At 44.6% G+C, this 274,707-nt stretch overlaps 24 protein-coding genes and 3 non-coding genes across 50 annotated transcripts in view; 15 read left to right on the forward strand and 12 right to left on the reverse strand.

Moving 5' to 3' along the window:
• Positions 1 to 3,410: 3,410 nt before the first annotated feature.
• On the forward strand, positions 3,411 to 7,902 carry csnk2b (casein kinase 2, beta polypeptide). Its single transcript, XM_048994075.1, has 7 exons — positions 3,411 to 3,556; positions 4,188 to 4,281; positions 5,230 to 5,332; positions 5,619 to 5,734; positions 5,971 to 6,046; positions 6,356 to 6,545; positions 6,989 to 7,902. The coding sequence occupies exons 2-7, from the start codon at positions 4,210 to 4,212 to the stop codon at positions 7,077 to 7,079; spliced, it is 648 nt and encodes a 215-aa protein (XP_048850032.1). The 5' UTR covers positions 3,411 to 3,556; positions 4,188 to 4,209; the 3' UTR covers positions 7,080 to 7,902.
• A 6,695-nt stretch (positions 7,903 to 14,597) lies between these two features.
• On the forward strand, positions 14,598 to 21,534 carry spaca4l (sperm acrosome associated 4 like). Its single transcript, XM_048992619.1, has 3 exons — positions 14,598 to 14,765; positions 20,169 to 20,285; positions 20,369 to 21,534. Exons 1-3 carry the CDS (start codon positions 14,714 to 14,716, stop codon positions 20,593 to 20,595), a joined length of 396 nt encoding a protein of 131 aa, XP_048848576.1. The 5' UTR covers positions 14,598 to 14,713; the 3' UTR covers positions 20,596 to 21,534.
• Positions 21,535 to 23,978: 2,444 nt separating this feature from the next.
• On the forward strand, positions 23,979 to 27,012 carry lye (lymphocyte antigen-6, epidermis). Its single transcript, XM_048992618.1, has 3 exons — positions 23,979 to 24,161; positions 25,553 to 25,663; positions 26,121 to 27,012. Exons 1-3 carry the CDS (start codon positions 24,110 to 24,112, stop codon positions 26,360 to 26,362), a joined length of 405 nt encoding a protein of 134 aa, XP_048848575.1. The 5' UTR covers positions 23,979 to 24,109; the 3' UTR covers positions 26,363 to 27,012.
• Positions 27,013 to 45,387: 18,375 nt separating this feature from the next.
• clic1 (chloride intracellular channel 1) lies at positions 45,388 to 51,205 on the forward strand. Of its 2 annotated transcripts, none has more exons than XM_048993507.1 (7): positions 45,388 to 45,858; positions 46,000 to 46,054; positions 47,377 to 47,486; positions 47,959 to 48,084; positions 48,193 to 48,299; positions 48,442 to 48,623; positions 48,705 to 51,205. In XM_048993507.1, the coding sequence occupies exons 2-7, from the start codon at positions 46,013 to 46,015 to the stop codon at positions 48,864 to 48,866; spliced, it is 729 nt and encodes a 242-aa protein (XP_048849464.1). In that variant the 5' UTR covers positions 45,388 to 45,858; positions 46,000 to 46,012; the 3' UTR covers positions 48,867 to 51,205. The 2 variants fall into 2 exon arrangements, with proteins under 2 accessions (XP_048849464.1, XP_048849463.1); XM_048993506.1 differs by having other exon boundaries at positions 45,390 to 45,858; positions 45,997 to 46,054.
• A 43-nt stretch (positions 51,206 to 51,248) lies between these two features.
• LOC125719061 (prostate stem cell antigen-like) lies at positions 51,249 to 53,673 on the reverse strand. Its single transcript, XM_048993508.1, has 3 exons — positions 52,629 to 53,673; positions 51,858 to 51,974; positions 51,249 to 51,665 (listed from the first exon to the last, which is right to left on the reverse strand). The coding sequence occupies exons 1-3, from the start codon at positions 52,678 to 52,680 to the stop codon at positions 51,451 to 51,453; spliced, it is 384 nt and encodes a 127-aa protein (XP_048849465.1). The 5' UTR covers positions 52,681 to 53,673; the 3' UTR covers positions 51,249 to 51,450.
• A 3,221-nt stretch (positions 53,674 to 56,894) lies between these two features.
• On the forward strand, positions 56,895 to 62,694 carry ddah2 (dimethylarginine dimethylaminohydrolase 2). 3 transcript variants are annotated; one of them, XM_048993511.1, is made up of 6 exons: positions 56,895 to 57,176; positions 58,913 to 59,386; positions 60,070 to 60,246; positions 60,374 to 60,493; positions 60,948 to 61,091; positions 61,551 to 62,694. In XM_048993511.1, the coding sequence occupies exons 2-6, from the start codon at positions 59,090 to 59,092 to the stop codon at positions 61,665 to 61,667; spliced, it is 855 nt and encodes a 284-aa protein (XP_048849468.1). In that variant the 5' UTR covers positions 56,895 to 57,176; positions 58,913 to 59,089; the 3' UTR covers positions 61,668 to 62,694. The 3 variants fall into 3 exon arrangements, with proteins under 3 accessions (XP_048849468.1, XP_048849469.1, XP_048849466.1); XM_048993512.1 differs by lacking the exon at positions 56,895 to 57,176 and adding an exon at positions 57,292 to 57,459 and having other exon boundaries at positions 58,813 to 59,386; XM_048993509.1 differs by lacking the exon at positions 56,895 to 57,176 and adding an exon at positions 57,292 to 57,459.
• A 692-nt stretch (positions 62,695 to 63,386) lies between these two features.
• Positions 63,387 to 66,994, reverse strand: rps5 (ribosomal protein S5). Its single transcript, XM_048993513.1, has 6 exons — positions 66,843 to 66,994; positions 65,801 to 65,906; positions 64,982 to 65,191; positions 64,162 to 64,290; positions 63,578 to 63,676; positions 63,387 to 63,501 (listed from the first exon to the last, which is right to left on the reverse strand). The coding sequence occupies exons 2-6, from the start codon at positions 65,903 to 65,905 to the stop codon at positions 63,433 to 63,435; spliced, it is 612 nt and encodes a 203-aa protein (XP_048849470.1). The 5' UTR covers position 65,906; positions 66,843 to 66,994; the 3' UTR covers positions 63,387 to 63,432.
• Positions 63,885 to 64,017, reverse strand: LOC125719676 (small nucleolar RNA SNORA3/SNORA45 family). The gene has a single exon (XR_007385171.1). It is a non-coding gene; the product is annotated as a small nucleolar RNA SNORA3/SNORA45 family (small nucleolar RNA).
• Positions 65,264 to 65,396, reverse strand: LOC125719674 (small nucleolar RNA SNORA3/SNORA45 family). The gene has a single exon (XR_007385169.1). It is a non-coding gene; the product is annotated as a small nucleolar RNA SNORA3/SNORA45 family (small nucleolar RNA).
• A 2,139-nt stretch (positions 66,995 to 69,133) lies between the features above and the next one.
• Positions 69,134 to 76,000, reverse strand: ppt2b (palmitoyl-protein thioesterase 2b). Its single transcript, XM_048993427.1, has 8 exons — positions 75,531 to 76,000; positions 73,436 to 73,589; positions 73,014 to 73,109; positions 71,411 to 71,518; positions 71,216 to 71,299; positions 70,838 to 70,922; positions 70,499 to 70,553; positions 69,134 to 70,383 (listed from the first exon to the last, which is right to left on the reverse strand). The coding sequence occupies exons 1-8, from the start codon at positions 75,699 to 75,701 to the stop codon at positions 70,240 to 70,242; spliced, it is 897 nt and encodes a 298-aa protein (XP_048849384.1). The 5' UTR covers positions 75,702 to 76,000; the 3' UTR covers positions 69,134 to 70,239.
• Positions 76,001 to 76,140: 140 nt separating this feature from the next.
• Positions 76,141 to 86,674, reverse strand: cratb (carnitine O-acetyltransferase b). The gene is made up of 15 exons (XM_048993426.1): positions 86,288 to 86,674; positions 85,688 to 85,909; positions 85,261 to 85,379; positions 84,360 to 84,413; positions 83,562 to 83,727; positions 82,462 to 82,636; positions 82,095 to 82,185; positions 81,150 to 81,237; positions 80,949 to 81,049; positions 80,008 to 80,127; positions 79,204 to 79,326; positions 78,564 to 78,699; positions 78,257 to 78,319; positions 77,586 to 77,723; positions 76,141 to 77,258 (listed from the first exon to the last, which is right to left on the reverse strand). Exons 1-15 carry the CDS (start codon positions 86,339 to 86,341, stop codon positions 77,055 to 77,057), a joined length of 1,854 nt encoding a protein of 617 aa, XP_048849383.1. The 5' UTR covers positions 86,342 to 86,674; the 3' UTR covers positions 76,141 to 77,054.
• Positions 86,675 to 87,360: 686 nt separating this feature from the next.
• Positions 87,361 to 98,561, reverse strand: ppp1r18 (protein phosphatase 1, regulatory subunit 18). 3 transcript variants are annotated; one of them, XM_048993603.1, is made up of 5 exons: positions 98,157 to 98,561; positions 97,536 to 97,643; positions 92,912 to 97,004; positions 88,921 to 89,143; positions 87,361 to 88,399 (listed from the first exon to the last, which is right to left on the reverse strand). In XM_048993603.1, the coding sequence occupies exons 3-5, from the start codon at positions 96,911 to 96,913 to the stop codon at positions 88,380 to 88,382; spliced, it is 4,245 nt and encodes a 1,414-aa protein (XP_048849560.1). In that variant the 5' UTR covers positions 96,914 to 97,004; positions 97,536 to 97,643; positions 98,157 to 98,561; the 3' UTR covers positions 87,361 to 88,379. The 3 variants fall into 3 exon arrangements, with proteins under 3 accessions (XP_048849560.1, XP_048849561.1, XP_048849559.1); XM_048993604.1 differs by lacking the exon at positions 98,157 to 98,561 and having other exon boundaries at positions 92,912 to 96,891; positions 97,536 to 97,820; XM_048993602.1 differs by lacking the exon at positions 98,157 to 98,561 and having other exon boundaries at positions 97,536 to 97,820.
• A 128-nt stretch (positions 98,562 to 98,689) lies between these two features.
• Positions 98,690 to 103,475, reverse strand: nrm (nurim). Its single transcript, XM_048993605.1, has 4 exons — positions 103,273 to 103,475; positions 101,851 to 102,044; positions 101,049 to 101,225; positions 98,690 to 100,959 (listed from the first exon to the last, which is right to left on the reverse strand). Exons 1-4 carry the CDS (start codon positions 103,421 to 103,423, stop codon positions 100,657 to 100,659), a joined length of 825 nt encoding a protein of 274 aa, XP_048849562.1. The 5' UTR covers positions 103,424 to 103,475; the 3' UTR covers positions 98,690 to 100,656.
• trnak-cuu (transfer RNA lysine (anticodon CUU)) lies at positions 102,505 to 102,577 on the reverse strand. The gene has a single exon. It is a non-coding gene; the product is annotated as a tRNA-Lys (tRNA).
• A 2,170-nt stretch (positions 103,476 to 105,645) lies between the features above and the next one.
• Positions 105,646 to 114,124, forward strand: c23h6orf47 (chromosome 23 C6orf47 homolog). 2 transcript variants are annotated; one of them, XM_048992961.1, is made up of 6 exons: positions 105,646 to 105,749; positions 106,818 to 106,855; positions 107,185 to 107,238; positions 107,434 to 107,477; positions 107,784 to 111,097; positions 113,100 to 114,124. In XM_048992961.1, the coding sequence occupies exon 5, from the start codon at positions 110,189 to 110,191 to the stop codon at positions 111,074 to 111,076; it is 888 nt and encodes a 295-aa protein (XP_048848918.1). In that variant the 5' UTR covers positions 105,646 to 105,749; positions 106,818 to 106,855; positions 107,185 to 107,238; positions 107,434 to 107,477; positions 107,784 to 110,188; the 3' UTR covers positions 111,077 to 111,097; positions 113,100 to 114,124. The 2 variants fall into 2 exon arrangements, with proteins under 2 accessions (XP_048848918.1, XP_048848919.1); XM_048992962.1 differs by having other exon boundaries at positions 105,689 to 105,749; positions 106,712 to 106,855.
• Positions 114,125 to 115,539: 1,415 nt separating this feature from the next.
• On the reverse strand, positions 115,540 to 119,811 carry ppp1r11 (protein phosphatase 1, regulatory (inhibitor) subunit 11). The gene is made up of 3 exons (XM_048992963.1): positions 119,488 to 119,811; positions 118,174 to 118,282; positions 115,540 to 117,866 (listed from the first exon to the last, which is right to left on the reverse strand). Exons 1-3 carry the CDS (start codon positions 119,563 to 119,565, stop codon positions 117,685 to 117,687), a joined length of 369 nt encoding a protein of 122 aa, XP_048848920.1. The 5' UTR covers positions 119,566 to 119,811; the 3' UTR covers positions 115,540 to 117,684.
• Positions 119,812 to 120,225: 414 nt separating this feature from the next.
• Positions 120,226 to 138,566, forward strand: vars2 (valyl-tRNA synthetase 2, mitochondrial). The gene is made up of 29 exons (XM_048993946.1): positions 120,226 to 120,913; positions 121,050 to 121,131; positions 121,544 to 121,644; positions 122,116 to 122,237; positions 123,544 to 123,610; positions 123,829 to 123,926; positions 124,285 to 124,366; positions 125,304 to 125,423; positions 126,714 to 126,822; positions 127,200 to 127,288; positions 127,453 to 127,543; positions 128,156 to 128,283; positions 128,589 to 128,692; positions 129,140 to 129,221; positions 130,219 to 130,295; positions 130,570 to 130,657; positions 131,076 to 131,169; positions 131,472 to 131,542; positions 131,627 to 131,752; positions 133,203 to 133,307; positions 133,479 to 133,547; positions 133,637 to 133,715; positions 134,158 to 134,288; positions 134,918 to 135,070; positions 135,651 to 135,872; positions 136,595 to 136,706; positions 136,818 to 136,999; positions 137,230 to 137,379; positions 137,959 to 138,566. The coding sequence occupies exons 1-29, from the start codon at positions 120,716 to 120,718 to the stop codon at positions 138,037 to 138,039; spliced, it is 3,213 nt and encodes a 1,070-aa protein (XP_048849903.1). The 5' UTR covers positions 120,226 to 120,715; the 3' UTR covers positions 138,040 to 138,566.
• A 1,235-nt stretch (positions 138,567 to 139,801) lies between these two features.
• mgat1b (alpha-1,3-mannosyl-glycoprotein 2-beta-N-acetylglucosaminyltransferase b) lies at positions 139,802 to 148,621 on the forward strand. 2 transcript variants are annotated; one of them, XM_048994426.1, is made up of 3 exons: positions 139,802 to 140,188; positions 143,757 to 145,083; positions 145,901 to 148,621. In XM_048994426.1, exons 2-3 carry the CDS (start codon positions 144,256 to 144,258, stop codon positions 146,600 to 146,602), a joined length of 1,530 nt encoding a protein of 509 aa, XP_048850383.1. In that variant the 5' UTR covers positions 139,802 to 140,188; positions 143,757 to 144,255; the 3' UTR covers positions 146,603 to 148,621. The 2 variants fall into 2 exon arrangements, with proteins under 2 accessions (XP_048850383.1, XP_048850384.1); XM_048994427.1 differs by lacking the exon at positions 139,802 to 140,188 and adding an exon at positions 140,195 to 141,077.
• A 677-nt stretch (positions 148,622 to 149,298) lies between these two features.
• Positions 149,299 to 159,397, reverse strand: ddx39b (DEAD (Asp-Glu-Ala-Asp) box polypeptide 39B). The gene is made up of 11 exons (XM_048994431.1): positions 159,281 to 159,397; positions 158,389 to 158,637; positions 158,110 to 158,237; positions 157,928 to 158,020; positions 157,661 to 157,844; positions 156,947 to 157,065; positions 152,726 to 152,857; positions 151,607 to 151,716; positions 151,230 to 151,374; positions 150,908 to 151,055; positions 149,299 to 149,912 (listed from the first exon to the last, which is right to left on the reverse strand). The coding sequence occupies exons 2-11, from the start codon at positions 158,624 to 158,626 to the stop codon at positions 149,896 to 149,898; spliced, it is 1,314 nt and encodes a 437-aa protein (XP_048850388.1). The 5' UTR covers positions 158,627 to 158,637; positions 159,281 to 159,397; the 3' UTR covers positions 149,299 to 149,895.
• Positions 159,386 to 162,013, forward strand: polr1h (RNA polymerase I subunit H). The gene is made up of 5 exons (XM_048994432.1): positions 159,386 to 159,720; positions 160,064 to 160,183; positions 160,310 to 160,413; positions 160,853 to 160,962; positions 161,716 to 162,013. Exons 2-5 carry the CDS (start codon positions 160,066 to 160,068, stop codon positions 161,738 to 161,740), a joined length of 357 nt encoding a protein of 118 aa, XP_048850389.1. The 5' UTR covers positions 159,386 to 159,720; positions 160,064 to 160,065; the 3' UTR covers positions 161,741 to 162,013.
• Positions 162,014 to 162,539: 526 nt separating this feature from the next.
• On the forward strand, positions 162,540 to 170,442 carry gtf2h4 (general transcription factor IIH, polypeptide 4). Its single transcript, XM_048994429.1, has 14 exons — positions 162,540 to 162,688; positions 162,948 to 163,065; positions 163,573 to 163,677; positions 163,870 to 164,001; positions 164,877 to 165,062; positions 165,167 to 165,275; positions 166,322 to 166,390; positions 166,925 to 167,008; positions 167,383 to 167,542; positions 168,212 to 168,342; positions 168,676 to 168,723; positions 168,814 to 168,892; positions 169,408 to 169,469; positions 169,897 to 170,442. Exons 2-14 carry the CDS (start codon positions 162,950 to 162,952, stop codon positions 170,005 to 170,007), a joined length of 1,392 nt encoding a protein of 463 aa, XP_048850386.1. The 5' UTR covers positions 162,540 to 162,688; positions 162,948 to 162,949; the 3' UTR covers positions 170,008 to 170,442.
• A 190-nt stretch (positions 170,443 to 170,632) lies between these two features.
• Positions 170,633 to 178,240, forward strand: sh3bp5lb (SH3-binding domain protein 5-like, b). The gene is made up of 6 exons (XM_048994428.1): positions 170,633 to 171,386; positions 171,817 to 171,879; positions 171,972 to 172,100; positions 172,887 to 173,048; positions 173,958 to 174,131; positions 175,255 to 178,240. The coding sequence occupies exons 1-6, from the start codon at positions 171,096 to 171,098 to the stop codon at positions 175,840 to 175,842; spliced, it is 1,407 nt and encodes a 468-aa protein (XP_048850385.1). The 5' UTR covers positions 170,633 to 171,095; the 3' UTR covers positions 175,843 to 178,240.
• A 4,661-nt stretch (positions 178,241 to 182,901) lies between these two features.
• On the forward strand, positions 182,902 to 233,547 carry gabbr1b (gamma-aminobutyric acid (GABA) B receptor, 1b). 6 transcript variants are annotated; one of them, XM_048994073.1, is made up of 25 exons: positions 182,905 to 183,905; positions 191,185 to 191,271; positions 193,213 to 193,277; positions 194,245 to 194,383; positions 196,154 to 196,339; positions 197,245 to 197,262; positions 211,277 to 211,437; positions 214,008 to 214,142; positions 214,672 to 214,842; positions 215,253 to 215,354; positions 215,913 to 215,978; positions 216,297 to 216,488; positions 217,625 to 217,870; positions 217,948 to 218,011; positions 220,898 to 220,975; positions 224,650 to 224,800; positions 225,302 to 225,434; positions 226,308 to 226,424; positions 227,386 to 227,496; positions 227,774 to 227,867; positions 228,148 to 228,275; positions 229,411 to 229,539; positions 230,139 to 230,282; positions 230,782 to 230,953; positions 231,289 to 233,547. In XM_048994073.1, the coding sequence occupies exons 2-25, from the start codon at positions 191,193 to 191,195 to the stop codon at positions 231,321 to 231,323; spliced, it is 2,916 nt and encodes a 971-aa protein (XP_048850030.1). In that variant the 5' UTR covers positions 182,905 to 183,905; positions 191,185 to 191,192; the 3' UTR covers positions 231,324 to 233,547. The 6 variants fall into 6 exon arrangements, with proteins under 6 accessions (XP_048850031.1, XP_048850030.1, XP_048850027.1 ...); XM_048994070.1 differs by having other exon boundaries at positions 182,905 to 183,290; positions 183,874 to 183,905; positions 230,782 to 233,547; XM_048994068.1 differs by having other exon boundaries at positions 230,782 to 233,547.
• Positions 233,548 to 235,941: 2,394 nt separating this feature from the next.
• Positions 235,942 to 239,004, reverse strand: tnfa (tumor necrosis factor a (TNF superfamily, member 2)). The gene is made up of 5 exons (XM_048994539.1): positions 238,498 to 239,004; positions 238,051 to 238,380; positions 237,586 to 237,613; positions 237,404 to 237,463; positions 235,942 to 237,087 (listed from the first exon to the last, which is right to left on the reverse strand). The coding sequence occupies exons 2-5, from the start codon at positions 238,213 to 238,215 to the stop codon at positions 236,633 to 236,635; spliced, it is 708 nt and encodes a 235-aa protein (XP_048850496.1). The 5' UTR covers positions 238,216 to 238,380; positions 238,498 to 239,004; the 3' UTR covers positions 235,942 to 236,632.
• Positions 239,005 to 248,944: 9,940 nt separating this feature from the next.
• atat1 (alpha tubulin acetyltransferase 1) lies at positions 248,945 to 262,325 on the forward strand. Of its 9 annotated transcripts, XM_048994329.1 has the most exons (14): positions 248,951 to 249,339; positions 249,806 to 249,900; positions 250,064 to 250,124; positions 250,223 to 250,244; positions 250,581 to 250,672; positions 251,612 to 251,669; positions 251,988 to 252,101; positions 252,662 to 252,763; positions 254,943 to 254,988; positions 255,985 to 256,059; positions 257,260 to 257,485; positions 259,630 to 259,763; positions 260,223 to 260,301; positions 261,718 to 262,325. In XM_048994329.1, exons 7-14 carry the CDS (start codon positions 252,054 to 252,056, stop codon positions 262,037 to 262,039), a joined length of 1,032 nt encoding a protein of 343 aa, XP_048850286.1. In that variant the 5' UTR covers positions 248,951 to 249,339; positions 249,806 to 249,900; positions 250,064 to 250,124; positions 250,223 to 250,244; positions 250,581 to 250,672; positions 251,612 to 251,669; positions 251,988 to 252,053; the 3' UTR covers positions 262,040 to 262,325. The 9 variants fall into 9 exon arrangements, with proteins under 9 accessions (XP_048850287.1, XP_048850286.1, XP_048850285.1 ...); XM_048994328.1 differs by lacking the exon at positions 250,223 to 250,244; XM_048994324.1 differs by lacking the exons at positions 249,806 to 249,900; positions 250,223 to 250,244 and having other exon boundaries at positions 248,955 to 249,035; positions 249,202 to 249,339.
• Positions 262,326 to 264,141: 1,816 nt separating this feature from the next.
• On the forward strand, positions 264,142 to 271,572 carry si:ch211-152p11.4 (regulator of G-protein signaling 3). 2 transcript variants are annotated; one of them, XM_048992592.1, is made up of 6 exons: positions 264,142 to 264,447; positions 265,157 to 265,853; positions 265,993 to 266,051; positions 266,418 to 266,548; positions 268,965 to 269,131; positions 269,409 to 271,572. In XM_048992592.1, the coding sequence occupies exons 2-6, from the start codon at positions 265,371 to 265,373 to the stop codon at positions 269,577 to 269,579; spliced, it is 1,011 nt and encodes a 336-aa protein (XP_048848549.1). In that variant the 5' UTR covers positions 264,142 to 264,447; positions 265,157 to 265,370; the 3' UTR covers positions 269,580 to 271,572. The 2 variants fall into 2 exon arrangements, with proteins under 2 accessions (XP_048848549.1, XP_048848550.1); XM_048992593.1 differs by having other exon boundaries at positions 264,142 to 264,442.
• A 1,633-nt stretch (positions 271,573 to 273,205) lies between these two features.
• bag6l (BCL2 associated athanogene 6, like) overlaps positions 273,206 to 274,707 on the forward strand; it is a 13,149-nt gene continuing 11,647 nt past the window's right edge. For 2 of the 3 annotated variants that reach the window (XM_048992583.1, XM_048992585.1), the window contains exons 1-3: positions 273,206 to 273,470; positions 273,977 to 274,078; positions 274,499 to 274,616. In XM_048992583.1, coding sequence (XP_048848540.1) covers positions 274,001 to 274,078; positions 274,499 to 274,616 — 196 coding nt within the window. In that variant the 5' untranslated portion in view covers positions 273,206 to 273,470; positions 273,977 to 274,000. The remainder of the gene's footprint in view (positions 273,471 to 273,976; positions 274,079 to 274,498; positions 274,617 to 274,707) is intronic. The other variant, XM_048992584.1, reaches the window with a different exon arrangement.

Raw genomic sequence — 274,707 nt, forward strand, 5'->3', positions numbered from 1 at the left:
GGAAATCGGATATGTATAATCCCTGAAGGCTTTGCACCCAGGGTTGTTAGAAATTTTGGGCCTCATGAAAGCTTATCATATTGGGCCCCCAACTCACACTGTCATTGGGGCCCTTGGAATCGTCCTAACTGCTCCCTCCCCTCTTTGCAGCACCACTGCCAGCACATATATGCTAACCTTAGTCTCTTCCCATGGACCTCTGCTAAACGGCTTAAAGTTAATAAAAAAAAAAAAGTTTACGCATGAAATTAAGATAGAATAGTGAAAACAACCAAGAACAAGTTGCGGTTTGGGTGTTCTAGGAACACCCAAGGGGTTGTGTATTTGTACATGCAAGGCTTCTCTCACCCCTCTCTCGAACCACTTGTCTTCTCAATGGGAAGGGTGAGGGAAGCCTTGCATGTGTAAATCCAAAACCCCTCACTTAACAGCGGTGGAGGCATTAGGCACAACCTGTCTCTTATTTATCCTGCGGCCCTCTCATCCTTTCCCAGATCATTCCCTGGAAATATCAGACCCAATCCATACCTCCACCAGGTGGACCACCCTTAACGGCCCACTCTATGGGGGTAGGAGGGACTGCTAAGGTGTGACGGTTTCAACCCCCCCCCCCTTTGTTTCACTCAACGAGCCTACTTAGAGCAGGTTTGAAGTGAAACTACCCAGGAGGATAAATATGTGGACACTTACAACCTCCCTCAGACTGAAGAAGCTGCTTGGATGAGCAGTGAAATGTTTCTACCTTTCAGAGAGAAGTCCAGCTGCTATGACTCAACCACCAGACAACCAATTAGAAACAATTACTTTTTGTTAAAATATTATGTTTTAGGGCAGAAGAATACTGGGGAAAGTTCACATTGCAATATTTCAGGTTTTTGCAATTTTTAGGAGTTGAAAATTAACCATGTAGCCAAATAGACTCTGATGGGAGATAAGTTCTGTCAAACAGGTTGTAGTGTGAGTTGTGTCAGCAGACACAAAGCAGTGCTTTTGTTTAATATCGTCGGTATGGAATACAAAATATTTCCATAGAGCTGAAGGTGAATGTATTCCCCTGACCAGATCTTGTGCGCTTTTCAACTTTACACTTATTTTAGTTTGATTCCTCACAAATGCGCCACAAGATCTATGAGTGAGTCAAGCAAGGACAAGCATGATTATGATCGTCTCGGAGAGTGCATGCAAAAGCAGCGGCGATAAACTGTATTGTGGTTAAAAAAACATACTAGATAATGTTGAAAAAGAACTATCATTAGTTCTGCTTCCTCAGACGGAGTAAAAATGGTTTGAACCCAGAAGACTATTGCGGTTGTTGCGATGTGACAACTGCATGAAATGCCATGTCGATATTAACATAGTACGAGTATAAAATGTGCCCTGCGATGGGCTGGCCCCCCATCCTCGGTTATTCCCTGCCCATTGTTTCTGGGATAGGCTCCGGTCCCCCCGCGACCCAATAGGATAAGCGGTTTGGAAGATGGATGGATGGATGGATGGAGTATAAAATGAGAGTGGTAGAGTTGCGCAGTGGATGGCGCTGTCGTCGAACACCACCGATTTGTGTTTGTTGTTTGCATATGTTCCCCTTATGTGTGTCTGGCTTTTCGGAGGATCCTCTGATATCCTTTCACTATCCAAAAACAAGTAGCTTCAGTGAAGTGCCTAAATTGATTGTATGTGTGACTAAGTTTGCTCATATTGCAATGTATATTATATTGAATTATTTTACATTATATTATGAACGATTAGTCAATGGATCTTCTGATTAATTGGTACATGATAACTATACACACACACAACCCCTGGCAAAAAATATGCAAGTAATATGCAAATACACGTCTAATTATGCAAATTAGTCTGCAGTTAAAAGAGAGTGCTTGCAGACCTTAACGAGCTGTTGCACCTGGCTGATTGACAGGAAACATGCACCCAACAAGAGAGCTGTCAGTTGAAACAATGGAAAGGATTATAATTCTGTTTTGTATACACACAGATTGATATAAAGTGGCTTCCTGATGGAGGGGGTATAACCAAAGTATGTCCCGGAGTTACGTCCTTCATGATTTGTTTAGCTTGTCTGACGCAGCAAGTCTTTTGTAAATGTTCAAGCAGCGGTAGTTCCGTGTCAATGATGGCCTGTGCTGTTTTTATGACTCGCTGTAGGGCTTTTTTAGTGGCTTTGGTGCCAACTGCTTGACAGCTTGGTACAGCAGTAAGTAAAATGCTCTCTCTATTGCATTTGCAAAAATTAACCAGCATCTTCTGGGAGAGGTTAGTACTCTTCAGCCTTCTCAGAGAGTAGAGGTATTGTTGTGCTTTGCTTCCTACCACTGAGGTGTTGTCAGCCCAGGAAGTCCTCAGTGATGGTCACTCCCAGAAACTTCAAGCTAGATACCCTTTCCACATCCTCTGCTTTGATTGCTACTGGAATATGATAGATCTTTAGTAGCCCTGAAGTCCAAATTGATTACTTTAGTCTTCTTGGAGTTTATGACCAAGTTGTTGGTGTCACACCACACTGTTAAGTTCCAAACTTCCTCCTTATATGCAGCATCATCATGTTTAATATAAGTCCAATGACAGTTGTATCATCCGCAAATTTAACAATAATGTTTGATTCATGGGTGGGCTGACAGTCATGGGTGAAGACTGCATAGAGGAGGGGACTTAGCATACAGTCCTGTGGCCCACCAGTGATTCGGGTGAGGGTGGATGATGTATACATGCCCAACCTGACAGACTGAGGGCAGTTGGTGAGTACAGTAGTACAGTGCAGTAACCAGTTGCATATGGATGGGGTTGAACCTAATACATTGAGCTTGATGATCACCATTTTACGATGGTGTTAAACGCTGAACTGTAATCAACAAAGAGAATCCTAATATATGGTCTTCTGCAGCTGTGAGAGGGCAACATATGCAAAGCCACACAGATGGCGTCCTCGGTCGATCTGTTTGTTCGACAGGCAAACTGGTGTTAGTCTAGATTGGATGGGACAGAGGCTTTAATGTGGGCGAGTGCCACAGGGGTGAGAGATAGTCGCTAGTCATTAAGACAGGTAATCATAGTTTTTGGAAGAGGCACTCGTGGATTTCAGGCATGCAGGAGCCACAGAAAAGGAAAGAAAAAGGTTGAGCTGAATTGAATAAAACGAACTGTCCCAAAAAGAGAAATTTTACTTATTGTGAATAAAGATTTATAATAAATAAGACTGAATCTCCGTGTACCGATGATGGAGGGGTTGTCGATCCCAAGTAGTAAATCGCGAAAATCGTATTTCCAAAGCAGCCAAGGACACGCGAGTATCTGAGAAGGATTATACACAAGAGGTGCAAAATACACACATGACATATTTTTTTTTACAATAATTAACAGACGTTCGCGTGGAGCATGTCGGGAGAAATGTCGCAGAGTTAATACGTCATCATGCTATTACAGGACCGATTTCTGTGCAGTACGACAGGTCCTGTTAGCGGTGTATGCTGTTTACTGAGCTAAGCTGTGTTAAATACTTATTCTGTTGCAATTATCAGCCTATTACTTTTTAAAGCGGGGGGTAAGTAGATAAGTTATGTGCACCTTCGAGTGTGACCAGCGAATTTATGAGTGAAAACAGACGCTCATTTCCATTTTATGCGACCTACGCAAAAATGCGCCATATTGAACCATCAGAAGCAAATTACATCCGTTCAGTGTTTTTTTATATTGGAATCATTGGGTCACTTTCGAGCTTTGATTATTTCGGGTTTTTTATATAGTATGGTGTTAAATCTCGATTAATATCTGCCGTTGAAGACGAGTTAGATCTGAACAATGTGGTATCGATTGGTATCTAGTTCTGGATTCCTTTTAAATTATATGGTGTGGAAGCACGATTTTTACCTCTGAACGAAGTGAATAAATTGTAGATATGTGTAACCGACAATCACACGTTTGTTTTTTTTAAAAAAACGTTCCTGCCACAAGACACAAAGCTATCTGCTGTAGCAATGAAAATCGATTGTTGATTGATGTATGACTAATGTCCAGGAGATAACCCTAACCCCCCCTCCCCTGTCACAATGCTACGAAGCGACAGCGGTTTGTCTAAGAACTTTTGAGATGCTTGTCAGAGTGTATCCTATTCTCTGTGTAGTGTTTGGTGAATAGTGTATTTCTGAATGTTGTCTTTCGCTGAACATACACAGAGGGCTTTCGCCGAGGTCGGACATGAGCAGCTCTGAGGAAGTATCCTGGATTTCCTGGTTCTGTGGACTCAGGGGGAATGAATTCTTTTGTGAGGTGAGACCTCTTATCTTTAAATCGCAGCGATGATAATGTGACAGTCCATGCTTTTCCAGTCTTAATTTGCATGTCTTCAAATCATGTGATTATACAAAGCACCATGCATTTGCATTTACAGGATTTGGCAGACGCCCTTAGCCAGAGCGACTTACATAATTACCATGCCTCGTTAAATTTAGCATAATGAATTTAGACCTTCAGAATGACTGATTTTACTGTACTTTAATGCATACTGCAAGGGTACTCAATTTTGAAGAAATTAATGTTACTTGTATAGCGCTTTTCAGGACACCCAAAGTACTTTACAGAACCAATGAGCAACTACTTGAAACACCACCACTCTAGCCCCCATTTAAATGATCTGAAGGCAGCCATTCTGCGCCAGTAAGCTCACCATACAGTAGCTAAGGTGCTGAAGGGGCAGGAGAAAAGTTAGATACAGGGGATGATTAGGAGGCCAGATTTGAAAGGGTTAGAGTGGGAAGCCACTGGGCATTGGGGTGCCGCTCTTACTCTGTCCAGGGATCTTTTATCGCCTCAGAAGGTCAAGACCTCGATTTTGCATCTCATTTAACAGACACAGTGTTCCCATCACTGCACTGGGGCATTGGGACCCACACAGACCACAGGATGGGCTAACTTGCTGGTCACACCAACACCCCTGCTCTGATCTGCAGGTCGTATGTCCACTGTGTATGCAGGTCTTTCCTGTAGCTCGCTCATTACATTACTAATTAGAGGACCGATTGACTGAGTCCTCACACCTGGGTTTGTACAGCTGACCTACAGGTTGCCCCAAAAGCCTGCATACACACTGGCCCATTGCGGATAACATTGCCCACCCCTGGTGTAATGCTTCAGATTCATGTTCCATTTCCTACACATTGGCTACTGAATAATGCCAGTTGCATACAACCAATGATGTCTATCCTACCTCTTCATCAGGTAGATGAGGACTATATCCAGGACAAGTTCAACTTGACGGGGCTCAATGAGCAAGTTCCCCACTACCGACAGGCCCTAGACATGATCCTCGACCTCGAGCCAGGTGAGTAATGTACTCACTTGGGCTCTTAGAATAAAAACTGTGAGGCTGAATCCTTGAAAGAACCCTGCAGTTTTACCCATAACAAGGTACCCCATTTTATTTGGACCAACTTATCAGCATTAAGGGATCCTGAAATGGCAGGGTTTTTTAAGGAAATGATCTATGCAAGTGTATGTAATGCATACTTGCCAAATGTGACAGTTTGTCACTGGTTGTTGCGGTCTGCATGTGTGTGTTACCAGTGGTCCAGTCCTGGATGAATTTGTTTCTTTTGCTCTGCCTTCAGATGAAGAACTGGAGGATAATCCTAATCAAAGTGACTTGATTGAACAGGCAGCCGAGATGCTGTACGGCCTTATTCATGCTCGGTACATCCTCACCAATCGGGGCATCGCTCAGATGGTATGCCCCGCCCTCCCCCCCACAGGGAACACCTGTGTGTTCAGGACAATGTTAATCTTGTGGTTTTACCTGCAAATGAGTTTTGTTGTTGCGTTTTTAGCCTGTAGCTGCAAAGACACTAATGCTTTGTAAGGATAATAAGCTTTTTTGTATTTGTTTAAATCGGTTAATCAAAAGACAGAATGTAGTGAGAGGATGATGTTTTGTATCAACACAGTTTCTTGAACCTCTTTCAGCTGGAGAAGTACCAGCAGGGCGATTTCGGATACTGTCCCCGGGTTTACTGTGAAAACCAGCCCATGTTGCCTATTGGTGAGTCTGAGCGGGGCTTCAGTGTCTGGGTATGAAAAGTTATTCCAAACTAGTTACTTTTTTGTTTTATTGAATCTAATGAATTTACGGTGCAACTTTACACAATATTTATTGTGCCATTTTACTGTTTTTGAAAAACGGTGGCCCAGGTCAGCCTGTCTCAAAGACAAGTTCTGCCCCGATTCATTTATGTTTCACTGTAAATGTCCTCCTGTTTAAACCATGGTGCTCTGGTGGCTCAGAGTGAATACCTGGCCAGTTTGTTTTATCCACATCGTACCAAACAAGCTCTCGTGAAACTCCCTCCAGGGTTGTCGGACATCCCAGGAGAAGCCATGGTGAAGCTGTATTGTCCCAAATGTATGGATGTGTACACCCCCAAGTCCTCGCGTCACCACCACACCGACGGGGCCTATTTCGGGACCGGATTCCCCCATATGCTGTTCATGGTTCACCCTGAGTATCGCCCCAAGAGGCCTGCCAACCAGTTTGTGCCCAGGTGGGTGCGTCGTCTCTCTTTCTGCCTCCTGTCCCTTTGACTCGTATCTGTAAATGTTCCCTGTAGATCGTCCTGTAGACCCTGCTTGCCCGTGTCCTCCAGTGAACTGTGTCGGGAAAGATATAGTATAATTTATAATAACTCGGGGAAAGGTATAAGTTCGATGGAGTAGTTTGTCGGCCTGCCAGTCCTTCTGGAGGGGTAGTTGGCCGAAGGCTGTCTTGTAGGTAGGGTGGAAACACTCCAGAGGTTTTTTGCCTGTTAAACCTCTTTTCCTGCCTCCCTTCTGTATAGTAGAATGGAACAAAGTAGAATATTTTGCTACTTTATTGATCCCCATCTGGAAATCTCTCTTCATCTCTCCCATCCTGCTCTCTGTGAGAGAGACTGATTGTGTTGTTACTTGTGATTGTAACCCGGCTGCCTCTTCCTGTCTCTCCAAGGCTTTATGGCTTTAAGATCCACCCCATGGCCTACCAGCTACAGCTGCAGGCAGCCTCCAGCTTCAAGAGCCCCGTCAAGGCCATGCGCTAGGTCGCCATGGGAAGAGGTGTTGGCACCGGGCTCGGCGTCCATGCCCGCGGCGTGCAGCAAGCAGCCATATGCGTTTGCTTAGGATTTCACATTCAAAACGGACAGTTAACATAAACAGAGAGGTGAAGACGATGCCCCCCCTCTGTCACACACACACACAAACACACACACACACACACGCACGCACGCAGATGTCCACAATTGTGCATGTCTGGCTGTAACAGAGACCCCGTTGAGTGACCTGTACACCATCCTCCTCTACCGGTCGCTTCCATTAAACGAAGGCGCACAGTTAGCCTCTGACTTTTTTTTTTAAACATTGCATCTGTGATCTGAATGTTCTGCAGAGAGACGGTCATTTGGAAAGGACTGAGTAAGTTTGAAGTTCTTTAACATTCTTGCCCATATGACACTTAAGTGCCACCGTGGGTCTTTGGCTTAAGGACTCGGTTACTCTTGTAGGCATGTGACGTATTCAGGAGTTTGGTTTTTGTTTGTTTTTCTTTCTTTTTTCCTAGTAGATCCTCTACTAGACTGCAGTGCTGTGCAGACCTGAGCTAGACAGTTACCACAGTCCTCCAGCATAAAATCTCTTCCTGCTGAGACAGACTCCTGGAATAGTGCTGCTGTGCATTTCATGGTGGGACTGCATATTTATTTAAGTATATATAGGAACCAGATGAGATTCCCAACAGACTTTCAATTTAAAGCGATTAAGCTTGTCTTGCGACCGTAACTGTCTTGTTTTATTTTATTTTTCCTCCGGTGTGTAACTACGAACAGGGTTCAGAATGCACAATAAAACTTTCTTTCACATTCTTGACACTGGGTGGCATCTTCTTCCTGCCGACATCGCCTGCATACGCCCCAGCTGCAGACGCAGACTCGCGTTTGCCAGTTAGCTAAGTGAACGCTGACGATGGTCTTGTCCTTTCGCCGCATTATTAAAACCTGGGCTTTTTCCAGCATGTTGCCCTAAATTGTTTAACTGTAGCCTCTCGTATGTCCCAGGGGGTGCACTGGTTTATCTGATTGAAAAGTTCACAGAGCTGTGTAACTTTAAAAAATGCACGGGTTGGGGTGGGGGCACCTTGAAACTCGGGTGGGGCAGGTTTCCAAACTGCAGTTACTATCACGATCCTGTCAAATGGTGAACTTGACATCTTGCGACACAGCAGGGATTTCACAAGGGCTCGTCTCTGATGGAATGATGCTTTCCAGTTTCATGGGATTTCTGTGGCCTTGTTTGTTTTGCAGCCCAGACAGCATGAGGAAACAGGAATGTTACCTAAGCCAAAGCAATGAGGTGCAGCTCAGTCCCTGTCTCTTAAAAGCAGAATGGACCGGTCCAAGCCAGGATGCTGTTAGCTTGACGAGTTGAACGGGCTTGTTAGCAGTTGGTAAAAACGATGGCGATCCACTTCATGCATATTGGGAGGATCCCTGGGAAGGTCCTGTTTTTTTTGTCTCACTAACTTTTCAAAAGTACATAATGTTTGACCACAAATGCAAGGACGGTAAGCGTGCACTCGAAATACTGCTTCGACAGCCTGAAAATGCCAGTTACTGTTCGCTGCATATTGCTTTTGGCTTTTATCGTTCTCCATGTAAGTTACTCTTTCAAGAATTTACATTTACAACATTTAGCACTTGCTTTTATCCAAAGCTACATACAAGTGAGGCAAAGCATGAACCTAATAATACCACTCAAGAAGTGCATCATGTAAAACATTCACAGAACGCAGAGAGGCATCAGTTTAGTAGATTCCTGGAACAGATGGGTCTTCCGGCATTTTGTGAAGCTGGAGAGGGAGTCTGATGACCGGATGTTCTTCGGCAGTTCATTCCACCATCAGGGAATTGCGGGAAAAGTCTGGAGCGACATTTCCCCCAGTGGTATTGGTTTCCTGACTGAAGAGGGTGAGATGGATTATAGGTCTAAAGCTGTCCTTTGATGGAGATGGGCTCCTGTCCATTGATGGATTGAAAACCAGTGCCAGGGACTATGTGGAGTTAATGAGGGGTCCATGGGGGCCTGCATGTGGTGTAGTGGGCTAAGCCTGTGTGCCTGTAATCAGCAGGTCCCTGGTTCAAACCCACCCTTGTCACATCTATAAGCAGCAAGACCCCCCCCCCCAGCTGTCTGCATAAAGACAATCAATACAGTATCAATTATTATTATTAATTAAGAGGGACAAGGACCTGTTTAACATGAAAGGATTTAGGCTGATTGGCCACCAGACTTGCTGCTATATTTTGACCATCTGCAGCAGTCAGGCCAGTAAACCTACAAGTGGAGAATCACAATAGTATAGTCGCAAGTCACAAATGGCTGAACTGGAAGCTGAGCTGCATACTCAGACAGAAAAGGTCTGATGTTAAAAGATTTTAAATACTGTGTATGTCACACTGCTAAGTTAAACTGAGGGTCTGGTTGGTGTCCAGTTAACCATCACACATCCTAGCAACAGTCTTGATTGGCATAATACTGCTTCAGCAAGACCTTCTACAACCTTTGTGAATATTAATGCTGATAATGGACATCTCTTATTGGTGCATAATCCACTATTAATTATATCTGAATACCCTTATGTCAATGTCAATAGTGACGACATGGGCAAAAGGAGATTTATATAACACCTGGATCAATTTCGTGAGGTCATCTCCCTGTACTGGGCAAGCAGCTGGAAGATGGGGGGGTAAAATGGGGTCTTCAGAAATTCTGTAAGTCTAGTGAAAACCCAGCTGTGTGGTACAGAGTGGCATGTCTGCTGCTCTGGGTGGAGAGAGTCTCAGGGAGAAGACTGCCAAGCTGTGGTCTGCCGAGGGAAGACCTACTTGGGTGTTCTCCCCCTGTGAATCGCTTTGTTCCAAATCCAAACGTGTTCTTCCTACTTGAGGATCTGGTAGCTTTCGACAGTCCAGCACCCATGAGAGGGTTTACCATTAGGGAGACGCCCTTTCAGCCACATGTATGATGATTTGTTGGACACTTTTTAGAGTGAAATGTAGTTCGATGCAGTACTTCGGCCCAGAGCCCTCACGCCTGCGTGTCTGTGTGTGAACACTGTATTTATGAGTATTCAGTGCACGAGAGGCACCTCCCTGGTGTATCATCCATTGTTTTTAGTGTTTTTCGCCACCTTCTGCCCTTCTTGTCTGCATGTGCTAGTATGAGCATCAGAGGTAGCCAGTGGCAAAAAATTGCAGTGTGTAAATAATACATTTACAATATAACAATAGTGATTTTTTTTCCAAAGAGAGAAATGCGTTTTTAAACAACAATGAAATCTTACTAATGAGTTATTTGAGAATGACTTGTTTGATCATTTAATTTCAAAAACAGAGGAAGCACCACCTCGTCTGCCTCTATGAACCAGTCACCTCTGATGAATATATATTCATTTTCTTGTCTTTAAATTAGGGCTATAAAGATGCATTGATGTATCGCGATTCAACTGCATCAGTCTCTAACATCATGATCAATTATAACCGATTTATTAAAGATTGAAGATATTCGTCCTTCTGGGTTGGCTGTTCTCATACTCAGGTACTTTCAATAACATGGGATGGCAGTGCAGGCTTATTAATATCCATAAAGGAAGTGCTACTACATGACTTTTGAGCTACGATGCTTTAGCAATGCAGAAATTGCTTCTTTTTCTAGCTATAGAAGCAGTGGTCAGGACTCTGAGGTAGCTAACTAGCTAGCCGAGTTAAAATGTCATGCTAGTCTTAGAGATGGACATCAGTGCTGCGCAACATCCGATACAAATCCAAACAACAGCACTGGTCAGATGTGTCCATCTTGGCTGGTGTTGCCAGCTGATATTTATATTTTATCAGTATTAAAAGCCAGAGTTAAAGACACAACTACTAAAATCACGAAAAACAGATGATTACCCTGGCTGATCAGCTACTTTCTGTAGTGGAGGGTTAGGGATTTCCTAGTCTGATGTGCTGCTTATAAATGGTGTCCAAACAGCAGCTCACAACATGTTTGTAATTCATTAGTAAATCTGGCCCTGCAAGTGGCTCAGACATTAGGCAAAAAATATATAGGTGTCAGGCAACATTTCCACATTGATGCAGCACTAGTTGGTTGTTTTTGACAAATTACACTGGATTGTTCTCTTTGTTTAATAAAAGATAAAAATCAAGTTTATGAGTTGCTACTTTCATTGTACGCCATTAGTGGTGTTTAAGCTCCCGTGGTGAAATGTTTGTGAAATGTTTCCAGTAAAGTTTAAAAAGGTTCTCAAAATAGAATTTTTGTTAGTATTTAGATTGTCGAAATAAGTGAATAATCAATTAATTAAATTGATAGATAGAAAGATTCCCGATACATGAAATCAAATCACCATGCAGCCAATGATTTACGGCTGTTTTATATCTCTAAGGTTTTTTAGTGAGATTGTTAAATCTGTAGAATATAATGCCAAAAACCTTTGTACAATAATCAGGTCAAAATGCATTATTTGTGCTGTTAATGGTGGAATTCTAATGGAGAAATGTTAATGGAGAAACCGCCAATTTTGCTGTTTTTTTCCGTCTCATGACATTTACCAGAAGAAGCTGTGTGACAGTGAGTCAGCCAGTCATATGAGAATAAGGCGCATTTGGGCAACAACAGAAACAAGCATCTTCTTACAAAATTATCTGTCAGTGCTCCAGTATCAGGGTTCAACACCATGGCAAATCCTGATGGACATTGTGATCAGAATGAACAGAGAACGGTAAAAATCCCCGGATGTCTTTCTTGCCCCGACCAAAACATCAACGATACATTGGTTGCACCCTTGAAAATGATTCATTGCTTCCCAAGTTCATTCTTGGGAGGCAAGTTAACAAGACTGGTCTTGCCAAGCCCACAAGTATGATCTTGGCATTCTCTGTACTGAGAAACACCCCTGGCATTTAGACGCCTCGTTTTTTACCACAGCCACGGACGAGCCTTGCCAAGGACAGGTTGCCGATCCCTGTTCCAGAGTAACAAAGGCTTCCATCTGTATAGCAACTCTGGGCTCGGTTCTCTACCAGCAATGGCTCAGACCCTGCTGTAGCAGGGCGTGTTCACAGACGTCTGTCCTGGGGAATCTGACAGCACCCAGTGAATGTGAAATGCTCTGAGGTAAAAGTCAAGGGAGTTACAGTGGAGGAGAGGCAGGGGTGTAGCTCTGGACTAGTCAGAGCCACAATATCGTATGACTCAACAAACAATATGAGGACAATACACACATTGGCATTGTTTTATGCCACCTTCAATGGGCACAGACACACTCATCCTTGGTCTGTCTTTAACTCACATTCTTCCTTTCACACCCCGTCCGGGACAAATTAGCATCAACGGAACGTAAAATTTAAAACCATAGTCATATTTTGTTTTCCCTTCTGCGAAGACTAGTGGAGACTTAGAATGAGTCACTGGTATTTAATATTAAACCCGGGGAAACATTATGTGTGTGTGTGTGTGTGGATGTGTCTGGGAAAAAGATTGGGATTTCGTCTTTATACATGTGTGTCTGTAGGTAAGACTCATTATGTACGTGTGTGTGTGTGTGTGTGTGTGTGTGTGTGTGTGTGTGTGTGTGTGTGTGTGTGTGTGGATGTGTCTGGGAAAAAGATTGGGATTTCGTCTTTATACATGTGTGTCTGTAGGTAAGACTCATTATGTACGTGTGTGTTTTTTTTTCAATACCGATTCCATCTTGTTTCCACATTCCCAGCATTTTCTTCCCCACCCAAGCACACAACCTTCCCTCCACCATGCACTCAGCACATGCAGTGGCGCTACACTTACGCTCGCTTAACTCACTGCTCCCTTTCACTGGCTCTCCAGCTCCACAGCTGGTTTTCTAAAATATTCCACTGCCAGCCAAAATACTGCTGTCATGTCTTCCAGGGCCAAAACTGCTAGAGGATCCAGTGTTTCCCACTGCTCCTGTACACAACTTATTACCTAAGCTATCATTTCCCTGATTATGATGCCTAATTCATGAGACAAATACATACAGTGGCCAAAAACGTATTATGACCATTACTGCTTGACAGAACAATAAGATGAAGTTCTTTTTGTTCAAAACAAGATTGCTCTAAATGGAGAACAAATCTGTAACCAAAGTTGTGGATGACAAGATCAGACATGCCACGCAGTTCACCCAGAGAATGCAGTTCTGTTCCCCTGCCCTCTAAAACTGTGATTCAGTCCTCCCTTCAGAAGCCAGTTTTATGACCTTCGTTTGCAGTTGTCGGGTGTGTACACGTAGTGATTCAGAATCGTGTAGGTGAAACGTTAATTTTGCTTGCTTACTTTTTATTTTACAGTGCGTCTAATATTTTCAACTGAAAATGAGTGTTTTACAATCACAAGAAGGGCTACGTGTCCATATTGAGTGGCTGTATTTTGTACATATATAAATTTAATTATTCAGTGTGATAAGTGCCCTGTGATACACAATTGAGCATATTTCAGCCACACCCAGGTTCATCTATTAAACAAACCTACTGTCTAGGGCATGAGAAGGAATGGCGATATTAAATATTATTGTTGCTTTATGTCGTCTTAGTCGTGTTTTGCCGTTGTCAGGAAATATTTAAGCAACAAATAAACATGTAGGAAAGCGTTTCAGGTTCATAAATAATCTGATTCTCATTCCAGAGAGGCGCGCAGGCGCCCTCGCGTTGAAAGCTGCACGTTACCACAGGGCGTAACGTGAATTTGTTAACGCTTGCAAATTTGGGAAATACACCGTCAAATATACAACCTTCACTGTTAGTACTGTCTGCTTAAATACTAGCAAGACTCAAGGATGCTGTCCGTACTGGGGAGAGGGGGACATATTATATAAACATAAGGCCAAACCTTTAAACATTCTTAAGTTTAAACTTCATAGCTTATATATACGTACTTCCAAGAGCCCACAACCAAAGCAACATTTGACTACCCAATTTAACAAGAAACAAGAACGAAACTAACGAATGCAAAATAATTTTCGTTTAATGCAATTTAATTGTTTTTTTTTTTACTAATTATTTTACGCATTTAGTTTTAGTTAATCTATTTTGGTGAATTCATAAATTTGTTAAATAACGTCCGTAAACTCTTTTTTTTGTAAAGTGGAAAAGATCATTTTGGATTCATAGTGCTTATATCGGATATGAACTTATATGGGACACTTTTTTAAATAGGACAAGTTTTTTTAAAGCTAAAAATAAGAAGACTTGAAAATAAGTGCAGAGGATTCGGGAGATGTTTTCATCTATACGATTTACTTTTTTCTTGCGTTTTCCTCCGAATTTGGTGGATGTTTTCGCCTATAATTCACTTAAACATCAACAATAAGTATATTATGTCAAGAAAAAAACTCTCAAAACAGGCTACATTACCAGTTTCTCCCAAACAGATTGCTCTGGGTGGATTCGCGGGGTGGGAAGAGGGTGCCCTCTTCCTCGTTTCCACTCAGCTCCATTGGATAGCGGTGGCATTGTGGTTTGGGTGGGGAATCATATAAAAGCAGCTCCGAGCTGCGCCTGTTCGTTCGAAAGCTGGAGAGTAACGGTTCTGCACGAAACGAAAGGAGTGACAGCAGATAAACCTGGTTGTTCTTCTCAACTTTTGAAACATTTCTTCAAAAATGAACAGAATTCTTTGCGGCGTTTTTGCCCTTGGACTGGTTTTCGCAGTTGGTATGTTGACATATATGTCCTGGTTGTTTTCGCAGATATATAGAAAAATCTATACAGCACCTATTTTGTGCATTTTAATACCATTGTGGACAGTTAGTTACTTCCCGTTAATTATTCTGTAGACAGGATTCTATACAGAATGGCGACCGCGATTACATGAATTTTCACTTCCACTTAATTAATTCTATTCTTAATATTAACGAAAGTTACTGCTATGTATGTTTATAATGCAGCCTAATAGTGGTACGCTTAATATACTCTCTCTCTCTCTCTCTCTATATATATATATATATATATATATATATATATATATATATATATATATATATATATATATATATATATATATAGTATTTATATTTGTAATAGGATTACAAATATACAATCTAGTTCTTGAATAAATAGCGACATCGTTCTTAATCAAAACGTGTTTAACCCTTCCCAGTACCAATTAACTGCTGATTCGCATATCCAATACAGGGTCGCACTTGTATTCTTAGAATCTACACTCAGCTTGAGGAATCCCTTATCCCTTGTTAACCTTTAACAAAATACAGCTGCGACGAATCTTAGTTAATTCAACAAACGTTCAAAAGTCCACTGAACTTCCTAGAATAGGGTAGAGAAATGTAGAATAAAATAACCAAGTTATCGAATATCCTTCACTTGCCTTATTTGCGTTTCTATCCTGCTCAGACTTGGAGGGGGACTGTCGGTAAAACCTTTTCTGTGCATTTACAAGAGAAAAATTGCAGCGTTATTTCTCATAGTAGCCAGCTGCAGAAAGGCACAGGTTACCTAGGACGTAGATTTAGGGTTAGGGACATACGTCCCTACCAGTATTGTCGGAGTAACGTGTGTTTAGCGTTTGAGGCTGACTTGGTCCCTACCAATGATGCAACCAAACCTACGCCCTTGATGGTTACAGTTGTTTGCATAGATGGATGGCAGTATTTGTTTGCTAAATATTATTGATCAGACATCCCTCTCGCTATTGCTAAAAATTAAAAATATAGGCTGAGGAATATGATAGTCATAGTTTGTAAGTATTTTATTGTGCATGCTCTGAAGCAATTATTGGCTTGACTATTTTGCTAAAAATACTGTTACCGTTTTGGTTGGCTGCCTATGAATTGCGGAATGCGCTCAGGCATTTCACTAAATGGTGGACCTACGTAAGACGGTATTTCAATAATCGGTTGTGCGAGATGGATGGAGGAATAAATATGGTTTTCTATCATTTTGATGACGCGTTAAACCTGCTGTTGCTGAGAATTGTTCATATTAATCTTTTGTTAAACACTGGGGTGTGTTCTTCTGTGACATTGAATTTATAGAGCATAAAACAAATATTACTCTTACAATTAATAATAGATGACAAAATTCATTCAGAAGTCAGCTGTCAGTACACACTTAACTTTCAACGCTATTTAAACATGTTTACACAATAGTTGTTCATCATGCAATAAGTACATAATTGCTATTCTGTGAAATCTGTCATTGTTTGCGTACCTGTCCGATGACATTAAAATATAAAGCATTTTGAACGTTTCCTAGATCCCACTGTTGTCCAGTAAAGTGATTATTAAACATTTAATATTGTTGGCATTAATGTAATCTTTTTGAAAATCGCCACCAGAGGTCAGTAATGTACAGTGGTTACGTTGTCACTTAATAGCTTTGTAATACAAAAAAGTTGTCGATACAGGCTACACTATATAGGCTACATTTTCCCCCCTAAATAATATTGAGTTACTGGTACATTAGAATTATTTACACTTAGAATTGTGTGCAAAACCTTCTATGTAAATATTATTAAAGATTATTATTAATATTCAATAATATTATTAGCGCATGGTGGTATGGTGGGTAGCACTCTTGTCGCACACCTTCGGGACCCGGGTTCCCGTCTCCGCCTGGGTTACTTGTGTGTGGGGTTTTCATGTTCTCCCCATGTCTCCAAGCTCGTGCCCGTAGTTTCCGGGATAGGCTCTGCACCCCCCGCGACCCAAACGGGTAAACCGGTTGAAAAATTGATGGATGGATGGATGGATGGATTATTATTCCGGCATGATATTTTAACGTCATCGTTGACAGACAGACGCTAGCGTCCTGCTTCAGCGCAAGGGGGCAGTGTTGGCCCTAAAAACAGTTCTTCCACCTCCCCGGCCTTGCGTTTAGACGCAGTACCAGAAACAATTTCTAATAAAAAGCAGACGGCGATTAAATATTTCAAAATACCGAAATAACGATGTTGGGTGAAATACCGTAGGCTGCCGTCGTAACGGTGTGAACCGCCAAACCCACGATTGTTAAACGTTTTCTTTGTGTCGAAATACACCTAATAATAACCGTGGTATAAGCGGACACAGTCCAAGCTGAGCAATATTCATTTTTCGATGTTTAATATGGCTTTACAGCTACATCATGGGTAAAACCGTTTATTAAAATGGGACATAGAACAGGGGTGTGAAGTATGACTGGGCTCCATCGTATGAGTAAATCATTTCGGTATTTAATCACTGCCTACAGTTCATAGTCTAAGCCTCCCAGGTCTAAAGCATTGTTATTCAAGTGATTTAGCAGCATTTTCTTCGCTTTTATAGTTATCGTTACGCCATGTTTGTTGAAAATAAAGTTTATAATTGTGCATTGATTTACTACTGTGATTTAAGCTATACGTTTACGGTTGTCGAAAATGAATCACCCATCAGGTTAGAAAATTGTACAGTGACGTAGTACAAGGTTTTGTAATCTTAAATAGATATAAGTACCATGCATCGTCTATCGCTGTTTTTGTTCTGTTCGGTCAAAACACATTGCTTAATATTTGAATTAAATGTTTTCTATCTTCTGATATGTTTTCTAAAACATACACAGCAAGTAGGGGGTTCTCCCCAAAATGGGAACCGTTAATTTGGGGTTTGTACACTTTCTAGAACAGACAACCCTACATTCTGAAGCAGCGCCGCCTGTGCGGCACCAGGCCGTCGACAGGCGTAGTTGGTTTTCCCGACTAATTCGAAAAACCGCGATGCTGCCTTGTGAAGATCTAAATTTCATTTACAACCAAGTAACCGAATGGAATACTAATCCTATACACAATATTCAGCGGCCAATTTTAGACTGAAATTAGTTCACAATGTCCGTAGTATTTTTTTTTTGTCCGTAAACATACAGGCTGAATAAATGGTTATTATGGGATGTGGATCCAACCCTGCAGCTGTAGGTGGGGCTTTGCTTTAATAGCCAAGATTATTGTTTCTAGGGGAATAATGCTCTGAGAATCCCTAAGTGGCTTTTATGAGTCACTTTAGAGGCATCAGCTAGGCAGGTGAACGTGAAAGGGGTTCAGTGTTTAAGTATAAAAAGAGATACTTACATTTTATCATTTATTTAGCAGAGTTTATCAAGAGCGAGATACAATTGTTGAAGCTATTGGGGGTTAAGGGCTCAATGGTGAAATCACACTGTCGACCATGGGATTTGAACTGACAACCCTCTGATATATAAAAGAGTAAATCCACAGACTGCCCAGATGTCTTTTGGGACAGGTTTGGCATCCTAATTGGTTTTGAAAAGGGACACATGAATCACGAAGAGCTCTGTTACTGAAGTAAGAAGTCTTAGTCTTTTAGGCAACCTTAAACAGCCGTGAAAGTTCAAATCTAACGCACTGCAGTGTCACAGCACCTGTTTGGGGGCATTCTTATGTGATTAGAGGGCTGTAATCTTCATGGGTCTTCAGAGCCAAAACATGTTTTGTGAGAGTGGATGGTTACAGGCCTGAGGCGCACCCTGCCTCTTGTTTGCATCAGGCTCTTCTACATCTTTTTCTCTGACGGACGATGTTGCTGTTCCTCTGTCAGCAGTAGGCAGTCCCACAAGAACCTTGTGACTGTAGTATCAAGATTTTTTTATTTATTTATATATATTTTTTTAAAGCTCATCTTGCATGACTTTTTACCCTTTGTGTATGGGTTCCATGATGTTTTGGAAAAGTACTGGTTGGACTGCGTTCTTTTACTGGAGGGTAAAAAGAACTTGAGGAAATTTACATGCGTTATTTCTTGTAAATGGCATTTGATTAGTCTGGAAGCTTCCTCTAAGATCTCACTGGCCAACAAGGTTAACTATTTGTTAAACTTGGCCTTCACCCTGATGTAATACTTTAGCCAGCTAGTTATTTCTTCAAGCTTGAAGAATTTAACTTTGAAAATGTTTTTCAGATTAATTTTTATTCATTTACAGCTATTAGTGCAGCTTGTTGCTGATGAAACAGACAGAATCGCTACAGGGAATTATTTTTATTTGTCCCATTGTGCTAAGTCAGATGACAGGTGTCTTTGTTTACGGTTACAGGGTTTCCAGAGTGAAGCGCGTGACTGAAACCAGCGCTTCATTAAAGGAATGTATCTGTAAAGGCGTTTTTCAGGATATGCGAAGACACATTGCTGTGTTTATCAGTGCGGCCTTGGAGTTTGCTGTTTGGCTCCTGGGCTTGAGATCATGATCACATAGGAGATTACAATGTGTTTCTTTGTTACACCTGCTCATGCTTTTACATAACAGATTTCGGGAGTAATATCTATTTACTGTCAGAAGAATCTGTCAAAAGCAGAAAGCTGTTGTGTGTCTCTGTGATCTGAAGCTTCCGTGGGCTGCACTGCAGGCTGAACACCCCTGTGGGCTGCACTGCAGGCTGAACACCCCTGTGGGCTGCACTGCAGGCTGAACACCCCTGTGGGCTGCACTGCAGGCTGAACACCCCTGTGGGCTGCACTGCAGGCTGAACACCCCTGTATTCACGGGGGTTCGAATCTTGTCTTATAGTCCATGTAGAGTTTGCGTGTTTGTCCTCAACATTTTTACTCCACAGTCCAACAACCTGTGATCCACTGGGTGAACTGGCATCTCTTAGTAGCCCATTGTGTATATATATGTGTGTGTATTTCAGTGGGCTAGTATTCCATTCTAGGTGTCCCCTGGCTTTGTGTTATTTAGGATGGGCTCCAGCTGCAAGCCTGTACTGGTTGAGGGATTGGCCAAAACGTGCCGGGTGACTCTTGCTATGACTCCCCTGTTGAGTCTCAGTGGAATGTCACCCTCCCACCTGTCTAATTAGCAGCTTTGTGCTCAGTCCATCATCCCAGGGTCTTTTGTTGGCTCTTAAAGCATAAGCGTCACATCAAGACTTCCCCAGCTTTCTTACTCTCGAAGGACATTTAAGCCACGCAAATGTATGCCAAAGCATAATATGAACAATTTTTAACTGGTTAACTTGGATAGTGCAACGTTCAGGAATCGTCTAGAGTTTTAGAAACACAGGCATGTTCTTGTATTTGGGTTAGGAAAGGTGAGGCATTTCTGGTTGTTGTAACATTTTGTTTTTCTCCAATTCAGCCCAAGCCCAACTGCAGTGTTACAAATGTGATATTGGATTTTTTGGTGCTTGTATTACCACTACAACCACTTGCTCAGGCCTTACCGACCAGTGCTTCAACGGCGTGGGGACAGCAGGTAAGGGAATGGGAGGGTTTGTTTTCTATGACATCACCTCCCACGACCTTCAATAAACTTGTTTTTTTTGTGTCTCTCTCCAGCATTATTCATGAAAATCAACATGAAGGGGTGTCTCGCAGTGAGCAGCTGTAATCAGACGTCCGATGTGGCGTTTGGTTCCAATAGTAATAGTACAATATACAAGATGACTAAGACCTGCTGCTCGACGAACCTGTGCAACCTGGCCCCCCGGGGGGCTTATGGCAGCCTCCTCTCCATCACACTGCTTACGCTGACTGGAGCCATGATCACTGGGGCTTTAGTCTAAGCTTGTGTATTTGTTCCGTCCCCCCCCCACACCCCCCCCCCCACACCCCCCCCCCCACACACACACACCCACCCACCACCCTGTCTGGCTCGTCAAATCATCCATAGGATTACACTGTCTTCTCAGTTTACCTTCCAAAAATGCACAACTGGTTATATAACAACGGACACACAATAACTTAGCAGCTACATTCATTGACCATGTACACATTTAGGTTAAGAACTGACCCTTTATTGGTTAGTTTTGTGCCAAATCCAGTCATCTGAAAGTTTACAGACCAATGGTGTATATGTTCTCTTACACTGACTGTACCTGAAAAGGTGTCTTACACTCAATATATAAAAGACCATCAACCATCATGCTTGGTTCCGCTTCTGGTCTCTCGGAACCAGTCAGGATCATGTAGGGTTGCATATGTAAGCCTTGCAATACTGCGCTGACTTTCACCACCACAAGTTCGGAAAACAAGCCCTGCGCGAATGGAACCAAAGTTTTGTGGTGTTCATGTGACCACAAGAAATGTAGGCTATGGTAGACTTATGGAAAGTGTAATTTCAGGGAATTTAATGTTAAATTTATACTGCATTTAATTTAACCTTTAAACACTTAACAAATGATTTTCAACTAAAATGTATGTATTCGTCACCATCTCTATCTTGGCAAAAGAATACAGTACTACGCCTATTCTGTCTTTGTTGAAAGTTTATGTAAGTGTATGGGAGTGGTTGTAGATGGGTCTTCAGGAATTTAACACATTTGGGAAGGTTTTTTCTGGGGCAATTTCAGCTTAAGGAGTTTGTTGAACATGGATTGATTGACTCATGCAACTGCTTCCTGTGTTTGACATTTTAACTGATTTTAATCAAATGGGAAGATGTGTAGTTTCCTAATGTCAGTTTGCTCAGTTGTCAAAATAAAGACTTAACAATGACCCAAAAATGTGGCTTTTCCATTTTTCCCTTCTGCCTGTTAATCCCAACCACTAGAAATCAAAACTTGCGGAGCGTTTGTGTATTTTTATGTTTTTTGCGGGAAGTTCAATATGTAACTCCCACTCACTTCCGTTCCATGTGTCTCAAGAAATTCCCACCATGAGGTGCTTGGAATGGAATGTGCAAAAAGTCCAAGCTGCCAGAAACGCGCCAGTACTCAGTACGTGTAGTTTTTGACAAACCAGTTTAGCTGCAAATCATTTTTCGTAACGACGTATATCAGTCACCATTGAAATGACCCATCTAGTTTCCAGGATTGCAAATCTAATGCTGTTGCCTGGAGAGGGTAACAACAGGCACACAGCTACACATTAGCACAGTGTACAAACCACCTTTTTGTTTTCTAAACTGCTCCCATAATTAAGCACTGATACTGAAGAGATAACATTTGTTATAATGAACTGAAGTGTTTTAGAAATCATAAAGATACTTTCATTAGAACAGTTTAGAAAAAGATGCATCGTATTAAAATGTTGATGTCGACGCGTTTTCAGCATCTGCATCGACTACTTCGACTACATTGACTACTTCGACTACATCGACTACATCGACTATATCGACTGCATCGACTACATCAACTGCATTGACTACATCGACTATATCGACTACATCGACTATAGCGACTGCATCGACTACATCAACTACATTGACTACATCGACTACATCGACTATATCGACTATATCGACTACATTGACTACATCGACTATATCGACTAATCACGGCAGCTCTAGTACTAATATTCAAGTAAGTCGTTCACACTTTCACACCAGCAGGTTATATCACATAGTGATGATTCATTTTTCAAAATTATTTTTGATTTACAGTCGTAGCTTGTTACATATGTCAGGAGGTGTCAGCGCAAATCAGTCACATAGACAGGTAGTAGAGTTATGGGTTTTAACCCCACCCCTGGTTGGCAAAATCCACGGAGGGAGATTCTCCTCAGGTCCGGCTATGGGCCTGATATGAATGAAGGCCAGATCGATACCAAGGCGATTGCACAAGGCAGCATCTTTGGATGGGAAGTTGATTTAGCAAGCTGCGTGCATCCCAGCCCTGACACACCTCACTGAGACCAAATGGAATTTGGGGGTCATTGGAATGAATTGTTTTAGCTTGTTTGGTCACCCATTCGGCATCTGCATCAGAACAAACTTGATGGGCATGTTGAAAACTTTCAGTGGGGGCCACAAGTGGGTAACCATGGTAAAACTCTACAAGTCACTTGTGTTTTAATTGCTCTTTTTTAGAATCTTTGGGTGATTATTTTTGTGGGCCATGGTGCCATCATTAAACCCTAAGAATAGTGGCATTTAAACGTGCTTAAAATAAAACTGTTTTAATAGACTTTTTAATGTCTGCCTGGAAATAATATGTCGTTTGTGATTCAATTCAACTCAATTCAATTTACCTTTACGCAGCACCTTTCACAACAGAGTGGCCCCACAGTGCACTAGATGGGTGTGCTGTGATACGTTACAGCATCATTAAGACAGAATAATACAAAAATAGGCAAAGGGGAAGACCAAGGAACAAAAGAAGGTCATATGACACTGCTGTCGTAGTTATGTGTTGTTTAATTTTTGTAACTTCTGGCAGTGTTTTAGTTTATCAAATTAAAAATTTGACGGGTCCCCCGCAGGACTGCCAGAGATTACGTATCTCGAAAAAGGTTTTGGGTTTCATTTCCTCGCCATGGTTCTCGCACGCAACTGCACGTTCCCGCGGCAGAACCGGTTTAACTAATTGGTTATTTCCTACTTCATTCATCTCATTTAATACAAAACATAATTATGGTTACTTAAATTATATTTGTGGAATGAGTGTAATTACATTAATTGTGTTAATGGACACAGGCAAGCTCGAGGGGCACTACACCGAATGTAAATTAAACTGATATTACACTTTAAGTTACAAAATGTAACATGGGCAGATGTCGTTTCTGCAAGCGTCCAAACTCAATGTAAGCTAACAGCTGGGCTGTACAGAGACTTGTCGCGGGGAGGGGGTGGGGGGTTCGAACCCCCTTGGTAGATTATGCGTGACCGTGGGTGAAAAGGGGCACACAGGACCTCAAAAGGGCGATACTTTCGGTTGAGCAAAAGGGCAAGCGAAGTGCTCAGGTGCCCCCAACCCCACGCACGTCCCGCGGTAAAACATCAGTGTTAATCTGTTGCGTTGTTATGTCTGATTGTACATTAATTTTAAACCAGAAGGAGTAGTGCACAGTTATAGACTCCTATTTTATTCTAGTTACATATTTTACATTTCTGAACCCCCTCCCCCATCATTGTTGCTCATTCAATCAGTTCTGACTCCAACCTGTTAATCTAACCTTTACAGATGCGTATTGCGCAATTTTACGCCCCTCCCACCCGTCCTATATAACGACGTTATACTTTGGATGTCTATCTCTCCACTTAACCAAGTTCAGCATTGGACGGAGCTGCGTGATTTCTTTTAAATCACTATTTCATTTTTATTTTTCTCTATAGAAAAAAATTGCCAACTCTAAACCAAGATGAACAAAATTATGTTGGGACTCTTTGCAGTGACTCTTTGCTTTATTTTTGGTAAGTTAACCTCTTCTGTTCTATTGGTGGGAATTTTACAACTGGTCATTTACGCATCTTGGTGTCCTTAATCACTCGTCGTTTTGCCCGCTAAACTGATTGAGATCGAATAGTTATCTGATCCAATATTAAGAAAACCTCTCCGTAACACAGCTTCTTCTTTCAGTCCGTGCTTACTTTCGTTCATTAAAGTTTTTAGAAAGCATTGTGCTGTTAAGTAGCCTAACTGTCAATAGGGCCGGTAATCTTTTTAAATACTATTAAACGACATAACAATTGTACACTTTTGCTAACTGCAATATGATTGCGTCTGGTAAAATGATTAAATACTCCATATGCTATGCTTTTGCAGAAAAGGAAATATTTAATACTTAATATTTCTAAAATATGTACGTGTTGGTTTGAGTGAAAGGAAGTTTGAGATATCAAGTGAACACGACATGCAAAGTGATGGATCAGATTTATTTCCGCTTTCTATTTTAAGTGGAACTGTCTGTAGTAAAGACACTGATGTCCAATCACAGCAATAATAGCAGTTATTAAAAAAGATTTCCGAAGTGACTCGCCGCGGGTAATTAGTTATACTAGGACAGAGATGCTCCGAACAGTCGAGTCACTTCCAGGTAACAAGGCAAGGACTATGTTCCGAAGGCATTAATCACGGAAGCCTACTTATTGATCGATTAATTGTGCAACTTGACACTGGAACAAGCTTGTCACTTAGAGTGATATTACGTGGTGCGCTATCGTAAGTCACAGTTAAGACCATATTTTAGCCCGAAATAGTTTAAATAGTGAGGCGAATATGAAAAGGCCAATTCGAAATGCCGGCTGTTGTTTATAGAATAACAAAGGCTCTGTGTGTGCAGCGTCAGTTCACGCAGGGTGAACTCGTTCTTTGAGGACTTTGAAGTGACTCGCAAAATCATTAGCAAGCCCTGGGAAAAGCCCGCCACATTGGGGTCGAGCTGCTGACGACCGAGACGATTACACAGTAGTGTGTGTGCATTGCATGCATGGCAAAAATAGAGAAAACGGGAGAGAGATACATACCTGATCTTTTTCATATTTATTCTTAAATTAAAATGTTATAACTATGCTTTCTTATATAAAACAGTGAAAGACATGCATTTGACATTAAAGTATTGTATGTGGATGTTGTATGAGTAATTCGTTCCCTGTAGCATTGGATTTTTTTCAGGCAAATTCTAGACTTTAACAGACTTAAACAGACTTTACAGACTTATGGTTTATAAATTCTGCTTCCTGTTATTTGCAGTGTATTACTGATCATTTCTGTTGTCCGCAATGTGCTCGTTAAATGTGCTGTAAAGTGTTACAAAAAGTTTGAGTGCTATAAATAATGACGTCATTCTTTCTTGCTCTCTCAGCGGAGTCCCTGACATGTAACTCGTGTACGGTGGGTCTTTTTGGGAAATGTTTCTTGCCTTCCACAACGACATGCGCACCAAACCAACCATATTGCTACACCGGTACAGCAAGTGAGTCAAATTAACACCCGTCGCCTCACATAGACACGCAAACCTATGCATGTTACGTTCGTGTTGCACAAGAAGATTACATTTTGTGTCATGTAGCATTACAGCAGTACAAGACTAAATTTACATGTACAGTATGTTATTTAACAGAGACAGAGCAGCATACATTTTTCGTAAAAGCAGGGTTAGACAACACCAGGAGGAATCGGGGGTTAAGGTGAAATCCCAACCCCTTGAGGAATTGGGGTTAAGGTGAAATCCCAACCCCGGGAGGAATGGAAAACATTTTCTCATAGGATACAACAGTAGTGATGTATACTGTCGGATGGTTTTTGAATTCACTCGTGCTTCAAACAAAGGGTTTTGCAAACTCAGTACAACAAACAAAAAGAATATCCATTTTCCATAGATGATCTGCTACAGATTAACTAACCACACTGTTTTTCTGTGTTCCTCTTAGCATTCTCAGGTATCTCCGGCTTCAGTGGATTCAATAGCCAGGGCTGCATGGACGGACCCTCCTGCAACAATACCCTCAACGCCACCGTGTTTTTCGCCACTGTAACTGTGACGAAGACCTGCTGCAGCACAGAGAAATGCAACCCTGTCTCGCTGAATGGGGCCCCCTCTGCTGAGCTCTCCCTAACCGCTGCAGTCGGCGCCGCCCTTGTGGCATCCATGTGGAATAGCTGGTTGCACTAAATGTTGCTTCATTGTAACTCACACTGTTCAAACAAAAGATGGGGGGGAGGGGTTTAAGAAATACCCTACAAACCTATTCTTCCTAAACCAGTTTCTGAATCCTTTATCAAAAACATTCACGGCAGCATCCCACGCTTGTTGTACTGTCACTGATTTCTCCTGTGTTCCACACCCAGCTAGTTTTGTATTAACATGCAGGTCTCTGGTCTCTAACGACCAGGCACTCAGAAGGAAAATCACTCCATGGAGGTCAAAATTATTCTTGTAGCACTCATCTAAATCATATATTAATATATACAATTACAAGATGATGAGAGGTATTTAATGCAATGCTAACTCGGTGATTCCAATGTGATTGTTTTTTAAAAATACAATGTAACTACTATTATTTTCTGGGATCTGAAATCTCATCCTACACCATGACCTGGAACTAATCAACCACTGAAACACACTGTCCAGTTACACTAATCTAAATCATCCATGGTCAATGGATATGTCTTTGCAATTATAACTGTACATTTTTGAGAGAAGCCTTTTGCTTTATTATGTTCAAGTGAAAGTGCAAGATCAAAAATACACATGAATAGAAATGAATGACTCCTTGAACCTCTGACAATTTTAACAATAAAACTGAAATGTATGCATCACGATATTCTCTGTATTTTTTCGTAAGACCCCTATCTTTGCTGTGGTTGCTATTACATCATTTAGGAATGAGTATTTTTGCAATTTCTCACAAGAAATCAAGGGAAACTTCACACACATAAAAAACATCATTTTGATGTGAAATCAAACAGCAAACTCCAATTAAAAAACATTTAGTATTATCATTCACATGAAGTTGCATAGAATCAACTTCAGGCATAAAAGTTAATGAACATTTCCATTCCACATGTTTAAAGCTGCCTTCAAACTTATCTTTCAATTTTTCTTTTATGTTAAAATTATGTGCTAAAAATTCATTCTTAATAAGTGAAAGATATTAATTTCTAAAGACATTCACTTTCAGTTTCCCTAGAATACTATCTGCGTCATTGTAAGAATGTCTATTTGAGCTGGAGATGATGAGATATGAAGGAAATGAATAGGTCAAAAAATGTTGAAGACTATTAAATTGAATTTATTTTTATATAGCGCCTTTCACAACAGACTTGCCCCAAGGTGCTTTACATGGGTGTGTTGTGGTACATTACATCACCATGAAGGCAGAACAATGCATGGGACAGGGAAGACAAATAAATGAAAGAAAGAAAGAAAGAAAGGCAGACGATAACGGAGGAGAAGAATCAACAACTCCCAAGTAGGTAGAAAAAAACCTCTGGGGGTTCAAGGTCAGCTGGCTGCCCAACCCCCCCTTGGACATGCTGAGATTATAGAAACAGAAAGAGTGGAGTTGCCTGTTTTTTTATACTTGCTTGTTAAAAGCAAGGTGTTACCTGTGGTTAAGGTCAAAGCCGAAGTCCATCAAGGAGTCATTTCTCGACAGCGGCCTGTGTAGGGGGCACTTCGAAGGCCGTACCCAGGATGGCACCGTTCACAAGTTACACCCGTTGTGTCACGGCGGCCTGTGTAGGGGGCACTTCGAAGGCCGTACCCAGGATGGCACCGTTCACAAGTTACACCCGTTGTGTCACGGCGGCCTGTGTAGGGGGCACTTCGAAGGCCGTACCCACGATGGCACCGTTCACAAGTTACACCCGTTGTGTCACGGCGGCCTGTGTAGGGGGCACTTCGAAGGCCGTACCCACGATGGCACCGTTCACAAGTTACACCCGTTGTGTCACGGCGGCCTGTGTAGGGGGCACTTCGAAGGCCGTACCCACGATGGCACCGTTCACAAGTTACACCCGTTGTGTCACGGCGGCCTGTGTAGGGGGCACTTCGAAGGCCGTACCCACGATGGCACCGTTCACAAGTTACACGCATTGTGTCACGGCGGCCTGTGTAGGGGCACTTCGAAGGCCGTACCCAGGATGGCACCGTTCACAAGTTACACCCGTTGTGTCACGGCGGCCTGTGTAGGGGGCACTTCGAAGGCCGTACCCACGATGGCACCGTTCACAAGTTACACCCGTTGTGTCACGGCGGCCTCTGTAGGGGGCACTTCGAAGGCCGTACCCAGGATGGCACCGTTCACAAGTTACACCCGTTGTGTCACGGCGGCCTGTGTAGGGGGCACTTCGAAGGCCGTACCCACGATGGCACCGTTCACAAGTTACACCCGTTGTGTCACGGCGGCCTGTGTAGGGGGCACTTCGAAGGCCGTACCCAGGATGGCACCGTTCACAAGTTACACCCGTTGTGTCACAGCAGCCTGTGTAGGGGGCACTTCGAAGGCCATACCCACGATGGCACCGTTCACAAGTTACACCCGTTGTGTCACGGCGGCCTCTGTAGGGGGCACTTCGAAGGCCGTACCCACGATGGCACCGTTCACAAGTTACACCCGTTGTGTCACGGCGGCCTCTGTAGGGGGCACTTCGAAGGCCGTACCCACGATGGCACCGTTCACAAGTTACACCCGTTGTGTCACGGCGGCCTGTGTAGGGGGCACTTCGAAGGCCGTACCCAGGATGGCACCGTTCACAAGTTACACCCGTTGTGTCACGGCGGCCTGTGTAGGGGCACTTCGAAGGCCGTACCCACGATGGCACCGTTCACAAGTTACACCCGTTGTGTCACGGCGGCCTGTGTAGGGGCACTTCGAAGGCCGTACCCACGATGGCACCGTTCACAAGTTACACCCGTTGTGTCACAGCGGCTTGTGTAGGGGGCACTTCGAAGGCCGTACCCAGGATGGCACCGTTCACAAGTTACACCCGTTGTGTCACAGCGGCCTGTGTAGGGGCACTTCGAAGGCCGTACCCTCGATGGCACCGTTCACAAGTTACACCCGTTGTGTCACAGCGGCCTGTGTAGGGGCACTTCGAAGGCCGTACCCACGATGGCACCGTTCACAAGTTACACCCGTTGTGTCACAGCGGCCTGTGTAGGGGCACTTCGAAGGCCATACCCTCGATGGCACCGTTCACAAGTTACACACATTGTGTCACGGCGGCCTGTGTAGGGGCACTTCGAAGGCCGTACCCACGATGGCACCGTTCACAAGTTACACCCGTTGTGTCACGGCGGCCTGTGTAGGGGGCACTTCGAAGGCCGTACCCAGGATGGCACCGTTCACAAGTTACACCCGTTGTGTCACGGCGGCCTGTGTAGGGGGCACTTCGAAGGCCGTACCCACGATGGCACCGTTCACAAGTTACACCCGTTGTGTCACGGCGGCCTGTGTAGGGGCACTTCGAAGGCCGTACCCAGGATGGCACCGTTCACAAGTTACACCCGTTGTGTCACAGCGGCCTCTGTAGGGGGCACTTCGAAGGCCGTACCCAGGATGGCACCGTTCACAAGTTACACCCGTTGTGTCACAGCGGCCTGTGTAGGGGCACTTCGAAGGCCGTACCCAGGATGGCACCGTTCACAAGTTACACCCGTTGTGTCACGGCGGCCTGTGTAGGGGGCACTTCGAAGGCCGTACCCAGGATGGCACCGTTCACAAGTTACACCCGTTGTGTCACGGCGGCCTGTGTAGGGGCACTTCGAAGGCCGTACCCACGATGGCACCGTTCACAAGTTACACCCGTTGTGTCACAGCGGCTTGTGTAGGGGGCACTTCGAAGGCCGTACCCAGGATGGCACCGTTCACAAGTTACACCCGTTGTGTCACAGCGGCCTGTGTAGGGGCACTTCGAAGGCCGTACCCTCGATGGCACCGTTCACAAGTTACACCCGTTGTGTCACAGCGGCCTGTGTAGGGGCACTTCGAAGGCCGTACCCAGGATGGCACCGTTCACAAGTTACACCCGTTGTGTCACAGCGGCCTGTGTAGGGGCACTTCGAAGGCCGTACCCAGGATGGCACCGTTCACAAGTTACACCCGTTGTGTCACAGCGGCCTGTGTAGGGGGCACTTCGAAGGCCGTACCCTCGATGGCACCGTTCACAAGTTACACCCGTTGTGTCACAGCGGCCTGTGTAGGGGGCACTTCGAAGGCCGTACCCACGATGGCACCGTTCACAAGTTACACACATTGTGTCACGGCGGCCTGTGTAGGGGCACTTCGAAGGCCGTACCCACGATGGCACCGTTCACAAGTTACACCCGTTGTGTCACGGCGGCCTGTGTAGGGGGCACTTCGAAGGCCGTACCCAGGATGGCACCGTTCACAAGTTACACCCGTTGTGTCACGGCGGCCTGTGTAGGGGGCACTTCGAAGGCCGTACCCACGATGGCACCGTTCACAAGTTACACCCGTTGTGTCACGGCGGCCTGTGTAGGGGCACTTCGAAGGCCGTACCCAGGATGGCACCGTTCACAAGTTACACCCGTTGTGTCACAGCGGCCTCTGTAGGGGGCACTTCGAAGGCCGTACCCAGGATGGCACCGTTCACAAGTTACACCCGTTGTGTCACAGCGGCCTGTGTAGGGGCACTTCGAAGGCCGTACCCTCGATGGCACCGTTCACAAGTTACACCCGTTGTGTCACAGCGGCCTGTGTAGAGGGCACTTCGAAGGCCGTACCCAGGATGGCACCGTTCACAAGTTACACCCGTTGTGTCACGGCGGCCTCTGTAGGGGGCACTTCGAAGGCCGTACCCACGATGGCACCGTTCACAAGTTACACCCGTTGTGTCACAGCGGCCTGTGTAGGGGCACTTCGAAGGCCGTACTCACGATGGCACCGTTCACAAGTTACACCCGTTGTGTCACAGCGGCCTGTGTAGGGGGCACTTCGAAGGCCGTACCCTCGATGGCACCGTTCACAAGTTACACCCGTTGTGTCACGGCGGCCTCTGTAGGGGGCACTTCGAAGGCCGTACCCTCGATGGCACCGTTCACAAGTTACACCCGTTGTGTCACAGCGGCCTGTGTAGGGGCACTTCGAAGGCCATACCCAGGATGGCACCGTTCACAAGTTACACCCGTTGTGTCACGGCGGCCTGTGTAGGGGGCACTTCGAAGGCCGTACCCACGATGGCACCGTTCACAAGTTACACCCGTTGTGTCACAGCGGCCTGTGTAGGGGACACTTCGAAGGCCGTACCCACGATGGCTCTCATACTTCCTCATGTTCCATCACGTTCATGGGTTCAGGGTTCAGTTTTAGGACCACTACTGTTCCTAATTTACTTCAATGATATTGACACCAAAACATACAGTAAACCAAATTACCGGACGACACCAAGGTGGGTGGTGTAGCAGATACTGATCTAGCAACACAAAGGCTACAATGGGATCTGGATTTAATTAGCGACTGGGCTGATCCTTGGTAGATAAAATTCAACATAGATAAATGTAAGGTAATCCATGCAGGGAGCAGAAATATAAAGTATAGATATTTTATGGGTTCCACTGAAATAAAGGTAGCTGATTATGAGAAAGACCTCAGTGTGCATGTTGATGCTTCCATGTCCCACTCTCACCAGTGTGGGGAAGCAATAAAAAAGGCCAATAGGATGTTGGGTTACATCTCTAGGTGTGTGGAGTTTAAGTCAAGGGAGGTGATGCTAAGATTATATAATTCCTTGGTAAGACCCCACCTAGAATTTTTTGTGCAGGTTTGGTCACCATACCTTAAGAAGGACATTGCTGCCTTGGAAAAGGTGCAATGTAGGGTGACGAGAATGATTCCTGGTCTTAGAGGAATGTCTTATGAGGAGAGGTTAGCTGAGCTGAATCTGTTTGGCCTCGAGCAAAGGAGACTAAGGGGGGACATGATCGAGGTATATAAGATTCTAACAGGTCTGGATGCTGTTCAGTCAAATATTAGTTTAAATACTAAAACTCGTGGCCATAAGTGGAATTTAGCGGGAGAACATTTTAAAACGAATTTGAGGAAGCACTTCTTTACTTAGCATGTAGTTAGAGTATGGAATAGTCTTCCTGCTAGTGTAGCACAAGCTAAAACCCGGGGTTCCTTTAAATCAGAGGTAGAAAAGGTTTTAACAACTCTGAGCTATTAGCTAAGTTCTCCCCAAACGAGCTTGACGGGCCGAATGGCCTCCTGTCATTTGTAAATTTCTTATGTTCTTATGTTCATTTATATTATCAGTAAGGGAGGGGCTGGGGGGTGCTATAGCTACCCCTATGATAACCTTAGCACTTCTCAAGAAATTTCTGTGGTTTATTTAGAATATTTTTAATGTGTGAATACTATAATTTAATATCTCACCTTGGGTTTAACATCGATTGTCATTGTCAGTGTCCTGAAGCAGATAGGGCCTATGCTCGTGTGTTTGCGTACGTGTGCTGAGGGTGGTGCAGTAGGAAATAAACCGTGGCCGCCGGTACATTAAGGGGAGACCCTGAATTTCAGGACAGCCTCACCGACATGTCAAGCAACCCCATCGCACCGGCAAAGGAAAATCTCTGGCCCCTGTTCATTATGGCGTCCTTAAAACAGGGAAATCTAACATAAAACACAAATAAAGGTATTTTTTATAATTAATGCTGCCAATGAAACCTCTTTCATTGCATGCGAGTATATATTCATGGATCAAACAGACAAAACTCCTTGCCAGACCAACACATCAAACATCATATGCCTTTTTCACCAAGACGATAGTACTAAAGTGTTTAATACGACATGGAATCCATAAGAGCACCTGGAATCAAACCAGGGTTCGCCCCTCCGTCATACTTTACCAGATATCTGTCAGTCCATCTTGAAAGTCTTGACTGGCAACTGACAAGAGGAAATATTTGAGATGCTGGTGCCTTTGCCCTGTCTCCATGCATTGCATTGCTAAAGGTTGAAACACTTATCAGAGGGTTTTGAGCAGAAGCAGCTGAGAAATGTCATCTGTCCTGAATTATAAGGAAAATTCCTAAAAATGCACATCATTCAACACATTCTTGGTCAGCACAAATAATTATAGTTTTCTGGCATTTGGAAAAACTACTGATGTTGTAGAAGTTCTGGAATTTTTTTATTTTAACTCTGCTGTGTATGGTGATGATGATTGCTGTTGTTGTGGTTGTTGTACTAGAAATAGGTATTAGTTTCTGCTAAAGGCATATAAATGCATGTTGAATTCACTTGGTGGGTGTAAAACATACATGCGCCCTTAATGACATAATTCAGTTTCATTAATGAGCTCTAACTTGTGTGTGCATATGTAAGGAGTGGCATCCTGCATGCTCCCCTGACATGGGGCCGATTGTCTTCTTAGCTGAATATATCTTGACGTTTTTTTTAAAAATCCAAAAAGTTCCAAAAAGCAAAACGTGAATTTGCTGTGTGCCGAGCACTAAGCTGCATCCATGCGACGGCTGCATCTGCACTCAACATGTACAGACTTTATTTTCTTGTCCTTATTCTCTAAACAATACAATAGAACAACTATTTACACAGCATTAACATTGTTTTGAGTATTCTAAGAAATCTAGACATGATTATTACTTGTAACTATTGTGCCATTTTATATAATGGAGCTGCGCACCTACAGATTTTGAGGTCCTGGATCCAATCCCCCGTGGGCACCAAGGATGACTCTAATAGGGTTATAAATACTACATAACGTCATCCTCTCGGGTTCACTAAGGAGATCCTTTGCTGTAACAGAGTACGGGGGATTCTTGGGAAATGCCTGTGGTATTTGAAAGAGGTGTGGTGAGCAGGTAAAGTAGGTGAATCATTATTACCCCTCTGGTCTTGCACACACACACACACACACACACACCCTATGCATATGATGTTCCTGCGTAACAGGAAGGTTGCACATTCACGTCATGCAGCATTACAGTCGCACATGACTACAGGTGCAACAAAAAAACACTGACGTGAGGTACATCCGCAGACAAGTACATTGTTGGGTGGTTTCCAAGCATCTTTTGTTTATCCACGTCAAAGCAGGGCTCTGGTTATTATATGCTACATTCAAATTCAGTACAACAAATGCAACAGAACTGAATCATTTATCCATCTAATTTCCATAACCTCTTATCTAGCATCTCTTAGGGGTGGCATGGTGCAGTGGTTAGCACTGCTTCCTCACACCTCTGGGACCCGGGTTCGAGTCTCTGCCTGGGTTGCATGTCGTCGTGGGGTTTCTCCAGGTACTCCGGTGTCCCCCCACAGCCCAAGGACATGCTGAGGCTTCTTGGAGTTACTAAATTGTGCATGTGTGAGTGTGCCCTGTGAGGGGCTGCCCCCCCCACACTGGGTTGTTCTCCACCTCATGACCCTACCTTCCAGGATAGGCTCCAGACCCCCTGTGACCCAGAAGGATAAAGTGGTTTGGAAAATGGATGGATGGTATATGTCAGCTAACAGCCTGTGTGGGTTTTTTTTACTCCTTATCGTTGCTTCTCTTAATGCCACAGCCGGGAGTGTCTAGAATCTTCCAGCTATAATGCCATCCTATACGTCAGCTACAGCACACAAGGACAGCTGCATGACTCTCACTCAAGCTGTTTAAACAGAAAACAAAGGAGTGATCTGGAGTTGTCATGAAACATATTGACACACTTCCCTGCAGCAAAGGCCTTTCCAAACCAGTTCTGAATTCCGGGTGAAAAAAGCTCTGAGTCATAAAGCACACCACGCCCAGACGTACTCGCATGTGTCTGCTATTGTCCAGGAATCCACACCCCGGCTGCTTTGTGGTAACATGTACGTCTTCCGTCTCAAATGACCGGTAAAAAATAAATACAAACAAGGCAATGCTCAGATGAAGAACCACTCCAGGAAGATCAATTTTCTAACAAAGGAACATTTACGTGGCATATGAGCAAGAGTAGTCTGCCATTTATACTTATATACTTACACACGCAACTCTCCATCTATGCATTAGCAGATTTGGTTAAAACTACAGACAACCACAATCCAGAAAGGAGGCCCATTGTCATGCTGTGCTGTAAATTAACATTACTTATATAGGAAAGTTCATGTAGCCAGTGGTCTTATTCAGGAGTGCTGGTCTAAATCAATTTCATTATACTAAAAGCACAGATCTAAATGTAACTAATATTCATTAACATATACAACGAGAAGCAGCTATCATTACGCATACTGTACAATCACTTTTATACAAAGTAAGATATAATAGTGGGAGCTGAATTAACCACTCCCTGAAGCATTCGGGGTTAAAGGCGTTCCCCAAGAGCCCAATTGTGAAATTACTTGGCCCGCCGCAGGATTTGAACTGGCAATCTTGTGATTACAGACAGAAGACCAAGCCGCCACACCACACAGAGAGAAATGACAAAGGCGCAATGCTAACAATATGCTAACGCATTGATAACGTGTTTGACTATTTTCTAATGCAATGGTTGTTTAATACTACTACTTTGGAGGTGGGAGGAGCTGACAATTCACAATTTCACATCACCCATGTGTAATCATCCATTTAAACAAACTTTCCACATCCATCCATTAAATCAATGATATTTTGTGTAGAAATAACTCCTTATTATGGTGGCAACATCCCGCATGATGTCATTGTGTAATTCCCCCTCCCACTCAGTCCTGAATATCTTGAATGGCAAGTAATTCTCTGAGTATGCAGGTATTTGGGGTGCCGGTAACTTGCTTGTCTCAATGAATTGCATTGCTACTATGGGGTAAACATTCATAGAAATAAGAGAAGCAGAAGCGAGTGAGAATGTGATCTGTCCTGAACTACCAGGGACAGCATGTGAGGATGCACCCCATTCATCGCATTCTGAGTGCTCTGGTATTTAGCTATTAAAGGTTGCTCTCACTTCACCGCAAGATATTGTGTATTACTTCTGACCTTTCAAAACGTCTGTCCTGTGTGTTTGATGTGATTTTGGCATCGTATTGAATCGACTTTGACTTTATCTCTGTGCTCCTGTTTTCCGTTTTCCCTCTTGAGGTTCATATTTGGTGGAAATGATGGAAACCTTGTATTTTGTTTTAAAAACAAAAAGCATTAACTTACAAAGCTAACAAAATATACCAACACAGCAATATGTACACTGAACTAAAATCTAATGAATTTCTATCACTTGGAAATGACACAGAATAAACATATTTTCTACTTCACCTGTATATTGGTTTAATTTCAGAACACACCACTTAAAACTGCCTCTATTTAAATCATGAGCTCATTTTTTTCCCATATTCACTAAGTATTCAAACCAATAAAAAAGTAAAGTAAGTAATGTCCAAAAGGGCCAGAGCGGGCTCTTCTTGCCGAGGAGCCATTGTGTCTTGTATCATTGTATCACATTGTGTCTTGTATCATTGTATTACATTGTGTCTTGTATCATTGTCATTGTAATAGAAACTGTAATCTCTTAGAGATTTTTTGTGGCCAACAGGGGTGTCACTAGAGCTGTTTCAGGGAAGCTACAGCCCCCCTAAAATGTTCTTTAGCCTTCCCCAATAAATGTATACTAGTTAGTTTAAATAGTGCGTTCTCATTCATTTTCATTAAAATCAGATCTAGTGAATGCTGAGACTGCCTCGTGCCCATTGCTTCCAGGATAGGCTCCGGATCCCCCGCGACCCAGTAGGACAAGCGGTTTGGAAAATGGATGGATGGATGAATGCTGAGATGCCCTTTTCATAAATCTGAATTTAAGAAAGTAGAATTAAAATGGAATTGAAAAGAATTGGAATAGAAAAGAAATTCATAATTGTAGTGTAGCTGCAGCTTTTAACAATACAGCTTAATATTTCAATATGTATTACACGTAAACAACATATGTTGTGTCATTGTTATAAAATTTCATGTCATTGAAAATGAAATAATGCAACATTTGAAATGTCACCAATACAATAAATTATTCAGCTCTCATTTTGTGTACCACGGTGGATCTTCGCATAGAAAACGTTGTGCGTCTTCCCCCAAAACCAAGCAGCAGCAATAACAACTGCAGTGGCCGTCCAGTGAAACTTCCCACAATGTCTTTCAGATGTTAATTGGTCCCTCACCAGCCAACACTTCACACGGCATCATAGCATACGTGTCAGCCATGTTTGGCAGAGTATGCCGACTTTTCGGCCTACTGTAAAGGAAACCGAACGAGCTTCCCTGAACAGGTACGACTTAACTAGAAATATGTCGCTACACCAGCTTCTTCTGCACCTGCTGAGAGAATCATAACCAGGAAATGTTTTCAGGCCGGAACACTGCAATCTAAATGATCAAGGATTTGAAGATCTTTGGCTAACTTGACACAACATTAAACAATGAGTTATGTGTATTGGAACACTGCATAACTGCATTCGCCGAGATCAACTAGCGCAAATATGTTGCTACACCAGCTTTTCTCCACAGAGAATCTGAAGCAGGAAATATTTCCAGGCAAGAACATTGCAATCAAAATGATAAACCCTGCTGGCATAGAGGCAAGGATGAACTGAAAAAGAAACCTTATTGTAATACACCTATTAAAACAAATAGCAGGAACTATGTGAAATAAAGTCATTATTTTTTGTCATGTATTCTTTCAAAGAAAAAAACTGTTAATCAGCAAACAATGAAAAGTGTGATAATTTGACAGTTGGCTCTAGGCCTGTAGCAAGGCGAGGTTACATTATAACATAGAAATAACCACATCGGCATGCTGCCTATCTGACAAACCACACACACTCAGAAGCAAAGCTACTGCAGACTCTTCAAAAACATTAATACACATAAACAGGTAACAAGCAAAAACAATAAAAATATCCCTATTGTCCAAAGGTTTGGACACGTGCATGAATCGTGCATGAATCTTGCATGAGCCCTGAGAAGGGTTGGCCCCCCCATCCGGGGTTCTTTAATACCTTGTGCCCATGGCTTCCCAGCTGGGCTGTGGACCCCCATGAGAATGTATAGGACAAGTAGGCGTAGAAGATGGTTGGATGGATGGATGAATGGATGGATGAATGGATGGAGAAGGACCTAGAGGGCTAAGCCAGAGGTAAAGCAAATGTAAACCGATAGAATATACTTTCTCTTACGATCATGTAAATCTAAAGTAAATCTGACCAACTCATGCATAAACTTAACATGTAATAATAATAATGATAATAATAATAATAATAACAATAATAATACTTCCATTTCGCGGCCCTAAAGTCAGTCTTTACAAAGTAACTGGGTCAGAAACCAAAGTGTTACTTTACATTCAAAATCTTCTCAGAATGTGCGCAGTTCCTAAGAGCTCCATCTTCTGTAGCTCCTTAGCGCAAGGCGTCCTGGGGAGAAGCCCCAGGTCACTGATTCCCTTCCTTTGGGGTCCCAGGGCTCCACTGACAACTGGCACTATGGTTGTTTTTGTCGCCCACATTCAATTTGTTTCTATCGCCAGCTCTCTGTATTTGCCAACCTTCTTGATTATTTTTATTAGAAGTTTATTATTAATATTATTATTATTATGGTTGCTGTTGCTTTATTTTTTGTGTTTTCATTATTTTACTATTACTATGTACTATTTTACTCATTTATTTTCTTTATATATTTGTGTTATACTATTGGAAGCTTTCAGAAAACCCATATCATCACTTGCGTCAGCCCCTTTCTGCCCGTGTCTGTGATCAGCAGGTCATCAGTTCAAATCTTAAACATGACCTTTAACCCTCAAGTGTTTCAGGGACTAGCTGACCGTGCTTCCTCAAAAAAAAGTATATATATACACTGTATATATATATAAATATGTATATACACACATACACAAACACACACGCAGCCATGGAAAAAATTAAGAGACCACAGCACTATTTTTTGTCTCACTCATTTCTCAGTTTATTGGGTCTGTGAATATATACAGACGCTCCTCTACTTACGAATGAGATACGTTTAAAACGACCGTTCGGAACTTGAAATGTTCGTAAGTCATTATTCAGTGTTTTTTAAAGGGTATATGCAAGTACAAAGAACTAGGATGTTGGGAGTACGCACGCTACGCTGCTGCGCGGCGGGAGTAGCGGCCAGAAATAGTACTAGGCGGAATTGGCACACGGAAAAAAAATTTGATATTGCAGACAGGAAACGGCCCAAGGAACACAATTTGGACTTACAGTCCTCTTCGTTCGTATGTCTAAAAGTTTGTAAGTTGACAGTTTGTAAGTAGAAGAGTGTCTATACTATATTGCCAAAAGTATTGGGACACCCCTCCAAATCATTGAATCACTTTTATAGGCACAGGTGTATAAAATCAAGCACCTAGGCATGCAGACTGCTTCTACAAACATTTGCGAAGAAATGGGTCATTCTCAGGAGCTCAGGCATGGTGCTGTGATAGGATGCGACCTGTGCAATATATCCATTCGTGAAATTTCCTTGCTACTAAATATTCCATGGTCAACTATTAGTGGTGTTATAACAATTGGGAACAACAGCAGTGGTAGGTCGTGTAAAATTACAGAGCAGGACAACACATGCTGAGGCGCACAGTGTGCAGAAGTCACCAACTGTCCGCAGAGCCAATAGCTACAGACCTCCAAACTTCATGTGCCCTTCAGATTAGCTCATGAACAGTGCATAGAGAACTTCATGGAATCGGATTCCATGGCCGAGCAGCTGCATCCAAGCCTTACATCACCAAGTGCGATGCGAAGCCTCAGATGTAGTGGTGTGCAGCACGCCACCACTGGACTCTAGAATAATGGAGACGTGTTCTCTGGAGTGACGAATCACGCTTCTCTGTCTGGCAAACCGATGGATGAGTCTGGGTTTGGCGGTTGCCAGGACACTGTCTATTCACTGTTGCCTGATTGCATTGTGCCAATTGTAAAGTTTGGTGGAGAGGGGATTATGGTGTGGAGTTGGGCTTGGCTCCTTAGTTCCAGTCAAAGGAACTCTTAATACTGCAGTATTCAAGCCATTTTGGACAATTTAATGCTTCCAACTTTGTGGGAACAGTTTGGGGATGGCCCCTTCCAGCATGACTGTGCACCAGTGCATAAAGCAAGGTCCATAAGCACATGGATGAGTGAGTCTGGTGTGAAGGAACTTGACTGGGCTGCACAGAGTCCTGACCTCAACCCCATCAAACACCTTTGGGATGAATTAGATTGGAGACTGAGAGCCAGGCCTTCTGCTCCATCATCAGTGCTTGACCTCACACATGCTTTCCTGGAAAAATGGTTCCAGGAGAGAAGAGCTGAAGCTGTCATTGCTGCAAAGGGTGGGCCAACTTCATATTAAAGCCTATGTGATTGAAACATAGATGGATGCTGGTGCCACCTACTGGACATTGTGACATACAACTATTCTACAGATTTTGCCATTTGCTACAGAACAGCAATACCTAGAAAACAAGAACTTCAAGTACATTACATGTCTTTACATGTCTGTAATACATATATACAGTTACACCCAATTAATTGATAAAATTCTTGTGTGGTTAAAACCCTTAATGCCTTTGTTATGAGGAATATTACAGCAGGTTCTTCTGCCCCCTTCAGGTTTTACAGTGTATATAGCCTTCGGCACACAATAAATTATTACTGTTCTGCAGCTCTCACACGTTATTAAAAATATTAATATAAACTGTATGGGCAGGGCGGGCCTAGGAATTCTAGGGCCCCCACCCAGTTTCACGTACCTTTATTTAATCAAGGGCCACTGTCAAGTGCTGCCTCCCCTGAATCTACCAGGGTATCCATGCCCCTCTCATGACCCCGATTTTGGAAAAATGCAGTGAAAGACTAACACCAAGGCCAAAGAAACAACAACGAACAGCTGGAACTATCTTTTCAGCGGCAAAGCACTGGAGGCCTCCTGCTTATGTACATATTAGTGACACACTCCAGCTGATGCAGTAATTGCTTAGAAATTTACACAACAGGAGCAGATGGCTGCATCTACGCTGCTTTTGTGCCGACCCGATACAGAGAGCCATTTTCAACGTGAAGTGCTTGAAGTAGCTGGTGAAGGCAGTGGACTCAAAACCCTGCATTTCCTGGTTTGCTTTCCAGGTAATCATCTGCCCAATGAAGATGGCTGCCGCAGAGCTCTTATCCTGGAAGCATTCCTTACCTGGGCACGCAGGTGTAGGTGGAGTCACACTGGTGTGGGCAGGGCCCTACAGGTGTAGGCGGGGTCATACAGGTGTAGGTGGAGTCACACTGTTGTGGGTGGGGCCACACAGATACACTACCTCGCCTCACATTGTGGACAGGTTCTGGGTTCTTCTCCCAAATGACACAAACACCTACTGTAAACACTCCACCCTTTGCCCAAACAAAATGCAGGTTGGTTAAACCTAGTATATTTGTTTGTCACAGTAGAAATAACTTGTGAAACACACCACAACATTGCAGTAACGATTCAGTAGGGTCTCCGTTCCTAATTTGATTGCATGAATGACATTACAAAGGCTTCTTATGAAACAACACAGAAGAAATTAACCCTATGTATTTTTTAGATTTATTAACATTTTTGTAATATGTCACAGTATCCAATCTCATCTCCTTTATTGAAAAACCTTTTGCCAGTTAGCTCTTGGAGATGTCATCAACACAGAGGTTCACTTATTTTTTCCTGCACTAAGGATGTTTACTCAATTGCTCAATAAGGATGTGAAGAGTGCAACTGTTTATGTGTTACTAGTTTAGCTGGGTTGTGTTTGTCTATTAGATGGAGATCACACCACATTTTATTAGTAATCAAAGTAGTCACTGTAATTGCAAATGGTTCACATACTGTTTCTTGCAACCGTATCAGGGTCACTCACCCATAATTTCAGTGAGCAACAGTCTGAAAAAGTCAGGCATTTATTCAGCTACTTCACCGATTTTTATGAAGTGTGACCGATTTAGTAAATGCTATTTTGAGGGAATTTTAAACTGAGGAAAATGGGAGAGGGAGCAGTCTGTTCTTTTGACACTGGTGACAGGATGATGAAAGAATGATGTAGTGAGTATAGTTTGGCAACAGTGGGTTGCACAAACCATTCAGGAAACTGACTTTTGACTGTAGTTATTGCTTCAGTTCTCTGCTATAGTGTTTGTCAAACTGGTCCTCAGGGATTCCCAGACAGTTCACATTTTATACATTTTCAAAAAACGTGGACTGTGTGGTAGGGAGCTGGGAGGGAGCAAAAACATGGACTGTGTGGTAGGGAGCTGGGAGGGAGCAAAAACATGGACTGTGTGGTAGGGAGCTGGGAGGGAGCAAAAACATGGACTGTGTGGTAGGGAGCTGGGAGGGAGCAAAAACATGGACTGTGTGGTAGGGAGCTTGGAGGGAGCAAAAACATGGACTGTGTGGTAGGGAGCTGGGAGGGAGCAAAAACATGGACTGTGTGGTAGGGAGCTGGGAGGGAGCAAAAACATGGACTGTGTGGTAGGAAGCTGGGAGGGAGCAAAAACATGGACCATCTGAGGGTGCCCAAGGACCAGACTGTGAAACACTGCTTCTATCACACCATAATGGGCATCTGCTAAACTGTCCTCTGATAACATGCTGCTTGGTGCAACATTTCAGTCCTGTGTTAATCAAAGCCTGTCATGCTTTGCGCCTTAAGGTGCTGCATGAAAGACCAGCTTGTGGGCACTGCAAGGACACCCATTAGGGATGAAGAAGAAGGAAGTGAAATTTATGTGTTTGTATGATATTACATGCAGGAGTAGCCATTGCACTCTGTAGGTCTGTAATATTTCACGTTTGCCTACAAAAATTTCACTTTGTGGAAACTTGGTACTGTGTGTAATGAATGCCAGGCTGAATGTCAAATGAAGCACGTGAACATCAGCGTTCAAGTGCGATCATGTTGCCAGGGCAAGACCTGTCATAAACATCAAGCAAAATTCTAATAGAACAACAAACATGAACCAAGTTCTAGCCAACAGCCCCGCCCCCAGTACCATTAGCAAGACAGATGTCTGTTCAGTGCCAGGTAAGCATCTCCCACGTAGAAGCTGCCGTGCAGGTTCTCCGGTACCTGGACCAACTCCAGCTTCTCTATCCTCCAGATCTGGAGGCCAGGTGCCTTGCCGGCCTTCTCGAACTCCTGGTGGTGCAGCACCATGGCGCAAGCCGAGCGTCGGTGAGGAGAGCGTGAGGGACGCAGTGCGCGCTGCTGTTCCCTGGGAGGACTGAGTCAGTAGCGGCAGTGTGCGGCGTTTTTCAAACGGGGAGACGTGCAGTGGGTGTGCCCTGCAGCCGCCAAAGTACACACACACACACTCCCCCCCCCCACTCTCTCTCTCTCTCTCTCACACACGCCCACAAACACTCACATGTACACAGACACACATATAGGCAAAGCACTTAGCAAGAATTACTTATGAAAATGTCCAGCTGTATGCCAGGGTAAAATATATATATAGTGTCAATGGTTAGGGGTGCGCACTTGTAATTGAAAGATTGCAGGTTTGAATCCCGAACCAGCAAGGGACCACTGAGGTACCCTGAGCAAGGTACTGCCGCCAAGCACTGAATTAGCTGCCCCCTGCTATGTCACATTGTCACATATGGGTTAAATGCAGAGAACACATTTTGTTGCTGTTGTTGTGGCGTGTCAACAATGACAATTATATGCTTTCCTGCATTGAGTGGGTTTTCTCCCACAATTCAAAAATATGTGCCTGGTGTCTTTAAATTGCCCATCGTGTGTGATTGTGGGTGTGTGCCCTGCTCTGGACTAGTATCCAATCCTGGGTGGTCCATGCCTTCTTCTCTGGGATGGTCTGCAGAGTCTGTGTGACCCTCTACTGAACTAGTGATGTTTTTAGGCTGAAAGGACCAGACAGAGGGGGCGGCATGGTGGTGCAGTGGTTAGCACTGTTGCCTCACACCTCTGGGACCCGGGTTCGAGTCTCCGGAGTTTGCATGTTCTCCCCATGGGTTGTTCCCTGCCTCGTGCCCATTGCTTCCGGGATAAGCTCTGGACCCCCCGTGACCCAGTAGGATAAGCAGTTTGGGAAATGGATGGATGGACCAGACAGAGATCAAAAACTGGATTAGTTTGACTAGGCAGGGGGATGGAATGGGATTTTGGGGAATTACACATTTAGTTTAGTTGGCATTAGTTAATTCTCCAGGTGCGGTTTTGGAAGTGATATGGTGGTATCAAATTCATCTCCAAGGTCCAGGCAAACCCTTGATATGTATTAAAAAATTTACATTTTCCATCTAAATAATGGAGTTGACTCTACAGCCCAGGAAAAAAATTAAGAGACCATAGCAACATTTTTAGTTTCACTCATTTTATGGCTATATACATTTTTGGTAAATGCCAACCTGGCTCTTCCCTGCTTCTCATTGATCAAGGGCTTCTTCCTTGCTTTATAGGACTTTGGTCCTGCTTCTAGTAGCCTGTCATGAACTATCCTATAAGTGCACTTCATACCATTTAATGTTTCCCGTTCTTTTTGAAAGTCACTTGATGTCATCCTCTGCTTTATGAGGAACTGACAAGTTGACTGTCACAAAAGTCGCTTCTGCCCTCTACCTGGCTGGTTTCTGATCGTTCCCAATGTCTCCTGCTTCACTTTGTTCTTCGTCTTAGAAACTTTGAGCCTGGAAGCAGCCTGCAGCTCAGCGTAGCCTTATGCCAGCAGAGACAGGATTAAACCAAGATTTAAAGAGGCAGATTTTTTGAAAAATGTGGAGTGGTCTCAATTTTTTAAAGAGCTGTATGTGACAACTGCTCCTAAGCTGTTATTTTAATGAGGTAAACATTATATCTGGCATCCACCTGTTGACTATCAGATTTTTGCTGTGGTAGTAAAGGATGTGTAGCCTAATCTGGGGCCTTCCCATGTCATCCACTTCCACAACTATCTATCATCTACAAGGTCACAATGATCCTGGAACCTCTCTGAGACAATGGGACACCCGGCAGAGGAAATCCTGGCGGAGACCCCAGATCTCAGGGGACACATACACACACCCATTCATATACAAGGGGCATCTTACGGACTGCAACTGCTCACATATCCACCGTTTCATTTTCAATTAATTTTGGATAAAATTGGCAGTTCAGGAACAAAATAATCCAACAACTATAAATCACATAGCCTCGCGTTAAGTTGCACCCAGAGGTTTTCGCAGGCAGAGCGCAACTTGTTGCTTAATTCCGCCTTGCAGCCATTCTCTTCAGAAGGCGAACCGAAGAACTTTAATGCCCCGTTTTGCCTGTTTCGGTTCATTCTCTGTACCCTTTCCTCCCCCTCGTTTGTTTGTCTTGTTTCTTTGCTTTATTTTCGCTCTCACGGACATGTCGGTCGGCCGTGGCGGAGCTTCGCCTCGCACCACCAGGAAATGGGGGGCGGACTGAGGGAGGCAGATCTGCTTTAGGCGTGTGCTACAAGTTTCACTGGAGTGGGGGGGCAACCACGGACACTTTTCAAAAGATTTATTTAAAAGTACCCAGGTACTGCAGTTTGAACGGCTTCACACTTTTTTTTGAGCCACAGACGGCGCCCTAATTGCTTGTCAAAGTTACTGGATTAAGAAGAAAAACAAAAAACCGGCGGCTGCACGTCGACATAGCGGAAGAGCAGTTTTATTTCAAGCGGTGCGTTTTATACGGTAAGGTTTTCATTACTACTCAATTAATAAAACCGACCAGTAAATATTCCTGCAGACGTTTTTATAGATGTATATATACTTAAACTCTCTGTGCAGTCTGTACACCCTATCTCCCTATTTTTTTTATTATTATTAAAGAAGACTTAAAGTGAGGATGACTGACGAAGCCCAGCCACAAGTTGAACTTTTCGTCAAGGTAAGAGCTGCAGAAATGTGTCTTATCGGCGCCGGAGGCCGTTTAATCCCGTCAGGCCCACATTCGCGGCTTTAAAAGCACTCGGTTAGTCATTAATCACGGAGTTCGCTGCCGCTAATGGGTGTCCTGATAGCTTATCGCCGGGGCGCGATCCGCCAGCGCAGGATCCGCTTTTTCTGTTCGGTTAGATCCCAGAAAACTTTAAATATAGTATAAATGTGCGCTGCCTAATGTGACTGCGTCTCCGGGGAGCGAAGCGGCGGCTTCCTCGGGCGCCGAAAGGCCTCTTGCCTCTTCACAGCTTACTAGCTTAGGGCGTTGGAGGAAACACCGACCATACTTATACATTCTTTTTCCTCAAATGGGCTTTCATAAGGATAGCTCTGTATGGGAAACTGGAACCAACTTTCCTCCTTTTTAGTATGAAAGATGCTGTTATTAATTTCGAAATGCCCCCCCGTTTCCTGTGTTCCAATCTGCTTTTCTAACCACCTGCCGTCGCCTTGACGGGGGGCCGTAACCGGAGCTATAGAGGCAGCGCGCTTATAAACCAGACGAGTAACCTTTCATTTTGTGCCGTGTTACGCCCTGGTTATGTTAGAGACGGGGCTGATCGGCGGACAGGGGGGTCCCGTCCCGCCCGGCGCTGCGTGCCTGTGCCGCCATTGCGCGAACCGTTATGTCGGCGGCTGACGGTCTGTCTTTATAGTGCCAACTTTCTCATTGAATGAAAGCTGCCTGTTGTTTTACAGTCTCGTGTTGGCCTGTTAATTATTGCTGTTATTAAAACTCCTGTGGAAGTTTTTTTTTTATTGAAGTCACTGCACCATGGTTTCTAACTCTCCTGCATCTGACGCGACACTCAGGATTTCTGACTCACGCATTATTCCATTATAAACCTAAAATTAGCAACAGCAGAAGCGTTGGGGTAGTTTGCAAACCCTAGGGAATGAATGTGTGTGTGTGTTATATATATATATATATATATATATATTATATAAAATGTGCGTTTGTGTGTGTGTGTGTGCAGACGTGTCTCAAATTGGAATTCTCACTCCGTTTAGCTGACCAAAGTTTGCAACCCTGCTGAAGTTTCTCAATCTCTTATGTGGTTGAATAATAATTGCAGAGAAGCGCCGGTGGCGCTTGACAAAGGTTGGTGAATGATGAGTCAATTGTCAGTCCAGCATTCCGGTTTGAATTGAGAAAACTGAGACTCAGCAGTCAGAGTGAGTGGCGTGATTTGAGGTATTAAGCAGATCCACACCTGCCTCCATGCTCACTGGGTCGTGTAACCGAGTTTCCCTGCGGTCGCATTTCAGGCGGGCTGCGATGGCCAGAGCATCGGCAACTGCCCTTTTTCGCAGCGGCTCTTCATGGTGCTGTGGCTGAAGGGCGTCACCTTCAACGTCACCACGGTGGACATGAAGAGGTCTGTCTCTTCTGGCTACCCTGCTTTGCAGTTTTCGGTAAAAAACAAAAAAGGCAGGTGTATGTGACGCTAGGGTAGTACGTATTCAGTGTGCATTTGCAGATTCATGTCAGATGTGTCAAGCTATAAAGGCATGTAGGATTAGTAAACACACAGTTTGGTATTCTCAATAGACAGGCCTGCACTGAAGGATTCCATTTGCTTTACTACACAAGGACCCAAAGAGGCTAATTTAGCTGAGCGTCGCCTAGACGCTTTACTGTCCAGGCCTATGTGCAGCATATAGCTGGTGACACTGGTGCGGCTGTTTTTTCTGACTTAAAGGCAGCAGTATCATGTATTTGTGACTGTTTACCTTTGTTTAACATCCCGATGACCACAACTGAAGTATTCTTTTAGAAAGTCATTAAAATCAGGTAGAAATGTTTACCATTGGAGAGGTAAGAGCCTCACCTCTGTCTGTCGTTTCCAGAAAACCAGACATTTTGAAGGATCTGGCCCCTGGTGCTCAGCCTCCCTTCTTGCTGCATGGCAGCGAGGTGAAGACGGACACAAATAAGATAGAGGAGTTCCTGGAGGAGAATCTCTGCCCCCCTAAGTAATTATGCCCGTGATTCATCCTCCCCCCTCCATTTCTCCCTTTGCTGGTTCCCTGTGGTGTTTGTAGAATGACTGTCCTGCCAATGCTGTATGAATCCGTTGGCAGATACCCCCGACTGGCCGCTCGGAATCCAGAATCCAACACGGCCGGCATGGACGTCTTCTCCAAGTTCTCAGCCTACATCAAGAACTCCAACCCACAAATGAATGACAGTAAGCTTGTGGAGGGCGTTTCCATTAACCCTGTTCTGTAAATTATTGAGAAGCTAGAGGAAAACTGTTGCTAGGTTTCTTGTGGCTGCATCACTCAGCCATGGTTCTCTATGTTCTTCTGATTGTTTCTGCTTTCTGTCAGATTTGGAGAAGGGGCTATTGAAGGCTCTGAAGAAGCTGGATGACTACCTCAGCTGCCCTCTGCCTGATGAGGTTGATGAGAACAGTGCGGAGGAGACCTCCACCTCCAACCGGCCGTTTCTCGATGGGCAGGAGCTCACGCTGGCTGATTGTAACCTGCTGCCCAAGCTGCACATTGTCAAGGTGCTGGACTTCGTTTACTTTGTCAAAACCTCTTTGCGAAGACATGACTTCGCTTTTGACCGCTCCCTATATCCCCTTCAGGTGGTGTGTCTGAAGTACCGGGGATTCTCCATCCCTCGTTCTCTCACTGCCCTCTGGAGGTACCTGGATGCTGCATACGCTAGGGAGGAGTTCTCTTCCACCTGTCCCAGCGACAGCGAGATCCATTCCGCATATATCTCAGTGGCTAAAGCACTCAAATAGGTTCTGCACCAGCATGTGTACACAACAGAAACACACACGTGCAAACACAAGTACCACATAAAAAAATGAAGTAGAGAATCATAAGGGTATGATAAATAGTTTTGTGATTTGCTATCGCTCCACATCTATTTATTCCATGATTTCAAACTGGGTCACGCACAAACGCGCACACACGCTGAGCAGACCCCTATGCTTTTGGCATCTGACGCAAGCTTTTTGCTGTAAACCTGTCTTTGCTGATCCACATTCTAGGTGTCTAGTATACACGGTCTTGTCTTTCATGGGGCCTGACCTGCCTTGGACAGGGCAGGGGGCTGGGGGGGGAGCATGTGGTCAGGATGCATTTCAGACATGCAGCCAATGGATTGAATTTATATAAAAGAAACATTTCTTAATGGCCACAAAATGATGTAATGGGTTAGTAGGGCGTGGTGTAGGTGCTTTAAATGGACCTGCTTACTCACAGGCTCTTAGTAGCTTCACTTCATTAAGCTTCACTTGCCATGGCTGTATTACAGTATCTGCTGCACATAAGTGCCCATGTTTACTTTGTTCCTTTTGGGTCCAAGAAAAGGTGATTTGGTACTTCTGGTCACAGCAGATTTCTAATGGTTAATCCTCTGCTGCACTCCGACACTGTGAGGTACCTGCAACAGAGCACAACTAGAGTTTGACAAAAATCTCATGTGATGCATCATGGCACAGTCCTGAATTAGTAGGTGGGGTTTTTTCTTTTTAAGCACTGATGTAAGTTTCACTTCCTGGTGAAGTTGCTGAGTGATTCAGCTTCGCTGTTAAGATGAAGTCATTATGAAAATTTGGCTTTTTTCCTTCTCCCCCACTAGTGCAGAAAGACACTGTCCCTTTATGAGGAACTAGTGCGTTATCCCCCCCGAACTGTTAACCAAAAGCACAGGTAGGATATCCTATACATTTTTGTGCAGTAATGGGTCATCCAAACTACTTCTTGTTAATTTGTGGTCTGACATGAGGTATTTGTCACTCTAATTTCTCAGATATTGCTGCGATATTTGTAGTGTTTTTTTCACTTTGGAAGTAACTTGATGGTGGAGATGTTGTGATGTATATTTAGCTTATAATAATACTCTGTCGTTTTTGGGCCAGTGTAGATGCAGGTTTCTGGGGTAACTTTTAGCTCAGCTGTTCAAACCCAGGTGTGAAGACTCCTCAGCCAGTCAGTCCTTTAATTAGTAATCTAATTAGGGAGCTACAGCGAAAGCCTGCATACACAACAGCCTTTTCTGGATAAGATTGGCCACTGCTGATTTTAAGCTTAATTTCCCTTCTCTTCCCCCACAAAAAAAACTTGAAATGGTGGAGCTATAAATAAGTCACCAGCAGGGGGAGCCAAAGACATGCACTTCAAAAATGTAACGCTGCAGTGGAAGAATGCTGAGCAGATCCCTCTTAATCGGTAATGATTATGATGTGGAAAGAGTGTTTAAATATGGCCGGCACACACCAAGTAAAGTGACCGTTCACGGCTGCATGTGGGAAGCTTGTTCTTGACCTCATGGAGTCGCACTTCTCACTGATGCGGAAAATCAACAGCCAAATAAGTGTTGATCTAGAAAAGTGTTTGTAAACTATATCCAAGAAGCCTTATTTTATCATTTATAGATTACTAGGGGCGAAACTCCTCATTGTCTGCTCAGCAGCTAGTCTGCTTCTACATGTTTAGTATTTCATTTAGGCAATTCTGCCTCCTCGATGTAAAATGGTTTAGCTACTAAGGGAGAATTTCCAAGTATAAAATGTCAATGTTCCTTTTCCAGGTTTAGCTGTTTTTGAGCAGGAACAACTTCAGGACTTTTTTCGCCCTTTATTGCACGTACATTTTTATTCCATTTTCACATTCTGGTTCCTTTATCCATCCTCTTTTAACCTTTTTTTTTTTACCCCCCAAAAAAAAAAAACCATTCCAGACCCCAATGCTTTCAGATGGTTTGTTCGTAATTAGTAACTTTTCAGAGACATTAAAAAAAATTGTAAGGGTCAGTACATTTTAGGAATTTATCTGCCAGGCTGATTTATGTACCTGCAGACAATTCAGACAGTGTCAATCTGCTTGAATATAATTGACATTTTCCTGCATCATTTCCTTCACCATGACCCACGTTTCCTTTTCTACTACTAATGTATTTTTGCACCCAGGGATCATTTCTTGCGCTCGCTATCCACCTTATTTGCATATTACCTTTAAAATAGCTTTGCAGTCAATGACGATTGATTTGTAATTTGATTCAGTGTCATTTGCAATGTGTGACTTTGTTTAACCCTGACTAAAGTTTCTTTAACTCAATAAAACACAAAACTGATTTTTCTGAGATTTATTCATCAGCACTTCACAGCACAGCAGAGAGTTAGTTGATGTTAGGTTGATGTGTGTTGATTTTTATAATTTTTATAAGGAAGCTTTTTTTTATCAAGTTTTGTTTTAGTATTTTGTTGTTTTTTTTTTGTTAACCATTAATGTCAACAATGTATTTTCTTCAATGGGGGAGGTCGTGTCCCACGCCTTGCCTTTTCAGACTGGCATGTGCCATTGGTATGTTAAAGTATGTTAAAGGAGCACAAGGACAAGTGTGAGAAGGGGGCTGAAGGCGGCGAGGAATGGGGGGCGTGGCCTGCTGCTGGCGGAGTCGGCGTTGCACAGATCTGCTTCACAGCACACGTTGGTGTAGGTGAAGTTGAGGCCTGAGGCGTACTTCTCGCCAGACAGGCCGCACTGCGAGGTGATGGCACAGCCTTTCTCATACAGCACCACACGTAAGGCCCCTGATGGTGCATGTAAGATCAACAAAGTAGTGAAAAAGGCTTAACCCTAAATTTTACATGGTTCTGTCACAGGCCTGCAAGTTAACATGACAATAGCTCCGTCTGTCTGTACGCAGCTTGCCCTCTGTGCAGCTTAGCCTCCGGTCACCTGACCTCGGGCTGAAAGCCTCTCTTTGTGCCCCAGATTCTCACCTTGTGTGCCGATGGCTATGCTGGACAGGCACTGCTGTCCTCTGGCACAGTCCTGGGTGAACAGGCAGTCAGCTGGTGTGATGGTTGGAAACATGCAGATGTAACAGCTGAGAGGGTCTGAAGAAGAAATCGCGCAAATATACATGCATATGTCAACCTTTAGAAAACGTATATAATGTTGATTTAGACATATGTCAGGCACTTCAGTGTTTTTCAAACTTGTCCTTGGGGACCCCCAGAGAGTCCCTGTTTTTGCTCCCTCCCAGGTCCTAGTAACAAAAATAGGGACTGTATGACAGGGAGCTGGGAAAGAGCAAAAATGTGGACCATCACAGGGTCCCTTAGGGCCGAGTTGAGAAACATTGTATATGTGATCTAATCTGAACAGTTCTGCATTGAAAGAGGATGTGAATGAATGGTACATACATACATACATACGATTATACATACATACATGCAATTATACATACATGCATACGATTATGCATACATACGATTATACATGCATGCGATTATACATACATGCATGCGATTATACATACACACATACGATTATACATACATGCATACATTCATTCATATATACATACATATGATTATACATACATACATACGATTATACAAAAGGAATAATCTAATTCCTGCTCATTCATTTTACCATCTGGTACTCAGTATGAATCTGTTAGCTGTCTGTCCCAGTAACACAGTGCGAGCACAAAGCAATCAGAACCACTTCTCACGGTCTCTCTCGGATGGTAACTGTGTACATACCCACAGGTGGGATATGACCCAGGAGAAGCAGGAGAATCGGCAGGTGAGACATTTCCCCCTTGGTAGTGTAGCATGTAGTGCTGATTGCTCTGTGGTCCAGTTGAGTCTATTCAGTCAGATCGCAGCTGTTTTCCTTCGTCTTGATAGCTGCCGACTGTGCGCCTGACTGGGGTTAAAAACTCTTCTTTCGCTTGGTTAGCATGACAGTTCTTTTACAACAATTGTTTCTGATTCCTATTCTTAGTGCATTTAGCAAACTGCTAGGATATAATCTTTATTCTCAGCTGCGTTTCTCCTCTTCTCCACCCAGGACAGCTGTATGTCAGCCTGATGTCAGCTGACACCTCCCAAACCTTCCTAACTAAATTAAGATTGTAATCATATAAGGCTGAAATTGAATTCCACAATATAAGGACTCAGCTGTTAGTCTACTGATGTGTGCAGGTCTAGTAAAGCATGGAGACATTTCTGTAATATTGGAATAATCTTTGCCTCAGACTAAACGCTGCATTTTTTGGTCTTGTTACTGACATGTCGGGTCACACTCTTGCTGCACTTCTCAAAGCTGGACAGTACCATTTTCACCCTGGCTCGGTGTGTGTGGTTTGGATGTTCTCTCCATGTTGTACAGTTTTTCTCCAGGAACTTTGGTTGGCTCTCGCAGTGTAAGACTTGCAGCTCAACGAATAAACATCTTGAAATTGCCCGAAGTGCGCGATTGTTTGCGATTGTTTCTTGCTCAGAAACATGCTTGCTTCGTACCCATTGCATTCCCCAGCCTTGTGCTGCTGATCAGTCCGGTCTGATAGGCTCCAACCCCGGCCCCCACCTCCGTGATCCTGTATTGGATAAGCTGCTGGAAAACGAACGTTTTCAGGAAGCCTTAAAGTACTTCTTTTGTTCACGAAACAGTGTCAGTATTTAAACCCCCAGAGGCAACAACAGCAGACCACATTATCAGTGGGTGCATTTAAAATCTATAAAAAAAAATCTGATTCTGTTGAGAGGGACAGGAACTACGGGAAGGACTGTCACATGACCTGGAGACTTGTGATGGACGGTGGGAGTTGGGGGAACGGTCAGCTGATGTAAAGAATGCTGCTTCTCCCAGAGAGATGAAGAGGGTAGAGGAGAAGACCCACTGTGTGAAGGGCCCGGTCCCTAGTTTTGACGTTATATATCAGTGTGGTGTACTATCAGGAAAAGGTGTACATTTTAAGATTCATTCATGTTACCAGAGTTGTGCAAAATGTTTGAGTCACTCATAGGCTGTTGTCATTGTCTTGCCTAAAAGTTAAAAGCTACGGGTAAAAGAGCGAACAGAACTGTTGCCCTGATCTGGGAGGGAAAAAGAACACGCACACTACACACATAGGTCCGTTAGTTTGATTGATGGACCATTCAGCCAATCACAGCAAATGTATCAGCGTCAGTGACGAGGAGCGAGAACTGCTCCGCTTCGAAGTTATTTGGCAAAGTACTGTCGTGTTAGATTTGGGAAGAACGGTTTTCAGGTACAAGAAAGTTACATCTGATACAGCGTCACGCTAATTTATCCATCCATCCATTTTCCAAACCGCCTATCCTACTCGGTCGCGGGGCACGCTAATTTAGTAAAGCAAAATTCACAACGTCGTAACGTCAGCATTTTCTACATAATGTAAGCTAGACGAGGTTAATTATCCTTGGTATAGCTCTATGAGTGATGTCGTATAGGAGTCGATTTTAAACACACCACCTCAGCAGTATAAATGGTGTGTATGTGTGTGTATATATATATATATATATATATATATATATATATATATATATATTTGCAATGGATGTGTGTGCTTGTGTGTGTGATAATTTCCAGGAGACTTTAACTTACCCATCCTAGAACCCCCCCCCCCACACACACACACGCAAACTTTTAAAAAGCTTGATACGCCCCTGGTTGCAGATTCTTAAATGTGATTGTAGATGAGGAACTAAGTTTGATTTTTTTTTAGCTAGTTTGCCGGTCCACAGATCACGAAAACTAAAGTCATAAAAAATTGATACAGAAGTATGCAAAATACAAATGCTTTAATAAGCTGATAGCACACAAAAAGGTGAGAAATCCACAGGGTATAGAAACTCCTCATCATTACATTCTCATATGGTTCTAAGAAAAGTCTGACCAATAATTTAATTCGGATCAAATTAAACGATTGGCCGAGCGTCCTGTCAGTCGTCAACTGCTGCCAACGCTTGCGCACTCCGGTCACGCCCACCAAGCATGTGTGAGTCTGTCATCATTGTGGTACTCAAAAAAATATGAGGAAAAAAATAAATATGCATATTTGGCAATGAGGTGTTTGACCAAACAAACAAACATCTATGTTTTCGTCAAGGGTTGACAAGTGCATGTATGTACACGATTTCTTCATCAGACCCTCTTAGATGTTACTCCTGCAATAAGACCAGTTTAGCAATTGACTGCCTAACGGAATCAGAGGACTGAACAAAAACCATAGGATGCTGGACTTATACTGTTAAATACAAACAGGGCGAGTTTCGGGGGCACAAGGAGAGTCTTTTGACCTGAGGTCAGGTGATCCGAGGCCCGGCTGCCCGGGCGAACTGTACACAGAGCAGCGAGGAGGCACCTTAGATTGAAGACACAGAACTCTGCAAAAGTTAGTTGTTACTTTATCGCAGAGATACTTTGTGTTTGCCCATTTACACAGCTGTAAGGAGCAATTGTGATTAAATGTATTTCTCTGCTGTGTGGGGTGTTGCATGCAGAATCAGGGACCATGACGATATATGCAGAAAGCTGTACTTCAAAAAAGACGAAACAATTGACAGCGTTATCCTGACAAGCTGCAGCACTGACCTGCGCGACTACGTCATCAGCGTAACACAGGCCCCCTTCACCTACCTCCCCAGGAGGGTTGCCACCCTCCCACATAATACGGGATGCAGCTTGATCGCCACGCTCTTTGGCTGACATGCCAACGCAGTCCCCCGCCGGTTAACAGGAAACAGGAAGTACAAGTGCAGGAGAGACCAGTGAGGTCGTGGACTGGGAAGACGCCATATTGATGTGTATTATAACAACTGTATTTTCAGGGATATCCACGCGTAAATCATAAAATACATACTCTAAACATATACTAACAATCTAGCTATACTAATCTATGTGATATTTTGTTGTTTTTTTAATCGATTTTGTGCATTTATTGGGTCAAAGAAACCTTAGTCGGAGTTAAACAAAACTACACGTTGCGAAGAGTCGTCCGAGACATCGCAGAGGAGAGTGAGAGACAGAAGGACGTTTTGCAGCTGCTCTGCAATAAATAGTCACAATTAAAAAAAAAACTGCACAAGTCGAAGTAATTAGAATGTGTGATATACTGAGGGGAAGAAAGAAATGAAATACTGGGCTATTCATCAATGTGCGTAGTATCAGAAAAATACTGCACCTTTTAAGATGCATTTTGCGTTAATCTTACATTGCTTGTTCAGTGTCTTGGTTTAAAAGTTACTATGTGTTACTTTGTTAAGAGAAGACAACAGATGTTGCATTGTAATGCAGTCTTTTCCACACTTTTCCGTCTGCTGTGCCACTTTTTTCTTGTTGTCTGTCTCTTACACTTAGACATTTTTAGTTTCTGCCCACTGTAAGCGTATAGTTGTAATTTTCCTTCTGCTGTGTATTGTAATTTGCAATAACCAATTCTGTCCGCTAGATGGCAGTATTATGGCTCCAAGTTGATGAGGTTTAAAGCACGCCATCTGGCGCACTTGCTTATGCATTAGCGAACCATTATTTGCGTCATAAAAATAAAAACATTATCAAAGGAGGGGTTTACTTGAATAATTTTAGGTTAAACACTGTGTTGCACCACAGAAATAAAACAATGAATTGGCCAAACAGCAATGGAATAAACTTTTACTAAGTCGCTGTTGTCTCAGACAATACAAAACATTATCACAAACAACATACGATCAAATCGCGCAAGTTTAGAGAAAATTAAATGGAGCACACGTCTTATCACAAAAATAACCTGCGTGGACAGCTAAGTGTGTCACGACCCACATTTCGCGAAGGCAATATTGCCTTTTAGTTTAATGAGAAACCTTTCTCTCATTGTATTAAATAAACAAAAAACTTATTTTTTATAAAAAATAAAAAACTTATTGTAATTACTGATATTTTCCGTAGTACGAAACGGAAAAGGGTACTGTTACTCCAAAGGACCACGTTTATACATTGATGGGCGGGTACAAAGAGCAAGCGAACTTGCGGCGAGTCGGGGGTGTGGTAATATTGGAAACAATGGATGAAGACAAAAAAAGATAATATCTAATATTTTGCAGTTTACACGAGACCAAGTGCCTGTTTCTTCCGTTTTGTACGGCCATCGGACGGGATATGCATTGTTTTGAAAGTGAATTTAAATAAAAGAGTTACAGTAAGAATCACGCTTGAAAATACATTGCAATCAATCTGTAAGTTTGTTAGCTAGGCTATATGAACCCGACTGACACTGAATTTAGTTTCAGGGCTGTATTTTCCAGGTAAGTGGAGTCATTTTTCAGCATTGCTTATAGCAGTAACGCTGTGATATTTCTGGGGATTAAAAATCGTTGTATGATGGGGGATGGGGATTGGGAAGGGACGAAAGGGGATGAGAGCGTGCCGGGTGAATCAGACTGGGAGTGGGGAGCTGTAACGGCGAGTGGGGGTGCGGTGTCGGGCGCTAATGCACAGGCGAGGCGCAAGCTTTATTTTTCTATAACGCTGACCCACAAAAAGAAGACAAACGAAGAAGGAGTGATCTTATCGGGCCGGAACCACAAGGTATCTAACTCCTATAATATCGGAGAGAATTAGGTTTCGGTGTTGGGCGTCAACTTTGGCAACAACATTGCTCTCTACTCCATTAAAGGATAGTGAGTCTGTCTGGGAAATCAGTGCTTTAATCGTACTAGATATGCCTCTAAACAGATAAATGCAAACTCATGCAATAGTCTGTTAATTGCCCGGACGCGGGTGGAGTTTAAAGTTTAAAGCGCCTCTGTTTGTATAAATGTAACATAGACAATTACTACGAAACTAACAATGACGTTGAGTTGATATACTACACCTCCTCAGCTAGAAGATACAACATAATGCACCCTTTGAAAATACAGCTAATAAAAGTGGTATCGGTGCAAAAGATTTCGAACAATTTTTATTCTAAGGGGCAATCGGCAAGTATAACGTGAAATAGTCAGTCCGACGTACCATCAGCTCCAGTTAACGCTGCCGCCTGCGTACATTTTTGCAAGTCGTCTGTCTTATTGTCTGCTGCAGATGGTAGGCCATATGTGATGGATGAATTCATTCTTCAGAGTATGTGCTTTTCATACAGCCTACTTAAGCAGCAGATCGAAACAGTCCGGCACGAGTAAACTGTGCTGTACGAAAAGTTTTTCCTTGCAAACTACGGTGAAGTTGGTTCAGTTATGATTTGATTTTTAATTGTATTTTTCTGGACATGAACTCTTTAGCCCGGTTATAACAGAGTTTGGCATTTATAGGAAATCCTTCTGCGGGCAAAGGCCCAACATTTCGGGGTGGTAGTACAGTGATCGTGCCACTATTAGCAGTAAAATTACTTTCATTAGAGCTGCAGGGGCGAAGGTCCGAACTGCGAATGGTGTGTAATATGGTTTATAATAACGACGCTGTTTTCTGTATGAGTATATGAGCCATGAGTGGCCGGTTAATCCATGGGGGAGAGTGAGCTGTCATATGTTAAGTATATTATCATCTCTACCGAAGCCCCACATACTCTCACGCACAAGTTAACTGTGTATGGTTTGTTGCCTCTCTAAAGGTTTAAACGGCAGAACTGAAGTTTTTTTTTCCTTAAATATGTACAAAGATTGACTTTGTGTTCTGTTTTACGTGGCTTGTAAAGATTATGTGTTTTGCTTTTTGAGTGTTTGAGGGACGGGGAGGGTTTGGGATTTCTGTTTGGTGATTTTGTGGTCGCTGCATGGTTGCAATTAGCGGTGGTTTCTGCAGCTTAAATGTGGTCTGTGTGGTTTTTGCTGTTGTACATCATCAGGGTGTATTCCAGCACTGCAGCAGAATGTCGATGCAGTTAATGCAATTCAAGATGTATGATTTCTGTAATTGTGATTCTGTTTCATCTTTGCCTTCCAGGGATATTTTGTGAGCTAATACTTTTTAAAACACACTCATGCGGGAGGGATATGTATAATCAAGCTGCTAAAAAGAATAACTCTTTTTTTTTTTGTCCTAGACAAGACTTTTCTGGATTTTTCCTGTTAACCGCCCAGTTTAGCATCCAGCTGCTACAAAAAGCAAACATTTTAAGGTTGAGCACAGGCATTCTTGGAGACCGCCTTATTTAAGATAAAGGTTTCACCTCTGAGAGGAGCATCACAGACACACTTCAAGAGCAGCTGGAGTTTGCATCATGGCGGGGGTCCGTCCATACGGCTGCTTCACTCACGCCGTGGTTCGCGGCATCCCCGAGTCCTTTGGGCAGACAGCGGAGGGGGGTGACACTGGAAACGTTCAGACGGACCTGGCCAAGGCACAGCGGCAGTTTGGGGTCCTGATGGGGGCGCTGAGGCAGAAGGTGGGGCTCCAGCTGATTGAGATCCCACCGGATTCGCAGCTGCCTGAGAGCTGGCGCGTGGAGGACGTGGCTGTGATCCAGGGCGACACGGCCCTCATCACGCGGCCCTGGAAGCAGCAGCGCTGCAGTGAGGTGAAGTTGGGCTTCGTTTCAGTAAGAATCAGTGAAGAGCAGTTGTGGTTTCATCTTGTGGAGGTTCATCAGATTTCCATCACTTGTTTGCGTGAGATCTGGAGCAGTGACCCAGACATGCTACAGGGGGTCTCACCCTGTGCTTGGACTCCAGGCTTCGCTCTTAACTCTGTGTCTGTGTGTATGTCTTAAAAGGAAGGGTCATGTGAAAAGAAGCATGTCTGTGTAGCTTTATTTACACAAATGGAAAATAAAGCATTAATTCACATTTTCACATGCTATGACAACTTGGTAACAAGTTATTTAGTCAAGTACGTGGTCATATTCAGTGTTGGGTATTTCAGGTCCAGAGGCTAAGATTTAGTTTCTGCCAGCTGGGTGAGAACTCTGTCACTGTGACTCCTTATGTTCAGCTGCTTGGTAGAAACAAAATCTTGGCCTAGATTTGTAACTTCTGGACCTGCTATGCCCAACATTGGTCGTGTTAAAATGATTTTATAGATTTCAGAGACTAATACTGTATGTTTGGGTGTTTGAGGATAAGGTTAGGGTTAGGGTTAGGGTTAGACTGAACAGTGTTTGTCATGACGCTTCACTTTTTCTGGAGTTATATCTGAACACACTTACTGTGTTTCCTCATGTCTGTGTTGTTGACACTTACGCCTCTACGTCGCCCCCACCAGGCCGAGGCAGTGAGGCGCGTTCTGTCAGAGCTGAACCTTACTGTCGTGGAGATGGGGGAGGAGGAGGGGGCCACGCTGGAGGGCAGTGACGTGCTCTTCACGGGCAAGGAGTTTTTTGTGGGAATCTCCTCCCACACCAACCACAGAGGAGCTGAGTTCCTGGCGGACACCTTCAGAGTGAGTCTGTTCCTCAGGAACGCTGTAGCTTATTGTACACGCTAATCTTTACAGCACCCCTCTGTTTCCTGATGGCCCCGGGAATCATTTTCTATTTTCACTTGAAACTCTTGCTCCTCTTTGGCAGGATTTTGCCGTCTCCACCGTCCCAGTTTGTGGGGGGGGTCGACTGAAGAACCTGTGCTCTATGGGAGGTCCAGACACCATAATTATCAGCAACAGTGAGGGGGCCAAGAAGACGCTCAAGGTTTGTGTGTGTGTGTGTGTGTGTGTGTGTTTGTTTGTGTGTGATCGATCCAAGGGTGTGATTCCTAAGTATGAAGAGGATTGGATAAATGGATTAGTCTATGAATAATTAGTGCTATTGTAACACTTAATGATTACACTAATATTTATATACGTGTATAAATGGGGCCAGCTCATTGAGTTGGGACACTGCTGGAGATCAGAAGGATGCTGGTTCAAATCCTGTGGTTAGAGTGATTACAGCATTAGACCCTGTAGCAAGGCCCAGAACCGCCCGATTGCCTCAGGGACATGCCGATCCTGCTCTATCACTTGCACGTCTTTTTCGAATAAAAGTTTCTTCTGAATAAATACATAAAAATAAATGTCACCAAATCATTGGCAGTCACTGTCCCCCCTGTTTACCCACCCCCGCGGGATCCCCGCATGCTGACGGAGCCTCTGTTGGGCTGCAGATGATGGAGCAGCTGACTGATCACCATTACGAAGTGCTCACTGTCCCTGAGGACGCCGCTGCCAGCTGCGTCTACGTCAGAGGCCCCTCCCAGGTGGATTTCCTGCTGCACCCTCCCAGTGACGAGTGTCCCAACAGCATTTCTGTGAGCCCCCCCCCCCCCCCCGCCTGCTCCTGCACTGTTTTCACCTTCTTCTAAATGAGGAGGCCTGTGTATGTCTCCCTATAAAGGTTTATTATTTCAAGTCTTTGTCCTACCATCCATATGCAGGTGTAGAGTGACACTAAATAGGTCTCCCCCAGGACTATAGTGCGACATACTACAGTATTCATGGGACATATCGCAGAACACACAGGGCTTTATATACATGTGAAATGTGCAGGTATGTAAACAAGCAATAAAGCTGCAGCATAATCGGGTGGAATAAATGTAGCGGTGAAGAAATAACAAATAAATAATACCTTGGTGTGACCAGTAGGTATTTTTTTCTACAGCTGAAACTGAGAGGGGAAATGGTCCTTTTTTATGAACTTGCATCCCTTTTGGCACTAAGTTATAGATATGTCATTTATCGGTTTATATTAGTCACCTGTCCCTCCCCAGGCCTTCCAGAAGCTGACTGACTACACCCTCCTTCCAACGGCCTGCAGTGAGGCCTCCAAGCTGGGGGGGTCACTGTCATCCTTCTGCCTGCTTATCAATCGCAAACCACAGCTATAACTGCAAGCCGGCCTCTCCTCTTTGTCCTCCTCCTCCCATGTTTCCCTCCTACCCCGCCTAAAGGCATTCTGGGATACTGACAGCTGAGGTCGCAGGCATCGTTACATCATTGTATCATGCAATCACAGAAGTAATTGTACAGATACTAGTTAAGGGCACATGGTTTAGACACACAAACTTGGAAAGACTTAAAGGTGCGAGTTAAAGGATTTAGCAGACAAATCATGTTTGTCTCTTTCTGTTTTATAGTACTTACATGAAATATAACGTGTAACATCTGCATTTGAATAATATGTAAAGAAAGGCATTTGGCCACCTAAAAATAACTAAAGTGCAGTAATATTGATTAGGTAAAATGCAGATGTAAAGGGAAATTGCAGAAAGATGTTTTGCTTTAAACTACGGAGGTCAATGGGTCCTGGCCTGTAGCATCCATGTGCTCTACTAACATTAGCAGTGTGTCAGTGAGCCCTGCACTGCCTTAACATTTACTCTTTGTCTTATTGACTAATCCATTCACTGCACACCTGTGTTCAGTACCGTCGCCTCTGCCCTAATTTCCCTTTAATGTGTGACACGGGGGTGCGAGTAAGATGGGATGGAGCCGAAGCCTGTTTGAGTCACCTGTCATCCTGTTTCCTCGCACTGTGATTCTAGCTGTGATTTGTTTCATAGGAGTGTTTTGTGACTCTTAGTGGAAATTAGCACTTTTCATACATACAAACGGGATGGTAGTGAGATTCAGAAAGCCAGCCGCTGCATTCACACAGTAGCTTAAATATAGAAAGCTGGGTAACGTACCATTTTCCTTTCACACCTTGTATTCACGTTTCCATAATCTGTTGCCTCTGCAGTGTCTCATTACAGCTCACAGTGTGTTTGATACTAGATGCTTTAGCAGAGACTGGGAGATGCACCACTGTTCTCTCCAGTGTTTTTTACACTATATTTTGTAGCGAGTTGTTTGTATGTGATGTTTTCAGTTCCTATTTGATGCAGGCTTTTCCAGATAAATGACATGCAATAACCGGCTTGTTTCTGTAACTTTCCTGTGTCATTGTGAGTCAAATGTAAGCATGTATGAAGTGAATGAGCCATTACAAAATAAGGAATTGCCCCCCCCCCCCCCCCAAAAATCATCTTTGAGTTCTATAGAGAGGGTGGCATGGTGGCACACGGTTGCCTCACACCTCTGGGTCCAGGGTTCAAGTCCCCACCATGGCTCCAGTCGTATGTAGTTTGCGTGTTTTCCCCATGTCATCAGGGGGCCTCCTCCAGGTACCGCAGTCCCCCCCCCCCACACAGTCCAAAGACTTGCTGGGGTTAATTGGTGTTACCAAATTGCCTGTATGTGTGCTCTGTGATGGGTTGGGACCCCATCCTGGGTTGTTCCCTGCCTTGTACCCATATTCCAGACCCCTGTGACCCGGAATAGAAGCACCACCTCCAGGAAATGAAGTGAATGAGCCATTATAGAACAAGGAATGCCCCAATGAAATGGAATGCAGCAAAAGACCTGGGGGAGCGGGAATGACATATGAAACCACAGCACAAAAATACCAAAAATATACATCTCAATGGTCCTAAAGTTTGAAAAAGCCGAATTTTTGTTTTGCTCAACCCTATTTCAGAGGTTTTTCTTTAGTTATCCAATTTTAATTATGAAACCCAAAACAAAAATGCTTCCCATTTCTCTAACACAAACTGCATGAACGCATCTGTGGACTGGTGAATTTTATTTGAACTTATTACAAAGCAAAAGTATTTAACGGTTGGATTTGGCCACTCTCTCCAACTCGTCCTTCTTCTTGATAGCATAGGAGTTGGATGATCCCTGGGAACAAGAAGATTGCAGTTAAGCATCAGGTGAGTGCTTTAGTCAGCAGAATCGACAGCCTCCCCCTCCCTACCTTGGCCGCATTGATGAGCTCATCAGCGAGGCACTCAGCAATGGTCTTAATGTTCCTGAAGGCCGCTTCTCTTGCTCCTGTGCACAGCAGCCAGATTGCCTACAACACACAAGTGCATTCGTGTTAGAGAATAGCAGACCTGCACTCCGGGATTCCTACTAAATGGATCACTCAGCAGTGACTGGTGTCTTGTTGCCATGGAGAGTGGGCAGCCATTTTGGAGTGCCTCCATGGTGATTGTTCACATGGCGACTTAAGTTGAAACCATGGAAACAAATTCAAATGGAAAAATGGGACGTCGTGAGGATTCTGTGCCTGAGCTGGTGACTGGCTGGACCACGTGAGGTTACAGCCAATGAATAGGCAGAGAAGTTTGCTCTGCGAGGACTCTAGCACACCAGGACAATGAAGAGGTGTCAGGATGTGACTCTAGTCTCGCCCACCAAGAAAATCTCATCTGCATCTAAGAACAATGAAAATTATGCAGCACGCTCATGGAGGTGCCCACACAATGCTGAACTGTGCTTCCGGTTTGAGTGTAGCTGCAGTCAGTCTCCCCCGAGTAAGGCGGAGCAGAAGCAGACCTGGTTGACCCTGCGCAGGGGCGACACGTCCACAGCCTGCCTCCTGACGGTGCCAGCACGGCCGATGCGAGTGGAGTCCTCGCGGGGGCCACTGTTGATGATTGCATTCACCAGTACCTGGAGGGGGTTCTGCAGAGAAACAGGGCTCAGCCTCAACACAGGTCACCCACACACCAGACAAAGATTCAGTTGAACAATCTAGATTTTCCCGAGAGTCAGCAATTCTCTCCGCTAACCCAAAGGATGGTCTTTGTGGCATGATTCTCAAGCTATTGTACTAAACTCCAACAATAAATCTGTTCATTCCGTTGGCAATTCAAGCAACCGCCGATCTAGAACAGCTGGACAATGACTAACCCTAACATTTTTGATGGAATTATACTTAAAACCATAACTAACAGCCAACCATCAAAGGAGACCGACGTGAACTAAAACAGATGTGGATGTCCCTCCCAGGTCTAACTGCATCTACAACTAAACTCTCACGTAGTACAACTCAAGGTTTGGCACTTAAAATCATCCTATTAGACGACAAAGGAGATCACAGGACCAGAAGGGGACAAAAAATTAGCCTGCCGAGAAAAACATATATAAATGCAGATGTGAAATGTTTGATTACTGTTCCCATACAGGCCACAATAGCAGGGAACATAAAACACTGTTCTGGTAGCCAAACCAATTACAGATGCTAGTATAGCCAAGGGCTTCACCGGCTGAGTATTAACTGTTCAGAGAAACAGAACTATCGCAGCAGTGCAGAAAGAACAGAGCGTGTGGGACCTACAATGTCAGACTAGGTACACATGCTGGGTCCAAGTACCTCTCCGGTGAGCAGATGGATGATTTCAAAGGCATGCTTGACAATGCGCACGGTCATCAGCTTCTTGCCATTGTTGCGGCCATGCATCATCATGGAGTTGGTGAGGCGCTCAACAATGGGGCATTGAGCCTTGCGGAACCGCTTGGCAGCATATCGCCCCCCAGAGTGTGGGAGGTACTTAGCGTACTTCTCCTTCACAGCAATGTAATCCTGGTGAAAGAAATGTGCATTCAGCAGAAGACAATACAAAAAAACAGTACGCTGATCAGCAACCGATTATGATATTGTATCTAAGCAGGTGATTGGCTGTACCACGTCAGGCAGCAGCCAATGAATAAGCAGAGAAATTTGTTCTGCGAGGACTCTAGCACATCAGGACAATAATTGGCTGTCAGGATGTGACTCTAGTCTCGCTCACAGTGGTTGCAGTTGTCCATGGACTATAGACTAACATCCTATGGACCTTCGAAAGCGTCAAATCGACCCCCACACCAACGCTAAGAACAGAAACACTGGCTCTTAAACTGGCTCTCCTAATTTAGGATTTTACAAACATTTTGTACTCTTAACATTAAAACTATGGCGCAATTTTAAAATGCTTGCAATACTGTTATACACAACCGCACACTACTGTACTTTGCTAGTTACTGCAAATTCACATTTTCCAAGAGCCCCTGGGAGACCAGTAGGGAATTCCTAGAATAAAAACACTTTTAAAACTGATGATAAATTTAAAATAGTCATTTATGATTTAGCTGCCACTACGCAGGTCCAGAATGCTGGGTTAGATGTGAATCTAACATCTCGGAGTCATGTCACCTGCAGGGAGATGTCATTGATCTGGACATCATCAGTGCTCCACTTGCCAAAGAGCTTGATCTCTGGGGTTTCAGCAACGGCCGGGGCAGTCTCCCACTCAGTCATCCTGGGGGGGGTCAAAGCAAAACCAGACGTTATATACCAACTCCACCTTAAGGGGTATGCGGGCGTATAACATTACATCATAGCTAATTATGTTAGGCAACCTTTAGAGAAATTAAAACTGTTGCGATTTAAAACCATAAAACCAACAGTTCGAGCTGTTCGGATAACTTCAAAATGCATTTTGGCAACACAATTCTTTACTACTTCAAGCCGATCTACAAAAATGGATATCAGTTCTTTTACTCATTAAACTATTACACTTTACTCAAAGTACATGAAAAAGCCTCACACCTACAGGGCTGGCATTTTAGGATTTATCAACTGGCATCTCTGATTTGCCAAGAATTTAAGACGGTGTGTGAATGTGTGCGCGCTGCGATGGATTGGCAGTCCGACCAGGTTGTACTGCATCTATGCTGCCTGGGATGGACTACTGCAACGCCGGGGCTAGATAGAATTCTACTGTAATTTCATCTATTTGTTACTGCCGAAATGTAGAATTTGTCACGCAAATAATCACGGATTTGCGGAGTCGTTATCTGAAAATGAAGATCACCGTAGGCCTGGATTATCTTAGCTCGTCTGTCAATTAACTAGCAAAAGTCCTGAGCACGTAGCTTCTTCGACTACGGTTATTTGCTTAAAATGTCAGTTAACTAACGACGATCCATGAAAACTAAATACACTACACACATCCGCAACTATACAAAGGGGAATAAAACCCCGACACTTACATGGCGACTCGCATGCGGTACCGAGCTCAAAAGCCACGCGACTTAAAAGCATCGTTTCGTAGCATTAAAACGGAATTTAAAGTAAAAGCGAGGTCAAATTCCTCTTAAGGCCAATATATGAAATGTACCAATACAACTCATATTCATAACTCTACGTTTTTGCTGAAATTTCGGCCATTATTTCACAAATTTCTGGCACTCACTTGCACAAGGAGCTCTGCTCCACACTTCTCGGCGACGGAAAAGGCCCTCAACGAGGCGCTTCGTCCGGATATCCACCCCGCCGGAAGCGCTGCAACGACTTCCGCTCCCACTGCTTATAGGATTTGTAGTTTCTTTCTATTAAAACTGACTACTCTTTGTTTTCTTCCTACACCTACCAAAGTATCGAGGTATTTCCTTTGTCACAAAACAGAGCAACTGAGTCATCTACATATTAAACATATGCACATAAAATTATAATTTAAATGTATTATGAAAACTCAAACACTTCAAGATCAAACCTGACATTCAAAATGATACAGACTGTGAACATATAATCTATTTAGGCCCTAAAATCCTTCTCGGGATAAGTGGCTGAAAGATGGATAGATGAGCAAACTGTATATACTTGTTTACTGACAAAAGTGGAAGTTTATCTCATACAAATGGTTGCCTAGGCTTAGCACCTAATTCATGTTAGTTAGGACACTTTCTGCTACTTCAGGTTTTAGAAATGACCGTAAAACTGAAAGACTCCTGTGTTTGGCTAAATAGTTAATTTCTTCTTGTGCTTTGACTGGTTTGTTTACTCGATCGAAAGACTCATCCAGCTGTTCCACATTAACATTAGTGACACATGCATGATTATAGAAGACTGACCAATCAGCACACAGCGAGAACTCAGTGCTAAAGTGAAATCCAGGGCCTTTTAATTCAAATGGCAGTTTACAAGTTCTGTCCTGGCTTGAAGTCTTCTTCTTGATATGGATTATCTGGTCACCCTAGATGCTGCCATCACTACTGACTGTGCAGCTTGTGTGAACAGCATGTCCTGTCATGAAGTTTTTTGATTGGCTAAAGACACAGCACATATTTTGTGTGTCTATTTCATTGGCTTAAAGGACACACTATAATTGCTATAATTAAAATATCTCTCTAAAAACTATCACAGATATTGAAACACATTTCAATTGCTACTTCCCATGTCCTGTTTTTAGTGCAGCAATTTCACCAGGCCAGGCAGGGTCTGCAATAGGAGCTTCAGGCCTGCACCGAAGTCAAAGACATTTCAAGAAATGCTGAAGTTTATTGAATGCATATTTTATTAAAACTTAATAAAGCTATTGGTATTCATATCTTAAGCTATCCACGTACAAAATATTACTCCAGACTAAATTTTTGTAGTTTTTTTTATTAACTTGGGTGGCTTAAGTATACAAATACAGACTACGTTTTACAATATACATATTGTAATACATTTTGAAAGTATTATTTTATGTAAAAACTAAAGGGGCAACGTATGGGCTCATAATTAATAGAATTAGCTTTAACATCATAGATTAGGTCAATTATCAAAGCCTCCAAAACACTGGAGGTGACACTGTGATGCAGGATTCCTGCTCAACAACTGGGAATACCAAGAATTTCACAGGACTAACGAGGCAGCTCTGCTTCTAAAGTAATTGGTCAAAATCTGAAATATTCAGATCCAGCCACTATGTGTAAGACGCAGAGAAGACACAAGCTGTGTGTGTGTAAGACGCAGAGAGGACACAAGCTGTGTGTGTGTAAGACGCAGAGAGGACACAAGCTCTGTGTGTGTGTAAGACGCAGAGAGGACACAAGCTCTGTGTGTGTGTAAGACGCAGAGAGGACACAAGCTCTGTATGTGTAGATCTGACTTTCAAGGGAAAACCATGGCAATCTCAACCAACATGTCCATCACAGCAAATTTCAAAAGCATGTCATTCTTTCAGGTTTGGGCAATCCTTCAGTCTTCAGGAAGACTGACCCTTTTCCAAAGGCAGGCACAGAGAGGCAGTAACGACTTCAGGATCCAGTTTCTTGATAGTGACTGAAAGTGAAAAAAGTGAAAGTGTTCTTGAAATGGGATCTTTTCTGCTGGAGGAAAGCAGAAGCTACAAGCATGTTGGGACCCTCAGTGGTGAACTGGAGACGGATGGAGCCAGAACTTCTACACTGACTGTCTGTGCTGCCAGACCAGACTGTAATGGTTGCTATAAGGATGATTTGCATGACAGATGTTTAAAATCTGATCAAAAGCATCTTGATGAATCTAAACATCCCTCCTGCACAAGAGTTGATAAGATGTCAGGTTTTCTATTGAAATATGTAATCCAAGTGCCTTGTGTTTAAAACATTATTATCACTGTAATTTGTGTTTACAAATTTAGAAAGACGAGATGTAAACATGAGGAATTGTTAGTTGCCCTTTACACAAAGTGTAATAAATGCTTATATATGAACAGCCAGGCATAGTCCTGCACAGACATGATATTACCATTTTATTGGCTTTATGTTAGACAAAGTTAACATTCCCATAACATATTGAATCACATGTACAATCAAAGGTTTACTTCGGAGTAAAAACTGTAAAGCACATTGGTAGGTGAAGTCTTCTTTCAACAAAATTTCTGAACAAATTAAGACTGAGTCCAACAGAATCGAGGGAAGAAAGTTAGTCATTTCCCTCAGGAAATAAGAAACCAGTTGTCAAAAGAAAAAGTACATGATACATTTGTTCTCAGTTCCTACAGACCCAGAACTTTATTTGCTGAAAATTTGTTGTGTCAAAAATCCCTTCTCAAAGTGAAAAATCCTGGAAATAGAGTCCTTTTTTAAAATACTTCTATAATACTGGAGAAGACAGTAATAGTTATACAAAAATACTATCCAATTATCCTTTATATCAAACTACAGTTCAGTAAAGTTCAGAACATTTATCAAATCTATGTGCAACAGTTCCCAAACTTAATGAAGTTATTTTCTTAAAATTGACGCTCTGTTTAACACAAGGCTCCGAATCACTCTTCAAAATGAAATTTTACACAGTATCACCAATAACAATACATCTACAACTAAAATAATGCTTCTGAAAAACCGTTCCTTTTACATAAACCCGCTGAAATATACGACCGTTTGCCTGAGATTGCTAATGAACGTCAAGGGAGGTGTTTTACAGATGCTGCACTCGATGGGAAAGATGCAAAATGCAAAACTGTCTCACGGTTCCCCCTCTGGGGGACCCCCCATATTCCCATACCCCCCCACCCTTAGCACCTTCACTGGAGGCAGTGTGTTATAGCACTTCGGTTTTGAAATGTCAAAAAAACTGAAAATGCAAAGCAGGACATTAAGGCTTTTTTTTTTGATATGTCAGGGACCAAAAAAACCTTCATGAGACCCTCTGTTGGCATGGATTGGAAATTATTAGGGTCTCATTGGGAAATTTCTTTAGGATTTAAATCATAAAGGGCATTGAAAGAGTGCAAAAATAAGCAAGTGAAGAAAGTCGTGCAACTGGGCAATATGTGTTTGTCTGTATGCGCCGGTTCAAACGCATGGTGATGTGAGGATACGGATCAAACACGCAAGGCTCTATGCGAGCCATTTATCTATACACCTGGTGTACACAGTGTAGTTTGAGTGCCACTTGGTGTGCAGGACATCAGGGACCACACAAGTGACCAAGTCGCCTCGAGCGTCCAGCGTCTTCAGCCCGAATAAGTCCCTTAAATACACCTGAGAGAGAGAGCGAGCGCAAGAGAGAGAGAGAGAGAGAGAGAGAGAGAACGAACATGAACACAGTACTCCATTTTCACTGACAATCAAGCTTTCAAAAACAAACATAACTTACATCCTGGTGCTTCATGTCAACAACCGTTTCATTGTCGTCGTAAAATCCAAACAAACTGTGAGAGACAGAGGAGCCAGCTTTGAAATCTGTACACAATCTGTAATTCTCCACTTTCAATTGAATATTTATCAATAAAGTATTTCTCTACCTATCCATCCATCCATCCATCCATCCATTAAATGAATTTCAACTGAATGATCTTTATTGCTCAGAAGGTCAAAAGGCTATAGAGACAATTTCACATCTGCACTATGAAATAAATTGGCCAAACACAACGAATGTTTCTAAGGCCAAAGCCAAAGCATGCAACGAGTACAGGAAACACCCCAAGCAGCCCACCTGGACTGCCAAGGTGTGATAACTCCATCGTCTGGCCCCCCGATCAGTACCAGCTTCTTAATGCGCAGGAAATTGTTCTTCCACACTGAGACGAAGGACATTAAAGAATTTCACTGACCAATCAGATGCCAGGACCACTACGTCAAAGGTTACACTCTGATTCAATGCCCATTACAGTATATGCAGGAAGGGTTGACTTTGATTGGTTAACTTGATTTAAATGTAGAGCGTAATAACTCCAATATTTATTAACAACATGAAATAAAATACAGAACACCGTGACTGTGAAATAAAGAGAACAACGTTCAGGAAAAAGACTTAAAATGGAGCCATGTACCTTCTAAGAGGAAAACGATACAGAGATTAATAAATAAAAACCTGTTGTGTTGCTGTTTGGTCTCTCACTGTTTAGAACAGCCAGATAATCACTACTGTTGATATACATGTCTCTGTGATGCGGGTCTACGAGAAAAACAGACAAGAAATGTCTATATACACACACATCACACAGTGCATTCACAAGGAATCATTCTCATTTTTAAAAGCAGGCCGCCTCCGCTTCCGAGGACTTACCGTTCCAGTAGTTGCAGATGGAAACTCGTTGTCCCACTGATGTATAACACAGGTGATACAGGTTGGATTTCACAAACTGAGGGAAGAGGTACTTCAAGTAATCCGTGTCTAGAAGAGCAATCAAAGAGGTTTAGTCATGTCAAGTCATAATACATAATAAAAATTTTGACAGTAATGAAGACTGATCAACGATAACAGAAACTAAAACAGCTCAAACTATGAAAACATTAAAAAAAAACAAAAAAAAAAGACCCAAATATTAAGGAGTTAAAATTAGTATAAAGCTTTAATGTAAAACCCTGCTTCCAAAAGAAATTGGGACGTTGCGTAAAATCTAAAAAAATAAAAAGACTGCAATGATTTAATTATAAACCTGCATTTCACTGAAAACAGAACAAAGACAACATATCAAATGTTCAAACAGAGAAATTTAATTGTTTTATGACAAATATAAACTCAATATGAAATTGATGTCAGCAACACTTTTCAAAAAAAAGTTTGGGTTAGGGCACGCTCACCGCATTACCTCTTCTTTTAGCAACACTCTGTAAACGTTTGGGAACTGAGGAGACCAGTTCCTGGAGTTTTGAAAGTGAAATATTGTTCCATTCTTGCCTGATACAGGATTTCAGCTGCTCAGCAGTTCGGGGCTTCTTTGCTGTATTTTTTGTTTCGATGGGTGACGGGTCTGGACTGCAGGCAGGTCAGTCTAGCATCCGGACTCTTCTACACCAGAGCCATGCTGTTGTATTATGCGCAGAATGTGGTTTGGTTTTGTCTTGCTGAAATACACCTCCTCTGAATAAGATGCTGGCTGGATGGCAGCGTATGTTGCTTCAAAACCAGTACATATCGTTCAGCGTTAATGGTGCCTTCCCAGATCTGCAGGCTCTTTTTATACCCTTACTGACCCTTTATACGCTTACTGACCCGTTGCCAATTAACCTAATTAGTTGTGTACACAACAGTTACAGTCTTTTGTTGCTGGCATCAATTCAAATTAAGCATACATTTCTCATAAAACAATAACATTTCTCAGTTTCAACATCTGACATGTTGTCTTTGTTCCATTTGTGATTAAATATGGGTTTATCTGATTTGCAAATCATTGCCTTCTGGTTCATTTACATTTTACACACTGTCCCAACATTTTTGGAAACAGGGCTGTAGAAGTGGGAAGGCAGGGAGACTGGCAAACCTAGAGTGGCAAACCTAGAGTGGCAAGCGATTCTGCAATCATGTGCCAACAACAGAAAATATCTGATCACCTTTGCTTTTTAGACTGGTCTGCGAGACTGACACATAAACACGAACAGCCTAACCAATAAGGAACCTTATTACAGAGAAAAGGAGCAGACAGCAAGTATAATTTCAGCCTGTCATTTCTGGCTCTTAGGTTTGAATGCTAGAACCCTGAATTTAATGTTGTAGATTTACTGAAATTCAGTAGAAGCGATGGCATTTTGTAATTAAGACAAGGAATATAGTTGCCTATAATTATAACTAGTGGGTCAGTGAAGGGGCAGAGACTGCAGACAGCACAATGGAAAAGGATTGTCATTCACGATATGCTTTTTAAAATTATGGCCAAAGGAAGACTGACCTCCATATTGCCCAGCTTGTGGAGCAGAGAGGGAGATGAATGAGTGAACGTTGTGATCCGGCAGGATGGAGAGAATCCCTCTGCACACCAGTCCGCCTAAAATTTTATTTAATTTTTTTTTTAAGAAAAAGAAAATCTTTGTTAAATCCTTATTGTCATCGTCATAAAAAATACATAGCTCTGAAATACAGGATCATTCCAGGCACTGCACCGAATCACAGCAAGCTCTCTGCAGCCAACTGCATACAGAATATAATCCTCCAATTCCAGTCACCTGATGAATAACATACCGTATGAGAGCACACCATGTGACTGGTCCGTCACACCTTAGCATTCATTATTGATGAAGAACCATTTAAAACATGCATCCATTACAACTTTGCATACTTTCCAAAGACGGGAAAAAGCGGAGCCGAAGAGACCTTGGGAGTAGCAGATGAAGTGGACTCCATCGCCGGCATTCTGCATGATGGGGTAGATGGCCTGCCTGAAGCCTTCTACCTGCTTCCAGAGAGGCTGCAGGCTGGCGCTCCGGTCAAACAGGTCGATCACGGACACATTGGTACCTGGGTGAGACTGGGAGTAGCCGTAGAGTCAGTGCAGTACTCAGAGAACAGAGAGGCTGAAATACTTCCACCATAGCTAATTGCGTGGCACTATGCACTAGGCTAACAGGACTGAACACTTACACAATGACTATTTAATAAAGGCCACGCCCACAATAACTAAGTGCTGCCTGAAGCTGTATCAGTGCCATTTCTGCATCCATCTCTCCTATAAATATTTGATGATGATGCAATAAAGTGAATATTACTAAAAAAAAAAGTTAGGAGTGTTTGAAATTTATTTTGAGATGTGCACTTAAGAAAAGGAAACATAACCAATCATGAATCCCAGTCACGGGCTTGAGCGCACATGGAACGGCAGACATCAGTCAGAATTGATGACGCTTAAACATTAGAACGACAAGCCTGCAGTCAGAAATTAACCTACCATTGTAGTATCACGGCCAAAGGTTTTTACTCGTATCTGAATAACCTTATTTGCATATTTGGAGAAGAACTCCGCAAGCCGATTACACCTCCTCACTCAGCCATAAGAAATACGTTTTCAAGAACAGACACTGATGATGCTTCAGTCACGACTGTGTTTAAGCCCCGTCTTCCAATCTCAGCTTTAAAGTGTGAGCCAGAAAGGTCCCCACAACTACCAACGACTGATATGACACATGGCACCATTTTCCACTTCAGACGCAGTAGAAGCACGCCAGTATGTCACGCTCAATGATATTTGCTTTCCAGGAACCACCCATCTATATTACACTATTTACAGACGCTTAAATAACGAAAATAAAGGGCTTCTTGGCCTTCTAGTCACAAGACTTGCTCCTTAACTATTATAATAATGGATGCTAAGTTTAACAAATCGGGAAATCCAAATTATATTGTATTTAGTACCCTAAACTATACGATGAATGTGGCCACGATGCACCATGTAAATACAAATGTATTTCCCAATCATTTTTTTCCTAAACTCTATTAAAGAGGGGTTTTGGATAACTTTTTAGAGGTTCTAATTTCAATAAATATCCTCGGACTTACTTTGAACGGAAACCTTTTCCAGAAATGATAATCACTACATACTTGATTATTAATAATCTACGTTTAAGGTTTCCTCTTTATACTCATGTTCCGGTTAGCTCTGTCTTAAACAGCCAGGTACTCATGTACTTCAGTAGACATTGTACTGCGTGTAACGTGTATGCGACAAATAAAACTTTAATTCAATGATTGCAGTCATTGGACTTTTGAAGCGCTCACCAACCTCCCGCACGTAATGATCATTATAGTGCGGCTTACATTATAATTGAATACCGAAAATATCCCAGTGCTTTAATCCTTGCGCATTAAACTGCGTAAATTAGGTTATAAGACCTAACATCAAGGGGAGATTAATTACCATGGAAAGCCTTTGGTAGTGTAACTATATTAAGACCGACTTTGATACCGGGAGGAAATCCTAGATCTTAAAGGCATCACTTTCAGCAGCGCCCAAGGTGGGATGAAATATATCCTGCAATTCTACATTTAATCTAACAAATCTTTCCATCGGTTCTTATGATATACCTCCATGAAAACCCTGAATAAACAGCCATGTGGCAGTCTCCGTCAAGCCTGAGCGCGTTATCGGAGTCGAGTAAACAAAAGCACATGACCTACTATTGCAGCTGCGGTCATTTGCCGTATAAACACTAAAAACACAGATAACAGCCATTCCACTTCGAATTTAATATATATATTTAAATGCATACATGTAGCCAGCCTGATTAGAAAATACCTATAAAACCAGTGTTTTGGAATTGTTTTGCTACATTCATCTTGAAAGCCTCCTTTTAAATGCGACACATTTACACGCGCAGTAGGAGGGCAAAGTTGCAAAATCTAGTTTCCATCACAGCTCAATTTTACTCCATTGTCGTTAAGTAAAATTCCACTACGACCCCATATTGTGACTTACAAGGTTGATGAATCGCAGCAGGTTTTCAAAGTCGCTGGAGCTGTCGAAAAGCCCGTGGACGACGATCACCGGCTTGTATCCGAGCACCGCCACTGCCATGCAGGCGCCGACAAGCGGCCAGAGCATCCAGGCGGCCGCGGCGACGCCGCTGCTTGAACACGATCCCGGCATTATGGCTCGCTTAGGCAGCCGCAACACATGTAGAGAATTACTACTGCAAAGGTTTAACCATTTGTAATCATTAATAACAATCGCTGCGCACTCTACAAATAAGTATACTTCAGGCTTGTATGTGGCGAACAAATCCAAGATGCGTAGCGCGCTATCCTCCAAGCTTGAAATTATCGCCGCACACGGGACTCCCTGCAGATTAACTTTACATTCCGTTAACGTAAACTGAACAGTTTACATGACCACATATATTGTGTCATTTTCAATACTGTTTGTTCCGGTGACTGGAAAAAAACTTGATGTGACGTCATTTCCTGTCTTAATTGCCGCTCTCTCAGCCTTGAGATGACATGTGGTTTTGTATTATTGTAAAAAATATATATATATTATATTTACCAAAGGGGGCACCAGTATCGTCAATACAGTCACGAGAAAATAATAGGTTCATACAAATTTATTGCTTAGAAAATGTATTACTATACTTTTGCATAGCACAGAATACACACTTTAGCGCTCAGGCTGTACGAGGAAAATGCAGGACAGAGACCGATCCAGCATATATAAGTGAAGTATATTTCTGTTATACTGCTTAACCGGCATACCCAAGCCGATAGCCAACACGTACAGTAACGGAAACACGTACGGCGCACAAATGGAAAAATCCATCCGGTATCGTTTTTACGTTTTGGCCCTAAAGTAACGGTGAACCTTCAACTTGCATTTCCTTCGGAGATCAAAAACTTTATGTGGTGCTACTCAGTCTACCTACTCTTCCAATTTTGACTGTTTTATTATTTTATACTTAAACTGTATGGCTGACGTGTTTGTTTGAAACAAACTAGCCTTTACATGCTACTTAGTGTTTAATGTCAACTGCTTGAAAAACCTCCATCTGCTTTTCCGCAGACAGCACATCGCAGCGGCTCCGCGGTATACATTTTGGTTATGGCTGCTAAATATTTGTTATACCGGTATAGCACCATGTCATGCTATTAGACTCAGACTTGGATTAGCACTGGTTATAAAATTGGGAAAATATTGCACATTTTTAAAAATGAGAGCAACACACTTCTTTTACTCCAGAAAAAATCTTAGAACTACCTTAAGTTGAATTAAATATTGTTAGTGACTTTTGACCCTGTGTTGCGTTTCTCTTCAATCCACAAGCACTTCTTGCATTAAAGAAACAACACTTAATGTATTTTACTTAGTATGGAAAGCATACTTTAAATTCTAAAGTAACATCCAAACTTTAGAACATTACAAAGACCACACATGGACCAGCTATTTTTGCATGCAAGAATACACTGTGCATATGCACTTTATGGATTTTGGCATAGCACTCTTCCAGGGCTACACAGGGGGATGCAGTAACTCTTGAAGGTGGCAGAGGGCGCTCTCCAAAGTGAGCGCGAGTTTTTCAGCGTTCGTCTCCTCACAGCAGTTGAATGCAGTGACAGAAAAATGGACATGGTCTGACTGCGGGTTGTAGCACACAGCATAACCGTCTGGAACAAGAGGTCCAAAGCACATCACGCTGTCGGTGTTCGACGGAACCTAGGGGTAACAAGGATCTGGGTCATTTCCATTCCAACAACAACACATTTGACTCGTCGTTTTTAAAGCTAATCCACCACCCAGGGAGCAGTGCTTAGCGGTGGTACCTTGTTGGTTGGGGATTCGAACCCGCAACCTTTCAAATGACAAGTGCGCTGCCCTAATCATTAACCTGCCACTCCCCAAATTTAAGTAATGGAATCTGAAAGTAGCACTGCTAGTGTTTCAGAAGTATGTACCCTGGACACTTCTCTCTGTAGAGTATACTGTGGGTGTCTCTACATGCAAAGCATCTGAATAAAACGCCGGGATTGGCACAGGTGTTACCTGACCAGTTCTCAGTTTCCAGTGGGTAGCCAGTCCATAGGCTGTGTCCATGAAAATCCTGGGCACACTCAGACCCTCCTCTATGGCCTGCAGTTTGAGTCCCAGCAGGTGACGGTCGATGGCCTGCCCTTGAAGTGCCTGATCAGAAATCCAGATTTAGAAGGATCAAAACAGACATTAAAAACCCAAAGTACATTGTTTTATATATTCAAAAACCATAAGGTCATAACCACAAAAACTGAGCACACACTTTCATTAGGGCTGTCAAACTTAATCTAATAAATTTTACACGTTAATGCAATTACTGCAATTAATGCATTATCGCGTAGTGCATTAACGGGCAACCATATTAATGATTTCTATATTGTACTGTTGTCACTGATGACGTACTACATTGTTATATCTGAAATATGCACCCTTCGTGATTATTCTACATAAATCTGATGACCGATTTCACATTTAAATATGCATTAACAAGCTTTCTTCTTATAAAAAACAAGTTCTTAATTACAGTTAATCACGATTAATTCACTGCAAAATGCGCAACTGATTAGTAAATTTTGTAATGGATTGACAGCCCTAGTTATCATTAATGTCTCCCACATATCCCTAGTCTGCCTGAGCAGAAATACCCAGCGTTGCCACTGTGAACTTTAGTTTCTCACGAATACCTGCTCAGTGAGGGTCGCATAAGCAGCCACAGCGTCTCTCAGCAAATCCACCTTCGCCTCTCTCTGAAACACACCGAAGAAACTGCACCAGTGATGGACGTATTCCACTGACTAATCGACTTCAGTTCTCCTCATCAGCCACCCTATTTTCCTCCTTATCCTCACATCCACATCTTCCCTGGGGTGTTTTAGGGCAGTGCGGATGCCATTTTTAGCAGCAGCGTCACACTGAGGGGGCCCCTGAGGGTCATGGGAACATCAAAGGACGTGGGGTTGGCGGGGGGGGGGGGGGGGGGGTGAGCCTTACTGAGACAGAGGGATCGTCGAAAGCGCACACAAACTGCAGCGCCTGGCTCGTAGGTGAGCGGATGACGTCAGTGCGGCCCCCCCGGAACATCCTGAGGGAGGCGCTGTCGCAGGATGCACAAATCTCACTGTGCACCCTGGAGGGGGGGAAGATGAGATGGAGGTTTGCACTAATGGAGGGAGCTCATATTGCCATACGGCATGCATCACCGCTGTACAGTTTTACTATTCGTCCACAATGCAACTGTCACATACATCAATCAGCATAATAATGTGGTCCATGTAATCTATATTATGTCCCAAAGGAATTCTAGTTATGACCATACAAGTCAACTGTTGGGGGAAATAACTTAAAAATGAAAAGGAACTCCTCATACCTGAATATTTGATTAGAACCGGGGCCAGTTTCACAAAGCTGAATTTCTTGCTTAGCTGGATAACTTGTTGGACTTAAGGTAATCTGGACCAAATGTAAGTGAATGAAAATAATTAATATTTAGCCCAGAAAACCTTAAATCTGACAAGTTATCCGGCTAGGAAAGAAATCCTGCTTCGTGAAATAGGCCCTTAAAGGAAAATTAAACCGCGTTCCTCCTTTTTAAAATCTGCATATCTATATACTTTTTGGGTCTGTGTGTCACCTGTAGTAGGCCAGCTGCAGGGCCACCTGTATGAAGGCATTGGGGCTCAGTCCCAGCTGCTTGGGGAAATCCTTGCCAAACCTCCGGAAAATGAAGCAGTTTATGTCCAGGTCGTTGATCAGGCTGACAGGCGAGGGAAAAAATGCATATTATTTTTATGACAATTATTAAAAAGCATATTTACATCGGGGTCAATATGCTCTAAAAACCATACTAAAGTTTGTTGAGACTGAAGAATATTAACGCTACATATGGGCTGAAAATGAGAGAGAGAGGGCTGTCAAGCCAGGAAAGGATTTATGGTATCACAGCGTGCTATCGCCAAGGTCACAAACACGCACGGCAGATAACAAGCTTTGTTTACTTCCTCTAACTTATCGCTGCATGCATGTCAGCTGCCAAAAGAGGTAAGGGGAGGTGGTGCTCCTCCACCTGCCTGACAGTTAACGTAATGACTGAAGGCTGATTTATATCTCTGCATCTCGCTGTAGGCAGCCATGTAGCCATCTGCCATACACTGTAACCTGACCTGCACCTTCCCAGAAATGTAACTACAGGCGTCAGGCTACAGTGCACGCTACACAGCTACCTAGGCGTAGATTCTACGCAAAAATATCAACCAGCCTTTCGGAAGTAGACATACGACTGAAGGACAAGTTGGAAAGCACAGGACCAGAGGTGCAATTTCCCCGAAGACTGAAAAGCCATGCTTGCAAAAAGGTCCGAGAAAAACCAGCCGAGGAACATCCATACTGGGCGACTATTCACGTTACATTAAAGACATCAGGCAACCATACGACTCACATGTCCAGATTCTGCTTGGCCTGCTCGATGTCCCGCTTGATCTCCGGGTCGATGTAGAAATAGAGTTTCTTAGGCATCGGCAGAGGAATGAGTGGAGTTCGCACTGAATCGGGCTGTTTGCTGCGGAAAGCGGGAATCACCAGGGGAGGGATTATGCTAAAAGGACAGTGCAGTTTGCGAGGGGATGTATCAACACTGACACTTCCACTGAGTGTGAATAATCAGATGAAAAACGTAATTGTTAAAATAAAAGTGTGGGTAGGTGAAATGGTGCTGGTCCAGCGGGAGAACACACACTAACATTCATATCACACACTAACATTCATATCACACAAAAGCGTGACAAAGACATGTAACCACTTGAGGCAAACCATGACATATCTTTCCTAGTGCACAAAACAAATGAGAAATGGCACGTTCTCAGGGAAAGGTCCTTTGCGGTACAGTGTGTACATCACCGTCAGCGTTATCTACAGAGACACCAACCACACAGAAAACACTGCAAAAGCAGAATCACTGGGACCAGAGTAGGACCCATTCTGATAAGCTGTTGAGACCTTTAATGTGATGGGAGCCACAAACCCTGGAATTGGGGGAAGGGGGCAATGATGGGGGATGGGGGCAAAGTTTGGGTTAAGTTGGCCCAGGTTTTCCTCCCCCCCGGTGGTGACATTTTCTCTGACAAGAATAGCTCATTGCAACAGGAGAACAAACTGTGAACCCCGTTTTGGCACGATCTACAGCCCCCCCTCCAGTAACATGGCTTAACCAGAGGTGTAGTTCAGGTACAGAAAGTAAAAATCCAGACCAAGATTTTGTTCCAACCAGCCAGTTGAGCACTCTGTGACTCTATGAGCAGGTCGGGTAAAACAAAATCTTGGCCTGGATTTGTACTTTTGAACCTGAACTCTCCACCCAGTGGTACAGAAAGGTATCATTACCAGTATTCCAGAACGTGGTGCAGCAGTGCGGCAATCTGCGGGCCCTCTGCAGTGGCATGTTCATACAGCAGACCGAAGGAGCCATCTTCACCCACCACAAACTACGAGAAACACAGAGAAAACCTCCATGATGATAAACCACGATAAAACACGCGAACAGCAAACTGCTGCATTATGACTGTCAACTGCTCAGTGCATCACCTGCAATGTCTTATCAAACCAGCGGTTGCCACTGTTGGAATAAGTCCCTCCCCCATGGAGCATCTGTGCAGCCATTCGACTTGAATACCTGTCAATCACAGCCAACATAAAATATGTACATTGAATTCCACTATGCAGGTCCATAATCAATGAACCAATCACGAATCAATAACCTTATGTAACGGTGAGTAACTGAGGGAGTGTCAGTTATACTAAATACAGTTGTCTTCAGATTTACAACAGCTCTTCTGAAATTGTAAAAACCAAAATGCAATATAGCATTGGGCAAATGTCCAAAGAATATTATGCTTAAATTATCTTATGAATATCTTATGATTTTATGTCTGTCAAAGTGTATCAGTTTATTTCGAAATCTCTCCTCAAGTCACCCCAGTACACGAGCCCAATATACCCTTTGTATTGTTGGCGCATCTTGCTTTCCTAATCAAATCAAGATGAAGTAATTAAGTAAGTGAGCTGGTGCTGAAATTTTACAAACACACAAAACAGCCGGGGAGCCTCTTTAAGAGAGGTCAACCAACAAGATAACAGCACAGCTTTTTGAGAAATAGAAATGAAATGTTGTTATTTTTATACACTTCCTGTCCAGAGAAATAGCTTTAAACATTTTCTTTTTTCATGATGATGTACTGCAGTTCGAGATACAAGATAAATAAAATAAAATAAATAAATAAAAATAAAATACAAACTGAATACAAGCACGTTAGTCCTCAAATTCAGACCCCCCCGAACCCAGAGACGTTCCACTGCACTCTGCCTACCCCACCCCCCCTTTCAGATATATTTAATATGCACTGCAATGTGCCACAATTTGCTGGCAGGTTCTCACATAAAACATCTGACCACTACTCCTCATAACACACACACATGCATTTAAGTCTGTGCATCCGTCAAAAACCATAAAAGGCGAGAGTGACGCCGTACTTGTCATCTGAAATCCGCATTACGGGAGAATCCAGGCACACCGTGAACATTCCTCTCTCGATCGCTCTCACCGACTCCTTATTTATCTTGTCTGAAAGAAAATTAGGAGTAAAATATATATATTTTTTAAATTGACTTTATCAGTGGGCAGTGATGTCTCTACCTTGAAAATGGCAGTACATGTAATGCAGTGCAAGCTCTATGTTTCAGCCTAAGGCAATGTAATGTGTGCAATGCAGTGCAAATTCCATCTCAACTGATGGCAGTACATGTAGTGCAGTGTGAGCACTGCGTGCATGCAGTGCAATGGAAGCTCCACATCTTTGTATAAGGCAAACCAATGTATGTACTGCGGTGCGAGCTCTACCTCTCAGCAGCCGGTGGTACGCCTGGCCCCAGGTATTGCGGTGCTCACTGGTGAGAATTCCCATCGGCTCTTTGTCAGTCTTCCAGGATTGAGATCTGATCCTGCACAGCTGGGCATGAATCTGGCCCTCTGTCAAGGGCGTGCCGTCACTATTGATAACCTCCAGCTGAAAGAACTGAAGGGAGAGAACAGGTTCAGGGAAAAGATCATCTCAGAAGCCAGCCTGGTCAGCTCTGGGAGGGAAGCCAGCAGCAAGGGCTGGATGAAGGCAAAAAGTGGTGCAGGAGATGTGGAGAAACACAAAGCCCAGTTCCCAAGAAGCTCCACAGAAGACCTGATGATGCCAAATAATTACTTTTGTATGTTACCAGTGTTTTCCAATCTGGGCCTCGGGGACCCCCAGACAGCCCATGTTTTTTGCTCCCTCCCAGTTCCCTGCCGCACGTGAAACGTCTGGGGGGGGGGGGGGGGGGGTCCCCGAGGACCAAGTTGGGAAACACTGTGTTACACCATTAAAGAAAACTCAAATTTCAACCTAAACGATGATGAACAGGTTCCAAAGTTGGAATAGTTCCAGATTCATTGCAGAGTTTAATCTACTGAACTCTACATGAACCGTTCAGTGTTTACCAGGCCTCAGGTGGGCTTTACGCACAAATTGTACGTTCCGGGCTCTTTGTGTAATCAGAAAATGCGGAAGGGGACCAGGAATCCGCTGAAAACCAACAAACTCGGGCAACAAGACCATCACTGTTACAAAGAGAAACGTCAGCATTGTCACGGAGCCGAGCGTGTGGCCCTCACATACACTTCCAGAATATCATTTTTGTTTTTTTTCCAGGGTAGGCAAATCACTGAACAATGTAATTAAATAGAACAGCAAAACCTTAAGAAATTAAAGAAATTAGGAATCACCCAATCCGAGTAGATAGGTTACAGAGAGGGCAAGAGAGACATTGAAGCTGAAAGGGCCGTCGAGAAATTTTATTGATTTTTTATATATATAAATTTAAAAAAAAAATACACACAAGTAATGATTTTATATAATAGATAAAAGTAAAATATACACAATTACTGAGTTCTGGGGGGAGGAGGTTCACCTGGAAGTTCCTGACCACCGTGATGTGGGTTGGGGGTCGACGGGCCTGACTGTAGTGAACCACATGGTCATGCTTGGGTCCCGGGATTCGGCAGGATGAGAAGAGCAAAGGGTAGAGCTCCATGCACAGGGGCTGGCCTCTCAAATACTCAACTGGGAGAGAGCCGCTGGGGGTGGGGGGCAGGAGCAGCAGATAAGAAAGACAGAGAGAGGCGGTAAACTCTCAGCTTGGTCTCTTTTTACCAGAGAATTACAGGACTTGTAATTGTAAAATATTGTAAGTACAGCGTCTCCCCAGCTTACGATGAGGTTATGTCCTGATAAACGTATCGTAAAGCGAAAATGCATTTTGCACCTAACCTAACAAACATCATAGCCTAGCATAGCCAACCTTAGACATGCTTGGAACACTTACAAAGCCTATTTTATAATAAAATGTTGAATATCTAATTTACTGAATAATGTACTGAAAGTGAAAAACATTTACCCATCGTAAAGTTGAAATATCGTAACAGACGATCGTAACCTGGGGAGCGTCTGCATTTAGGGATTATTTAGAAAGTCATCCAACGAGCTTTAATGGTAGGCATTTATGAGAGATAATCAGCTTTATGTATAAGAGATTTTAACACCCAAGCAGACGGGGGAATCCCAGGAACAGCTGGGCTTAACGCTTCTGACCGCAAAGCTTGCTGCAGAGCATTGCAGCCGCATTCTGGATGCACCAGTGCATTGTGGGCAAACTCTCAAATCACAACAAAGAGAGTAAAAGTGCAGCACCAGTGCTCGTCCAACTGACCTGTCGACTTCGGCTTTGAAATCTAGAACCCCGGCAATCAGTTTCGACGCAAACCTAGGAGAGACGTAGCACTTAGACGGTAAGCGCATAATGACAACTGACATTCACACATCGGTACATCAGCTTAGTTTCAAGTTTTATTGCCAAAGGTGTCCCCAGGAACACAGTGAAAATCTTCAGCTGCTGGGGAGAGGACAGATGCATTGGGGGACAGTGCAATACAAGAATGAGTAAACAATGAGTAGTAATAAATATGTACAATGGGGATAAGAATACAAACCGCAATAAAATAAACTAAACCTGATTAAGTGCAAAAGTCGAGCATTAATAATGTGCAATACTAAGCAATACTGGCACAGATGCAGGTCACCGGTTGTTTAGATGGATCAGGAAGGAAACCATGGGTGGTACACCTTCAGTATCTTCTCACATTAATTACTCAACACCCATAGCTTACGTTCAATTCTAAGAGGGTTCATGATCTTGGCAAAAAATACACTCACAAGGCTTCCTGACAGTGACAATCAAATACACAACACAGTCCCCACAGAGCCTACCAGCACATTCACAGAATTCTTTCAGTGTTACTAATGTCACTTGAAACTAGAAACAGTACCTAACAAATCATCGGTTTAATAGTTATATATTTTATCTGACTGATATAATAATTACTGTATTTTTTTTTTATCTAGGAGTGAATCAGTTATGATCTACAGCTTTCCTACAATGTACTGATATATTTATTGTTGATAAACCTGACCTGACATAGATGGTTGTCTGCCTGGGTGTGTATGTGGCCCAGTGTGCTGCCAACCTCGCGTGCATTTCTTTTACTTCTGGAATGTTCCTTTATCTCACGAGCAGCTTGTCAGGCTTAAATCGCTTTGCCCACAGTACTCACATGAGCTGACCCCTCCAGTCCGAGTAGTCCTGCTTGGGCAGGGCGATGGCAGGGTTGGAGTGCACTGCCAAGGGCTGTCTACTCTCCAGGTATGCCCACTGCACCCACCAGTCCGAAATCTGGGGGGGCAGAGCAGAACCGAACCATCACACCAGTGAACCAATGCCCACCCCCAATACAGTACTACATGGACACGTACTGTCATTCTGTCTGATAAACACAGTCTTAATCTCTCACATTGTCCAATTATTTCACCATTACCCCTACAATCTCCTTCAGTATAATTGTTCCTAGATAATTTATCGATCGTTCCTGCCTTTGCTGCCGTTCAAAATTTTCATAAAACAGCACAGTCTACAGTCTTACTCGGATTAATGTAATAAAATGAAGGTCCCCAACAGGAACGCTTAAACTTTCTCCTACTCACCCAGTTGTGAGAGAACCGGACTCTTTTCTCCAGTCCTTGTTGCAATCTCTCTCCGAGGCCGCCCTCTTGCCCAAAGAGTCGCACCATCTCACGGGTGTGCTCCAGCTCATCCGGGGGAAGCAGGGGCTCCAGGGCCCGCAGGTACCTCTGCATCGTCTGGCCCAGAGCGGGTACCGGCTGCGGGGGCACCGGAGCAAATCGGGATTGTCGCCTGCATGCTGCCTGCGACAGCGCAATTGACGGAGACAGAGCAGGCAGCAGAAACAAACACAATTATTCACACTGAAGGTTATTTTATGTAAAAGCGCCTTTATGTTAAAAGGAACGATTTAGAAAAAGTATAAAAGCAAACGGGGCTCATTCAGTAGATCATAACTTCAGGACCACAACAGCTTGTCAAAATACTGCAGGCGAATTAAGTTTTGAGGGCATGTATAGTTGTAGGGCTACACATTCAAAAACATTACAAAACAGGAAGTTATTGAATATGGAAGTGAGAACTTTAAATTCGTGCTAATTTAAGCTAAACCGTTTAAATGAATATAAACATATGCTCTGACTCTGATCAGAATTCAAAATGCACGGTAGCAAAACACCCACCTGAAAAACAAGGAGAGTTCCTCGTTTTACCCTTTGTATTTTCCCCCAAATCATTACGTCCGTTAGAGAGGGTGACGCCGGAAAATATAGGCTGGCGAATGCGTCCAACTAAGCAGCCAAGAACAGAAAATCAACGCGTCCAAAAAAACATTTACACGAAGTATCTCACTGTCACGCCTCAGTAACCCGACTTGCCTTGTTTTCAGTCTGGGTGACTGCAAAACTACTCCCAGGGATAATGGGCGAAGCCACACTGACACTTTGTATAAAAAAGTAGGTAAAGCGGGCGAGTTGAGGCACCCATAGCCGAGAGAGCCTGGGCGCCGCTGACGGCAGAGTGAGTAAAAGGCTGGGACTCCGTGACACTCAACACGCAATAACTGCGGGACGGTACGCCGAGCCCCACACGTGCCGCGTCTTTCCTGCAGCCCAGGAGGCGTCGCCACGTAATCCTTCGGCTATACGGGTACGATGATTTACGGCCAATTACCGTAGCTGCTTCTGTTACTTTTTATTGCTTTCACTGTGTTATAAATTATAATGATATCTGTATAGTGCTATATACTATTGATAAGAAAAAAAGTCAGATGTTTTCTGCGGTTATATTAAACCTTATTGCTTAATGATTTGATTTCTTACCTATATAGATCTATCTAGAACAACTACTTTGTTTTGTATAGATTTGAGTCTCCGGACCCCCGCGACCCTGAATATTATACGCGGTTACAAAAAATGGATGGATGTGTATGCTTGTATTTTTATTTGCCGTTAAATTACACGACTCAGTAATTAAACAAATTGTACATTACAATGCGTTAACGTGTATGGAAGACGAGATAGGTCAAAACATTTCATTTTTGTGACATGATATATGGAAATATTTACAGTTTACGACAAAGTAACGGCAAATATATCGCAATATAATAAATGGATTCATAATTATTTGCAATGCAGTTTTACTTTTTTATAGTATCAAATATGCATTAAAGTATGTGTACACTAGATGTCAGGGCATGCACTGTTACAGGGTTGTCTATTTTGAAAGGCTTGACATAAAAGATCCATTGATATCATTGAGTCAAATAATTTATTGTCCTTTAATTTTTTTTAAAGCCAGCTTCTTAAAATCGCAGTATAAAATAGAAAATAAAAGACCATCGTGTTCGCACAGTAAACATAAAATGCAGACATCTTAATCACATTCATCAATGTCTAATACATTTTTCAAAACACTATATAAAATCATTGCAGAGTTTCTCCTATTAAAATATTTTACAGGCACAATAAACCTATTATAACCCTTCAAGATTTAGCTCGGTGCACAAACGTAAACTGTGAATCTAACTGTTATCATTCCCAAGATTGAAAGAAACCGAAATGTCTAATCAGTTCATTTTTATGGCAGAATTACCGTTCTCTACTGCAATATCAATATTAATGGTCATACTGAAATTACAATTATCAGTGTAACAATTTAATGCAAACCGTTAATGACATCTTCTTAGAAATGTTTGAAATCTGATATTTGTTTCAATCGTCCTAGTGCAAGAGAATATATTCATGTAACAGGCATGCCGATTTTCAGCATCAGCCCGAGCTAGTGCCCGGGTTACACTAAAATACTTCACGTACTTATGCAACCACTGGTTGCAGCCCAAGAGGACTAAAATGTGCAAGAGATCACCTGACATTTACACTGTCTAATGGACACTCCGGACCCATCCGGATCTAAGTGGTTTCTGTGCAATGCAACAAAATTAAAGAATATATCTAGATTACATTAACCATTACGTCTTCCAGTATTTCAGTAATTTCATTAGATTTATATTGTGCATTTAATTATTGTAGACTACTTGTTTTTTTATACACAAGTTAGAAATAGGCATACATATTATGACATTCCTATAGAAAAAAATATATAGATAAAACAGAAATTATGTAATTATAAAAACAAATTCAATTTAAAAAAAAAACAAAATAAGACAAACCACCATTTACAACAAGCAGACAACATATACATTTTGGCACTCAAAGCAAACTGGACATTTAAAATTTGAACCATAGTTTAAGGAATTCCGTGATTGATTGGTATTTATCGTCGACATGACTCATCTGTAAAAACAAAAAGAAAAATAATCAATGCATGTTAAATTTTATAATTTGCATGATTTGTGGGGAAACACCTAAAATTGCTAATAATTAATCAAATAATTATTCTTTATCATGTGGTAATAGAAATTTGCGACAAAAATTCTACATATAAAGAAACGTACAATTAAAATGAAGGTAGAAGCTGGGTGAAGCTGATAAAGATGATGATGATGAATAATCAAGATTAAGAACCAAATAATTATATCTGGTATTGCAAGGTCTGTGTTCATTGGTTATGACTCAGGTGTATTTCATATTATGAACAATGACACTATACGTGACATAAGAAAACTAGAATCTAATTATCATTTAAGGCTAATCCTTAATGGTTCTTGACATCATTACTATAATATGCAGCCAATCGTTATTGGTTTGATATCCTACTGGAAGCTGCACTGACTTTCAGAATGTGACCCACGTGTTCCTGAGAGACAGTGATCCTCACGGAATGTTCCGGTGACGGTAAACTGAATGCCACTAACCCACTCTGAGAACTCGGCCTTTTCCAGTGGCCACTCTCTTGCTGCTCAGTGCAAATGCTCCTGTCTCCTCCTCCTCCTCTTCCTCCTCCTCCTGCCCCCCCATCTTCTCCTCGGCCTCTTTCTCAGAGTCTGGGGGGGAGCAGGGGAGGGAGGCCAGCATGGCGCTCTCCGACGGGTACTCGCACACCTGTTCTAGCTGTGCCTCATTGAAACACACCGTCACCTGGGATGAAGCAACAACAGAAATTGACGAATAGAACGATGCAGCACAATGACAATCAACTGAGAGAGGCTGGTACAGATAAGGATCACAGCAAAAGGAACGACTTAGATTAATGCTGAAATAAGCAGGGTTATTACAGCATAAACTACAGCCAACTTCCAAACCTAACCCCATTGTACATCAACACTGCATGGGTAAAGGTCAATAAAGTATATGCACCCTGGCTCACTGGACGTTACAGTGCATTAACCTTGCAACAACGTACACTACCGGTCAAAACGTTCTACATGCCACAGGTTTTTACCACGTTTCCATTTATTTCATAAACTGCAGATTTTTTATTCTTGTTAAGCATCGGAAAGTTGAGTGAACGGCTATAAATGAAAATACAAAAATTTGAAAAGTCAAATAAACAAATTTCCTTTATGAAATGGAAAGAGTACGTAACAGTGCATGTCTGATATCCTATTAACTGGTTGTGAGATGATGGCACAGTGAATTTCCAGGTTGTCCTTTAACTTTAAATGCACTAGCTCACAGACAAAATGGAATGATGCAATAATTAGATGATATGCAATGGATGCCATTTAATACTGTAGTTGACAGGAGACGAACAAATAATCCAAGGCACAGCAGGCTAATCCCACAAACTGAACTAATTAACTGAGGTGAGCAGAGCATATGGGAAGCAGGAGATGGGGGCGGGGGGGTGGAATGTCCCATTTTCTGTGATTTCTGAGAATTTAACAGGGAACAAGGACACTGACCAATAAAGTCTCAGAAAGCGGAGCACCGGCGACAAAGTAACACATTAGACAGAAAGCCTCTTGGTATGATGTAAGCATGATGTAATGGTTGAGGTAAATTGTCTTAAAGGGCAAGTGTGCCAGGAGCACTAGGCTTGGAGGGATTATCTCTCAGAGCTGGTGTACGCTCCTGACCAGAATCCGCCTTCCAAGGGTACCACAATACTAATGACCATGTGTATGTTCAGTCAAGCACCTACTAACTGGATAATTTGTTTAATTACCTAGTCAATGTGAGAAGTCGGAGAAATTGTCCCCAGCCCCGTGTTTCAATACTGTGCTGCAGTCTGGTCTTTTTGTGAAATGTCTTGTGGTGAATGAATCACACAACTTGAAGTCAAAATGATACTGCCGAGTTCTCACGACACCTGCCTTTAGCGGCAGGGTGTTTACCATGGTATTCGGGATACTGCCAACACCCAGCAAGCTTGCAGATGTAAGAAATGTCAATCATACACCAATTGAAACACCTGTTTCTCGGCAACTCATGAATTTCAGAAAATGACACGTTCACACCATTCAATTATTGCTCCCAAAAAGAATCGAGAACATAAAACCATCTGGAATACAAGAGGTTAATTACATGCTTTCTAATTCCGGCCTCCTGCTCCTGCCCTGTTCTGCCAACTGTCCCTGTCTTACAGGAAGCAGGTGGGTATTAAACAGGAAGTGGACAAGTATGTCAGCCTTCTTCCGGGATATGATTAAATGGCTTCTGACATAGTCCGGCTAGCAGAGAAGCATGCATCTTTCCTACTCTTTTCTACAAGGCTCTCGTTTTATGAAATAAAGCACTGCGTGTTTTTGGCCTTAGAGAATGTGGGCAGGGCCTTTGGGGCAAAATAGCTCTCGGAAAGACCTCTTAGAAAGGACATGAAGCTGTCACTTCTGTTGTGAAACAATAGGGGACCATTATGACCCCCCCCTCGTCGAAAATGTACCACGTAAGAAAATTGGCTGCAGAGAGCGACTGTCAACCCTGTCTTGGCAGGCATTCTCTATCCATCCATGGGGCATTTCTGCATCATCAACAAAAGAAACTGTACTGGTTTTTAAAACCCAGTACAGTTGCTTCACATGACATTGAGTACTGATATATACAGCTCTGGAAAAAAATGAGACTACTCTATATTATTCTTTAAAAAAAGCTGCCTCTTTAAATCTTGGTTTAATCCTGGCTCTGCGGGCATAAGGCTACGCTGAGTGGCAGGCTGCTTCTAGGCTCAAAGTTTCTAAGACCACAGTATACATGTACAAGGTGATGCAGGAGACACTGGGAACGACCAGAAACCAGGCAGGTAGAGGGTGGAAGCGACTTCCTAATGCCAGAGATGACTGTCAACTTATCCGACAGTGCGTCATAAATCTGAGGATGACCTCAACTGACCTTCAAAAGGAATTAGGAAACTTTAAGTGGTGAGAAGTGCACTTATAGGACAGTTCATATCAGCCTCCTAGAAGCAGGACTGAAGTCCCATAAAGCAAAGAAGAAGCCCTTCATCAGTGAGAAGCAGGGAAGAGTCAGGCTGGAGTTTGTAAAAAATGTGTATTTTACACAGAAACATACCCATAAATTGTATAAGCGAAATGAACATAAGAACATAAGAAATTTACAAACGAGAGGAGGCCATTCGGCCCATCAGACTCATTTGGGGAGAACTTATCGTTTTAGCTTGCGCTTCACTAGGAGGAAGACTATTCCATATTCTAACTACACGCTGTGCAAAGAAGTGCTTCCTCAAATTCATTTAAAAATGTTCTCCTGCTAATTTCCATTTATGGCCACGAGTTCTAATATTGAAGTAGCCATTTGGCTGCAGAGCATCCAGACCTGTTAGAATCTTATACACCTGGATCCCCTTAGTTTTCTTTGGTCGAGGCTGAGTGAAACAAAAATTTTTGCTGTGTAGATAAAGTGTGGCCCTCATCACTGGGAGCCCTGTGCTCTTCTTTTTTGTTATTTTCGTACATTTCGGCGTCGGGCCAAAAGCGAGCAAACAAAGCGAAAGAAAGGAAGAGGAAGAGGGAGGCCTTTTTTCTGCTGTCGCGGTTTCCTGTCCATCGCCGGCTGAAAACACGCTCTCATTTCACTAGCTGTCCCTGCGCCTTTATTGTGAACGGTGGGGCCTCTGCAAGCTTGAGACGGTGGAGATGTGACACATATAATTATGCATGATGATCATTGCTTAGCGTGGTGCTTTGCTACATCACACTGTGACTAAAACCTTTAAGTTTAAGTCTCAGTTGAGCCCCTCAGTTGCATCCTTACTGCACCTCAGCAAAAATGCTTAGTTCAACCAACCATCACGAGGGCTTCTGCAAGCATTGCTCCTTTCTCTGGAGCCACTAAGCAGTACCACAGATGGCTTTAAAAATACAGGCTTTTAGCCTTAATTTTGATGCCCTCAACCACAAGAACGCAGCATTTTACAACCCAAAAACTAAAGTAAAGTTAGTTTACTGCAAAAAGTGCAGATCTTTTAAAAAATACCTGAAGAACAATTTTGTGAAATTTGGGACAGTAAAGACGACCAGTTTGCAAATATTTTTATTGCTTATATCTCCTGAAAATGCTGAATGTGCTCTTGCACAACCTGGTGATTAAAACCTGACGGTGTCTTTAATGAAAAGAATCGTCATGGTGGACATGCTACATAATGAAGCGTAACGGTTTTCACAAAAACTTTGCTGCCACGACTGGTAACTTCTTTCCTACTCTCACCCAAAGCAAAAAAATAAAAAAACTTCAGAATATCAGTGACCTGAGAATAGTTTATACAATGATACACATATTTTTTGATGGCATCTCAAAAGCTGTCCCCTTAGAATTCACGAAGAGTGCAGAATAATGTGTTGGCGATTTTAAGAAAATTCTAGTTATTTTGCTTAATGGTCATTTTTAAATGATGAGTTAATGAAGAATTAAAGACAACACAGGACTTTGGAAAAATTGAGCACTCACCCCTTTAGGAGTTTTTCCATGCTTGGACAAGCAGGACTTCTCTACCTTCTTATATCCCCCAATCACCACTATTTCTTCGACTGTGGGGTATCTTTTCTTGCTGGCATCCCCGGATATAGGCGTCTGGGTCTGGGGGGCTGTCCTGTTAGCCCCCGGGTCGGTAGCAGGCTTGCCCACTGCTGGAGATCTCCTGGGGACAATAGTGATGGTGTTGCCTCTTTTGCCAGGACCTGCTGAAGTGTTCCGGAGGGAGAAGAGTGGAGCACTTGGGAGGGTGGAGGGAGAAGAGGAAGAAGGGGACAGAGAAGCAGAGGGGGTGACCACATCTTTGCATTCCTGGATTTGAGGGGGATTCTCAAGGACAGGACTAGATTTAGGGTTGACGGTGAAGGATCTGGATGGTTGACACTGATTTGGTGGTTGTTGCTTCAGAGGTAGTTTCTGGTTGCTTAGTTGCTGCGTGGGTTTTGTCCCGTTACTAGTTTCCTGGTCCTTTGGAAATGTCCGTTGGTTGACTTTCTCATACTGTTGCAGGAACAGTGATGGTTTTGAGCTGTCTTCTAGTTGTAAATGGCTGCCTTTCAACAGTTCTTGCTGGTTGGAGGTTTTGCTGGGGACTTGGGGCTCAGCTTCTAGCTTTAACAGCTTAACCTGCTGCCGCACTGTCTCCATTTGGGCCTCCTGGCCGCGGGTGTTCATCTCCTCCTTTGGCTTCCGTTGACAGGCCTGCCACCAGGTTGGTTTCAGCTCCATCCTCGGCAGGCTCTGTTGCTCCAGTATCTCCCCTTTTTGCTGGAGATTGTCTTGCGTTAGTGGTAAGCGATGGCTCTGTAATGCAGACTCCCGCCCCTGTACTTTGAGAGTTGGAGACATCTTCTCAGTCTTCCTCTCACCAATGGACAGAGTGGACCTGGGGACCACCGGCTTCTGATTGTAAATTCGGCTCATGTTGACGTCGGAGGGCAAAGTAGGGGAAGAAGAGGATGGAGGGACGTCAATGGAGGTAGTCAGGGAAGGAGACAGACTATGTGCGCACTTTTCCTCTTCTTTGCCTTCTTCTTCTGTGAAACGTCTCCCCTTCTGGCTGCTCTCGGGGTCTTCTACATGTTGTCTTTCTTGCTCTTGTCTTTCTTGAATGTGAGGAGAAGCGGCCGCTACAGGGGTAGCAGCAGAGGAGGCCCTGGCTTCTGCTTTTGCAGCTAGCAGCAACTGTGAGGGTGAGACACTAGCAGGAAGTGGGGGGCTGGGCTTGGGCAAGCCTACTTCCTGTATGACGCTTAGAGAGCTGGATGTGTATACGCAAGGCCCTCTCTGTGTTTTCCCGACTCTCTCTCTCCCTGCTGATATTACAGTCTCCTTCCCCTCTCGGCTGACTTGCTGCTGGTCAATCACTTCTTTCATTCGCAGTTCTCTCTCCAACTCCCTCCTCCTGTCTTCTTCCATTTTCCTTTCCTTACCCTGCATATCCTCCTTTTCTCTTGTATACGCCTCCCACCTGCTCCCAAGACCAATCCTAGACTCTCCTTCACCTTCCATTACTTTCTCCGGCCCGCTCTGCCCAATCGCTTCTTGCAGTGACTCAAAACAAACTGTAGGCTGTCCAGCTTCCCAGTTACTCCTCCACACTGACACCTTTCCCCTTTCTTGCTTCCCCTGCCTTGTGACACACAAATTAGATCCTCTCTCCCGCACATAAAAATGAGTTCTTGGGATCAGAACTTCTCCCGCGGCTGTAGCATATCCTGGTTTACTGGAGTCCATGGTAGAAGCCACTGCCTTATCCTCGTTTCCATCTAGAACCCTCTTGGTATTTGACCTACTGAGGGCTCCATCCATATCTGCCTTCCCTCCCTCCTGAAAGGGCCCATGTGCCAAAGTTATGCAAGCCCCCCTGTCCCCCGACTCTGGTTTCTTCTCTCTGGACCTCCCCTCAGGCAAACAGCTGTGGTGATCCATGTCACACATTGGCCTTTTAGATTCCGTGTGGTAGAAGCTTCTGCGTTCTGTAAACAATGACTCATTTCTGGGCTTCTCTTCCCCGAGAATGTCTTGCCTTTCTGCAACTGCATTAACGTTCCAGTGTGGCTGCTCTTTCCTTCTTACAGTTGGTACCTTCTCCTCTTCCTCGTGGTGTGCCATTTCACTCTCCCATGGCACCCTCGGTGCTGCTCCTAACCATGCTCTCTCCATCTCACCATCCTTTCTTTCGTCATTGTATCTCAGGGTCATGGCTGTATCCCCAGTACCAAGCACTGCCAAAGCATCTATGCCTTTGACTAACCCAGATGAATCCTCCCTCTCCCTATCCCACTCTTTCTGCAGGGCTTTACCCATCCCACCAAGTTTAGAAACTCCCTCTCCCATGTCTGGGTCTCCCCCAACTCCTGTATCCTTGGGCGGGCTTGGCTCTCTTTGCATTGACAGCTGGTAACAGCCTTGATGCACCATCTCTGAGTGCTCCCACTCATCTCCTTTGACCCTCCTACTTTCCCGGCAGCCCTCCACCTGTGGTGCCCCACTGCCAGAGTATTTCAGTTCTACCACCTTCCTTTCAATGCAGTCTTCACCATCGGCCCTGTTCTCTGTATCAGAAATCACATGGTCGGAGAACCTGAAGGACCTCATTGGAACCCCCTTGACAGTGGAGCCTTGTACCTCCTTCCTCTCCTCTTTTCTCTTAGTCCAGCTTTCCCTTTCCCTGAGGGCAGATTCTTCCTCCACACTCCCCCTTCCTCCACCTCCATCATGAGAGGTGAAACAGTCCATGCTTTTGGATCGCAATGGAGGTTTGTGCTGCTCTCCGAATTTGCTCAGCAGACGGCTGACCTGCCCAAAGCTCTCCACTGAGGCCCCTGCCTCCATGTCCTCCCTGATGCTCCTATCAGCTTCTGCTTCCTTCTCACCTTTTTTCCATATCCTGCCTACTTTCATTCTGCTCCTAGCTTTATCCCCTCCAGGCACCTCCTCCTTTTCTCCCAGTGTACAGATCACCTCCTCTTTCTCATGCCTCTCCTCATTAGCTCCTGTTCCTGACCTGCTCCCCTTTCTCTCGCTGTACATTGGCTGGCATGCCTCACTCCTGTCCTGTACAGTGGCCGAGGGTTTCATCACAAACACCTCAGAACCTTTCATTTGTGTCCCATCTCCTCTAACCTCTATGGTGCTCCTCTGGTTCATGGTCCTCCCTTCTTTCATTTTCTCCTGTTCTGCCTCCATTTCCTCCTCCCTCCTTTTATTTCTCAGCGCCTTCTTTCCTGTAGCACTGGTCTCCAATTCAGCAGTGATGACATTCTCAGCCTGGATAGTCCTAAGACGTGGGACAGATAGTGGACAGACGGGACACTCAGTGCTCGGGTCCTTTTGCTCTCTGTCTCCTCCTCCTTTCCTCCTCAGGCCGTGTCCTCCTCTCTCTCCTTCCCTTGGACTTTCACTTTCCCCACAGTCACCTCCATTCCCCGCTCTCTCACACTTTACATTTTGATGTTTCTTTCCATCACAGTCTATATTATAATCTCTCTGGCAACTCCCAGATTCCTCACTCTGCTCCTTCTTAGATGGATCTCCTTCTCTTGCCCTTCTTACTCCACCTCCATCTTCAGCCCTGCTGTCTGGCCCAAGCTCTTCCCTGCACTCCCTTCTATCACCCCTCCATACATTCTGTGAGAGAATGAATGGGTTGTGCTGAACCGGCCCTATGTTCTCCACTGAGACCTGGCTTTGAGATTCTGGCCCATTTCTGAACCCTTGAGCACAGATGGACCAGGAGCCCTTGGGCAGCGCTGCCTCACTCGTGTTCTCTGCGATAGACCTGCCATCCACGGTCTGGAGTCCCCCATCAGCCTCCTGCTTTGCTTTCCTCCGCTGGATGACCTCACGCTTCCAAGCAGGCATGCTGGCCAGTTTCTTCTCATCTTCTCGCACTTGCCTCTCTCGTGTCTCCTCTCCCTTTCTCTTTCGATCCAACAGAAGCTGTTTCCACTCTGGCAGAGAGGAGATCGACATAATGGAAGGGGAGTTTTGGGGGTGGCAATGGTAACTAGGACAATTTTTTCCCCTTATGCTTCAAGCTGGTTGCCTATTCTTTTCCTGTTTCCTGTTGGCAAGATCAGAGAAGCTGCATGAGGTTACCACAATGCTTACCACACATTTAACCAGTAATGCAGCATCTGATACCAACAACTTTGAAATAAGTCTTGTACAGGTTGATCTGCTGTATCCCAGAAGGCTTCACTGTCTTCACATTAAATTTGTCAGCACATTTATCCTAATTATAATCTATTACATGTATTCTGAGATATTCTTCTCTGCATTTCTGGCACAGTAAATTCTTACTTATTCCACTGATGCTGGCTTTTTGAAGACTTACACAGAATTCACTATATACGACCCACTATATAATCTATACTGTAAACTAAAATAAAATCTAACCAACGCAGCATGGTTATTTTAAAAAGTGCAAATAAGAAGGAAAAAAAACCCAGAAATACTCCTAGTTTATATCGGATTATTTTACGGTCCCCGGGTCACAGACGAGATTAAAACATTAACAGGGTATGAAATCAGAATGGTTATTTCAGCTAAATACCCCAGCCTAAACCCTTATCGACACATTATATTATCCTACCAGTCTATTTGATGTTTGTCGTTTTCTTTTCCTTAGTTGCTGGAATCACTTTCCAGGAAACTCCAATTTTGTCTTGTTGCCAAAAAGCACGATCACACATATTCACATCTTTGATTCAAAGACAGAAAAGAAACATGAAAGAAAAATATTAGCTGCGCGGTAATAGCAAAACTAGATTAAAACACAAAGAAGTCCTGCTTTTGTTCCAAAATCCTAAAGAAAGCGAACTCGCTCGAACGGTCGGAAACTTGCTGTTTGACAGAGGAAAAAGTGGGAGGGAGAGAGGAAGAGTCACAACCACAGTTTGGATTATTTTTTCCTCTTTCCATTTTATATGAAGCAGAAGTGGACAGGGTTTGGCAGCTGTATGCATTACTCATACACCCATAAGTAAGGTAAAAAAAAATACATATATATATACATTGTTATGTAGAAAACTAAAACAAAACAAAAATCAGGTCGATTTAGCTTGATAATAAGTAGAATTTGTGCGAGTCGTTTAACAGTTCTCTCAGGCACATTGTGAGTAGCCTATTAACGGCTATGGAGATCGGCTTCTACCACAGTTAGGTTGAATATCCAAATTTTTAACTCGGCAGTTCCGTCTTGTCTTCCACTTACCGAAACCATGGATGGATTAAACTCCGATTCCCTTAAGCCGCTTCGGGTGCCGGTGCCCTTTCTGCGGGGTGCTGCAATCCCCGCGTCTACAAGCGGCTGGAAATTGCTTTGACCTCGGATACCTCCTTCATGAGCGGCTTTACTCCTGTTAATTGATTGTCCAAAAGCGTGGATTATCGAATATTATACTGATCTACAGGCCTACAACTGTTTTACTTATCTGCTGAGAAGAAATAAGCACATATAAAGAGTCGTACAAAAAATGAAGTAACCCTATATCTTCCTGTCATTTGTCGCTAATCCGCTAATAACATTACATTTCTGAGTCAGAGGTAGGACTACGCCGCTAACTCCGCAGACATAAGTAACGACGTTTAAAGGAAGGATCCGTCTGTCGGTCTCCATCATCTGCTCTCTTGCACAAGGAAGGTCCTTACGTGGCCGGACTTTTTAAAAGACGCTCAAGTCCCTCGAATACATTTTAGAATGTATGTAGTGCTACTTTTGTTAAAACAAAAAAACTAAAAGACACGTTTTTATCAATCTTGTTTATTTAAAAAAAAGAAATACAGCTCAAATGCTATCATTTTGTAATTATTTTATAGTTAAAATACTGTATCAAATGTCTCAGTGTAGCTGCAAATTCATGACTCGCTTAGTAAAAATTAATCATTAGTGCATAGAAACATCACTTTGTCCCGTTTATGCACATTGGTATAATTTTGTGCTCTTATTTCAGCACATGCATCACATACAAAATACGAAAAAGTGGCATTTGGTTTACAAACGCGTGGAATTCCTGGCCAATTCCCTAAAGGAAAAAGACTCTGATCAGGTAATATATTACAACGAGGAAAAAAAATACATCTTCTGTCAACAGGCAGGGACAAAACGGATAATAAAGCATCAGGTGAAGAATCCAGAGAGGACCAAAGAAGACTCTGGAGACAGATTAAAATGAGAAAATCCACAAGAACAAATGGGTGGTCTTATAATACACACATGCCGATTTTTGACCCACCTACCACAGAGCCAGAAGTCTTTGTAAATCAGCCAATACAATCAATTCATCTTAATAAATTCTGACAAAGCCACAACAATGGTGTCTACGCTACATACGAATACATGCTGTGCTGACCTGAAACACTATATAGTAACATGCACAAGCTTGCATTGTGCTTAAATTAATGGCACATAAACTCCATAAAGGCTGGTAATATCTGTTACTAATGTTACTGAGCTGCCAGTTTGCAGACATTAAGCTGCACGCGTACGGTGCTGCTCTTGTATTTCACCTTACAATTATGACAATTGTTATTTTAAAATAAAATTTTAAAAATTGCATTCATATTGAAACAACAATGTAGTATAAAACTGTGTAGCAAGAGAAGAAAAAGTATGGACATTCATTTCAAAGAACAGGTTACAATTAATAAAAAAAAACAACAACATTCTATTGCATCCTAGTTCTTCTTCAGAATCACACTTTAAAACACAGGTGTTCATTTTCCAGCGACGCTACTGAAGTTTCAAGTTCAATTTAAAGCCCAATGTTGCATCATTGTATCAGCCTATTACTTCTTAATAATTCCTAAAAGATTTCAACAATGTGTCCTGCAATTCAAGTTTAATTCCTGTGTTACATATAAAATCATCCATGGAGCAGAGTACTGATGTGCTGCGATATTCCCTTCCCTTGATTGGCCCTGAACATCCAGATTGAAGCCAATGAAACCGCACCCAGCAGCAGGGGTGGAGCGAGAGGATGGAGTGTAGCCAGTGATGCAGTTACTGCATCTTCTGCCTTCGAAGCCATCAGATTGATGCAAATCAGAGTAGTACAGCACTTTGAGAAAAAGCCAAGTATCTTCAGTCTACCACAAATGCTGACAAGTTTGGAGATTTAATATATTAGACCTTCAACACAGAGGCTACTGTCTCCAAACCAGACTGGGACACTTACACTTCCTTTAAAGGGACAGGCCCCAAATTTCATTCTTAAATACTCAGTCATGTACGTTTTTCTGTTGTACACGAGTCACTCGATGCATCAATGACTGACTAAATTTGTAAAGTGGCGGCCACACAGCTGCATGTTGGTGTGCAGTTTATCATTTCCTTGCCAGTTGGCGAGTCCTGCATAAACTTATCTGCAACTCATTTGATTAGCTACATTAATACATTAAGACTTGAAATATAAAATACAGTTTCAAGTAATTGGCTGGGGAACAAATTGCTTAAAATTAAGTGTAGCTCTACATGCATGGGATAAACGATCTGCATTCAAAGGGATGCATTTTGTGTCCAATACTGTGATCTTGTGAGATGTGCCTCACAGATTATACTAATTTTAGTAGAATAGATTTCTGATATTAATCACACAGCCATCACACTATTTCTGAGTTTATTTCATATAGGAAATACCAATTACTATGTATGGCCTGACGTTTAGACTGGTATAGTTGCTGTTGTCTCCTCTTCCCAGACGGACAGACAGACTTCAATCTTGTTTGTGATTGGTAGACCCTGCCTGACCTTCTGGTGACATCGAGAAGAGGTTCAGCTTGCTGTGAAGCTGGACGCTGAGGTACTCGCAGTCCTGTGTGTCCAGGGAGTGTGCAAGGCCCAAGTAGGTACACAGACCCCCTGCCAGGATGAGCCTGTCCAGAGGCAGGGCAGGGAGCAGCCAAAGGACCACGGCAAGTTCCAGGCAAACGGGGTGACGAAGATGGGAATACAGGCGTTGGGCTCGAGGTGACTTCAGGGACAGCGGGTCGCCCAAGCCGAGACATTCATAATAAACCTGAAGTTTAAAACAACCGGTAATGAGCAAGTGTGGAAAAGCAGAGTGAGAGTACAGCAAAGATTTGGAATTCAGACGTGTGTACCTACCTGTTTAATCCCCAGCAGTTCGGGATAGTCAAAAATTAACAGTATGCTGCAGATTATGGCCCAACACAAGAAATGAAGAGTGAAGCAGATCAATGGAAACCACGTGTCCCAGGGAATGGTGCTTACTGCCCAGAGACACGGGGCGTTGGTCACTGGCTGCCAGCATCGCATCAAGACCTGAGTCAGCAAGGGAAACATAGATAAGAGAATAGCATGGTATAAAGACTATGCATAACCATGTTGCCTTCTTACTGTCTCCATCCTAATTTATTTATTTTCTTGCCTATGAGACCTGCCTGAGGTGAAATTCCTATATATAGTCAGCAGGTGGCAGCATTTGTGCAATAGCACTCAAACTCTGCTTAGGATGTTCAGTTACTTGGACGGACCAAAGCTGGCTTTAGTAGGGGAGGCTCTGACCATGATAATGTGCCTCTGGCGGTCCGCTGCACAGCAAGTGCAACAGTGGTAAAGGACACGGGAGGGGGGTGTCTGTTTTAGTTTAGACGAACATTCGAAAGGCGTTCCCTAAGCAAATAACTGTATTTTTCCCTACATAGTTATTACGATGCCACTATTCATTGTAACCACTGATTCATGTCCTCATTATCCAATGAAAATACCTAGCAGACATACATAGCACACAATACATAACTGTCATCCTCAGAGAAACTGCAACGCTTGATAAAAACGCAAGTCCATCGATAGTCCACTGGTAACGTTCTAAATAGAACCATTCTCAGCATATAATATTCTGGTGATCCGGTCACACAGTCAATTGCAAAGAAGGACAGGGTACTACCTGGAGTGCCAGGGCAGTGCTGGTGCAGTACACAGCTCGGTTCAGAACTCCAAAAACGGACTGGAGAGCCTGTTTGACGGGAGCCCAGGCCAGCAAGCTGTGCTGGGCGGCAAAAAGAGCTACAAGAGCCAGATCCACACCCGCAGCCCTAAGCACTGATCCATCGCGAAGGGCTGTGGACCATGACACAGAATCTAGAGGAGACAGAAAACATCAAAATAAGCAGTCCTGTAATTTTAGAAATAAAATGGCTCTCCTATAGCGCGTACTGTGCCGGTTTTCACACTCTGCCACTGGGTGGCGCATAAATAAATACGTTCCAGTGACGCGTGCATTTTATTGCGTTACATTTTCAAACATTTTATTCGTTAAACTTTCAAATAAATAAGGGACTCAGTGAGGAAAAAATGCCAAATTGAAGTCACTTTATTATGTGGCTGAGCCTGCAGAGCACACGTTGAAAGATGAAATGAGCCGGCAGGGCACACGTTAAAGAGGTACCAATAAAGGATAATCATTAAACACATGGTATTTTTATAATCAGTATGCAGATACAAGTTATGAAACACTATATAATATATTTTTGCAATATATAAAAACAAAGCTTAACTTCTGCGCGCGTGCATGCATTTTTCTCAAGTATGAAAAAGCTAACGCCCAACGTGGGGCTCGAACCCACGACCCTGAGATTAAGAGTCTCATGCTCTACCGACTGAGCTAGCCGGGCGCTGGTAACAATGATGCATTGAGTGGTCCTCACGTATTTTCACTAAATTCGATAACCAAAATTATAATAATTATTATTTGAAATCTAGAAATCATTTTATTTTATGAATCCTATTATTTTAAGTTGTATACAAGTTTATCTGTCTTTATTGCATTGCATCCAAACAATAAATACCGAAAAATATTTAACGACGCATTTATTTCTAACAAAGAGAGATCCTAAACCACAAAAGACGCAGAAACAGTGAAATAATACTGAAAGTAATAATCGTTTTGAGGGCGCAAGCTTACACTTCGGGTCATATTTGGTAATTAACTAACTACCTTGTTAGTTGCAAAACTGGTTGGCTAGCGTCTTGCATTTTGAAATGTTACAATTTCTACTCAATGAAGCATGTAGCAAAGACACAAAATCCGTAACTCGCGCGTTTGAAACTTGAAATGGTGTAACAAATTATTAATTCGTTGAAGTGGTGAATAAAATGCTGTAATACAAATACAGCCCTTTTGCCATTGAACATATTAGTAATACAGTCAATTAAAATTAAGATATACTTTACATCCCTGATAGCCCTAACTATAAGTAAAATTTTATAACAAAGCCATACATCAACATTAATAAGAATATAGATTACAATTGTTGTTGCCAGTCGTCACTGTTTTTTGCTGATAGCTGTATGCTTCCCCCAGACATACCGCGACACAGCGGAGGTCCTCCGGTAATGTTGTGATATATCGCTCGGAATGAGATAAAACGGACGAACTCTGCTCCGGTTCCGAAGACGAACAGAAAATTGAGCAGGGAGAGACCACAAAGGAAAAGACGGCGAGCTGTCACAGACGCCATTTTCGCAGATGGGAGTGAGAGAATGGAGCCGCGGACAAGCGTCGGGGCTTCCGCATGTGGAGCCCCAGCCGATAAAAACAAACCGGTAGTGTCCACGTTGTATCGTTTTAGGAACGGGACATAAAGTTTCATCTCAGTTATTTAACCGTTCCATCCATTGTTAAAAGTTACATATGCCAAAACTGATTAACATTTATGTTTATTTTTTTGGATATTAATTTACTTTTTTTTTGGGGGGGTGTAAAATAAGGTCCGTAGATCAGGGTCGAGGTCTCAAGCAATACAATTTGCTACACATACGTTTTAGTACCAAGGTTATTATAGTTTTCTGAATTGGAAAAAAAACTCAAGCCCCATTCCTGAACGCATTTATCAAGTCGATCACCAGGTTAAAGAGTCTTAAAAGCACTTCTATTGTCACGGTGAGAACTGAAAGGCTCAGAAGTACCTTCTGCCCTCAAACCATTCAGCTTCTCGATACCCGACTGACACTTTAATTCATATCCTCTCAACAACAACAACAACAAATTTATTTTTATATAGCGCATTATCACAACATTACATTGTCTCAAAGCGCTTTACAGCATCCTCACCCAAAGCCCCCAGTGAGTAAGCCATAGGCGACAGTGGCAAGGAAAAACTCCCTAGAAGGAAGAAACCTTGGGAGGGACCAGACTCAAAGGGGGAGCCCATCCTCCAGGGGCCGGCAGGGATAGTCAAATAGTCAAATCCTCTCCTTATTCATGCGTCTCCAGAGGTGGGCATTTCAGGTTCATAAAGTAAAAATCCAGACCAAGGTTTTGTTTCAACTGACCAGTTGAGTCCTCTGCGGCTGTGAATCTTTATATGAGACTGGTTGGTTGAAACAAAATCTTGGTCTGGACTTATACTCTCTGGACCTGAAATGTCCACCACTGTGTACCTCACACTTTATTACAGTTGTGTTGCACATCTCAGGCCTATTTGTTCTACAGTAAATCCTTTTTTATTTTCAGTATAACTATTCCTCAGTATAACTTTTATGTCTGTTTATTATCATTTACCATTAAATGTCTTTCTGTTGTTACTGTTTTTATGATTGCCGAACACAGGCTACAAAAGTCAGTCACAACAACCAGTACATGACATCCATCATTTACACTCAACGGCTCAAAATTGCCAGGGGAGTAGCTAGACATTCTGGGGTCCTTGACAAAATGCAGCCTTGAGTCCCCCTGTCCTCCTTACATTATAAGATCTTGCAATTTTTCCTATTCAAGTGTTCCCTTGGGCCTGCTGAATCTATCAGGGTGTCCGCATGCCTTCGACACCCCTGGTAAGTGCCATAGATGAGTTGAGCTTAGTTTCAAGGTATGGATAGGTCACAACAGAGGATTCTTCTCCTGATGCCTAACAAAGGCTTGGCAGTTGTACATTTTACTGTAATGTGCCTTTCATTTGGATTTTTTTTTTACTTTGTCCTTTACACTAACATTTTTGTGAGTTCTGAATACAGCAAACATTACATATTCCTTTATGTATAGTTCCATATAAATATCTTTGCAAAACAACTTCTTTTTTTTACCTTAGTCTTGTGCATTCGGTTCCAAATTTTCCAACTCAACAAGCAAAAGACCATATCCACAGTTAACAGGTTTTTCTACGTGTTAGGAAAAGTTTTGACTGATAGTGTTTTTAATTTTTTGCTGTAGTTTTGAGAAGATTGTTTGACTTTGCAAGATGACTGAGAGGTTTTGTAAATGTCGTCTGAAAATTAGATTTTGTATTTAATGCTTTGAGAAAATGGAAAATGTTTCAGGAAATGTGCTTCAGCAATTAAGAAAAGCTATAACGGCGCACACATATGCCAAACATTTTGATGTTTCACAACTTAAAATACCGTCGTTGGCACTGGGCGTTTTTCATTGTATGTGTAGGTGGGGAAAACGTGTAATACCATTAAACCAAACAGCCGGATTGTAAATATTTTGCATGAGGGCATTTGTGCAGTAAAGACTGCTACTTTTAGCCTGTAACCATTAAATATAGGTCGTTTATGTTTAGCCTGAAAAGCTTCTTCAAACCTCACGAGCAGTGCAGAACCGTTACAGACGCACACTACCTATTTTTCATTTTATGTATGACATTACTGTATATATTATTTTCGGTAAAAATTGTACATCTGTTCAAATATGTTAGTTACTAGTTGTATTTCATGCGGGCAGTACAATTGACACCTATTCAGCGAGCGAGGACCCGTCGTCATACGAGATAAGCATAAAATGCATCGCGCCCTTTGTTACTCCTTTTCTTAAGCGCTGAGTAGCTTAACTGGTGGAGTTCGAGGGTGAGCTATCGCAGTAGTTCCTGATTGCTTGTTTCACAACTTAAACCTTTGCCGTTTTAGTTGAACCTTTGTAAACAGTACTGGCTAAGGTTTATATTTGGAAAATTATTCCTTTTTATGTGCTGGGGCATTCATGTTTAATTTTATTGTTTGAAGTGATCGAGCACTAACTTTGACACGTGCTTTTTAAAATATGAACCCATTAATAATTGGGAATTATATTGGTTGGCTTGCCGACCGCTGATGGTTTTGTGTTACTGGTTATTTGCCACTAATTTCGTGTTTAGCTAGACGATGCATGGTAAAATTTGGTTTCCAGCACGTTGCGTGGTGCTGGCCTTGCAGGTTAACCACACGACGTGTTGGACTACAAATGAGTAAAACCGACGAATAGTTATGTTTTTTCTTTTTTTTTATTCGTCAACAGTAAATATAATTTCCCCTTATGTGAATTTTGGTCAACTCGTGTTTTTACGGTTACATATGTTCCTTTGGTCTTTGACAAAAGGTTAACTGACCTGGAGCTCCAGCGTTGTCGGTTCAAACGAAATCATGCATTGACCATATTAATTTCTGCGGGTAAAACCTGTTCAGCAATCACGATTACATTTTTTTTTTAATTTACCAATCTAAACGAGTCAATTTATATTTTAAAAAGTCACATTCGAGGTATTTGTTAAAAAGACGTGGTCCCAAACAACCGGAGAATAGGTTTCATTTTGTACTAGTTACCCATAAGATTGGTTTAATGTTTTGATCAGTCTTCAGCTGTCAAAACCAGAGTTGGAGAGAGGTTCAAAGCTCATGGTCTGTACTTCAACAGATATTTAGAGGGGATGGATAAGGCCTTTGCTGAGCTAACGAGTCCCATTTTAGGTACATATGCGCTGGACCCACTCCTGGTGTGTAAAGATGATCTATTAGACTAGAGTCTCTGATTCTGCATGATGTGCTTTTCACAGTGCACTGAACACACCCTGCTTCTGCACGTGCCCTCTCCCCAGTGGTGCTGGAGTTCCATTGGCATGTTCATGCTAATTCTCCCTCTCCCTTTCTGCACATGAACAGGATATGGAGTGGAGGCTTGGCTGTGTGATTCTGATGTGGTAAGTCATCCTGTTTTAAAGGTCTGGAATTGATTATAGAGTAGATGCTACGGTTTCTCAATTTTACAGATACAGTTGCTAATTTTATATACTTGAATGACAGGCCCAGGTCCACTTTGGATTTGTTAGCCATCCTTTATCATGCAGTGGCTGTACTGATTCAAATCTGTGGTTTATAAGGACATCTTGTGGTGTGTAATGATGACTTACTAGACTAGAGTCTCTGATTACAGCATGAAGCTCTTTTCACAGTGCACTGATCACACCTCATGGCATAGTAAAAATGCCCTTTCTCAGTATATATGATACTAATTGCCTCATCTTTTTAGGCTCCAAAAACATGGAAAGTTGTACATTTCCAGGAAGTGGAACTCTACAATTTGGTAAGCATTAAGTATTTCTAAAGCCTAGGGGTCAACGAATCCAGTTTGACTAGTGTGTGGTGATGATCGATAAGACTAGAGTCTCTGACTACAGTATGAAGCTCTTTTCACAGTGCACTGAACACACAGCACAGATGTGCATGGACACTCTGTGTTTGGCATGTTACACTAATGGTGTCTCCCTGCATCCTGCAGAATGTGAAATGAGGACCGCCTTCGGGATCGCCTGCTAGCATGTGGTAAGAAATCTGATGTGTTGTGGAGTCTGGTTTGTGCAGTTTGACGGCTATTGTGTAAAGTTCCCGTCGATCTTGCTGAGTAGATGTAGCAGGTTGGAGTGCCAGTGATGATTCAGTTTTATGGTTCACCTGACTTAGGCTGATGTTATACTCGCAGCGCACTGAGGTACTCCGAAATGGACTCCATGGGGGCGGCGTTATATTGCCGTTATATTTTTAAACGTTCCTAACCTCTGCATTTTGGCAGCATTAATGGAAGTGGGTGTCGAGTCAGTCTGAGTAGTTCTGAACTGGTTGTTCTTCCAGTGTTTCCTGGACCGATACAGAAAAGTGCTGCAGCCATAGAATGCTGAAGAGAAAAGGTCAGTATCACTGTACACATGGTCAGCTGAGCAGTGATTAGAAAATATTGTACTGCTACAGTATTTTACATTAGATTTTACTACCAAATATTACATTTGAATAAAATAAGCTTGACTTTGATTAGTCTGCATTTTGTATAGTAAGCTGGTTTGTGGATAGATATTCCTTAGTCTGCTTCCGTTTTGTGTTCTGTGATTTTTCTAGAATATGTGAAAGTACTTGTGGAATAAACTTTAATCTAATCAAAACTGTTGTCAGTTGTCTTCTGTTTTATGCACACCCTTTTACTTCACACCCTGATCTTCAGGGAACTGATCTGTACTGCAAGTCTGTAAGATGTCCACTGTTACTGGGGAAAAACAGTGGGCAGTTTCTTATCCTTTTAGGAAAGGGCGAAATTTCAGTTATTTATACCTTCTGTTTCAGATTACTTGTACGTGATATTCCTCAAATTACATAGTTGTCAAATATGATCACAAGTGTCTCAAATCCCTTCACCAAATATGGATGGGAGCTTGTAGTGTTGCAAAAAGCTGACACTAGCCTCTGGTTTACCCTGGCTGAGGGAACTACACAATTGACTTGATTTCTAAACATCCTGAGGGAACTTGGACCTTTTTTGTATAATGAGCTACCAATTTCATTGCCTGCTTAAATTACACAATCATTTTACATATGAGGATCCTTTTCCCCCTGTATGTTTTGCAGCAGATGGTGATTCGATATATCGTGCATACTTCACATCCTCATGCACGAAATTGCACGTAGTATGAACTTGTAGGTATCCATATCCCGCTTGCTTGCAAAAGCATCGATTCTTTTAAACGCCTTCACTTCCCAGGTGCCCCTTGCGGTTTTCCGTTACTTGGAATTCCGTGACCGCAATTCCTTCCGGTTTCCAGGTGTTACCTAGCAGCTTTATTTACCCGCAGATGAATGTGTACCAGTTTGAGTCATGGGTGAAACTGGCGGGCGCGACGTTCCGAAAAGGGAAAGCGAAGGTTATCTTACCACTAAGCCGAACGGCACCGCTCAGCTGTGCGAAAAGCCAACTGGAGTTTGCAGCGTCTTTGCGATATAGCTGCTCTATCGGTACCGACGATTAATGGCAAGACGGCTTTCGCGTTAGCTGACGTCTAAAGTGTCAGAGGACGAAAAACCAGCAAGGACGAGACGTATGATGTACTGCGAAGTATCGTAATTGCAAAAAGCTCGTAGTTAAAACCATAGTACCCGTCTAGATAGTGCCGTGACTGCGACCCCCCCCCCGGAGAAGCTAACATTAGCCAGCTAGCCGAATGAAAACTTTGGCGGAAGAGGACGCGGGGACCTTCGAGTCTCGCAAAGTTTGACGTGGACATGAGCGGAGGATCGGACTCGGTGTGCTGAAAATCAGGGAAAAGGTGTCTCTAAATAGAGTCTGGAGAAATGACGCCCGATTCACGTCGGTAAAGATGATATGTTAAGGCTTCATGATGTAGCTAGCCTAGCTACTAAGTTTGGTCGGGCAACGTTTAGTATTCCAGTCGTTTCTCTCTCGGTCATCCTAATTGCAATTTTAAAAGTACACACGGCTTATTTGGCTGGAATTGTTTTTTCTATATGGCGTTAATTGGCTGATTTAGTGTGTTTTATTAACAGTGCTTGGCTAGTTAGCCGCGGGGCAGTAAGTCTTAATCTAAACGTTACCATTAATTAGAAGATTAAGTACAAAACAAAATCCATTTCCCAAAAACAACTAGATTTTAATTGATAATGGTAATCTAGCAAGCGTAGTTGCATTTTATTACAAATACTACTAAAGAAATCTCTGCTTTTAAAAGGGAGCCGACAATCTTCCTGTCTTAGGAAAAAAATCTTTTGTCTCGCAGCGTTTTCCACATTTTTCTTGGAATCGTATGAAGTAAAGACGTCTGGTTTACGTTTCTGGTGTATTTGTTTTTGCAAACAGTCGCTGTTTCGCAGACTCGTGCCATTCTAAATCATTTTACGTATTTCTTTTTTGTCTCTGGGTGTCTCACTCGTTGCAACAGACAAGGAGTGGATAAATAGGAGAAATAGGCCTGACGCCATTAATGTCGTGGTTGCCAGAGGGCTCGGTGGTTTAACACACCTGTTGTGCCCTTCCCGCTTTAGGCGTGTCGTCTGCGCACCTCGATCGCAGTTCATGTTGCATTCGTGGCATCCTGTGCTCCTTGTTTTCGAATAAATATTCTTTGTAGCTTTTAACACTAAATTTTAAGGATAGTCATAGATTTTTTTTTTTAAAAGAAGACAAATTTTGCCAAGTCTCCGTTTTAATACCATTAAATAATTTAAATTCTTTTAAAAATAGAGAGCAAATAAGCATGTCAGCTGTTGTAGGACGAGTCTGGGGGTGGGTTGGCCCCGCCCTATCTTATCGTCCCTGGGGCAGCAAGCCTGTGAAAGAGGAGGAACAAACTAAAGGCAGATGGGGTGGGATGCGCACCTGGTTGTGGCCAGACAAGAAACAAGAAAGTGACCAAAAGGAGTTTACCAAACAATGCTGGGAGGAGAGAGAGAAGGTCCAACCCATGGAAATCGAAGAGCTTCGAGCTGGGAAGCTGGAGTTGGAACCAAAAGCGCAGAGTGCCCCCAGATGGTGGAGGTACATCCTGCCTTCGACATTCTTATTCTGGCCGAGACTAACTGAATCGAAAGAGAGAAAAGTACTACAATACGGGGAATGGAACGAGGGAGAGTGGGATCCGGACCAAGATGCGGGCGAGTCGGACTACGGGACCCCACCTCCTTCCCCCACACCTCTGTCACAGCCTCTGTCTCCCTTTCGCTACTTTGCACATTCCTGGAAAGTGGAGGTCTTGCCTGAGCACTATGACATCTGCTTCAACTTCCTGCGGCACCTGTTTGACCTATTCGTCGTTGGCTTCCTCTGGACTGTCTCCCCTCCGGTCAGGGTCGTCCTAGATGTTCTGGGTGTCCAGGGAGCGCTGAAGCTCTGGATACACGGCATGGCGATGTTCTTCGTCTCCACCGTGGGAATGGCTGGACTCCTGTGGCTCATCCAGGAGTACCTGCCCCAGTTTGCTCTGGTCTATGGCGTACTCCAGGTACTGGTCATCTCTGTCAGCGTGCACCAGAGCACAGTATCGGGGGATGGGAAGGAGGCTGAGAGCAATGAGGAGAGCAAAGCAGATGGAGAAGGAGAACCTGTGCAAGCAACGGAGGAGTGCAACAAAAAGGCTGCGGCCTAAAAATGGGCATGGAACAGTAAGGTCAGTTTATTTCTCTTCATCCATCCATCCATCCATTTTTGTAAGGCTTTTCCTATTCGGGGTTATGGGGGTCCGCAGCCTATCCTGGAGGCTATGAGTGCAAGGCAGAGAACAACCCAGGATGGGGTGCCGACCCATCGCAGATGCTCAGAATTATTTAAGGAAAAGGCATGATGGATTTAAACTTCTCCTTGTTTCAAGATGTCTTTCTTTGTCATGTACATAGTTATACAAGTACAACATGTAGTGAACTGTAGTATCTTTATTATATGGCAAGGATTTCTTATGCTTTTTAGGCATGATGGTTAAATTCTTTATAAAGTCTGTTTCAGGTGTAGAAAATTAAAAATGCTGAGGATATAGTGCTGCTTAAAATCACTCTTCTGACATTTTCCATCTAGTTTTGAAACGAAGATCCATTTTTTTCCAACTGCCCCCAAAAAGTCTTTGTCAGTATTGTATGAAACAAGCCTGAATTGATGGTGTGCATCTTAAAAATGATCATTTATGAGTTTTCCCTGACATTTACTACATATGTTAAAGGTGGAGTTCCATTGAAGGGTTTAGGAATTGTTCTCCTGTAGCGGAACGCCAGCTGGACTGACATAACTCCAGTGTGAAAAGTGTGTTCGTGGCAGAACGAGTGATCCAGCAGACCATGTGACTGTGCTCTCCACCCGCAACCACTGAATCACACACAGCTTCGTGAGGGTCTTGGTTAAAAGCCTAGCTATGAGCTAGCGTATCATCACGGTCAGAGTTGTGCCTCGTATCACAGGGTTGTAGCGGAGGCCTGAGTTGTGCCTCGTGTTACACCAGGGCTGTAGCGGCGGCCTGAGTTGTGCCTCGTGTTACACCAGGGCTGTAGCGGCGGCCTGAGTTGTGCCTCGTGTTACACCAGGGCTGTAACGGCGGCCTGAGTTGCCTGGCTACAGAGTTATAAGAGGAACAGCATCCACTAGGAGGTATTAAAAGTGCTAAGTGTCATAAAGCATTTGGTGGGTTAGGGTGTTGAGTAAATCACTGGTCTTGGTAAAACAGATGGCGCTTGATATTTATTACATGTTGTGGTAGGTAGGTGGAATTTTAATGAGAATATGAGTAAGCAAAATATCAGGTGTTAATTTAAATAAAATGATTTGATGGGCTTGGAGTCGCCTTCATCCCTTTGCTCCTCTGTCTTTTGCATCTTTCTCTTTTGTTTGATTTGCTTGATGTCGCATCGATCGAAATATCTCACCCAGTTCAGACCATATTTCATAAATGCAAATGGTTTATTACCAAAAACAAACTGTATTTCCAAGCCATGCTTTCTCTTTGATCCTTCACAGTCGCACATCTTGATTGTAAGTGGAAAAAATAGAAAGCTTATTAAACGTAGATCAATCTGCCGCCAGCACTCAGCATCTGCCTCCTCCTCAACCAACACATTTTACTCGCAACCCCCTACCCCCTTCTCCACCTGGTCAAAAAGTTTTACTGGTCTGTTAAATTTTTACATAACATAAACCTGCCTGTGGTCATCAAAAGCTTGGGAACCCCAATACTACACTATTAAGGTGCAAACATACAAAAGGTGAGTGAGTGTGAGAGAGGTGGCTTCAAATGGGGAAACGCCAAACATTTTAAATTTTCTTGTGGAAGTAGCTTTCTCTCCCATGTATCTTACTGAAGCTGGGTGGCTTGGTCCCTTCTGATATATTCTTAAAGCATGATGTAATACTATGATAACAGAAAAAATAATTTGGGCAGTGGTGGCTTAATGGTTAGGGACATGCACTTGTAGTTGAAAGATTGCAGGTTTGAATCCCCCACCAACAAGGTACCACCCCCAGGCACTGAATTAGCTGCCCCCTGCTATGTCACGACGTCCCTTATGGGTTAAAAGTAGAGGACACATTTCATCGTTCTGCACTGTGTGCTGTGGTGTGTCAACAACGACCACTGGTCACTTAATTCTAAATGTGGGTCCTCATTTTTCTGTTTGTTTTTTTCCCCCAAGGTTTCGGTGGTTTATTCAGTTGACCTGAAGGATCATCACTGACAATAATGAAACTTGACTTTTCAAATTTCTCCAGAAGAGAAGTACGGGGAACCGATCTTCTGAAAGAACAACTGTTTCCCCTTGTATTTATTTCTGTCTTGTGAACAAACAGTATCCTCTTGCAGCAACAATACCACTGTAGCTAAGCACAACGTACGCATACAAGACTCAACGTGTGCAGTTTGAAACGATGACACTAATAACCGAGCCTGGAGGGACCTTCTGAAATCGACATTGGGCTGTGATTCTGCCTTCAGCACTGAGCTTAGGGTGATAGTTTGTCATTATGGACTACATTTGAGAGAACTCTATAAACAAATTTGTTTGAAAACAACATGAGCTTTGTTTGTATGTATGTATGGAAGAAAAAAACTACTCCATGTCATTTGATAGGTCATTGAGGTTGAGAAAAATGTCACAGACCATGCTTGTGAGAGCTCCCATTTGCTGACTGTTTAAGTTTGTAGCTTCACTCCTAGCCATCACTGTGAAACATAATGCCATGTTTTGTGTATTAACCCCCTCGGCCAGGGGGCCAGGCATGGAGCCATACCAATCCGGCTGACTGCTCTGTCGTGGTTTTTAACGTTGCGAGTTTTATAACGTGACGGGACACTGTGGCACTCGGCATCGTATAGCTCTATTAAGGGGATTTTTGTGAACCAGTCCCAGTAGCACCTAACGTCCCTGACATGAATATTATTACTCTTTGTATGTGTGAAGAAATATCTCAGAATTAAGCGTTACATTTTCTGTTGGTTTGATATGACATTGAAAGCCACTTGCTTTTTTTGGAATGATCCCAACTTTCACTTCATGTTCTTTTCAGTTTTATATCTATGTGCAAATCTTCACGTATCTGTTGTGTGTCTTAAGATGCGCATTCATTGCATGTCCAGATCTGCCTTCCTTTGTGTGAATTTACTCAATGATAGACTAATATGCTCCACTGTAATGTTGTATAAAATATATCATATGAAAAACTCTGTGTGTTTTCATTGTAACAACACGATCCAACTCCGAAAGGTGCAGTTATGGTGTTTGCTCTATCTAAAGAAGAAATGTGGAAATGATTCATGACTGAAGGTTGGTCTGTGTCTTTCCTATAGCACCTGCATCTATGTTGTTACGTTAGTGTATTACTGGCCACTATATGTTTAAAGTGTTTTTTTGCCGTTTCATTTTGGCCTGTACAATACCTATGCATGGTAGGGGAGCCCAGCATTTCAGCCGTACAGAGCGGGCTTGTGTGCTGCTTTGGGAATGCCACTTTCACTAAATTCTTTAATGCTGATGTAAAATGTATATAAATTAGTGATTTACCACTAATGCCAATTAAGAGTGACAGGGCCCTCTCCTGTTTGTTTGCACAGACCTAATCTCCACTTATAGCTTGCTGTAGCTGTTAACATACCCACTGGAGCTAGTTATAATACAAGGGTACTTACTTTTCATGTGGTATATATTAGCAGATATGGGTTTTAAAGCTTGTAAATTCTGGATCGGCAAACCAAATGTGTTTTTACATTATGAATTTTCTGTAGGATTTTTTTATTTTTTTTTAAATGAGATGTGCTGCAATCTGCTGTTCGTACCTCAGACGTTTGACCCGTTACTGTACTTAGAGCATTAAATGGATAGTTCCACTGGAAAAAGGGTGACTAGATTTTTGCCGTTTTTTTCTGTGATGTCTTGTGGTTACTGGAGAACACTGAGCATGGTTTGCATTAAAAGGAGGAAATATTTAAACGGATCCTAATAAATGAATGTATCAAAGTATATTAATAAAAGACTAAAGTATTTGTCCATTTTTAAAAGCAATGCTAAACTTAACTGAAGTTTTTCTTAGGAAAAAAATCCTTGGGATCCACAAGCAAGCTATGGGATTCTGGACCATTGCACGATACACAGTCTCACACTATAGGAAGCTCTGTGACTCTGCATGCACAGGGCCAAGGCAAGAGTCAGACTCCCAGCTGTGCAGGTATATGGCTACACTGGTAACCACTGGCTGCCTTAGCTATCAATCAGGTATATCCAAAAATCCTTGTGTAATTACAGATAATGCAGAGTACTGCCATGCTTAATATGACAAGGGAATATATAAGTTCAGAATAGTGGATCGAGCATCAGAGACTGGATCCAAGTGTAACTTCACCTCCAAGAAGGCCCTCTAGTATCAGACCCTTCTTGAGGGAACTTACAACTTCTTTTGCAAAAAGTAATTGATTTGTCCAATTATTTAATTAAGTTAATTAGTGTTTCCCAATTCAGTCCTTGACCTGCAGCCTGTCTAACGGAGCAAAAACATGGACCATCTATGGGCTGCAGTGGACCAGGTTGAAAAACAGGTGATTAATTGTTGTCCTCTTCCTCATTGACAAACAAAGAACATACCCTCAGTTAAAACCTTTTTATTGGTGTTAAATCTTTCCATTTGTTATGTACAGATATGTGCATAAACAGTACAATAGCATACGTGTCCATTTGTATAATAGAAAATGGTGGCATACACTGAAAATTTGTGAATCACTTCCTAACGCACATCCAGTAGTTTGAGAACGGCACTGAGGACGACCCAGTCAAGATATGGTCGGAGCTGCAACGTTATGCACACCCTTAGGATTGGCAGGAAGCATTTCCGATCAGTCGGACTCGAATGTGTTCATTTCACTCTTAGTGTTGCAGGTTCAGCAAACACTGAACCTAAACTTAATATAGTTCTACTAACAGCACTACCCACCACACGCATTCAGACAACCTCCCCAAATTCCTCATTTCAATGTCTTTATTTCGCAGGTCCCCAACAAAAATGGAAGTATAGCTTTTCAGTTGCCATGCAGGCTAAGGTTATTACCAGTACCCCTGATGGTGCACTTTGGGACTGACAGCCTGGAGAGTTTGAAGCATTTTAACAGAACATGAAAAATGGCAAGATATGATTTTTGGCAAAATGCTGACCAAATCATCCACATAACCATCTGGCATTTTTGTGATCTGCCACATTTTGTGATTTACCTTTCCCTGTCTTCAAAAAGCATTACATAACCACAGTTTTTCTTCTTTGAAGAGTTTTACTACTTTTTAATGTTTCCTCTTCAGCAATACATACAACCTGATTTTGATGTACAGGTACTCTGTTTCACATCTGAAAATTTAATTTATCTGTGACCATGACAGTGAACTTTCTTAAAAGATTGTCTGAGGAATTTATAGACTGTTAATGTACCAAGAAATATTTAAACATCCAATTAGAATAAAATTATTTAAACAAATATATACAGCAGTTTACTGAAGAGGACGTGTTAATCTATTCTATCCATTTTCTGTAACCACATATCCTATTCAGAGTCATGGGGTGCCTAGGGCATATGGGTGCAAGGCAGGGAACAACCCACGATGGGGCACTAACCCATCACAGGGCACACTCACACACCATTCACTCACACATACACACCTACGGGCAATTTGCTAACTCCAATTAACCTCAGCATGTTTTTCAGCTGTGGGGAGAAACCGGAGTACCCGGAGGAAACCCCACGATGACATGGGGAGAACATGCAAACTCCACACACATGGAGCTATGGTGGAGACTCGAACCCTGGTTCCAGAGGTGTGAGACAACAGCGCTAATCACTGTGAAGAATCTTAACATTTCTAATTTCCATAAGGTTGGTCTGAAAGTAGCATCAAAACAGCACATTGATGCCCTGAGCCCACCCTTCATTTGAAAGTGTTACCTAATTCAATCGATTTAACAGAACAATAACATCACATTAGAAGTATCATTAAGATATATACTTCACAGCACTCTACCCAAAGATCTTAATAGAATGCAAATGTTACTAAAACATTTTGTGTGGTTTATTTAAGTGATATGAAGTCTACTACTTTTAAATGGATGCTTGGCAGATTTGAACAACATGGCTTAAGATCTATACAAGTAATTACTTAATTTGGATAATTCAGAACACTATCAGATTTCACACATCGTACCCACTAACCCTACAGACTTCTGCACTATTTTTATATTAGTTCTAACATTAAAACTACTACATTCACTCATTTTAGATTTACATTTTGATAAATTTATATAAAAATCTGTCTGACTGAAAACACTTTCAAATGAATGGCAAACAGCTTTTTTTTAATGGTATCAATACTTTTGTTAGTGACGGGGCAAATCTTACAACTCTAATCTGTCAGTGCACTATTTCAAAGATACAGAATCACAATTGTGTTTTAAGAGAAATAAATAAAAATCGAAACATTAAAAAAATGAATAAAATGGTGAATTATATACAAACTACCCCTTTCCCCATATATATATAATAGATTGCCGGCATCATTTTGTAAAGAAAAAATGCTCCCCATCTTTGTCAGGTGCTGCATTACTCTGGTTCCTGTATTTTGGATTCTTACTCTCCTTTACTCTCATTTCTACCATTAGAGTGACAAAATGTGAGTGGTAATAACTATATTTGTTTGTATTATCATTATCAGAAGCCTTATCTCTTTCATACGCAGTCTCACAAGGAGGCTACTAATGGGTGTTAGGTCCTCCAGAACTAGGAGGCGCTGTGGAGTCACCACCGCCACTCTGTCCATGCCTATTCCTTCCATGTCCCATAATACAGTGTGCACTACCACAGCCTTCATCGTCTTCTCCCTCGCTTTCTGAAGAAGACTGTCCAAACTGGCGTGGCTTTTCATACACACAGCAACCTGCAAAAAAAGGCCACATCACAATAACCAGGATAAAACCAGTACATTTTAAAAGATGGGAAATACCCGTGACGACCTGTGTGATGAATCATCGCTTAACATTTGATATACACTGAATAAAAAGCATATTACACAATTACTGCTGTTTTATAAAAACATGATCAGATTGCTGGGTCAAAGCTGCAAAGATTATTCGTTCACTGCTTTTAATACAAATCACGAAACAAGGGACAACAGAAGACATGATTTCAAAGAAATATTCAACAAAAAGCACAAGGTAAAGCAGTGAGACAGAGCTAACACTCACACTTGGAGGACCTCCTGCCGAGATGTTCATTGTCGACGGTGTCACTGGACCATTCCACCTTTTTCTCGGTCTTCCTTTTTCTTAGCTTGATAGTCAGGCTCCGTCCCTCCTAAAAGGCAGATGTACCAGTGAGCAGTTTAACCTGAAACCTACTCTTCCACTGCCTGTGCATTTATCTTGGATGTAATAATGACACAGTCAACATAAAGTAAGCTTATGGTGTATTAGTGTTCTCAATTATTAAGTTTCATTTGTAAAGGAAATATATAACGTATGCTTCAGTCCTGCTCTGCGGTTCTGCTAAGAAGCTAGGCAATTTCTGGTGCTCTCAGCCTAAGAACATCATCTGTACACCACAGAACCCCCATCTACTGACTGACGCTGTTGCCAGGTCCTCGCCTCTCATTGGAACACACAATTTAATCAAAACTACATATTGCTCCTGGTTACATGAGGTTCATGACTGCGCTATACATAGCAATTTCGCTGTTTTGTCTACAAACACCATTTCATAATCCACCATCAATCACCATCGTTGTTCATTCGCTCAAATTTCGCTACTCTAAGCATACCAATATTACTCCGTCGTTTATAGATGACCAGCTGTCTGCATAGTCAATAATGTGCTTCAGCAATTGATGAGGATCGAGTATTTTAACGTCACCTTCGACGCGTGTTAAAAATATGCTTTTTGCGGTAACTTGGTAAGTGATCAGTGACGATTGATGGAGACTGATAAAGATGGGTGGCTTGCGCTCAATTTTTTGCAGATCTAAAGTGCAGAGCGCATTCAGGGTATTGCACAGGCCGATCACGTATCAGTTTGATAGATTTTACTATTAAAAAACGTGTTTTACTGCTAAATTTACAATCTGTAAAGCAGTCTATTAACAGAAGAAGAACATATTCGCAAACAGTTCGATGCTGTTAATCTTTCAATGGAGTTGGCAAGTGCAGTGAGATACGCGGAGGCAGTAGCCATTAATTTCCCCAGTAGCTAATTATTTTACTATCATATGAAATACATCCACCACATGTAACTACATGTTCATTCATTAAGAACAATTCAGAACACGAGAATGGTCCAGTATAAAACGCATCTGCGTAAAAACCAGAAATTTAACGTACACATTGCCAAAATGACTAAGCGTACTCTCTAAATCACCAGTGATAGCTAGATATGGCATTACCGATATATCAGTAGGGACCTCATCTGTCATTGCCGGCGTAGCATATCCGATAAATCGCCTGACGAATGAAATGTTCCTTATTAGCTCTACCTACACATCACTTTTAACGCCTGTAAAATCGTACCTGCTGAGGAGGCGGCGGCGTGTCTGCCTGCACCGTCTCTGTTATCGTCTCACTCGAAGTACCTGGGACCTCCGCCATAGCTTGTCAGCTTCAGCTAGCCACCTAGCGTCGCAAACAGACCCCTACAGCAGCAAAGCGAGAACCAGCCGACACCAGACGACTCTGGTCCACGCTGTTAACGACACTAGATCACCGCCCAAATAACGTCGTTTAAAGCAGTTAATGGCAACAGGCGATTTGTTTTGGTAGCAGATGGTTAACGCAGGTGAAGGAGGGACTGAGATCGCAAGGACCACTTCCGGTAAGAACACGCCCACCTTCTTATTCATTCCCCGTCTGCGGTTCCGATTTCTTCGTTCCGCCCACACTGTGCCCCTTTAAATCAATCATTGATTCAAATTTATTCTCAAAGAAAATGTCATTTTACTGTAAAATGTACATTTAAAGTAATTAATTTTTAGACCGTTTTATATATTATAAAATTTATGGCTAATGTATTGTGAACTGGATTGTGTTCCTAAAGGAAACATGCTACGAAACATATCGGTTCCACCCTACCAGAATTCTAATTAAATGCATAAAAATTAAGGACTGCAATATTTAAAGAATCGATTTAAACATAAATATGTTATATATATATTTTGTATTTCTCGTGGGCAAGTTGTGGGAGAACCTCGTCAGTAGTTGAGAATGAAAAAGCATGAATCAGATGAATCAGAGTTCAAAGTTCAAATCTAAAATGTCTGCGCCCAGTAAGATCAGCATCTCTTGTAACCTCCCTGTTCGGGAAGTGGTTTAACCATAGTAACGGGCAAACATTTTTTTTGTATTAAACTTTTTTACTCTTCCCATTTTGGGTCACTTTAGTTGGCTACGGCTAATTAGCCTAAATATTTTTTTTCGGTGTATGACTCCAATTCGCAGAAAACAGTAGGGTATCAAGGTGGTTGTTAAGACGACAGTCAGTCACGCATTCGGGATAGACATACTCTACTTTATGTGGGGAACGTGGACAAGCTTAAATATCCGATGATTACTTATACAAAATACCTCAACTCATAAATAAATTATCGGATGCCTATATGATACTTGGGTTGTCAAAACTACTTTAGGCAGCAGTATGTTGTCCAGTTTTTGAAAGAAATCTTTCTGACGACTGTTTACGTGTGGCGCATTACTGTCACGTTAATGTAACGTTATAAATGGTATTGGCATTTTCTGTAAGGTGATGTGGAAGCCAGCTTGTCCCCTGTCTAGCAGGAGCTGGGGGAGAGGCATACGAAGGGTTTGGGCTATCTGGGAGCACCAACAATGTACCCAAAGTTCAGGATCTCCATCCTCTTCTGCCCGTTCTCCCCGAACTCGAGCAGAAAAAGAGAAGAGAAGGAGAGAAAAGCAAACAGCCATTCTGAACAACCAAAGCACTGTAAGTGCGCCAGAGCCTTACCGTTTTGGAGAATTATTACCCACATAAAGTCACATAAAGGGCTGAGTGCAAGGCAGAAGTAGTGGCTATTGTTTATTAAAGGACTGCATGTGATTTCGCCATTTGCACTCTGCAGAAGGTTGAAGATGAAGGGATGAAGTGGAATGAAAAAGGAATGATAGTGTACCATGGATCAACCCTCTCTGGGGATAAGAAAGGTAGGAGCCTTTATTTGTATTTTTTACAATTTTTTAGCCATCTACCTTTCATCTGCGTGTCTAATGCTGGGTTATAGGGGAGCATGGAGTGCTCCACTTGCTGTTTTGCGAGCACACAGTTTGTGGGAATTTAGATTAAATTTAAAGTTATGCCTTCAAGGTACTTCAGTTGATACGGAGAGAACATCAGAAGACAAACTCTCCAGAACAGGCAACAAGTAAACTGGGGTGAAAAATCAGGCAATGAAAGACTCAATTCTCTGCATTAGCTGATCTAAAATGACCAGTTGCATACTGGTTTATTTGTCAGAATATCTCTGCTTTCAGTTGTATTGCTTATGCTCCTAAAAGCCCCTTTCTTCCCTATGCCCCCCCTCCTCTCTCTCTCTCTCTCTCTCTCTCGCTTTCTCAGACACATCCCTGCCATTCCCAGCTTTCTACAGCCCTCAATATGTGGAGTCCTGCTGGTACCAGTGGTGGGAAAAAGAGGGGTTCTTCAGTCCTGAGGTCCATGTAAGACTAGGAACAGCAGAACTGTATGCAGCCCTGTAGCCTTGTTATTCTCAGTCTGGTCCTTGGGGACCCACAGACACTCCATGTTTTTACTCCCTCCCAGCTCCAGGGAGCAAAAATGTGGACTGTCCAGCAGGGAGTTTGGAGGGAGCAAAAACATGGACCGACTCTTGCCCCCGAGGACTGGATTGGAAAACACTGCTATGGCTGGATCCTGTGCTTATACATTGATTCAGATGCATTATTTCCTTTTGAAAACCAAAACCAGACTGTTTTAAAAATGTTTTTTTATTAGATTAACTCCATTGCTATTGAGATCTAGTGAAATGCTGAGAATATTATAGAATGTTTCTGAATGTCAAGTTTTACATATTTAAAAATTCTTTATGCATGCACATTACAGTTCGACTGACAATCTCACACCTTGTGTCTTTCCCTGCTGAGTCAATCCCCTGAAATGTCTCTCCTTAGAGCGGACTACCACAGGCGGTAAATCGATGCTTCTCCATGTGCATTCCTCCTCCGAATGTGACTGGGAATTTGCACCTCGGCCACGCTCTCACAGTTGCCATAGAGGATGCTCTGGTTCGCTGGTAATGTTTTTGTTAAATGATAAAATATCAATATCTTCAAACAATTAACTCTTTTAATGCAGTTGGATTTTCTTTAATTCCGAAAAACAAGTGAAACTTTAAGGGGTGCATTTGTGATTTTTTTCGAGACAGGTTATGGGATAATGGTCTGCCACGCAGTGAGCAATGAGGCACTGAACAGTAGGATGATGAGGATGATGAACCTTCATAGAAAGATGATGCAGAGATGACCTCTTTAAGATCAGACGCAAGGGTGTAAAATATCTGATAGTCTGAAATACAACAAATACTGAAATCTTATAGGTTCTACTGCATGTAATTCCTTATTGGTAACATACCTTTCATTCTCCAACCACATGTTTCCAGCCAGCTGATCTTGTTTACACCCAAATCAGGAGTACAGACTAATCTGTATTAGCCAGCTTTCATCAGTTGATGTTCTTGCTGGTCAGTTTTATGCCGCATCCTTAATGGCAAAACTTAAATGACTGGTAAAAAAAAAAAAATGTGTCGTTATTGAAATTGGGACTATTATGATCCTCCATGCAGAGTTTTTGGAAATGGTTTCATTTTCCAAGCTGTTGCATTTCTAGGCATTGCTTTTATTTATATTGATTAGCACTTTGCACCAGCAAGATCTAAATCGTGGCACTGGGCCACAAAGTGTGCTGCCCTCTACTGGCCGACTTTATTCTCATCCTGACGTTGGGTTGGAGTAAAGTGCACAACTTCCATGCTGTCGCTCATGGAGGACAACATGGGCATCATAGCATTGTGCATTACTGAAAAAGCAGTATGTCAGCCTTTGTAAACGCATTTGGCATTAAGAAAGTTAAAAATGTCATCAAATTTGTTTCCATCCATTGATGGGCCGAATGGCCTCCTCTCGTTTGTAAATTTCTTATGTTCTTATGTTCATCCATCTTCCGGCTGCTTTCTCAGTGCAGGGTCATGAAGAGCCTTCGGAGCCAGGGGAGTGTGTTCAAGATTCTCGATTCTTTATTTATCTTTTGTACATCAGTTCATAGAAATTGTTACGTTTGCCATCCAGTCAGTGACACGTGTCGTGATAGAATTAGTCTGCACAAACCAAACCTGCCCAAAAAACCAGTCTATCACACATGAAGGTCCTGTTCTTCTAACTGCATGCCTGCATAACGTGGGAGAACTTGCAGACTCCACACGGCATGGAGACAGAGGGAGGCATTCGAACCTGCAGCCCTCCAGGGGCGCCAAGCACTTTGCCGCTCCACCGTGATGCTTGGCTTGACCACTGTCCCTTAAATCATCATTTTTAATTGTCTAGGAGAAGGATGCAAGGATACAAAGTTGTCTGGGTGCCCGGTTCTGACCACGCTGGCATCGCCACACAGGTAAAGCCGTTTCCCTGAATGGCAGAGGTTGACATGCCAACTTTGGTTATACTTTAAAATAAATGTCACATGGCAAAAATTTGTAAAGAAATAAAAAGTAATAAAAATCCCTGGTTAAAAATGAGTAATAAACTAATCAAGAGCAGAGCAGATGCTGCAGGACAGGTTTACAGGCACGCTGAGGGAACGCTTGTTCGCTCCTTGCCTCCTTGTGTCAGTCCGTGGTGGAGAGGTGGCTGTTGAGACAACGAGGGAAGTGCAGGAAGGATTACAGCAGGGAGGAGTTTCTCCAGGAGGTCTGGCACTGGAAGAACGAGTGAGTCTCTAACACTCTCTGCCGCAAATATATCATCATATCAGGTACAGGACACTCACGACCAGCAGATGATCTATTTTCTTAGCATATATGAGAAGGTTGTTTTAAATACGCATGAACACGAATCAGATGATTGAGATTTAGTACCAGGCCATAATGTCTATTTTCATATTGAAATTCAAGCCACAAGTTTACACCCTTAACCACTACACCCCCTTCAGGCAACAGCTACATCGTGTCACAGTGATGGGATTTTAATTTGAAAACTGATTTTGCCCTTGAAGAGGGAGGTTTCCTGGACATTTTGGTAAACGCTAGATCCTGTGTGATGATTATTTCTTGTGTTTGTGTTTCCTAGGAAAGGGGGAGAGATATACCATCAGCTGAGGAAATTGGGGGCGTCTCTGGACTGGAGCAAGTCTTGCTTCACCATGGACACGGTAACAGGAGCTGCGTGTGTGTGTTTGCATTTCTGTGTCTATTTGCATGTGATATTTGACTTAATCAGACAATATTTGCTTAGCTGCAAATACCCAGCAGTGTGTACATGAAAAGAAGAGGCTCAGCAGTGTTTAAAACGTATCCAGATGTCGTAAATGTGATGGACTGGCTTCCTGAATGGAGAAATGAATGTGTCTGGAGCTGCTGGGATGATGGGCGTCGGGCTGTTTCAGGCCGGTCGCGGTGAGCTGGGCTGCTGACTGGGGTGGCCTCCATAGGCAGTGACTCAGTTATGAGGGGAAGTATGAACATAAAGCGTGTTAGAAATTTTTAACAGAAGCAAAACAACAGCTCTAAGGCAACACTTACTGTGGTGTCCAAAAACAGTTAAGTTGTTAACCGTGATCTTGAATCTTGTATCTTCACTTTTTTTTGGTTTTTATTCAGTTTAATGAAGTAGTTTTTTTCCTTCTTTTACTGTCCTGGTCAGTAAAAGCATAATGGAGATTCACCTAAATTGCCTGCAGTTCTGCACCTGTGTCGGCGCTGTCTGCCTGGTGCCCGTCCCCACCGGCCCGCACACGGCCATCATGGCCAGACGCCATGCCTTCTTTGGGCGGGGTGCCCTGCCATGGCTTCGGGCAGTCTGGGGCCCTGTGCCCTGTGTGCTCACTGATTAACGTGTGATAATCTCATCCGCTGTGGGTTTTGAAAGTGAGCCCAGTGCCAAAGAATGCAGAGAAATAACGCAAAGGTTTCAGATCCTGCAAGGTTCTTCTGTTGTACCTTTGAGCAAGGTGCTCGACGACTCCTGTTGTATAAATGGGTAACAGGTGTACATTAAACAGTCAGCTATGTAATGTGACATGCTGTGAATGCAGATTACTGAAGAGCATGTGAATGTCATGTCACCTGTCCCCCCCCCCCCCCCCCCAGGCCTTCAGTGATGCCGTAACAGAGGCCTTCGTGCGCCTGTGTGACTCCGGCTTGGTGTACCGCTCTGAAGGCCTCGTGAACTGGAGCTGTGCGCTGGACTCCGCCATCTCTGACATAGAGGCAGGTGTTGCTGTAGTGACAATCAGAGGTGGGTCCAAGTTCAGAGAGTAAAAGTCAAGGCCAAGGTTTTGTTTCAGCCAATCAATTCAGTATAAAAAGTCACAGCCATAAACTGATCAGCTGATTGGTTGAAACATAATCTTGGTCTGGATTTTTACTCTCTGGACCTGAACTACCCTCCTCTTCGCCTACGCAGGGGAACATAAGAAAGTTTGCAAGGTCACATCTTACAGTGAAATCTACTGATTTTCAGTCACTGTGATTTATAGGATAGTTATTGAAACCCAAACTCTTATCCCCCCATAGTTTTGCAGTGGAATTATTTGTGTGCATATCAGCATCTTTCCTGCTCTTTCTTTCCATAACAGCCAACATCCTTGTCCATTTGAGGCCTCATTGGTGTAATAAGCAGTGTGGGCTGAAGCAGCACTGCATAGTCTGTAGATAGCTTGCTCAGTGGAGCCGTTCCCTACAGCACTGCATAGTCTGTAGATAGCTTGCTCAGTGGAGCCGTTCCCTACAGCACTGTCAGTCTGGTGTCTGTCTCCAGCTCTGTACATGCATTTTACATTCTCTGCTCCTGCTATTCCGGTTTGCCGTGGTGTGTGTCCTGTGAAGGACAGGCTTCCCGTTCAGGGTGGCTGGCCCCTTGTGCTATATCCCTTCTCCCTGGGATAGGCTCCAGACTCACTGCGCACTAGATAAACAGCATGAGAGACGGATGGATGACAAAGTGGCTGCTGGTATCTGTGTCCCAAACGATTGCGTTTGTGACTCACCCATATTTCCTTATCTGTGGAAGAAATCCCTATCTGGCATGCAAGTGCGATTTCTTCTGTTTGATTAACTGAAACCCAAGGAAGAAAAAAAAAAACAAATGAATTTCCCAGTGGCTTCGCAGACAGCCTGAGAGATCGTTGGCATCTCGATCACATGCGCGCTGAGAACTGCGGTAGCCCGAGACGGAGCCTCGCTTTCGTTATGATTTGATGTTGTGGCTGTGATGACATTTTTGTGACATTTAAAATAATCAGCTCCACCCGGGCGAACAGACGGGGGGGGCTAATTTGTTTCGCAGTGTAATATCTGTTGGATTGGCTGTAATTTGTCCACCGTGGTTCTCTTTCAAGTACATTACTGGGGATAGCATGTTTATGTCCAGTGTTTACAGTGACATGAATCTAAGCAGTATGTTCAGTACCGGGCTCCTCCAAAGCTCCTGCTGAACAAGGAGAAGCCTGACTGTCCCCAGAACTGGGCCAGAACTCAGGCTTTGGTTACGATTTTCAGGTGGATTCAGTGCAGCTGCCTGGACGGACCCTGCTGTCCGTCCCAGGCTACGAGCAGAAGGTGGAGTTTGGGTCCCTCTTCACCTTTGCCTACCCCTTAGAGGGGCAGGGTGAGTGACTCGGCTTCATTATCTCTCTTCCTTTTGATTGGTTCGTCTCTGTCAGATCTTCACTCCTTTTCCATGCTACCGTACATCATGTGCATCATGTACTATCAACCAACAGTGCTTAAAAGTCTCTTAATCCCATTGTTGTTACTCTGTTGTCCTGCTTGATGCTGGGGGATTCTTCATAGAGTTTTGTTGTATCCCAATGCTTTTCGGGGCCCTAAGCAAAATTTGATTAGCCTAGTTGTCATTTGTCATCTTCCTTCCCTTTCTGACAGGCTGTGTCAGATGGGGGTGTCCCTTGGTGGCCCCCTTGACTGCTAATGCCTGGCTGTAGACATTCTAGATGTATATGCTGAGGTGTAATTCTTCTGCTTCAGACGGTGAGGTGCTGGTGTCTACCACGCGTCCGGAGACCATGCTGGGGGACGTGGCCATCGCCGTGAACCCGGACGACGCCCGGTACCAGGCTGGTATCATTGCTCTCGCGCAGACACTCCCTGAGCTTCGGTCCCTGTCGGCTGCAGACCCGGCTCCCACCCGGACTTTGGGCCACCCGTCCCACAGGGCTTTGCAGATCGACTGCAGCCTGCTATGTTGCTTTAATCTCTTCACTGCATCCTGCCCCCCCAGGCACTCCACGGTAAATACTGCAGACACCCCTTCACTGACAGGCTGCTCCCGCTGATCACAGACCCCCTGGTGGACATGAGCCTGGGCACAGGTACTGCTGCAGCAGTACCCGTATGCGAATGGCCGCTTCAGGTTCTGGATGGTGTCTAACCATATTCACTGATCGTTGTTAGCAAAACTCAATGCCTTTGAATGGGGTGGCGGAGGGAGAGAGTCCTCTGCTCATTCTCATCTTTCTGCTGTAGGGACCATGCTACAGAAGGGGATGGATGGATGGGTAGATGGATGGATAGATAGATGGATGGATGGATGGATAGATAGATGGATGGGTAGATGGATGGATGGGTGGATGGATGGATAAATACTTGAGAAAATTTAGCTAATGTCAGTGTTTGTCAGTAATACAGTGGATAAAGAGATGGCACTGCAGAGTTCTAGGCTAAAATTAATGCAGTGCATCTCTTATAAATGATTGGCCTTGGTGAACAGGGTCATAGAATCATTATACCTCTTAAAAGGAGCAGTTTGGTACCATCTCTGAGCCCCTTAAGTACTAAAGTCTTAAGTACTTATGTAAATATCAGCTCTTGCCTGAAATAAAGTGTGTATTTCACTGTAAAGGTAAGGCTGTTGCTGGGTGTCCGAGGTAAGGTGTCTGTGAAGGTCCTCTTAAGAATTCCTGCTTTTTTTTGTTTGTTTTAAGGGGCAGTGAAGGTGACCCCCGCCCATGACCACACCGACTTCCTGCTTTCCCAGCGCCATTCGCTTCCCCGGCTCACTGTGATTGGAGGAGACGGGACCATGACCTCCTCCTGCGGCCAGTGGTTGGAGGTACGCTGCTGCCTGCTTTTGTTCCCATTGGTTCCTGCTACTTGGGGGGGTGGCGTTCACTAACAGTGATAACTCATTACTTATAATCATAATAATTATAATGCATGTAATGCTTATTAATTAAATGTTTGTTTTTTTCTGTTAAACTATTTGGATTTAATGAGTAGGAACAGAATATAATCAGTGCTTAAAGTATCAAAGTCTAAAAAAATGATTGAGCCAATGATGGAGAAAATGAATATTGTAGACACATATTGCTGTAATTTTTTTAAGGCTAATGCCCCCCCCCCCCAATCCTTCCTCAGGGTGTGAAGCGGTTCGAGGCCCGGGTTCGAGTGGTGGATGCCCTGAAGGAGCGGCAGCTCTTCAGAGGAAGGCAGGATCACGCCATGTCCCTTCCTGTGTGCAGGTATGAAAGACCCAGAGACGTCACACTCAAACCAGGGATGTTCATTCCACTGTACTCCACTGTACTTGTGTTCTCATGTAACTGCTTTACGGCATCTTCCAACGCTAAAGTCCTGTCCCAATACAAAAATCTGGTGGACACTAAACATCCCCGCATGTCGTTCATGCCCCTCACTGACCGAGACCAGTCCCATGATTCATCGTGTCCCAAGTTCCATCTTGGAAGGCGAGTTAGTGATACTGCATTTGCCAGGACCACAAGCACAACCCCAGCTGTGTATTGAACTCGCTTCTGGATCGACGGATCACACATGAAAACACCCCCCCCCCCCCCGGTAGTCCAGGCGACAGCTGGTCCTGGAGACGAGGAAGCTCTGATCTGACAGGGCTGAGGCAGCTCTGCACTGTCATGGCTGTCGTTCGATCCGTCTGTCCGTCTCTCCCCCAGCCGCTCTGGAGACGTGATCGAGCCGTTGCTGAAGAGACAGTGGTTCGTGCGCTGCGAGCAGATGGCAAGGAGGGCGATGCAGGTGACTGACCACTCACGCGGGCGGTCCTGCGGTCTGTCACGGACACTGAGCGCGTGCTCTGCTTCGGTGCTGTGTCTGTGCTGGTTTTGTGGGGACTGATCTAAAGCAAAGAACATGGGGATATTATCCCAACAACAGATGTCTGCTTCTTTTAATAAGGTGAAATTGAAAAGCATCATTGTGTGCTATTATGTGTATGGATTTTCTGGGGTGATATGGGGTGGTGCAGGGATCAGTAATGCATTAGTGCACCATTGGGTGTGTGGCTTGGTGCAGGGATCAGTAATGCATTGGTGTGTCATTGGGTGTGTGGCTTGGTGCAGGGATCGGTAATGCATTAGTGCACCATTGGGTGTGTGGCTTGGTGCAGAGATTGGTAATGCATTGGTGTGTGGCTTGGTGCAGGGATCGGTAATGCATTGGTGTGTCATTGGGTGTGTGACTTGGTGCAGGGATCAGTAATGCATTGGTATGTCATTGGGTGTGTGACTTGGTGCAGGGATCAGTAATGCATTAGTGCACCATTGGGTGTGTGGCTTGGTGCAGAGATCGGTAATGCATTGGTGTGTCATTGGGTGTGTGGCTTAGTGCAGGGATCGGTAATGCATTGGTATGTCATTGGGTGTGTGACTTGGTGCAGGGATCAGTAATGCATTAGTGCACCATTGGGTGTGTGGCTTGGTGCAGAGATTGGTAATGCATTGGTGTGTGGCTTGGTGCAGGGATCGGTAATGCATTGGTGTGTCATTGGGTGTGTGACTTGGTGCAGGGATCAGTAATGCATTGGTATGTCATTGGGTGTGTGACTTGGTGCAGGGATCAGTAATGCATTAGTGCACCATTGGGTGTGTGGCTTGGTGCAGAGATCGGTAATGCATTGGTGTGTCATTGGGTGTGTGGCTTGGTGCAGGGATCGGTAATGCATTGGTGCACCATTGGGTGTGTGCTTTGCGCCGGCTGGCTGTCACGTCCCTCTGTGACGCCCTCTCCCCTTCAGGCAGTGGAGGAGGGGGAGCTGAGGATAATCCCTTCGATGTACAATAAGACGTGGAAGACCTGGCTCTCCAGCATAAGGTGGGTTCAGCCTCCATTCTGCGGCTCAGCGATCTGCATCCAGATCAGCGATCTGCACTACTGTACGGAGTAAAAGATAGAAGTGAAAATTTCCTCTCTTCTTTTCTCTTCATACCCTCTTCTCCTCTCCAACCCCCCTGTTCTTCCTCCCATTCTGTTCTTTCTACCTGAGCATCACTGCTCACTCCCTCCATGGCCGTGTAGACATAGTGTACTGTACCGTTTCCGCATGTGTACTCTTTTGACTTTCCGTTTTTTCCCCTTTCTTTTGCAGCGATTGGTGCATCTCCAGACAGCTTTGGTGGGGCCACCAGATTCCGGCCTATCGGGTCTCGCTCTCGGGTTCGATTGGCACAGATGAGGTGGGGCCACCCAGAATGTCTTTTCACTCTCCTGTGCAGCTGTTGTGTTTTTTTTTGTCATTTTTTCCATCTGACACAAGCCAGAATCCATCCCTCTTGGTATTAGTGTCACTCCATGGGACCAAACCAGTGTTTTTCCTTACAGTTTTCTTTTAATATAATTTCTTAATTAATCCTTGAAAATAGCTTTTCTGATAATTTTCATTCAAATGTTGATTATCTTTTTTATTTTGACGTTCAGTACATTGAATACACTGAATGGGGATAAATGAAGGAGGGAAGTTGATGTGAGTGTATTGGCAAGAGGTGTGAGGTCCCCCGGGACACATGCCGAATATGTGTCGAATATATCTGTGCACAGCCCCCAGGGGGCGCTCTCTCTGCTGCTCCGAATGCATGATCCTCTCCATGTCCTCAGGAGCGGTGGGTGTGGGGGAGGAGTGAGGAGGAGGCCAGGGAGAGAGCCGCTGCCAGATTGGGAGTGACTCCTGACGCCGTGACGCTGACTCGGGGTGAATGGAGCCAGCTTCACCATAGCGAGAGCAGCAGGGGGGCAGTGCCCAGGAGCAGGCGGCTGATTGGCCAGATGCCACAGGCCTTCAGCGCTGGTTATCTTGGGTTTCACTTAAACCAGATCCCTTCTCTGGGCTGTAATCAGGCATTTGACACATTCTAGAATTTTGGCAATGTTTGATTAGCTTTAAGGGGCAATTTATCCCTTTGGCTAGGGAGAAATGCCATTCTTTTCTTAGAAAACCCTTTGTTTTCTGCAGGGTATAAACTTTTTCTAACTGCTCTTTTCTCCTTCTCTCAGACCCAGATGTGCTGGACACCTGGTTCTCTTCAGCCCTCTTCCCCTTCGCTATGCTTGGCTGGCCGCAACAGGTGTATAAACCCACCCCCCCCGTCACCTATGATCACCCCACTCATCAACGTTACGCCCCACTCACTCTCCCCTCCCACCCACAGACTCAGGACCTGCAGCAGTTCTACCCCAACAGCCTTCTGGAGACAGGAAGTGATCTCATTTTTTTTTGGGTGGCCCGGATGGTTATGCTGGGCGTGGAGCTCACTGGGCAGCTGCCCTTTAAACAGGTGAGGGTTGCAGGAGGCTTGCTAGTTATTTCTTCCAAATGCATGAAAAAGGAGAGTCTGAGTCCTTTCCGTCCCCATCTGACCTGTCACTGTCCAATAAATCAATAAAATGTAATGCACCACAACTAAGACTAATACCTTCATCGCAGTCTCGGCATACTATCAACTGACTCTGTAAATATGTTGCAAAATATGAATTTCCAAAGAACTTTCTTAAGATACGACAAGAGCTTTATTGTCAGTATATTGCGGTAAAATGAACTTTTTTGCTCACAATAATAACCGAATAACAATGGAAAACAGATTTAAGACAACAGTAAAATAGTTAATTCCAAAATAATCCAGACAGTGGACAGAGCAGTACCTTCATCAATAAGGTGAAAACAAATATAAAACACAGCTGTGTGTCCGAGGTCAGAACTTGGAGAACTTGGGAATGACGTGACACTCGGCCGCACTCCAGTACCAGTCGGAAAGCCATTTGGCAAAGCCAGTTCTAGCCGGCTTCGTTGGTAGCCATTGTTAGCAACGCCAGCTGATAACCACGCATTGTGTACCGTCTTGTGCATACAAACACCGTGGTAGCTTGTCCACAGATAGAGGTCGGGCAGTACTGTGTGTGCGAGCAGTTTAATGAGACACAGATAGTATGTAAGTGTTAATAAACAGTATATAACTACAGCTTTCTCTGCTGCCAATGAAGGTCGCAGCCATCTTGAATTCTGAGGCTGGGGTTCCAGTGAAAGGCACCTTGTGTATGCAGACTGTAAAGTGGCAGTGTGAGTGTGTACAGTGGCAGTGTGAGTGTGTACAGTGCCTGTGTTTGTGATGAGTGGCGAGAGAGCTGGTGGCAGGAAGACCATTCTGAGGTATCCAGCTTTGTGTTCTGGATCTTAACAGTGGAGTCTTGCCTATGTGATGAATATGCCATCATGTTCTGAAGTTGCTTTACCAGCACCAGTCAAAAGTTTGGACGCACTTACCGAAAGAGAGGTTTTTTTTGTACTATTTTACAAAAATTATGAAGACATCAAAGCCATGAAATTAAATATATGGAATTATGCACTGGACCAAAAAAGTATTAAAATTAAAAATGTTTTTTGGGGGGAGGTGTCAACTTAACTACTCAGAAGGTTGCCGGTTCAAATCCCTGGGTGAGCAGAGTGATCCCACCATTGGGCCCTTGACCAAGGCCCTTAACCCCAACTGCTCCATGGACTGGCTCACCCTACATTCTCCTCTACGCCAGATTCATGAGGTGGCCTCCTGGGATGCTATTCCAGCTGTCCTGAAGGGAATCCCACATATATGCTGAGCTCTCATTGGCCATTTTTCCTTCACTCCTCCTGGTCAAACTCCTCCAGAACCACTTCTACTGTGTTTAGGTCAGGTGGCCAGGTCATGTGATGTATGTCTGTTGTTCTCCTTCTTTGTTCTCCTTCTCTCTCAGGTGCTCTTTCATTCTCTGGTGAGGGACAATCACGGGAGGAAGATGAGTAAATCTCTAGGCAACGTCATCGACCCGCTGGACATCATTTCTGGCGTGTCTCTGCAGGTAATTCAACTCCCACGTCCTCAACTGGGCTTGGTGTGTATGGAGCGGAGTGAAGGGGAAGGGTGGCTTGGCAGCGCGGAGTCAGTCAGTCCCCTGGTGAAGTGCTAGTTTATCCTGGATGGGTTAACAGGACGTTAACCCATGTAACTGATCACTAACTGTGATCCACAGAGGCTTCAGGACAAGATCAAGGATGGAAACCTGGACCCCCGTGAAGCCAGTGTTGCCATGAAGGCCCAGGTCAGGAATTCCCCGGAAATCTCCCCTGCTGCATTCCCGTGCCTGCCACCCTGTGTCACCCCGTTCCTCCTGTCTTTTCCTCTCTCCAGAAGAAGGACTACCCCAAGGGAATCCCCGAATGTGGCACTGATGCCCTCCGCTTTGCCCTTTGCACTTACAAGACCCAGGGTGAGCCGAAGCGGAATAAAATAAGTACAGCCACTTTGGAATGTGTTCAGTCTGCTGTTATCCCATGTTTCTCTCCTTTTTAAGATGTACACACATACAGATCTAAAGCTGGGAGCGAAGCTTTGGTTAAAGCATAGTGTCTGCTGTTTATCCAGGACTCCTGCAGCTATTCACAGCATCGATTTATCCCCCAAAAAGCTGCACTCCCTGTACGATCCTGCCGAGGCCATTAACCAGGCTATGGCCCATAATAGACTTGGGTATTTCCATGTATAACAATAATACTGAAATAAACAAGGTTGGCCAGTGGTCACTGGAAAATCGGTGCACCTCTGGTCCGACTGTCGGCTCCATAATTAGCTGCTGTGCGTCTTCCAGTCTTTGGGCTCCTCGCTCTCCTCCGCCCTCCATCCCATCTCCAAGATTCTCCTTCGCCTTGCAGGGGAGGACATCAGCTTGTCCGTGTCCCAGGTGCTGAGCTGCAGACGCTTCTGTAACAAGATGTGGCAGACGGTTCGCTTCACACTGGGGGTGCTGGAGCAGGCGGGCAGGGATCCGCAGACCCTGGCGGAGGTAGAGAACAGTGTTAGCTGTGCCCCCCGCCCCCCCCCCCCCCCCCCGATCAGACCAACACCCAGCTTCTATTGTATTGATGCTTCTCTTACGTAGCATGAGACGCTAATGTACTCCAAGCCCACACTGCCTCATCCCTCCTCACTCCTCTTGTTATCTCCTCCCATCCTCTCTTCTTCCATCCTTTCTCTCTTCCTTTTGTGCCTCTTCACCCGATCTCTCCACACACTTCCTCCTCGGTTTCAAATTGCCGTGTGAACTTTTTAAAGAATAGGTGCAGGTGCTCAGGAATAATATGAACGTTAGGTGTCCTTCCCCCGTTCTGTCCCTTCCCGGACACTTGCCCTGATGCGATTTCTATTCTGTTTTCTATTGTGAGGAACCTTGAATGTTTTTGGGACAAATGAGGTCAGGGCTATTTTTGTCTTTGCCAGAGGCTTTAAGTGGCGCAGGCTGGACGATACGTGCAGCCCCACAATGAAAAGCGAGGGCCTGTAAGGTGATAGGCCTCCGGTGGACCTGCCAGCGTCGCCTCTTGTGCCTCTTTATGAATGTTTTCTGTGGGTAGAAAGAGAGTATTAGTTTGATGTCACTCTAAGGTCTCTCCCCTGTGGTGACGCCCCTCTCAGGTGTCCCCGTTCAGCAGCGAGGACCGGTGGCTGTGCTCCCGGCTCTACAGCACCGTGCTGCAATGCGAACGCGGGTTCGAGAGCTACAACCTGCAGGCCGTGACGACAGCGGTGCAGTCCTTCTGGGTGCACAGCTTGTGTGACGCCTACCTGGTGAGGCCCACGCCCCGCCCAGTAAAGCGAAGCCCTGCTTCACATTAACAGTACACGTCAGTAAAGCGAAGCCCTGCTTCACATTAACAGTACACGTCAGTAAAGCGAAGCCCTGCTTCACATTAACAGTACACGTCAGTAAAGCGAAGCCCTGCTTCACATTAACAGTACACGTCAGTAAAGCGAAGCCCTGCTTCACATTAACAGTACACGTCAGTAAAGCGAAGCCCTGCTTCACATTAACAGTACACGTCAGTAAAGCGAAGCCCGGCTTCACATTAACGGTACACGTCAGTAAAGCGAAGCCCTGCTTCACATTAACATTACACGTCAGTAAAGCGAAGCCCTGCTTCACATTAACGGTACACGTCAGTAAAGCGAAGCCCTGCTTCACATTAACAGTACACGTCAGTAAAGCAAAGCCCTGCTTCACATTAACAGTACACGTCAGTAAAGCGAAGCCCTGCTTCACATTAACAGTACACCTCAGTAAAGCGAAGCCCTGCTTCACATTAACGGTACACGTCAGTGCTTCACATTAACAGAACACGTCAGCATTTTTTCTTATTCATCACCACAGGAGTGCATCAAGCCTGTGCTGACTGAGGCGTCCGCGGAAGGCTTCCAGCGGCGGGCAGCTGCCCGGGGTGTCCTGCTACACTCTGTGTCCGTTTCCCTCACCCTCCTCTCCCCCTTCATGCCCTTCCTGACCGAAGAGCTGTGGCAGAGGCTCCGCCCACACTTGGCGGGCACCGTGGCAACCAGCCTGTGCCTGCAGCCCTATCCGCAGTCCAGCCAGATGGTGAGGAAACTTATTAAACCTATTAAGATGCCAGTAAAACTGCCGGCAGGATAATGGCCTTTGTTTGATTATTATAGTAAAGAACTTCGCCGAAAGGAAGCTATGTGGAAATGACAAAGTAAATCTTCAATGGAACTTGTCACGTTTCAAACTCCAAATGTCACAAATTAGTAATAAAAATGCAAATTGGTTTTGTGGCCAGTTGGCTGGATAAACATTCCCATATACTGAAATCTTTATGTATGTCTGTATGACATATATATATATATATATATATATATATATATATATATATATGACAGAACATCCTGCATGTTCCTGGTAAAGAACAATATCACGTTTTAGTGTTGAAATAACTGAACATACTTGTAGCAGTTGTACAGCTTCCCAGGGGGTGAATCATCCGTCCCGTTGTTTTGGGAATCTTATTGCAGGTGATTTTCTTAACCTTTTGAAAAAGTCTTTTGGGAATCGTGCATCGAAGCAAAGCATGAAGTTCACCAGGACGCTTTGATACGGTGTTGGTGACACATGAATGATCATTAGATGTTTCATAGGAGGCCAGTCGTGCTGCAGATCTGTGCTGAATTCCGGGCACTGTTTGTGTGCAGGCGTTTAATGAGACATGAATGAAATATCATGGCAGGCAGTGTATGCTAATTTTTGTTTTTGCCTCCCCCCACCCCACCACACACATACAAATTCCCTCCCCTCAACTTCAGAGCCATTGGCACTTTCCCCAGGAGGAGGCAGATTTTGCTTTTGTACAGGAAGTAGTCAGAGTGGCAAGAGGGTTGCGGACCCAGTGTCACATGACCAAAGAAAGACCTGACAGTAAGTTTTTTTTTTTTTTTTTTTTGTCATTTGCTTTTGGGGCTTATTGCAGCGCAGTGCCTGTACTGCACTGTACCGATAACATACTGCATGCATTTCACATCCGTCTAGTGTGGGTCGTCTGTTCGGCCAGCCAAGCTGAGATCCTCCTCCGCTTCAGCTCCACCATTCGGACCCTCAGCCGTGTCTCATCCCTAACCCTCCACTGCCCCCAGGGGGGTGGTGAAGCACCACCTAAAGGTTGTGCAGTGGATGTAGTTGACCCCAGCTGTGAGGTGCACCTGCACACCCAGGTAAACACAGGTTACTGGGGGTTAAAAATGCTGCACTTTCAGGTCACAGTGTGTATATGACATTAATATGTGCTATATGGTTTTAGTATGTGTACATGCTGTCAGCGTTATTGTGGTAGAATGTCCTTTTATTCAGGGTTAATGTACTGTACAAATCCCTTTTTGTGGAGTCTTTGGTGTACTGCACGGTGTGGTCAGCGAGGAGAAAATGTGTGACCTCTGACCTCCAGGGGACTGTGGACACAGACGCACAGAAGGCCTCGCTGTTCAATCGCAAAGAGAAGATCCTCGCCAAGTTGCAGCGGTGTCTCTCTCAAACCGAAATGCCACATTATGAAGAGAAGGTGCCGGAAAGTGTGAGACAGGAAATGCAAAACCGGGTAAGGTGCGGGCTTGGGGACGCTTAGGCACATGATGGCGGTGTGCAGCTGGTCGCATGATGGCCAAACCTCCATCAATGCTCTCTCCCATCCTGCTTCCCCCTCGATGTCTTACCATGTTGCCATCTGTCTGAAACAACTAGTCTTAACCCTGCCTGAAGAACTTCCTGCGTACAGTATACCATACTTGACATTAGCTATTGAGTTTCATTTGATCTCAGGAAGGTCACTATTGCTTATAATGAATAAATAAAAAAAATGATTTACAGTAAAGCATTGAAGTATTACAAAAATACACCAATAATAGATCTCTTTCTCTCAATTCATTGCTTCTGACCTGGCCATAAACACATTACTGTAAATGAAGTTTGAAAGTAATTTGCTTATATTCTAAAAAATTCGCATTTTGATTTTTTTTTTCTTTTGAAAACCATTAAAATCACTCTAGGTTAAATGTATTGAGTGTAAAGAAACAGGTGGAGTGATGAATATGAGGTATAAGCACAGTAACGTGCAGAATCACGACCATTGTGGCATTAATGTTCATTTTGTAATTTTCTTCTGTATATTAATTCTCAGATTTCTGCACTGGAACAGGAGTTGAAGAACATAGAGGATCAGCTACTAAACTTGCACCAATTAAAAGGACAAGGAAGCTGAGAGACAAGGATGGAAACGTTGTTTATGTACGAATTAAGAGATGAATCCGGCCGGTGTAGGTAGTGCAAGTCCTATAATCTACGATCTACGGATCTCACCTTCAAACTGCAGCAAACTAGTTATGAAATATGGACATGAAAACAGTCCTTAATAAATTATTTATACACACAGTGTTTTTATTTTATATAAAGTTTTCTTGAATTGCATATCTTTTACTCACTGATACTATCGAGAAAAAAAAAACGGTTCTGTTCCTCAGTATGCTGGACTATTAATTTGCATGGCTTGCAGGCTCTTCCGTATAAAAAAAAGATTAATTAAAGGGATCTGCTAATTGTGGGATGATTTTTAGATGTTATGGTGGAGGAAATTGGTTTGTCAATCAGCTTATGACATGTCAAATCAATCAACCTGGTATGTATAAACAGCTCTGGAATAAGTGAAGAGACCAGGGCAGAGTTTTCAATTTCACTGATTTATCAATGTATGGGTCTGCGCCTGTGTAAAATATACTTTTTTTTTGCAAACTGCAGCCTGGTTCTTCCCTGCTTCTCACTGATAAAGGGCTTCTTCCTTGCTTTATGGGACTTCAGTCCTGCTTCTAGGAGCCTGTCATGAACTGTCCTATAAGTGCACTTCATACCACTTAATGTTTCCAATTCCTTTGAAGGTCAGTTGAGGTCATCCTCTGATTTATGACGCACTGTCTGATATATTGACTGTCATCTCTGGCATTAGGAAGTAATTTCTGCCCTCTACCTGGCTGGTTTCTGGTCGTTCCCAGTGTAATTTCTGCATAACAGGATTATATCACTCTCTTGTCTTCCTTCAAATTTGTCATCCACAAAGTAAGGTGACCATAAAGTAACATTACTTAACTTCGTGCTAGTTCTATGCCACGAGCAATGTTGTTTTGAACTTTAGGCATTTCACGTACTAGTTTGTCAGGTGTTCATTCTCACATGAAGCTGGTCAAACGAGTTGAACAGAGACTTTCCCACGCCTATTTTTCTGACTAAAATGCATTAATACTTTATCGTTAAACCTGCACCTCAATAATTAACGCGTTTCACTCTTTGATTTAAATTTCTGGAAATTTACATTGTTTTACTTATGGAAATTGCCTGCATTGTAGCATTAATTTTCTGCTTCTGTCTATTTCATTTGCACATAAATTCTCATTGTTGCCTTCGATCAGGAAATTAATAATGGGAATATGGACATTTTATAGCAGTCATGTTTAGTATGTTAGGACATGACGTTACTGTGTGTTCATTATTACAGGCGTTACACAAAACGCCGGTTCAGTCGGTACACCTCTCTATTGCACTAATTTCTGTTAATCTAATACAACACAACTAATTTAGTTAGTGGCGGTCATCAATAGTCATCTTCAGAGGTGTGATATGTGAATGTCAGTATTTATGTGTGTATACTTATTTTAGCACATGTCTTTAGTTATGCGATACTCTTGGGAACGAAGTTTTTAATATTACTACCCGGAAAGAAGAATGTATGTCTAAAAAGGATGTTAATTAGGCCAGCGTGCCAGTAATTTCATAACTGGTGGGCCTTCTTATTATAAGCGTATAAAATAAGATAAAATTTATATTTGTGTTTCATCAATGATGGTATGACGTTGCGAAGGATTCGCCGACGCCTCGCGACGGTTGCCAAGGTGCCCCTGTTGCTAGGGAAAACTGTCAGGAGGGGGGAGGGAGTCGTGGCGCTCGGGAGGTGAGCTCGAGGGGCGGGGCTTACTTAATGAGTCAATCCGGAAGTGGAGTGTGTGTGTGTGTAACGCTGCACTGGGTGTCAGATAAATAATATTGTGGCTGGAATCCGAAGAGCCGAAGCGGGCGTTGAGTGAACCTGGGGGAATTTCACCCGAGATAGCTACCGGCTAGTCGTCGTTTGCGGCGGAACTGCACGTGTATATTTTAAATAACATGTCAATGGCGGATCTGAGATAGACAGGGGTGAAAGAGGGGGGAAATGGGAAATCTGTGGATAAGAGGCGACGGCGTATTGGCGTTGGTGAAATAAGGGCACGAGAAGGGAGGGAAGAGTGAAGCGTGAAGCCGGTTTAAGCGCATTAATTGTGGATCGCCCCAGCGAAAAGCCCGGAGGCTCGTGGCAGCGGAGGAAGGTGAGATTCAAATGTAGTTGTGCGCGCGTGACTGGAAGTCAGTATGCCGTGTGTATGATTTAGCTAGTTAGCCTTTTAGCCAGGAGCTTGTTTTGTTAGTATGAGTAAAGAGAAAACGGGAGAAAATGCTGAAAGTCAAGATGAGAACTTTTATTGTGAAAGAGCGAGTGCGGTGCGGATCGCGAGCCTGCGCGAGTCACCGGGTAAAACTTAGCTAGTCCGCCGGACCCCTGACAGGGGTAACGTTAGCCAGTTATGAGTTTTATTGACTAGCTGTCGAGGCTGACGTGGTGCCAGGTAGTTGGCCCGACACGTTTGCTTTGCTTTAACCCGCAGAAAGGCGCCTAACACGTAGGCATAATGGTAGCAAGCTGGCTATATGTTCCGTGGGAACAGGGATGAAATATATGGTGCCGGGTCATTCTGAGTTTCCAGTTTTCAATCATGCGGGTCTGTCGTGTAGATCTGTCAAGGCGTTTAAGACGGAAAACGCCGTGAAGTAATGCATCGGCTTCACCCGGAGTGAAAGTCTTAGGAAATTAACAAGACTTTGGGTTGGTGATGACCGGGGAATGGGAACTCACTATTTGAGGATTTCTGGCTGTTCCCCCTCCCCCATGCTTTTTGAAGCCAAAGTTTATCCTGCAACTTTTTTTTTCCATTTTAAAAATTCGCTTACTTTGGGTTTTCTGATGCACTTTGACCTTTGGTTTCCTGTGTAAGAACCTACCAGGCAGTCACACGTTTTCAGGCAGAAAGAGGCTGGAACCGGACTGGGAGACGTAGGGGGTTAAAACGTTTTGCGAGAATCCAGCTTTACGTTACTTAATTGTTTTTGCCCCGATGCCGCCGAAATGGGCACTGAAAGAAAGATCAATATTTCTTTAAGGTACAAGAACTACTTCGAGTTGTCACCTCTCTACTCATTACTATTTTGTGTCTGATTTTGTCTTGCATCATGCATGGTTGGTGTGTAACCTCGTTTCCCGTGTTCAGATTTATTTTACAACTTTGCGTGTAAATTGTTTGTCTGTGAGTCTCCCTCCCTTTAATTTTAAGTGCGGATATCATGCGTGTTTCACCCTTTGAGACCATGTGTTTTCAATGAGCGAGCTGGCTATGCTGATGTTACAGATGTGGTCTGTATTCAGTGAAAAATCACGCGCCAGTACACATTTCAGCATGGCGAGTAGTAGAGTAAATGCTTTCTCGTATGTCTTTGTCTTGAATGGAGACTATAGTATGTTTGGGATTTGCTAAGCATAATAAGTTGTTGCATTTACGTGGGCAACATTAGGTTAAAAGCAGATTGTTTCTTTGACATGTATGATAATTACATGTATGTGCTTTTTGTCCAAGATCTCATGCAAGTGAGGATTTTGTTTGGTTGTGGATAGCAGCTGGGTCACCGGAATCCCTCGGAGTTAAGATTCAGGGGCCAAATGTAATATGATTGCTCTGCTGGTCAAAGATTTGAATCCATTAACTTATGCACATAGACAATGGTTTCTAATCCACTAAGCTACGCACTACCCCAAATATGGTGGTAAGGTGGTCGATTTTAATTCTATGATCATGAATGCATAGTAGTATGTAGATGATGACGATTTACCTTATATGGTACCTATGCACCTCGTGTAGCTGTATCGCCATAACGATTAATGCTGTATCACAGTAGAACTTAGTTCAGTGCCTTCTGTTCTCTGATAGTCCTCACATTGATGGCTTTAGTTTTGCTAATAGGACTGGAATGCTGCTACATATGACTATTGCAGTTTGTACCTCGAATTCACTTTCTTGATGACTGTATGCACGTTTGAATTGTTTTTTCTGAGTTTTCATTTTTTTGCAATGGCGTAATGAAAGCGAGTCTCCATATTTAATTTTTTTTCACCCAACTGTCTCAGCCTCACCCAACAGCAGGGCTCACCCATCGATGTTCAGTAATGCCGTGCATTCTGTGCGTCAGGGAAAAGGTGTCACGTTTGCGCTCATGGCTCCCAGAACTCTTTGACTTTGACTCCCTTGTATAATTTGGTGATTAGTGGCAGTCTGTCAAATGCCTCAGTGGGGGGTGGTGGTGGTTGACTGGAGGTTTTTCTGAGCATATTGTGGAGAAGCTTAAAGCATGCGTGCTGCCTGAGAGCCTTCCACTCAGGTGTGTGATTAACAGAAGCCAGCCCGAAATACCACAGCCTGTCAGAGACTTACCTCCATCAAAGGAATGCTTTCACATGGGACTTATATCTTGTGCATATGTGGATTAAGAAATCCGAGCTGCCTCTTTGTGAACTCCTCCACCCCGTAGGTGCCATTTTGTGGCATTTTGCTTTTTTTCCTCCCTCATTTCCTATGCATTACTGTCCCACATATACACAATTCCTGTTAAACAATGTCACTGAGAGGAAACTTGTACGTAGGGAATTAACACATGTGAGGCATACTGTTGCTGCTCCCGTGACTGTATTCTTCATTTATAGAGGGGGGGGGTGGAACAATTCGACCGTCGAGTACACTCACAACTGGGAAGCCATGTAATTGTTTAAAAGGAAAAAGTTCAAGAAAAACGTCATCGCAGCTAGATGATAATGTAGTCAGATACTTCATCCAGCAAATTATGAGTTTCCTGTGTCGGTATGAGCCTTGATTTTGTAAGAGATTGTATGTGAAATGCATTTAATTATTTTCGGGTTGTAGCTTAACACAGCTCCTGTAGAACATGCTCCCTGATATAAAGTAGTCCATTGCGATATGGTAAACTCTGTTTCAAGACAACTAATCTATTTTTTTTTTTTAAAGTCTTAAACCATTTCCTGCTCTTGTTACTTTCACCCAGGGCCACAGTAGTTCTTTGAAGGTATTGTGATCTGTGTATTCTTTAGTTATTTTTGACTTTCCATTTGTTGTTTTATTCACATGCAGAGTAGTGAATGTGTACATGTGGATTTCATTTAATGCGATTTTTAAAAGACTGCATTTCTCCTGAAGAAAAGCACAGAATTACCTTGATACCCAGACATACAAGACAATGGGTCACGGAGGTGGACTCCAAGCCTGCAGAAGTCTTTCCTGCTGAGTTCTTGTAGAACATTCACTATCAGCAGTTTTTTACCCTTCCCCTTTCCTGCAAAATGAGGGAAAAAAAACTTGTTTTGATGCATTGAATGTCTGGTGGTATCTAGGAGTTGGGTCATTGCCGCATTGCTTATTGTGCAACATCATATTTGTGCTAAAAAGAATTGTCTAGATTATAATGATACAAATAAAATGTGCTTCAGCTGCAACGCTTTTTTTCATGCAGAGTAGTTGCTACCATAATCCTCCCTCTTTGGTATTTTATATTGGAGACATTCTTGAGGAATTAAACCATTAATGTCAGTCCTCCACCACAGGATTGTAGAATTATTGTAAAAAGATTTTATGGCTGTTTCTAGTAACATCTTGGCTCAGATTTCTCTGTTGTTAGTGTAGATGCAGGAATGTGAGATTTGTTCTTTGAGACGAGTCACAGGAGTGAATTTTCTCGCAATGCCCTAACTTGTTTCCCCCTGTTCTCTTTCTCTTGCAGAGTGATGGCAGAAGGGTAACACTGCAGCGTCTCACCCCCCACCCCAATATTACCCCTTCCTTTTCCCAGCCCCCCCGTACTGGTGCACTTTCCCTGTATTCTGTCTCCCCTGTCCCCAGCTTTCCGTTGCCTTTTGTTTGATGAAGAGATCTTCCAGAAATTTGTTTACACTCATGTGCCCACCGTTGGTGATTGCTGTATGCTTTTCAGCAATCTATGTGCGTATATGAATGAGTACAAAAAAGAAAAGCAAGACACTCAAATTCCCTGATAATATAGTGCAATTTTCTGCCATCAAACATCTTGCTATGTGATTGGATCTTTCCATTTGAATTATGTACCTGGATTTCTGTGATTGTTCTCAATTTGTGTCTGTGATTAGAGTACCTAGTCTTTCCCTACATTTTGATTAGACCCCTTGTTTTTATTCTATTGTAGTCTTACCTGCTTTAGTTTTTATTTTTCTGGTACTTTATTCTTCTTGTGGTGTCATTGGGCCATGGTTCGCAAGAAAGGTTCCCTTATTTTGTGTGGTGCTTTCTTATTTGTTGCCTGGAATGCCTTGCTGCTCCTTTTTCTTTGGGGGCGGCCTCCTATTGGTCGTTTGGGGGAAGGAGGCGGAGCTGAGCCTGGTGGCAGAGAGGAATGGGGAGTCCGAGGAGCTGACCTAGCAGGGGAAGTAATTCGGTTGGCAGAAGAAGTAGAGTCAGAGCTCGAGATCCAAAAACAACTGCTAAAAGAGATACAAAGTCATAGGTCACTATGGGAACGACATAGAGAAGCTGGAAAGACAGGGATGGCTGGTCAGAAAGATAAAAACAGCATGCCAAAGGAGACGCCACGATTGTTGCAACCACATCTTAAAAATGATGGTTTGGATACGGACCATAATGGAGAGAAACATTCAGAGGGCGTTTCAGCCCTCCCCAGCTCTGAACTAAACAAGAAAGAACCAACAAACGCCATGAAATTGGCTGCCACCGTAGCACCATCTCCAGTTATCATTCCCATTTTAGTTATTGCTTGCAACCGAGTGACTGTAAAAAGGAGCCTCGATAAATTGATAGAATATCGACCATCCCCAGAACTTTACCCAATCATTGTCAGCCAGGACTGCGGACATGCCGAAACGGCCGCCATGATAAGCTCTTACGGCAGTCAGGTGACCCACCTCAGCCAACCGGACCTCTCGGACATCCCTGTGCGCCCAGAACACAGGAAGTTCCAGGGCTACTACAAGATCTCCAGACACTATCGCTGGGCACTGAACCAGGTTTTCCGAACGCTGGGATACTCCACCGTTGTCGTTGTCGAGGATGACCTGGAGGTAAATATTAAGCTTGTTCGTTTTTTTCTCAGCAGATTAAAAGTTGTGTTGCATTGTTCTTAGTCATTTTAAGTGTTTATGAATGGTAGTGAAACCAGTTTATTGTATGTACTGTAGATTAACAAAGTTTGCACTAGGTTTTGACTGACTTATGTCTGTCTAAATGTACTTTTTCTTATGCAGTTGTCAGTTGTGTGCTTTGCATGGTTCTTCGTCTACTGTTAAATCCAAATAAAATCACATCTATAATTTTTCCGTAACATTGTGTGTTATTACAATAGGTTGCCATCACTAATTTTTATACTTTTTTTTTTTTTCTTTTTTTTTCTTAGGTCTGTCTTGATTTTTGCAAAGGATTTTGGCAGTGTTAAAATTTACTGAAGTTTATATTTTATGCTGTTTTTACTGCTTATAATGGATGTTATGCTTAAGTTGTCCATTAAATTGCCTTATTTAATGAGTGTTTGCCGGCCTGATGTCAGTGGTCAGAAAATGCAGGTCTTTAAGTAACAGCCAAAGCAAATCGATCAAGGAAAAGCAGGCAGCTGCTTGTTCTCAGTGTCTTTTGCTGGACAAAATAGGAGCTGTCAGCATGGGAAGTGGGTGCCACTGCTTCTGCTCAGAGGCTGATTGGTTAGTTTAGGTGGAAAGAAGAAAGAATGAGACTGTAAACAGTTCATTCTAATTGTCAGAAAGCCGTCATACTTGATTGCTTGTTACAATCAATGGTTTGTCTTACTGCAGGCACGTGTCACATGTTGGGTTTATTGATCACTTTTTGCATCAGTGCTTTTAACTTCTTGCTGCATTCTTCCAGGTGGCTTCAGATTTCTACGAATATTTCCGGGCTCTTTATCCCATCCTGCACTCGGACCCCACTTTGTGGTGTGTCTCCGCCTGGAATGACAATGGCAGAGATGGACTCGTGGACTTGGGGAAACCGCAACTCCTCTACAGGACAGACTTCTTTCCGGGTCTGGGCTGGATGCTTCTTAAGGAATTGTGGGAGGAACTGGAGCCCAAATGGCCAGCCTCATTCTGGGACGACTGGATGCGTCAGCCGGACCAGCGCAAAGACCGATCCTGTATTCGACCAGAAATATCCAGAACCATGACTTTTGGACGCAAGGGAGTTAGTCAGGGTCAGTTTTTTGACCAGTATCTGCGTTACATTAAACTGAACACTGATCCTGTGCGCTTCACCGAACTGGATCTGACTTACTTGATTCATGAGAAGTACGATGAAATGTTTGAGAAGGAAGTGTACAGTGCCCCCCTAGTGAAGATTGAGGATCTCCAACAAGGTGGCAGCTTGAAAGGACGGGGCCCCTTTCGGGTGCAGTACTCCAGTCGAGATAGCTTCAAGGTCTTTGCCCGTAACCTTCTGGTGATGGAGGACCTGAAGTCTGGGGTCCCGAGGGCGGGGTACAGGGGTGTGGTTAGCTTTTTGTCAAAAGGCCGACGAGTCTATTTGGCGCCCCCTCCTGGGTGGACCCGCTATGACACCAGCTGGAGTTGAGGTTCATAATTGGGGCTCGGGTGGGGGGGGCGAAGAGAGGACAAGCGAGACAGCAAGAATGGCTGCGGAACAAGAGGCGCACCCTCTCAAACCAAAGAAAATGTCAAATGAAAGGATTGCTGAAGAAATAGGTGTTGGTTGTTTTGGAATTTAGGGTGTTAAGTGGCAAGGGAATATGAATTGGAATAGACTAGAGAGAAGTGGTGAAGGGATTGGTGTGTCACTAAGCCAAGAGTACAGTGTGGGCACAACGAAAGAGTAAAACGGGTGTGATTTACACTGCGTGTAGTCAACAGCGTATCAGCTTTTACAGTTAAACTCAGCTTCCCCATTTTCTACATGCAGCAAAGGTTGATCTTCTGAAAGACCCGTCACCTTCTTGCAGAACTAGAGCAGCAGATGTTGTGATATCTTTGAGCGCGAGGGTAGTGGGCTTCCACTGGTTTGGTGGGTAGCCATTGTTGAATGCTGTGATGGAGTCCGTTCAGGAGACCATGGCAGGGATTTCCAAGGAGAATTGTTTTGGAAAAGTAGTGCACATGGAGTGTTGATGTCATGTTAATTTTTTTTTTTTGCCTGCTTGAAACTTTAATCTGATAAGCTGTGCTACTTAAATATGTATTTTTGATTATGCATATTAGTCAAGTGATCATTCTTCCAGTATCAGTTCCCAGCAGATGAATAAATTTATGTAGTAAAATGGATTAAAGATGCATTAAGATTCGCAGTTTAAAATAATTTTTGGTAGCTTCTGTGGTGTAAAATAATCGGCGTGAAAAGCAGCTGTACATAGCATTTTACTCCTCAACGCATCTGACAGATATGCACGAAGTTGTGGCGTCTTTAAAAGTCGCCCGAGTCTCGACAGTCGAGGCCGTTATACATGTATAAATTCGTGTAATTCTCTTTGCGCCCATAGTTTTTGAGGTTTCGTAATATTTATTACATGCCGAATTTGCGATGATTCAGTTGCTTTTCTCTTGTGAACCTTAATATACACGTTTTCGGCCATCTATGCAAAATTTAACGACCAAACAGCTTTAGTTTGAAAGTTCTTTAAGCTCACAGGTACTTATTCGTTAGTCCATTCTTAGTTACTGGGTCTATGGCTGAGGAACGCAGCAGTGCCATTACTCCTAAAACAGGAAGAAGGAAAAAAACGGCTTTTGTTAATTTTGCTATACAGAGTGTTCAGTCTGTGGAAGCTCTTGGAGTCATTACTGTTCTTGACTGTCTTTGAGTGTGAAATAAATGTCCTGTTTGTAGTTACACCCTGTTTATTAGATTAAAAAATGCTGAATGTTTTATGTAGAAAGGGGACTGATTCATCCATCGACTGTATCGCTTTACTCTTTGCGTTGTGCCCAGTCAAATAATGAGGAAAGTGGGTCCTCAAGGTTTAACTGCGCTTTTGTTTATTTTATTTTACTTTTTTCTCCATTTGAACAACTTTCCTCCCTGTACTTGTTTTCCTGCAATTTTCCAAAGTAATGGATAAGTGTGTGTGACCAAGTACAGATACATAATGCTAGTTTTACTAGTAAAATTCTAGAATTAAATTGGCATTGTGCTTTTGAATTTGATTATTCATGAAAACTGAAATTTTGTCATACTTTGATTAAGTTGCCAGTCTTTCTAAGCAGTTTGTACAGTTCATACTGAAGTATAATCGATTCACATATGCAGAACAGTATGGTTTTTCTTTGACAGCGTACTATACTGTACACTACTTGAAACGGGTAGTAGTATAGTCCCATGACATTCAAAAATGTTTCAAGGTTAGGTTTGTTCAAAAACCAATGATTATTTTACAAGTCTGTTGCAATTTAAGGTGTCGATAAATGGGATGAAGCCTAGTGAGATTATATATATATAAAAAAAATATACATTATTTCTATTCTTTTGGAGAAATTATTTTTCTTTTGGATTTTGGTTATCTTCTAATAGTGATGTGAAACCACTGCCTGACATGTTTATAACTTTAATACATGGAGAATAAAATTGAGTATTTTAATATTTGCCTGTTTACGTGTCATTTTGCTCCTGGTTTCTCCACCAGTTTCATTTCACTATTTGCCTACTTCCGGCAGCTACATTTTTCCATTTCCATCTTATCTTTCCTTTACACTCATCCCACCCATATTTTCCTGTTGCGTCCAATAGTCACTGTGGGTTTCCTGCATGACTTAGCAGTGCCACACTGCACAAGCCAGAGCGCTTACTCACTCGACTCCAACCTGGACCCAGTTTTTTGGACCTGGACCTTTTTTGCCAACTTGTTTCAATACTTCATATGGTATTTAAACATGTGGGTTTCAGACAAGGTGTCAGCCATGACTCGTTACACTGTCTCATTAACCAAAGTCTCAAATATAGTCACACATGGCTGTTTGTGGTTTCATTTGAGGAAGTTACCATGTTCAGTATATTACAAGAGTCTCTGTTTAACAATTTCTGTAAGCAGTATTTTGCATGGAAGTATGACTGAAAGTAACCGATGCAGGAAATGGTAGTTTAAGCCAGAGAAAAACACAAATCATTGAAACCTTTTAGTTTTCTGTAACGGTGAACGCCAGCATCCTCAAACTCGCATAGTAACTCCTTTCAGGGGGAGAATCTTCAATTAATGATGATTTAATACAGAACACACGAGAGAAGTGGAAACAGAACCAGTAATTCTGAACAGACACTATGGGTGAAGTGTAGATAAAACTTTTACTTTTTTCAATAAATGCAGAACATCGAGCTAAAACAACTGCCCGCCCCCTGTTTTATCAACACCCCCTACCTTTCAGTTCGCCAGTTCTCTGTTTCAATGTTACAGAACTACCACAAGCGACTAACAAGCTACACCACAACACGATTAACTGGCTTGTTTGCTAACCAAAAACATCAGGAAGCATGTCAATGGAACAAAAAGCTGCCTGTTCAGTCAATATTAAGTAAGGAGAGTAAAATTAAAACCAATTACACAAAAAAAAAAAAAAAAAAAAAAATCACAAAACAAAAGTGACCATCAAAGCCAAAATTATATGACTAGTCTTCATGCTACCTGCATGTAACATCCACCGGCTATGGGTGGCAAAGTCAGATCAAACTTGATTTCTTCAAAAGAAAATAAGAGCTTAAGAAATCATAAAGACAAACTCTTCTGCATGGGATCCACTTCTATTATTAAATCTAACGATCGCAAATGCAGTCAGGGCTGCTGGAATCACCCTCTCTTATTTAAACAGTGTCCACCCCCCACCTCTCCCAGAAGACAGCGTGTTGATCTTCTTTCTTCCTCCTTTTTATCGGGTTTGCTCAACTGTGGAAAGACAAAGCAGAGTGTACCTCAGACCATCAGCCGGATGTCGAGTGGCGCGGAAGTGACGCGCCGGGCCGGGTGAAGGATAGCTGACACAGCTACACTCGCTCAGCCAGGAGGGGGTGTTGACGTAAAACACAGGCAACGGTGCAACACACCAACACCTCACAGGAAATCGCTATGCTGCTGATTCAGTCTTTTACACTTTCAGCTTTTGAGTGTTTATAGCGATCCTGGCCAATCTCATGCGCAAAGGGCCGGTGTGTATGCAGGCTTTTGTGATCACCTGTAGGTCAGCTGTTCACACCCAGGTGTGAGGAATCTTCAGCCAATCAGTCCTCTAATTAGTGACCTAATCAGGAAGTTGCAACGAAAACCCGCGAACACAGCGGCCCTTTCCGGATTTCCCACCGTGGTTAATAGGTGCCAGACGACAGAGTACAGCTTAAGTGCTGTGTTCAGAGGCCGTTCACTGTGCACTGGCTCCAACAACTGTCAATAACAATTACACCATCGTAACAGGCAACAGACACACAAATAGTTTGTGTCAACACTAAGCCTTTCAAGTCCAACCAGTTTTATTATGACATCAGACATCTTATGAAGACTCAGCTCTAATCCTACCATTGGTTGGGTTTTTTTTCGTGGAAAAGGCTGCTTTTATTATTTCCACCAGTGGTCTACTTAGATTATGTAATCTGCCCAGTTACTGGGCCAATGATTTGCATGCATTTCCCTACATGTTCATCATACTCAGATCCGAACACCAGAGCAATATGCTGACACTCCACTAACAGTTTCTGAATTTATATACCCATATGACTATGAGAGTGTAAATATGTTTTTGATGAAATGCATCACCCCGAAGACCTACTGCTGTCCAGGTACTCATGTTTCTATTTTGCTGGTTCTATAGCCCCCCCCCCCATGTTACTGAGCCGCAATGGCTGGGCTTGCACCGTCGGAATGTGGCCCGGCTGGGCGGGTTCACTCACTGTAGGAGGAGATGTCGATCTCCTCAGGGAGCTCGCTGATGTTGACCTCGAAGCGGTCCTGCACGTCGTTCAGTGTACGCGCGTCGTTCTCGTCCGACACGAACGTGATGGCCAGGCCCTTGGTCCCAAATCGCCCTGCCCTGGCCACCTGCAGGGCGACATGGGACAACAGGGCGTATTCCTATACCCTTCCAAGGTCCGCAGACTGCGGGAATCACACACCCTCCATTTCAAAAACCACCTTTAAAACTTCATTGTTCACGGTACAGATTCTGTGTGTACATTCGCAGTGAGGGCCAGCCGGTGGAGGCCAGTATGTTACCCTGTGTAAGTAGGTGTCCGAGTCCTCTGGCATGTCGTAGTTGAAGGCGATGTTGACTCTCTCGATGTCCATCCCACGGCCGAACAGATTGGTGGCCACCAGAATTCGGCGCTGGAAGTCCTTGAACTGCTGGTATCGGGCCAGCCTGCAGCAGGGTGAGGGTGGTGGGATCGCATGAGGGGAGGAACATCTTTGCATACCGCAAATCTAACAAGCGTCTACAGCTTCCGGGTCCAAACAAGGGCTCGTTTCTTAATGCATCAACCGCATGAAGGGCGGGAGACGTCCGGGGTGCATGAGCGCATACAATGGCTGCACAGAGGAGCGCTGTGGGACAATGCACAAAAGGCACGCGTGCGGACAGCGGCTGCCGGTACCTCTCCTCCTGGGGCATGCCGCGGTGGATGCCGATGGCTGGGAAGTTCTGTTCCACCAGCAGCTGGGCTAGAGCCACGCAGCGCTGCACCGACTTCACGAAGATGACCACCTGGCCCAAGGAACCATGGTCAGAGTCCTCCTTACCCTCAACACCCACCCACGGACTCCGCTGGTCTGCATCCAATCTGACAGCTTTGTATATCTAGCATTTCTGCTCACAATCTTATTTTTCTAGTTAGCCACTGTTCTGAAATGCTCCAAACATGGTGAACATCTTGCCCATAACTCCTACCTCATAATTGCCTGAAACTCCTCTTTCCAGGCTACCAGATAATCATGAGCCACACATTTCATCACATTCTCTGCCGACTACGGGCCACGGTGCTGCTTGTGCCGTAAAAACAGACTGAAACCAGCAGATGGTACTTTCAACCTAAATTACTTCCATAACTGCAGAAACTAGGTTATTTTTCTGTATGCCGTACGTTCAGGGACACTGAGAAGCACAGGCAATGTTAAGATCATTACAGTATCATGGCTTATATCAAATTAGCTTACACACAGAACCATTTCAGCATAATGATGCAGAGAAGTCATCAGTTTATGTTTTAAAGAAAACCATCACAGCCATCTTGGTGGGGGGGGGGGGGGACTCAAGACCAGGACTTGAACACACAATCTTTTTAGCACACACACCTGCTTATGGGGCATTTATAAGTCTGGTTGCTTAGCAACTTGTCAGCATCATTTTACCCATTGTTGCTATTCAGAGTGCACCTTCTTACGGCCTCCGCTGAAGCAGCATTTGGTTACAACAGCATACCCTCTGCCACACTACAAGTTGGTTTCATGCGGAGGCGGATGGTTCAGGTCCAGAAGGTACAAATCCAGACCAGGATTTTGTTTCAACCAACCAGTACACTGTGAATGTAACACCTTGTACTCAACTGGTTGGTTGAAGTCAAATCATGGTCCGGATTTGTACTTTCTGGACCTGAACTTTCCACCTCTGGGGTCAGGAAGACTGAAGACTGTTAAGCAACCCCAGTTCACTTGTTTCAGAAATGGTGCAACAAAACATGACCTGAGGAGGAGGGTCCCCCCATCCCGTCGTGTACCTGGTTGAACTCCAACACATCCAGCAGGTCAAAGAGCTTCCTGTTCTTCTCGTTGTCCTTCAGCTTCACATAGTACTGCTGCAGCCCATGTAGGGTTAGCTTGGTCTCATCGTCCACAAAGATTTCCATTGGCTGAGGTGTGCAGGAGAGGGATTGGCGGAATATGCACAGGTATGGAGGGTGTGTGTGTGTGTGGTGGGTTTGGGTTAGGAAGGGTGCAATGAGAAATGATGGGAGTTATTAACCAATGAAGGGGTCAGAAGAAGAGGAGAGGATGAGAGTCATGGATCCATGGCGATGGATGTGATGGGTGGAAGAGAAGAGAGAAAGGTAGGGAGAAAGGGATGAAGATTAGAGAACACACGCCCCTCCCTGCCTGCAAAAGGTGCCTGGTGGGACTGTCACACCAAACAGTCAACACCAAGATAACAAACGCATCACAAACATAGCATGCAGGCTGAGAAACTCCACTGTACGTGCGCATGTCAACACACCACAAAAAATATCACAAACGAACATAAACACACACATAAGCACTACAGCAGGTTACAGAAGCTGTGCAAGTTATGACAGCTATATCTAATCGGCCATTTTTTTTAACCAATCATTTATTTTTCTTCTGTAGGAATTTAATCACACAAATTCACCACCACGGTTCCTCATTTAAAAACCTGCAAACCGATTCACAAGTTAGTGATCAGCTCTTCATTTCTGAAACACCTCCGGATGTTCTTTGGGGGAAAAACGAACCCAGACTACAAATGTTTATGGAACTATGATCCACCTTCCCAGCTAATCCCATAAAAAGGTTAAATAACAGGGAAATTCTCACAGGGAATTATGTGAGACTACAAAATATTGGCAGCTGTCCTTCTGGAAATTACACAAAAGTATCATAGTATTACTTTGGAAAATAAGTCGCGTATCATTTAATGCGGCTTCCAACCATCTAAGCAGGGTGAAAACGAAGGGATCTGCTGGTACAAAATCATAACAGCCATAGGAGTTTGGACTGAGGTTACATTTGATCAGTTTAGTGATTAGACAGATTTTTATTTCTGCTCTGGTCCTGAATTCCTCTTGACAGGGACAGACTGAATTATCGATTTAAAATCAGGCGAAACTGAAAGCCATCAATTCTTATTTGACTGAAGAACACACAGCAAGACAGTTAACTTTAATATCCATCCATCATATAACCAGAGGTGGAAAGTTCAGCTTTAGAAAATACAAATCCAGACCGAGATTATGTTTCAGCCAACCACTTGAGTATAATGGGTACGGGTTGGTTGGAACAAAACCTTGGTCTGGATTTTTACTTTCTGAACCTGGATCTTCCACCTCTGTATTTATTGACTTATCCTCGTCTCAGGCAGCGTATGACAGTAGGCTGGTTTTTAACATTAATATACTTATGTGGTACTAGAATGAAAACCTTATTTTTTCATGTTTTAACTAATAATTATAAATATTAATTCCAACACAAACTGATCGGGGCTTGTCTCAATATAAAATCCTCCACCTGTTTTTTTACAGCCGCTAACCCTATGTAGGGAGGCGGGGGATCCGGAGCTGATCCCAGAAGCTACAGGTGCAAGGCAGGGAAGAGGCACCAACCCATCACAGGGGATTGTAAAACCAAAGGTGTTTTATTCAAATAAAACAAGCTGCGTGTTTTTTTGTTAAATCTTTTTACACATCCTGGTTTTCTGCACTCAACACGAAACTGACACAAATAAAAAAATAAAAACGCAGGAAGATGTTTAGTTTAACTTAATTGTGAGGATCCGTTCAGCAAATAGCTGATGAACACAAAGTAATTAAGAGCTGTTCAGAACAAACACCAGCACGGTCTCTGGGACAAAAGGCCTGCACTGTCTAACCCATAGCCCAGATAATACAATTACACTGAATTCCAGGCTTTAATTAGTTGCATCAAAGAACCATTTTGGACTTCCTGTCATCTTGTCTTCTCTACACTGTTCTTTTTTCCCACCAAAGAACAACCATAGGTGTGGCCTTAAAAATATTGGCCAAACGGGGGCCTGCAGTAACGTGATCTCCTCAGAACTGAAACAAGGAACATTTCACTTACCTACTGCAAAATATCAGTCAAGAAATGTCCTAGGCACTCACTGTGCGTCTCACTGTCTGAAAGTGCCTCTGGAGGTCTGTCCCATCCTTCTGTCCGTCATCTAAACTTCAGTCTGGTATCATATCAAGTTCCTCCAAGTCAAAGTCCTCATTCCAACCTGACTACTCTTCACAGTCCTTATTTCTGATCTGTATTCAACAGGTAATCCTCAGCCAGCCACAAACTGATCCGAGATCAGTCGTGCAGAAGCAGGTTCAGGTTTCACTGAGATTCTTCCAGCTAATGTGAATCTGGCAGTTGGTGTCGGCAGTCCAGAGTATGATTTTTGTCTCCTATAATGTCAGTGCAGGAATGCGTCCACCTATGCAGTGAGGAGCATCTAGTCTGTGTCTGGGGTATGGAGTTATGCTCCAAGTCTGATGTAAGGCAGGAATACACAAGAATTTGTTTTAAACAATAATAAGCAGGTGAAGAGTCGCTAACTTAGCTAGTCGGTGTCCTCTAAGTGTTTCCATGGACTTCTCCTGTGTGTCTGTGTGTACAGCAGAATCAAACATGTAAAAATGTCTTCGAGCGCAATGCATGATATAGCAGCGGGTAAACTTGATCTCTGTGTACTTGTCAAAAAATAACTTTAGCAGGTATTTCACCTAATATATAGAGTTATGTGACTGAGTACTAATTAAAATGGGCTGGCTTGTATCATGATGCATTACTGAGGGAAAGGATAAGTGCTGTGTATCTGCCAATGATTTCCTGAAACTTCAAGCCTTCCTTCATACAGAGAGCCGGCTTCTGGGTACAGATCTGCAAAGACGGAGCTTGTTTTGGATGGTTGTCTGGGAGGGGCCCGTTTTCCACCCTATCTGCACCCGCGCCTCTCCTCTCCTCTCCATTCTCTCGTGCCTTTTGCTTCTCTTTTTCCGTCATCTCGTCCCTCCCGCTCAGGTCTTCCGCAGCTCAGCCCTCCCTGCCATGCTGGAAGCATTTCCCTGAACCCGCGCGCGTCTTGTCTATGTCTGCAGAGCGCGTGCACTCGGTCCAACCACAGGCTCTTCTCGGTGGGACATCTTGGGTCTTTGGGGTGACCGGCCTTGGGGGCCATGTAAGATACGTCAGATATGGAGCTAAAAGTGTCTGCGCCCCCCTTGACCTCTGAATCATCAGGCTTCCATATTTCCCTCCAAAACATAAAACTTTCTATGCCTATTAACCAAGAGCTTGCTGCAGTGTTAAGGGTTTCATATTTAGACAGCGAATTGCCTTCTTGCACTAAGGTCATTTCCTGTCAGCAAAAACAGGATGGAAGGAATGTTATTATTATACTCTGATAACTACTGTGTGACAAGCGGTCTATTTTAAAAATGAAGTGTATCTCAGGCTACTTTGCAGAGGCCTTTCAAAACCCCCCCCCCCCCAAAAAAATCTCTGTATGACGGCTTCTGGCTTAGCGCCGACTTTCAAATAGCCGGCGGAGCAGCTGGTGAGGATGGCGGTACAGGTGAAGTTTTACGCTAAAGTAGCACTGTGTATCTGAGCCTGCCATCTAAGCCATTTTGGTGTTAAGCTGCTTCAGTATTATAAGCTCTGTGTTCACCGAAAGCAGCCGTCTTTAGGGAGTGGATAGTTTTTACATTGTTGCAGTAAGTGCCAATTCAGCCAGGGGATTGGGAAGAATGAAGCTAAAGGCCAGACGTATTGAAAAGTCAACCTTCAGCCTTTTGGGGTCGTGTTTTCTGGTTGGACTTACAGAGTGGGGCTGTGGGAGTCTATCAGCACCTTAAGGCATCTGTCAATGAGCAATTCATGCAGCATTGGCGAGTGTGCTGGCCCCAGTGTGTCGACTCCCTAACACACGTGACTTCTAGGCATGCAGAGTGCGTCATTAGTGGGGGGGAGGGGGCATAAGTGTGTTCTGATCTTGGCTTCTGAACGCTCGGATTTTGGCGTCCGAAAATAAGACTGCACCCCGCTCTCAGAGTGGTCTGCTCCCTCACAGCTACTCTGTGACCTCATAGACCTCTCTCCCCTCCTCCTTTTCTATGAGGCAGGTGTAAGGGGGGGGGGGACACGAAGACGGTAGTGGGAGGAGCAGTAGGTAGGGAGGGGAGACGAGGTCTAATTACATCTTGCATGAACTTTCTGCAGACGGGCCGGATCTCTTTGCTCAGAGTGGCGCTGAACATCATGACTTGTTTCTCGTGGGGAGTCATGCGGAAAATCTCCTGGACGTCTCGGCGCATGTCTGCGGGGATGAGCATGCAGAAGGGGAGGGGGGGGAGCATTAAAACGTGGCTGAGGCGGGAGCAGGCTGCCGCCAATACCAAGGCCACACAAGAAGCATGAAGGCCTGCTCTTTGAAATCAACACAAGTGTAAAATGGGCAGTAAAGGAACTAAAGGTGTTACTGAAAGCTGCAGGAAGAATGAATGCAAATTTATAAACTGCACAGTTTCTAAATAAAATAAGGTTTTTTTTGTTACCTGCAGTGTAGAAAAGATGCTATATATCAAGGAGATTTTTGTTTTTCAAATAAACAGAAAATATTTTAGCTCTGGAAGGTATGCGTACTCTAAAATATAAAAAAAATGTACTGCAAAAACATTTTTTTGGAAAATGGGGTCAATTATAATGGAATGACCTTCTCCGCCAATCACAAGGCATGGAGGTCACATGACCATCACAGGTGCATCACTGTAATATTGATGCCGCAGCCTCACAATGGTGTGCAAATGTGGGTGCAGGGAACATTTGAGTCAACTGTACGGGAATAACTTTACTAATTCCAGTAAAGAGTGGGGGGATGGGTGCCGATCCGTGCCCCGGAGCAGAATCCTCACCCAGCTGCTCCAGCATCTTGTCACATTCGTCCAGGATGAAGTGCTTGATGTGACGCAGGTTGAGGCTCTTGTTGCGGGACAGAGCCAGAATTCGGCCTGGGGTGCCCACCACCACGTGGGGACTCTCTCTCTTCAGCACTTCCTCGTCTTTCTTGATGGACAGGCCCCCGAAAAAGACCCCCACCTAGTACAGCGGAAGATGGGCAGTGAAGTGAGTGTCTGAGAGGGGCATTGGGGCAAAAAGAGAGGGGGGGGGCATCCTAGTACCTTAACTGCAGGCATGTATTTGGAGAAGCGCTCATACTCTTTGCTGATCTGAAAAGCCAGCTCTCGGGTGTGACACATCACCAACACGGACACCTGCCAGACACAACACAAAAGAATGAACCAAAGAGGCATCTTATAGGTTCCAGTGCCACTGGATATTATTAAACCCCAAGGCTGTTTACCTGACCAGTGACAGGTTCCAGCTGCTGGAGGGTGGCCAGAACAAACACTGCAGTCTTTCCCATGCCAGATTTTGCCTGGCACAGAACATCCATTCCAAGTATGGCTTGAGGGATGCACTCATGCTGAACTGGGAAAGAAAGCCAAACACCACATAAACTCTCTTTAAATACTACTACACAGTAGTTTTCTGCGGGATTTCTTTTTTGGTATTGGTATATCTCGCTATAGAATACAGCGACCCCTGTAGGTGCAACAGGGCATTACTTTTTTGCGCTTACCTTCAGAGGGATGCTCAAACCCACAGTCCACGATGGCTCTCAGGAGCTCTGGCTTTAACAGGAAGTCCCGGAATCCCGAGGAGTGGATGGAAACATAGGAGCCTTTAAGCCCTTCTTTGCGGAGTGAGAGAGCGTCCCCACCAGTTCCCCCGATGCCCCCATCTCCGACTCCGCCTCCTCCGTCCACTTCATCTTCCTCATAATCCAAGAGCTCATTTTCCACGTCGTTCTCAGTCATTGTCAAAATAGCTGGTGTAATTAAAAAGTTTAATAAACGTTTACATGAAAATAATGACATCGTACAACTGTAACAATAAAACCGATCTAAATAACCTTCATTTTTATTGTCGTTAGTTCTCTTTTCTTGACACCATCGTTAGAAATATGAAGGCTACGATGTTTTGAACGATATAGAAACCCAACTGAAATTTTGACTTTCATATAATTTCTTTATTGAAAGCAACTTACAAAGCATAAAATCTCACATTTCTGTAAAATGTAACTTTAACGTGTAATTTTTATCTAGTCAACCTATGCAGTAATTTGGACCATAAGTACTAGCTACACATTTAAGACCAAATTAAATGTAGCTCGGCTAACGTCGTCGATAACGTTTTGGGGAGAAAAAAAGTCAGCTGATTACCACTGAGAAGGGAGCTAACTAACAAATCCAAAAAAACGACAATGACTCTCTTTAACGGGACAAATTATTGGCGGTGTTTTTGCTATTTTTGTCATTTTATGAAACCCTGCTCGCCGGCGTGTTCGGTTGCAGTGGAGACAGTAAATAACATTCACATAAATACTACGCGCGCACACGCGGATGCAAAAGTGCTGAAATTAAATATGATATATCCATTCACTTGCTTATGTGCAGTAAGTGGTGATTTACCTTAGTCCTGAAACACTAACGCAGAAATACACACGAAGCTCAGCTCGAACTGGGTTCCTAGTTTCGTCATCAATATGCGCCATAAAGCCTTGGACGACGGACCCAAGGAAGTTGTACGTAATATTGCCTAAGAATAATAACCCGAGCAGCCAGTAGTTAAAGACACATTGGAAACGACGCGTGATGATAAACGTGTGAAACAGTTTTGAATTTTAATTTAGTTTGATACGGGCCAGGCTTTCCATTACTCAATTTTTGAGACTTTTAACCATCCTAGGAGTAGGGGGCGCCACAATCATTCTGGATACACCGATATTTTTAGTAGACAACGCGTCGTCGAAAAACGTGTTTCTGTCCTCATGGGTACGATTCATGTTAATAGCAGTAATCTTTTCTAAAACTACGTTTTCGCGTTGATTGAAACGAGAAAGTTGGCTTTGGTAAGTATCATGTGATTCTTCGTTGTAGATGAGATTATTAATTTGCCAAAAATTGCAGACAGATAAGAAGTTGTTTTTGACGGTCGTTTTACTTATGGGAAAAAGTTTGCCTTAGTCCTTATGATGATTAATTATATTTTGATATTCATAATGAATTCAGGCAGCTAGAAAAAATAAAAAAATATAAATATGGCTCAGTGTGTCAAATTCTTTCTTTGGAAAAGACTTGTTTTTGAGGTAGGGTAATTCATTCTGTAACCAATACAACATATGTATGATTTGTTAAATTATTTGGTTGTAATAATATTTGGAATATATTCATGTTCTTTCTTTTTTCTGTCAGTGATGTCTTGTTTTAGGGGAGATTACAATTTCTGCAGCGAGTGCGGAAATGTTCTCCCTCTGCCTGGACTATCGGACACGGTGACCTGCCCCCGGTGTCAATTCACAATACCAATAAATGGTGAGAAACGTCTGAAGATAAATAAATGATCAGCACCTATATATTCACTAATTCATTAGTCTGTACAACAAGTGTTACATATGGTCTTTTATCTATGAACATAAAATAGTGTGTTTTTTATTTAAGAATTTGCAGGTAAAGTGATTACATCCACAGTGGTGTTCAATAGTTTAGAATCATCATCAGTCAAGGAAGAATCTGAGCAGGATTCTGAACTGAAGGGCCCAGTGGTAAGTCATTATTCAGTGGGGGGGGGGGGGGAGTTATTTTGTACGGAAATATAGGAAACTTAGTTGCTTGCAGGGTGGCTCAGTGTGGGCTCCAGTATTCTCAAGCTTCAGGGGGTGGGGGTTCAATATAGGATGTTCTCGTGTTTTTGTGGACTTTTTCCAGTTCTCCCACTATCCAAGCATAGTTGTGAATTGCCTGTTGTGTGTTATTTTGTGTGAATGTGCAGCCTGTGATGAACTAGAGCGGGGGTGGGCTGTCTTATCCAGAAAGAGTCTTTGGGCTTTTGCTGCAATTCCCCAGTTAGATTACTAATTAGATGACTGATTCGCTGAAGATTTCTCGCACCTGGGTTTGAACAGCTGACCTAAAGGTCTTTCTTTGACCTGCTCTTCTTTCCATGAATCTGTAGCCTAATCAGCTTTTAAACGTCTCTTTCAGATTGACAGGCGCTGCTCCCGCTGCAATAAAGAGGGGATGGTGTATCACACGCGGCAGATGAGGTCTGCAGATGAAGGACAGACTGTCTTCTACACATGTACACATTGCAGGTACTGAAACGCAGCTACGCCACACATGCGTCCTCTCAGTACCAGGCAAAGCCCATGTGGTACTCTAGGCAAGCATCACCGCCGGTGCCCCCGTCTGAGACACAGTAAAATCTGCTTGCTAAGTTGGCATCTACACAATAGATGGCGCCCTAAGCATCCTCCTATATCACTTGATGGCTTGACTGGCCCAGCTCCCTCTACTGATGCATGGAATAAACATGTTATTCACACACGTATGGGGGGGGTTCACTCCTCCAATAGCAAAGCACTTACTTTATAGACCAGAATATGCTTTATTATAAATGCTAGTTGTGTAACTGAGGTTCATTGCAGGCTGTTGGTGAATAACTGATCCGAGATCATACGTGTCACATAAAATGCAGTTAGTAATATTGCAGTGGTTCAAATCCAGCTATTCGTGATGCATATGGCAAGGGGGAAGATGATGTTCTTGAATCTGATGGTGTTCTTATGTAAGACCCCCCCATGAACCCACTAACCTTGATGGGTGATCTGAGTCTGCTAAAGTGTTTCGCGCATTAGGTAGGTAGGACAGAACACCTACTAGACAGTAGCTTTCCAGGACCCCTGAGTTGGAGACCCCTGAGTTGGAGACCCCTGAGTTGGAGACCCCTGAGTTGGAGACCCCTGAGTTGGAGACCCCTGAACTAGACAAATGCAGTTTCCATTCCATTGACTATGGGTGTGGGCATGTGTGTGATCCTGCTGCTCATACTTTTGTTTTTACTCCAGGTATCAAGAAAAAGAAGATTCATGAGGAGAGCTTGGGAAGTCTTCAAATATGTCGGGATTTTTTCCCCCCATCTTCTGCATGTTCCTTTTTTATTGTGATTTTTTTCAGTTAATAGTCAAGGTATAAAATTATTGTAAAGCAAGACTTACCAGCAAGAAACAGGCATTGCAGGGAGTACTCTGTCATTTATGAATATGTAGTTAAATGATTGTCATTAAAATTCCATGGTGTCAATTTTGTATTATAGGTGTATGAAAAATGAATAATTCAGTTGTCAAAATAAAAATTTTAAAGTTATGAATCTATGATAATTTTATTCATTATCCTTGTTAAACGATTAACTGAAGGAGAGCTTAATCTTTTTAAATGATTAATCATCAGTGTATGAATAAATCATATGCTGAGAGTGTCTGAACTGCTTAATGTTTTGATGATGGGGTGCTTGTTGCGAAGTAAACTTAGAATTAATATCGTTGCAAAAACTAGTTGATCATACAATATTTGCTATTGTACAGTAAAAATTATACAGTAAAAATGAGGTAAACATGATTTTGGAAAAGCAGATAGTCTGAATATTTGAAGATAAACCTAGAGAAGCTGAATTATTAGTAGGAGTATTTCCACAGAGATCCCTTATTTCTACTAGCTAAATGAAAAATACGAAGCATTACTTGCATGACAATTATTGAAGTACATTAGAAGATAAAAATGTCAATTCAATAATAAAAAGACGTTAAACAGTTTCAACTGGATTTTTCTCTTACAAAGAACAGTAAAACAGATCCGTTTGAACTTAATATATGCGCGAGAGCACCGCCTGGAAGCTGCACGTGCGCAAACGCCGGTCACGTGACTGTCCAACATGGCTTCCTCGCAGCTGTGCACTTGAACGATGAAAAGCGCGATTCTAACTTCTGATGTCTGTTTTTCGACACGATTGATTTTCTTGCTGTTCACACACTAGTGGTTAAGGTAAATCAACTTCTCTGAGCGGTCCCTACGCGTTCTATGGTAAAAATACTTAAGGAGTTTAATGTCGATACCGGCTTAGCCAACAACTCACTGTTAGTGATGATCAGTATTACTTTGTTTTAAAAATGTAACATGTAAATCAGCGTGTAATAGCAGTACTCAAGATTTTGCAGGTTTCCGATGGTATTTGATTACGAACTTACCATAAAGTGCGCATCCTTTATTAGGATTAGTGAAGAGACTTCTATCTTGTTTTTAGAGATGAAGCTGCGGGTGCAATTGCAGTGTAAGAACCTCCATGAGTACCTAAGGGAGCTGAGTCCGGACATCCTGGACCGGCTGTACAATCACCCGGCCACATGCCTGGCGGTGTATAGGTAAACAGACACCGCGCTCTTTGTAACAGTAACACTATCTTGCCGGTATTACAGACGTGTAGACTTTTGTAAGGACATGTTTGATGATAACAGGACACGTTCACCATTAAAAACCACAGAAAATGCCATAAGCCTCGTAGCAATGTGTCAGCGGATGTTTATACAGCTTTTTACATATTGGTGCATGTAATGCGATCAAAGACGTGAAGGATTTTTTAAATGTGGGCTTGTCTAGTTTGTACTGTGTGTGGAGTTTGCTGGCTACTTTTTTCTTCATGCAGACCAACTAAAGGTCTCTCTGAATTGCCTATTGTGTGTGTCTGTCTCTGTCTGTCTGTCTGTCTGCCCGCCCACCCTGAGATGGTCTAGCATCCTATCCAAGGGGCACCACTTCCTTGTGTCCAGTGCTTCCTGTGTTGGATAAGCAGATATGAAAATCAATTAAATAGTTACAGTTAGAGAGTGAATTTGACCCTTTGTCTGCGTTTGCCTCCCGCTGTGTGACAGGGAACTCCCCCCACTGGCAAAGAACTATGTGATGCGGATGCTTTTCCTGGACCAACCCCTCCCTCAGGCTGCCATTGCCCTCTGGGTAAAGAAGGACAGTCAGAAGTGAGTGCTGCCCCCACACCTTGGAAACCCGAACATGAGCTGGGGGTGGTGGGCCATTAAAGCTTTTTTGTGGAGTTGAGAGAAAAATGAGAGTAAAGTAAAAAGGATATAAACATCAATAATGTGCAGGTCATGTGGGGTGCCCACGGTAAATCCTTACTGACTCCATCTGCCCCCCACACCCCGTCACAGGGAGCATGACCAGTGCGTGTCGGTGCTGTCCGGACTCCGACTCTGGCACAGCCAACAGCTGCAGGGGGGGCTGCAGGGGAACATCCTCAATCCCATCTTCAAGGACAACCTGCGGGTGGCGCTGCTGGGGGGGTGAGTTATCTGTCAGTGCCTTCTGTCTCCTCCCCCACCTTGGAATCCTTTAATCCTTTTATAAAGAGATATATTCAGCATGTGGTTATTAATAAATCATATACTGCATTTGAGGAACGTCCAGTCAGGCCAGCTTTTGAAGAAGAAAATTCATCTTGCTTATAGCAGGAATATCTATATCCTAGATCTGCACACCTTATAGCTGTATTTAGTGTTCAGTTCTAGATATTCAGATGTTCAGTCCTCTGCTGACCTGCTCCCTGAATGTTCTAATGTTGCATTTCTGGCTTTTGTATAGTTCTAATAGGTTCTTGGTTTATAAGATGTGGTTGTGTAGCTCCTGCTTGTACGTTTGTTCCTGTGCACCCTTTGGAAGCTCAGCCTAGCTGCACTTATGCTTAGTGGAATCCTTGGCAGTTTAGTAACTCCAATTAGCCTCAGTATGTCTTTGGACTGTCGGGGGGAAAACGGAGAACCTAGAGGAAACCCCACGACGACATGGGGAGAACATGCAAACTCCACACACATGTAACCCAGGCGGAGACTCGAACCCGGGTCCCAGAGGTGTGAGTGCTAACCACTGCACCACCATGCCCTATGTATATAATGTACTATTTTCTCACTTCTACGTCGTAGTTTCCTTTCCTCTCAGTGATTAATGTAGGTTAGGGTATGAACACGGGCGGCATTAATCATCCAATAGCATAGTTACAAGAGCAATCCAGTGATTACCGAATGAAAGCAGTACAGTGTCTGAAACTGTAGGTATGAGAATGTGGAATCCTGCACAAAAATGTTGCAGGTTCTAGGTAATTCTCACCTTTCTGAGTGTGGTAGGAGCTGGGGAGGCGTATAATGGTGGTCTCTTCGCTCAGGGGCAAGGCGTGGGCGGACGAGGGCAGCAGCCTGGGCCCCGACCGGCACGCGCGGGATGTGGAGAGCCTGGATCGCTACGCCCTGGAGCGCTGGGAGGTCATCCTGCACTTCATGGTTGGGTCGCCGAGCGCAGCCGTCAGCCAGGACCTGGCCCAGCTCCTCATACAGGCCGGGCTCATGCGCAGGTAGCGGCCCCCCACCCGGACCCTTGCGTGCGACGCAGCAGCTTCCTGACGGGGCCTGGGCTCCTGATGCGTGATTCCGATGTAATCCCCCCCCTCCCTGACAGTGAGGCCGGAGAAGCCCCGTGCATCACCTCGGCGGGGTTTCAGTTCCTGCTCCTGGATACCGCTTCCCAGCTGTGGTACTTCACCCTGCAGTACCTGAAAACGGCGCAGGTCTGTCCTAAATCCCTCACACACATAATAGAAGTAATGTAGTGCAATTGAGCATTTATCAACATTTACGACAGGGTGACCAGATAATCCAAGCCAGGAAGCTACTTCATGTTTACAAATGACTTTACAACTGACAGGCTCCTGTGTTTGGCTAAATAGTTCAGTTCATCTTGTGCTTTGACTGGTTTGTTTCCTTGATTGAAAGACTCATCCAGCTGTTCCACATTAACGTTAGTGACACCTGCATGATTATAGGAGACTGACCAATCAGCACACAGCGAGAACTCAGTGCTAAAGTGACATCCAGGTCCTTTTAATTCAAATGGTAGTTTATGAATCCTAGATCAGCGTCGTCCCTGACATGGCTTATCTGGTCGCCCTAGTTTATGGGGTAGGTGCGAGTTGAGAGGACTGATAATCTGGGGGAAACAGCTGTTGGAGACCCTGGTGCTGGTGGACAGAATGCTCTGGAACCTTTTTCCGGATGTAAGGGGGGGAACAGGCTGTTTGACAGGTTATGCATGATGGACTGGGCTCTGTCGCTGCCACTTTTGTTATATATGTCTATGAGGTTCCAGTGAGTCTCCGCCTGGGTCACATGTGTGCGGAGTTTGCATGTTCTCCCCATGTCGTCGTGGGGTTTTCTCCGGGTGCTCCGGTTCCCCCCCACAGTCTAAAAACATGCTGAGGCTAATTGGTGTTGCTAAATTGCCCCTAGGTGTGCATGTGTGAGTGAATGGTGTGTGAGTGTGCCCTGCGATGGGCTGGCCCCCCATCCTGGGTTGTTCCCGGGATAGGCTCCGGACCCCCCACGACCCAGTAGGATAAGCGGTTTGGAAGATGGATGGATGGATGGTTCCAGTGATCTCTGCTTGCAGTTAATAATGATCAGAGCAGGGTGGCATTTATGTGCCGTATTTAAATAGCCATGCAGTCATGCATGCAGATACTTGTATACTTGATATGTTTATCTATAATTCATATATGACCAGGTTTACATAAATGTAAAACAGCTTAACCTGTGTCTGTCTTTCTCTCTTTCTCAGTCCAGAGGGATGGACTTGGTGGAAATTCTGTCCTTTTTGTTCCAGCTCAGTTTCTCTACACTTGGAAGGGTAAATATAACTTGACACTATAGTAATAAATAATGAATGTTATTACCGTGTGTTTTGTTCCTGCCTCTGAGAGCGGATCCTCCAGCGCAGAGGCCTCTGATTGGTCAGTAGGGTCATGTGACTCCTTTGGCTGGAGCTGATTTGTTGCTGCTTGGGCAAGATTTATGTGATTTTATTTTTAATGAAGCACTAATCCCAGTCAGGAATCACGAGTGAGCCTGCTTTTGTGCATGAAGAATGACGCCCAAAATACATTGCTTATGTGTTTTTTTATCAGGGGTGGGTGTGTATTTTTTGTGAGCAGTTTACGGGCTGGAGTACAGAAAATGGGATAAGTTGTCATTATCGTTACCATTATCGACTCACATTCTTTCTTATGACAGTTTTGGTCGTATAAGGAAGATGCTGAAGCAAGTGTACAGCTACGAGGACCTTCACTCCCCCTGTACTCTGCTTGAGGGCCTCTTGCCCATCTCCCTCCTTCCTTCCATCCATCCTTCATTCTCCGTCTCTCTCTCTCTCTTTCTGTACCAGGATTACTCAGTGGAGGGGATGAGCGAGTCCCTGCTGACCTTCCTGCAGCACCTGCGCGAGTTTGGGCTCGTCTTCCAGAGGAAGGTGGGGTGGAGACTGACCTTAGTGTTATGGAAAGTACTTTCCTATTTAGGAGCTGGGCTTGTTTACACTTTCTGTGTCCCAGCATGCTGAGCTCACCTGAGCGTCGATGAGCTTGGCATGTTTAATTGCCCTCAAAGCTGGGAGGGGGGCTAGAATGAATGGGGAGGGGGGGAGCTGTTCTCAGTCTCTCTTCTCAGTTTATTCCCCCCACTGACTGAAAGTAGAACTTGGGTTTTTATTTAGCTAACCTCTGTGCGCAGTATGCAAATGAAATTAACGAACGGATGTTGAATAAAGAACGGCGAGCAGGCGCCCGGGAGAGAGAGGGCAGGAAAGGTTGAGCTTAAACAAACGCTTTCCTGTCTCTCCGTCAGAGGAAGTCCCGGCGGTACTATCCCACGCGGCTGGCCATCACCCTGGCGGCGGGGGTCACGGCCAACACCGCCTCCGCCCCCACCACGAGCCTCGCACCCGGGACCGGGGACTCTGGTTTTATCGTCGTGGAAACCAATTACCGCATTTACGCTTACACAAGTGCGTGCTCGTTATCTGTGTCATGTGACCGCACTGCGTTTCCTCTCCCCCTGTGCGGTGTTTATATTTAGAGAAACGTCGAGTCATTCAGAGGACGTTCCCTGCATTAAAGCCCCTTCCAGGGCCTTGTGAATGCGCTGTGCGGCGCGCTGCCCTGCAGCATGTCTGCCGCGGCATTCGCGCCTTCAGCTTCGGAGTAGTGGCTAGACAGTATGAACAGTCCTACCAAGATGAACTCATGTTCTCCCAGGACCACGGTGCCAGATACAACAGCATTGGCAGAGGGAAGGTTTTCACAATATTTAAAGTGCAAAATCACATGACTGAGTAAAAAAACAGTGTGGCTGGACACAAGGGCGTATCCAGCCAGTGTGTGTTCATTAATGTCGGTGACACCAAACATTTTCTGAGGGCAGAAGGAAAAATGATTGGTTGGAGAGAGAACCAATCAGATTATAGCAGAGGTGGGTCCAAACAATTAGAGGAGATGGGACCAACCAATCAGATGTCTTGGTTACTTGGACCCCCCCCCCCCCACAATCTGAATGGTTATCTCCCTGAATCAATCATTTTTCCTTCTACCCTTAGAACATGTTTGTGTAAGTAAAACCCCCATGAGCCATCATCTCATGCTAACAGCCCTCCACGCTTCATATGCCTGCTCCTCAGACTCAGAGCTGCAGATAGCCCTGGTCGCCCTGTTCAGCGAGATGCTCTACCGCTTCCCTAACGTGGTGGTGGCCCACATCAGCAGGGAATCTGTACAGCAGGCCATAGCCAACGGCATCACTGCGCAGCAGGTAACATGTGCTGGGATGGGGGCAGGTATCCACAAAGCAAACTGATCGCATGTAACCTTGTCAGCGTCAGAACCAGTGCTAATCAGTGCTGCTGACTGACCCCTAACCTAAAAGTAAACAATTCTGGGACGAGCAGGTGATCTACGTACATATTTCAGCCAGAATGCAGCATTGGCCCTTCAGCATGCAGTCATGTATTATTCACAATACTAAAAATAATATCTGATCTTGAATATGAGCTTCTTACATGGACATAAAGCTGAAAGGAGACACTGACTGTATTCCTGTGTTGTCATATTGATTATGATTATTTCTGCTCTCTGTGGCTTTCAGATTATCCACTTTCTGAGGACGCGAGCTCACCCCATCATGCTCAAACAGGTGTCTGATTTTTGTTATCGTCCTTCACGTGCCCCCACTGTGTAAGGGCCTAGACTGACTCCCCTGTCCCTTTCCTCTTGCCTCTGTCAGACGCCAGTTCTCCCACCCACCATCACAGACCAGATTAGACTCTGGGAGCTGGAACGTGACCGGCTGACATTCACGGAAGGTAAGGGTGTCCACCTTCCACCTTCCTCACATGCATGTAGTTGAAGTTTCCAGCACGGGGGCTGTGTATGTGTGTTTTTTCCCCATGTTTTTATACCTGTGCTGTTTAATGCAGTTTCTTCTGCAAGGTACGATATTTTACAGTGTGAGGTCATGTCCTTGGCATTGTGGCAACTCACCGTTCTTCAGTGCTTGCCTAAGTCAGCAGATGTATCCCAAACCCAGATCCAAATAAAGGGGCATCAGCAGGAAAGTGAAAATATTGTCTGTAGTTGTACTTCTGCCCTGAACAGTGTCCATCACACCAGAAACAAAATATACTTTACAAACACTCCTCTGTAGTGCGTGTAGGTATTACAGTCTTCTTTGATATTCTCTTCTGGTACCTTTTCGGAATTTTCCTTATTGTGTGCGTATTGTAATGCATGCTTTTGGAAGTGTATGAGATCTCTTTGGTCTGCAGTGCAGATCCATCCAGCTTGATGCTACATTTTCCGCATCTCTCCCCCCTCCCAGGCGTGCTGTATAATCAGTTCCTGTCCCAAGCTGACTTTGAGGTACTGAGGGATAGAGCTCAGGTGAGTGCACCTATCTGTTCAGTGTATTTCCGCGGCTCGGCCTGTTTAGCCAGCCTGTGGTGACCCTGCAGTTCGGAAATCGGGAATATCAGAGGGTGGAGGCCACTCCGACGTTCCCTGAACATCTTTGGATGTTTAGCAGTGTTTGAGACTAAGGAAGGTACATGGGTATTGATTTATTTTCTGACCTGTTTCAGTCCCTTTCACTGTTTTTCACAAGTATAATTTCAGAATAGAATATAGTATTTATAATTTTATATATTAAATAGTTAAGGAACTCCTAAGTGTGACACTATAAACATTTTTGTTATTTCTAATGTCGGTCCAATTTCTGAGGAGTTTACTTAGCATGGAATTTGCCTGTTTCAGTACTTGGCTGGAATGAGTCGGTGCTGTTTGACCGACGTGCTTTTCTCCCTCTCTGCAGGGCCTCGGTGTGCTGGTTTGGCAGAATGCCCCCCACAGGGTGATGGTCGTGACACCGCATGGACACAGTGAGGTGAAGAGGTTCTGGAAACGGCAGAAAAGCCATACGTAGGATTCTTGGAAGCCAGTGCTGACCGTAGCTGTGTGTGGGATGGACAAAGAAGAAACATCCGATGGGATATTCAGACTGAAGGCGAAGGACATTTTGACTAAATGCAGATATATGAGAACAAAAAAAAAATCCATTTTAAATTTATGAGGGATGTTAAACTGGTGGCAAAATAAAAATGGTTTTGAATGTATGGTGTGTTCCTGTAGAATAGGTAGAGCATTTTATTCAATTACCTAACATTTTTGGCTGTACAATAAATGCTATAACAAAAGGATGATATTTGGCTGAGAAATACAAATATTAACTGAAATGTCACCGGCTAAATCATTATTAAAACATGAAGCAATAAAACCGAAAACTTTGTACATTCTGGGTTACGTTTATAGTTATGCATGAATTGTTGATGTTTAATTAAATATCATCGACAAGTGTAAATCATATGCTAAGTTGAGCTTTTGAATCTAGTATTATATGGCCATTTCAATTTTGTAAAATTGCATACGTCCAGTATCTTCACCATTAACCCTACATCTCACAGTGCATGACAACATACTTTTGTTTTATGACGTATTGCGACTACGGCGTATGCGGAGGGGAAAAAATGATCTCGCGTTTTCTATTTACTTCGGTTCGGCTTCGCGTTGGCCGAACTACAAGGCGTAACGAGTAAGGAGGCTGAGGTGAATGAGAGAAGTGGCAATATCTTGGTAGAGGAACGTGCAAATGCGGCGCTCGAAAAAAACAGTATAATTTGCTGTGCGATTAAACGCCTTTTTTAAATTAAAGACTATCGATTAAGAAATTCAGGCATACAATCATTCAGGAAAATACCAAGAAGATGACTGTAAATGGAAAAAAATGGTAGCGAGCTAGCTAGCTAGCAATCCGGCTAGCTGGCCATAATGCTCTCTAAATAGTTAGCTACTTAGCAGTCGTTAGCTGGCTAGGTAGAGTACATATATTTTTTAAAAAATCAAGAAACATCAATGAAACATTTTAATATTCTGAAACGCCGGATACATTTATGCACATATCGCAATACTCCAAGGTGAATTCGGTCAGCTTCTTCTTGAATTTCGAGGGCCCCGATGGAGCCCGACGGTTTGCGTGAAAGTCCGGCGGGTTCCGGAGGCCCGGAACCGGGCGATTGGCGGGAGGAGACGCCTGGCGAGGAGGCGGAGGAGAAAGTCCGGGAGCAGAAAGGGAGAGCAGGGGATGGTGGAAACGCCCAAAATGTGGAAACGGCAGGGGGCGAATTTGAGAAGGATGGGATAAAGCTGAAGGAGAAGACAGAAAATGAAAATGGTGATGAAAATAATATTGATTACGATGGGGAAGAGGACAAAAAATATGAAGAAGAATTAGATCCAAGAATTCAGGTAAGAAGGAATGGCTGACATTATGGGAAATATACATTTTTTTAGAGCTTTATTCCGGGTCTATATTGTATATATCAGAGACCATATGTAATACATTTCCACAACAAATGCAGTGCTATCCTGGACTCAGTCCAACTCATTTAGGAATTTGTCAAATAATATTTATGATTAATCTGGGGTTTAATTATTAATACCATGTCATGTGCTTTATACTTAATAGCCTGATAAGTAGCAGCAGTTCATGGATTTGAATCTAATTTGAATTGTTAAAAAACTTGAGTGCATGATACATTTATCAATTTTTAATTGGGGCTGATAATCGGCGGGTAGCGGTGGTGCAGATGTGTCTGACTGCTCTCGCTGTGTATGATTTGTATGAAAATGGGTTTTGTCTCCCAGGCTCTGCCTGACTTTGGACCTTGTCTTACAGGAGGAGCTGGAGCAGTTGAACCAAGCGAGTGTAGAGATCAACCAACTGGAGCTGCAGCTGGATGTGCGTGAGCCTGGCGCTGTCTGTCGCAAGCCTGTTGCTCACGGTGTTTGTAGCCGTCCCACAGAAGCGCTCTGACTCTCTGCTGTCTGCAGGAGGCGCGCTCCAGTTACAGGAAGATCCTCACCGACTCAGCCCGGAAGCTGAACACTCAGGGATCCCAGCTGGGCATGTGCATCGAGAAGGCCCGGCCATACTACGAAGCTCGCCGACAGGCCAAAGAGGTACCCTCCCAACCAACTAACGCTACCCCCCCCCGCGCCCCGGCGTGGGAAGACGTGGCACTTTCTGTCAGCTGCCCGTCCTTCAGCATCCTGTCCGTTTTGAAGCTCGTTGCCTGCAAGGAAGTGTGGGCAGATAATGTCTGGAGGGACCCTGAGGCGTTGCTCTGACATCGCCGTCGGCCACAGTGTTTGTTTCAAAGGCTGCGTTCTCTGGAGCGTAACCCCCACACCTCATTTCCTCTTTTCCTGTCAGTATTTTATCAGATTTCCCCCCGCTTCTCCCCCCTTGAGCTGAGCCATCCCTCCTCTGTGTCTTATCTCAGGAGCCCAGGATTGGCCCTTGTGCTGGTTTATTTTAGCTGATGTGTATCAGCTCCCTTGCGGGTCTCACATCTCCTAAGATAAATGGGCCCACTGTCACTCTCCTGTTGTCAATGAACAGTGAAGCACAGAAACCAAAACAGACTGCTGTTTCAAAATAAGCAATACAAGATAGTGAATGTGATTTATTGTAAATTCATGTCTTAGGAGGAGAACATTGGGAAGATCTGGTTCCTTGACAAAATGAAAAAGCTATAAATAGTGGAATGGTTGATGTTTCTCAACAGAGTGACCCAGTTTTGTCCAGTTGGATCTCTCCATCTTGACTAGCTGCTATTGTCATTTACTACTAATGTTTAGTATACCTTTCTCAGTATTCACTGATAGGCTGCAGTCTCTATCTTACTCCACTCTAATTGGTACTGATTTCCTCTAGTGCGATCTGATTGGTCCCGGTCTACACAGGCTCAGCAGGAGACTCAGAAGGCGGCGTTGAGATACGAAAGGGCCGTTTCCATGCATACAGCAGCCAGGGAGATGGTGTATGTGGCGGAGCAGGGGCTGCTTGCTGACCGGAACACATTAGACCCCACCTGGCAGGAAATGCTGAACCATGCCACTGCTAAGGTGAGTCAAGTCAGCTGGTGAAAATTTTAAGTATCCTGAACATTGATAAAATGTTCAGGATACTTAATGTTGACTGTGGGTCAATATTAGCATTTCTGGTTACCTTTGCAGCTCAACTTGTTGAATAAATCCTTGTATTCCTGGTTTAAGAAGTAGATGCCAGTTGCGCTGTATGGCCACATTTGCAGGGTCTAAGAGGTCCATGTGGTTTTGTGAACTAGTGCCTCTGAATTGTCCCTAGTGTTTGTTTGTCCTGTGTTAGCTATCATCCTCTTTAGGGTGTTTGGTTGCCTTGTACCGTGTGCATCCTGGCTGAGTCTTAATGCTCACTCTGCTGGATAGGCACTGTGGAAGATAGATCGCTGTATATATATGTAAGAAAGACTTATTAGTTCACATTTCCCTACAGTGCATTTTGACAAACCAAAGCTGAACATAATTAAATGTACAGAACCATTTTTCAGTAACTTCCAGTAGTCAGCAAGTCAGCTAAGAGCCACGCAAAGGTTTCCATGCCGACGAGTTGGTGTCAAATCCCTGCGGAACTGGCAGTTGAATCCCCCCGTCGTGTCGCCGCTATCGCTTAACCTCGGATGCCTTTAGTAGGTGTGCTACCTGGCAGAGTGTCCTGGACACATTAGCTTCCGTGAAGTTCACATCGAGACGCTAATCGACACGGAGATGTTATAATTTCATCATTAAGGGAAGTGTGTCTCAATAGCAATAAGCTGAGCAGCGTTAAGTACGTTTGAGGGGCAAGGAAGATTTTTTTCATAGACAGACAGCAGGGTTTTAAACTCGTGTCACCCCCCACTCTGCTCTGTCGCCACAAACCCCTCGGTAAAGAGAGGTACACCCGCAGAAGCCGACTCTCAACCTCTGTGGGGGGGGGGCGCTTGTGGTTGCCAGGTGAACGAGGCAGAAGAGGAGCGGCTGCGGAGCGAGCGGGAGCACCAGCGCGTCACACAGCTGTGCCAGGAGGCCGAGGCGCGGGTGCAGACCCTGCAGAAGAACCTCAAGAGGGTCATCGTCAAGTCCAAGCCCTACTTTGAGCTCAAGGCCCAGCTCAACCACTTCCTGGAGGTACGTTTAGGTTCATTTCTGAAATGCAATGGCGGGGAGACAGCACTCTAACTGTGGGCTTCAATTATGGTGGGGGATGGAGTGGCTTATTGTTTATTCAGCAGGTGAGTCAGGATGGGGTTAAGCTGCCTCTCCTGACCGTGCGGAAAGAGAAACGTAATAGATTAGGAATGTGGGTAGGAATCACATAAAGCAAGGAGTTAATGCTGATCATTCTCTTTGTTTTTACACATCAAGAGTGGCAATGATGTGGGATTTAAATGTTGGAGAATAAGTCTAACAAGTGAATATTGAGCATGTAGGGATTTCAGTACCTGTGATACAGTGTTTAAGCAGCAGCGCTTATACAGCCATGGAAAAAATTAAGAGACCACAGCACAGTTATTTTTGTTTTACTAATTTCTGAGTTTATGAATGTGTGAACATGCCTCACACCTGCACTTAACGTTCCCCATTCCGTTTGAAGGTCACTTGATGTCATCTTACGATCCGTGAGAAACTGTTGGATAGGTTACCTGTCATCTCTGCCATCACTTCGTCAGTCCTGGTTTTTACTCGGCTTGTTTTTTGGTTGTTCCCAGTGTCTCCTGCTTCACCTTGTTTTTGTGTCCTGCTTTCATTTTTTGAACCTGGAGGCATCTTGCTGCTCAGCATAGCCTTCTGCCAGCAGAACCTGGATTAAACCAGGATTTAAAAATGCAAATTTGTTTTAAAAAGTGGTCTCTTAATTTTGAATTAAGGAATGTTGCACATATTACAAAAAAATGCCTGTAATTAGCATAGGACAGTGTTTCCCGCCCCGCTTCTTGAGGACCTCAGATGGTCCACATAGGAGCAAGAGCATGGACTGTCTGAAAGTCCCCAAGACCTTCATAAGGAGAGATGGACTGGCACCCTGTCAGGGGTGTCCTCTGCCTCCTGCACTTTTCTTCCTGGGATGGGCTTCAGGAATACTGCAACCCCTGCCTTAAAATGCAGTGTGTGGAAATGGATGTATGGGCCAGCAGTTTGAACACTGTTGGCAGATGATTCATGAAAACACTGAGCAAGGGTACGGTCCTTTTTGCTTTAGCTTACATTTAACGGCAGTTCCCTCTTGTTGTCGGCTTTCCTGTTTTCGCAGGAGCATAAATCTAAAGTTGTCCGGCTGGAGGAGCGTGTGTCCAAGGTGAAGACCCGTTACTCGGTGGCCCTGCGCAACCTCGAGCAAATCAGCGAGCAGATCCATGCCCAGAGGGGGCGCCGACGAGCTGCAAGGAGGACGCGCTGCACCTACGAGGGGCGGACCTCTCCCATTGGGGCGGAGTCGGAGGGAGGGGCGTCCGGAGGAGAGGTGGAGAGCGACTGGGTGCTCAGCGAGAAAACCAGACAGTGGGTGGAGAGGCACTCGGAGAGCGGCTGGGGGGTGAGGGAGCGGGCCGAAATGGACCGGGTCGGGTCGGACACCATGTCCGTGTTTAGCCTGAGGACCATCGCGTCCGACCTGGAGAAGTGCGACTCCGTGGAGCACTTGGGCAACCTGAGCGATGTGGTCAGTTTGGTGGGGGACGAGGGCGAGAAAGACAGGGGCAAGACTGATGCTCTGGAGGCGGTGAGACAGGGCCAGGCAGCCTGGGAGAGGGAGGCGGAGGCGGCGGTGGTGGCAGCGACGGAAGGAAGCGAGAAGCAGAAGAGTTTCCTCAAACAGCACCACAGGAGTGTGAGTCTGTGATCCCTGCTCATGTGAGTCTGTGATCCCTGCTCATGTGAGTCTGTGATCCCTGCTCATGTGAGTCTGTGATCCCTGCTCATGTGAGTCTGTGATCCTTGCTCATGTATGGAGCAGAGTGACTTATAGATGATCAGACAGGGATGGGAATTCGATATAATTGCAGAAAAAAATGCTAGAAGGGTTAGCTAGAGATAAAAACGGAAAATAAGTGAAACACTAACATGCCATTCAAGAGCTAGCTGTAATACACCATGGGCGTACTAATCGATGGCGGCCGTAGATGAAGAGATCCTTTGTCTCTTCAGGACCACCGTCAGCAGTGAAACACTGGCGCCGCGCAGCGAGGAATGATATTGATCTGACTCGCTCAGAAACGGAGCTTATCGGTACACTGTACTTGTAGCTCAGAGAAAGTCGAGTGAAAACACTTCAATTTATGCTATATTGGTTAAACTCTGTGTCGTGCATTTTGCTAGAAATGTTTTCATTTGTTGTAGATCCTCTTGGCTGACTGGATTATTAACTTATTACTTAAGTCACTTTATCAAAACAAAATACTCATAGTAGTAACTTTGAATTGAGTGATAAAAGGTTTTTAGTTACTGGCTGGGAAATCAAGCCCAGTTCCTGGATAATACTGTTACTATAGGCTAAAAGGAAGACTACTGAAGTACTTTAAAAAAAAAAAAAAAAAGCCACACAACCGAAACCGAGGTCCTCCAGTGCCCAGTTCCGGACCTCAGCGGGTTTTCCTCTTCCTCCGTCCGGGCTCAGTTTGGACCAGGGAAGCCCTCTCCGTCCGCGCCTTACTGCGCTATGGCCTTAACGAGAAACCAGCCGTTTTCTCTAGTCGACAGTGACTCTCCAAGTTGTGGCGTCTTTGCGAAATCTTGGGAACGGTCAGTATTCTGGACTTGCGTCAACTTTGACCGTCAGAGGGAGTCTTAAGTGCCTTTAGCTGTGAAGGAAGGCAAGGTCTTACAGCAGGGCGTAGAGGAGTCAACACGGATAGACTGGGAAATAGTGCATGATAAGATCTCTGTAGTTTCAGCCGATCCAACTTACCCGCTGGTCACTTTAGTTATCTCCTGCTTACACGAGGCCATGTCTGCCTCATCTCTAGTTCTGAAACCCTCACCTGCTTGTCATGCTAGAGAAGCATTATAATCTGCCTAAAGTTGGCACCTTTTTGGTCCCCCCCCCCCCCCCCCCCCCCCCACAAGAAAGTATAATCCGAACTTCCAAAGGGTCCTCTGAGGATGGCGCCGGATTCTTTAATGAAACATGACAAGCTCCTCGCGCCACAGACACTCTGCCGCTGCTAGGCTTCAGCACAGGCCCGTTACGGATTGCAGTCACGTCCTATCAAAGGGCAGAGTCATACTCCTGAAAACAAAGAATTTCAACGAATTAAATATCTTCTTGACAGGCATGCCTAAACTAATGCTTTGGCATGGCATGATTTTTCAGCACGCACTGATTTATTTTCCCTCGTTTGATTTTTTTTTTTGTTCTTAAATATGTCATAATTAGTTTTGGTTTCTCAGCAGGTACTTATAATCAGTAGAGCACTTTTATAAGGTGCCTTTGCCATATGAACATGTAGGATTATAAAGAAAATTGAATTCAGGCAAGCATGCACGGTAATCCTGTTCCTTGGGCTTTAATGAGATGCCCCTCGCCGTTACTTTGCAGCTGATTGGTTTATCATCCTTCTGCTGGTCCTTGGTCCTTCCACAGGATTCCTCTTGGGACTCGGTCAATGCGAAGGCTTCTGTTTAGTAATTTAGAGTTGAAGCTTCTCTGACTCCGTACCACTCCCTCCTGGGCAGAGATGGGACCGGTGGAGGACGAGGCCACAGCTTGTATAAGTTGTACATATTTTTATGTTTCTTTGTAGCCATAACCTTGCACGGCTGGTTTCAGTGTTACAGGCACACTGGCGATCTTTAACGATCTCAGCTCAAACTGGACCTCGAGCATCACGTCTCTGCCTCTCTCCTGCCCCGCCTCACCTCCCCCGACGGTTTCTCGTGACTCCCCTCACCCCTACGCTTCCCCCTCCTTCCCATGTATTCTTTTCCTCCTGCTCCCTCTGCCCTCCCCCTGACACTGATCTATGACACTCTGCGCGAGTGAGCTGGCGAGGGATGTCCCCTGCGAGCCTCGCTCCCGGATAAGAGATCAGCGCTTCCTAGCAGAGCCGCAGCAAAATGCCTCATCCCCCAGCCCTGTCTGCCGAAACATTTTCCTGAGCTTTTTCCACTGACTCCAAGTGTGATGTCTTTTGAAAAGTGAAGTCGATGTCTAATAATTCAGATGATGTGCTTGATAATGTCATTAACGATGTAAATGGTAACTTATGCAACCCTAAATCAAATAAAATTTTTATTTAATATCTCTTCTGCGCTCTGGGCTGTTCCTCCCACTCTGCTCCTGTCTGTCGCATTTCTGTCCCCCTCGTGTCCAGCGTTGGAAAGATGAAGGTATGAAAGGCGTGTCATTTACCAGGAGGTTTCTTTCCTTCCCCGGCCAAGGTTTTAATGTCTCTGCTCCTCCATTACGTGCTAATTGTGCGGCACGAAACACCGTGTTGGGCGCCAATCGCCCAGTTTCTTCCGGAAAAGGAAGTGTTCAGGTTTCCCCACTTCTCCTACATGGGTTAACTTGACGGCAAAGGAAATCATTTGAAGAAAAAAGTTTTTTTGCGTTTTGTACGCGATGGTGGATGATCCTGAAGGACCATCATCCCACCCTCCGCCTTCCCGCCTCCCACATGCTTCCTACCAAATTTTTTTCCTGGCAAATCTAACAAATCCATCCAAGTCCCTTTCACCGCCTCCCTGACAAAAGCGCTTGGTGTAGAGTTAGCCTGCAGACTGTTGGCTTGCCGCTTATTTAACAATGGTGGTGCTGTGCCCCGCAGATTCCCGCCCTGGTCCTCATCCCTGCCCCTCCCTCCGCTTCCTGCTCTGCTCTCTGCCGATTGGGTAGCGGCTGGTTGCTGGGAGTCTTGATCGCTGGAGGAGACGCTCATAAAGGGGTTTTGTCGCCACATACGAAATACACTAATACAATAACAAATGTTTATTTTTGGAAAGGATAGGATCCATAGATAATAGCGAGGCTGCACTGAGAGGCTTTGAAAGCGATTAATTGAAGTGCGGATGGAGTGAGGGATTTGCTCACCAGTACTTGTTTCTCTCAGTGTCTGGCTTCTCTGTGCTGTTCAAGCTCAGCTCTCAAGACAGAGCAGCTGAGGCCCAAACAAAGTTTGGGTAATAAAGGCGTGCTTGTTCATGTTAAGGCTGAAGCTAAGGATGGATTCAGCTACGAATCAGGACGTCTGAATCTGCCCGTTTGAAGCCTGTTGAATCTTCAGCTGTACATTTCATCACAATTTGCTAGACTTTTTTTTCGTTGTCTTTTGCTCTCTGCATACGACGTTTCCCTCCATCCCAGATGAGCGGCTCAGTTCACACTCAGCCGGCCAAAGCATCGATTTGATAAAAATCAATGAGTTCATCCGCAGTCGGGGGCACAGACCCGTCGCCTCCCCCCATCTGATCGTAAATCACGCCTGTAACCAGCTGCCCATGAATATTAACGTCTGTTATATTACAGTATTTTTTATTACAGCTGTCATGTCCCACCCAGCCCTGTGTTAGTGATCCCCCCCCTGCCCCCCACCGCTGCTGAGGATCAATACCCATGACACAGTCCTAGATTAAACAGGAACGAGCTCTCCCGCCTGCCCACTAGCTAACCCAACCCCCCCCCCCCCCCCCAAATCACCCCCATCACCACTGGGACTCGCATGCAGTCTTTGGCAGTTTAAAATTCCCCAATGACATCATAAATAAAAGCCGACCAGCCATAAGCCCTCAAATAAAACTGGCCCCTGTCGCTGTGGCTCCCTCTTCCCTTCTTTATTGTTCTGTCCTTTTTCTTCCTCCAGTTCACTCATCTTTTCCCCCTTTTTCTCTTAATGGTGCTGCATGTCCCGGACTCTTTCCTAAATTGGACTTTTCTTACCTTCCATCTAAATTCAAAGGGCTTCTCACACTTTCTTTTCATTCTTTTTCGTCCCTCCATTTGCGTCTTTTACCCCCCTTAAGCTTCTTCAGACCTCCAGCAGGAGAACACGTCCTCGACGCTGCTGCTATTGCCTGCTGTTTTCTTTATTTTTTATGTAAAGAGACTCTTTGTGTGCCTTTTGAATGTGTTTGTGTACGGGGGGGGGGGGACAGCATGGGGGTGCATGTTCATTGCATCACCTGAGATGTTTGCCGAATGGCTAATTCACTTTTTTTCATTCGGCGTCATTGTGTGATGCCACACATTGTGTTTTCAATCAAAAGGAAATGATTGCCTTCCTACTTCTGGCTGTCGTGAGCGTGGCCTGACGCCTCTGCCATTTCTTACCGGGTGAGTCTCTGCGGTGGCCAATGGCAGCCTGCCAACCGCTTTGGCCAGATCTCCTCTGTGTTCAGCCACCGACTATGTATTTGATGTGCGGCCTTGTTTGTGTCACCTAGTAGGGCCTGTGGCTCGGCCTGCGGACAGTCTCACCAACGCTGGGGGGTGGGGTGTGGTTTAACCTCCTGTGTGGAGGCTCTATGACATTCAGTTGCACAAGGGCATAACTTTAGATTGAGCATTGGGGGGGGGGGGGGGGTGTTGGTTACAATAAAGACTGTACGTGAAAACTGAGTGAGTAAGTGGGGTGACGGGGTAGTGCATGGCTGAGTGGGTTAGGACTGCCAACCCACTCCCTTCCAGATGAGCGGCTTAATTCACACTCATCCGGCCAAAGCATCGATTCAATAAAAATCAATGAGTTCATCTGCAGTCGGGTGCCCAGACCCGTCGCCTCCCCCCATCTGATCGTAAATCACGACTGTAACCAGGTTGCCGGTTCAAATCCCAAAGTCTGCAAAGTAATGTCACCATTGGGCCCCTGAGCGAGGCCCTTAACCCCAGGTGATCTGGGGACCGTCTGACCCAGCCTTCTCAATTGTACATCACTTTGGAAAAAATGTCTGTTAGTAAAAATAAACAAATTTAATTATTCAAAAACTGCAAAAACGGTAAGGAATTGGAGCAGTAAAGTGTGTGAGGGCAGTTGGGGTTACAGGCTAGAGCTCTGAACTGGAGAGGTCACAGCCTCTATCTCATTTATGCAGATCTACTTTTTTGCTTTTTCAAGGCAGCATATGTTTAATACTAATGCAGAGCTGAGCAAGTAAATAGATGTTTTACAGAGGCATCTGGAGAGAGTCAGGTGTCCTTTTCAGAGAGGGGATGCTGACAGGGTGACAAGATTGGGAGAACTGGCCAAAGTATTTAACGATGCAGAGGGGGGATGGTGGAATAGGACAGAGGGCGAAGTGGCGAAACCGTCAGAATATCACCGACGTTAATGGCTAATGAGAAGACATTCAGGAAAAGAAAGATTATCCCCCCGTCTCTGCGCTTTAATTATTCAGCTGCGATATAAATATAGAAAAGAATGCACTTAGAGTTGGTCGCCAGGGGAGATGGGGGAAGAAGAGAATTAGAGGGGGAAACCAAGTGGGGGAAAAATGGGAAAAGGCGATAATTGACTGATGGCATACAAGAGAGGAAAAAAAGGTCGGAGACGGGACTGAGGCGAGGAAATCGGTGATGGGCTTTAATTCTGTAGGACAGAGGAACAGTGAGATAAGATGTGTGAGGAAAGATGACGACAGACAGTGATCCGCGCTTGCAAGAGCGCGAGGGCAGGGCTCCGGAGCTGGGGCAGATTGAGAGAGGGGCGATTTTTACCGAGGAAAACAAATTGTGCTTCGGCATGACAGAAACACGTATAAAAATCAATGGAATGAAAAAAAACTGCGCTCTGTATTTCTAGCTGGGTCTCCCGGATATTATATTATTTCTGGAATTACAAAGCAGCATGTAGGAGTCTATATCCCAAATTTCTCCTTATTTCAATCCCCTCTATTTTAAAGCAAAGAAAGGCTCTCTTTGTGTCCTTAAGTAGATTTATATTTCCTGCCTGACCTCATAATACTAGTCCAGGCAACATATTGTCACCAATGGGTTTTACTCCAGAGATAAACAAGCGGCATTTAAAAGGCTCACGCCATGAATATAGTGTCACTAAAGGTTGGAAACTAAAACAGATTGGACACTGTGCCGTTTTCAGTTGGATTTAAGGGAGACATAAAGGTGACATGAGCAACAATTGTATGCTAAGCTCAGAGACCACCATTTATTTCTATTTAAGAAAAGCGCAGAGAATGAAACCGGGAAGAAATGGAACGTTTATGTGCCCATTGCGTTTATCAAGTCTGTCTTTGCGTGTCCTCGCGGAGGGGAAGTTCTCCACTGAATTCGTATGTTGTCCAGGAAAGAACGTGCCATTAAACACGCACAGGGAGGGAAAAGCCGCTAGACTGGCAGAGGAGCACGCCCAAGGCAGGAAGAGACGCGGGCCTCCGCACAGCTGGAGCACTCTGGGCGGGGTCCGCCTGAATCTGGACTGTGGCGGGGGGCCACACCTGCTTCACGAACCCCCGCGGCAGCGCTGCGTGTCCGCTTTGTAAGGACAGAACAGCAGTGGAGTTTCCCATAGGTACGAATATCCCACATAATCATCATAATTTCCCTTTATAATATTAACCAATTATCTTATCTGTACTAAGACTGTTTTTTGGCAAAAAAATGCGCTTAACCGGATCTTGGCAAGAAAGGAATAAAGTGGCAATTGACGTCACCCGAACGAAAAAACAAGCCCAAAATCGCCAGACACTTTCTGGTTGGCATGCAGTTAGTACTAACACCTAGTGCAACCAGCTCCGCGCAGGATCAGGCGGAAGCAAATATTTATCGACCGTGTGCATACATCATATTGACACTAGGCATGGAGCAGGGAGGGGTAATTGGCCGGCCACTGATATACATCAACAGAGCACGGGTTTTGGGGGTGGGGGGGGGGAGTGCATTATTTATCTGGGACGCGTGCACATCATCTGTCTTCCCATTAGCCAATAAGAGCTGAAATAGTGCTCATTATGCTGCACCGTGCACTTGCGGTGAGTCTGCCCGGTGTACTGCGGACCGGAGCGGACCGGAGCGGGGCTCGGCGCCACGTCTCACCCTGTGACGCTGCTAGTGACTGAGGGGTAGCGCTGGCAGGGGAGGAGGGACGCGGCTACCGCTCCGTCGCCCGTGTTTACACTGTCCTTTTATTTTATTTTTATTATATACTAATCTAAACGTAATAATAATCGCGCTGCATCATGCCGATTTGCAGTTTAAAGGCCTCCGAGCTTAATTTTTACATATGTACTGTGTGAGAGCGTTCGCGTGAAATGACACTTTTTTCCCCCCCACTGATGTATACCGACATCCGCAGATAATTTTCGACGGCTGGCGTTTGAAGGGAATATGGCATTTTGAACGTGAGTCTAGCGCTTGTAAGTGCGATCGCTGTAGTAGCGACGGTCGATAGTCTTATCGGGACGTGGGGCTTCGTATCAGATATTGAATTCAAGTTGTGGGATCTTCTTATATATGAATTGGATTTGTTTCCAAAAAACGTGATATATATTCTTTGGGATCGCTTGTGTTTTCTCTCCACCGGTAAACACTACAGCAATATTTAAGAATAAAGCACAGATGTAGCTAGAAGATTGCGTTACTGTAATTTATTGTATTAAAAAGATACAGTTATTCTGTATTTTGACAAAAAAAATTTTGATTTCAGGGTATCGTTGCTGAATTTGTGCTTAGCTGACAAACGTATCGCGCATGATTAGCACATTTACTGTTCGTTTGCTTCTGTAATATTTCGTTATAGTCCGGTAGTCCCGTTTGATTTGTCTTAATTTGCAGTCGCATTTATTTCGCGTACAATGTGGCAAATATTCCTTTAGCTGTTAAATACACAGTTGTCGCTGTCAAATATTTACATACACAAACTGACAGGAGATTATCCTGAGTCGATTGCAAATAACTTCCCGTTTTTGAAACTAATCGTTTAAGTACTCAGCACTGAAGACCGACTGAGACATCTTGTAAGTTCAATCTTTCGATGCTATTCCCTTTAAGTTTTTCGGTGTTTTAAATACTGCATGACAGTGTTGATTTTATGTTTTTTTTTTAATGTCGAATTGCACCTGTTTGCAAGTGAAATGTAAAATCACGTAAATGTGACCTTGTATTGTTTGCAGTTGTGAACATTCCCCCTATTTAGTCGTGTTCCAAAGTGCCTATTGTCTTACTATTTTTTTAATGTAATGAATTTTAATTTTATTTATTTATTTTATTTTTTGACTGTGATGTTGGTCTTAATCGTGCTATTGCATTGTTATAATACCAACCGTGATAGCGCATATGAATCAGACGTCTTCGTATCACTTTGATACCCTCCGCACTGCAGTTGTACCGGCTATATTATCGCGTGCACACACTGTGAAAACTTTTCCACTTGCTAGGGTTTTTTTCTACTCTGAACCTTGGTGGGGTCAGCGTTTGTATTTGTGGTTCATCTCAAAGTTTGGCAGCTTACCAGCTATCCCCACAGCAACATTAGGGACCAGTGTCATCATTTGTCTTTTTGGTACCGAGCTGCAATTTTTGTTTTCCTGTTCACCCCTCACCGAAATTGACGCGAGATGGGAGTTGTCCTCCCATCTCGTCCGCTGTCCGTGGTGCTGAAAATTGCACTTCTCTTGCTATGTGCTTAGACTTGGGACAGATGGCGGAGAGACAGGGAGAGAGAGAGGGAGAGAGGGCGGGAGAGAGAGAGAGATGTGCTAGTAAGGATCGGTGAGGGAGACAGCAGTGGAGAGAGGAAAGTGAGAGACAAGTCATGGCTCATCGGCCCACTGTCCGTGGCACACAGCATGTTCTTCGTCCTGGTCATGTGTACTTTTTGCAGAGGTGTCTGCTTCTGGCCTGTACGAGTGGGCCCACATGAGTGTGAACAGACTTAATTGCTGTTCCTGTTGGGGATGTGAGGTGTTTAATCACCAGGAAGAATAAGCCCTCGGGACAGCAGAGCAAGTTAACGAACTCCCTAAATGAGGGAAATAATGAAATGTTCCATCGAGCCGCCACTTTCCGTCCCTGCGTGGTTATTGACAGCGTCTTACACTTTGACTCTTTATTGACTTGCACCCTCCACACGTTAGAGACCCAAGCCTGCTAACATTTCACCCAGGGAGAGTTTAATAGCTTCTGTCCACCCACTGACTGAACTGCGAGCCACAGTATATTAACACTGCATCGGGAGAAAAGTGCCAACAGGCCTGGAACTCCCCGCAGATCATAACGAGTGCCGACGCAGTGCCGAAAGAGGCGCCGGTGAGGTGTGGAAACGACACGCACGTGGCCTGACGGGACGGTTCAGTCCCTCCGTAATGGGGTGACGCTCCCAGTCACATGCCGTCCGCAGGAGGCCAAGCTGATGGACACTTGGGTACGAAAGACTGTGGACAAGATGGCATGACAGATGGGCCGTTTGTGCTAAACCGCCCTCGATTGACAGGCCGACCGCTTCTCCCGTCTACAGCCAATTAACATGCCGACGTCTTGGGGTCTGTGGTCTTACTGCTGGCTTGCTGCAGCATTGACAGTCTGGCGCACATTCATATTATACTATTTATATACATACATTCTGTTTTTTGGCCCAGTCTTCTTCTCGAGTTGGCGCTTGATTCTTTCTTTTCCTGTCTGATGGTTTCCGATGAAAGCTAACACGTTGTTTCCAAGGATTTTTAAGAAACCATCGTAATATTTCCTAAAGGGCTCAGTGAGAGAATTTTACAGATGTGTGTGTGTGTGAGTGTTTGAGTGGACCTCAGGAGATCAAAATAAGTCTAGTCAAATTTTAGTAGTGAAGCTATTCTGGTAGCCTTGAGTTAGTTACTGAATGTTATTTCAAAATAAAGAGAAATACAGAAATATGTCTTGTAATATTAAAAAGCTCAGACTTTTCTTTAGATGACCCTGATCACAGGGAGAATGTGTGCATGTAATGGGGGTTTCACTAAACCTTCATTCCAGGTCACTTGGTATCTTGATTGCCGTTATCTGACTGACTTTTCTGAGTCTTATTGTTCGGGCCTGTTTAAAATTATCCAGTTCTGACAGCACCATCCCACTGAGAGCGTGGTTACTCTCCTGCACACGGTGACAGGAGAATCAGCCCATGCTTGTAAAACCAGTGGCTTCCATGTCATTGCTGTAAGCAGCCCCAGAATGTTGCACATTTTTTTCGATGGGAACATGGTTTATCATTTTAATTTGCTTGTGGTCCTGCCTCATATCACCAAAGCCATGTGCTTATACTGTAATTTTTTCCTAACTTTCGTTCTGTTATTAGCTCAGTTGAATTATAGCACAGATCTTCTGTCTCTTTTCTTGCACTCTCTCCATTCCTCCTTCTTAGATTGGCTGTCACAGTTTTTCCAATCTCCTCTCTCTGCCCCTTTATCTGATTTCTGCTATATAATATGTCATTATAACTTCCTGCTCTTTTCTTTGTCTCTCCTTTGATCTCTACTAAGCTGTATTACACTGTGTCCCAGTCATTGTCTCTCTTTCCTTGCCACTCCTTGTCTCTCCATATCACTGCAGGGCTGTATCCCAGTGTTCCCCGCTATCTCCCTGTCCCTCCTTGTCTCTCCATATCACTGCAGGGCTGTATCCCAGTGTTCCCCGCTATCTCCCTGTCCCTCCTTGTCGCTCCATATCACTGCAGGGCTGTATCCCAGTGTTCCCCGCTATCTCCCTGTCCCTCTTTGCCGCTCCATATCACTGCAGGGGTGTATCCCAGTGTTCCCCGCTATCTCCCTGTCCCTCCTTGTCTCTCCATATCACTGCAGGGCTGTATCCCAGTGTTCCCCGCTATCTCCCTGTCCCTCCTTGTCTCTCCATATCACTGCAGGGCTGTATCCCAGTGTTCCCCGCTATCTCCCTGTCCCTGTGTGCCGCTCCATATCACTGCAGGGCTGCATCCCAGTGTTCCCCGCTATCTCCCTGTCCCTCTTTGCCGCTCCATATCACTGCAGGGCTGCATCCCAGTGTTCCCCGCTATCTCCCTGTCCCTCTTTGCCGCTCCATATCACTGCAGGGCTGCATCCCAGTGTTCCCCGCTATCTCCCTGTCCCTCTTTGCCGCTCCATATCACTGCAGGGCTGCATCCCAGTGTTCCCCGCTATCTCCCTGTCCCTCCTTGTCTCTCCATATCACTGCAGGGCTGCATCCCAGTGTTCCCCGCTATCTCCCTGTCCCTCCTTGTCTCTCCATATCACTGCAGGGCTGCATCCCAGTGTTCCCCGCTATCTCCCTGTCCCTCTTTGCCGCTCCATATCACTGCAGGGCTGCATCCCAGTGTTCCCCGCTATCTCCCTGTCCCTCCTTGTCTCTCCATATCACTGCAGGGCTGCATCCCAGTGTTCCCCGCTATCTCCCTGTCCCTCCTTGTCTCTCCATATCACTGCAGGGCTGCATCCCAGTGTTCCCCGCTATCTCCCTGTCCCTCTTTGCCGCTCCATATCACTGCAGGGCTGCATCCCAGTGTTCCCCGCTATCTCCCTGTCCCTCCTTGTCTCTCCATATCACTGCAGGGCTGCATCCCAGTGTTCCCCGCTATCTCCCTGTCCCTCTTTGCCGCTCCATATCACTGCAGGGCTGTATCCCAGTGTTTTCCAGTGTGTGTCTCTCTCCCTGCCCCCAGGCGCCGCTCGTCTCTGATCTCTGCTGGTCTCACAGTGTGTGCCCACATGTGTCTCCCAGCATGTGGCTTGTGCTCTCTGTCTTCTGCTTAACTGCCTAATAAGGAATTACTGTAATTTTAATGAGCCTTCCTCACCTTCTGCTTCCCTCTAAGCCAGGGGTGTCAGACTTTACTCGTGCTAAATCATGTATATACGCGTTTTAGCTTAAAGACACTCTCACAATTATTCAGTCAGTTTTGATATTTTGGGGAGTTCGTTTGAAGATTGCATCTTTTCAGTGTTTATTAAGCAAATGTATGTTTAAAACTTTGTTTTTGTGGATTCTCTTAAGTATAATTTTTACTGATAATAAACTCTTAAGAGAAGAGAGCTTACAAAGTCAGAGTAATGGACTGGAGAGACGACCAACCATCACCAGGTCTGCCAGGATCTCAGTTTTTCATCCCTGCCTTAACTGCGCATGAAATTCCATGGTCCTTTTCTTGTTACATGTTATTTTTTGACTTAGATTGAAACAACAAAGTTCTCTCTCAGTCAGTAGGGGCGGAGAGATATTGTGTTGAATTAGATTCTATATTGACATGACTCAGAATGACCTTCAAGTGTTTAGGATACAATATACAGGCAGATTTTGTTGGCAGTATGATATCTGAGTTACTGAATCCTGGGATTGGTGGCCTCACTGTGCGCTGTCAGACATTGCCTGCTTTAACCAATCAGGAGAAGCTAATAGCATAGGTTGGTCTGTCCGCCAGGTGTTTTCAAAACCTAATTTCCACCATCACTGGTATTTGAGAAATTATAACTGACCGGTTTAGTGCATCTGTTATTCCGGGTGTTAACTATTGGCCATATTGATAATGGAATGGCGATGTTTGGAATCTGGTAGCCAAAATACCTTTTAGAATGTTTAGATTCATCAGGGAGCTTGAAATTATAAAACAGGACTTAATGTCAGAGAAATATATTTGAAGAATTATGTATGACAGAATCAGTGTCTGTAGATAATCAGTGGAAAGATTCAGTATCAGGAATAATTGGCCATATTGATTATGGACAGGGACTGTTTCAGTGGGTAAAATGCCATAAAACATTTGAATTATAAATGATAAAGCCAGTTTGTGGTTGTCCTGTAATGTTCTTAGAGCAGTGCTGGGGGCTGACTGGATGTTGGTGACAGGCATACCAGAATATTCTCCCGCAGAATTGGTACCTCCAGGAGGTTCGAGCTGGGTGATGCTCACCGAGAGCCTCCCAAAGCAGCTTAAACCCGGAATGGTTCTGGGCCTGGAAGCCCACTGTGTCTCAGGGCCTGTTGAGGGATTTACGCCTCGGACCGGGCAGATAGGAATTACAGTACATGACGGGCCAGATGCTCTGGTGAGAGATGAAGCACAAACACGTGCAGTGTACGAGGAGGAGATCCAGGGGAATTTAGGGGAGGAGGAGCCCATATGAGGAGCCCATAGGAGAAGTCTATAGGAGGAGCTCATATAAGGAAAACATAGGAGGAGTCCATAGAAGGAGCCCACAGGAGGAGCCCATAGGAGGAGTCTATAGGAGGAGCTCATATGAGGAGAACATAGGAGGAGCCCACAGGATGAGCCCATAGGATGAGCCAATATGAGGAGCCCACAGGAGGAGCCCTTAGGAGGAGTCCTCCTTCCGCCCCAGTATGCAGGGAGCTGGGGGTTAAGTGTCAGGTGGGGGGCCAGGACTCCTACATCCAGGAGAAGGAACTAGAGGATCATGGAGAAGAGTGTGACTCTATTCCTGTTTAGAGAGAAAAATCCTCCGTTTACAGAGGAAAGTCTTGAGTTTCAGCCCCAGGATTTGAGCCTACGTGATGCCCTGGTTATCACACTGAGCCTCTTAACTGGCCACTGGAATGGAAAAACGATTCAAGTTCAGAAAGTCAAAGGCAGATGTGTTACAGTCTTGTTTGGTTTTCTATATACTGCTTTATGATTAATATGATTAACAGCAATCAACATCATTATTTTCTTCAATGATATATTCCTCTGTGTGCTTGGAACAACACTATTAACAAATAAACTGAACTTAATAACTGATATAAATAAGAAACAAACCGGGTTTCATTGTTTCATCTTCCTTATAATTCTACAGTACAATGAACATGAAAATATATCTTTTCCTTGGCTCCGTTAGAGAGTCGGTTCTGGCTGGGTAATTCATGCTCCGGGCTTTATTGTTTTTTTGTGACGGCACGCAGTAAAGCCTGCATCTCGTCAGCCAGTCGGGCATAAATTAGCTTTTTGTTGCTGTGGACCGTGAAAGAGTTACTGTCACGGCAGACGTGTGTAAACAACACATTTCATCCATACGAAATAAAAGCCTGTTTTTTTGATGAATTTGCTGTGGTGTGAGCAGGGTAACCCAGGTATATGTGCATATAAAACTAGTACATTTAAATGTGTATATAAAACAGGTAAATTGCATAAGAATGTAACAGTTGCAGTGTGAAGTTAATAGTGGCATAACATAAGGGTAAAAGTCCTAATAATGATTTTAAAAAAAGGCTTGGACCGTTACACATTATTTAGCGATTACTTAGTTTTTATCCATAGCAATGAACCGTTTTTGGGTTCAATGACAAAAATCACCCTGCTGACCCTGGGATTTGAACCGACGACCTTCTGATGAGAGGGACAAAGTCACGCACCTGTCCTTTGCTATAAAATATTTGTTAGCATGACGTTAAAGAATGACGGCGTGGGACAGCGGGGCCTGGGGGAGGACCGCCAGCAGCTGTTAATCTTGCCCGTTTTAATCGTTGTCACGGCAGCGAGCGGAGGTCGGCGGGTGAAGCCAGCCGCTCGCATTTCTTATGTTTATTGCCTCCGCTGCCGTCCCGCATGGCCAACGTGCCTTACGCCGGCCTCCCTGTTATGGCTTCTCAGAGCTGGTTTTGAGATCTCCTCTGGTTCCCTCTAAGCCCTTTAGACCTCCTGCTGTCCCGCCTCTCCCCATTATGAACCCCCACACCCTATGGGTGTCGCTGTCTCTCACGTGGCCTCTGCTCTGTTACAGCCCACCCCCAAATATTTCATGACAGCCCTACTGTGACTGGATTCCTGGAGTCTCTCACTTTTTGGGGTCTCCCAGGAAGCCCTTTCAGTCTCTCCCATCTCCCTTTTCCTCCTTCCTCTGCTCTGCTGCTGCTCTGCATCTCAGGAACCAGCAATGTCGCTTGTCATCTGCGGGAATCGAGATCCATGGAGCCGCCCGTGCGTCTGTGTTCCTGTGTGTGTGCGTTTAATGTAAACCTGTGTGTCCCTGGGTGGAGGCCATTCTATCAGGCTTTATGGGCCTGCGCTGTAGGATGGATAAATTTAGAGTGCAGACAGATTGGGATATACAGCCAAAGTCACCCCATCCGGTATCATAGCGCTATTGTATTTCTGATAGGGAATGAAAACCTTCCTGTGCTGCTGGCTGCCTTTCCCCTGCTATTTACCGTCAAATTTTTAGCGGTAATTACATGTAATTATGTGATTAGTGCCTCACGTTTTAAAGCAGCTCCTTGCACAGATATTCTATTTATTAAGCTTCTCTCTTTCTCTCTCTCTCCCTCTCTCTCTCTCTCCAGGTAAGAGAATGGCACCGTTCCTCTTTCCTTTCGCTCTCTCCATCCTCCCCTTTCTCACTGTGGCTGCGCATAACACATCCGCTGGAGGTAATCCGTGATGGCATCCGTGTGTTTGCATGTGTGCACACGTGTGTTTGCGTGTCTGTTGACATGCTCTGCCAGCTCTCTGTGTCGTACAGCACATGTGCCTCCCCGCTTGTGTGTGTCTTACACCCATGGTTATCTGACCGCTCTGCACTGTCAGTTGCTCTCGTTACTATAATCAGGGTCGCCGCATATTATTCCCGAAATCACTTCAGCCGGGGCCCCTGTGGCGCATGCCCCCTCCCACCTGGCCCAGCCCCCCCCCCCCCCCTCCTCCCACGAATTCCCCAGTTGTTCCCCTGAGACAGCAGCCCTGACTGTAATAACCGTCGCAGCTTCAGGACCAGGATTCAGATTGACACAGGAGCATAATAAGACCAACATTGTAGAAATAATAAAAAAACTGAATGAGTGAAATCACAGTGATAAAATTCTAAGACCCAGCTATTGTGAGGAATAGCGTATCCACAAGAGCATCAGCATTTCCACAGTGACAACCTAGGGGCTCCCTAGAACCAGAGTAAGGGACAGGGGCACTGCTAGAGATTTTGGGCCCTGAAAATTTATATTATTGAGCCCCCAACCAAGACTAATTCAATAATGTTCCAGATTTTTTAGGGCCCCTGTCACTTAGGGGCTTGTTGAATTGTCCTACCTCCCCCCTTTATGGAGACCCTGTTGGAGGGGTGGGGTGGGAGCACCAGAGAGGAATTGGGGAGAATGTGAAGGATCCATACTCACATCGAGCTGGGGGAAGATTTTAACTCTTAATCCAGGGAGCGTGAATTGACATTGTGAGACAGCAATGTACCCTGTATATGAATGCAGTGGGAGTTATACATACACAAAAATGTACATGATTGGTTGGTCCCACCTCCTCTAGTTGCTTGGATCCACCTCCCCTATAATCTGATTGGTGATTCTCTGAACCAATCATTTTTCATTCTGCCCCCATAACATTTTCAGTAAACTCTCACGAGCTAATGTTGCTGCAGGATAGTGGCTATGGGGCAGGCAGGCCAGCCTCTGATTAAACAGGCCTCGCCCCTACGATGGTGGCTATGCGGCAGGCCTGCCTCTGATTAAACAGGCCCCGCCCCTACGATGGAGGATATGGGGCAGGCCAGCCTCTGATTAAACAGGCCCCTCCCCTACGAATGTGGCTATGCGGCAGGCCAGCCTCTGATTATACAGGCCCCGCCCCTACAATGGTGGCTATGGAGAAGGGCAGCCTCTGATTAAACAGGCCCCGCCCCTACGATGGAGGATATGGGGCAGGCCAGCCTCTGATTAAACAGGCCCCGCCCCTACGATGGAGGATATGGGGCAGGCCAGCCTCTGATTAAACAGGCCCCGCCCCTACGATGGAGGATATGGGGCAGGCCAGCCGCTGATTAAACAGGCCCCGCCCCTACGATGGAGGATATGGGGCAGGCCAGCCTCTGATTATACAGGCCCCGCCCCTACGAATGTGGCTATGCGGCAGGCCAGCCTCTGATTAAACAGGCCCCGCCCCTACGATGGAGGATATGGGGCAGGCCAGCCTCTGATTATACAGGCCCCGCCCCTATGATGGTGGCTATGGCTGGTGTATGAAAGCTTCCACTCTGAGTATTCTCCGTTTATCAGCTAACAGTTTGTCCAAATAGGAGCAAAGGAGTCTGATGTCTGGTGCCAACATGCCACAGGACAGTAATTTCCCCTCCAGACTAAAAATCTCTTAATTTCTGATAACGTGGTCCCAGTGGGTGGGGGTGCTGAGGAGCTTTTAATTTAAGGCTGGTATGGTTAAGCGTCTGTAAAGTCGCTTCAATTCTACCTTAGATCAGGGGGAATAGCTTCCCCTAAGGAGTGAGAAAACGATTCCTCTCCATTGTTAATGGACACAGAGCGGTGATGTGCTTCAGTGTCTGAATCGAGGTGTTCGGTGTTTTTCCCTCTTAGGTTGTGCTATTATCCGTCCCCCCAGAGATGGAGGGATAAGGTACAGGGGGCTAACGCAGGAACAGGTGAGTGCAAACAGTGCCGGTAGCTTCCTATTTGCAAAATATTATAGAGAACGTGAGTACCGTTTAAATGAAGGTTCTACAGGAACCAATGGGAAGAGAGCTGATGAGCATTTTAAACTAGCAGAGCACTTTTAGAATATAAAGAGACGCTAAGACTGCAGACATCCATGGATGCGTCTTGCCATTGTTTGAGGATAGATTTTTATGCAGCTGAGTAGCTGTTGTATGTTTTTAAGCTGCTCTATGCTGTTGTTACAGGCAATTAATACCAGAGCAATTAACAGGGGAGGAAACAGCAGCTCATTACACATTCATGAATGCAGAGCGTCGGTTTTGATGCTGAATTATCAAACAGCTTGAGCTGGTTAAAATAAGGCCATCTTTGCTGCCTCGTGCTAAATCGGGATCTTGGCAGGACATTGTTATTGTCAGAGATGTGGATGTAAATACACTGCAGGGGGGTTTCAGGCCGGAAGAACTGCACAGGGTGAGCAAAGAGGGACACTCACAGAAACACACACACACTCACAGAAACCCACTCACAGACACACACTCACACATACACAGTAAACACACAGAGACAGCAAACACAGACAGTAAACAGACACAGACACACACAGACACACACAGACACACACAGACAGTAAACACACACACACACACACACAGACAGTAAACACACACACACACAGACAGTAAACACACACACACACACAAACACAGACAGTAAACACACACACACACACACACACACACACACAGACACAGACACACACAGACACAGACACACACACACACAGACACACACACACACACACACACACACACAGACACACACACACACACACACACACACACACAAACACAGACAGTAAACACACACACACACACACAGACACACACACACACAGACACACACACACACACACACACACACACACACAGTAAACAGAGCACCTGTGTGCAGATCCGCAGCATCCAGATCCTGCCCGTCGACTATGAGATCGAGTACATCTGCCGGGGGAACCGCGTCATCGTGGGGCCCAAGGTCAGGAAGTGTCTCCCCAACGGCAGCTGGACGGAGCTCACGCAGCGCAGCAGATGCTGTAAGTGCACCCCCCCCCACCCGCTGGCCACCCCGCTGCCATCCTTCACCTGCCTCCGGCCGCTTTTACAGAGCCGCTATCTATGCTCTATATCTATGTTTTTTTATTGTATAACGGCTGTGTGGCAGTTTCAGGTATACACCACAATTCTTGGCCGCCATTTATGTATACCATGTACTATTTATATAATCGTGATGAACAAGCCTTCTTATATTTAAATATAGTTTTGTTGTCCTCTGCAGGGTGGTACAGTGGTAAGCACTGTTGCCTCCTGCCTCTGAAGATCAAGGTTCAATTGTCTGCCCAGTAGTAATGGCCGAATGATGCTTCATGAACCATTTGCTGTATTTTTTAACCCCACTAGATGGTGCTCTTGACTTGCTTTGGGGCATGCGTTGAGCCTTTTTTAACAGAGAGCACCATCTAGTGAGGTCATAAAATACAGCAGATGGTTCATGAAGTTTCATTTGGCCATCACTACTGCCTTGGCTTTATGTGTGTGGATGCGGCATGTTCTTCCCAGATTGTTCTGTGGTTTTCTTTTTGTTTTCTGATTTAAAAACATGCTAAAATTGCTTCTGTGTGTGTGAATGTTGTGTTCCCTGTAATCAGTTGCCATCCTGTCTTGGGTTATTGTCTGCCTTCAGGCATAGTCTCCAGATCTCCGTGACACTGCATATGATAAAATTGTCCGATACCTAAAGATCCCAGCTCCTTCTCTACTCCTGCTTATAATATAACTCCAGCCTTCCAGATAAAGGGCTCCATGCATTAGACATGTCTGTGGGTTAGATCCCTCCATCATAAACTGCTGTGACATCTTCCATATTCCTTATTTAGGGAAAAAACCCCAAGAAACGATTTACCCCACAGTCATTTGAGTTTTGGGAAGAATCCCAGTGTGAATGATAGATGAAGACCTCACTGGTCCTTTCTGTCTGACAGAAAGTAAAACAGGCATTCAAAACTTGCAGTGGGTGGAATAGTTGTGTCCTGTCAATCAATGGTCTAGCCCAATCTAATTGCAGTAGAAACAAATAAAGTAACCAATTGGAAGCTGGTTTGTGAATGACAATGCAAAAGTGCCAGTCTTGTTTTGAAGCCAAACGCCTCCTGTCAGTATCTCTATCCATCACAGCTGTCTTCCTCCCTGCAGGAAGGCAGGACAACAGTCTGGATTGGCAGTAGGAAACTGTAAACATGTCAGAACAAATGTTCTACTTCAAACCCAAGATAGAAACTTGGAGGTTTTTGGTTTGTAAGAAGATAGTTTTGAAGAGTCCTTAAGGTGAACTGCTAATGTGAACTGCCGAGCTCTGTAAATGGATGACGAGGGGAGATGGATAAAGGAGTCAGCGGTGGGTAGCATGGTGTGCAAGAATGTAGATTTATGCAATAAATATTGAGGGAAGAAAGGTGTATAATCTGAATTACTATTAATGATTCCTCCTTAATTTGTATTCGTGTTTAATCTGAGTTTACTGTTGCTTGGTAAGAAATGCAGAGTAAGATTTTCAGTAGTGTAACTGACGGTTTACTGTGTGTATTACAATAAAATCTCTAGAATTAATGTTGATCTGTACAAATGAGTATAAAATGAGTATAAGAGTATAAAATTCTCATAGGATCAAGGCTGCAGTGAAGCAGCGGATTAGTGGGCTTCACCACCCTGAACTGTGCGAGTTGCTCTTTGCTACACAGACGTAGCATATCCCTGCTTGTGTTGGGTGGTGTTGCTTGTGACGCTGCCCCCCTCCCTGCCTCTCGCAGTGCTGATGTGCCCGCGTGTGTGGACCTCCTTGGAGAATGGCCAGGTGATGATGTGGCCCGCAGGGCTCCCGGTGGAGGGGACGGTGCTACAGTACAGCTGCCTGGCTGGTTTCAGGCTGGTGGGCCGGAACTCCACCCTCTGTTCCAAACTTGGCAAATGGGACTCGCCCAAACCCGTCTGCCATTGTGAGTGAGCACTACTCTGCCACCTGCATGTGCACGAGTGTGTGTGTGTGTGTGTGTGTGTGTGAGTGTTTGCATGTAAACGCATCAATAATAGGGTTTTTATTATGACAGTATTACTTGTGAGGAGAGTATTATCTCTGTCACTTTTTCAAAACTAAACATCTCATACATTGAAGCTTTGAAATTCCAAGAGGCCTCATTCCATTCTCTGAATCTCCCGGCAAATCCGAGAGTTGACAACCTTAATCAATGTGTCTCAGGATTGAGTTTTCTGCGTGTGTTTTCCGCTGTATAAAATATAAAAAAATTCTTTAAAATCTCTTTTTTCAAACACCTACCAGCTCTATTGTTGTTCAGAACATCAGAGTAACTATGATGGAAACGCTACAGCTGGAAGAACGCTGAGAGTACTTTAGCACCCTCTCTGGTTACTGGTGGTAGTGCAATGTCAGAATACTGCAGGGCAGTATGGGAATGCTTATAGTTTAAAGCAAAAAATAAAAATCCATCTTATTTTTTTCATGCTTATCATAATGTAAGCTGTAGATAGCTACTAATGATACAAAATCACTTCAGAATAATTTACAGGTCGTTATGACTTTTAGCACTCAAAACTGGAGAATATGGAACTATATGAAAATAAACTGAATTTGAACTAAATTGAAAAATACGGACATGAACTCATCCACTTACTCACTTACCAACTTACTTACTTATCCACTTACCCAGCAGTTTGGCTTTGACAGCTATGGCATTTCTGTGTGTGTGTATGTGCGTGCGCGTGCGTGTGTTTTCTGCCTGTTCATGACTCGCGTGCGTCACCCCAGAGAAGCTGTGTCTGTAACGCTCTTGCTAAAAGCTCCAATGTTTTCTCTCCTCCTCTTTCCTCCCGCTCCCCCTACAAGATGACCGACATTACTCAGGTAAGAACGGAAACAGCTAAGTTTGTCCCTCTGCCATGTGTCTTACAGCCTGTTCTATATATAGCTCAGCTGATTTTTTTTTGCTTGCGTACTTGTGACTGCACTGTGGAATTTGTGAGAATGTGTGTGTCCTTCATGGGACTTTTGATGGTGTCTGTCGGTTTGCTGGGTGGATCAGCCTGTCAGTGATGTCGGTGACAGTTAGCGTACTATTGCGCCGTCTCGATTTGTATGTGGGCCACGTTCTGCGCCTTGACGTCCTCTGTTCTTCTGTGTTATCAGGATGTGTCTCATTTTGCTTTCATCCCTATTATTTAGGGTTTAGTAGGGAAATAATTGGCCCTTGTGAGGGCTGGAAATTGAGAGTATTCATCTGCAGAAATGTGTGGATTACGGTTTAGTTTCCGAAAAAGAACGGCCATCTCTTCTGATTCCAAAGGCTGAGTCCCTCTTGGGTGTATTTAAGTGTTTCTCTAGAGCACAGGGTTATCATCTGTCTTCCAACTTCTTGCACAGACCAGGCTCATAGAGACTATCCCAGCATACATTGGGCATAAGCTGCACCAAAGATGGGGTTCCATATTATGTGTGATTTAGAGAAGCCAATTAATCTCACCATATGTTTTTGGATTATGGGCAGAAAGCCACACACTGCTAGTGAGCAAGCAAACTCCACTAAATGTAATTTTAATCCTCAACACAAGGTGGCAGTATGTTCATATTAGACAGATATAGGTACCACTGAATTAAGGCGTAGAAAATAAGGGATTAGAAATTAGTTAACCAAGAACTGAATTACATTTTACAATATAATTAATTTACACCGTAGTTGTTTGAATAACTTCAAGTGGTTTAGTTTGGAAATTAACAGAATAAATGGCACATTAAAAGTATGTTTTTGCCATTTAATTAAATGTACATATTTAGGCACAAAGTGCAATAAATAAATACAGTTATAAAGCAAAAATTCTTTGATTGATTCATCTTACACCTCGTTATCCAGTAGAGCATCATGGGAGATCGGCCTGGAGCCTATCCCAGGAAGCACAGGGCGCAAGGCAGGGGACACCTTGCACATGCCTGCGGTTCATAAGGAGGCGCACACTCACACACACACTCCTGTACTCATATCTTTGTGGGGAGTCTCCATTATCCTAATCCAAACTATGACAACCTTAAACTCTACCCAGCCCTAACTTTAATCATACCTTACCAAACAAAATATAAGTCTTTTGGCTTTCTTTTTTTGGATTCCATTCACAAATTTTTATTAAAATGGGTTTCCCCTTGTAGGGACCGAAAAAACTTCACAAGGTCAAAATAACGTTTTGATCCCTAAAATTTAATATATGCATGATCAAACACGTGCACACACAAGTGGTACAAGATGCCAACGCACCTAATTGCATGTGTTGGAACTGTGGGAAGAAACACGCAGGACACGGAGAAACGTGCCCTCTCTGAACACGCGCGCATTGCGAGATTCAAACCCTCAAGCCATGCGGCGCGCGCTAACAGGGAAACCCATCCAGCCGCCATGCTGCCGGTGAGTTGTGTTATGATGTATAACACGTTCTTACCTCATGGGGGCAGTGCCGCACTATAACGAAAATAACTGTTAAAACTATATTGAACACTAGATGTCAGTAAAACATTTTGTCAGGAGGGGACAAATTTCTAGCTACCCACCTGTCTGATTAGTTTAAATGTCACAAACTGCTGTATGCTTATTTATACTATGTTAAATAGCTAAATCGGGTAAAATTCCTTCATAATTTGTTTTCCTATGTGTGCATCCTGAAGTTGTTATAATTTATTTTTGTTTAGATCCAAGATGACCTTAACCACATCACGTCACACTAATCTGCGTGATGTTTGTCATAAATCCTAGAAACGTGACTGAACAGGAGAAAAGCATGAAAATAAGCATGTTTTTAGCTGCCGGTCCCTGTAACATACATTGTAAGCGGACGATATAAGGAGAGTGAAAACAGGGGAATATTTGTGAGGTTTCTGTCACGACCTCCTCCCTTCTGTTGAAGGGGCAACAAAAACTTGGCACATAATGTATGTATGAAAGGAAGTTGTGACGGAAATTTGGAATAGAAAGTATTTACTGATACAGCATTTATTGGCGCTGCTGGTGCTGAACTAATTACTTTTCCGTCTTGCGTGTCGGAGGCTGGAGACGTGGACTCTGCTTTGATTCAGTTTCCTCTGCATTTTTGAGTGGTAATTGTTTGTTTGGTGCTTTAGGCTGCCTGGGGGGGGGCAGCTCACCATGCACCAGGGATGGACAATCAGAGGCCAACCTCTCTGTTTAAAACAAAAGTGTGTCACAAATGGTGTGAAATGAGCAGTCGGTCATTTAAGTGGGAGAAGATTGATTCGACTCGCCAAGCGCTCAGTCCCACCTCTGGTGAATCAATCAATTTTTTTCCCTCATCGGGCTTCGCACACGTTCTGTTTATACTGTGACTAACGGTTCCTTAAGAGGCTGCCAGAGGGAAACGCTCTCAGTGTTTAGCAGTGAAAGCACATATAACCACTCAGCTTGCCAGGTGTTTTATAATATTTGACTTGGTTGGCGTTCAGATTACAGAGCAGGGAGAAGCTGGGTGGCAGGAGTGAGGGAGATCGGCATTTAGATGTGAGATGTATTCTGCTGATTGGCCAGCAGGGGGAGTAGTGATGAATGAATCCAATTTTAGCAATGACTTTAGTTCCTGCAGAAAGTTGCCTGGCATAAATGCAGTAAATATGCAGTGCTTTACATTTATATATATTTATATAAATAATATTTATATGTTTTTAGTAGGGGGCAGCATGGTGGTGCAGTGGTTAGCACTGTTGCCTCACAGTATTGCTACCTGGGTTCGACTCTCCTCCTGGGTCACATGTGTGCGGAGTTTGCATGTTCTCCCCATGTCGTCGTGGGGTTTTCTCCGGGTACTCCGGTTTCCCCCCACAGTCCAAAAACATGCTGAGGCTAATTGGACTTGCTAAATTGCCTGTAGGAGTGCATGTGTGAGTGAATTGTGTGTGAGTGCGCCCTGCGATGGGCTGGCCCCCCATCCTGGGTTGTTCCCTGCCTCGTGCCCATTGCTTCCGGGATAGGCTCCGGACCCCCCGTGACCCAGTAGGATAAGCGGTTTGGAAAATGGATGGATGGATATTATTAGCAGATTCTTTTGTCCACTGCAGCTTACAAATGAGGAAAGCTTGGGTTCAAAGAGCAATCAGTCAGCGTCTACCAGCCCTGGAGCAACGTATTGATATCATATTAATCCAGAACTATAAATTGCTTTAGTTAAGGAATGTGCCTGGTAAATATTTGATGATACAGAATGGGTCAGAGTTACGGTTAAGCAACCTAAAGCACTAATTCAACTAAACAAAATCCCTTTACTGAACCTCCTTTGTACCGTGTGAATATAATTCTTTGCAGACTGATGTTCATTTTCCAAGATAACATTTCTGAACAAGTGTTGCCTGAAGTTAGGTAGCTTCCCATTGGCCATCGCTGACTAATGTACCCGTGCAGTGTCCAATGACGTGTTAAATCCCTGGTTGAGGGCTCAATCCCTCCTCACAGCATTGCCTGCAGTGCACCAATAAGCCGTAGCTACTTTGCAGCACAGGAGAGGGGAAGCCCATTCAAAATACAACTGATATGCTAAATATATAGCTGAGGTTGAAGATTATGCCGCCCAAGGCATTACGTTTCTGGATGATGGTTTGTACATAAGCCGAGCGAATATTGCTTTCGTTTCCGCTCCCTTAGCTGCAAACGTTAATTGGGTTGGTGAGATGTTCATGGGAGGCTATCTCCTCCTCCTTCTGCACACAGCAGGGGAAAGGTTAATATGCGGCCTCCACCTGTGCGGGGGCTCTCTGTGCTGGGAAGGGGGAGGATTTGCCCCCCTTTGAAGATTTGGTGCCCAGATGGTATTCATTTCACATTCTAGGTTAGACGGCTCATTATTTTCACCTGACGGATTCCTAGCATCTGAGGCGGCGGTAAATGGGGTGGCATGCGTTTGCGTGTTTATGTGTAACGCTGTCGTCTTTATAGATTAGCCTTTAATTACACCCCCTGGGCGGCGGGAGGAAGAGGCTGGGCGTGGCCAAAGGGGCTAAATGTCATGGAAATGACAGACACATGGAAATTCACGGTGCACCCAACTTTAGCAGAATATGACTGACTGCAAGGGAAAGAATGCATGATCTGTGCTGCTGCTGCTGTGAGAAAAAGCCTTTTGGTCCACGGGGTGCTAAATGACGCAATACACACAACGCTGTGTGTCTCCCTCTTCGAATAGCGCATGTTCATGTTTGTCTCCATGGCCACGAGCATGATGATGACATAAAATGACTTAAACCGCGATGGAACTGTTTGGGCAACACAGCAAGACTCAAAGCACCGATGGCGAAGGCAGCAGCACAGCATGTACGCTTACACGACGTTCCCATTAGCTGGTGACAATGCAGCCCCCCCCCCCCCCCCCGAACATGTGCTGTGTCTGAAAGAGCTTGTTTCTAGGCACTGGGTTGCATATTCATGCCACGTAGCGATGACCTCATGGCCAAGGAGCGGAGTCTTCTCCCCAAGCTGTGGGTTACTGGAGTGTGGCCAGTGCAGCAAAGCTCGGTGGTCATATCCCCTTGTTCATGATTAATTTAATGCTGTGCAGAATTGATTCAAGTCTGACATTTCTGAGGTGAGAATAAACCACTCTGAGCAGGCAGGGCGGCCTTTCATTAACAGCACACAAGCTGAAGCAGTCAAATTATGCCCCGCACTGGGGCAGTTCAGCCCTGGCTGCCTCTTTAGATTCCACACATCCTGTTCTAAGTCAGGATGAATGAGTGTATGTAGGATATCGGCAAGAAGACATTGATTGTTCTGGCATTGATTTAAGGTCTTGTTTGGTACGTTGGGGACGACTAGAAGGATCGTTTTGGGTGTTGCAGTTTTTTATTTGGGAACTGTATGTGGAGATACAGACGTCAGTTCTCAGAGGTGTTTAGGTAATTGTAACTGGCATACAGCTGTTAATAATGTACCTTTTGCTGTCCCATTGGGTTACTGGTATGAAAAGACTTCTTTGGTATTGATATATAACATATATACCCTGAGGTAGGATCCTTCTCTTCATCACAGAACTTCACGAGACCTCAAACTCCATCAAGATCTGATCTGAGTGCATCTTCAGTGTCTGTGATCTCTGAAAGGATCCGAAACCTGTTTGCCCCCCGCAGCGTTTTAAACCCCGAAATGGTGAACTGGCGCCCAGCCAGATAAATCTGTGGGGACTGTACATGGACCTAGACCCACTGTTTTCATCAACATCTGCCACTTTGTTAGCAAGTTATAATACCATTTGATGCACAGTAAAGTTGCACAGACGTTCCCTGGGTTACGACTGTCCGTGTTTCGACTTTACGATAGGTAGCTGTTTTTCACTTTCAGTACATTATTCAATGAATAAAATTAGATATTCAACACTTTATTATAAAATAGGCGTTGTGTTAATGATTTTGCCCAACTGAAGGCTAATGTAAGTGTAGGCTAGGCTGTGATGTTTGATAGGACAGCTGTGCTGTATTAAAACGCCTTTCACCTTATGATATTTTGCCTTACGTTAAGCTTATCAGAACATAACTCTGTGGTAAGCTTGGGAAAGGCTGTACTCAGTTCATTGCACCTTCTACCCTTGTTACTGCATGGTGGCACACTACCTGCTTGCAGCGTGCAAATCAGACTGCCGAAGTCAATAAAGTGAAAACAGAAATACAGCAAAAAAGAGTCACTGTGGGACTCAGGGTGGCTGCATACGGGGAAGAGGCCCCTGTTTGGACTCTGATGGCTTATTCTAGCGGAGAGAGAAAAAAATAAAAAACATAATATGGGAATGAGTCACTTCGCAGAGCTAAATGGATTATTGTCTGCTGAAGTATTGCTGTTTATTCGCCGGTTGTTAAGATAACCCTTCCACAAGCAATCAGTTTTCCCGGCGAAAATCCCAGTGTTTCTGTTTTGCGAGCCTTGTCGGCAACAGAGAATGGCTAATCTATACTGCTCGTACTCCTGGAGCAGAAGGGTACATTGTGTGGCGTCCATTTTTATTTTGACAAACGGATGAATCGGCTTTACAGACTGTGGGGTAATAAGTCTGAGGGGTGATATTTTTTCTGCGTTTTTATAATCACTCCCTTAAACAACATGAGGACAGCAATCTCCCATGTTTATCAGCAGGGAAGCGGCAAACTAAGCTCCCTTCTTAAGACGTAGTGCTGTTAAATGCATCCTTTCGCATTCGCCATGGTAATGAAGGAAGCCGATGAAAAGATGCGTAGAATGAGGCACATCCCCCTCCCCGTTCGCTAAATGGGTGGCGTGAATATTTCCTTCATAATATAGGGATTTCGGAAGCCTCACGGCCTGTAAAGATGTAGCCTAGCGCACTTCGTGGCAAGCTGGACGACAAGCTCGCGCTGTCAGATCACTCAACAGCTGTGTTACCGATCCACAAATCAAGTTGACTACTCAGATGATCTGTCATCTCCACGGACCGCCAACAAACAACTTGCTCCCTGAGTGATATTTGCCACCTCCTGGGGAATATAAACCACCATCTTTGTTGCTGGCTCAACAAAGGCTGATGGAGGCCTTTTTCATATTTGACTTCTTTACCCCCGTGCCCATAAAATAATCTCTTTACAAGAATTTAAAGAGGCTGTTGGCTTTCCCTGTCTGACATCCCTTCCATTTAACCTGACTGCTGGGACGTGGAGGCACCTCAGTGCGTCTATAATCCGTCCATCAAATGCTGCTCGTTAAGTATTAATTAGGATGCCGGGCGACCGACTCGGCCCCTTATAAGAGCCACCGGCTGTATCGTTGTCTGTCTCCCTTTCATTTCGCCAAGGCAGCGTGGAAAGTCACAGAAACTTTCCACCGTTGGCGCTGAAGAGTATTTTCAGCCTGGACTGAGAACCTCCGTAATATGCAGCCAGAATAAATACACGGTGAAGATAATCCTTAATGAGAAAAAGCTTATCTGAAAAATGCAAAATAAATAAATAAATAAATAAAAAATGAAAGAAATCATAACATAACAGTCAAATTGCATCCAAAAACGACAGCCTGACAGATTAGAGTGTATTACGGACGTACGGTGGACACTACATTAACATTATTACACGAGTGAGTGAATGAGAGAGAGAGTGTGTGATTAGGAGAAAACAGGATGGATAGCATATTGGGGGTGAGAAAAAGGGATCGCCAGAGGGACTGCGAGGGAGGAAGAGAAAAACGGAGAGAGGGAAAAAAGAGAGAAGTGGTGGGAAGAGAGAGAGGGAGTGAAGTTGGGGGAGATTTGGATGGACATGCTAAATCACTGGCCTGGACTATTCCCACAGCAGTGCTGCAGCAGGAAGAGCGTATGAAGGCTGCAGGCGTATCAGGCTAGTCTCATGCAGACAGAGCCCCTGTATTTAGTCCCCCCCCCTCCCCCCCCAGTGCGAGTGCAGGAATGGAGACTCTGCATTTACAGGGACAGATGGTACAGAAACAGCAGCTATGTTATTAAACAGCTTGGACACATTTCACAGCCAGGCAGAGGGAAACGAGCACAGAGCAGGAAGGGGAGCCGGCCGCGGGATCCAGCCGCGGGATCCGTGCGCGTTACAGGTCTGCCGCGCTGACAGTGTCCTGACAGGGAGCTAAAAAAACAAACAAATGACCTCACTAGCCGTCACGCGAAATACCCAAATCTGTCGTGACAGTAACGGTATTACAGTCCGCTTGCACACACGCGTGGCATCAGAATAATCTCTTTTAAATTAACTCTGAAGATGAAGCGGTGAGAAAAGGCAGATGACCTTGGGGTGACTGTGTCCTGGCCAGCTGGCCCCGTCAGCGCCGATGGCCATGATGGATCACTGCGGATGCAGTGCACTCCGGTATATATGCTCCGTCTCTCGACGTCCGGCCGCGTGCTCACGCGACTCTCTGCCTCTGTCCAGGACGCTGCCTGGAAGCCGGTCCACCCAGTCACTCCGGCGAGACGCCCGGGGCCTGCCAGCGAAGTGAGAACCTGGCAGACAGTGACACAGGGGGCCCCATATTCAGAGCCACCTGTCGCCGACCCCTCCCCCCACAGACGCCACTGCTGTCGGGCTGGGAGGATGGCATGGGTGGGGTGGGGTGGGGGATGGGGGGTTACTTTCACACCTCTCTATATGTGGTGTCATGCTTAACCCTGCCCAGCAGGGGGCACGATTCCCAGAGGAACTTCAAAAGCAGTCAGTTGCCTGTTAAATCTGGTAAATAAAGACAGTCTGTCATAACATTATAAAAGATAATGTGGGGACTATGTTGCTTAAAAATGTATTATTAGGTTAATGAGAACTGTAATGTTGGAATGATTTGGATGATGGACAGGCCCGGGTGTCTTCTGGTTCGGGATATAGGCACTAGGCTTTCCCATAACCCTGTATTGAATAAGCAGTGTGGATGGATAGATCTATGGATGGATGGATGGACACCTTTTGTTAATGTTGAGTTTTTAATGTTAATGTATGTACCTACTTTGCCAGGCATGTTCGTTTTGATATTTTACAATGGGTTCATTCTTAAAAATTCCAGTATGGCAATATTGCATTCAGGCCAGTGGTGTTAGGGAGTTATAAAGTGAGGTAGGATGTTCCTCATCTGTGACAGGCCCCGTGTTACTTAGTAAATTCTTGCTTGTTATTTTGTAATAAGTTTACACTTAACTATGTATGCCAAACTGGAACATTTATGACCTCTAGGTCCGTGGGGCTTTTAAGGGTTCAGAAAGCGGCATCACAGTGCATTAGGTAAGCGACTGTCTGGCAGATATGAATAAAAGTATGAATGTCTAAATACACTGTATATCCTCTCAATTTACCTCTGGAAATATTCTGGAAAAACAAAGTTATTCCATCTCCATTTCTCAATAGACAATGACATCCACTAAAACAGCCATATGTGTGATTTTACTCAAACATAATGAAATGTACTCAGTGCTGCGAGATAACTATTCCACAAATATGTCTATGAGTGTATGTGTGTGTATATGTATATGTATATATATGTGTATATATATATATATATATATAATATACGCATGTGTGTGTACTGACAGTTCATGATGACCATCTTTCTTCGGTGATTTAGGGACTCTCACTATGGCTGCGCTTATATACCTAGTGTGTCTCTTTAATCTCTGGAAATGTTCTTTAAACATTTCCTACATTTCAACTGCAGTGTCGACGGGGTAAAGAACCCCATAATTTTTCCTTTGTTCACATGATGGACTGGTGCTGTACAGTCAGGCATTTATATTAAGAGAAAGGCTGATAGGCGTATAGATTACAGGAGAATGGTTAAGTGAATTCCAGTAAAGCTGCCTTTGAATGAACCAAAGCGATAAGGAGCCTCGGCACGATAAAGCAAACTGGATATTAGTGGGATGCCTGTCGATACTGAGTCACATTTTGGAGGAAGGATCCACCCAATGAGCTGCTTGCATGTCTGCGTGGGGCATTTTCAGGCTGATGTACCCAGCTTTTGGGAATGACGGTTTCCTCTTCCAGCTAGAAGACATGGAAAGCAAATACATTTTCTCAGCAAGTTGAGCTTAATTGTCATGGTGCAGCTCGTTAACTGTGCAGTGGGTTCCCCGCTAATATCACGCCGCAGACTGATTTAGTTAAAAAAAAATAAAAAATCGTTTTTGGGCGACAAGAATCTTTGCCAACTGATGTTCTGCTTCAGCGTTCCTCATACTACCCAGGATTCATGACAAACCGAGAGAGAGGAACCAGAAAAGGGTTGCAAAGGTCTCTGACTATTCAAATCAAGTCATATCAAGTGGGCCTTTTTAATCATATCATCCACATACAGGTACACGGTGACAGGAAATAGCAACATAGAACAGTGACAGGTTTGCCTGATCTTTAAAGTGTAGAACACGAGACGGCGCAGAACAGGGGGGCTGGAAGTAAGGGTCTACACACGTGTGCAGTGTGCAAACTGCCGCTGACAGTTGTTTAATATATAACATATTATGTTGCTTGGATATGCTACTCTGTGCCTGTAATTCTGAATTCTCTGCCATGTATTTAACACTCGTGTGAGTCATCCTAAGTAGTGACCTTGGGAACACGGTGCCCTTTGGAGAGGTTCTCTGCTACGCCGTTGCAGGTTTCCAATCAAGGTCACTATTCACCGCAAACCCGAATGGGGGGTTTCTGTAGATTGACCGCATTAACTGAAGTGATACTCTCCCCCCTCCCCTGAGTCTGACTGTCCTGGAGCCTCGGAAAGTCACGCAGAGCCGATTCTTATCGCACCACGTTAACACGAGCGCTGCTCGTTGTCACTTTGAAGGCCGGCGTTGAGTCTCCAGCTCGCTCGCCACGCCTCTCAGGGGTCGCCGTGATTAATGACATCACCACGGCAGCTGCTTGGCTGCTTTTTAATCAAAAGATCGCAGTCTCCACAGTCCAGCTCGCAGTTGACAAACTGCTCCTTTCTTTGCCGGGAAGTGTCTGGCTTGGGGGGCGGCGGCTTTTTGCTTGTAGCTGTAGGATCCAAAGTGTGCAATTGTCGTGATTCCTAAAGGAGCGGATATGCTGCACGGTGGTTTGCGAGTAAGATCCCGAACGCAGGGAGCTGATTACATTTCGGCTTGGAGAAGACGGCCTTTTGTAGCATTTATATGACGACAGCCGGCGGGTTTCGAAATCCCCAGACATGTTGAATGTGGGGGGGCTCCCTGACTTCATTGAATTCTGTTATGTCACATTTTTCGGGGTGACCAACGGATTCCTCTGAACCCCCGGCGAGCTCAGGACGCCAGAGACTCTTTAGGGAACAGGAAGGCGGGACGTGTTGCAGATCCGAGGTCCGGTTGTGTCGATGTCTCCAAGGCCTCTTGACCCCTCATCAGCTTGAAGGCTGTCCAGAGGGGCAACTTCAGGGGCAATGGCCCTAGCCAAAAGCTGATTGGTCCCCGGAGTGCACCCTCCCCTGTCACTCACCAACTCAAACATATCATTGGCTAATGATAAGGCTGATCCCTCTCTATGAATTATAGCCCCTCTTATGCCCCCCACTTAAAAAAAATCCTAGAGTCGCCCCTGCTCCCCAATGACACACGTGTTCATGCATACGCCCCAAATGCCTCTTCCTTGTTAAAAGGGTTCCCATGTGCATCAAGGCTACATTTCCTGCAGTGTTTAAAGATGACATAACCAAGTCAGGCATCAATAAAATTTCACCTCATAAGGGCGTTACTCTATAAACTCATTAAACAATCATCGCCAAAAGAGCAGGGATGTCCCTGGTGATACTTATTGTACCTCCTGGGCCTCCATAGACCTGAAAACCTACTAAGCAGGAGACAAGCACTATTTCTCTGTTAGATATTGACAGGAAGATGGAAAGAAATGGTCACTATTAGCTTGGAAAGTAGAGTAAAAAGGCGGTGAGAATTAAGGAGTAGAACAAACAGAGGAGAGGGTGGGGGCTGGGGGGAGCGCTGTCAGGCCGCCACACTGCTAATTAATTATTTACCACCATGCTTAGACACTCGCTGCTTCATCTGCTCACACAGGTTCCCCAAGACACCCACACAGAAATACACCCAGCTCCTTACGCACCTACAGACACATACGTACACAGATGTAACACACTATCTCTCGTGAAGGCTATTTAACCTGCCTTAGCACATCTGCACACATGAGTGCATGCATAATTAAGCCATGCCGTTTCTGTCGGACATAAAGACCTGTCAGAGGGGATGTGGCCTGACGCCTTGGGGCCCGGGGGGGTTGAATTAACACCCCCGCTCTGTGCATGCGGAGCTGGCGGGTTGATGTTGCGCAGGTGAACCTGTTTACGCTCTGATTCCAAACGCACGTGGTTATGGCTAATCAGAATCTCTAAATTGCACATTACGTATGAGGCTCCATGTGACTGTGTGCATGTTTGTGCCATAAAATCTCAGGTTCCCAGCCTCAAGCGCTGTGCTTCCTATGATTGGCCGCAGGTTTCCAATAACCCAGTACTGGATAAGCTCTTGGAAGATGGATGAATAAATGGATTGTGGGGAAGACTTGGAAATTTTCAAAAACTGAGTTTCTGTGAGGGGCAAAATAAAGAGATCCGTTAGTACTGAATTTTAGTGACGGTTTCTGAATGCCTTGTGTTGGTATAAGTTGGGGAATTTTTGTCAAAGGGTAGATATGGTAAAATTGAGGGCAAGGAGAGCAACAGACATTAAAAGGTGAAATAGATTAGAGAGAATCGGTTAAAGTCCCTTAAAACAACAGCAGTCTGCCTCATTAATTAGGTGTCTGACTTTCATGTGACAGGCAAAGAGTGCTTATGTAGGGCTGTGCTTGAGAGACGCTATAGTCAGAGGTTAACAAAACGTGGGACTGTTGGCTGGGATGAAAAAGGTGACGTGGGGAGATGAGAGAAAATGAAAGAGGCTGTATTAAGGATTGAATATTCACAGTGGTTTCTATAACATAGAAGGACAGAACGACCCCCCTCCCCGCGCGCCATCTCTCTCCCTTCCTCCGTCTCTCTCTCTCTCTCTCTCTCTCTCCCCCTCTCTCATACTGCCACACTCTTACTCGCTCTCACACACACTCACTGCTGCAGTCAACGAGCAAAAATAATCAGGGCTGTCGTTTAATATTTTTCCACGTCGTTTCTTTTGTCCTTTTCTCGTGAATGAACGGATGCATACCTACAGCAAGGCAACCCTCCGTCCTAAAAGAACCGTCGACCATATAGCGGACTGACACCGAGAAAATTCAGTACATATTAGAAGTAATTCCTTATGTCGGCAGCAGTATCTATTGCGGTTATTATTCAGTTTATACAGAACGATTAATTTTAGTTAATGTCTCAAGCGCGTTTGGGAACCGATCGTGACTGTGTAGCTACATGTACTGACTGACGGACTAATTTCTGTATTATATAAAAAACGTTGTTTTAGTTTCATACGCTTTTTATTGCTTTCTTGTTATTTTATTGGAGAGAGGGAGTTATTTTCTTCCCTCCCCCTTTTCCCGACCCTTCCAGTTCCTTCACCTCGTTTTCGTCTATTATGCTGTAAGTTAACATACTTTCAGTAAGTAGCGCTATTTCGGCTGTACCGCACGCTTTGTTTCCAGCCCAGGACCGACTCAACGCGACTTTCACCGCTTTAAATTACGGATGTAAAACTTCAGCCTAACAAAACAACTTAACGCGACGCTCTTTCTTTTTTACCTTTATTTATATTTTAATTAATTTCGCGCGAGAAAAACCAATTCATTGAGTCTATAATCCACTTTTATGGTTAATTGGCTTTATTAACCTGCGCGAATATTTTGAAGTTTCGTCTACTTACTAAGCAAATCGGTATTATTCGCTAGATATACACGATTTCCCGGGATCTAATTTTTGCGTTAGTATTATAATTATATTATTTGTGGCGTTGTCTGTACAAAGCTCACACGTGCAGGAAAGAGTTCATGAGGAAATGCGCGGTTCTTTGCTGCTTATTCGTCCACAAATGAGTATTACTAATAAAACAATTTTGCTGTACAGGCTAATGTAAACTAGATAGAAATTAAAATTTTTATTACTCTATATCTTTTGCACTTTATAATATTGGATACACCGCTATTTTACCATACCCCGCTGTAAATACACAATTTTACTTTAAAATGTAAGTAGATGAATTGCACTTTTGTACTTGATTTTTGACCTTCAAGTCATTTGATTTAAAGTCCACTGGAGCATTTGAGAGTGATACATCGTCAGCCGAGCGCTTAAAGGGACTCATCAGCCCCGCCGTCCCCCCTGGAATGATGGCGCTGTGTCGGCGCTCCGGCAGCCGCGCTCCGCACCTCCCGAGAAGCCGCAGCCTGCTCCTGGCCTGGCTCACCTTGTTTCTCTCTTGGTCCTGCCCGGCCGTAGGCAAGAAGAAGCTGTACATTGGCGCCCTATTCCCGATGAGTGGGGGCTGGCCCGGGGGGCAGGCATGTCTGCCCTCTGCTCAAATGGCCTTAGATCTGGTCAACAAGAGAACTGACATCCTGCCCGATTACGAACTGGAACTGATATACTATGACAGTATGGTAAGTAACGCGTCACCAACTTTGTCATGTGAATAAAGGCGGACGCCTGGATTTGTCACCACGGCTTAATTTCTATGAGGGCTGCTTGAGGAAGTCTACTCAGCTCCGCGATGCTAACATCTGCTTGTCTGCATGTTCATTTCTGTTTGTCACTCCCATTTTAATCCTTTTTGCGGTCTGTTCGTCTTCAGTTCCGTGTACTTGAACTGTAACTTTGCTCTTATTAATTATTATTTTGTTTACTTTCATTTTTTGACCTCTTTGACGTATTTTACCTGCTTTTATAAGTGATCACTCATGCCAAACACCTGTTTTCATGGTATTCAGGTCAGGTTAGGGGGTTAGTTTATGTTTGCATAATATCATATGCATTTGCTGTGTGTGTCTGTTACAGCAGTGTCACACCTGGGGTTTTCAGAAAGATGTAGAATCATTCTGACATCAGCTCGGAAGTTCCTTGTTAGAGCAGTATGTCAGAATATACTCTTAAGTAAACACAATCTATTTTGTTTGCCTGGTACAGTTGCATCTCCTTTCCACCTTTTTTTCTTTTATTGTGTATTTTTATCCCTTCAATGGCCAGTCTTTCAATTTTTCCCTTTCTTTTGGAAATGTTCTGTTTTCCTCCAGCTGAGTTACTCCCCCCCCCCCCATCACACACTGTACTGTAGACGGTCATGCAACTGCAGCCAACAAACAGTTAACTCTGCTGTGAATGGCTGGCTTTTCTAAGAGCCTCGCCACGATTGGCCAGAATCACTCTGCATTGGAACCTCTCTTCTGAGCCTAGGAGGGAGGGGAGGCTGAGCGAGGGGTTGGCATGGCAATAGTTACTGAGGAAACTGCAGTTGAAACAAACGCATATTTTTACAGGGATCGTGCTGTACATGCGATGGCTTTAGATACCACCCCTTAGCATCATATCGATGTGCCACGTTTCTGTGCTTATTGAAAACAGGAAGTGCTGGCAGTTCTCTGGGTCACAGAGAGGGTAACAGCCAGCCCACGACTTGTTTCTTATCAGGGACTCTGGTGTATCATGGAGTGCCGACCCCATGGTAGAGTGTTAATGAACAGAGGTGACTCCTTTATTAGGTTTGTTTGGAATCACTGCGGTTCAGCACCGAGGACAGCGGATGTGCTCAGAAGAGGCTGGGTCATCCTGTGTCTGGTCAAGCTGTTTTTAAGCACGTTCGCCTGCTTCCCACACATTACATGGGAGAAGGGCACACACCTCCCGGGGCGATTTCCTGAGCGCTGTCAAACGTGGAGGATGCAGGCGGGTGGTGGGGGTGTCTGCGTTGTCACGGGTCTTTTCATCTTCCTTTAGGTGGTTTGAAGGGTTTATAAACGATCCCCAGTCTGCCAGTTTCCCAGTGAATCTCTGGCTTGACATCAGTTGTATGAAATTTACCAGTTTTGCTTCTGTATTGATTTATTGAGTTGGGTCAGAATGGCTTCAGGTTCTTGAGTTCTCATGCCCCTAAAGGTAAGAACGAAATGCTTTGAGCTGATAAATGTGTGGGACTCAGGCCAGTACAGCATAGATTTGCCAGTTAAGTTTAGTATTTAATCACAAAAATAGATGTCTGCTTCTGGGTTGGAGAATGTTTCATGTGGAATTATTACTTTTGTGTCACCATTAAACTGTTGCTAATTGCATGGCTAATTGCATAGACCGTGGTCCTTAGAGGGTTTGTTTGATGTCTGTGACCCACTTGCCCACTTGTAGCTGAGGACCTATTGAAGCATCTCTTAAAAAAGAAAACCCTCCTTCTCGACTACAATTAGGCCGTATATTGACGATATGATTGCTCTCGAAAGTCGACCTTTCTCTGTGGGGCTGTGAAATGCATGACAACATCGCAATGAAACAGGAATTCACAGAAGGGAGAGAGATGCACAAGCAATGCTACATTCTGAGAGAAGTGTCATTAATAAGACGTATAGATGAGTTGAAGAACCCTCTTCTCCTGGAAAGCATTGTTCAGCATTGATCGTGAATATTTACAGTGGTTGCTTGAGAAAAGATATTTGTCCCGCATTGCCCAAAGTTTAATGGCACGGAGCGAAGCTGCTGTTTTCCGGGCACAGTGAGATCATGCCAAGTTTCCCCTGTGTTTTTCAAGAAAGTGAACACTGAGCTTGGAGTAGAGAATCCATAAGACTGCCAAGCTCCAGGGAGTCTGGAGAGGATCTGTCTCTCGTTGTCTGATGAAAAGGTCCTGGGCCAAGCATAAGCTCCTTACTTTGCAGTTATGAATCTTCACCTTCATCTCTTTTTCTTTATCCAAGAAAAGCATCTGTAGAGCTGCCATTGCTGACCTTTCTCGCCAGTATTTGGTGCACGATTTCTTGCAAAAACCTGCAAGACTGAAACTACATTGTTAGGTTGTATGTGTTGAACCTGATAGAAGATCAAAGCACCTTTTGGGAAAATGGCTGCAGACGTCCGTATACGAGAGACGCGCAAGGCATGTTATCCTCAGCTGCTGGTGTCCTGTCTCTCGTCAGACAGGTCTTCCTCTGAGATAGGCGTGTGAGCGTCACCCTGTCTCTCCCTGTGCCAGTGTGACCCCGGCGAGGCCACCAAGTTGCTGTACGACCTGCTGTACACGGAACCCATCAAGATCGTGCTGATGCCTGGCTGTAGCTCTGTCTCCACGCTGGTGGCTGAGGCTGCTCGCATGTGGAACCTCATCGTGGTATGCCCAGGCTGGCACCTGTCTGCTACACCTCCGCACTCCTAATGCGCTTCAGTTCAGCATGTTGGGATGTTTCATAGTGCTTCTTGGACCACTGGCTGGTGATGCAGGGTACCTTACTAGCATCAAGAATTCTAAAAACTGCATGCTGGTGAGGTCATCGCCTGCATCTTGATTTTGGTCCAAGCTGACACAAAATTTTGTTCCAAACTGCCACATTTTTTGACGGCAACCTACAGTGGTTGTCTCAAGTACCTGATTCGGGGGGGGCAGCACCTGATAAGGGCCCTGGGATAAGTAAAATTATATGTAAAAATTATACGGGGCTAGAATTTCTAGGTATTTGCCTGCTGAGTAGTATTACTAATAGTACTGCTTTTGTTGACACAGATATTTGAAAAGTGAATGGATCTTCGTCTTCTTTGTAGTGTTCGGTGCATGGAAGATCCTAATCATGAGTGTATGTAGGCTACCTCCATCTCCTGCCTCTCCATCTCCTTCTCACCTCTCCCTTCTCCACCCCCTCCAGCTGTCCTACGGCTCCAGCTCCCCCGCCCTCTCCAACCGCCAGCGCTTCCCCACCTTCTTCCGCACGCACCCCTCTGCCACGCTCCACAACCCCACCCGCGTGCAGCTCTTCCAGAAGTGGAAGTGGACCAAGATCGCCACCATCCAGCAGACCACAGAGGTCTTCACATCGGTCGGTGCCCCAGTCTCCTGCACTTCCTCAGTTTAAGATTCAAAACCGGCTTTATTTGAAAGACAGAATCCAGTCTTCATGATTCTAGAACATTATATATAAATTCCTCGAATGATCAGATAGAACAAGAGCAAGAAAAACTACAATACTGAATAGCAGAACACATTGTTTTCTCCTCTGTTTAATATTTTGGCCTCTCCTCTGTATATTGTTCCTTTATATGATTTAATCTAAGGGTATTTGAAGTAAGAGGAAGAACTATTATTTTTCCTCTGCTCCCTGGGACTTGAACCCACAACCTTTGTGTTGTTAACACAGAGTACTACTTGCTAAGCTGTAGCAGCACGCTCATCTTTGCCTTCTCCTGCTCTCACTGCTTCTGTCCACCCATCTACATTTTCCTCTTGCAGACCCTGGATGATCTGGAGCAGCGAGTGAAAGAGGCCGGCATCGAGATCAGCGTCCGTCAGAGCTTCCTCACTGACCCGGCGGTGGCAGTTAAGAACCTCAAGGTGCCTCCCTCTTTCCGCCGACTGCCCGAACCCTCTGGCTGCCCCTACCCAGCCCCCCACCAGCGGAGCAACTGTCAGACCGTGTAGCACGGGGGCAGGAGCTCGCTGGCAGCAGACAGATAACCTTACCACCTCTAACATGGCCCTCAGTCTGTTTCACAGGCCTGATAGCCCGACATGCCAAACACGTCTGACCCATGGATTCAAAAAAACAGCAAAATCATACCAAAGTTTGCCAAAAATAGTACCCTCCCAAGAACGCCAAACTCAAGTGCCGCTCTCAGATGCTTCTCAGTCTTCCAGACTAGCACCCGCTTCCCTTATTCTGTATATCGGCCTACATTTGATTCCTGAGATATATGGGCTAATTAGCAACGAGCCATGAATTTTCGAGGCATAGGCCCCACCCCCTTGGGACGCAGCAATGCCCTGTTAAGAGTCTTGCCAGGGAATTGAGACCCGGGCCTGAGTAGACTCGATTCCCCGGCGTCTGCTGTCTTCTTCTGCTCTCTGAATGTTCACTTCCTTTCCCGGGTGCTCGCTACTTGTGGGCCGTAGCGCCAGGACGCCAGGATAATCGTGGGACTCTTCTACGAAACCGAGGCGCGCAAAGTCTTTTGTGAGGTCAGTCCCTTCTTGTTAGCGCTGTATCGCTGCATCTCTTGTGGCTTTTGTCATATTGTCACCAATGTTAAAATGCTGCTAGCAAAAGGTTGATCATTATGTTGCACTACAGCGATGTTTTGTATCCTCCTAGAGTTTTTCGTTACGTCCTTTCGCTGTGTCCTATTATGATGCCTCATCACGAAGAAGGTTGCGAAAGCATTGTAGAGAGAGCTAGCCTGTGTAGAAAGTGGGACATGAAAAGAATCTGAAGACTGAGAGGTCAGCCTTCTCTGACGATCCCTTAGCATCGTACCGCTATTTCTCATCACATGCCAGGTGTTCAAGGAGAAGCTTTATGGGAAGAAATACGTGTGGTTCCTCATCGGATGGTACGCGGACAACTGGTTCAAGATCAAGGACCCGTCCATCAACTGCACGGTGGAGAACATGACAGAGGCCGTGGAAGGGCATGTCACCACGGAGATCGTCATGCTGAACCCGGAGACGGTCCGAGGGGCCTCCAACCTGGTGAGCACTCCCGCCTCTCCTGCCACGTGACTCCTGTTCCCGTCACATGACCTCATCCTCATCCTCCTGCCTTGATTCATCCTGGCTGCCGTTGGAATGCTGCATCTGATACCTCATTAAGTGAAAACATTGAAGGACGCCAGCATGTTTTTTGATACTTACTCAAAGTCACCGTCGAGTGGAGGATGTGAAACCCAACCTGGCATGATTTCATTATTTTTCAAAGGAACTGAGTGGCTATTTTATCGGTTTTATTACATCTAGGTAATTAAACAGCGCCCTTATCTAGATTCAGTTAAATTCTGACAGATGGCGCAGATGCAATCTGAATATAAATACAGCTTTAAAAAGACGGCTTCATCAAAACGAATAGTAATTATTTTAATAACAAAAATGCCTATGTGATTATGTACTACAGCACAAAAATAGGAATATACATGCATATGAGATTCACCGTACGGGCACACAAAGGTCACAATGCTATTTCTAAAAAGTGCTGCAGGTTTTCCGTTCCTGCAGGAAGAAAAGGTGCCGATCGGGGGAGTGATTTGTATGTATCCGGCGTCCTGCCACCACTGCTAGGCGGCTGATTTATTGACCTTGTCAAGTAATAACTGTCAGGCATTACAGCAGCAATGATTCGGCCACAGGAATCATCACCGCGCTAATGAATGGAGTTTGGGATCCTGTTATGCTGCTTTTAGTGAAACAGGCCGTTCTGAGCCTGGACAAGCTTTGTTTCGCCTTGTGCACATCGATCGAAGGGCCACTTGCCAAATTTACGCTGACGGGAGTTTTATTTACACAAAAATGTTCTGAGGGAAAAGGAAAATGATTTGTTCAAAGAGATAACAAATCAGATGGGTCCAAGCAACTAGAGGAGGTGGGACCCTCCAATCAGATGTTTTGGTCTCCCTCAATCAATCATTTTTCATTCTGCCCCCAAAACATTTTTGTGTAAGTAAAACTGCCATGAGCGAAATCTACCCTCCTTGTGCTGGGAGGTAAGTAAGGACTCATGGGACAGACATTATGTCGAGTCTGCTGCCATTCAGAGGGGGTGTATACCTCTCGACTCCACACGCCCTTTGGCTCTTGTTCCGATTGGTCGTTTGCTTGTCACCACCCCCATTCAGACATCTCAAGAGTTCCTGGAGCAGCTGATGTCCAAGCTAGGGGGCAAGAACCCGGAGGAGACGGGGGGCTTCCAGGAGGCCCCGCTGGCCTATGACGCTGTGTGGGCGTTGGCTCTGGCCCTTAACAAGACTGTGGGGCCCCTGAAGGCTAAGGGCTGGAGGTTGGAGGACTTCAACTACAACAATCGTGAGATCACAGCTGAGATCTACCGGGCCCTCAACACCAGCTCCTTCGAGGGCGTGTCGGTGAGCAGCCGGGGCGATTCATCAGCTATATGGAAAGTTGACCACGAAGCCGTACTAATGGCCTCTCCCTCTTCCAGGGCCATGTGGTCTTTGATGCCCAGGGTTCGAGAATGGCTTGGACTCTTATCGAGCAGCTGCAAGGTACCGTCTCCTGAAACATCCGCCTTGCTGACATCTGCGTAACCATCCACCATGTTTTCACACTTATGGTAGTTTTACTTGCACAGAAATGTTCTGAGCACAGAAAGAAAAATGACTGGATTAGAGAGACCAAGCAATTAGAGGAGATGCGACCAATCAGATGTCTTGGTCCCGCCCCTTCTAGTTGCTTGGGCCAACCTCCTCTACAGTCTGATTGGTTACCTCTCTGGACCCATCATTTTTTGTTTTGCCCTCAGTCTCTCTTTTTTATATAAGTAAAACTCCTACAAGCTGTATTCAGGGTAAAATCGCAGTGAGTTGTGACATCACTTGAAGCACTGGTGGCTGTTATTTGCAGTGAATCTGCGGTTGCCGGACTCCCTGTACCTTTGAAAGTCTTACTCAGGCCTTATTAGCCTCTGCTCTGTTTGATTTTGAATGGTGCCTGAGCTGGGTGTTACCCCGCATGGAGCTGTGGACAGAAGCGCTAACGCTAACCTGCTAAAGAGCTGCATCACCATTAGGGTGAGAGGGCTGATATTTATTTGCTCCTTGTAGCATTTAATTGAGTTACTCCATAGAGACTGGAGACTTCAGTCATAAGTGACACCTGGCCCTTCTTTAAAACAGGGAGCTCCATCCATCCATCCATCCATCCATCTATCCATTTATCCATTTTGCAGCTGCTGATCCACTGCTGGTTTGCAGTAAAAACCTGGAGTCGATCCCAGAAGAGGGCAGCAAGGCAGGGGACAGCCTGAACATTATGAATAACTAAATACTCACACATTCATAAATACTCACACATGCATAAGCATTAATCCATAATTTTTGTTCATGATAAGATGTAAAGTCATTAATTCTCTCTCTCTCACTGGGTCATTGCAGGAAAAGAGATTGGGTAGCTTTGCAATCCTGGCTGAAAATGGAAGCTGAACTTCCTCATTGTCGCAGAAAAGTTGTGTCCGCGCACTGATAGTCATTAAATGATTCACTGCATATTTAAGCAGTTTGGAAACATTTAGCCAGATGTAGCGGGTTTGGCCGCAGGTTCACAAAGACCCTTATGTTTCTGCTAAATCAGTTTTTTTTTCAAGTGGGCGATTTAATTGTTTTTTTTGGTTTTGTTAAATCTGAAGGCCCCTCCAAACCCAGTCATACGGCTCGTGATCAGTCAAGTTAATTTTTCGTGGATTGCTGAATTACCAGCGAAATGAACCAGACTGAATTGTGAGCACCCTGAATGCACTCATGCTCCGAAATTCGCTTCTGCTCTCTCTGCTTTTATTAGGAAAGATAGATGCTTTCTCTTCTTTTTTTAAACTTTTTCACCGTTTTTCCACGTTTCAATTACATGTCATGTTCACACTACTTGCGAAAGTAAAAGCAATTCATGAACTGAACGAAGCAATTTATATCGCTTACATGATTAGAAATCGCTCTGTTTTGTTTGAATTCAGGGGCCAGTATAGCATCTGGCAGCTGTATTAATGAAATGAATTTAAAGTGATCAAATTCATTATTTGAAAGTTTAAGAGCCTCTTGGCTGCTGAAACTGAAGTTTGGGAAATTGTAGCTCTGAGTTGGACGTTAAATCGATGTGCGTCTCCCATCCGTATAGGACTGTCACTGCAAATTCCTCACTTAGTGTCAGTCGAATGGTCTGCTTGTCCCGCTGATCCCGGTCGCCGTCGTCCCAAAGCTACCTTCCTCGTCAGCCTTTTCGGGAACCGGCTGTGGTGGCACGTCTCCCCACTGAAGCCCTTTCAGCTCTTCTCTCCCCTCTCCATTTCCTGCTCTCCCTTCTCCTTTACCAGTGCCGTCTTGCCGTCTTGCTGTACAGACTGAAGCCTTTGGCTCACACCTCTGACGGCAGGGGGGCCAAACCACAGGGGGCTGTGGCTGTACCATTACGACTCCGTTTCCTCCCCTAATTAATCTTCAAGCCAGGCATCTTGAAAGTTTTATTTTTCCTATAATAATGGGGAGAGCATGAAGGTTTCCACGTCCTGTTCTGAGGAATTACTGTGATTTACTGTGGTGCACTGGGCGAACTGCATATATTTAAACAGTACAGGGATTTGGCCAATGGGACCAATTAAATAGGCAAATCATCCAGAATGAATACAAAAGGCCTACCAGGGCTTTACTATTAGACCCTTGATACAGAGGCAAGTTGGTTTGCCTTTTAATGCCTCGGTCCCAGGATCGCAGCAGAAGAACAGGTGTCACTGCGCAGTGTGATTACTGTGGTGTGGATATTCACTGCAGTGGTGGCTGCCAGAGCGACTGAGCTCCCTACACTGGCCCCGGTGACTTTCACAGCTGCTTAGAGTTCACTGGGAAGGAGGGTTTTCGCACAGGAGCAGGTGGCTTCAGGGCAGACGCCCACTGGAAGCCCAAGACTTGTTAGGCTGCTTCTGCCTTCCTGCATGTTGAGTTTCAGAGTTGGTACCCTGGAGAGTTTGGCAAAAAAGTATCACAACCCTGGCTGGTTAACATTCAGTTTTGGACAGCAAATTGTGGAGGCTGTGAAGTTCACCGTTTGTTATTATGTGAATAATTTCTCTTATGATTTAATTGTCATTGTGCTGACATGTTTTTTTCCCGCTCTAATGAACCGGGAGGGTAGGTTTTGATGTGGTTTTTGGTGGGTATTTCAACACTACCCTCTCTCTCTCTCTCTCTCCTTCTCTCTCTCCCCTCTCTCTATTTATTCTCTCTCTGTCCCCCTCTTCCCCCTCCCTCTCTTCCTCTTCTTCTCTCTCTCTCTCCCCTCTCTCTCCTTCTTCTTCTCTCTCTGTCCCCCTCTTCCCCCTCTCTCTCTCTTCCTCTACCTCCCCCCTCTCCCTCTCTCTCTCTCTCTTTCTCTCTCCCCTTGTGTAGGTGGGAGCTACAAGAAGATTGGGTATTACGACAGCACCAAAGGAAATCTCTCCTGGTACGGCAATGACAGGTGGATAGGTGAGCTTGACCGATCTCTGATCTGCTCCCACTTCCCTCATTAGTACTTGTCCTCCCCTCTTAGTATCGACATCCGTTTATTCGTCTATCCATCTTTTTCACAAAAATGAGATTTGCTGTTCAGGTTAATCAAGGTAGCAGTCACTTTTGTTTGGCCTTAAGCCTGTGACAGTGATGCGAGCTGTAAACAACGGGAGCAGATGATGTATGAAGTAGAAAATAAGGGAAAAAGACACTTATGCATTATTAATAATAATAGCAAAATCGGGGGGTTGTGGATATTAATTGCTGAATTTTAAATACCAAATAATTCATTGTAATGTAACTTCGTAACATTCGTCCACCACCAAAAAAAAAAAATAAATTTATTGTGTCCCCCTAATTTTAAATTCCCCTACACCCTTGGACGGACAGATGGACGGACAGACAGACAGACAGATGGACGGATAGACGGACGGATAGACGGATAGACGGATGGATGGATGGATGGATGGATGGATGATCGTCATTATTCCCCATCTGAACACTGAGTACAGACAATGCAACATGACCATCCACCAATTTGCCCCTAAACCCCAGAGTGGCATTTATTGGGGGGTGGCTGCCATTTGAAGACACCTTTATGAGCACATTTAAAGAGCAGCCTTGTTGTAGTATAAGTAGTCAGTCCAGAAAATGCCCAGGAAGTCATTAAGCAGACTGCCCCTAACGCAGGCCTGTAGTCCACACTTCGGCACATTGACGTGCTCCATTGCGCCACCGCCTCTTCTTCCTGTACATCCACCGGCCAGCTGCTCTGTGCCCAACATTTCAAGCACTCTCTGCAACTTGGGTCTCATTCCCGTGTCCCGTTCTGTTGACAGTGTGAATGTGAGGCCTTGAAGGTTTTCTCTTCTGTAGGCCAGATCTTGACGCTTCCATCCGAATCAGTGCAGGATTCCTGTCGACTGCCACGTCTCCGTTATACATTTTTCACCACGGGCCCAACTTCTTCTGTCTTGCGTATAATTGCATAGTGCTACTCGTCCCATTTTTTGAGGATTTTGGGCTGGTTTCTGAAACTTTCTCTGGCCTGCCCGGACGTTGACCTGTTTCTGGGGGGCGGGAGTGTTGATAATAGAGGCTACACTCAGCATATCGCCCCCGCCCCGATGCCTCACTTCGGTTCTGCTGTGGAAGCTGAGCGTGGGCCTGTACAGGTGTGCTCTGTGGAGTCAGCATCCCGAGCTTGCTGGGCTCCCACAGTCCTGCTTACTGACGTGAGGGGAGGGATTCGGGGCCGACCCATTCACTGCCTGTTTTTTTTCCATCACCCCCCTCCCCAGAGCCTGCTGCCATTTAATTCGTTCCTCCCGGAGACGGGCTCGCCTCATGGAGCCTGCGGAGATCCTAAAAAAAACGTTTCCCTCCGTGGGCCAAGCGACTGCTGTCTCCTGAAGGGGGAGTGGCTCGGCCTAAATTTGGGAGGGGGATGTCATGTGACCATGGTGTTCCATTTGGCTGGGCCCTCGCACAGCTCGCCTCCCAGGACTCGATTCCTCCCTCCACTTTGAAGCAAAGTCATTGCAGGACACCCCCCGCACCACCCAGCCCATCGGCCTCCTTTGCTTTCCATTTAAAAAAAATTCAGGTCAAAGCCAAGCATAAAGAGGCCAAATGATGGGGAACCAGCATGTTACCGCTTCCCAAAGCAGAAAAGCTCTCCCTCCTCACCCAATCTGGTCTCTTTCACTTTCATTCGCGCCGTCCCCTCTCCCCTGCTCTCTCGGTCTCTTTCCGGTCGCCCCTGACAACCACCGCGGCGCTGCTCTCCTCCTCCTATCACCGTGGCAACCGTGGAGCTCGGTCTCCTTGGTAACGCTCTGTCCTGATTGTTTCATCAAGGGCAGGGTGAGATTGTTAAACAGCGCTGGCTTGCTGACAGGAGGCCCCGCACGTGGCCGCATGGACGCACATAAACACTAAAACAAGCAGGAAGTGCCCTAATTACAGTACAGCAGCTTTTTATTACAGTGTAACTTGATGACTTCCTTTCTGAAGTGGCTTCTTGCAGGCAGCTTCCCTGCAGTCACTGCTTTTTTGCACGTGTATATTTATACTCCTGAGAAGCCAATAATAGTAATCTCTATTTTAAAGGACCGTCATATTGTCCAGGGTGTCCCCTGCCTTGCACCTTATGCTGCCTGGGATAGACTCCAGGCCCAAGATGACCCTACATTGGGTAAATATTCTGTGTAAATGATGCAGGAATGCATCACAATACATTCATGTAAAGCGCCTTGGGGCAACTCTGTTGTGAAAGGCGCTATATAAAAATGAATTGGATTGAATAGGTGGTATGGATGATGGATGTATTTGAAAAGGATAATACATTATCTTGTGTAAAGATCCCCCCTCACTCCCCCACAACGGCAGCAGCCACAGTGTCTCCCCAAATTTACCCAGCATGCCCTTCTCCTGCGACTGGAGCCTCATCATCAGCCTGTTAAGTTGTTGTTAGCTGCCTTCTTGATGCCTTTCATGGTCATGGAGTCTGCGCGGGTCATCGTCCCGCGACAAGGCTACGGTAGATCGGGAAGGAAATTCCCTCCCCTAGTCACTTAAAAAGCGACAGCAGTGCGGCCGGGTCCTGGCAGACGCGGATGGCGGATATGGCGGTAATGCTGCCGCTCGCGCCGCTCGCCTTCCTCCCGCATTGCGCGCCATGTCCTGCTGGGCTGCCGTCTCGACGCGTGTCGTCTCCGGTCGATGCAATCCGGCTGCAACGCAGGCACATGGTAACAGTTATATTTAAACCGCCCGTCAGGCAGGAACAGTCACGAGAGCCGGAGCGGAAAGCGTCAGCGTCGTTAGCGCTCGTGGAGCGTCTCTTCTGAGCGGTCTTCCTTGGGTCGCGACGCATTTGGTTGCCAAGTTTGGCAACACTCCCCCCCCTTGTCTCGAACGGTTGCCAGTTTTGTTTATTGTTTCTCAGATGGAGATTACAGCTTGTCATTTTCCTAAAATAGATTTTCCATATTTATTAGAGTGGAAAAGTGTGTTTTTCTCTCAGCTATGAAGGTGCTATATTGGCATGAACAGAAAAGAAACAATTTAGATTAATAACTTAAACAATAGAGGAGTGTTAATATAGAAAGATACTAGTTATGATTGAACATAAACAGAGATAGCTCTTCTTTCTCTCTCTCTATCTACCTTTCTATCTTTTCTCTCTCTGTCTCACACTCTCAGTCCAATTCTTTCTTGCTTTCTGTCTCTCTTCTTCTGTCTCCCATTTGCAGTCTTTTTCTCCCTCGTTCTGTTTCGCAGTCTCAGTCCATCTGTCTTTTTGTCTCACACTCAGTCCATCACTCTCACTTTCTGTCCGTCTCCGTTTTTCTGCCTCCCACTGTCTCCCTCTCTCACTTTCTGTCTCTCCCTCTCTCTCTGTCACACAGTCTCAGTCCATTGTTCTCTTGCTTTCTGTTTCTGTCTCCCACTCTCAGTCTCCATCTCTCTCTCTGTCACGCAGTCTCAGTCCATCGCACTCTTAATTTCTCTCTCCCTCTCTCTCTGTCTCACAGTCTCAGTCCACCTCTCTCTCTTTCCTCCTGTCCCTGACACTCCGCCTTCCGTTTTCAGTTCTTCTCACTGCAGTGCTTCCTGTCACCTGCCTCCTCCCTGTCCCTCCACAGGCCTGGGCCCCCCTGCAGACCAGACCGTGGTCATCGAGGAGTTCCGCTTCCTGTCCCAGAAGCTTTTCGTGTCTGTGTCAGTTTTCGCTGGCCTCGGCATCCTGCTGGGCATCGTGTGTCTCACGTTCAACATCTACAACAGCAATGTCAGGTGGGTGGGCGCCGCCACCACAGTCATCTGCATTCCGCGCGGCGGCTGTCGTGGCGAGGCGTGCCGTCCAGGGAGTCTGCCCTCGCGTCTGTGTGACAGCCACATCTGCTGTTTTGTTGCTCCCTGTGTAAGATGCATCTCCAGTCAAAGGCCTGCGTGTGTGCGCATGCATGCGTGTGTGTGTGCATGTGTGCATACCACTGTGTCTACATGCAGTTAACTGTCAAACGTGTGTGTGTGACACTGTGTGTCTAAATGCAGCTGATTGTCGATTTTGTCCCTAATTGCACGACAAATCTAGGAATTATCTTTCAGAAATGACAATAAAATGTGCTTTATTAGTGTGCAAATTTATATACCCACGTTCTAGCATCCTGTGGGCAGTACTGGCCTGTTCACTGTGGAGTGTGTGTGGCCCTTTGTGTGGCCGTGGCCGGCAGCTACATTAGTTATACATGTGACCTTGTGGCTTGTAGCTCATTGGAGATGCTCATGCCGCAGGTACATCCAGAACTCCCAGCCCTACCTGAACAACATGACGGCCGTGGGCTGCATGCTGGCCCTGGCAGCCATCTTCCCCCTGGGCATTGATGGGCTTCACGTGCACCGGGCTCAGTTCCCCGTCGTCTGCCAGGTATGGAGGGGGCGGGGCCTGCCACTGTGATGTCACTCCCCAGCTGACTCCAGCTTGTCTTTGTCCTTTAGTGTAGGAAGTGTAATGTTTCACTGGGGAATATCAGAGTCTGCATTCTGCTGTTATGTCCGCTTTAAATAGGTCCGGATAGGTTTAACAATATAGTTAATTAAATCAAGCTGAAATAATTATTAGTTAATTATGCATTAAGTATGCATGACTTACGCTTGTTACCCGTCAGTCCCTGACGGGTAACTCATGCCTAGTTGGCTCCTTGTCTGTTTATGACATACTGATCGCCTCACTTGTACGTCACTTTACACAAATAAATTGTAAATGTGAAACCACAGCATGCAGGAAAGTCCGGTTTGGAGTTTAAAGTTAAGAAATCACTGCAGGCGAATGTTTATACTGTCATTACAGTGGGGCCATCGTTGCTAAAAATAGAAAGTAGGACGAAATCACTTTAAAAAAGCACTTAACTGTGAGAAATGAAAAAAAGGCTAAACTAAATTATAGCCTTAAAATAACATTTGGGAAAAGAAGATTCGTTTAGTATTTATTTTCTTTCCCTGTCGGGGTCAGCAGTGGTGGAGCTGTGTCTGGGTGCAGAACGTGGGTTTGCGTAGATGCACGAATGTTTCTGTAACGTCTGAAAAGCCCCATTATCCTCTACAATGGAAGGACGCTAACATAGAATGATGACCTTCACTGTATGGACGGATTAAAACCAAAAAAACTACAACTGGCGTTAAACCAGTGTGGAAAGGGCAAAACAGATAGAAAGCAGGCTAGAGTCGAAGAACGAATGGGAGAAGGACCTAGAGGGGTATTTGGGGCTTGGCGCTCATCCCAGTGCCCCTCCCTCCACAGTTTCGCTTGTGGCTGCTAGGCCTGGGTTTCAGCTTGGCCTACGGCAGCATGTTCACTAAGATCTGGTGGGTTCACACGGTCTTCACCAAGAAGGATGAGAAGAAGGACAAGAGGAAGGTAACTGCAGCAGCGGGGGCGCCCGGGGGGGGGGGGGGGTACCATCCACACCCTTTTGCTGCAGAGGGCCGGGCTGCCTGTTTGCTGCTGGTGCCCTTCAGCGACGCTGGCTGTCCTGGCCTTTGATAACGACGCGAACATTAACTCCAGAACAATGGCCTCACATTTGCTGCACATATGCATGCAGCTTTGCTAGAAAAAACAAAGTTTGATGTTTTGTGCACCATGGACATTTCACTGGACCGACTGCTTAAGAATGTTAATCCGGGTCGGTTATATACTGATACTCTGGTTCCTCGCCTGGTGCCCTGTGTGTCTCCTGATGGGCCTGATGAAGACTCTCTTGCCGTCCTCTTCAGGATATGTGGTAAAAATACGTAGAATTGCAGGACCCTTCATAATGGAGCTGTTCCTGCCCCCTGGATGGTTATCAGAAGCCTTTTGTGACTGAAACTCCAAGCTGCCGACTTGCTTGCCGCTTCCTGGCTGAATCCTCACAGACTTCCTTGAGTCAGGGCTTCAGTTTTTGTCGTCCACTGCACAGCATTAGTACCTTGACGTCCAAATGATTTGCTAGAGCGCCCTCTAGAGCTCGTCCAGTGCCACTTCCACTGAGCACCCAGAGGTGACCCCCCAACCAGCCCATAATTGTCAGGTTTCCACTTTCCCATAAATGCAGATTAGCAATATAGGATTTAGACTTGTGTGTATATATATGTGTGTATATATATGTGTGTGTGTATATATATACATATATAGACTTTTTAACTTAAGACCTAAGTAAATCACTTTACTTGGGAAACCAATTTTCTTGCACTTGGTCGTGATTATTCCTTAGACTCTCATCATTTGATTCTATTCTGAATATTTACTAAATATTGCTATTGACGTATAGAGTCTTCCTGCTATACTCACAAACAGATGTCCACTGATATGATGCTTGGTCCTTCCCATATCCCAGCAGCACCTGGAACCTTGGAAGCTGTATGCCACAGTGGGGGTGCTCCTACTCATCGACATCGTGTCCCTCATGATATGGCAGATCGTGGATCCCTTGCACATCACTGTAGAGGTGCCTGCAAGACTTTTCTTCTCTCAGCGCACAGGTGGATCCTCTGAGTGGTTTTGTGCCCAGTCCGGTGAATTGTATGTTATCCTACTATAACAAATGACTGTGATCTTTGATCACACCTGGAACTCCTCCTGCTGGTACAGTGCTGAATAGCTGGAATATGAAAGGGTGTAAGAGCAGAAGCTGCTGTCAGTGAGGAGCCGGGACGGGTTATTTTCGCGACTCTCGGCGGTGCTGTGAATTTCACTGTGCTTTTTTTACCTCTCTGTCTAAGTAGAAGTTCACCAAAGAAGCTCCCAAGGAGGACCTGGATGTGCTCATTCAGCCCCTTCTGGAGCACTGCAGCTCGGAAAAGATGAACACGTGGCTGGGTAATGTCAGATCCACCTGTCTGTCTGTCTGCCTGCCTGTCTATCTGTCTGCCTGCCTGTCTATCTGTCTGCCTGCAACCATCTGTCAATCTCAGCTTTAGTGTCTGTCTCTCTCTGAATACAGTATGTGTCTGCATGTTCAGTGCTTTGTGTGTCTGCCTGTCCATCTATAGTCCTGTCTTTCAGTCTGTCTTCCTGCTGACTCTTATCTTCTCTGTCTGTCTGTATCAGCCTGTTTACCTGTCTTTCCTGTCCGCCCCGGCTACACTCTGCCCTTTAGGGGTGGTGTACGGCTACAAGGGTCTTCTGCTGTTGCTGGGGATATTTCTGGCCTATGAGACAAAGTCCGTTTCCACAGAGAAAATCAATGACCATCGGGCCGTGGGAATGGCCATCTATAACGTGGCGGTAAGTCCCCTGAATCTCAGGCCCTGTCTGCCTCTCCCCTGCGTCACCCACACCGATTTCCACTTTCGTCTGCTCCTGCAGAACTTCTGATTTCAGGCCACATCCCTATAAGAGTCACTAATGGGGTTTTTTTTTTTTTTTTGAATCACCCAGCCAATATCAGTTTTAATGCGAAGTAGGAGATGATGAGAGCTGGAACGCCTTCAACTGGCCGTCCCACTTGAAAGAAGCCTTAGAAAAACATGCTTTAAAAAGATGTGAAGCAGAGAAGCCCTTTTTTCACATTGGCGGTAATAACCGGCGGATTTCAATTCTGTCCCCCCCCAGCTCTGCCAGCAAGTGGACTTTAGCAAAACTGGAACCGTCTTACATGAATGGATCTTGAGGAATTCTGTCTTGTGATTTCCTGCCTGACTTCTCCTATTTCCCACCCCTTACGGCTTCTGGCCCTTTTCTGGTCAGTAGTAAGATTGGCTGAAATTTTTGAAGAGGAGAAATGTATCTTTTGAAGTGTCCTTCTTCCAGGAGTTAACAAAGGAAGGCCTGCGAGTCCCTTGAGTTTGGTGTAGAAATTGGAAAACGATTTCTCTGTGGGAAGCCCTCTGACTTTCAAATATGGCACGTTGATTTGACGGCGATAGCTATTACCAGACTCCTGCTAGGGTGAGAATCAAAATCTGGAGATCAAGCCCTCCGCAACAAGTGGCTGTTAATCTGTTTAGCGAAACGCTAAATGTGAAACGGTAAACAAGCCAGATTTACACATTTCTTAAAGGGACTGAAGGTCGAGCGGGACTTCATTACGTACTGATGTGTCGCGTGAGCCTATGTCACGGTTCAGTGGAGCTTCGCGAATTTCGATGTAGCGGAAAAAAGCGGGAATTCAGGCAAATGAATTATTCAAAATCAGCGACAAGTCACCAAGATGGAGGATCTAATTAGGCAGTGGCACTTCCTGCCGGCGTTCCTGATGCTCTCCGAACAAAGCTTTTAAAGATAATGATGTATCTGATATGTGCTGGGCTGAAATGATGTTTTTGAAGGTAATGATGCAGCTCTTGAGAATTATGGGTGAGAAATTGTAACTAAACATCCCGGTCTGGTGCCCCCCTCTCTCCCCCCCATGTCCCTGCAGGTGCTGTGCATGATCACAGCCCCCGTCACCATGATCCTGTCCTCCCAGCAGGATGCTTCCTTCGCCTTTGCATCTCTGGCCATCGTCTTCTCTGTCTACATCACACTGGTCGTGCTCTTCATCCCTAAGGTACGCTGCATGACATCGCGTCTTTATAATCTTCTAAGTGACCCAGCATGATGCTTGGGTCTAACATCAACTTTGCAGTGCGGATAGTTACCTGGGGAGGATTCCGTCTGCATGCCTTGTTCAGGGTACAGCAGTCTTTTCCTTCTCCAGGATTTGAAGATGTAACCTTACGGAGATCATTCCCTGTTACCCTGTGTTTCCTGGTTCCCAGTGTTAGCACAAATGCACAGGTGCTGTATGCTGAGTTGATGCTGGTTTTGGTGACAGGTACATCTGAGTGAATTCTCGATTGGTCAGTTTGTCCTACACATTTTGCCTCTGACTTGCAGTCTATAGACAGACCCTTGCTGGTAGGTGGCCAATAAGGATTGTGTTACAAGGTGACCTCATTATGTCATGGAAGTAAAGGGTGGAATTCTGACTCCCTTTGGCATATACTTTGGGCCTTAAAAAGGAGGAGTTGTAGAAGGAGGCAGAGATGCAGACCGTTTACATGCACATAAAGCTGTATAATACACTAAAATAAATGGAAAAAACGGGAAGAGTACAATAGGGCCCCTTGAAATGCACCCCCACACCACATTTCTACGGTACCGTAGATGCGGCGGTTGATCACTCGTGGGGAGTGGCAGTCAGAGCAGCAGGAGACCATGAAGACGGGCTCCTCCACCAACAACAATGACGAGGAGAAGTCACGGCAACTGGAGAGGGAGAACAAGGAGCTGCAGAAGATCATTCAGGAGGTATCCCAGCTCTCCCTGGATCTCCTCTTGACTTTTCCTTCTGACCTGTTTGTCTCTCTATCCTTCAGTCAGCATTGTGTGTTCTTTCCTTGCTCATGCTCCTCTTCCTTCCTTTTCCCTGTTGTGAATCACTCCGTCTTAAGCAGCTCTAATTGAAGGGTGTCTGACACTTTGCATGTCGCTGATCTGTGGGAAATGTAACCCATCAAAGACACTTTTCAATCTTTCATTCGTCAGTCAATGAATAACATTGTCTGGAGCCTCCTCACGTAGAAGCCCCCACAGTGACAATGTGCAGAGTTGCACATCTACTAAGTCTTTATCATTTGTTAATTCTCTATTAGCTGTATGTGTAGCTGTGGTTTCCACTAGGTGTGAATGGTTGAGAATTTTGATGCACTTTGTTGCACATGGCCAGCAAGCCATCTTGGACCTTGAATCTTGTAGAAGATGCTTATGCTAGAATGATGTGAAGGTTCCACCTTCATCATGCTCGCAGAAAGAAGAGAGGGTGTCGGAGCTGAGGAACCAGTTGACCGAACGGCAGGCTCTCCGCTCTAGAAGACGTTCCTCCACCCAGAACCAGAACCACAGCTCTTCCCTGCCTCCTTCCGCGCAGAACGACCCCAAATCCATGTTGCCCCCGCCCGGCTACCCCCTACCCTCTACTGGTAACCACCCCATCTCTGCCTCCTTCTCCAACTCCTCCAACCTCTACCAGCCCGATGGCAAGATAGGCCGTAACAACTGTCACACTAGCCGCCTGCAGCTGCTCTACAAATAATGGAGGGAAGAGGAAAGAGGGAAGGAGGGAGGGAAAAGAAGGAGCGTCTTTGTTACAAGCCGAAGCATGAGCCATAGCTTATAATGAGCAGCTGGATGGTTTGTTTCAGAAGGTGAGATTTTAATGGGAATTAACGATTAACCCCAACACTCTCTCTCCCTCTCTCCCTCTCTCTCTCTCTCCCTCTCCTTTTTCTTCTCACTCACTTTCTGTCCACTTGAGTGAAAGCACAAGGGTTGGCCTCCTGTCTACAGTAATCCATGCCATCGTTTTTAAACATATTCGCTGCTGGTGCATGAGATATATGTTTCCTGGAAACAGTAGGTGTCTGTCTGTCTGTGTGTGTGTGTGTGCGTGTGTGCGAGTGTGTGTGTGAGTGTGTGTGTGTGAGTGTGTGAGTGTGTGTGTGTGTGCGTGCGAGACACGGTTAATGGGAATCGTCGCCGTACAGGGCTGGTCGCTGAGAATCTCCCAAGAATCCTTCCCTGAGGCGACAGAGGTGAGGTGAAATGCTGCTGTTGGCCCAGCCACTTCCAGTCCTGTAGCCCTGCATCTTTTAAAGTCACTTTACAGTTAGATACTCCTCACTCAGCAGGGGGATTATTCACTGTCATACTGCTGAAGGTTCGGACTAATGCCCCCTCGCCACCCCCAAGGAGCAGATTTGCCCATTCAGTCAAAAGAGGGGCCTCTTTTGGGCTGCTTTAACAAGGGGGGGGCTTTTTGGATAATCGCCTTAATGAAAGGTCTGGCTGTCCGAGGCCGGAGCTCACAGGCTGAAGTTGTTCTCTCGCGATTATCGGTGAAGGCTCATTTGGAACCGAAAGTAACATTAGGTTCGAAAACATCGTTTTCGGAATGTTTGGAGACACACTGCTCTTAGGTGTGAATTGGCGGAGTTGAGGTGGCCACAGGAGTCTGCAGTGTCCCTGTTGTTTGTGGGAGTCTGTCTGCTGGGTGGATGTGGGGCTGCGTTTGGGGGGAATGTAAGTATGACTTCCTGTCCTTGTAGCTAATGGCCTCTCACCCTTCCTCTCTGACAAGAACAAGCATGGTGACCTTGCTGTCCTGGCCTGGAAAATCAAATCTGATCCCTGAATTTGCACATTGACCTGTAAGCAGAGGGTGTTCAGGTTGAATCCCCCCCTCCCCCCCCAGCCATCCCACAAGACCAATTCAGTATGACCAAAAGCATGGGACTTCATGTAATAACGTTACTTTGTAATCAGCGAGGTTTGTGTCCATGTATTAGACCAGCGTTTGCCAATCCGTTTCTTGGGGACCCACAGACAGGACATGTTTTTGCTCCCTCCCAGCTCTCGTTAGGGAGCAAAAATTACTGGCTGCTGGTCCCTAGAACCGGATTGCGAAACTCTGTAGTAGACTATAGCAGGCCGAGGGACTAGTGTTTAGCTGTTTATCAGCTTAGACTTGCTGTTATGTAACATTAATGAGTTTTCTGGTACCAGTCCAGTGTCCAAAAGCTTGAATCCATATCTTTTCATGTATCGTGCGGCCGGTTCCGTTGGTTCTGTACTGTGTCACTACCAAAGTGGGCCAGTTTTTGGCATCTCATAGCACATGATGTACGTAAACAGCCTGTTCCGTCCCCATGATAAAGGGTCTCGCGTGATGAAAGCAATTAATATGTAAGAGGAAATAAAATTACTTTCCTCATTAAACTGGACTAATTAATATCTGATGCTGCTGCATTATTTTGTTTTCTGTTTCAGTTGGGATCAGTCCACACAAGTTGTGTGACTGTAGCTTATTATCGAGACTGATTTTCTGTAGCTATAAATAGTTAAAGGAAGCATTATGTAGCGAGTTTCACAGTGTCAGAGGCCGGCTGAATGCTGTGTATGTGCTAACAGAGTTAGCCTACCTCCTCGACGGGCTGTTTAACGTTATTTAACAGCTAAGCACAAAGCAAGAGCCCTGGGGTCTGTTTAAAGTTGTTTTCTGTTATATTTCTCCTAGAGCAGTGTTTCTCAATCCGGTCCTCAGGGACCCCCAGCCGGCCCATGTTTTTGCTCCCTGCCAGACAGTCAGCTGGGAGGGAGCAAAAATGTGGACTGTCTGTGGGGCCCTGAGGACTGGACTGGGAAACCCCGACTTAGTGTTTTCTCTCAGCAACAGTTCCTACCCGGAAAGTCTTTAATAATAATCCCACCCCTGGGATTATTATAATCCTTATAATACGTCTAATTTTTAGTCTCTTTGTTATTTTTTTTTAAATCAGCCAAACCCTCTGCGTTCCTGTGCTTTAGAACAATAATGTTAACGATGATGCGTGTCACGAAGCCGATACGGTACAAGGGTATCAGAACCATTTAATGTCATAAGCGTGTTCTTGTGCACATTTAAAATCGGTGGTATTGGAATTATATTTATATTTAAAATTGCTATTGTTATGATGTTACCTGTTATGCGATAAAAGGAATGGTTATTACAGTTAAATAAAGTGATTGTTTTTCATCATGTTTTCCTAATGAGTGAGTCTGTTCAGTCCACCTGGTGTCATGAACATTTCAATTCCTCGCAGCTTTTGGTTGGCGACTGTAGTTTCTTTGTTACTCTGCCCCCTGCTGTTTAGCAGCTGTTCTGTCATCTCTGGCCTGACCGGCTAACCCCTATCTTTGTGGTAACACTAGATGGCGCCAAGGCTTACTAATCGACTGTATATGCCACTTATTTTTAAGATCAGATGTCTTTATTATCCCTGTACAGATGCGAGATGTTGTTTGGAAAACATGTTAAACAATCAAAAAAAACAAACGAACAAATAAATAGAATTAAACGCTAGTACTGGAAGCAAGGACCCACACTTACACGCAATTACCTTGCTGCACCTGTGATTAGTAATTTCATTTTTGTTTGCACTACTTAGTTTTGAACTCCACTAATTTCAGCATGTGTAAAAAAAAAAAAAATCCGACAAAAGTTTTCAATTGTCTTTCCAGCCGCCATCTTGATTTTAACAGCAAACCGTGAGGCGTATTTTCCCTGTGATCCTTGAAGACATTTGAGTAAGTAGCCAAGGCCAAAGAGCTGCCCCCACACACAGGGTGGAAGCCGCATAGCCCGCCTCCGCCCGGGGTGGGTTAGGGGAAGGCCCCCGTTTGCCGTACAGCCGCAACACAAGACAATGTTGTTTGTAAAAAAAAACAAAAAAAAAACTCCCCTTTAGACCTTTTTTTCTGAAACCCCGAATGATACGTAGAACTCAGTTTGTGTGCTCTGTCCTATACAAGAAAAAGCAGAGTAAAAAATGTAAAAGAAACTACTCTATGAAAGTTGCATTGGTTTTATATAACTGATTTATATAACTGTTGTTCAATACCCTTCTGTCTTACTAAGTGGAAAAAACACTTCAGAGATGTAATTAGTGAAGATTATTGACTAGTTAGTCAAGGCCATATATAAGCACATTTAGGACTGGGTATTCGGTCTCATGAGCAGATAAAAACGGAAACTGATATAAAACGGAGGAAGCGATTTGAATTTTAGCGTCTCAACAGATTGAATTGAAAATCCGCAATAGCGTCTGTGCAGGCGGCCCTCACTGAATCTGCCCCCAGACACTTGTCATAGGTCACCATTACTTCCCCAAATGATGGTCACGCTAATGCTAATCACATTGTTTCATTTCATTTGCATGAGGCTGAAGAGTATTTCCAGCCTTTCTTGTGACCACACCTTAGGCACCGCGTGTCATTCTTGTTGCCCTCGAATTTTTCTTTAGCATTTCCTAATTTGGAAGAGATCTTCACCCCTGTACACCCACGATCTCCTTCCATGGACCTTTATGTGTTTAAGATTTTCCTGTCCCCAACTGGCCTGTCTGGTGTTTTCCCCTCTGAAACATGTGCTGTCACACACGCCAGTCCCCCTGAGCATGACGATGTGTTTCCCAAATACAGATTCCCTGCCGAACCCTGTGGTTACTTGTTTCGATCAATCATGCACACCAAACACCTCTTCACACTGCCACTGGGCTGAGGTGGACATTTCAGGTCCAGGACCCACCAGTTACGTCACAGTCACAGAGTATTCAATTAATGGGTTGAAACAAAAACATGGTCTGAATTTTTACTTTCTGGACCGGAAACGTCCACCTCTGCTACTGGGAGGTGGCCGTCCGGTTGGTGAACACAAGGTAAGTCTTTCCAGTTCAGCCTCAGCACTCTGCTGTGCTCTAACCCCTCGAGTACATCAGCTTTAATCTGCTTCATCCCAGCTTGGCAGTGCAGATTAGCGGGTCTCTCCGTGAGCGAAAACAGCCGTTTCCCTGGAGAATCACTGCACATACGCGCTGACTGAATGTGCCGAGTGTCTGCTTATGTGCCTGTAGACGACCTTGGATTCCGACTGCTTTCCATGTAGAACTCTCCGCAAGCGTATAAACCATTTATTTGTGTCATATGATAAGTAAATTCCCCATTTTGTTTATATAAGAAATATGTGTGCTGTGAATGAGATGCAAGCCAATTTATGTTTGACTGAATTATTTTTATTTTTACTGATCAAGGTTGTCGCGGAAACACTTTAGAGCTTCAGCTTTTAGAAAAAATATTAGAATAACTAATAAAAAAAATTGATAAATCGATACTTTATTGATCCCCGTATGCCTCCCTCAACTAGCTCTTTTTTGTAGAGTAAGTTCTCCACTAAGAGCAGTCACCCGTAGCGGCGCCCAGGGAGCTGGGGGGTTGAGGGCCTCGCTCAAGGACTCGTGGTCATGCTGAGGCTGGGTTTGAACCGGCAACCTACTGATTACAGGCACACAGGCTTAGCCCACTGCGCCACAAAAATAAATAATAATAATTATAATAAGCCAGAATGTCTTAAATACAGAAACACAAAACGAAGGAAGAGATTTCTGAGAACCTTTTTTTATTAAATATTAGACTTTACAGAAGAAATCATTATAGAACCAAAAAACAACATATAAATAACAGAAAGCAAAAAATGCTCAATAGATATAAATAAAAATAAATTCCTAATCAGTCATTGTCATTAGACACATCAAATAAATAAATAAATAAATACATAAATTGATCCAGTCATCAATAAATATACATTCAACAACACCGAACAATGTTCGAAAATAATAATAATTATTAAAAAAACACTGAAATAAATTTATGTTGTTAGCTCTATGGCACTTTTGTAACTCCTGGTGATGTGCAATTTTTTTTTGCTTAGTTATAATATTTCACATTCAAATACGGTGATCATGGAACAGTACGAACACGAGGCTTTAGTGCATCGCAGAAGTAGTCAGTGATAGTAATAAACATAATCTGCACGACCATAAACTGCAATGATATTTCACTTATACACGAGTATAGTATCATGGTAAGAAATCGTGTTTTAATATAAAACAACATTGGTAAGTATAAAACTCCAGTGAGGGATTCTGTTGATCCCCCTCGGCTGCTGTCTTTTCACCTTTGCTGTGTATCTTGGTCGGTTCCTAGTTTTCGATGGACCTTTCTGTCCATACGCACACCTGTATGTCCGCTTATCTCAGGGCCCACATCCCTGCCCACATCCCCATGTCTCACAGCGCAAAGACCCCAAAAAAGGTCTTCCCATCCTCTCCCTCCAGGTGCTCCAGCAGCTTCTCGTTACTCATCGTGTGCAGCTTGTCACCCCTGTTGAGGCTGAACACGGCACCCAGGTAAATGCTGTTGAACCAGTGCTCGCCAGTGTCCTGCTCCGTCTCCACCTTCTTGCACGCCGAGCGCACAGAGCTGAGCAGCGGTTTCCAGACGCCGCCGTATGACTCGGACCAGCGCATCACAGTGTGGCTCAGGTGCAGGAACTGCTCGTGGCTGTCCCTACTCGCTTTGTGGCAGTTGATCCTGAAGGACGCCTGGCTGTAGACGAAGTACAGTCCACTCTGGGAGACCGTGATGTTGTTGTCTTCCAGCTTTAACCCACCCTGGGCGAATGCCTGGCCCACCTCGGAATGCCACACTGCCGAATCGTTGGATAACTTGGAGTTGTATTCACCTGGAGGGGGGACAAGGGGTGTAAGGGGTCAGAAAGCCAGTGGAATTGCTCATCCTGTCCTGAGCAGTTCCTGGACAGCAGTGACTCAAGCTTGAAGTTCCTGCAGCTCAATAAGTAAAGCATTGTGATAGGAGTGCAAAGGTTGTGGGATCAGATCCCAGAGAGCACACATAAATTGTAACCTAGTGCTATAAGGTGCCTGAGATTAGAGCATCAGACAAATGAGTTAAAGTCATATGGTAATAGTGCAAGGAATCATCTGTGTTTTCTGACAGAACCGTGGGGATGCTTGAGAGAGTGTAAATGTGTTGTTTACCTTCTAAATGAATCGCAGCTTTGGCCTTTAGGGAAATTTGCCTCAGCGTGTGTCGCAGATCTGAAATGGAAGGAAAGACCAACGTTAATGTTCACGTCATTCAGCCTCTGCACAAAATCTGCTTCGGGGCTTACGATGTGCCGCCGAACTGGGATTATGAAACAACCAGAAGGGTTTCTCACCTTCGTCTTGGTCTCCTTCATGTGACACCTGAGGGGAGAACGACAAAGGTCAGTCTGGCTGACGCTCGGCGGGCAGGACGGCGGCAGAGGAAGCCGCTGTGCATCAGCACCGCGAGGCGAACCCTCAATCCCACACTCGCATCGCGGTAGATACACATTAGCCAATAATATATTAACACTGACGAATCACCTTACAATGGTACAACTAAAAAATCATTATTAATGCATCAACCTTGTGCTGTATAATGGGAAATGTATAAATTATTATCATACATAAATAAAACACTTTTCAATATACAATTATACATGTTTAAAAAAAATATCACCAGGATCCTCTACTGGATAAGGAGTAACGCATGATACATAAAATTAGTCATTTGTAGTATAAAATATCATTAGTATTAATATTCTGCATTACGATGCTGGTAAGTGTGGCGAGAGTCAAGCATGCGGCCGCATTCCTACCTGCCCATGCATGGTGAAGAGCACAGCGCCGGCGATGCACAGGGTCGCAATGGCTGCCAGGCCACCCAGCCTCCAGGAGGCCCCCTTTTTCTGCAGCGGCACCACCTGAGGGGGCTCCTGAGCCCCGGGCTCCATATCCAAGACAAACTTGCGGTTGGACTGCATGGTATGATACTAAAGCTCTTGTCGCTGAGGGCCAATTGAGCTGCGTAGCTGAGGTGACTGACCGTGGCCATGAGCTCCGTGGGTCCCCCTCCAGATATTTATGCACTGAGCTGGTCTCTGGGAAACTCCAGTGATGTCACTCGACGCGAATGGTAACTCTGGCTCCTGTGCGTAAGGGAGGGTGCAGTGAGGGACGGGGGTGGGGGGGGATTGACTGTGGTTTGATTTTGACAAGAAAGAAGTGTTGCTATTTTTGTCTAGTAGACACATACACACACACACCTACGCCTCCACTGCAGCCCATACTCATCTGCTTTCATCTCCCTTCAGCATGGAAAAAAAGCCATTCATCACAGAAGATGTGTGTTTCACTGCCTCCTATGGTCTTTTGTTCCCCTGCTTGCTTCCCCTGTGGTCGAGTGTCTTCATGGGATTTCCTGATTGGCTGCTGGCTTTGATTCACTTCTGCCTTATGGCTGGCTATTTCGTTTTTGCTTCCTGCATGCGCGAGGAGTGCGAGTGGACGAGGTGCGGCCAGCCGCAGGCAGACCCTCCATCATACCCTTCGGATGGCAAAGCGGGCAATCAATATGCTGATACAGCTGCTTTCAAAGAAAAGATCATTCCCATAGTTAGCGATACAGGGCCTGTGAGGCAGAATAAAAAGTAAAACGGCTCATATCTTACTTTCTGTCTCCATTGCTTCCTTCCTCTAAACCTCTATTTAGGTCGACCACAGAATATGCTAGGAAAAAAAAAACATTCTCCGCTTTGGTTTCAGCACCTTGCTCTCTTGCTTGCACTTCTGTCGAGCATTTCGGCGCCACTCTCACCCCAGCCACAACGCACCCTTTTCTACTCTCTCTGTATTTACATGATTATTATTGCTGTGGTTGCCTAGCAGAAACGCTCATCTGTCAATCAAGGTACCATTTAGACATTTCTCCTGCTGGATCTGTCACTGAGGGTGGCATGGTGGTGCAGTGGTTAGCACTGTTGCCTCATACCTCTGGAACCCGGGTTCGACTCTCCGCCGGGGTCACATGTGTGTGGAGTTTGCATGTTCTCCCCATGTCGTCGTGGGGTTTCCTCCGGGTACTCCGGTTTCCCTCCACGGTCCAAAAACATGCTGAGGCTAATTGGACTTGCTAAATTGCCCATAGGTGTGCATGTGTGTGTGTGTGTGTGCGCCCTGCCATGGGCTGGCCCCCCACCCAGGGTTGTTCCCTGCCTCGTGCCTATTGCTTCAGGGATAGGCTCCGGACCCCCCCAGCGACCCAGTAGGATAAGCGGTTTGGAAAATGGATGGATGGATAGATGGATATGTCAGTGACGATTATTCAGTTTAAGTAGCTTCTCAAAGCAGTAAGAGCGGCTGCTCTGCTGGGAATTGAACTTTCCCACGTCCTGCAGTCTTCTTACCCACTTGCTGTATCATCTGCCTGACGTTATACATGCAGACGACACCACTGTAATCGGTCTCATCTCGGACGGTGATGAGTCTGCCTACAGGACGGAGGTTGAACGTCTGGTGTCCTGGTGCAGCCGCAACAACCTGGTGCTGAACGCCCAGAAGACAGTGGAGATTATTGCGGACTTTAGGAAGCACACAGCCCCTCTCCCCCCCATAAACCTGTCTGACACCCCCATCACCACTGTGGACTCATTCTGCTTCCTGGGGACCACCATCACCCAGGACCTCAAGTGGGAGCCCACCATCACATCCGTCATAAAGAAGGCCCAGCAGAGGATGTACTTCCTGAGGCAGCTGAAGAAATTCAACCTGCCAACACGGACGATGGTGCAGTTCTACACTGCAATCATTGAGTCCATCCTCACCTCCTCCATCACTGTGTGTTACGCTGGGGCCACCACCAAGGACAACTCTGCTGAGAAGGTGATTGGCTGCAAACTCACATCTCTGCAGGACCTGTACACCTCCAGGACACTGGGGCGTGCAGCTCGCATCACAGCCGACCCTTCTCACCCTGGACACAAGCTGTTTGACCTGTTCCCCTCAGGCAGGAGGCTCCGGTCCATTCGGACCAGAACCTCTCGCCATAGGAACAGTTTCTTCCCCTCTGCTGTTGGTCTCATGAACAATATGCACAAGTCTGTTGCCACCACTCTCTCTAAGCCAAACACATGACCCTGTTTCGTGTTCGTCGCTCCGGTTCTACTTCACCTGCACTCTTGTAAATATATCAATCTGCTCAGCAAAGGAACTTTTTTTTACTCTATGTTTATTTAAGTACTGCCCATAATATTGCACTTGAGTTTATTTGTTTATCTAACCGACTGTCTCCCTCTGTATTGCATAATATCACACTGAACACCGCAGCAATTTCCTGATGTTGTAAACCTGCTCAACATTTGGCAATAAAGTCCATTCTGATTCTGATTCTGATTTCTCACAATGCTGCAGATTTATTGATCGCATAACAAAAGTTCATTGACAAAGCAATGTTTCACGTATCTGCACGTATCTTCTCATAATAAGTGTCGTTATTTTCATTCATTTCTGTTCTTGCCATTTTGCCGTTAATTGCAATTGTAGTCAATTTCAAAACAATGAATTTGCAATAATATGTTTACTGAATTAAGCAGGACTTTCTGTTAGCGCTGTACTTATAGCGTTATGAAATTTTTATTGCTGTGCACCATTTGTTTATATATACAAGTTTATCTTTAGGACTGGACGCATATTCCGGAATTCCCACTGTAGCTCGCCTTTAATGTCTCGTTATACATCCTGCTTTTCCAAATATCTTGACATCTCTGCCCTGTCATTGTGAGGTAAACGCCCCTCTGATCCATAACTGGGAAATTTCGGGTCACATCAGTACAGGCAGGAGTACGTGTTTTTGTCTGTGTTCAGTTCTTTCAATGATCAATCGTAACTGGCTGTGTCACTTAAATGCATCTGACTTGATCTGATTTGAACTGGCATCTTATACTGGGTGTCTCCTCTGTCGTACTATATTTTTCTAGCATATGGATAAAATACATAAAATTGGATGGACAGATGGCTGTATAGATAGACGAATTCAGCTATTCAAGCTAATCAAGGCAAACGAATCAATCAGCGAATCGAGGCCCACGAATTGAGAGCACATCCCCCAGTCCGTGAGGCTGCCCTAGTCTCTGTCATTTCAAATCACTACCTCACCTCTCTCTGTTAATGAAAGTCTCTAATTTACCAAACATCAATGCTCTTATATTAGATAGCTTACGGCCTGCTTGTGGCCTGGACGGACAGGACTGCATATTTCACTGTACTATAATGTAGGAAGGCTGAGGGGCCTGGCGCCAGGTTAGAATCCCAAAGGACCTTTATTCACCAAAAGCTGCGGTCACAGTAATACCGTCATACCTCCTGTGGTTATGCAGAAAGGTTCACAGGAAACATGTAAACAGCCAAAAAACTATTTTCCTGTAAATGTCTAAAACTTGGAGCCTAAACAGAAATATAGATAGACATGCATGCTTGTTATGGTTTGTCCTTCTGCTGTGTGTGGTTGCAGATAATTCCGTCTTTGTTTTATGTCATGGGACCACAAGGGGAGGGGGTTACGTGTGTGATAAAGAACAATGCATCATCATTCTTCTGCTAAAGATTTTGTTCTGATTTCTATGATGCATTTTTTTCTAATTTAGGTTGCAGTTTAGTTCGGGAGACTATATGTCCTCTTTTTCTCCATTCCTGTCCTCTTTTATGGAAAATTTTACTGCCTAAAATTTCAAATAATGCCCAAGCTTTCTCTTGGTTTCACATTAACATTTGCTCTTTTCAGTCGGAATAACCCTAACCCTAACCCTAACCTCTCCTTACGTCATGCCCTCAGTGGCCTGTTTTTTGAAAACCAAAATATGGTCACCCTAGTTTAGGTCACTGTAGAAGATACATAAAATAGGTTTCTGAACTTGGCAGTCGCTCTGGGGCATGACATAATCACACAAATGATGAAGACAGGCAAATCCATACTCGCTGTGTTTACAGTGTGAGCTGGATCTTGAAGAAAGGGAAGTTCTCCCGGGTTCCGGCAGTCAGAGCCACAGGTTGTCATGTATTGTGTGTCTTGGACAAAAAAAACATTGTATCCTCTCTTCCCAGACTGTAATTGCAGAGTCTCAAAGCACTTATGTAAGTTGCCCTGGCTAAGGGCGTCTGCCAAATACTGTAAATGTAAATGTAAATGTAAGAAAGGGAAGTTAAAAGTTGAATTTCAATCAATATAATAGGTGCCGTTGAGTGCTTCATAAATGAATGACCCCCCTGGGAAAGACCTTGCAGCCCCCCCCCCCCAAAAAAAAAAACAATAAAAAATGCCGCAAAATTATGTCATTTCCATCTAGAGCTACTTGGATTCACATATAAATTGTAAGATATAAGATTCCTCTTGCTTATCTTGAAATTCTGGGCTCTGGAACGAAATGTCATCCCCTGCCGGGGGGGGGGGGGGGGGTTCCCCATGATAAAATCAACGTGACGATATGGGACAAGTCATATCCTGTATTGGGAATTTTGTTTTGTAATGCAGGATGCTTGGTAATATGTTAACTCTACCCACCCCAGCACCTAATTTTACATATAATCCTGCATATTCTAGGGCCTCTGTAAAGTGCTGGGACCCCTGTATCTCCCACACCCTTGCCCCCCCTTCCTATCTGGGGGTCAGTCGGAATTTTTGTTAACCATCAGCACAAAACCACATTTTGTGTCTTTGGGCAAAGAAAGTTTCAGGTGACAGGTGGCAAGCATGAAGCGATACTGGTGCCGGGATGGGAAATACCAGGCCAACATGGCTGCTCTTCTGTCAAAAGTACATGAGAGATACAGGGAACAGGAGCAGATTTAAAAGAAAGACTCTCACCTCACGCATGGTTTAGTCTGCCTGAGAATTCACAGCTATGAACGCCCCGTCGTACGTGTTCAGTTCCGGTTCCGTTCATGTCTTTTCATTTCTTTCTCTCAGTCTGTCCGTTTCCTTCTCTCTCTCTCTCTCACTCTTAGATTCCTACCTACGTTCTGCTCTGTTCCACAATCTGGGGCAAAGCCAAGCTCTCTGCTCTTTGAGTGTAGCGGTTAAGGGATTCCTGCAGCGGCAGGCCAGTGTGGGTTTCGCGGTGGCACCATGGTCGATACGGGACTCTGGCATTGTGTGACACAGAATTTGTGCGGTTAAAGAGAAAACTCACTTTTCCCATCAGGCTGCTGTCCCACACGGGGGCCGGTGGGGGTGTCTGATAAATATGTCACCACTCAGGTGCAGAATGTGGAGAGTTTATCTAGGTAGGCGAATGGTTTAATGGTTAGCCTCTTCCCCAGATGCAGGGGAGGGGGGGGGTCAGACCCATCAGATTTAAAAGGGGAAGCCCCTTCAGACCTCCCCTCCCCATGTGTTGCTGCTTCACTGCACGTTAAGTGGAAAAAGAAAGAACAAAAATGTTAATCATCTTCCAATACTAAATTTCACTTTGTGATACTGGAGGCATTATTAAAATGGCTGCAAATAGATTCCACATTTGAGGATGGAACCGAACATGAGAAGCGAAGCACATCATCAGAATTTCTGGGCATGCCCAATACGGCCCAATACGGCCAATACCCAAATCGACCCGGGAAGTACTGTGTTTCTACAGCGTAGAAAATTATATGTGTAATTCTATGTGACTGTGATTATATGCGTCTCGTCGAAAAACGTTCCTCAAAAATGCAAAAACGGACAGTCAGAAAAAGAGTGTGTAGTGAACATGAAGAAGTGGCATTTCACTCACTTCAGTATCGAATAGGCTGTCATGTGTTACGGCACAGCGACCCGACTCCTCAATACCGGTATTTTTCCCTTGACTGAGTTTCATGCAGATTCAGTTAGAGAACAACATCAGCCTGAAGAGACCCCACCCCACAGTTAGAGAACGACATCAGCCTGAAGAGACCCCACCCCACAGTTAGAGAACAACATCAGCCTGAAGAGACCCCACCCCACAGTTAGAGAACGACATCAGCCTGAAGAGACCCCACCCCACAGTTAGAGAACGACATCAGCCTGAAGAGACCCCACCCCACAGTTAGAGAACGACATCAGCCTGAAGAGACCCCACCCCACAGTTAGAGAACGACATCAGCCTGAAGAGACCCCACCCCACAGTTAGAGAACGACATCAGCCTGAAGAGACCCCACCCCACAGTTAGAGAACGACATCAGCCTGAAGAGACCCCACCCCACAGTTAGAGAACGACATCAGCCTGAAGAGACCCCACCCCACAGTTAGAGAACGACATCAGCCTGAAGAGACCCCACCCCACAGTTAGAGAACGACATCAGCCTGAAGAGACCCCACCCCACAGTTAGAGAACGACATCAGCCTGAAGAGACCCCACCCCACAGTTAGAGAACGACATCAGCCTGAAGAGACCCCACCCCACAGTTAGAGAACGACATCAGCCTGAAGAGACCCCACCCCACAGTTAGAGAACGACATCAGCCTGAAGAGACCCCACCCCACAGTTAGAGAACGACATCAGCCTGAAGAGACCCCACCCCACAGTTAGAGAACGACATCAGCCTGAAGAGACCCCACCCCACAGTTAGAGAACGACATCAGCCTGAAGAGACCCCACCCCACAGTTAGAGAACGACATCAGCCTGAAGAGACCCCACCCCACAGTTAGAGAACGACATCAGCCTGAAGAGACCCCACCCCACAGTTAGAGAACGACATCAGCCTGAAGAGACCCCACCCCACAGTTAGAGAACGACATCAGCCTGAAGAGACCCCACCCCACACGGCGAGGAAGTGAGACTGCATGAGTGAAAATGTTGAAGTGAAAGAAACTCTACAAGCCAGTTCGGGTCACATGATAAAAAGCTTGTGGGAGAAAATGCCCTCAATTTAACAATCAAAGTATCGCTCAGAAAAATAATGGCAGTTCGGAATAAGTGGGGGCTGCAGGTGACTTTTTGATGCAGCTTTGGTGGGCTTATAAGAAAGAGAGACGATGTGAGTGAAAGAGGGAACCGCTAGATGCATGGGCTGAAAAAGAGGAGGAGGATGAAAAGGATGAGGGGAATTTGACACTGACTAAACTGGAATTCATGTTGTGGCTTCCTGTTTGTAATGGTCGGGACTGTGTTGGTGGCTGGTCTTTTCTGTGGCTTTGTGTCTCTGTTTACCTGGGATTTATTCTTTAAGAAAAACCCCTTTGTGTAAGAAACTAAGGTGTGGGGAAAGAAAATGTGATTGACATTTGTGAATTTAAATGATCTGACTGCTGTTAGCTTGCATAGTAGTTAGCTAATTGAATTAGCAGGCCAGTAATATTGCAGTGTATGTGAGGCAATAGCCGTAATTATAGCATTTTCCACACTGTTGACCACGTCTTCGACAGCATTACTAAGGCAGCTGATTTTTGGGCTGTAGTAGCTCCCCCTTGTGGCAACTCACATATTCGTATTCTATACTTTCACTAGATACGACCTAACGCTTATTAAACGCTGAGATGAATTAGAATTTGTGTAGGATTCTCTTGAAATCCATCCATCCATCCATTTTCCAAACCGCGTATCCTACTGGGTCGCGGGGGGTCCGGAGCCTATCCCGGAATCAATGGGTACGAGGCAGGGAACAACCCAGGATGGGGGGCCAGCCCATCGCAGGGCTCTCTTGAAATCATCCATCCATCCATTTTCCAAACCGCTTATCCTATTGGGTCGCGGGGGGTCCGGAGCCTATCCCGGAAGCAATGGGCACGAGGCAGGGAACAACCCAGGATGGGGGGCCAGCCCATCGCATGGCACATTCACACACCATTCACACACACATGCACACCTACAGACAATTTAGCAACTCCAATTAGCCTCAGCATGTTTTTAGACTGTGGGGGGGAAACCGGAGTACCCGGAGGAAACCCCACGACGACATGGGGAGAACATGCAAACTCCACACACATGTAACCCAGGACCCGGGTCCCAGAGGTGTGAGGCAACAGTGCTAACCACTGCACCACCATGCCCCCCCTTGCCCCTTTTATTGATGGTTATTGATTTTTTTATCTACACAATCCTTGTTTTGTGATCAAGGGTAGAGTTGTCCATCTTTTATTTGTACCAGTGTTATTATAACCTATTTTTAAATTTAGTTTCCCATTTTCATCCATTTGAGTTTTAATTTGTATTCTGTCTGGTTTTATGTGTTTATATCTAAAATATATATTTTCGTTTCATTTTTATATATGTTTTAGCAATTGTATCTCTAAGCACTGAATGCTGCAGAACTATTTTATGTATCTGATTTCAAGAGAGGGCGGCATGGTGGTGCAGTGGTTAGCACTGTCGCCTCACACCTCTGGGACCCGGGTTCAAGTCTCCGCCTGGGTCACATGTGTGCGGAGTTTGCATGTTCTCCCCATGTCGTCGTGGGGTTTCCTCCGGGTACTCCGGTTTCCCCCCACAGTCTAAAAACATGCTGAGGCTAATTGGAGTTGCTAAATTGTCTGTAGGTGTGTGTGTGAATGGTGTGTGAATGTGCCATGCGATGGGCTGGCCCCCCATCCTGGGTTGTTCCCTGCCTCGTGCCCATTGCTTCCGGGATAGGCTCCGGACCCCCCGCGACCCAGTAGGGTAAGCGGTTTGGAAAATGGATGGATGGATAAAAAGGGGCAAGGAACAAAACTGGATAAAGAAAAACAAAAGGAAACCGTATGTCAATACTGAGACTTTATATTGGGATTAATCACGATTTCAATGTTTTCTTAACTATAAATATAGAATGCATAGTTTTCTCACTATACATCACTTCGATACCTCCAACCAACCCACACAATTCAAAGAAATCATCTGACAGGAATGAAGAGAAGAGGGGAATTCTCACCTTATCACCCTGCACCAGTTTAATAACAGTGATGTTAATAACAGTGATGAGACTCATTCAAGCATGACATGACTTTGGAAACCCTTGGTTTCATAACATCCTTTGAAGCTAGCTAGCTGCAGCTTGCCTTCCTTTGCTCTTGCCAATTCCATGAACTGAATTGTTTTATAGCATTAAGGCCCAATTTAACCTTTTAGCAAAGTGTAATGTTTTTGATTTTTATTACTTTCTCAGTCTTAATGCAGCAGTTATCTGTTCGAATGCTGCATATAATCTATCGAGATTCCATATAGCCAGATCGGTTTGCTGCAGATTCCATGAAATTATCTCCAGTAATATTACACACCATTTTAAAAATTTACTCATAAAGCATGGTTCACCTACCGTTGAAGCACAAATATGGAAAGAGATAAATAGTGGTTGAGGAGAATCCAGGAGATTCACTAAGTGCTATTTTGGGTGTTTTATAATGAATATGTAATGCAGACAACTTACTGTGACTTTCAAACACAAATTAGTATAATGTTGTGTGGTCAGTGACTCATTAAAAAACAATTAATATGTTGGAAATAATATTTTTAGGAATACTAAAGGCCAAAACATCAAAAAGACTATCAACTTGTATTTGCAATTTGTGTAAATGTTATGCTGTGCAAGACAAAAGGCTCGGGAGCAGGCATTTCGGCAGGACAAAAGGGTTTTATTCAAACTCAAAGCAGAACTGAACTGGGGCTGGAAACAATGGGACCATGAGGGGTCCAAATTGGAGGACTGAAACAAGGGAGAACTCGGGCAAACAGGAGGATAAGACAACCTAAAACTAGCTAAATTATCTGCCAGTGCAATAAGAAAATTGTACTTTGGTAATATTTCCTAAAATAAGACAACATGCCTAAATGCAACCAAATTAATTTTATTCATAAGATGTTAGAATATAGGGGCAGGTATATAAGATTCTATCAGGTCTGGATGCTGTTCAGCCAAATGATTACTTCAGTATTAATTTAAATACTAGAACTCGTGGCCATAAGTGGAAATTAGCGGGAGAACATTTTAAAATGAATTTGAGGAAGCACTTCTTTACACCGCGTGTAGTTAGAATATGGAATAGTCTTCCTCCTAGTGAAGCGCAAGCTAAAAACCTGGGTTCCCTTAAATCAGAGCTAGATAAGATTTTAACAACTCTGAGCTATTAGTTAAGTTCTCCCCAAACGAATTTGATGGGCAAATGGCCTCCTCTCGTTTGTAAATTTCTTATGTTCTTAGAATCTTATTCGAAAAAATATTGTTAATCAGTTTACTGATGAAATTAGACTTTTGTAAAAATATAAGAAAATTATACTTCCTTAGATTTTCATTTTCTTCAGTGCAGCAATACTGCAAAAAAAATCTATACACACATTTTTTTCATGCCAACACGGTAACCGTCAACTATCCATTGACACAAAAAAAGAAATGATAATTCGAATCGGATGGCGACTTTATTCTCATGAGAATTATTTCATTCCTGCACGCAATGGCTTTTTCCTCGGATATTCCTGCCAGCAGCATCGTTGCTACGTAAACACAAACGCGGAAGTTGTTCTGTTACCAATAACAACGTCAGGGTCTGCCACCGTAATGTATATAGTAAAAGCGAAAATTAGATTGTGTTTAGTACAATCATTAAACAAATAAATACAGTATACGTTGCTTCGTTTTGAAATACAGAAATACTTCCAATATCTTTAAATACCGTGGTAAACCTTAACATGTCCGTTGTCATAAATAGTTGATGTCCCTACCATCAGTTACCGTGCTAATGAGGGAATGATTAAATGCGTGACAAACCCTACTTTAGTTGTATTACGGCACAATTTCATTAAGTGATTTGCGAGCGCCTGTCCCTGCGCTGGCTGGCATGCTGTAGTCAGACACAATGGATAGGCTGTGGACACTTTAATACGGTATTACGGCAGCACGGTCCAGTCTCATGTACTGATTGAATTACTACTAACAGCAATGCGAGAATGAGTTCATCGTGCCGAATTTGAAAACCGTCTTTCTTTGCATAGCTAACCCCAATCTATGTCCTTGGTAGCCAACATATTTCCTTGCTTGCTTCCTTTACAGATACTAACGTTGCAATTTTCAGACAAGTGCACGGATTTTTAGGACTATGGAATTCCCGTTTGATATAAATGTCCTTTTCCCTGACCGAATTACGGTGCTGGATCAAAATCTGACGACAGGTCGAAAATTTCTAGGAAGGTAACGTTGCTCTGGTTTATATTGCATAGTCGGTTAGCTGTGTTTAGCGGTGGCAGGGATTAATCGGGTCGCATTCTGGTAGTAATAGTACAGTACATTGTATTGTGCAATGCATTTGGTGAGAGGTGGGGTCTCTGCATACTTTAATGGGTCCTGTTAGTAAGGATGCGGCCAGCAGGATAAACTTCAGATGAAAGATCCCCCCGGCTTTTTGTGTCAGCTTTTGTTCCTTCGATGCATTCATTTGGTGATGGTGGTATTTGGTAAATCGCAGTTTCGCTGTGTAAATGACGCCTCCTTTCTGGTGAAACCTCCGCCCTGTCCGGAACAATACACCCAGTTTACATGTCGGACAGGCCGATCCATCCCGCCTCATCTCAGTAACTGCTTAGCCCTTATTTAATGGCTGTGAAGCTTTCGCAAATAAAGAAAGAAAACCAACCGATATCGTTTTCATTATATCCAGATTATTATATGGAGGACAGCGTTATACTGTCATAGACGAGTACAGTACTCATACAGCTGAAAGAAAATACTCACGTGATGTGATGATCGTGTAATGTAAGTGTGATTTATGATTACCCCATGCTGTATATAAACGGCACTGTCATTAGAATAATAACAAAAATAAACGAACAAGAGCAGTTTAATTTGCAGACTGGAGCAGTGGGAGTCATGTGAAAGAGCGCCGTATGTTGTACATTGACCTGTCAATCTTTTTCAGACCAGACCATCAGCATCAAATAGCCACAGTTATAGATGAACTAGGAAAAGCATCGGCTAAGGTAGTTTCTATGTTATATGTTTACATCTTTGTATTGTCAGCATATATTGTGGCAGAATATTCTGTAGCCAATATGATATTTAAGCCTTTTATTTTCAGTTGGTTTGGATCTATTTGAGTGGTAAGCTGAACAATATTCAGTAACTGAATTTTTTGCTTATTCTTTTATTTTTATCACAAAGAATAAAATGAGTAACTGGAATCGATCACTGGTGCATTATGGGTCTTTTGACTGTGGATTGAGGGAGTCTTCTGGGCCCAGTGTGGCTTCCTGTAGCAGCTGCATTTGATGCGAAGTGCACAGCAGCAGTAGATACTCAGGCGTTGTGGTTTTTTGTGGGTTTTTTATGTTGGCTGTGAGTAGTTAAGTGCTTTGTGGCGACTTCCTGCGGGTTTTTGTGCTGAAGTGCAACTCAGAATGGCGTCCTTTTAACGGAATGGGTTTTCGTGATCACAGGCCCAGGACCTGGCTGCCCCCATCACCAGCGCTGAGAAACTGCAGTCGAACCGGCACTTTCTTTACCTGCTGAAAAACGGGGAGGGAAATGGGTAAGTGGGTGGGGGTGGCAGGTGCCACCAAGGTCATGTGACCAGCTTGATTGGTTTTCATGGCTGGACCCACGACCATCAACTTAATCCTGTTCACCTGACTGACTGCTCAGCCCTGACACTGGATTCCCATCGTCATCACTGCCTGCTCCATGAATCACATTGTTTTTCTTTACTGTCCCTGTGACAATAAGTGTTCCTGCTACCTCCACTTTTCTCATGCATTTTTTTAACCTGCCTGTGTCAGGACTTACTAATATATGTATTTATTCTTAAAATACACACCAGCGAACCTAAAATAAAGCGTCAGGCCTTCATTAAATACTTGGCGAGCTTCTGCCGTGACATGATACCTCTTCAAAGGGAACTCTTCCCATAAATGTATCGGTGTGTGTCTGTATTTATAGATATTTTTTCAGTTTCAGGGTGCAAAGTTTGTTCTTCTCAGAAGTCTATGTGCTTCAGTTCCAGCTTAGGATGCCCCCCCCTGATGAAAAATGACTCTAATTTACCGTGTTGTTAATGACACTCATGCTCCTTATACTGGGGATTTGAGAGGCCCTTGGTTTTCTGAGTGTCGCCTGTATAAATAAGTATCACTGTCATCTACGTTAACGGGCATTTGTACTGTATGCCCGCAGAAATCTGCACTGAAATTCAATCATATCTTTATTTGTTTACCTAATGGGACATTTTGTAATCCCCAAAACTCTGTGCTGGATGAATTCGCAGTGATGTATCAAATATCCACACACAATGATTAGTTTCACTTTGAAAAGTCCAGACTACTGTCAGAACAAATAAAAATATTAATTAATTCTTTAATCTTCTATACTGCTTGTCTTATACAGGGTTGTGGGGCTCCGGGGTTGATTTAAATGATTTTTGCCTCTGTTTTGACCTCCTCCTTGCCCTTCCTTCTCTCCCTTACTTATCTAGGGGTCGTGGTGTAGCCGTGGGCTATCTGAAGGTCGGATTTAAGAACCTTTTTCTCTTGGTGAGCTTATCTCCTTATCGGTAGACTCTAATACCTTATTCATGTGGAGTCGAGATGCACGTGTACAAATGCACATCATGTAATAGCTACTGTACTGGTAGCTGTCATCTTCATACAGCACTAAAAGCTAAGGTTGATTTATATGTCGTTTAAAGTATGCTGATTATCTTTAGCGTTGGTGTGTGATGCTATTTTTGGTGCGTTAAGGCCTTGTCACCACTATTGTGATCGTGTGTAAAAGTGGCAAGCTTTCATGTTTAATTAGGGAAAACATTCATTGTACTGATGCGAATACTTTACGTTGTCATGACACTGCAGGACCAGTGGGGGGCGCACGTGGAGACGGAGCCGCTTTGCGTTCTGGACTTCTTCATCGCGGAGAGAATGCAGAGGCACGGCTACGGCCTTGAGCTCTTCCGCTCCATGCTCCGGGTAAGAGACGCTGGTTGTCATGGTGATGCCTCGAGGGTGGGGTGGAGATAAGGATGTGGCCAATGACAAGAGAGGGTGAAGAGTTCTAATTGTTGCCTGTGGAGAGGAACTGGAATCTGTTCCAGTATTTCAGGAATGAATGAATGAATGAATGATACAAATCTGTTTAAAGGTCATAGACCATTTTGAGGGGAGGGGTAGTGTAGCACAGATCACAGTTGGGCCTGAGGTACAATGACTGTTCTGTCAATGATAGTTCTGTCCTCACCTACGTCCTCTGGGTTTGGTGAATAATGACAACAGTCTGGGGTCCGGTAGCCATGGTGCAGAAAATAGATTTCCAAGTAAATAGTTGCATTTTCTCCAAGGGTCATGTTGCTAAACGCATTAATCAGTGTGGCTGAGTCACAACATAAATGACAAGATAAGGAAATTATGTCACATGGTTAAATTTGTGTCTCAGCATTAGAAGGTCAAAGGAAACCGAGTGGATGCTAAATACAATGTTAAATCAACGCACACAGCTCATTGGCTTGCTTTGACTTCTTGTGATTGGTCAGAACAAAAGGGCTGACCCCGTGCAGCTGGCCTATGACAGACCTTCTCCCAAATTCCTCTCCTTCCTGGAAAAGCACTGCGGTCTGAAAGATGGCGTACCTCAGGTATGCGACACTGCTCTGGCGTTCTGTAGCAAGACACAGTATAGTTCTGCTGAGGATAAACTTCACATAAAGGAGTATGATTTGATTTGTCTCATTCATCTTGTCATATAATACAGTTACTGGGGGAAAAAAAACAGCTGGTGTTTTGACACTGATACCAAATTGTTGTGCTGAGACAATTCATGACATCAGTGATTTGCAAATGGTAATAAGATCCCTTACAATTATAATCAAATACACTACAAGTCAAAAGTTTATGCATACACTGAGATTTTCTACATTTGCATGTTACTCGATTAACATTTACTAAAAATACACTCAGTATTTTTGGCTAGCAAATTAATTTACAGTATTCACCATTTGAGTACCTTTATTACCAAGAAAATGTCATATCTTTCATTCATGGAAGTAACCTCCTCTGACAGTTATAACAGCAGGGAAAATTCAAGGCATTGTTTTCTAAAAGGTACATTAAATACTGCTTCTGTTTCATGGGAGGAAGCAGCTAACTAGTGCATTTAAGGTTTAACTGCCATCACCACACACCCAGTTAGTAGGATGTCAGACAAACTCTTTCCATGTTATAAAGGAAACTTGTTTTATTTAACTTGTATTTTCATTTATAGTCATTCACTTTCATTTATAGTTGTACAACTTCCTAATGTTTAACAAGAATAAAAAATCTGCTGTTTATGAAATAAAGGGAAAAGTGGCAAAAACCCCGTAGCTTATATCACAGTAAATATTCTATAGTCCAGTTTTCAGACAGGAAACCTGAGCCACAAGCTTGTTATGATTCTGGTAAAATAAAAGTCCCTATATTTGAGTGGACTGGCTCTCCGGAAGCTGAGGCTCCGTGTGAATTATGCAAAAAGTGACGAGTTCAAAAGAAAAATATCTGTAGTGGGTAAGATCCAAACGGTGTTTCAGCAGTAAAGGACCTCGTTGGTTTATAATACTTTCGCTTGTGGAAACCATCATTATTAAATTCAGATGCTGGTTAGAATCGGCCCAAAGAGCATCAGCGTTATGCAGACTGAGAGGAGACTTTGATTCAGCCACGTTACCGTGATTCTTCTGTTAATACTTAAATCTTATTTACTAAGCAGGCATATGTGTAGACAGATTTTTGTGGAATTTGAGTAGAAAGGACCCTTGGGTTTTTTATGCATCTGAAACGGGAAGTCAGTGGTCTGCCATGGATGTCAGTCCATTCATCTTCTGGTACCACTTTACAGTAAAGCCCCCCTTACCACTTATAAATGGTAATAACTCATTAATGTGTAGAAACTTGTTTATAGTTGTCTATTAATGATTTCCAAAGTTTTACAACCTAATTAATAACCTTATTGTACACTATTGATAAACCCTTTATAAAGGTGGTGCCCATCTTCCAATCACATGTCAGGGTTGTGGGGGAGCCAATCCAGGCAGTGCGGGGTATGTAGCAGTGCTACCCATTGGACGGGACGCCTGTCCATCATGAGGCACATTGAATCGTATACTACGGGCAGTTAACCTAACTGTGTGTCTCTTTGGACTGGAGTACCTGAGGTGGTGCAGGAGGTAGTGCCATCGTTTGGCAACTGGAGGGTTGCAGGTTCGAGCCCTGGTTCCTCCTGACCCCATCAAAGTGTCCTTGAGCAAGACACTGAACCCCAAATTGCTCCCGGTGAGCAGGTTGGCGCCTGGCATCCACACCGGTGTGTGTATGAGTGTGTGGATGGGTGAATGTGAGGCATGAAATGTAAAGCGCTTTGAGTCCTCGTAGGAGTAGAAAAGTGTGATATAAATGCAGTCCATTTACCATTCATTTAACATCCACGCACACTACAGATAGAAGATGTGGGACTTAAATGCTGTAATACCGCCGGTGGTGTGATATCACATGTGTACCCGGTGAGCCACTATGTCACCCACTGTCATGGATATGATATCGGTATGACATTGCAAAAAACCATCCCAGTACTGATAGTGTGAAAGATAGAGGGTATCTGTGGTCCTCTGACTCACGCCCTGAGAGGCAGAGTTTCCGTGCCTAGCAACAGTCTGTGACTCATAATGCAGCTTCGATGGGTTTTTGGTGGTAATGGGCTTTGATCCCAGGTGAAGCAGTTGTTTTCTGAGTCTTCAGCAGCCATTGAAAAACAACTTTGGTCTCCCCTGTTGCCCCCTGCAGGTGAACAACTTTGTAGTGTTCGATGGATTCTTCCGGAACCATTCAGGTATGGTGCCCCAAGATCCCATCCTGTTTCCTCCTCTTATTTCTGGGTTGTTTGTTTTCCTGTTTTTCCTGCGTTCGTTCCTGCCCCCTCGGCGCCCCTGCTTACGGCAGTGAGCGCTGCTTCGTTGGGATGGAGTGGGTGTCCCGGCCCCCTTACGGTGTTCGCTGGTTGTGTGGGAGGCCACTGGTGGGTGTGACCCCTCAGGCACTCTGTCCATCGTGATTGGCTGAGCATCCCCCGGCCCCTCCCCCCCACACTGAGTGTCCATAGCGAGTTTCCTAGCCTTGACAGAAATGCACTGGCATGCATGAGGGGCTCAGGGATATTTAATATGTGCTTTTGAAGTCTATGCTGTCCCATCTCACACCGGCGCCCTCTTCAGGCGGTTAGCGGTTTCAGAGGTGGTGATTTGTAACCTCTAACCCCCCTCCCCTTCCCCGGGCTGTAGCTCCCTGGCACTGTCACCACAATGAGTTCCAACATCCGTGCCCCCCCTGGGTGAAGAGCGGGCTCTCGGCTTTCCGTAAGAACCTCGCACTCTCGCTGTGCACCCCCCCCCCCCCCCGCCTCGTATCACTCTCTCACCTCTCGTTTCAGCCTCTAGACTCCTAGCTCATACCTCCCTTAGAGGAGAAACCTACTCACTAGCTCCTACTAAAATGAGTCTTGAGTCCCTACCCCGCTTGTCTCCATGGCCCTACAAGAATTTGGACCGTTACATGACCCCCTCCCCACACGGCCAATTTTAGAGTCCCCCACCTTCCCATCAGCCCTGTGCAAGTCTGCCGGCCCACAGGTCCGATGTGTCCTCCGTGACCCCAGACGGCCTCCGCCTATGTGTGTTTCCAGGTCCCACGTGGGGGCGGCTGTGGCCAGCGTTGCGGACGTGGGTGTATGTGTGCATGTCTGTCTGTCCGTCTGTCTGTGTCGGTTTGGTTATGACTCGACACGTTTGGAAGTTCCCCTGCCGACACGTAACCTCACCGTCTCTAACAGCCGTCCCGGTCCGCAAGGTTCCCCCGAAGAAACCAGAGGGAGAAATCAAGCCGTACTCGCTGACGGAGAGAGAGGGTGAGAGTCCCTTTCTGGCACTTAAGAAGCTTCTCGTCTGTCTTTATGCGAGCCTCACGACACATCGGGGGCAGGTGTGGTCTGCGGGGGTTGGGAGGTTGTCAGGCACGGAATATTCTGGATTGCTTTCCATGTGATATTAAGGCTGCTGCAAACCCATAATAACACGGCTTCTCCGGGGCACTGGATTAATTCTAAATTAAATCAGATTTAAAGCAACAAAGGCTGTAATAAAGAACAATCACTATTCAATTCTCTTTGGTGTAACTGACTTACATTTATATAACTGAATATTTTACCATGAACTAGCTTGTTTACCTCTAGGGTATGAATTGTCTCAGGGGTAAACTGACATTCAGGTAGTGATTAAGGTCCTTGTAGTGGTGATATTCAGGTAGTTATTAAGATCCCCTAACCACCAGACTTCCTGCTGCACGAAACGATGTATTTCACTGTAACAACAGGTGCTTTTACCTGCGGAGCGGAGTTTTCTAAATAATGTGTCCTTTATTTAAACCCACAAGTCTTCCACTAAGGTAACTAATCTCTGTGTGAAGGCACCTTCGCTTTCCTGGCCTTGGTCTCACAGTGGCTCTTGTGGTTACAGCCTTTTAGCTGTGAAATGCGTCACAAAGTTGAGGGAAAAAAGTGGTTGTTGTATCACGGTCATCGTCACTGTCGTTGTGTAATAATAATATGGAGTTATTTGTGGTATTTACCTGCTGTTTGTAAAGGTTTGAAGTAGAGTGAAGTTCTCTGTGAATAAAGGATGTGGTTTGCGGCTCGGCGAGTTAGGACACTGTGCCTGAGGCCAGAAGGTCGCTGGTTCAAATCCCATGGTTGCCTGGGTGATTTCAGTGCTGAGCCCTTTGGCCCCAATTGCTCCGGGGGCTGACTGACTCTGCTTTCTCAAAACGTCTGTCGCTTTGGAGAAAAGCACCCGTTCAATTAATATAACATAATGCATAATAAAAATCTTTATTTATATAGTGCGTTTGATACGATGAAATGCAGCTCGACGTGCCTTACATACGGTATTATTATTAAAAATAAGGAACAAAGATGAAGAATATGCAACGGGGGTCAAGAAATGTGTAAAGAGAAGGAATGAGAATCTAAAATGAGGAGATGCGTGAGATGGGCGAGCTCCCGGCAGCTGTGATGATCCTCTCTCCTTCCTGACCCCCTCTGCCGCCTCAGCTCTGCGGGAGGAACAGAAGGCCCTGCCCTGGCCCTTCGCTCGACCCCAGGCTCCGCCTCACTCCCCTCCCCTCTCCCAGAACTCTGCCTACTCCCGCTCCCTCAGCGTGGGATCCTCCCCCACCCGGGCCCCTTTGCGCCTGACTCCAGCTTCTGGGGCCTACAGGGGCCAGGCGCCACAAAACCAGCTCATAGACGGTGTGAACTACAGAGCGAGACGTACCAGGTAAAACTGTCTCTCCAGCACCCCCCTTCCTATGAGGTCATGATGCGAACTGCAGGAGGTGTAGCATGGATTCTTTCGCTGTTGCACCACATGATTGTCAGTGTCACCACCTATAGGGAGACTCGGTATTTTTTTTCTTTATTGTGATGGAAGCACTTGGCCTCCTGATATCGCACTTTGTAGCTTCTGGTATCGTCAAAATCTGCTGCTCCTCCCTTTCCTTTAACCTGCTCCTGTCTTTTTCTCCACCTCTTTGTGACGCCACACTGGTTTTAACGCCCCGCCTCCCTCCTCCCTGCCTCCTGTCTTTCCTGTTCACTCACCCTCCATCCATCATATCCATGTCACCCGATCTTCGTCCTCTCTCCCGTGTCCACCCTTCCTCTCCCTCTGCCTCTTTCCCTCTCCCTCTTGCCTCCTGCTTCTCTCCACTCCATCCTTGCTCCAGTTCACTCAGTCGCTCCCGGCTCTCCTTCCAGTGAACCCAGTTTGACCCTTTCGCCGCACCTTCCCGTTTGAAAACAACCCGGAGGGTTGTGGCCTTTAGACCCGTTTGCACACCCTCTTAGAGACCGTAGATGGGAAGGGAGTTTTGGGTAGAAATATGTTGTAATTAATCTACATTTTGTTGGACTGGGGGTGGGGTGGGGTGGGGTGGGGAAGATAGAGGGGTCGGTGTAAGAAACACGTTTGGAAGCTCATAGGAAATGTAACGTTAAAGTAAAAATCCCCATAAGTCCCATTTAATGGGTAAAAAACCCTGTAATAGTTCTCGTTTAATACTAGTGTACCTAAATTTCCCACACTTCCTCATCAAATCTGTCCAGTGCTTGTGCTGATAAATGTCGCATTGTAGGTAAAATTTTGCACATGGAATCCATGGAATTGTACCCGCAAAGTCTGTAAAAACAGTTTCTGTCCTTTTGATACATTGGTACAGATTTTTAACTTCGGACTGTTTTTAGCATTCCGTTGTATTACTACCTTATAGCTGCTATCTTGTGTCACTGGGCTGAACATCTGACCGTTCATGTGCAAAGCCACCTTTCCTTAAGAACCTCCAAAGGATGCGTTCATTTACGTCACCGTTTCCCAACCCGCTCACCGGGGACCCTCAGACGCGCCACATTTCTGCTCCCTGCCAGGTCCCTGCCACATTTTGGGAGCAAAAACATGGAGTTTCTGCGGGTCCTTGAGGACCGGATTGGGAAACACTCTTCTACGACTGTCTAAATGCTGATTCCAATAAAATCACAAAATCAAATTGTATTGATGACTGTCAGTCTGTAAATCAGTAAATCCCTCCCTTATAGTAAATGCCCAATTCACCATTATTAACACTAATGAGTAAATACCAATCTTACAGCTTCAGAAGTATAAATGCCCATTTTACAGCCATCACTATGACTCACACGGTGGGGATTTCTGATGGACATTTTAATCAAAGCAATTTTACCACAGACATCGTATTTAAAAATGTATCCTATGTGTGTTTTTTTTTCTCAAGCAAAACATTTTGCCACAGACAAATTCATCTGTGAACGGGCAGGCTGACGATCCCTGGTTATCACACATTTCAGTAAACTCCCGGTTTGCCGTAAATGCCTGTCAAATTGTCCGCACACCACCCAGTTCTAGCCAGTATGTCTGTGGAGCTGCCACATGATTTTCGTACCTGGAGATAAAGTTCGGAATGACTCGGCATTCCTTAGTGTATAGTTATTGTGATACTTCTCTGGAATTTAACTTTACGTGCAATTGCGAAAGTTCTTTGTCAAAGCAGAATTTATTATTCATTTGACTTTTACTCTGCGCATAAGTTATGGATTTTAGGACATATCCCTTTATGCACTTTTCTTATACACGTATGTATTTACATGGCATTACATCACATTATTATATTTTAAGATTTGTTTTGCTGATATAATTTTTGTATTGTTTAATTTTCAAGTATCATTTAATGTTTCACTTCCTCACTTTTAGATTCTTTTCCACCTTCCTTTACATTCCAATTGCTTTCTTTACTCCTAATTTTTGCCATTGCCCCCCCCCTTCATTCTCCTCCACTGCCCCTGTCCCCCCCCCCCCCCCCCCCCCCTTCCTTGGCCTTGCCTTTCCTTCTTCCTTCTTTTTCGTCCACTCAGAGAACAGGGCCTGGTTGCCCGGGGAAACCACTGCAGTCGCCGTCTCGACGACGGAGGCTGCGGCCTGCCGCCGGAGGGCCTGCCGCCGGAGGGCCTGCCGCCGGAGGGCCGGCCGAACATCCTCAAGCTGCCCGGTGAGGTCACAGAGCAAAGCGAAGGAGCTCGTCTTTGGGAACTTAAAGTCATGTGACCAAAATGCTCATTTTGATAATGTGACTTTTCTGCCACAGATATTTCCCAGGGTTGCCAAATTTGGTCAGCTGGCTGGCGTGAGATTTTCATTTCAAGACGAGTCTGCACAGTCATGCATGCTCATTTACATGCATGTAACAGTTTTATTACTTCGTAAATCGTCTGTAGGTTTGCAGACTACCCCAGCACTTATTGATGTAGCTAATTTTAGGTTTATGATGGAATAATTTGCCGTAAGATTTCTTACGTGTCACGCCAGATGCGTGAGAGCTGACGACCCTGATTTCCATGCTTCACATTGGTCAAATGGCAGGAATACCAGGCCTCTTCTCAGGGGGAGCGTGGGGTGTGGTCTCAGCCTGCTGTCTGAGCGTTGTGATGTGTGTGTGCCCCCTCCCTAGGTCTGCAGCCGGTGCAGAGAGGGGGAGAGGCTGACATAGGGCTCCGGGAACCTACCTCGGGACACACAGACATACGCAGGTATGCTATGGCAGAACCCACTGGGGCGCTGTAGACCCCAACCAGCGGCATGATGGGGCCACAACTATGGGTGATTCTAAGAGGGGGCATAATTCATACAGAGGGGTCAATCTTACCATTAACCCATGTTTTGTTTTGAATCAGTGAGTGGCAGGGGAGGGAGCACTCTGCAAGCCAATCAGCTTTCAATGCCCCTGTGGTCCCGCCCTCTGTATACACCCCTGTGCATCCAGGAACATTAATGTGTGACAGAACCGCAGCTGGTCCGAGTCTCAGCTGGGTTGTTAAACACAGTCATAGGATAGGCACCCAGCTGCAGAACAGCACGGCCTCGGGTTCTGTGGGGCTGACGTAGGATGTTTTATAATAAACACTCGCGTAATTCTGTCTGTCACCAGTGTTCACACACTTGCTGCAGGGCTCATGGATTCACGGCTGTGGTGTCTTATCCACGGGCTGGGCCCAGGTTTCTCCATGGGTACTGGCTGGATCTCGGAAACCGGTCTCTGGGAATAACATTTTTCACGGCTCGAGGGAAATATCTGTGCTGGGAAAAAGATCAGTACCAGATATTCCAGTTCTGGCTTCCAGAGACACAGGTTTTGCAAAAAATGAAAGCCAAGCCAGATCCGGAGGCGGGAACAGCACAGTGCTCTGCTTTCGCTCACGACATCATAACGAACACTGCGGCATGGATGCAATTAAAATAACATGAAATGAATGAGCCCTGGGTGGAGGCCCTTGTTTTGGTCTGAGACACTGTCTTCTGCAGTGTACCAGCGTGTCACTTTGCAGGGAGAATTCAGTGTGCGGTCTTTGTGTTCCCGTTAGCCTTTCTCCTGCCGCCAGCTGCTTTTCCGTTTGCTGCCAGTGACACTGCCTCTCTCTCATTGTCTCTCTGCCTCTCTCTCATTGTCTCTCTGTCCCTCATTGTCTCTCTGTCTGTCTCTCATTGTCTCTCTGTCTCTGTCTCTCATTGTCTCTCTGTCCCTCATTGTCTCTGTCTCTCATTGTCTCTCTGTCTCTGTCTCTCATTGTCTCTCTGCCTCTCTCTCATTGTCTCTCTGTCCCTCATTGTCTCTCTGTCTCTGTCTCACATTGTCTCTCTGCCTCTCTCTCTTTCTCTCTGTTTCTCATTGTCTCTGTCTCTCTTTCTCTCTCTTACTGTCTCTCTCTCTTTCTCTCTCTTACTGTCTCTGTCGCTCTCTTCCTCTGTGGATTGGTACCTCCCACACACCCACACATTCTTGTACATCACTGGCCTCCAGTATCCCTGAGGAGGTCCAGACTGCCTTTTCCTTCCTCTTCTGCTACAGGCTGCACCTTGTCTTCCTTTTCAAATGGTCTTTTAAAGAAGAGGAATGAAATTTTCTCTTTCCATCTCTCTCTTCCATTCCCCCTCCTACTTCCGATCAGAGCTCCATCTCAGGCCCTGCCCCTCACCCTCCCCCCCCTCCCCCTTTCCAGGAAAGATTCACGCTATACTCAGACCCCCTTAGCTCCTGGGGAGAGGACAAGGAGCAAAGAAGCACGGCAGCCAGATGGGGAAGGTGGGGTGGCCAAGGAGAAGAGGTCGACACCAGGGCAGAGTGATGTGCTGGGATGGAGATGGGCAGGGCATATGGGGGGAACCAATGAGGGGACTGTGGGGGTGTGGTCTTGGACAGTGGGGGAGGGGCCCTATACAGCACAGTGGATCCGTCGGAAACAGGAGTACAGGAGCACCCGGCCATGGTGAAGGAGATGGATGTACATGAGGGCATCCCTCACTTAAAATAAATACAGCGTCTCATGTGTTTGCCAAATACTGATCAGAGATCAGTGATGCCGTTTGTACTGTCTCCGTCTGTCTTTGCCATTTCAGACCATGCACAATGATGATTCCCGACTTTCCTATCTTTGCCAAAAAAATCATATCTTGCGTTATTGTAAGTGGTGTTTTTAAATGTTTTTCACAACTGTAATGCCTGTTGTGTGGCACATTTTGCATGTATAATAAATTGCACGTACTGATGTACCATTCACGTTCATGAAATGCCATTGATTGTATCTTGGTGTTATTCACCAGCTATAGCATTTCTTTGTATTTTGCTACAAAAGATTAAACTATTAATAGCTAAGTGGCCCTTAAATTAAGACCTGAAGTAAACGCGACCCTGGCAGTATGTTGATATGCTGCGTCCCGAAAACTAACTTTTCAGCCGGTCGCGCATCCGCTGTGCCATCTCTCTGTCAACCACAACCGGGAGTTATATCTTTCATAATTTACCAACGTCTCTCACTGTTAACTCACGCTTTCGTAATGTGAAAATGACCAATAAGGCCCATTGAAGAGGCTGCCACTTCTGATACGATGCCCGGTTATACTCCCACCCATTTAAATCTTCCGCAATGTCGCTCCGTGCCAATTACAGGCATGCGGAGATCTACTCATGAAAATCCCACTTACAGTTCAGCAGCTATTGAAAAAGAAGAATGAATGGATTTGGTTTATCAGCAAGCAAGAAACGCGGACTAACATTACTTGTGATGTGAGAGAGCTAATGATAGCGAAGAAGAGGGCGGTGCGCTGGGATTTCCTCAGGCGGTGCTACACGCATACTGCAGCTTGTACTGGTGAGAGACGCATGCGACAATAATATGATTAAAAAAATGTCCATCAAAGACGAGTTCAGCAGGTCCAACCATACAACCGTGTGTGAAATAATTTGCCAAACAGGAAAAAAACTGCAGCAGTTCTGCAGGAAGAAAAAAAAATATGTGAAAAGTAAAAAAGCTTATAAAAACCCTCAGCAAAAAAACATTTCCTCGAAAGAGCCAATTTTATTGACTGCAGGAGAGTAGATTATATAAATCGAAAGCAAGAACCCAGTGAAAAAAAATCTACATTTTGCTCGTGCTCTAAATGTTTCATTTAGCGGCGTTTTTGAAGACAATTTACTTTGACAGATTAGCGAAAGTCTTAAGTTTAAATGTGCTTTGATTACTTATTCACAGTGAGTGGGCTTTACATTGTATAGATGGCATAAAATCTTAGCATTTTCCTGGAACAACTTACAGACCACTGGTTGAATAGTAAAGATAATTATCCATATTGAACAGGCTTATATTTTACATATAGTAAGCATATGTATAGTTATACTAACAATTATGTTATCAATATGAAATTACTGAGATTTCATATGTTCTATTCGGACCAAGCGGCAAAGCCCCTTTTACTGCGATTAGATCATTTCTTGTGTATTATGTATACTTAACACTAGATGGCGCCGCAGACAATTTAAATGGGATAGATGGACGTTGAACATGACCACCTCGGACAGCATTACTTGAAAAAAAATTTTTTTTTATTAGTATTGTAAAAAGAGTATTTAGGATGCCCTGGTTGTTCTTAATAACACCTTTATCCATTATATGCTGTATTGATTTAAACCTGTTTAAAATTATATTTGAACGATTGACAAATATAGGCCCATTTCTTACGAAAGAACAAAAGCGTAAAAGGAATTCTGTTTTATCAGTTTTAATTGTATTTATTCGACATAGGCTCTTTTCCTTTCAATATGTAGAACATGCAAAACTCCTAAAGTTACATTATTTTGAGATTAGTAACTTGTAAAAATCATGTCAAATATGATCATCTTTGCAAAGGTTTTTCTTTTTTCAGAAAATCATCTTCCACATATATGAATTTGAATTGTTAAATATAACCCATAAGGCTTAAAACTTTGCAAGGAAAGCGGGTTATCCCGTCTTTCAAGCACACACCTAAACTATGCTGACGTGCGAGAGAGGCAAGCTGAGACAGCTAGAATGGGTGGGGCAGAAAGACGGGGGGGGGGCGTCTCTCTCCAAGTGTAAGAGGCAACTCAGAATAGGAAAAAAGAAACAAACGTCAACGTAACTTCAAGGATAGCCGGTCCCCGATCATAAAGAAGCACTGTATTTATGCGGTGCCACTGGCAAACAGCGATTAATGCCAATGCAGAACTTGACTAACCCGCGGCGTGGGATAGCGTGTGATATCTGGAGATAAAACCTCAAGTCTACCGACTTCAAACCGGCGATCAGCACACATGAGAGACAGGGAACTGACAAGCAAGAACTGAACCACCTGTGGAAAAATTATGGGGGAATTTCTGTAAGGTAAAATACGAGAGTTGGTTTCATTAATTAGTTTTACAAGTTGCCTTACCTGATTCGTCTAATTGTTAATTATTATTAACATGTTATACAATATTTCTTTGGAAGTGTACTTTGTGTGACTGCTCATGTAATTACGATGGAATGTCATTTACTGGTTTAATCCTAGCTTTGTGACTCGTTTTTCGGCTGCCTTACGATTAAAAGGCGTTTCAAGAAAACATTCTCACTCGCGGTAGTGATCTGCATAGCAACATTTCAAGGTCAAAATCTGAAAAAGCAGTCACTTCAGTCTGCCTACCTATACACCCAGGACAGAGACTTAAGTGCTGGAAAAGAATGATCTCTTGGCCATGCACTGGTAGTATGTGGATAGACGAACGTGTGTGTATAGTGTGTATTATATCTGTTTCGACACGATTTCCACATTGATCGTGGGTGTAGTAAGTGTAGTAAACCGAGTGTTTTAAATGCAACGCGATGTTTAAAGCGCTTCCTCTTGTTGTGCAGCAGGAATCTCACTAGCTGTAAGCCACAAGCCAATGGCTTTGAATCTTGTGTGCTATCGCTTTGTCGTTATCCTGTCGCCACTCCCGTCTTATTGTGCTTGTATAGACATGGCACACATAAATGTAAACAATTAATCTGCATATTATGGCACGTTTTTCGTTTTATCGATCTACTTACTCCACACTCCGTCTCTTTTTTGTAGGTGTTCATTTATTTAACTCCTACCCTCTTCAACTCATTGATCCGCCCATCTGCTCTAACACTGGTCCTAATATCTGCCATCTGCCCAATTATCGGCCACAGTTACTTTACTCCGTTAGCTTCTCTTAACCCCGGATCCCACTGTGACTGGTCCGTCACACTCCACCCCCCCTCCTGCCCCAAACCTCCCCAGAACCCCTTTCCATCTCTGAGACATGCGCCGATTCAGCTCCGAAGGCTCTTTGCTGGACTTGGACTTTCTGCCCTGGAAACGGGTGACCCTGATCGAGCCAGACTGTGAGGTAGATGGCGAGGTCAGCACTTACTCACTGTGCCCAGGCGAAGATCCCTCCCCAGGCATCCGGATGGCAGTCACAGGGGCTGGGGAGGAGTCGGCCCCCAAGCAGAAGCAGGAACGTGGAAAGTTAGTCAAAGAGCTCAGCGTTAGCGTGGAGAACCTGTCTGGCTTGGAGAAGCTGGAGCACACGGATGGCTTTCTGGGCGTGGGGGCCATCAGTGAAGGCTGCCGGGCTTACAGTGACAGCCAGCTGGCCCCGGGGGCAGCCGAAGGCGAGCGACCATCCCCCATTTCCTCCCCTACCTCAGCGCCCTCCTTCTCCGCCAGATCCCTCCACAGGCAACATGCTCGGGCCAAGCTAGCGGCAGCCAAACTCCACCTGAAGAGTCTGTTCGGACAGGTAAACCTCTTTGGCCGCTGTTTCTCTCCTCCTTCCCATTACGTCTCGACATATACTTAGTGGCTGCGTCCCTCAGTGCCGTGTGACTGGGCTCTCTGGGTGCTGCTAAAAGCCACTAAAACACTCTGGTCTGTTTCAGAACCACCAAACGCCACACCCAACGCATGTCAGCTCAGAGCAGAGAGACAATGAGAGCAGGTGAGACTGGCAAGGGATTGTGGGAGCTGCTGGGGTTATAAATTACACCACGTGAAAATATCAAAAGAAAAAATAATCATAAAGCATGTCAATGCGCAAATCTGATTGCGATGGTTGAGGAATCCTAAGCAGGGCTCACTGACATTCATTCTTCGTGCCCTCAGCATATAGAAGTATGTCCTTTGTTTACAGGAAACAATAGAACAGAAAGAAAGGGGAAAACATCCTGAAATATCGGAATGAAATACGAGATTCTCCTTCGTGTACAAACATGTCGCGCCACCATGCTGCAGTAAGACATTGGTCGCATGCCGGCGCAGGCATGCTGTGGGCCCAGCTGAACCTAGGGCTGTATCTCCATCCCAGGACAAGAGAGAGGAGGTCCCGCCTTCCATTCCTCCGGCAATGGAGTCAGGTCGGCCATGGCAACGCCAGCCTTAGCCACGAGGAACTGTTGTCGTGGGCGGAGTCTCTGAATGTGCTGCTGGCCAGTCGCAGTGAGTGTCCTTCCGCCTTTATTTGCATATTCCGGAACTGATGGTCGCCACGGTAGCAGCTTCTCTTATGAACATCATTAGTTTAATGATGGTTAAAAGTACACCTCATTGCTCATATCGACAAAATAAAGTTTTCAGAAATACAGTACAGTTTGAAATCCGTCCAGTGGCCTTTCATAAAGTTTATCAGTAGTAGGTCATGGTTGATTTTGAAGTGTCACTCAGCCATATCTTTATTGCACAACAGGCCCAGTTGACGACGTAATCACAGTACCTTACACATGGAGTGGCCAAACCAGTCAGGGGTGGCACCATTTCTATATGTTTCTGTAAGCTCGTTAAATAAGCCAGTCGGCAGGGGCTATTATGACGGGAAAGCGGTTCGAGCCGAGGCTGGCCGTGATTTAGCATAGCCTCTGGGTCTTAAGTCTAGCCGAGGGCTTGAGGCACTCATTTTGTGGGGGGGGGGGCGCAGCTTTGGCGTTGCAGACACCACAGCCCATGTGTGGCACATGCTTCTCGTGATAACATGACTGGATTCTGCTAAACTGGTTTCTGGAAAAACTCTTGCTCAGTAAACAAGTGGCAGGCTTTCAAGCAATCGCACATACTTTGCATGTCACCTTTAAAGGGCAAAATCGAGTTTTCCAGATTAGTTTAAGGTCATTTCTTGGTTTCTATGACACCGAGCACACCCCCCCCCCCCCCACATCCAATCTCTCTCCCTCCCTCTCCTGGAAGATCGCTGGTGTGATATGTAGAAAAACAAGTTGTCTTTTTACTTGTTCTCTCAAGGGGAAAAAAAGGCAAAAAAATTTTGTATCTCTGGTTGCACTGGGGCACAGAGATGAGCTCCTGGTCAGGTCACTTAATGGCAGTAAACTGGGAATCTGTGATTTGTGACACTACGGTGGGAGATTATATTTCTAGCTTTTTGGGCATGCACCATCACCACTGTGAACTACGACCGCTGACGTCAGCAGGTAGTGGACCTTTAACAGCCTCTCTTTTAGCTTCTCCGTATGTGTGAATTTAGCGCTTACTGATTATTCCTTTGCTCTGGCAGAGTGCTCTCAGACTCCACTCTCTCTCTCCATCTCTGGCCCAAGTGAGCTTTTAGATTCTCAACCAGCTGTGGGGACTAATTTTGGGGGGAGGGGGGGAGCAGCCTGAGACTCAGTAGAGAGGAAGTCTCTTTCCGAGGCCTTTCTAGAACCTTCACATGAACCAGAACCCCAGCGACCTGTCCTCCGGCGTTGTTCCTCTCATTCGGCACATCCAGAGGCTCGAGGGACCCAGCCCGGAGTTCCTGGCCCGATAAGGAAGACCCGGGTTTCCAGATGGTGGGAGTTCCAGTTGCTTCCTACTCCGCTTCTCGGTGGGATGGTGATTTCCACAGCCTGTTCTCCCACTCGCTGTTCCCTAGGGAGTCAGGTTACAGGCATCACCTTGTTTACAGAGCTGCCTGTTTGTACCCAGCTAATGGATGTGCGTTTGCTTATGTGAGACTCCCGCAGCCCAGCGGCCAGAATCCCCCAAGGTCCCCATGCCCATTTTCTCGCAGCTTTTCTCTCACTTCTATTTATTTTTTAGTATAGTATAACGCTTAAACACTTAGTACATCGCTTCACAGGAACAAACGTAAGGGAAACGGAAGACTTTCAGGAGGCCAGACACTAGGGGGCGCTCACGAGTGTGGATAACGGTAGGCTTGGTTTGGAGAAGGTGGGGGCTATTCGATATTTTTCGGGGTTTTCCAGGGGCCCAGCCATAACTTTGAGTGGCTCTGCTGCTTTGTGGAGTCCTGCCTGTATTATGCCCCCCCCCCCCACAGAATCTGCATCCACTCTGTGCAGCCGCATTAAGCACACCCCCCCCACCCCCCAGCATTAATGTGTCCACAGCACGCTCTCCTCAGCCCCCCTCCCAGTACGGTATCCTAGCAGGCAGCATGTAGGCAGCCCCTCGCCCTCCCACTGGGCCCCCCAGCACATCCATAATGGTGCGGCTTGTAAATTACTTGGTTAGCATCGGCTAACGATCCCCCCACCCCTTTTCTCTCGCCGCCCCCGCTTGTGGTCTCCAGCAAAACATGTCACAACCCTCAGTTGGAGCAGAGGATCGTGTGCGTGTGTGTGTGTGAGAGAGAGAGAGAGAGAGAGAGAGAGAGAGATAAAGAGAGGAACCTCAGAGAGGGAGTGAAGTTATGTGTTTATTTATGAGGCTGCAGAGATGTCGTTGGGGACTCCATTTCAGCGAGGGGGTTAGTTTTGCTTCTGCTCTGGTCTGAGGTACTCTCGCATCGCACAGTGCTGTTTTATTGCGCGTGTGTGTGTGTGTTTCCTTTGTGTGTTCCTGAGCTGCTCATTTACCCGCCTGGCACCCCATCCCCCCACCCCGCCTGCTCTCCCTGCAGCCGGCCTGTCTGTCTTCGGGGCGTTCCTGCGCTCCGAGTTCAGTGAGGAGAACCTGCAGTTCTACCTGGCCTGTGAACAGTACCGGCACTCCTCCACCAACTTCAGCCTCCAGAGGCGAGCACGGGACATATGTGCCACCTACATCCAGCCAGGGGCGTCCAGAGAGGTACGGTGGGGGGGTGGGTCGGGAGGGGCTTCCTGTTAGCCCACCTCGCACGCTGGACTTCATGTCTGCCTGCGTAATGGCAGCCTGTTTGTCTCTCTGTATCTGTCTGTCTTGCCTTTTGCACCATCTCTCTCCTTGGGGATATTAAAGTGCCCCCCCCACTTTTTGGGATGTTCCCCTATCGCTCTATCTTGCTGGCCCTGCTACTGTATGTGTTCCTCAGCTTGTGTTTAGTATTCCCTGACAGTGATGCCGTGCCTCTTGCCTGCCCCTGCAGGTCAACCTGGACGGCAAAACAAGGGAGCTGACCATGCAGCTGCTGCAGGCCCCGTCCCGCAGCTCGCTGTGTCCCGCCCAGCGCCGCATCTACTCGCTCCTGGACACAGACTGCTATCCCCGCTTCCTACAGTCGCATCTTTACCAGTCTCTGCTAAAGGACGCTCACTAGGCTGCAAACGTCTACGGGAGGGGGGGCAGCGAGAGACAGCTAGCAGCGTCATGTAACTCCAGCGCCGGGGCTGAGGAGAGACGGAAAAGGAGACACAACCAGGCAGCGGCCATTGCTCCATGTTACTCATGCTGCCTGTCAAATCATGCATGTTATCTTTCTTCTTTTTTTATTTTCAGCTACCCGACCTTTGTTTTCTCAGCTCCCCACACAGACATAGGCCGGTGGAGACAAGTAAACTAACCGGGCACAGACTGTCATGGTGGGGGGGGGGGTGTCCAGGTGCAATGTGGGATACTCTGCGTTTTCAGGTGTATTGTAACCAAGTGAAGAGCTGTCCCCGTGTTTTGGAACCAGGTTTTCCTGGGCCGTGGACTGGACAGACTGGCAAACCATGACAGAATGGGCCCCTCCACTCGGCAGAATGCACCCACAGGGTAACATTTTGCCAGTGGGCCCAAAATTTTATGCTACGGCCCGAGTGAAGTTAGCTTGTTGCAGCGATGTCAGCTTTCAGAAGGTCACAACAATTTTTATGCCTTTTTTTTTTACAGTGTAAACAGACTGTTTCTTTTTTTAGAGGGTTTTAGAGAAACAACAATGAAAGAAGTGAGATGGGTATCTAGTTCTGACTTTTCCAAAAAGGGAGTTTCTGCCATCGCATCAGCCGCCCCACAAAGCAGCCTCACACACCCGCCACTACGGCCGAATTCCTTCCCTCTCTCAGCCAGTCAGCTCTGTTTCCGATGTCCTCCATTGGAAGACAAACATTGTGTATCAGCCGGGAAACTCATCTTGTCATGGAAGGAACGTTATCTCCATGCCCGCAGGCAGGAGAGCACTTAAAACACAGGATATGTGATTCATGCGTTATTTGTATATTCGGTTTCGGTTTATAGTTTGCGGTGACGCATGTTTATGCCCATGTGACGAATATTTAGAGAATAAACAGCCATTTTATATATAAAAGAGGCCAGACATAACTTCTTCTGCTTCACTTTGTTGTATTGCTGATAGAGCAATGGCCTCTTTACTGTGGTCAGGGCCTCCCATGCTGGGGGGGGGGTTAATTTTGTTAAACAAGCTTAATTGAGGCCCCTTTTTTTGCAGAAGCATGGGTAAGTTCATACATTAAAACACCACTGATTGTTCAGTGTTTTACAGTTTCTACACTGGCTGACTTCATACGGGTGGAACGGAAGTTTCTGAAATCCAGCAGATGCCACTTTTGGCTCTTATTCTCCATGCATTGTACATGAAGGCTGGTCTGCCTCATATGCTTGACATGAAGGCGCTGGAATGTTCTCGATAAGCTCACAGATAACGACAGGCCCCTGCGTACTTGGGTATGTTTGTTGTCATTGTTTACAGGCTTCTTTGGCAGCCTTATCTCGCTGGCCTTAAAGATGGCGCCCAGCCCAGTCTTTCCTCAATATAATAGACTGTATATTTCTCACACTTTCAGTTGCTTTTGACAGTGATTTTGGTCATTAAGCCACCTCCCCTGATATGACAGGATGGCAGGCAGGTGCTGTTTAAAACCGAACAGTAATGCCCTGAGAGTGGGTTATGCAGGCAGCGCCCTTAAGAGTTAATCGCAGTGACGTAACAGACCCAAATTGACCTCTGTAAAGTAGCTCCCATGGTTACAGACATGACCATGTCTGAGTAGACCAACCACAGGGCTTGCAGGGCAGGCTCCTTGCTCGGAGGATGTGTGCGTGACTTCAGTATTATGTCAGGGGAGGTATCCATCTTCCTGTCTCCGTGACAGACCGGCCATTCCTGGATGTTTGTACTTCACTGTGAAACTTTAATCTACGGCCGCATTCATTTTGCCTGGAGAACGACGTCCCCACTTGGCAGAAGTTCCCGGACGTCTCCGGTACGTGTGGAAAACCGAGACGAATTGTCAGATTGCGTTTGTGGGGTTTATGAGATCCAGGACATGGAGATAACCAAAAAAAAAAGACTAATAAAAATATAGCTGTCAGCAGGACTCGCCGTGTCCATCTGTGACAGGGGACAGAGTTTCGGATGGGATGCCGACACATAAGTATGCCCCCCGGGACTGACAGGGCTGCTGCTTGCCAGCCCCCGCCCGCCATCCCGCTGTTAGTAAACGGACTGATCAAAGTTCAGCACGACCTTACCACAGCGCTCACATTCTTAGAAACTGACAGGCACCTCCTGGACAGCCTGCAGCACAGACTAAATGTTTATGCACAGCGAGTGGGAGCCCAGTGAGCTTCCCCCCACAGCGGAAGACCCTTCAGAGCAGACCCACAGTCATTCTGTACCACACAAGCACCACCTACTTAACAATAAGTAGAAATTTGCATTGTAGTGCAATTCTGCACGAGCATTTCCAGTACATTCTTCATATAAAAATCCATGGAGGTAGATACATATTTTATAAATGCTGGAAGATACCTCAGCTGTCCTGGGTGGGGGGGGGATGACCACCGTTTTATAAGGTCGCAGGAAGGTTTGAATTACATGGAAGGAAGTCTGGTTCAGGGTGGGGGTTTCTACTATTTCAGCAGCCGTATCGTCCGCTTGCCAAACTCGCTCTCTACTTTCCTGCTTTTGCAACTTTTTGGACTCACGTGCCTCCCCCTGCAGGAGGGAGCAGGTACTGCACACTGGAGCAAACAACCTCGTGTGTGCCTGCCTGACTGGAGGAAGGGAGAGAGAGCTGCAGTCAATTAGAAGAGGAATTGTTTGCAGTACATGAGTTGAAGGCCTGTAATTGGCTGTCATCCTGCCTAGCTTGTTCCCCATCAGGCACCTGGCTTGATATAACCACTGCTGAAGCTAGGAGAAAACTCCACACATGTACAGAAGAACTGCCGCTTTAAACTCCAGCATCAGAGGTGTGACACAATGCTGGCCACTGAGTCACCACTGACCAATTCTAATAAGTGAAGTGTCTTGAGAATATATTATGTTATTACTCACTGAAGCAATAGTAAGGTGACAAACCATGAGATTTTATAACCAAACACATTTGTTACAAGATCATAAGAAAATGACACCAGAGTCTGTTTTATAAACTGGGTACAAACTGAAATGGAAAATAATAATCATCCTTTTTATGAGCCCTAAGTTGGGTAACAGAATTGGCCTTGTCTATGACGAGCGATGTTTCACAACGTCATGCCACAAGGGTGTGTCTCATACTTCATCATACTTCACCTCTGCTATTCCTCTTTTTTTCCAACTACTTACGTTGTTATGAATGCTCTGCATTTTTTCGATGAACATATTATCCTATTCCGAATCAGAAGACGGATTACCAAGGCCATATGAATTCGTACATGAGACAAGATATGGGTTTCATACAAGCTAGAAATCTTGGCCCGAGTCGCCTAAAGAGTTTAAAATGTTAGTTTTTCAGATTTTGTGTCATCGTTCATCTACTATTTTTTAATTTAGATATTTTAAACTATTTTCGCACGTATTCCCGAAGGAATCAGACTGAATATTTATTGCTTAACCTGAACCCAAACCAATATGCGGGATACCTGCCCAGTGACAATTCCTCCAAAACTAGAACACATCCGAATTAACCCACAACACATAGGCCAGGAATCAGGCATCTGCGATAGACAGGCCGCCTGCGAGCCGGAGGGGTCCTTCCGCGGCGGCGTCGCATGCTTACAAAAAAGCTAATAGCGACTCAGTCAGAATATGAGTAGCATATCACAGAGGAGTAACAATATATTTTGTTGTTTATTACCGGAAAACAGGAATATATCGGCGGCATACTTTATTATAGACGAGCGTGACGGCTTAGGCGAACTCTGCAAGTGATTTTGACATTTAACGACGACGTAGATCTTTTGGGAGAAGAGTGAAAAAACACGAAGGTATTGATTTGACGCTTTGGTAGGCTACGTATTATATATATATTATATACACATGCGCGCGGTTGGGTGTCTGTCAGTTTTGTTTGTTTAGTTTATGAGATTGACGATTCTTAAATAGGATAATCAAATTCAGTATTTTTTTTGACGGCAGTGTTAAACAGTGTCTTACCATAATGTTGCGATACTGTTGTGTGCTATGGAGTTTGTCAGTATATTTGCCCACTTAAACAGCATGCTTTTCTCGTATTTCTGACTTAGATGTGGTTTGGGATTCTTCTAGATGTAGACAGGATTACGCAGCTGATTTACCAGTTTGCCGACCGTGGAGAGTATCAATTAAATCACCTGCATGTGTATTATAATTTAGTGTATACACCAACTGATTTAGTGCGTGCTAGTGGTTAAAAGTAATCTAGGCCGGATTATCATTATGTGTCATTGGGCAGGAAGTACCTAGAACTGCAGACTTCATTGGAGTGTGAAGGAAACCGATCACATTTGTTTTACTATAACATTGCCCTTTAGAGTGAAGTGATCAAGCTGACAGGTATGGCCGAGGCGGGCAGTATAGAGGTCACGGTCAAGACCCTGGACTCACAGAGCAGGAGCTACACTGTCCGTGGAGAGGTACGGCTTCGGTGACTCTTCTTAACAGTTTAAACGCTGTAATGAAAGCTGTCTGCCCCCCATTTGTAGTTTTGGTGGATGCTTTTTGTGTTGCTACATTTTGCAAACTGTATTAACTGTATTGCACTCTGAAGAGCTTACAGATAATCACATGTCTAATGCTAACAATTTTGGACTTGCATTTGCTAACCTGGGCCATAACCCCAGGCCCCAAATTATATTTCTTTGTTACAGCAGCATTTTATACTGTAGGTAGACCCCCAACAATGACTTTAGCCCAGGGCCCCCACCCTTAAACGAATGCTGTTATATAGAGAGGTGGCCAGACTTTGATACTGTCTGATGACCAGTTCTTTCTGCATGTGGTGTCACGGCACTTTGCTGTCCAGTTGAGCGGTAACCGCTTCTCTGCCCCGCCAGTGGACCGTTAAGGTGTTCAAGGAGCACATAGCAGCCTCCGTGGAGATTCCCGCCGATAAGCAGAGGCTCATCTACCAGGGCCGGGTGCTGCAGGATGAGAAGACCCTCATGGAGTACAGTGAGTGCAGAGGCCTTCGATCTCCAGGCTAGCGGCAAGGGAGGGAGCAAAGGCTGTGAAGGAGACCAGAGAGACAGACCTTCCTGGCATT

Source organism: Brienomyrus brachyistius, chromosome 23, assembly GCF_023856365.1.
Source record: "Brienomyrus brachyistius isolate T26 chromosome 23, BBRACH_0.4, whole genome shotgun sequence".
NCBI classification, from domain to species: domain Eukaryota; kingdom Metazoa; phylum Chordata; class Actinopteri; order Osteoglossiformes; family Mormyridae; genus Brienomyrus; species Brienomyrus brachyistius.

Coding starts and splice junctions, on each gene's coding strand:
- tnfa (XM_048994539.1), bottom strand. CDS start 238,215: ATGCAGTCCAACCGCAAGTTTGTCTTGGATATGGAGCCCGGGGCTCAG. Junction 237,614..238,050: donor TCTTCACCATGCATGGGCAG/GTAGGAATGCGG, acceptor TTCTCCCCTCAG/GTGTCACATGAAGGAGACCA. Junction 237,088..237,403: donor AGCTGCGATTCATTTAGAAG/GTAAACAACACA, acceptor TCCCCCCTCCAG/GTGAATACAACTCCAAGTTA.
- rps5 (XM_048993513.1), bottom strand. CDS start 65,905: ATGACTGAGTGGGAGACTGCCCCGGCCGTTGCTGAAACCCCAGAGATC. Junction 63,677..64,161: donor CCCTGCGCAGGGTCAACCAG/GTCTGCTTCTGC, acceptor TGTGTGTTGTAG/GCAATCTGGCTGCTGTGCAC. Junction 63,502..63,577: donor AGCTCATCAATGCGGCCAAG/GTAGGGAGGGGG, acceptor TCTTGTTCCCAG/GGATCATCCAACTCCTATGC.
- si:ch211-152p11.4 (XM_048992592.1), top strand. CDS start 265,371: ATGCGCCGATTCAGCTCCGAAGGCTCTTTGCTGGACTTGGACTTTCTG. Junction 266,052..266,417: donor CAGAGAGACAATGAGAGCAG/GTGAGACTGGCA, acceptor TCTCCATCCCAG/GACAAGAGAGAGGAGGTCCC. Junction 266,549..268,964: donor TGTGCTGCTGGCCAGTCGCA/GTGAGTGTCCTT, acceptor CTCTCCCTGCAG/CCGGCCTGTCTGTCTTCGGG.
- LOC125719061 (XM_048993508.1), bottom strand. CDS start 52,680: ATGTCTCACCTGCCGATTCTCCTGCTTCTCCTGGGTCATATCCCACCT. Junction 51,975..52,628: donor GGGTCATATCCCACCTGTGG/GTATGTACACAG, acceptor TTTCTTCTTCAG/ACCCTCTCAGCTGTTACATC. Junction 51,666..51,857: donor CATAGCCATCGGCACACAAG/GTGAGAATCTGG, acceptor ATGCACCATCAG/GGGCCTTACGTGTGGTGCTG.
- ddx39b (XM_048994431.1), bottom strand. CDS start 158,626: ATGACTGAGAACGACGTGGAAAATGAGCTCTTGGATTATGAGGAAGAT. Junction 158,238..158,388: donor GTTTGAGCATCCCTCTGAAG/GTAAGCGCAAAA, acceptor TTTCTTTCCCAG/TTCAGCATGAGTGCATCCCT. Junction 157,845..157,927: donor AATACATGCCTGCAGTTAAG/GTACTAGGATGC, acceptor CCGCTGTACTAG/GTGGGGGTCTTTTTCGGGGG.
- gtf2h4 (XM_048994429.1), top strand. CDS start 162,950: ATGAAGCTGCGGGTGCAATTGCAGTGTAAGAACCTCCATGAGTACCTA. Junction 165,063..165,166: donor CAGGCCGGGCTCATGCGCAG/GTAGCGGCCCCC, acceptor CCTCCCTGACAG/TGAGGCCGGAGAAGCCCCGT. Junction 167,543..168,211: donor CCGCATTTACGCTTACACAA/GTGCGTGCTCGT, acceptor CCTGCTCCTCAG/ACTCAGAGCTGCAGATAGCC.
- lye (XM_048992618.1), top strand. CDS start 24,110: ATGAACAAAATTATGTTGGGACTCTTTGCAGTGACTCTTTGCTTTATT. Junction 24,162..25,552: donor GACTCTTTGCTTTATTTTTG/GTAAGTTAACCT, acceptor TTGCTCTCTCAG/CGGAGTCCCTGACATGTAAC. Junction 25,664..26,120: donor TTGCTACACCGGTACAGCAA/GTGAGTCAAATT, acceptor TGTTCCTCTTAG/CATTCTCAGGTATCTCCGGC.
- csnk2b (XM_048994075.1), top strand. CDS start 4,210: ATGAGCAGCTCTGAGGAAGTATCCTGGATTTCCTGGTTCTGTGGACTC. Junction 5,333..5,618: donor GATCCTCGACCTCGAGCCAG/GTGAGTAATGTA, acceptor CTCTGCCTTCAG/ATGAAGAACTGGAGGATAAT. Junction 5,735..5,970: donor ATCGGGGCATCGCTCAGATG/GTATGCCCCGCC, acceptor AACCTCTTTCAG/CTGGAGAAGTACCAGCAGGG.
- ddah2 (XM_048993511.1), top strand. CDS start 59,090: ATGGCGGGGGTCCGTCCATACGGCTGCTTCACTCACGCCGTGGTTCGC. Junction 60,247..60,373: donor TCCTGGCGGACACCTTCAGA/GTGAGTCTGTTC, acceptor CCTCTTTGGCAG/GATTTTGCCGTCTCCACCGT. Junction 61,092..61,550: donor AGTGTCCCAACAGCATTTCT/GTGAGCCCCCCC, acceptor GTCCCTCCCCAG/GCCTTCCAGAAGCTGACTGA.
- ppt2b (XM_048993427.1), bottom strand. CDS start 75,701: ATGCCGGGATCGTGTTCAAGCAGCGGCGTCGCCGCGGCCGCCTGGATG. Junction 73,110..73,435: donor CTTCATCTGCTACTCCCAAG/GTCTCTTCGGCT, acceptor ATAAAATTTTAG/GCGGACTGGTGTGCAGAGGG. Junction 71,519..73,013: donor ACAAGCTGGGCAATATGGAG/GTCAGTCTTCCT, acceptor TTGCTCTTCTAG/ACACGGATTACTTGAAGTAC.
- mgat1b (XM_048994426.1), top strand. CDS start 144,256: ATGGTTCGCAAGAAAGGTTCCCTTATTTTGTGTGGTGCTTTCTTATTT. Junction 145,084..145,900: donor TTGTCGAGGATGACCTGGAG/GTAAATATTAAG, acceptor GCATTCTTCCAG/GTGGCTTCAGATTTCTACGA.
- c23h6orf47 (XM_048992961.1), top strand. CDS start 110,189: ATGTCAGCTGTTGTAGGACGAGTCTGGGGGTGGGTTGGCCCCGCCCTA.
- nrm (XM_048993605.1), bottom strand. CDS start 103,423: ATGGCGTCTGTGACAGCTCGCCGTCTTTTCCTTTGTGGTCTCTCCCTG. Junction 102,045..103,272: donor AGGACCTCCGCTGTGTCGCG/GTATGTCTGGGG, acceptor TGTCTCCTCTAG/ATTCTGTGTCATGGTCCACA. Junction 100,960..101,048: donor AACTGCTGGGGATTAAACAG/GTAGGTACACAC, acceptor TTTAAACTTCAG/GTTTATTATGAATGTCTCGG.
- polr1h (XM_048994432.1), top strand. CDS start 160,066: ATGTCTTGTTTTAGGGGAGATTACAATTTCTGCAGCGAGTGCGGAAAT. Junction 160,414..160,852: donor CTGAACTGAAGGGCCCAGTG/GTAAGTCATTAT, acceptor CGTCTCTTTCAG/ATTGACAGGCGCTGCTCCCG. Junction 160,963..161,715: donor TACACATGTACACATTGCAG/GTACTGAAACGC, acceptor TTTTTACTCCAG/GTATCAAGAAAAAGAAGATT.
- ppp1r11 (XM_048992963.1), bottom strand. CDS start 119,565: ATGGCGGAGGTCCCAGGTACTTCGAGTGAGACGATAACAGAGACGGTG. Junction 118,283..119,487: donor CGCCGCCGCCTCCTCAGCAG/GTACGATTTTAC, acceptor TCTGCCTTTTAG/GAGGGACGGAGCCTGACTAT. Junction 117,867..118,173: donor CGGCAGGAGGTCCTCCAAGT/GTGAGTGTTAGC, acceptor CTTTTTTTGCAG/GTTGCTGTGTGTATGAAAAG.
- gabbr1b (XM_048994068.1), top strand. CDS start 191,193: ATGGCACCGTTCCTCTTTCCTTTCGCTCTCTCCATCCTCCCCTTTCTC. Junction 194,384..196,153: donor CACGCAGCGCAGCAGATGCT/GTAAGTGCACCC, acceptor TGCCTCTCGCAG/TGCTGATGTGCCCGCGTGTG. Junction 214,843..215,252: donor CCACAGAGGTCTTCACATCG/GTCGGTGCCCCA, acceptor TTCCTCTTGCAG/ACCCTGGATGATCTGGAGCA.
- clic1 (XM_048993507.1), top strand. CDS start 46,013: ATGACTGACGAAGCCCAGCCACAAGTTGAACTTTTCGTCAAG. Junction 47,487..47,958: donor ACCACGGTGGACATGAAGAG/GTCTGTCTCTTC, acceptor TGTCGTTTCCAG/AAAACCAGACATTTTGAAGG. Junction 48,300..48,441: donor CAACCCACAAATGAATGACA/GTAAGCTTGTGG, acceptor GCTTTCTGTCAG/ATTTGGAGAAGGGGCTATTG.
- cratb (XM_048993426.1), bottom strand. CDS start 86,341: ATGATTTGGGGGAAAATACAAAGGGTAAAACGAGGAACTCTCCTTGTT. Junction 85,380..85,687: donor TCCGGTTCTCTCACAACTGG/GTGAGTAGGAGA, acceptor CTGCCCCCCCAG/ATTTCGGACTGGTGGGTGCA. Junction 77,724..78,256: donor ATGCGACCCTCACTGAGCAG/GTATTCGTGAGA, acceptor ATTTCTGATCAG/GCACTTCAAGGGCAGGCCAT.
- vars2 (XM_048993946.1), top strand. CDS start 120,716: ATGTGGAAGCCAGCTTGTCCCCTGTCTAGCAGGAGCTGGGGGAGAGGC. Junction 130,658..131,075: donor GTTCGATTGGCACAGATGAG/GTGGGGCCACCC, acceptor CCATGTCCTCAG/GAGCGGTGGGTGTGGGGGAG. Junction 137,380..137,958: donor GACAGGAAATGCAAAACCGG/GTAAGGTGCGGG, acceptor ATTAATTCTCAG/ATTTCTGCACTGGAACAGGA.
- ppp1r18 (XM_048993603.1), bottom strand. CDS start 96,913: ATGTCGATCTCCTCTCTGCCAGAGTGGAAACAGCTTCTGTTGGATCGA. Junction 89,144..92,911: donor ATGGAAAAACTCCTAAAGGG/GTGAGTGCTCAA, acceptor GCTTCATCCCAG/GTGACGGTGTGTTTCAATGA. Junction 88,400..88,920: donor AGGCCGAGTTCTCAGAGTGG/GTTAGTGGCATT, acceptor TTGTTTTTACAG/ATGAGTCATGTCGACGATAA.
- atat1 (XM_048994323.1), top strand. CDS start 249,248: ATGGAATTCCCGTTTGATATAAATGTCCTTTTCCCTGACCGAATTACG. Junction 256,060..257,259: donor CTCGCTGACGGAGAGAGAGG/GTGAGAGTCCCT, acceptor CTGCCGCCTCAG/CTCTGCGGGAGGAACAGAAG. Junction 260,302..261,717: donor GGACACACAGACATACGCAG/GTATGCTATGGC, acceptor ACTTCCGATCAG/AGCTCCATCTCAGGCCCTGC.
- spaca4l (XM_048992619.1), top strand. CDS start 14,714: ATGAACAGAATTCTTTGCGGCGTTTTTGCCCTTGGACTGGTTTTCGCA. Junction 14,766..20,168: donor TGGACTGGTTTTCGCAGTTG/GTATGTTGACAT, acceptor TCTCCAATTCAG/CCCAAGCCCAACTGCAGTGT. Junction 20,286..20,368: donor CAACGGCGTGGGGACAGCAG/GTAAGGGAATGG, acceptor GTCTCTCTCCAG/CATTATTCATGAAAATCAAC.
- sh3bp5lb (XM_048994428.1), top strand. CDS start 171,096: ATGGAGCCCGACGGTTTGCGTGAAAGTCCGGCGGGTTCCGGAGGCCCG. Junction 173,049..173,957: donor TGAACCATGCCACTGCTAAG/GTGAGTCAAGTC, acceptor TGTGGTTGCCAG/GTGAACGAGGCAGAAGAGGA. Junction 174,132..175,254: donor AGCTCAACCACTTCCTGGAG/GTACGTTTAGGT, acceptor CTGTTTTCGCAG/GAGCATAAATCTAAAGTTGT.